The sequence below is a fragment of the Dunckerocampus dactyliophorus genome, chromosome 7, assembly GCF_027744805.1.
Source record: "Dunckerocampus dactyliophorus isolate RoL2022-P2 chromosome 7, RoL_Ddac_1.1, whole genome shotgun sequence".
Lineage (NCBI taxonomy): Eukaryota > Metazoa > Chordata > Actinopteri > Syngnathiformes > Syngnathidae > Dunckerocampus > Dunckerocampus dactyliophorus.
In genome coordinates, this window is record NC_072825.1 from 1,077,680 (window position 1) to 1,366,037 (window position 288,358).

General features: G+C 42.7%; 7 protein-coding genes and 1 non-coding gene across 21 annotated transcripts in view; 2 read left to right on the forward strand and 6 right to left on the reverse strand.

Moving 5' to 3' along the window:
* Nucleotides 1–3,446: 3,446 nt before the first annotated feature.
* On the reverse strand, nt 3,447–48,421 carry etv1 (ETS variant transcription factor 1). 6 transcript variants are annotated; one of them, XM_054782566.1, is made up of 15 exons: nt 48,122–48,421; nt 47,255–47,462; nt 46,994–47,069; nt 46,359–46,452; nt 45,109–45,156; nt 44,396–44,482; nt 41,460–41,513; nt 33,996–34,125; nt 33,099–33,287; nt 31,472–31,719; nt 27,108–27,179; nt 26,958–27,026; nt 26,714–26,883; nt 25,983–26,084; nt 21,684–25,189 (listed from the first exon to the last, which is right to left on the reverse strand). In XM_054782566.1, the coding sequence occupies exons 3-15, from the start codon at nt 47,036–47,038 to the stop codon at nt 24,968–24,970; spliced, it is 1,530 nt and encodes a 509-aa protein (XP_054638541.1). In that variant the 5' UTR covers nt 47,039–47,069; nt 47,255–47,462; nt 48,122–48,421; the 3' UTR covers nt 21,684–24,967. The 6 variants fall into 6 exon arrangements, with proteins under 6 accessions (XP_054638544.1, XP_054638541.1, XP_054638540.1 ...); XM_054782565.1 differs by having other exon boundaries at nt 47,255–47,478; XM_054782569.1 differs by lacking the exons at nt 21,684–25,189; nt 48,122–48,421 and adding an exon at nt 3,447–3,517 and having other exon boundaries at nt 47,255–48,104.
* A 1,045-nt stretch (nt 48,422–49,466) lies between these two features.
* Nucleotides 49,467–126,884, reverse strand: dgkb (diacylglycerol kinase, beta). 6 transcript variants are annotated; one of them, XM_054781148.1, is made up of 26 exons: nt 126,791–126,884; nt 126,475–126,674; nt 125,059–125,192; nt 116,100–116,176; nt 114,654–114,674; nt 113,820–113,967; nt 111,513–111,650; nt 109,765–109,814; nt 105,418–105,492; nt 104,327–104,446; nt 103,575–103,692; nt 102,381–102,469; nt 101,972–102,088; nt 101,641–101,739; nt 96,975–97,076; nt 95,167–95,240; nt 94,554–94,628; nt 88,314–88,399; nt 87,724–87,813; nt 87,073–87,233; nt 78,347–78,411; nt 66,688–66,778; nt 65,216–65,411; nt 55,167–55,287; nt 55,033–55,093; nt 49,467–50,681 (listed from the first exon to the last, which is right to left on the reverse strand). In XM_054781148.1, the coding sequence occupies exons 3-26, from the start codon at nt 125,129–125,131 to the stop codon at nt 50,574–50,576; spliced, it is 2,355 nt and encodes a 784-aa protein (XP_054637123.1). In that variant the 5' UTR covers nt 125,132–125,192; nt 126,475–126,674; nt 126,791–126,884; the 3' UTR covers nt 49,467–50,573. The 6 variants fall into 6 exon arrangements, with proteins under 6 accessions (XP_054637123.1, XP_054637124.1, XP_054637125.1 ...); XM_054781149.1 differs by lacking the exon at nt 114,654–114,674; XM_054781150.1 differs by lacking the exons at nt 125,059–125,192; nt 126,475–126,674; nt 126,791–126,884 and adding an exon at nt 116,301–116,530.
* Nucleotides 126,885–142,214: 15,330 nt separating this feature from the next.
* agmo (alkylglycerol monooxygenase) lies at nt 142,215–205,106 on the reverse strand. Of its 2 annotated transcripts, none has more exons than XM_054783025.1 (13): nt 204,511–205,106; nt 193,281–193,411; nt 193,059–193,210; nt 175,632–175,735; nt 173,891–173,986; nt 171,689–171,755; nt 171,506–171,571; nt 170,750–170,829; nt 170,350–170,484; nt 166,147–166,263; nt 161,417–161,499; nt 158,448–158,553; nt 142,215–144,889 (listed from the first exon to the last, which is right to left on the reverse strand). In XM_054783025.1, the coding sequence occupies exons 1-13, from the start codon at nt 204,631–204,633 to the stop codon at nt 144,809–144,811; spliced, it is 1,341 nt and encodes a 446-aa protein (XP_054639000.1). In that variant the 5' UTR covers nt 204,634–205,106; the 3' UTR covers nt 142,215–144,808. The 2 variants fall into 2 exon arrangements, with proteins under 2 accessions (XP_054639000.1, XP_054639001.1); XM_054783026.1 differs by having other exon boundaries at nt 142,215–144,945.
* Nucleotides 196,833–196,905, reverse strand: trnav-uac (transfer RNA valine (anticodon UAC)). Its single transcript has one exon. It is a non-coding gene; the product is annotated as a tRNA-Val (tRNA).
* A 1,291-nt stretch (nt 205,107–206,397) lies between the features above and the next one.
* meox2a (mesenchyme homeobox 2a) lies at nt 206,398–220,180 on the reverse strand. Of its 2 annotated transcripts, none has more exons than XM_054783007.1 (3): nt 219,438–220,180; nt 215,411–215,583; nt 206,398–206,890 (listed from the first exon to the last, which is right to left on the reverse strand). In XM_054783007.1, the coding sequence occupies exons 1-3, from the start codon at nt 220,027–220,029 to the stop codon at nt 206,867–206,869; spliced, it is 789 nt and encodes a 262-aa protein (XP_054638982.1). In that variant the 5' UTR covers nt 220,030–220,180; the 3' UTR covers nt 206,398–206,866. The 2 variants fall into 2 exon arrangements, with proteins under 2 accessions (XP_054638982.1, XP_054638981.1); XM_054783006.1 differs by having other exon boundaries at nt 206,398–211,032.
* A 40,738-nt stretch (nt 220,181–260,918) lies between these two features.
* On the forward strand, nt 260,919–265,265 carry sostdc1a (sclerostin domain containing 1a). The gene is made up of 2 exons (XM_054781016.1): nt 260,919–261,169; nt 264,401–265,265. Exons 1-2 carry the CDS (start codon nt 260,962–260,964, stop codon nt 264,862–264,864), a joined length of 672 nt encoding a protein of 223 aa, XP_054636991.1. The 5' UTR covers nt 260,919–260,961; the 3' UTR covers nt 264,865–265,265.
* Nucleotides 265,266–265,628: 363 nt separating this feature from the next.
* Nucleotides 265,629–288,358, forward strand: part of crppa (CDP-L-ribitol pyrophosphorylase A) — a 26,433-nt gene continuing 3,703 nt past the window's right edge. The window contains exons 1-10 of the mRNA XM_054781013.1: nt 265,629–265,999; nt 266,423–266,702; nt 269,010–269,159; nt 269,649–269,753; nt 269,820–269,865; nt 270,981–271,078; nt 274,789–274,866; nt 274,942–275,034; nt 276,250–276,366; nt 287,820–288,358. The exon at nt 287,820–288,358 is cut by the window's right edge and continues 3,703 nt beyond it. Coding sequence (XP_054636988.1) covers nt 265,755–265,999; nt 266,423–266,702; nt 269,010–269,159; nt 269,649–269,753; nt 269,820–269,865; nt 270,981–271,078; nt 274,789–274,866; nt 274,942–275,034; nt 276,250–276,366; nt 287,820–287,924 — 1,317 coding nt within the window. The 5' untranslated portion in view covers nt 265,629–265,754 and the 3' untranslated portion in view covers nt 287,925–288,358. The remainder of the gene's footprint in view (nt 266,000–266,422; nt 266,703–269,009; nt 269,160–269,648; nt 269,754–269,819; nt 269,866–270,980; nt 271,079–274,788; nt 274,867–274,941; nt 275,035–276,249; nt 276,367–287,819) is intronic.
* Nucleotides 267,340–288,358, reverse strand: part of ankmy2a (ankyrin repeat and MYND domain containing 2a) — a 28,880-nt gene continuing 7,861 nt past the window's right edge. The window contains exon 11 of one of the 2 annotated variants that reach the window (XM_054781015.1): nt 267,340–288,358. This exon is cut by the window's right edge and continues 1,078 nt beyond it. The gene's annotated coding sequence lies outside the window, so the exon portion shown is untranslated. The other variant, XM_054781014.1, reaches the window with a different exon arrangement.

Genomic DNA, 288,358 nt, shown 5'->3' on the forward strand with positions numbered 1-288,358 from the left:
TTCTTTGATGAGAGGCATTTTGTAAATCATTACACTTAGAAGAGGGGGAAAGAAAGAAGAAAAAATTGGGGTGGTGGGGGGTGTCGACGGCGGCGCAGCGCTCCTCTTCTTGCCCCTGATACTTGGGAGCAAGAATATGAGGTGTAAGGGGAAAAAGTTGCTGCACACAACTTTATAAAAGACATTTTTTTCAGTTTGTGGACGCACGCCCGTAGTGCCTTCAGTGTTTGTGTCTTCTGTCTGCAGAAGTCAAGTCAAGGCCCTCAGAGTGGATACACGCGATGGGGGCTCCATAGCGTCCAGGGGCCGAGGGTCTCTGTGATCGGCGTTTCTCCACTTTCCTGTCCTTGACGCTTTGCCATCAGGTGCGTCTGTTAAGAGGTTAAAGTTCAAAAGTTAACTAAACAGAAAGTGATGTTGTCCTTCCTCTGTGGCGTGACGAGGGGCTACTTAGGGGCGTCCAAAGTGCGGCCCGCAGCACATTCGAAAATGATCATTTAACAAGAAATAAACAACAGAAAAAATGTGAAAATCAGCAATAATTTTACAAGAATAAAGTCAAAATATTAAAAGGAATCAGCGGATCTAAATAAAAAAAGTTGTCATTTTACAAGAATAGCGTTGTGCTATTATGAGGAAATATAATGTAATTCCAGTAACATAAGTTAAAATATAAAAAACATTATTTTTTTGTGATGTCGTGATTGAGAAACAAAACAACAAATGTTGAAAGTTGTTGGGAAAATTAAGTTGCAGAAAAAGTTATGTTAAGAAAATAACGGCAAAATATTATTGGTATAAAGTCAGAATGACGAGTAAAAGAAAGTTTAAATAGTTGGAAAATAAATAAAAAAAACAACAGCAAAAAAAAGTTGTAATTTTACGAGACTAAAGTCAAAATATTGAGAAAAATAGTTGTATTTTAACGTGAAAAAAGCCTCAATTTTACTTAATAAGGAACAATAATATCATTTTAGTAGCACTGAGTTGAGATATTCAAGAAAAAAAATGTTTTTAACTTAAAAAAAACTAAACAAAGTTGTAATTTTTGGAAAATTAGGTTGGGGAAAAGTTACAATATTATGGGAATAAAATCATAATGTTACAAAAAGAATATTTGCAAAAATGATTTAAGAACAAGGTTGAAATATTTTGAAAATTAAACAAAACACAAGAATGGAGGGAAAAAGGGCAAAGAGTGAAGTCGATGCTAATAATGGGCTTTTTCACCCACATCACAAAGCTGACATGCAGTTCTTCTTGCAATATATCTAACATCTTAGCTGGCTGACATGTGTCGCTTTACAAAATAGCAAAGCGGCCCTGGCAGGAAGAGGTTTGGACATCCCTGGACTACGTATTCATCGGCCACACGCACGTAAGTTGTTCTTTTCCTTTGTGTGCAATATTAACAATTGATGGGAGTGTGTCATAACACGCAAATGTGGTAAAACTGGACTTTTAAAGCTGGTATCAGTTTGAAACTCACTACTGACACCTACAGAAGCTGCCCTGTGCTAGTTGCTGGCTCGCACAGAACAACTACACAACAGTGAAATGTTGTGTAGTTAAAAGTGACTTTGTGTATTAAAGATGTTTAGTTGGGCCTGGAGGTTAAACTCTTGCCGTCAAAGTAAACAGAAAGCCCGTCGAGGCCGCGTGGACGTGCACAGAGGGTGGGTCAGCAGGGAGCTGTGATGCTGGGAGCTTTGCCCCCCCCTCCATCTGGAAAAAAACCTGGAGCCTGTCCATCGCTTGGCACCGGTGCCGCTCTCGTTTCTACACATAGGAGGCGCATCGTCTCTAATCCCGGCACAAAAATTAATTGCTTAATTGAGTCAATTAGATGTCCCAAAAGATGGAGGCGACGTGCGGTAGGCGGTGAAACGTGAAGCTGAGTCCTTTTTGCGTGGAGAGTCAAAGTGTCTCTTGACACGGCTTCAATCAGACGTCACTCGGCGCACCGCATCATGCGCTGCTTGTTTGGGAGAACTATTTTCATGACTTATGGCGTTTGGGGAACGTGAAAGACGTCTCTGCTGCTTTTCTTCCTGGGAGCGCATTTAAATGGAGCCAAACTGCTCGCCTTTAAAGGCACATTCATCAAAAAAGAAGAAGAAGGGGGGGGGGGGTGGAAGCACAAGTGCGCTGCAGATGCTGCCACTCTTCCCCCCCGCCACCCGACCCCAAAGTAGAATTATGGCTTTTCATCAGCCGATGAATTTCACTTGTGATTAATTGCAACGCTCACTTTGGGGCTCTCTGGTGCACAAAAGGAGCTTTGTAAAATTCCCCAGAAAAGAAATGCAAATGGCTGGCGTTCCTGGCACCAAACATATGCTGCCACAATGCCAACAAGCCTGCCCCTGACAAGCCCAGCTGGGGGCTTGTAAGACTTGCTCTTGGCAAAAGACCTTTTTTTTCCACCCGCTTTGCAAATGATCGCCAATTAATACGAACAGCATCCAATTCTGATTTTGCACCTGGTAGGACTGTGAGTGTCTTGTAAAGCTCTTCAAGCAGCCGGATGGCATGTTCCTCCTTCGCTTTATTGTGGGGGGATCATCACAGCACAAGACACACAAGTCCATGGAGGTCAACAAACAGCATGGATGGCGAAAACGACCATCCAGCTACAACAGGGGTGTCCAAACCTTTTCCAGTGATGGCCACAGTGAAAAATGAAAGGATGCAAGGGCAACTTTGATTGTTGCAATAAATATGCTAAGAAATGATATACAGTATACAGTCATGGAAAAAATCATGAGACCACCCTTGTTTCTTGACTTTCTTGCTCATTTTAATGCCTGATACTACCATGTTTTGGCAGTACAATGCTATAGCTATTCATGGAAGAACTTTAGTGATGTTGGTTATTATCAAGACAAGCATGGAAGTTTCTAGATATCAGCTCTTGAATGAAACTCTTATGAGCTATACTTGTTATCATTATATTGTCCCAACAAATGTACCTTTAGTTGCAGCAGGCATTACAATGGACCAATAAACGGAAGAAACAAGGGTGCTCTCATCATGGTTCCCGTGACTGTACATATTTCAAGAAAAAGAACTGCTACTCAACTTTGTGATATATAGTGGTGTGAAAAAGTGATTGCCCCCTAAAGCTAATAAGTGATTGGGTCCCCCTTAGCAGCAACAACTGCAATCAAGCGTTTGCCATAACTTGCAATTAGTCTCTTCCAGCGCTACGGAGGAATTTTGGTCCACTCATCTTTGCAGAATTGTTGTCATTCAGCCACATTGGAGGCTTTTCCTGCATGAAGCGCCTTTTTATGGTCATTCCACAGCATCTTAATAGGATTCAGGTCAGGACTTGGACTAGACCACTCCAAAGTCTTCATCCATTCAGAGGTGGACTTGCTGGTGTGTTTTGGATCATTGTCCTGCTGCAGAACCCAAGTTGCTTTCAGCTTGAGGTCACCCACAGATGGCCAGACATCCTCCTTCAGAATTTTTTTGGAGACAGCAGAATTCATCACCGCAAGTCTTCCAGTTCCTGAAGGAGCAAAACAGCTTCAGACCATCACACTACCACCACCATATTTTACAGTTGGTATGATGTTCTTTTTCTGAAATGCGGTGTTACTTTTACACACAGGGCCATGTAGGTCTTATAATATTTAAATTTGTTTGATGATCTGAAACATTGAAGTGTCACAAACATGCAAAAAAATAAATCAGGAAAGGGCAAACACTTTTTCACACCATTGTATATCAAGCAAAGTCGCCATTTTACATGTCATCCAGGAGGCAGAAAATTGCCCCAAAGCCACAGAACAAACAGAAGCAAACAACACGGCCCCATGGCGGACTCAAGTGGTAAAGTTAAACTGAAAGATGCACGAGTAAAGTGAAATCAAAAGTGTGGGCTCACTTTGGCTTTTATAGTGTGTATGGAACATGGCTGGATCCGGACTTTGCCGTATGGAAGAAAAACACAACACACGGGCAGCACGACAACCACCTTATTCACCGCCACCCTCCCTGAGCTCACAAAGAAAACCGTGCCTACTCAGAAAAATGCTAACTTTTCCATCAACGGTGGCCTAGTGGTTAGCATGTTGACCACACAGTCAGGAGACCAGGAAGAGCTGGGTTCGAATCTCCATCGGACATCTCTGTGTGGAGTTTGCATGTTCTTCCTGTGCATGCGTGGGTTTTCTCCGGGTACTCCGGTTTCCTCTCGCATTCCAAGAACATGCATGTTAGGTTAATTGGCTACTCTAAATTGTCCATAGGTGTGAATGGTTGTTTGTCTATATGTGCCCTGCCATTGTCTGGTAACCAGTCCAGGGTGTACCCCGCCTCTCTCCCAAAGTCATCTGGGATAGGCTCCAGCATACCCGCGACCCTAGTGACCATAAGGGGCATAGAAGATGGATGGTTTTGTCTGACCTTTTGGTATGGATTAATAACAAAAAGTGAGGTTCACTGTTTGTTAGACACATTAAAAAATCCTGTTTACAGTTGTAAAGCGTAAATATGTCGCTGTATCGACATATCATTATCGTGAGCCATGTGTCACAAATTGTATCATATCGTGAAACCCCTACTTAGAACACATTTTCTAGAGTTTTCTCCAGAGTGTTGAAGACTTTGTCTTTCCCACAGCAGCATCCATCCATGTGATGAATTCCTCGTCATTCCAGAAGAAATGAAAGTGTAACAATTCAAAGGCGTTTCACGTCACTAATTGCTCATCAAGCGCTTCTGAAGTTGCCACTCGCCATACGACTTATGATGGATAGGAAGCTTTAACGAGCTCTTACAAGCAATTAAGTAATCAGGGAACCCCGCGGCTCGGCACTGGAGCTTGCAGTCTCGCTGACAAACGGTAGGCCGACATCAACAGCGGCACAATCAGCACAGGACACGGACGCCGCTCCACACACCGGGGCAGCCACGGGCCCGCGCTGTTGTTGTTATGACGGCAGATACTTTGTGACTTGGAGACTTGACTTGGCGGAGCAAATTTCTTTGGACGACGTTGTGGCAGGAAGAAGAAGAAAACGGCAAAAAACAACGCAGGTGTGCCAGCTTCCTCTGGCAGCTGGCACACCACCAGGAAGTGGATGGAAGGCAAAGCTCACTGAAGATGTTCCAAAGTCTTTGAAGAACACAATGAAGTGCTTAGATAGAAGTTAGGAGACAAAGAGTAAGGTGCCAATTCATTCAAGAAAAGCGGAAAGACACAAAGTAAACAAATTAAACAACAGGGGAGGACATGTTACACTCCCAACCACACTTAAATGCATTGCAGTGCTTTGTGGAAATATATATATATATATATATATTCAAGATTCAAGATTCAAGAGAGTTTTATTGTCATGTGCATGGTACAACAGCAGTTATACCATGCAATGAAAATCTTATTCTGTTCATTCTCCCAAGAAAAGAAAGAAAACAAATGAAAGAATAAGAACATAAGAAACATAAACACATAAACATATATACCAATAAATTAAGCAACAACAACAGAAGAGACATTAATACAAGTAAATAATACAAATAAATAAATAAATAAAGTGCTATGAGTGTGTGCGTGTGTTGCGTGCGGCGTGTGTGAGTGCTTCGTTGAGGAGCCTGATGGCCTGTGGGTAAAAGCTGTTTGCCAGCCTTGTGGTCCTGGACTTCAAACTCCTGTAGCGTCTGCCTGACGGTAGGAGTGTGAATAATGAGTGTTGTGGATGTGTGCTGTCCTTGATGAGGTTGTGTGTTCTGCGTAGGACTCTAGTTTTATAAATGTCTTGCAGTGAGGGGAGGGCTGCCCCAACAATGTTCTGTGAGGTCTTGATCACCCGCTGGAGTGCCTTCCTATCACGTGTTGTACAGTTACCGTACCAAACAGTGATGGAGGCGGTAAGGACACTTTCGATAGTGCATCTGTAGAAGCAACTCAGGATTGTGGTGGACATGCCAAATTTCCTCAGTCTTCTCAGGAAGTACAGTCTCCTTTGGGACTTCTTCAGAATTTGTTGGGTGTTGTGAGACCAGGTGAGGTCCTCGCTGATGTGTGTGCCAAGGAACTTGAAGGTTTTCACCCTCTCCACCTCAGTCTCATCAATAAACAGGGGTCTATGCGGCTCCTTTTCCCTTGTTCTTGGGTCGATGATCATCTCTTTAGTCTTATCTGTATTGAGAAGGAGATTGTTATCACGACACCAAGCTATGAGGTCCGCCACCTCTCTTCTGTATGATGTTTCAACACCACCAGTAATCAGTCCGATGACTGTAGTGTCATCTGCAAATTTAATGATGCTGGTGTTGTTCTGGGAGGCCACGCAATCGTAGGTGAAGAGCGTGTAGAGGAGTGGACTCAGCACACACCCCTGTGGGGTCCCAGTGCTCACAATTCTTGAGCTGGATGTGCGGTTGTGGACTCTGACTGACTGGGGCCTGCCTGTGAGAAAGTTAAACACCCAGTTACAGAGGGAGGGTGACAGGCCAAGTGTGAGGAGCTTATCTGTGAGTTTGTGGGGGCTGACTGTATTAGAAGCAGAGCTATAGTCTATAAATAGCATTCTGACATATGTGTCCTGGCCCTGTAGGTGAGAAAGGGCTGTGTGGATGGCAGTGTTGACTGCATCATCCGTGGACCGGTTCTGGCGATATGCAAACTGTAGAGGGTCCACGGTTGCCGCCGGGATGCTCTTTTTGATGTGGGTCATGACTATTCTTTCAAAGCACTTCATAACAATAGGAGTGAGTGCTATAGGGCGATAGTCATTCAAGCAGGTCACGTTGCTCTTCTTGGGTACGGGCACTATGGTGGTGGACTTAAAGCAGGTCGGTACAGATGCTTGTGCAAGCGACAGGTTAAATATGTCAGCAAGCACATCAGCTAGCTCTGATGAGCAAACCCGAAGTGCACGTCCTGAGATGTTGTCTGGCCCTGCTGCTTTTCGTGGGTTTGTTTTGTTCAGAACCCTGCGCACATCAGCTGATGTCACCATGAGAGGTGAGTCCTGTGTGCTCCCCAGGTTCAGCCACCCTCTCTGCTCATCAGGAGTTTGGGTGTCAAAGTGGGCATAGAACTCATTCAACTCATATATATGTACACACATATACACATATATACACACACACACACACACACACACACACACATATATACTGCTCAAAAAAATTAAAGGAACACTTGGAAAACACATCAGATCTAAACTGGGGGAAAAATGATGTTGAATATGTTTCCTGATAATAAGTGGGTGATGTATTAGTAACAAAATGATGCCACATCATTTGATAGAAATGAAAATGATCACCCTATAGAGGGGGGAAATCAAAGACACCCCAAAAATGGTCCATTTAGCTAAAATGTCATTGTAGCAACTCAAAATGATTCTCAGTAGTTTGTGTGGCCCCCACGTGCTTGTACGCATGCCTGACAACATGGGGGCATGCTCCTAATGAGACTACGGATGGTGTCCTGGGGGATCTCCTCCCAGATCTGGACCATCACTGCGGTACCTGGACGCATGGAGGAGATTCCAGGAGACAGGTAGTTACTCCAGGAGAGCTGGACAGGGCCGTACAATTTACATTTTGCTCTTTTGGATCTCACAGAGGTTCTATGTAGAGTTTCAAAATGCAAAAAGAAGAAATGGGAGTGAGACAAAAAAAAAAACAATTGAGCAAGCAATTTATTGCAAACAAGCATTAAAGTGAAATAGGCACGGGACCATCCTCGGCCCCTACGGATGGTGTCCTGGGGGATCTCCTCCCAGATCTGGACCATCACTGCGGTACCTGGACGCATGGAGGAGATTCCAGGAGACAGGTAGTTACTCCAGGAGAGCTGGACAGGGCCGTACAATTTACATTTTGCTCTTTTGGATCTCACAGAGGTTCTATGTAGAGTTTCAAAATGCAAAAAGAAGAAATGGGAGTGAGACAAAAAAAAAAACAATTGAGCAAGCAATTTATTGCAAACAAGCATTAAAGTGAAATAGGCACGGGACCATCCTCGGCCCCAATGAAGGTTGTTACTGGTGCTGAGAAGTCTAATAACCATCAGACGACATCTGCGGGAGAAGTCTTTTAAGAACAAAAAAGGTCTTCAAAGGCTTTGTCTCACAAAATAGCTCATTTGGAATTTGCATGAGAGCACCAAACATGGGACTTTGAAAGGTGGAAGAAAGTTTTATTCTCTGATGAGAACAAATGTAGCCTTGACGGTCCTGATGGCTTCCAACATTACTGGCATGACAAGGAGATCCCACCTGAAATGTTTCCCCACACAGCACGGTGGAGGGGGCGCCATCATGATCCTTCAATGGAACAATAGAGCTTCAGGTTGTGCAGGGGCGTCAAACGGCAGCTGGCTAGGTGGAGATGTTGCAGGGGGCATCCCTCATGACTGAAGGCCCTCGTCTGTGTGGTAATGACTTTGTCAACAGGACAACACTGAAGTTCACAATGCCCGCTTGACAAAGAGGAATAACGTCACGTGTTCCCCTGATCTAAATCCTATTGAGAACATTTGGGGATGGATGGCAAGGGAAGTTGACAAAAAATGGACATCGCTTCCAGACAGTGGATGCCCTCCATGATGCCATCTTCACCACCTGGAGCAACATTCCCACTAGCCTCCTGGAAACACTAGTATCAAGCATGCCAAACCCATTTCCTGGGTGATTAACAAGAATGGTGCACCTACTCATTACTGAGGCCTTTTTTGAACATTTTATTTCTATTTTAGATTTTTTTTTTGAGCTATGTCTTAAACTTTTGATAAGCAGGTAAACAGCCTATTGCACTTTAATTCTTGTCTGCAATAAACTGCTTACTCAAAAATGTTCTTGGCTCACACACTTGTTGCAGCATAATAGGTGTGCTGTCGCCACAAAGAGAGTAAAAGTGTAAATGAGGGAGCTTTGCTGCAAGCTGCTTACTTCTCTAATTGACACCTTGCCGTCTGAAGTGAAAAGCTCCAAAAACAGCTTTGGTGCATCGCCATGTAAAAATGTATGTCGCCACAAAGAAACACACCACTTCTCAGCTCGGCGCTCACCTGAGGCGTCGGCGAGCTGCATATTCTCACCACCCCCACCCTGCGATCCCAACACCCGAAAGCATGTTGGGCACCCGAGGGCGGCATGCCATATCTCTCTGTCTCACTTAAATAATTCTGCCCCGCCTGCTCCAGGCCACACGGCTCATAGCTCATGCCAGAGACAACGTTGCACATTGCAAATCAAATATGTTGCTTATTAATAGCTCGACTTTGGCGAACGCTACCTGCAGAAATGCCGCAGGGCCGAGGGAGGGTGGGGGACGCCTGCAGTTTGGAGAGCTTTCCCGCTCTTCTGGGGAAAAAAAACAGCTGAGAGTGCACATTTCTGTTCAACTGGCACACTTGCTATGCAGCGCGCACGTACACAAACACACACACACACACACACACGCACTAAAGAGTGCCAGCTCGTCATTAAGTCAGCCATGCATGACATGCACACGGCTTTTGTGTGTTCGACTTCATAGAACGTTACAAACAGGTAAGGACACTCAGAGAATGTCAACTTTACAGATGCCACGTCTGCCTTATACAGTAAGCGGTGTATGGTGTGGTTGTTAGGAATGGAATATTTTCCCTCTGCTTTGAACAAGACATGTTGAAGGCTTGTTGATAGCAGAAACACGCCACATGGCTTTGTGATCGCGCGTCATGTTTCTGCCATCAACAAGCCTACATGTCTTGTTCAAAGCATAGGGATTAATATTCCATTCCTAAGTTCCTAGGACGCCATGGTCAAAAAGCTTACACCCTAAGAGGGTGAGAAAAAAAAACAGCGAGCTGTATACTTATCCAAAGGAATGACACATCCGGCGATTGATTATGGTTCGGCACACGATTTAAGAAAACATGATACTAACAATGATAACGCAAATTCTAGCTAAAGCCACAAAATTACACAGAAAATGACTGTCTACTGTAAAAAATATATAAACACTATTTAGCTAAAATGACACTATAAAATAAGGAAAATACTTTATAATAGGTTTGACCATCACCCTTCAAACTTTAGGCTATGTTCATACTTTGCTATGCCTTCTTTCTCAAATGCAGTAGTGTTTCTCACCTTTTTTTGATCTAAGTTCTGACACTGGCAAGTTTTTTGTGCAGCTGTGACAGATGTGCTGATGAGAGGAAGAAAGGAGACAGCTACGAAGTTGTTAATCGTTTCCCGTGTGTTGTATGAACAAGCCACACACATAATAAAGATGATGGAAGGATTCCTTGGACGGAATCTGACTCTAAAAGAACCACTCCCCATTCTTCAGAGACTAAGTCACCAATGTGTGGATGCTCCGTATGGGCATTGGAGTCGGCGGACTAGTTAGCTAGGCGCACAGCAGACAGTGTACAAAAACCCAGACATATTTTTAGCAATAATTTGCGTCTAAAACAGAATCATACGAAAACCAGGGGGTACAAAAACCAAGGTCGGTTATATTTTGTCAGTGTCACTGATTAGCACAGTTTTATCGTCCAACATCAATTATCTTCCTCCCTTCTAGGTTGGTGCATGTGTAGTTAAAAGGAAAGGTTAACGACTAGCCTGGACAAAAATTAATTTGACCAGTCGTACGTTAATAGAGTTCCACTCCAGTCCTGCAGTTGGCAGTAGGGATGAGCCGGATACTCATTTTAGACGGCTTACTGATAATGCATTTTTGACGAGTATGAGCATGACACGAGGACCGCTCGTCATTATCTGCAATCGTGATGAAGGAAAATGCGCATTGGGTAACTACTTATGTATTCACTCTTCATGCTCTGTGATTGGACAGTCACACACAGCGACCGCCCCTCCCTAGACTGACTCACGACAGCCAGAGAGAGGAGCCATGCCTCTCACTCTCTCACACACAGACACAACACAGACAGTGACTCTCTGCTTGCTTCGCTTGACTCCAGCTCATGTTCTTTATTTCGGTTTGTATGATATTTAAAGTTAGTTGGTAGACTTGTTTCGTTACGTACGCGGTGCATTTGACAAGACAGTTGAAAACGGCTCATGTCATGTTGGTCACTGCCTCCAATCCGATGTTTTTTTTTTCACATTTTCCTCAGCTCAGCTTGTATCTAAAGTTACTTGGTAAACTTGTTGTGTTACGTGCGTGATGCATTTGACAAGACTTGCGTCGGCCACTGTCGGTTTGCGTTAGTCTACAAGCTAAACTACCAAAAGTCAAAGGAAATTTACATTAAAAAAAAGATTCTTTAAAAACCAAAATAGTTGTGGATTATGTGGAGATTTGTTTAATCAACAATTAATTGTTGTAGCTCTACTTGCTATTAAAAAAAAGTCCTCCGAGGTGAAGCTGCAGCGTCTCGCTAACTTGGTCGTCATTTCCTGCCCCTGTGTACAGATTGTGCCAGCTAATTAAGATGTAATAAGAGGCAGCCTGTCTGTTTGAATATTATTACAGGAAGAGTAGGTCAAATGAATAGCTCATCATCTGTCCCCTGTATCAGTCATCTCGTTTTAATGATCGTAATTCCGCCGTTAAATCTTAATAACATGTCAAGATCACAAGGGAGACATGTCAATTTGGGGGGCTTCAATGAGAATGGAGACGAGCGCCACTCAAAGTCCGACCTCGCTGATGTCATTAGCACGCACACACACACACACACACACACACACACACACACACACACACACAAGCAAAACAACAACAGGCACACATTTGTCACAAGGCAGTGCTGATGTGTTGATGTTACACAGTAAAGAGCAGCAGTCAATGTTCTATCTCATTTAGTGACTATGATACTAAATTAAATCTTCATGTTGAGAAAAATTGCTTTTTAATAAAAAAAAAAATAGCTACAATGACGCAAATTTTTTGTTGACATTATCAGAAGTACGAGTTTAACAATGTATTATTGTGGTTGTATACATTCTTAATTAAATGTATTTAAATGTAATCATAACAAAGTAATAATCCTAAATAAATTACTTGTAGTGAAAAATATTTTAGATGAACTAAATAAAGAAATACTAAATCCAAAGACTTATTGAAGCTGAAAACATGAGTGCTACTTTTAGCTACAGAGCTTCATTAATGCTACTGCTTCTCACTCCTACCACTTTTTACGTGCTTGTAGAGAGCGTGCATCAAACTGCTAACTAAGAATAGCAGCACAGGTCGCGAGGCAATGCCAGAAGAAGAGACAGAAAGACAAAACAAGTCGTTAACTCCAACAGGTTTCAAATGGTGGTCATACGGATGTATAACACAATTTAAAAATATAAGTTCTATCCTTACTATTGTTTATTGAAGACATTTTGATCCAGACCCATCATTACTGTGTCTGTGTTTCAAGAAGGTCTTTAACCAAATGACACCAGAAGCATTTCCAAGGTGAGCGGACAATTTTCTGTGCATCAGTCCGTCCATCGGCCTATGTGACAACACGCCCCTTGACGAGTCACTGTCTGTCTTTGTGTGTGTCGGTCCATCAGTCCATCTGTCTTCCTGTCTACCAGTCAGCAAAGTCTCCACTTGTCGCTATATCTGCTAATCTGAGTGTTGACCTGCCCGTCTGTCCGAAATATGTTATTTCCGTGGACCAATCTTGGTGTCTGTCTTTCTTTCTTTGCATCTGTCTATCCTTGTCTTGTCAGTCAGTGCAACTTGATATCATTTGGTTGTCCTGTCTTTAATGGGTCTGCTTGTCAATTCTGCTATGCAGTCCGTCCATTTATCTGTCGGACTGTCTATCTGGTTGACATGATTGTCTGTCTATCAATCAGTTGGTAATGCTCGTCGTCTTTCTGTCCTGGTTTGTCCTGGTGAGGCAGTATGTGCCCGTCCTTCTGTTTACCCAACAGGTATGAATATGATGTTCTATGCATCCATCATTCCACCTGTGGGTCCAACTGTCCTGTTGACCACTCCATCTAAAAGTCAGTCTGTCAATCTGTCCATCCACCTGTCTGTGCGTCTATCTGTCTGACAATCTGTAAGTCACTCAGTCTGTCTGTCTTTGGTCAGACCATCAGTCATTGAGTCAGTTATTGAGTCAGTCATTGAGGTCTTGAGCCGTCAACCGTGCTCAGCAATGGAGGCATCTGTTACAATAGAGCTGCGCTAAAAAGCACACAGTTGCATCCCATGCTCCACTGGCCATTGATCAATAGTCATTATCAAGCTGTGGCCCCCTCGGGCTTTTCACTACCTGCCTGCTCCTGGTACACTGGCAGCTCCCGCCATAGGACATAGCTCTTAATTGCTTTGTTCGTTGCCACTAATTGAGGGTTGTAGAGCGTTTGCCAAGAGGAGTGTGACTTCAGTGGGTCTGCATCTAATTAATGTGGTCACACGAGCCTCCTGTCTTTCATTTTCACTTCCTGCAATGCAAGGTGCGACTGCAACAGTAAGTACAGGTTGGTGGCTACAGTATATGGCACTCCCTGGGCCATGTGCGCCACCAACATATGGACGCACTGAGACGTGTTTGCATGCGTGAACATATTGCCAGACACTCAGTGCATCTTTTAGCACTTGTGACTTGTCCCACTTGTGACTTGAAGTTGTCACTCGCTGCCATCCATACAACTGTGTCATTAACATACTGATTAATCAACTGCCTAATTAAGCACATTTCCTATAGGCTGATTACGCCTCCTGGACCTCGTGGTGAGAAGGCATGTAGAGCGCATGAGTGATTTCATTATAACACTGTCAGAGCGGCAGAGGATGATATATACTGTATATTGTATGGCAAACAGTAAAAACACTATGCTGGAGTTGGAGGAGTTGAAGACTAATGCATTAAGAGTACATCAGAGCCTTGTTCTACTCTGTCCGTATCTTCACACGCCACAGACCTTTGATGCTGAGAGAACATGAATTCTGTCTCAAACATAGGAAAACGTGACGCATCGTATTTGTTTGTTTGTGACTTAGCAGGTCACTTCCTGGTTCATAGATGGACGACGGAAGAAGTCCAAATCATTTTCGAACAGATGGACAGGACTCCACTATTTGCTTTCTGGAGAGATATCCCGCAGCGACTGGCGACAGTAGAGTTGGACAACATATCGACATTGCATTGTACTACACAGCAGCACAGCTAGGGAGTCGACACTTTGGCTCAAGCCCCGGATGTTTTCTGAAACGAACCTGAATCAGAATTTGACATCCTGCAACAGTCCTGCGCAGTACTGAAGTCCCAGATATTGGCAGAAGCTGTGGGAATTAGCGTACATAGCCTGGGCCTGCCCCCCAAAAGAGGAGTTTCCTCCAAAAGGTGGTTTGTTGGTTCTCTGTTGTTTTGCATCGGAAAGTCAAACTTTGGTTTTCCTATGGCCCAGGTTTTGCACGACTCAGTTTATATCAAAGATTTTCACAAAGTTTGTACATGTAAAAAAATAGTCCGTTTGCCCTGTACTGCATCGTAGTGTGAAATTATGTGGCCAAAAACCGCACCGTACGCACTGCTAACTTCCTGTCCATGCATGTTTTATTGAGTGTGACAGCTACTGTAATTAACCCGCAATGGGCCAAACATTTGATCAAGAAGGTGAGAAACACTATTGAATTCAGTCTTGCCAGGATGTACGGAAAGTCGGCTTCAACAATAAGTTCCATCCGTTGTTTTCTGCATGTAACACTATAATTATTATTTATCAAATGTATTATAAAATACATATGTTTTGTTTTTCGCCTGACATTTTGGAACAAATTCATAATGAAAACTGAGCTAGCACAGTATTGATGATGTTTTGATGGACCTTGTTTGACATTTGATGGCAACTGACAAAACATGGCCAGGCTTGTGCAATTTAAAAATAAGAATAAAATGTGCGTGCGCCACAACAAAACGCCATCTCACATCTTCTATGGTCTTACATCCAACCCTGGTGCCGCATCGTCAGCTATTCCATGACAGTATGAAAACACAGGAATTGAGCATGGAAGAACCTCAGCTGGATGTGACCATGTTAACAATATCAGTGGTCCTTCTGCTGGCCGGCTGAAGACGGCACTGTTGTGCACATTGCCTGATCCCGAGGTCGACATTGGGCTTCCGCCACAGACGTCGAGCCAAGCCAGTTAAGAGACACTTCCGCCCCGCACACAAGGAACCATCTGTTTTAAAGGTGGCAAATAAATAAATAAATGCTCACACTCTCGCTTTCACGCGACTGTGTTCCCTCCCCCTCCTCTACTATGTCAAGATCCCAAACGCTTATCGAATCTGCTTCTACCTCAGGGTGAAGCCAGCTATGTTGTATTTGTGCTCCATAACGCAATGGCGTACCGACGCTTGCAGGTCTTGGCTGCTGAGACGTGTCAGCTTGTAGTTAAACAAACATTGGCTGAGAGGCGTTTGAAAAAAACATATTGTCCTGGCTCAACACACACCCACCGACACCACGCTCCCCCCAGCCCCCAACACGCTCCCCCCTTCCTCTTTTGCCAAAAACAAGACATCGGGGTGTCTGGAGGAGAATGTCTTCTCACATCAACAGCTCGGTGCGCTCAGGCCTTCCATGGTGTGTCCAGCAGAGGGTGCTGGACTTGGTCCAGTGGTTCTAACACACTAGGTTTCTGTTCTTCATGAAGCTCAGGAGAAGGATGCCTTTGTTCAGTTTGTTTTGATACTTAAATATATCTTTCTCGTTCTTATTTTGGGAATTTAACCTAAAGACGACTGTTGACCACAGGGGCCATGAACGCCTCCTACTGTTTACTTAGTGTGCATGGAACCTCAGTTTAGGACAGAGAGAAAGAGGATTTTAAGATGCAGCTTGTCCACAAGACTTCTCAGTGGCGGCCTTTTTTTATGTACTATATCGCTTTAAATGAAAAACCTCTTCCTTCCTTCCTACATACATCCGGGGCCAATACAATTCAGACTTTAGATATATGGAATTAACCGTAGGGTGTACACATTAGTGTAGATTGTACTAACCCCTAACCCTAACCTCTATCCCCTAATCCTAAACCCAACTCTTCTAAACCTAACCCCTATCCCCTAATCCTAACTCTAAACCTAACCCCTAATCCTAAACCCAACCCTACACCTAATCCCAGCACCAACTCTAAATCTAACACCATCCCCTAATCCTAACCCCAAATCTAAACCTAACCCTTATCCCCTAATCCTAACCCCATCCTCAAATGTAAACCTAACACCCTTTCCCCTAATCCTCACTCCAACCCTAACCCTAACCTCTAATCCTAACCCCATATGTAAACCTGGAGGAAGTGGGGGAGAGAAGGATGTTGGCTAAGCTGACATTCATCATGGACAACACCTCTCACCCGCTACATGACACTGTGGGTTCCCTTAGCAGCTCCTTCAGCAGCAGACTGTTACACCCACGGTGTAAGAAGGAGAGGTTCCGCAGGTCCTTCATACCGACCGCTGTCAGGCTCTACAACACCTGCACCACCTGAACCATGTTGTAGTCACTATGTATTCTTTACTTGCGTATCTTGCTTGCTGCTGTAACAAGTGAATTTCCCCGCTGTGGGATAAATAAAGTACAAATACAAATACAAAGACATATCCCCTAATCCTAACCCCAACTCTAAACAAACCCCTATTGTAACATTATTTCTGACAGGGCTGTGATAAATAATGAATATCCGTGTTAAATACTGTACATGTCTTGTTGCAACAAGCGTCCCCCTCCCCCTGTGAATATCGCCCTCAGAGAAGTGAAGGTGCATTGTAACAAGTGCATTATTGAGCAGATGTGACAGTGAGAAAGAATGAATGTTATCATGGAAAAGAAAGCAAGCGATGGGAAAAAATGAATGCAAGCAGCCTATTTCGAGTGCTCCTTTAAAGCCTATTTAAAGGGCGTTAGGTATTATGAATGTGAGCGGTCTAAATTTACCCTGCTGATATCCGTCTTCATCTCAGTGTACTTTTCTCTGCAGGCTCTTTAAATCACATTCCATGATGATTCCCTTTTTTCCCTTTTAGGCTTAATTTCATTTCTCTAATCTCTCCTTAATGCAGCCGTGATCCGATTTGCGTTTGTTTGAAGCAACTAGAAACAGCTGACATAAGTATTTGCGGTTGTGCCGAAAAGGCGCAGCAAAGTGACATCAAGTGCTAAATAATGCATGACGCTAAAGAGAACCCATTTGGGAATCAAGGAGGATAAGTAGCGGCCCATTTTGTGCCTGTTAGGGCCTCTCTGCGAGCATCAGCGCCTGCGTTAGGAAGAGCTAATGGGCCCCGGGAGGGGAGAGGTGGGTAGGAGGGTGCCGCTGGAGGCGGGGGCCCGAGGTCTCCGGACCTGATGACAGATGGTCGGCCATCTCGCCGGGTGACGGTGGCTATGAGGTCTGTCGCCAGGCCCGTCTGCCGTGCTGACAGCGGCGCTCTGATGAAACGACATTGTGGGAAGGTGAATAGACGGCTAGCGTGCCAGGACAGACAGCGACTGGCTTTGGGTTGTGACTACTGATGTCAGGTTTAAAAGAGGGGTGTCCAAACTTTCCAGCAAGGGCCACATAATGAAAAGTGAAAGGATGCAAGGACCACTTTGATGTTTTGTAAAGATAAAAGGACATTCTCTGGAGCCTGTTGACACATCCTGGTGTTAATCACTGCCTCTCTCCAGCAGTCCAGCGCACACAGAAATGTAAGCCACGCCCTCACTTTGTTCTTAAATCTGATTGGACCTTAATACGTGCATTCAATGAGGCAGATTCTGTGGGGAAATTTGGTGTCTTACTGGAAATGACATAACAGAGGTGACGTTCGTTGAATACGTTGAATGGGGACACATTTTCCAACATAGTCACTGAAAATCTCAAGCTCTGCTGCTCAGTAGCGTGTCTCCACGTCATCTGATGTCATGTCTCATAACATTACTGATGCCTACTGACCACAATGCTACATATAACGTGTGCTTCCAATATTTTTTGACTGATAATAGGCCATAGTCAACCACCAAACAGCCGTCATTTATTAATTATTTGTGGACTTTTTCCCGTGGTATAGTGAGGGACGGCTGTACAGAAAGTGAGTCAACACACAGCCGTTGGTGTCTGGCAACACATGTGCTTACTTAGCAGGATAATTGCATCTTGCCGACAGTCCAGCATGGTGGCGGTAGCATCACACTGACAAGAATAAATGTTGGACTAGAAATGAAGTCATATTTCCAAAAGCTGTCAAACTGGTGAGCGATACGCACAGTGATTGTGATGTGCATGTCCTGCTTGGATGTAGATGAATGGCATTTATTTCTATGTAATAACCAAAATGTGACAGGTAAACAGGTTCAAATACCCAATCAAAAATGAAATATGGTAAAAACGCTGCCACCACCAGTCTAGTAAGTAGTCCCACACTGCGTTCTCATTTCAGAGACACTTTATTAGCTTTGATCAAGTGCGTGACGAAAACTGATGCAAGATGTTTGCTTCGTCGAGTCCAACAAATGATCATGTGACAGCCCCCCCTCCTCCTTTTACACAAAACAAAACAAGATAACAACACCTCTTTCTCCATGTTGCTCCAAATAAATACAGCACAAAATATCTGGACGTTAAATGTAATAATTGAAGAACAGCATCAACTCCCTACCGCCAAGCCAGCCTGTCGGGACAATTAGCCTGTCTTACGCTCCCGCTGATGGGATTAGATGATTCCCGCAGTCTAGACTGAGGTGCAGCTTCCCAACTTCCCATTTCAGCGCTTTCTAAACTTGCATGAAGGCAAGCTTTGTGTTATCTGGAAGCCTGAAGCGGGAACAGAGGCAAAGAAAAGCAACCAGGAACACTGGAAAAACCCTCCAAACACAAGTAAAAAAAACCAAAACACTATTTGTGTCCAGCAGCCCATCGCAGAATGGACTCTAAATGAGCAAATAAAAGGCAGACTGCAGGTTTGTGGGTCTCCAAAGTCCAAAAAAAATGGGGATGTTTTGTTTTCAATTACAGCTGAAAATTGTGCTCACAATTGCAGCGAAGTCCAAAATAGAAGAATAAAGCAGTTTATTGGTGGTCTTAAAGAGGCCCAGCAGCTGTAATAGGGACCATTATAGCACCTTGATCATTTCCCTGTTGTTTCCTGTGTTGTTCCAGTGAATTAGCCCTGAATGATTTATGCTCACTGGGCTGGCCCCTGATGGGCCCTGGCAGCACATATAGAAACACACTTAGGGCTTTTTGCTGTGTAAACACATTGTATCAAAAGACAACCTGTCGCAAAAAGCCAAACATTTTCCCCTCCAGCGGGGCCGCCCGGTGTCATCTCAGCCGTCAAACAGCGCCGTGTCACAGCCAATCAGAGGCCTCGGTTGGGCCGCACGACCCATTTAACCTCAGCAAACAGAGCGCGCGCAGCTCGCCTGGGCCGGCTTAAGAGCGTGTGCAAACACCAGCGAGGGCCATCGGGCGAGCATCGAGGCGGCCCGGGCCGAGGGCGAGCATCCCCGCTAATGGCTTTGTGATGACTCAAGATCGAGCGGCCATCTGTTTGCTTCAGCAGGGGAGGGGCTGCCATCGTCCACCGTCCACATACACCAAATATTAGCGACTAGTGGCTTGGCGGGAGGCGCAGGATGTCCGCCATATGTCCATAAATGGCAAACACGTCGCTGGCCAGATAAGAAGCGAGGCGACACGGATCAGCGACACCACAACTCCAAAAAGGTGTAAGACTCGGAAGACCTCCTGAAGTTAAACTCTGAGAATCAATGTCAGCATCTATTCACCCATTTCCGATACCATTTATCATGTTGTGGGTCACGACAAGGGCTGGAGTCTATCCCAGCTGACTTCGGGCAAAAGGTGGACAAACATCTTGACTGGTCTCCAGTAAATCAGACAATAAATGGGATTGGAGCCGACTCCCACCAACAGAAGTCAGCTATGTGAAGCACTACACTACCACTGGTCCTTGGGTTCCACTTTTCTAGCCGCTCTACTTTCTTCTTTAATAGCTCAACATCAGAAAGAGACAAACTTCAATAGTAAAATTAAATGCAGAATTAGTTTTTTTTGGGAACATTTACTTGAAAATATTGCCGTATTTTTAAATACATGTAAAAATAGATTTTTACTTTTACTTACTTTTACAAAATTATTTTTTATAATTTTCTTTGTTGTGTTTAAAAAAAAAAAAAAAAAAAAAAAGAAGGAAAGGGAAAAAAAAAAAGCTTTGTTCTTATTTATTTATTTATTTATTTAGTATTGTCATCATTATTATCATTATTATGAATGTTCTCTCCTTTTTTGGGGGGAGGGTTATCTCACCGTTATCTATTATGTGTTATCCTGACTATCACTGAAAACATGACATGGAATCCAGGAAGTGAACAACATGTACTGTACTAGATGTAGAATGGATGGGGGGTAGGATTAAATAAGCTTTGCTTCTTCCTACTCCTTTTGGACATGTGGAACTGTCAAAGAATGATTCACGAGATGTATTCCATTGGAACCTTCATGTTCAAATAAACTAAACCAAACCAAACCAAACCAAACTTTTGGGAGCATTCATTTGAAAATATATTCTTTTACTAATTACGTGTAAAAACAGATTTAGTTTTTGGGCATTTTTTTGAAAACATTGTACTTGTATAAAAAAAAAATTAAAATAAAATATTGTACATGTGAAAACAAAATGTGTTATTTTGGGGTTTTCTGTTGGCAAATCTAGTATTTTTACATTGGAAAACATTTGTTTTGGGGGGGCAATTAATAAAAAAATATTGGACATTTTTTAAACTAAATGTAAAAAAATATATATCTTTTTTGGGGGATATCTTTGGTAAATGTTGTACATTTCATAAAAAAAATGGAATTGTAAAAATGGAATATGTCATTTTCCATCTTTATAGAATAACAATGAGACATATTTTTATATTTTCTACATACTGTCACAGAGTAAACTATAAGTTTTTTACATGACAAACAAATAATACAAAACAATAAAATACAACTCTAAGAAATCAAATCACTAATAGTGAAAACAAGTGTAGTAGCTCGGTTTTGTTTGTTGGCACGAGAAGTTGTTCAACACGCTGCTAGAAGCAATCAGCTGTTTCAAGTTCAGGCAGATTCCAGCACGTTGCACACAATCAATACAACAAAAAAATGTCCGTAAGCTGCGCTGACAAATTAAGGCAAGAGTTGCTTTTTCATTACTAACACATCCGTTTTCATTTTTCCCATCAGTGGAAGCAATTAAACGGTGCTTCCTTAAATTAGTCATTGATTTTTATCAATAGTGACACTTTACACAAGGAAATAATAACTTTTTTTTTCATTACTGCTGTCGTTGAGAGAAAACAACAACAAAAACAGTCCTCCAAGTGCAAGGGGGGGAAAAAAGTGCAGTCTTAAATTAGCCATTGATTTTTCCTCAGGTGTCACTTTAGTTAAATACCTTGTGGTCCACAGCTGGAAATTGACAAGAGACGGAAATCTATTTGTCCACACACACGCACGCACGCACACACACACACGCACACACACACTCACACACACGCAGAGTGTTTATTTTCCGGACCAGTATGTAAAATGTGTACTCTCTTTTACGGGGTCTTTTTACATAAAATGATGCACTACTTCCACTAACACTGCTTCACTTCTTCTTTTTATGACAGTTAAGAATGTTAAAATGTGACTTCAAGCAGTCCCTGGTCATGTAATACATCTTTTGCAATGGCCACAGTTTGAACCTGGAAGAGATCATTTCTGAATGGGAGTGCATTGTTTTGAATGCGTTCAACGTCAGAGGTTCCATTGTGTCAAAGAAAAAGAGCCAGAAGAGTCATGTGACGTATTTAATGATTGAAAGCATTTTCCTCCTCACAAGATTTTTTTTTTGTCCTTCTCCACCCGCCCCCACACCCAGTCAGGTCAATGTTAGCCTCCAGAACAGAAGTCAAACACACTACAATTAAAAATATTCATTAATGCTCGTGTTGGACAACCAAAAATAATAATAATAAATAGGAAAAAACATATCAGTGAATCCAGAAAATACAATTACAAATGGATCAGCAACATAATATGAATTGTAACTGATTTTACAAGTTATATATTGTTACGACCCAAAGTAACCAATTTGAGTTTGGTTTTTATTGTTTTTTTAAATCTATACACGAGGGAGTCTTCAGAGGTCTTCATATACATTTAATTTTCCCTGCTGCATTTCATTCATTCATTTCATTATACAAATGTTCCTGTTTGGGGATTATTATTTAGTTTATTTTATGAACTGGACAACTTTTCTTTGCTTGACAAATCACCATATATTCTGGACAACAAGTTGCACTTTTGCCGCGACCCTAGTTAGGATAAGCGACATAGAAAATGGATGGATGGATGGAAGTCGCACTTTTGTTTCTTTCTATATCAAAATATATACACTACCGGTCCAATTTCTCTGGAGGAAAAAGCTACATTTGTCAGTGTTAAGATGGTCCATTGTTAATTCCCTTTTTTCTTGCCATTTTTGTAGCACCAACTGACTTTCTCCGGTACAATGCAATGCTGAGGGTACAGTGAGTGATCAAGAAAAGCATGGAAACTCTTATGAGCTGTATTTGTTATCATCAGTATATTTGTCCAAACATGTACCTTTAGTTGTACCAGGCATTACAATGGATCAATAAACTGAAGAAACAAGGGTGCTCTCATCATTTTTTCCATGACTGTATTTGCACTATTTCTGACATAATTATTTTCCTCATGATCTTTCGGTGTGTGTTGCCCCATGATATCATATGATGACCATATAAGGTCCTTGGTCAGTAACCTTCCTTGTCTTGTATTTTATGACGTCCTTGGCTAGGAGCCTACTTTGTATTTAGTCATATGATGTCCTTAGCCTTCCTTAGATGCCAGTGGGCATGGGCCTGTCCTCGGTTTCAAGGTAATCAGGGTTTCAAAACTACTGAAACTGTGCGTCATACCGTTTCTACAATATGAGATGTGGAAATGAGCGGCACCGGTACGGTCAACATATTACTCACATGGAGCGTCACCAAATGTGGAGATGCGATTGTGGAGGAAACAGGGGCGGAGGATAAGTGGTACAAAGCGTTTACTCTCCACTAAACAACATGCAACAACCATTTAACGTCTGAGTTGCTAACAACAATCACATGACCACATGATATTTATGTTGTGACCTTCTTGGTTTTCTTGATTGTATTTATTTGCATTTTGCTTTGTTGTTGTTGTTTTTTTTACAAAAAAAAAATAACCACCTGTTGTGTTGGGGAGTTGCAGGATTAGCCACAGTCGACTGCATTTTATTTATTATTTGGAAAGAATTGTTGTGTTCTAATTGATTTGAAATACCTATGTTCCACTTTCATCGTGTTTTGTAATATTATTTAATAATGATTGTTTTGTCTTGACTTTGTTTTCTCTTTTCAAAGATATTTCAAAATAACACATTGTAGAGCTGCAATACTGTGATATTTTTGCCCAAGGTTACCATACCATCAGATTCTCATAGCGGCCCATGCCCAGCATGTGATGGCGTGTTCCAGCACAGTCCTCCTGGTCAAGACATCCTCCGTAAAAGGTTGTCTCCTGATCCACACAGCCTTGGACGTGTAAACATGTGACAGATGTCCCCTTGCATATGCACACCGTCACATTCTGTAGAAGTTAAGACGTTCCTTTCTTGAGGCTTTCAGGTTGTCTTCATTTGTCTCCTTGCACGCACGTTTGACTAATTTGTACCTCTCAATATTCTCAAAGAACTTGTCTTGTCTCTTGTCTATTTTGAAGCCAGCAGGAAATTTGACCTCGATAGCCTGTTGTCGTGTGTGCGCTATTGTGTAGATGAATAACTTGCCTTTCCAGACAAAATGTCTGCTCTAGGTCTTGGATGTTGTGAAATACATTTTAAAATAAATGTGACTTACAGTCCAGTGCGACTTAAATATGGCGCATTTTTTGACTGATGCGACGTATACTCTTGAGGGACTAGGACTCGAGGTAGCCTGGAAAATACGGACTTGCAGTCCTGAAAGAAAATAAGGAAGAAGAACTTGTTCCCACTAGAAAAACAAGTTGACAAAATATAAGACTGACCTCCCGAGGCTTTCGTACTTCGCCACCAAAAAACACTTTTTTAATTTATTGAACCGCAGGACACAAATGCCATCCTTTACATACATTTTCACCTCAAGGGTGAGTGAATTTGGATGCATTCCGGAAAACAAAGATCACGTCTACTAGCAGGTGATGCTAGCCGGCCCCAACATTTGGTGTCCCCAATGAAATTCTGCCTTTGCAAAGATAATAACTGATCATATTTGATTGATTATTGCTGTGGGTGTGGAACTGCATTTCCTCATACTGAGAAGTGTTCTTAATATTTTGGTGAGCTGATTTAGTTACATGAGGGGGTGGTCGCAACACTGATGTGGGGGCGGTACCTAATGAAGGAGCCGATGACGACGGTAAACACACAAGGTGCACACGTGATGCGGTACAGGTGTCATCACGTGATCATCCTCAGCCACGGGTACACGGAGGAGACGGAGGCGGGGCCGGAGATCACTGACGGGAGGAGCCAAATGTCTTGATTTTTTTCGTGCTTGCACGTTCCACCGTGACGATAAAGTCATAAAGTATTCTCTTGAACACACAAGGAGGAAGTGACCGTTCTGTCGTGGGTTGCGTCCAGGAGGAAAATTCCGATGAAATTCCCAAAAATGTGTCAAGTTTGCTCTCATGAGTTGGCCCATTGGGAGTCCTGTCTCAGTGTTGTGCCGCATGCTGGAGTTGTACAAACATAAACAACGCTAATGAGCCGCCGGGTCCATAAAGTGCACATCCGAGAGACGGAAGCAACAAAATAATAAAAGTACTCATCATCATAGTAATAACAATAATAAGGGAGGATGTATGTGTTCAGTCTTTGTCCACTCCACGTGGGACAACACGATCACTTCCTGTGAAGGAGGTCATCGGGTAGGAGGGGTCGGGGCTAGTAAACGTAGCCCTCGCTGTAGGGGTGGGGCTGGCAGTAGGGCCCCTCCTGCACGTAGGCCATGTTTTCGTCAAAGTGCGACAGGGGCACCGTGTCCTCCTCGTTGATCTGACGCTCCATGTCGGTCTTCAGCACAGGACGCTGATTGTCCGGGAACGCCATGGAGAACAAGGCCTCAGGGTCGCACACAAACTTGTACACGTATCTCTCGCCGGCCACCTGGGGTGGGGTTTGTGGGACGGATGGGTGGGGAGGGTGAGGTGGTGAGGGTGGGAATGTGTTGATGGGGGCGTTGGAACAAAATCAATTCTTCAGCTTTTTGAGTTATGTTGTGTCATTTCCTGTCAGTGTCAACTATTTACTATGTTCAATTTGACCTTCCTTTGTTTGAATGAAACAAAAACTACCAAACAGCTTTACTCAAGAATTACTGGAAGAAGATGCCTTTACAATCATACTGATCCAAATATTTCCCCCCCTCCTTTTGTGAACGATTGCCCCCTTATTATGCATTTGTAGCATTTAATGTCTCAGTGTACGTATGCAGGGTGTGGAAAGTAAGAGCAGCCTGGAACACTACAGAGCAAAGGACACCTACAAACCTTTGCACACATTTGTGTATTTTTATATTTATTTACAGAGTAAACTCAATGAAAAAATAGTAATAAAAATGATTTTTAAAATTAATTTAATTTAATTAAGATTTAATTAAATAAACTGAACTAGCTGTATTACTAGTATTATTATTATTTATTACAATTGTATCTACAGTATAATAATCATTTTATTTGATTACTTTGATGCAAGAACGATCCACTAAACCTGGGAGATGACCTAGTGGAATGCTTGCTTGTTTGCAAGAAGCAGGAGGAACAGAAAACTGGTTGTGTATGTAAACTGGTTAAAAGAGGGTCGTCTACTAATGTAAAACTCCTCACTTATGAAAATGGACTAACTTTGGTTGCCATTTAAGGTTCAAAATGAAAAGTTTGTCCTACTTTCTGGACATTACCTTTTGCATGATTCCCTTCTCGTAGTAGTAGCGTAGCGATCGGCTCAGCTTGTCGTAGTTCATGGCCGGTCTGTTCTTCTGAATCCCCCATCTACGTGCCACCTTTGCCACACACACACACACACACACACACACACACACACACACACTAAGAATGCATCAGAGGCAGGCCGCCAACAGCTGTGATGTTAAACAAAGCTAAGAGTCCGCATTGTGCTAATGATGGAGATTAGAGCGCATGCAGCCATGACTGTTCATTACGAGCTTGTCAAACGCCCCGTGGAGGAGGAAGCAGATGTTGCGACACCTGTCTAGCACACCACCCGCCACCTGCCCACCGTCCCACCCGCCAGTCTGAACCCACAGCCCAGCGGTGCGCTTGTTTCTGTTGCCTCTACACTCGCAGGCGTTTTACTGCTTGTGTCTCAAAGTTTGTAGGATCACCTGATGGGTGGCTCACTAGCTGCAGTGTCTCTCTACGCATGTCGGTTGATAACCACAATGTATCCCACTTGAATTTCTCATGCACACAATCACTCATTCTCTATGGACAAGTCTATGGACAAAATCACTAGCCGATGTACAAGCAATGCTTGATTTCAGTCATGTCAACAACCACTTACAGTATGTCCACGTCAGCTAGCCAGTCCAAGAGGGCGTCGCCATTATCGTGTTCCACCGTAATATGGCTGATGTGCTAATGTAATAATAATGTAACTGCTGGCTCTCACCTCTTCCGGTTCGATGAGCTTGAACTCCATGCCACGGCCCGTCCAGGCGATGAAGTGCGAGTTAGACGGGTCGTCCAACAGCGCCACCAAGAACTGCCACAGCTGCAGTGAGCCTCTGCGCTGGTAGGACGGGCCCTCGCGGTACAGGCCCGCCTCCTGCTTGATGTCGCCTGCAGAACAACGATACGGCATCAAACGTGTGCAGCAACAACAAAAAGTGGCGGACAGTCTTTGAGGAACTCGCCTTCCATCTTTTCCGGCACCACGCAGGTGTCGTCGTAAAAGTGCCTGGCCACTTTGTCGAACATGCAACCTGGACAACAAGAAGGAGCAACGATGTTGTGACGACTCTAAGCAGCATTGGGACAAGATCCACACGGGTCATTGCTGGTACCTTCACTCCGGTTGGCGTGGGCCAGGTAGCCATCTTGGCGAAGGTAGACTGAGTGGCAGCTGGGCACCTCCGCTGAAAGTCAGACAAGAAAAGGAGCGGCTGTTGAAAGCGGCCCCGAGGCGACTCAAAAGAGTCACAGTCTGCTCACTCGCTGCACCACTGGCTCTGATTAAAGAACCAGACCCTCGCAGCCCCCGGACCGAGCTCGTAATATCACACCGCTAATACGCGCTCGCGGCGTCTGGAAGATTTGGCAACGAATAGGAAAAAAAAAACACAAGCTGCCAAGACAGGCACAAAGACAACCTGAGAGCTTCTCTGTGTTAAATGTTGCGCTATTGTAGTGTGTTAGCATGGCATTAGGCTAGCATGAAAGAGTGTTAGCATGATGCTTGCCTTGAGGGTGTCAACATTTGAATGTGCTGTGAGCTCATATATGCCCCCCTCCCTCCTCCTGCTTTGAAAACGCCCTGTGTGACACTTACGCACGGACTGGTTATGTTTGCTGTCAGCTAATGATAGCAATTTGGCAAAGTTTAGCTACTCATGTTAGCCATCATTGAATGTATAGCCCAGGGGTGTCCAAACTTTTTCCACCGAGGGCCGCATACTGAAAAATGAAAGGACGCAAGGGCCACTTTGATGTTCGGTAAGGCAGCACATGAAGATATGCCAAGAACTTACGTAGCTATTAGATATTTCAAGAAAAAAAAACTACCGGTACACCTCAGCTTTGTCACATAGGTGAAAAAGCCTGTTATTAGTATCAACTTCACTCCGTGCTCTTTTTTTCCCCCACAAAGTTCAATGTTCTTAAATAATTGCTTTTTCTTTTCATAACATTATGACTTTATTTACATAGTATTTTGACTTTATTCCCATAATATTTGGACTTTTTACTAAAATAAGGCGTTAATTAATTACGCATGGCACGGAACGTGGCGGAATGGAAGTATTGGAGCAAGATGAGTCAGCTGGCCCTATGGATGGATTTTATTACAAAAAGGCCAATGATGGAACAGCCAACAAACAGCAGCACAATCTGCAGAAGGAATTTAAGTTTCACCAAAGCTGTTCAAGCTGGGGGCACCATGCTAACGCTAAGCATGCACATGTTGGGGCTGCTAGTTCAACAGCTAGCTTGCCACGGACGATGCTGAATGACCGCAGGCCATTAGGTAAGGATACCTCAGATTAAAAAAAAACAATTGCACGGGACTGTAGACCAGTTTGCATTGTTGAGGACATGGGACATGGGTTTGGCGCAGGTTTTGAAAGCCCTGAACACATCCTACACGCCACCATCACGTGCCACCGTAACGCTCAACATTCATGAGCTCTATGACACAGAAAAGAAAATAAAGGAAGAGATTTTGGCTCAAGCGAAGTATGTCACGGGACGTCAGTGAGTAATAAGGACCTGAGCGTGACTGGGCATCACATCACTGACAAATGGCAACTGCACTTTGCGCCAAATATAAAGACTGGAGAGCGTCATTGTGCTGCAGCGTGCAAACAACAGTTCCTAACTGTTGCACACAATTGGCACATTCAAAGTAGGGATGCTCCTATCAGGGTTTTGTGCTGCCCATTCCGATACCGATAACGATCATCCCTGAGTGAGATCGGCCGATACTGATACTGATCACATGGATTAACTGTACATTTTTCAATATATTTGTTATGTGTGGTATTGGCCAGGGGTGCCGTTAGACAATTCCACAGGCCCCTGTCAAATAGATAATTATTAAAAAATAAATGTTTGGGCGGATTGTCTTTTTTTGCCTTCATTTGTGTGAAAGGATTTTTGTACTGTTTGACACAAACCTAAATTGAACTTGACGCATGTTTTGGAGAAATACGAATACATGGGAAATAAACTGTTCAATAATTATATTTTAGCTCAAGATAATAAAATGAGCAGAATAAAATAATACAAATAAATAAAATAGAAGTCTGTCCTGCTCGACTTAAAAGAGAATAAATTGCATGTCCGGGTTGCAGGGGTGCCCAGCATTCATCACTATTAGAGCTGCCAACTATTTGTCTTTTATTTATAATTGGCAATATTTCAGTGGTACACTACTTTATTTACCAACATCTCCACTCAGTGTGGCCATGGTCTTTATGCTATGTTGTGCTTATCTGTCATTATATAAAAGCCATAAAGTCTGAATTCAACAGTTATGTAAAAAAAAACAAAGAGCTGAAGCAAATATTTTTTTAGCCTTTAGTCAAATCAGCTGGCAAGATAGGAGACCCCTGGGGGAGTATCAGCATCTATCTGAGGCTGGACAGACTGTGTGCATTCATGAAACAACCACACACAAATGGTGTTTTGAGGATAAGACATAATTAGTATGACAATAACCTTCTATGACTCTGTGGTGGCCTCAGTTATCTTCTATGCTGTGGGCTGCTGGAGAGGGGGCAGCACGGACAGGGACAGGAGCAGGATCAATAGACTGATCAGGAGAGCGAGCTCTGTTCTGAACGGTCCTCTGGACTCCGTGGAGGAAGTGGGGGAGAGAAGGATGTTGGCTAAGCTGACATCCATCATGGACAACACCTCTCACCCGCTACATGACACTGTGGGTTCCCTTAGCAGCTCCTTCAGCAGCAGACTGTTACACCCACGGTGTAAGAAGGAGAGGTTCCGCAGGTCCTTCATACCGACCGCTGTCAGGCTCTACAACACCTGCACCACCTGAACCATGTTGTAATCACTATGTATTCTTTACTTGCGTATCTTGCTTGCTGCTGTAACAAGCGAATTTCCCTGCTGTGGGATTAATAAAGTACTATACATACATACACAATAAGAGAGTAAAGTTGTTCAGTGACACTTGAAAAGTCAGTACGTACCCCATGAATGTGGTATCCACTCATGGCTTTCCCGTGGGACAAAAACAAGCTCCGAACTAACTGCATTGCTTGTTTGTTTTAAAAACAAAGCATCACTGTGATAAGAAGTCGCATTTGGAGTCTGAAGACCAGAAGCTAGGCGGATAACTGTAGCTAACTGCTAGCTAGCTGCCGCCAATGTGAAGTACAGCCAGTGACAGGCAAAGCGTGTAAACAAAGATGCAAGAGAGTGAACCCTCCTGTTGTCTCCTCCCCTCTTTGTCCCTGTACGTGGAGGCACGGCTACCTTGGCTAGCAGCAAATTAGCCTCATGAGCAAGCCTACGCTAACATGAATGACGGCACAAAAGCGATGCCACATCACCAGTGTGGCAATATTTCGCTTTTAAACAGAATGAACAAGGTGGGCGCATGAACACCAACAAACTGAGATGTCGCATTTGTTCGAAAGTAGTGACGAGGACGCAGGGGAATACGACCAACTCTATGCACGCCTAAAACGGAGGTGGAAAGGAGCCTTCGTCCCGACAGTCAGTCGGTGTCGCTCGCTACTTTGCAAAAGAAATGCAGCGTTTTGTTCGCCGCACTTATTACATGTTGCAAAGGTTACAAAAAGCGGCAAAATGTATTACAAAATTCAGCGTTATTACATAGTGATGTGAAAATGTATTACATGATTACATATTGCACCATTATTACATAATGCGGCGTTACACAGCATGATAGCACATTTATTAATGGCTAGCATGCTAGCATGACAGTTTGTGTTTTGCTTTTTGAAAATACAAATGAGACAAAATCTCGTGGCTAATTCTCTCTGAAGTGTGTGTAATATTTCTCAGTTCCACGGCAGCTGAGGCCTATGATCAAAAACGGCCAAACAGGCTCCAAAGTGAATGTTCAATAATCTTCACTTAGGCCCGTAAAAATTTCTCTGAAAGTCATCACGCTAATGGCCTCGTGGCGGAAATTGTCGCTAATCGTTGCTAAACAAATTAGCCGCTCCCGTCCCGTCGCCCCGTCAACATGGCAGCCGCTCGTCACTTCAAACCCCAAAAACTCCACAAACTGTATGCTTTCTACTGTTATCCTCTACGCTACTGTGTTATTTAATGTGTCATGCCAAAAGCAATGGCAGTGTGCGGAAAAAAAGACAACACCGACTGCCTCAAAGTGTGCTTCACGAATGGAGACGACGACATGATGGAGCTTGAGGATCTCCAGAGGCTTCTGCTAATGACCCTTGCCCTCCAAATAAGACCAGAGGACGAGTGTAGGAGGACAGATTTACAGCTTTAACCAGGCGTAACCTCCACCCACTCCCCTATTAGAGCACCACAGGAAATGGTGACCGCTGCAGACACCCTGTCCAACCAGATCCCCTTCCCTAATAATGGGCAAACTCAATCAGCCCCTCCTCCCTCATTCCTGGAACAATAACGCTTCAACGCAGCCAACACCAGAGTGGAGAGCCAGCATCAGGAATTCAAAGTTGCTCACCTGAGTCGTAATTGAAGTCCCTGGGCTCCTGCTTGATCATCATGGTGGCGGGGTACAAGTGGGGCAGCGGCGCCCCCATTATGGCTGGGTGCTCAAACAGGGGGTCGGCGTACTCCTGCTTGAAGCCTTGCGGAGGGAAGGGAATGCTGGGCTCTGACATCTGCCGGTGGTAGATGGGGCGTCCGTCGCGAGCCATCGTTGGGGGGGAGGGGAACGAGTGGCATGGCTCTGAAAGTTGGCGCCGAAATCTGAGAGCCATAAAACATGATTTACTCTTATTAGCCACGTGGGCCAAGCATAACATACAAGTACTTTAGGAACTACAAACTCCTTGGCAGTGGTTAACTTATTTTTACACTTGTATGACAGCAAAGCGTGTTAAAAATTGCTTGTAGACTTGATAAGGGTTTTAGCATTCAGACAGTTTCTGCTGCCTTTACAGCAGGGGTGTCCAAACTTTTTCCAGTGAGGGCCACATACTGAAAAATGAGAGGATGCAAGGGCCACTTTGATATTTTGTAAATATATTAAGAAGAAAGAAAGAAAAACTGCATCTCAGCTTTGTGATACTTGCAGGTGAAAAAGTCTATTATTAAAAGCAACTTTGCTCTTTTTTCTGCATTTTTTAAATTTTTTTTTTTACTTTCTTCTCAAATAATCTTAGTAAATGTTCTTTTTGGAGTATTATGACTTCATTCCCATAAAATTTTGACTTTTTACCCAACCTCATTTTCCAAAAATTACAACTTTAAAAAATAACTAAATAATAATAAATAATTGTTAATATTTCAACTCTGTACTACAAAAAATGACGTTATTTTTCCTCATAATATTACAAGTGTGTTCTTGCAAAATTGCCATTTTTTTCTTGTTAGAATACAACTTTTTTCTCTTAAGATTTTGACTTTATTCTAAAATTATGCATGAAGCAAAAAATAACCTTCTACCCAAAAATGTAAAACAATTCTTATCAACAAGAGAAGAGAAATATGATCTTAGGGGAAAATTAAAGCTAAAAACACTTGTATGCACGGACAACGCTAAAAACTTTCAGCATTTCTGTATGTGGAATGAAGTTGTGGAACGGATTGAGTAAGAATCTCAAACAATGCACTAAAATGAGTGATTTCAAGAAAAAGTACAAGCAGTTGATTTTCACAAAATACAAAGAAGAGACCTGAACCACTGTGTACATACAATACTACAGTACTGTATATCTAACCACTACCACACTGACTACTAACTCTTCATATACTATATGTGCCCTGCGATTGGCTGGCGACCAGTCCAGGGTGTACCCCGCCTCTCGCCTGAAGTCAGCTGGGATAGGCTGCAGCGCACCCCCATGACCCTAATGAGTATAGAATAGAAAATGGATAGATGGATAATATTACATTATTCTTGTAAAATGATGACTTTTTTCATGAGATTACACCTTTTTTTCTTCATATTTTGACTTTATTCTTCTATTCCTTCTGCAGATTTTTCCAATTTTGCTGCTGTTGGTTTTCTTTTTAGGTTTCTTGTTAATTTATACTTTTAGAATGTGCTGCGGGTCAACAAAAAAACGCGTTAGAAGCCCCTGGTTAACAGCCAATGCTAACTTCCGGTTAGGGAGCCACCATACCTGTGGTCCATGGCGTAGGCGCCATCAGGGAGCGTCTGTGAAACCGGCACGTGGGCGTAGGTCCGGTCAGGTTTGGGTGTCGGGGCAGCTGTGGGTGAGGCATGATGTAAGGGGGACACTGGGGTGCTGCAGGGGGGTGTCACTGGGCTGGAGGGCTTCATTCCTGCGTGCTGCTTCTGCTCATAGGCACTGCGGCAGGGCAAACACCATGTTGCACTCATTGTTATTTTGCAGAAATTACTGTCGGCATAAATTCACTCCTTTCTGGGTTATCATTTTTTTTATTGAAACTGCAGAATTTATTTCAATTAAATTACAGCAATACGTGTAAATACATTTCAATACATAAACATTAATAATAATAATTAATATTAAGTAAATCAAATGAATAATAACTACAATAAAAAAGCAATAACAATAAATAAGCAAATAATGCCCATTTCTATGACATTCCATAGTTATTTTCTACAGAATTTGTGATTAAAACTGATCGTACGTCTGCCGACTTCTATTTCTAGTTCTGCCAACATGTTTTCTCCCTTTTCCCCTCGATCAAATGTTTATGTTTGATGTGTGCACCGACGCGTTTCTGTGATGTCACGCAATTTAAACTGTGTGCGATAATTCATCAACTGTAAAGACAAAAATAGCCTCAAAATGATGTGAAACTGAAAATGAAAATCAAGATTGGGTGCAACTAAGCAACACTAACACACTCTTTCAAGTCAATTTCAAACACTCTCAACGTGTGCCCACTTCTCCACATACAAGAAGCAAGTCATTTCAAATGCATTAGAATATATTCCAACCACTAATGGGGAGAAATATCGGGACTAAAGAGAAAGGGTCCGCATGGGTGCACATAATGTGACGCCACTGAAAGAGTGCAGCACAAACCTGACGTTGTACAGGCACTTCTCTCCATACTGGAGCTTGAAGGGCCGCTCTTGACTGCAGGTGGAGCCCAGCTCGGAACACGGGCTGTGCAGCTCTCTCTTGATTTTCAACTGCAGTCCGTGGAACGCCACTACATCGGGAAAGGAGGAGGAAATGAGTCATTTAGGATGGCTGCACATTAAATAGGAGCATTGCAAGGTCAAACTCCACGACATGGACTACAGTATTGGGACACCTTATTAGAAAAAGAGGACAACGTGGGAGGTGCTTGCAACTGTAACAACTTCCAACATCTCTTCTTGGAAGACTTCGGGGACAAGATTTCGGTATTGCTCATTTGCGACATCAGAAGTCCTTCACATTAAAATTGATCGGCGCATGCGTTGCTTTGTGCACTAGGAACACAAATGGGCATTTCCCAAAAGTGTTCCCACAAAGTTGGAAGCCTGCAATTGTCCAAAAATGAATAAATAAAAATAAAATAAATAAAAAATTAGATTGCATGTGAATCACTTGCTAGGATGAAGAATAAAGGTTCAGAGACAGCAAAAAACTCTTGTCCAAACGATTCATTCATTCACAGAGTGTTGGCCATGGGTGATGCTGAAAGATGGATGTGATAGATTGTGATCAACATCACCATGCAACAATACACTACACGCTGTCTGCCACATCAAAAGAGAGTGACAGTAGACCTTCATTGTGTTTGCTCACTAATGAAGAGCCATTGAAGCTGAAAGAGTTCGGACGTGGATGGAGCATCTCCGCTAATCTTATTCCCATGTTGACAGATTCAGCTGGGTCACGTAGATGCTTCCCCTGCCTTCAGCTGGATGTCAGTATGACCCTGACCACAGCAAGTGGACCTGCATTGATTCTAGAAGGTGGCCTGGGAGCTTCTGTGCTCTCAGACAAAACACCAAGACTCTGTCAAGCACCTGACCGGCGATGATTAACATCCTGTCGTCTCGAGTCATGATCGACGCTAATCTGATTCTGACCAGAACTCGGCCAGTCCCACAAAAAGCCTGGTTCCTGCTGCCAGAGGCTTGGAGGAATAGATTTGCGATGTTTACACTGTGCTTGAAGTCTCCGAGAAGATGATGTTTCCTGGAGACTTTCTCATAACTTGACTGACAGCTGCCGTATGAGCGAGGGCGGCTCTGCCAACACTTCATCTGATGCACAGCTGGGCCCCTGGGAGCCCGGCGTGGCAAAGCTCGCTGGGGGCCTGACCTTTCCAGGTCATCGATCGGAGGTCAAAAGAACACTTCCTACGGGGAGACCTTTAGTGACACGAGCATGGCATAACACGTCAGGCACAAATCACAACAGCTCAGACGCGCCTCATTTTAACAGCAGTATGATAAAAAGACACAATGTAATGATCCCACAAGAGCTGTGTTCATGGTGGTTATTATTGTGGCCGTACAAGTGTTCTCTATCATACTGTTTCTAACACATCGGCTTCCAAACCGTACGCCTTCAACACAATCGTCAAAAATGGTGACAAAAGTGAAAAGAGAAGCTAGACCCTGCATCAAAACATTTTTTGGACCCTGCCTAATATTCACAAAGATCAGTCATGTGTTTTTTTCTTAACCTAACAATGATATACAGTACCAGTCAAAAGTCTGGAGACATTTTGTCATTCAATAGGATGGTCTGACCAATTATAGTCATTCATATAGACTTTATAGATCATAATCAGACGATTACAGTCATCAGAACAAAGCTGTCAAACTCAAGGCCCGGGGGCCAGATGTGGCCTGCCACATCATTTTATGTGGCCCGAGAAAGCCTGGGAATATTGCGTGTCAATCATGCACTTCACCTTTTTCCTTCAAAATGTATTTTTTCTTTCATTTCGACAAAAAAAAAATGTTACTGACTGCAGTCAACTTTAATATTATCCTGCAACAAGATACTCCTGAACGTCTGCTCGACAACTTGACATTCTCACTTCACTTCTCAATTCAAAGCAGCTTATCCATCAATGTGTTACATAAATATAATAATCAAATGCATGGATAATTGTGTAAAAATATCATGAGGTTATATTCATATTTATATTCAAATATATTGACAGCTACCAGCGGCCCTCTGAGGGATGCCCTCAATGAACACACATTTGACACCCCCTGCATTAGAGAATAGATGCTCACCCTAAATTCCGGTGTATAAGCCACACCCACTACATTTAGAGGAAAAAATAGTTTTGTCCAGTACATACTGTATATAAGCCGCACCGGACTATAAGCAGCACATGTCCATGTCATAAAATGGCATATTGTGCCGCACAAGAGTCTGTGAGGACCAGGCAGCTCTTTATTTGACAGGAGCAAATCAGGAGCTATGAAAAAACTCAAGATGCGCTCGTCAACCCATTGGAAATTGTAGGTCATTACTCAATATAACAGTATGACTCACTGTGTCATCTAACAAAGAACACTAAACTCATCACACAGCAACTTAACACTCAAAATGTATACCTGATAAATACACAACATAAAAAATACACAACATGACATATAACATTTACCAATAAGAGTTTAAAATGAAAAATACAACTGTTTTAAAGTTTTCCCATAATGCATTTCTGAGCAAAGAATTTCACTGGAGGACAAGCAGCGGAAAATGGATGGCTGGATGGATGGCGCTGCAATGCTCTGTCCAGCAGAGGGAGCCAGAGGAGCCCAGAGGGAGGCTGGTGTCATTGCAGCGCCCCGGCAGGCACCAATTAATGCGTTGCTCAGACGCAATGCATTATGGGAAAACTTCCTGTCCACATATCCGGAAGACATTTATTCCAACACACACGAGCATGAGTCTTATTTATGTCTTACTTTGTCTGGTTATATCTATTATATTGGGTAATAGGAGTATCAAGGTGATTATACAAGTGTTAGTTCATGTCTAGACAGCTCTAATATTGAAATTCGTATTTAGAAGGTTGAAAACAGGTTTTCTATGCAATAACTACGCAAATAGTCCATTTATAAAGAATGAACCCAACTTTGCAAAAATTCACATATTACGGTCAGGTCTGGAACCAAGTAACAGCAATAAAAAAGGGATGACTGTATTTCACACTTTTTATATCAAAAAACTTCAAAATCATATGGTATGTCGGTAATCCAATTTTTTTTAATTCCTCAATGTCGGAATTTGCCCTCAAAAAATCCATATCCATATGATTGATACTGTACATGATGAACACATGCTAGGCAGAAGTAACAATAATACTACTGTACTGTACATCTAATTGATCCTTATCTTTGTAAAGGCTTTTGTAATAGCACCAACAGGTTCACTTTGTGTTCTTATTAAATATGTGTTTAGTTTCTTTTAGGTATTTTACACGGTGTTTTACCTTGACATATTTCGACTGTTACGTGCGGTCTTCCTCTCCAAGAACTTCCCACTTTGGCTTCTTCTCCTCAGTGATCACCAAACCAAGACCAAGCTTACTCAACGCATGTGACTATGGCGAAGTAATGTCAATAGAGATCTTTAATTCCGACGGCGTCACATGTTACCATTACGCACGGCCACGGGTAAGAAGTGGAAATGTCACAATAGATTTTCGGCGGCGGGGCGCCAAGGTGGCACACCGAGGTACGCTAATCAATAGCTAGACGAGAACACGAGACACTTCCTTTTGAGTCCAGAATGTCACGGCGTGATTGCACTCGTTATCTGCTCATTGATTAAGAAGCTGGAGCCTCTTAAAAGAGGCAGTTAAAACAATTAGCGGCTCTATTTGGAATGCTAATGTTCTCTTGGCTGCTGGTGACGCACATGCACTTCTTATTTAGTCCTTTTGACTTTTTTCACATTATCTGTAATTTAGTGTTTTGTATAAATATTAAAACAAACAATTTTACTACAACTAACTTTTTTTTTTAATGAAAATGAATGCGTCCTTGGTTGTGACATGTGCATTCTCAGGTACAAATGGTGTGTTTTTGGCCTAAGCTTCGCTCATATTTGGCAGATACTTCTCCAGCCCATTCATTAAAAAAAAAAAATTAAATAAATTTAAAAAAAAAGCAGGTCTTTTGGCAACAGCGAAAAAGCTTCCCTTCCATTTTCACCTACTGTAGGTGCTCGCCTTCCCTGTCAAATGACGGCAGCGGAAAGATCGGCAAGGAACGTGTGGCCTCATTTTACACCTCCTCTACTCCGTCCTTCCCTGCTAAGTTATGCTAATGGTAAGCATCTGTGGTGGAGCTGGAGACAAAAGAACCTTCTCCTCCTCCTTCAGCTGGAGGACGCGGCGGCTTCCAGGCCGCCACCATGCTGCTTCCACGCCAGGATGACATTGAAGACGGCCAAGTCACCTCGGCAGAGTTTGACCTTTGTCTCATATTTTAGTACAAGTAAAAACAATATGCTCATCACTGCAGTCCACTGCTACAAATTTAATTCTTAGTATGTCTTTGCAGTTTTTTTTACAGCTCCAAGAACAAACTACACAAATTCCACTAAATAAGCTGTCTTTTTGCTTTTTACTATCTGAGTGCGGAGTCACGTATTTTAATTGTTTGCTGGCTTCACCTTGTCAAACATATCTCCATGTGGACTTAAATCACATTATTATTATTGTTGTTTTAAATAACCAAAATGTGATGTTTTAATACTTGCAAAATAGCAATTTTGCTAGCAAAAAAAAATGTTAACTCAAGGCTTTATTTCAGCAATTTTTGGCTTCCTTGTGTGTATTATCTGTGATTGGATCCTTAAATAACTTGATTAATGAAACATACTTGTATTTCTAAAGCACGTGTCAAACTCATGGCCCGGGAACCAGATCTGGCCCATCACATAATTTTATGTAGCCCATCAAAGCCTGGAAATAATGTGCTTTAAAAAATTTCAAAAAACACAATCTTTCTTGCCAAATTGGAAAACTTAAATGTTATTAAAATGAAATGCTAAAAATAAATGTTCTATGTATTTTGACAGAATGATATATAATAGTCCTATCTGATCTTGCAACACTTACAATTTCAGTTATCCATCAATTTGTTACCGTAATTAAAAAAACATAATGATCAAAGTCATGGGCAATCATTTCATAACATCATGAGGCAATTACACATTTATATTCATGTACGGTATATAAGCTGTTACAAGGCAACCATAACTGTAATATGACCTAAATGAAAACGAGTTTGACACCCCTGGTCTAAAGCAAAGAATCTTTTCTCTAACACTAACAAGAGCCACTGTTACATAGCGTATACTTCCATTTCATAACCAAAAGCAGAACAAGTGAGCCTTTCTGCCTTTCCTTTCACAAATATGTTTTGAAGTGAGGCATCTGGCCTGTGCAGTGTACACATTGTGCACTTGTTGGCTTTATTTTCAGCTGTGGATTCAGGGTAGTATTTACAGTAGCAGTGTTGTTTTTGTGGTTTTAATGATTATAATAGAAGCTGCTAGTGTTTTTGTTAGTGTTTGCAGTTTAGTGGTCCAGTGATGCAAAGGACAAAGTTAGCTGATGCATTTGAAAGGTTTGGGTTTTTTTTTACTACCGTTATATCCTATTAAGGGTCATGCATTATCTTTGCTGACTTGGGCTGGTCCCCGCATCCTAAGGGGGCTGGGTAGGACCCATATGGGAGAGGTGCTGGCTGGGATGCCCAGCCACGGCACCCTCACTCCGCTGCCATCTGTCAGCGGCCTGCCAGTCTGCTGCAACTTTGCCAACAGGACAATTCAGATGGTCAGCAGACCACGGACCGCCCACCTCTGAAGGACAACGGGACCGTCTCGGTGACCTCTGGGCGTCGACTCTAGCCATCGAGGCACCTTAGGGGACTAAACCTGTACATTCTGCTTATTTGATTGTTTTCATTCTCAACATATCAGTCAGTTTTAAGGCTAATTCGATGAAATGTGGCTAGGATTTGTTTTTTTTTAGTTATTATTTCTGAAAATTCCAAGATCCCCTGCAATTGCAAGGTGTAGAGAATAGGAGATTTGCATATATGTCTACACTCTTTACCCCTTTTGGTCCCATTGTCTCCCATTTTAACCAAATGTTTGTTGTTACCTACTTCCTTCCACTGAAGAAAAAACAAACAAAAAAAACATATCTGTGAAGTTAAAAATAAGAGTGAAGAATATTTTTTGTGCGATACAATTTTATTACACTTTTATCAGAGGGGCTGTTTTGGGGACCCAGGCTAAAAAGTCTAACTTCATTTTAAAGGGGTCTCAAGGTCTAGAACCACTTCGGGACGGTTAAGGCCAATTTCCACGACCGGCAAACTTGTTTGTACTATCAGGGGCCATCATATATGTACAGTATGATCAAATAAGCATACTGTACAGTATGCTTATTATTGCATATTTTGACTTTTGGGGTTTTTTTTTTAAGCAGTTCTTAGTTCCATTTTTAGAATTGTATAGTGGCCTGTACATGGTTCCCCACCTCTGATCTAAATGCAGTGCGATGGCTTTAATACGCTTTTATTGGAGCTTTCTCTGTCAATCAATCCATCAGTGTGGCCACATTAATCCCGGTGATATCAAAAATAAACATCAGACTGACGCCTTTAAAGGCAGGGGTCACAAATGTTAAGAGTAGTTTTAAAAAGTGTTTAAAAGGGATGAAGTGTAATCAGCGTGAACTTCTTGATGTGTCATTTCAAGTTGTAGGAGGAAGAAAATAGAAGTAAAACAAAGACCACCCTCTGTTTTTCCCAGCGCCAACAGGATGCTGCTTGAAGATCCAACTTCATTCGTATGTGAAAGCAATGTCTTAAATCACTTCCACTTTTTTTTTTGGTTAAAGGGCATTTAGGACATCAGAAAAAGAAGCAGTGGGCCTTTTGGTGGCATTTCTCACAGTTTCTTGGCTGGTCCCGAAGACATGTGCTTGCCATGGACCCCACCGGGAGTACCACCCACCAACATTCATGGCAGAAACCCGCCGTGCCAAGTCGCCAAGGCGAACCAGCTACGTGACACTCGGCGAGAATGCGCGGGCTGGAGAGTCACCTGGCTGGTTCGCCACGGCGAAAACGCGCGGACTGGTGTCAACTGCAATTTCCCTCCAGAGTATTCTTAGAAAGGTTGCTTTTTTTCCTTGTTGTGCTTTCATTGTGTAAAACATCCACCAAGCATGGATTTAATTTCCAAAGTCCTTATTTAGAAAATGCAGCCGCACAAGGAAGGTGCGTACAAAAAGCACTTTGAGGAAAAGGTCGGGGGGGAGGAAGGGTCTTGCGAGATGAGAACATTTCTATTCTGGAAAAAATAATTCAAAACAACCCACCTATCCCCCATCCCCTCCCTAAATCAGGTGACACTCAGCCTGGCCCTCCCAATGTTAAAAATATCCTCTAAAAACAATATTCCTGCCTATGCAAATAAGAACACACTCCACAGTTTGAACATGACACACACACACACACACACACACACACTCGTGTTGGTTGGTTGGTTACTCACAGTTTTCAGTCTGGAAGTCGGGGACAAACTGCTCGTCATTGTCAGGAACCTGAGCTGCAAGCACAAAGAAGACAGACGAGGTGTTTGTGATGTTGATCACAGCGCTACAAGGTCCAAACGGCATCACAGGTTCTTTTAACACACACCCTCTTCCATCTTGAAGCTTGGAGAGCCCTTAAAGGATTCTAGCGTCACTCCAAGTGGGGGGGGGGGAGAAATATATTCTACTTTTTATTTTATTTTATCACCTAATTATCTCTGGATGCATTTACCCTGAATCATTTCTGACATATAACATGTTTTTAAATGGATTTATAAGGGAAAAGGTTGCATTTGCAATTTAGCCTCATTGCCAGGACAACAAAAGTGGGACAAAGATCCAAATCCAACAAGTATATCGCAAATATAATTTTTGTAATTGAACAATGTTTATTATTGTGGTTGTAGTTTGCAGTGGTGTACTGCGGCTCTTTGACATTTTCACCCTGTAATGTGACTAAATATGACACACAAAACAGCTCTAGGTACGATACAATACAATCAGAATAAACCTACAGTATGTGTGGATGTCATTACATTGTGTACCGAATAAAGTGATGCGAGTAATCTCCAAATCCAAAACATTAAAAGACTTTGTTTTTAGGATAAAAATACATGCTATTCATTGGACATGTTGTTTCGGTGACCCTGTAGCTGGTAATCCCACTTCCTGTCAGCGTCTGCCAGCAGTCAGCCTCCCATCGTTAGCAGCATCTAATTGGCTTCCTCCCTACTGATGAATCCACCTGTACACCTGCCGCCTTGGCTCTCCTCTTCCAAAGCTCGCCCAAAATGCTCAACCCACAATCCAGCTCAACGTTGGCGGGTCAAAGAAGAGTCGCTTTAAAGGCGTCCATTAGCACGTCTATTTATACACGCGCTGCGAGGTGGAGCCTCATTATCGTCGCAGCATCGCCAGCCCGCCTCGACATGTCTACTTAGCCTCTTGTTTTAAAAAATAATTTTTTTTGACAGTTTTCATGCAACGTGGGATGAGGTGCGAATTGATGAGCGTAACCAATCAACAGATGATGCCTCTCAGCGCTACCACATGTCATGCGACCCACAGGGCAATTCACTTCAACCAATTGTGTCAAAGTCATCACGGTTATTATTATTTTTATTATTATTAATATTATTATTATTATTATTATCATCTTGTTATTAGTTTACTCAACAACAAAAAAATACCGTTAAGAACGTTAATAAAAATTGTGACATTTAGTGATTAACTTCACTTTAATGACAAAGCCTAAAGATAAAATCGAAAATTGAAAAAAGAAATGATAATACAGTAAGATAAAAGATTAATTCAAACAAGAATGCCAGTTAGCTTCGTTGGCCAGCCATCACGCCGTAGACATTATGTAGGCTAAACACCTTTTTTTTAAGCACTTAAAGTACTTGTAAGATACATTCTGCAGCTTTTACAGCACCATGTGATAAATTTTCAACATATCTATTTAAAAAGAGACAAAATTATTTAATTGCAGAAAGACTAGAAATTACGGGGAAAACCCCCACAAGTTTTACATTTCAAAATGCGTCAGTAAACAGTCCTTGCTTGTTGTGTTGATATTTACAAGTAAAAAGTTGCACTTTCACGCACTTAATCCAAATTTCCAAACCTAAAAAAACGGCACATGAAAATTCAAGCACGCATAAAGGCAACATATTGGAGCTCAGCAGCTGCTTCTAGCCCCCCCACCCCGTTCGTCCCTTACCCACATTAATGTGAGGCTCTGGGTGGGAAATGGACACAGGAAGGTGAGTATGAAATAGAAAAAATAGAAACAACAGGAAGTAGTGCACAAATGAGTGTGAGTCAGTCTGTGAATGAAACAGTTGGTCCTGGTTAGGAAAAAAAAAGACAAGTCCTGTGGAGAACTGCAGGAATGGAACGTTGTCACCATTCATACACATTAATTAATTATTTCATTCATTCACTCATTCATTAGAACAAAGCAGGTGAGGCGACCAATGCAGGCATTTAGGTGTTAAGTAAGAAAGGCTGTTTTACTTTCCAAAAACACTTGTAAGGGTCAATAAGTGCCAAGGAGAAAGAGCTTGAATGAGGATAAGTTAGGGTGGGGGTGCAGGGTGATGGGAGAGGGGTGGAGTCAAAAACATTTGCATGACAGCTGACAAAGTTCCCTCAACTTTGCGGAAATTCATTCTTGTCTCATTTCCAATTACCTGAAGTAATAAATCTTATCTGGTCTTAACAGGACAGGAAGGAAGTGGACATGTTAAGAAACCAGCGTGCTCGTCACCGTGATCCATGACGGGCTTCAGAACCATCGTCCCGAGTCTCTGGATGCTGAAATATTAAAATCCTTTTTTGTCTGCTTTTTTTTTTAATAAAAAGGATTTTTTAAAGTATTAAAGTTGTTTAAAATTGATGGCGCACTTGAGAGTACAAGTTTAGAATAAGAGCGTGATGGCTCCCTGAGCGAAGATGTCTTTAAATAGATAAGCGCACCTGTTCTGTCACCGTTGAAATATAAAATTAAAGTTATAAATATCAAATGTAAACTGTTATATACTTACAACATACAATTATATATATATATATATATACTGTATACACACACACACACACACATATATATATATATATATATATAGTTTATTAACTTAAATTTTCTCAGATGTAAAAAAGCTAAACACACTTTGCTAAGACACATCTCCAAAAGCTACAAACAAAAAAATGTGCAAACTCAACTTGAAATTTCCCAAAATGAAATTTCTTCATGCCATTATTTCTGGTCTCAAATTTAACCCAACTTGCAAAGTAAGTACAATCTAAAGTACGTCTTAGTGAGGTCAGTTCAAGTCAGGAAACATGCACTTAAAAAGAAAGAAGGTGAGGAAAAAGAAGAAGATTGCCCACTAACCAAAAGTTGGGTGCTGCAGACATGGAGGTAGGAGGACACTGGCACTTAAATCCTGAAGCATCCCGTCTCTGTTAGAGCACAGTGAGCCTGTCTTGCCATGGGAGGAAAAACATTTAAAAAGCAGAGAAAAAAAGGGGGAAAACTTTCAGGCACCAAAAAAAAAAAAAAGTCTAATTTTTGCTTTTCAGGCAGGAGGGTAGGTAAGGTAAGTGAGTCTGTCAGGAAAAAGATGATAGATCCATTCTTTTTGTGCAGGCAAGGAGGCGAAATTGAAGACGACAAGGTGATGGTGCAGCTGGAGATGATGTAGAGGAGGAAGCGGAGGGGGAGAGAGAGAGAGAGAGAGACAGAGACAGTGAGAGAGTGACAGAGGGAGCGAGAGAGAGAACGCCGGGTGGCGTGCAGCACGTTAGCTCCCGCCAAAAGCCGAGGAGACAGTGAGCGGCAGAGAGTGTTGCGCTGGTAATTTGTGATGACACTCGCAGCTAGAACCTCCTCGGTCTCCCTCAAGAGCCCCTCGCTCTCGTTGGCAGCCTCTAATGTATGCACCACACACCAGGTGCCTCTTCCACGCCGCCTTTTAATTGGACTGCCATGTCAAGCATGGAACTCCGCTCTTAAAACAACCCCCCCCCCCCACACACACACACACTACTACAACTACTACCACCACCACAGAGTCGTTTGTACCCTGACCCATGTGAGGTGCTCACCTTCTGCCAGCCACGTCTCCTGCAGGCGAAGCAGGTCCTGGAAAAGCTCTGAAGAAGAGAAGCAAAGCAGAGTGACATTTGAGGACAGGTCCGCGTGCGTACAAGGACAGTCGGACCTCAGCGGCCCAACACAATCTGTTCCAGGATGCTGGTTTACAGTTCAAAACATTTTTTCCCATTGGAAATCATGTAAATAATCTGCTCCAGGGTCAAACTGGGGCCATCATGAAGCCTTCCTTACATTTTAATATGCTCAACTGTCATAAAAGTGTAAAAAGAGGTCAATCACTGTTAACAGTGGCCCGCCAACAATAAATTCAGATTGCCACAAATACTTTTGGTGCTACTTTTTTTTGGTACTACCTGGTTGCCCTTGCTCACAAAAACATTATAATAGGACTGACTGTTAGCTTGTTGTTACAACGGCGTACAGTAGATGGCAAAGCTGCTTCTTCACACATCTCATACGCACCGACCACAACTGACTTGGTCGTGTACACTTACATGGAGCCAAGGAATTTGTTTTTTATTTTTTTAAATCGCCTGTGCATGGTATGAGGCGTACACACACGTCTACTGCTACACAATCATGTTCTGTTGTTCAATAAGGTTTAAAAACACAAGATGTTGCACATTTCTTATGACACAAACCAGAAAAAAAATGCAATGCAATGACTCCAAGTCCATTTTAGCCAATCAGAAACCCAAAGAAAGTAGTTCCTGGAAAAGGCGCATTGACGTCAACACTGACAGTAACTGAAGAATATGGGAATCAGTCACATGGACTGGGAGCAAACGGTCATGAAAATGTCCTCATTGGGAGTTTTTCATTTGCAATTAAAACCAGTTGGATGAAAACTTAACAAAAATAAACTGTCTCAAGAAATGTTACTTTTTCAGCAAAACCGGTTATGGAAATCTTCACCTTACCCATACTTAAAACATCAAGTGGAGTTTAAGGACCAAAGACCATGGAGAAATATGTTTTTTTGTTTTTTTTTTTAACAACCCCCGTGGGTGTGGAGCTAGCCTATGTTTACTAAGACTAAGCCTCGGTTTCAACAAGTCCTGGTGAAGCACCGGCACTGACAGTCAGATCCTTTTGGACCTAGATTTTGTAGCATTTTTGTACATATGACTTTGATTATCACAAAGCTTGCTGTGATGCATGGAGAGGCTGTAGTTAGCCACAAAAGAAAAAAAAAAAAACTATTGGATTCTGGCTAAAGGTTTAGCGGCCGTGAAATTACCTTCCGTGTCCACAGCCATGTTGGACTTAATCAACTTTCTCTTTCTATCGTTTGATGGCCTATGGCTGCACCTCCTCTTTTCTGGAGTCTTCTGCTAACAAGAAGAAAGACAAATCAATTGTGTTTCAGTAGCACACGTGAACAAACAACCTCATCAAGGACAGCACACATCCACAACACTCATTCTTCACACTCCTACCGTCAGGCAGACGCTACAGGAGTTTGAAGTCCAGGACCACAAGGCTGGCAAACAGCTTTTACCCACAGGCCATCAGGCTTCTCAACAAAGCACACACACACACACTCATAACACTTTATTTATTGGTATCAATGTCTCTTCTGTTGTTGTTGCTTAATTTATTGGTATTAATGTTTTGTGTGCTCTTATTCCTTTTCTTGTGTTTTCTTTCTTTTTTGGGGGGGAGAATGAACAGAATAAGAATTTCATTGTGTAGTATAACTACCTATTTTACTGTGCATATGACAATAAAACTCTTTAACCTTGAATGAGTTAAGCTCCCGGTGGTGACATGCACTCACCTACAAGTGCTCTAATGTAAAAAGCTGCTCATCACTGCAACTTTACTGTTACTATTAAATTACGGACAGAAGTTTGGACATCCATGCTGACTTACTTTGCAGTGACAGCGAGGCACTTGCTGGTCATGGGATGCTTCCATCGTGCACCTGCAGTCTCCAACAAATTGTCAGCTGTAAAAAAAAAAATTAAAAATCAACACAAAGTGGTCAAATGGTGTTGACATCTGCATGTGACACCTCGTCCATGTTCTCGATGCTCTTCAAGCAGTTAAATGACGCCCACGGTGCTTCCGTGCAAAACTTGCTCCTGAGTTCTACTGCCAAATCATACGGAAATATGAAAAGTGATTACTTGCCGTTTTTACCCGGTTGCAGAGCGACAGAGAGCGGCTGGAGGATGCGCGCACAATGGACTGCTGCCCCGCGCCTGCAGCTGCTCGCTTGGCCGCCTGACGTCGCCTGCGTCCGGCCTCCTGTGGAGAGTAGCCCCCGACTCCGACTCCTCCTCCTTGCGGGCTGGCTGGCTGTCGTTGTCGTCCTCCAGCGGCTTCACTTGAAGGCAGCCTGTCCGTCACGAACACTGTCCATATGTCATGTAGATGATGTCATGCCGTGTAGAATATACATTTGTGGAGACATGTGACGGAAGTATGCCCAACTGCACCCGTTTTAACTCCACCCACTCTCCCAATGACTAACTGACGTAGATTGGGGTCTATTTGAACGAGGTGTCCTGGAAGCTTTGCTGTCCCCACACGGTTACGTTTGTGTCCAGAATTATGCGTAGAATAAGACAGGATCAAGCTACTTTTCCCTTTCGGAAGTAACACACTACTAGTGATTAGCTAAATGACTCAAACCAGAAAGTACAACACAGTTACACTGAAGGCGCGAAGACAACCCGGATACACTACTTCCGGTTCCTCATGCTACTCAGTATCTAAATGACGTTTCTGTGGGCGTTTTGATCGTTGCCTTATATTGAATCGCGCATTTCAGACTTAATAGTGGGAAAGAAGTTGAATTTTACTAGAATGTGGCGTTTATACTCCTGAATATGATGCGAATTGATATTGTACCCCAAATTCCTAGCGTGTGACGTCACACAACAATGGCTGCGCCCACATAATGAACGTAGACAAGACACATTCTATCAGCTTCCACAGTCTGAAAAGAAAAACTGTCTACTTCAGACCACACATTATAATCATGATCAAGTTTACCATTTTCTTTGGGAAGTAACACAGTACCGGTGATTAGTTGAAGGTCTGAAGCCAGAAAGTACTGCCCAGCAGTTAGCTCGAAGGCGCAAACTCGGAAACACTACTTCCGAGTCTACGTGACACCCTAAACTTAAATTACTTTTCTGGGAACGTTTTGATTATTGCCTTCTATTAACTCGTTCATTTCAGACCTAATATTAAGAGAGAAATTATTTATTTTCGCTTGAATACAGCGTTTCTACTTCGAAGCAAATTGATGTTGGACCCCGACTTCCTATAATATGACGTCACACAACAATGGCGGCGCCCGCGTATTGAAAGTAAACGAAAGTAAACATGGCCGATGACCTCAAGCATTAATGGTATCCATCCGTTTTCTATGCCGCTTGTCCTCACTAGGGTCACGGGGGTATGCTGGAGCCTATCCCAGCTGACTTTGGGCAAGAAGCAAGGTACTCCCTGGACTGGGCATTAATGGTGTATTATTGGAAAATATCAGCTTTCACAGTCTGAAAAGAAAAACTATTTCTACTTCAAAATATATTTAACTCTTGACATTTTCATTCACAATTGGTACAACGATTATTCCACTGACCACAGACCACTGCCTGCAAGTGGGTGTGAATGTATTTGAACTATTTTTGTTACATAAATAATAAATTGACCACCAAGAGATTTGTTGTCAAGTTGTGTCATCTGTGTTTAACAGTGCAGTGCATTTGCCCCTGTCGGCCACCATATTCTTCACAACACAAGTAATCCATGTTATCTGTTTACACTCGTCTTCTTTTGCCTGGAAGGCTTTGGGGTCCGTGTTCCTTGAATTTAGCAAAACCTGAAGACATAAAATGAACAGAATGATATATATTCAGAATAAGTCAACCATATTCTTCTGACTGTAGACATTTGACAACTCTACCATCATCAGTACAAGATCATGTCCGAAAATGATCTCTGAAGAGAAATGAACTTTGCTTCTAAAAAGGCTTTAAAATGAATGATGACATCACTTCGTTAAAGTTTGTGAAGAGTATGAGTGACGATTGACTGATGGCCGGATCCTAGCTTTTAACGTTCAACACTCAGCTTGAAAGGCGGACGTCAAGACGGAAGTGGGTGGCGGTCACGTTGGTCCGATGCCATCTTAGATCCCACCAGGTGACGTGGATGTGATGTGAAACGCAGGTCAAGTGTGGACGCGCAGCACCACGTCAGACAACATACAACACAGCAAATTGCAGTAAACACTGTTTGAAATCACACAACAGAACACTGAAGTTATACTGAAAGCACACTAGAAACACATTTCAGTATGATTAGGAAAGAGCAACACCAGAAAACCATGTCAAACAGGTACTTTTTGTTTTTTAATTTAATTATCTTCTTCATCTCAGTTGATGTCGGCAGGCATTTTTTTCCTCTGAAGCAGAACAACACATTGGTGGGGGTTTTTTTCCCCAAGAGTATAACACAGAAAAGGAACATTTAAAAAATACAAACTGGCTGTATACAAAACAAACAGGCCCACTGGTGCTAGTGTTGAACCACCCAAAGTACTGCTTCAAAACATGCAAGGAGTGCAAAGACGACATTTATCAGGTGCACGCCATGCTGCTCAATTGGTCAGTCAGTAACAGTGGCAAAATGTAACATAATATACATGAAGGTAGTTGAAAATGAACTGAAATACATGGACATTCAAGTGTGTAGTGTTTAGGAACACATTGTGTGTTGAGTAGAAGACACTCAGAATAATAATAAACAACTTGTAATGGAAAATCTGCATGGAGAGTCATTTTGGTCGCCTATATCCTCCTAATTGGTCATAATGAACACCGTATGGAGGGAAAAAAATAAATAGGCACTCCGTAGATGCAATATGATGTGTTTAAACTGAGGGGTATGTGTCCAAAAGTGTCACTCATGCAATAGAAAGTATGCACTGGCTGTAAATGAAGTGGCGTGCATGCATTTTTGATGAACAATCAATACCAACTGGCAGGAGGAAGGCAAAGTGACCAAATGCTGCAAAAAGGTTTAAATCGCAGATGACAGCAGCCAAGTAGAAAGTAGAAATAAATAAAAAGATGTGTAGAAAGCTCATGACAAAACACATTCCTCTGTTGGCAACATGGCACCGTTCACAACAAGAAGAAGAAGAAAAAAAAAAAAAGCACTTTCATTTTCAAGTCAAGTGGACTCCCAACAAGTCAGTGTTAAAAAAAACTATGCACCGGTCCGGAACCCACCTGGCTGGCGGGTCAAAGTTGGTCTTCAGGCTGAAGCAACACACAAACACAACCTACAGTTTGCCTAACCGTACTCTCAGCTACCAAGCAGGCAAAGACGCTCCTCGCTTGTCCACGTCTTCAAGCGGGCAAAGTCAGGGTGGCCCGTGTGGTCTGCTCCGTGGTTCCTTACGTGGACTCTGAGGCCCGCCAACTCCAACCCATCAGTCTTTGCTCTCGGCTCGCCGTCTTCTAACCAGGGAGGAGAAGAAGCTCCGGCTCTGCTGAGGACCCATCAGCATGCGAGCCTGGTTCTTGTGCACAATCTCGATCTACGGTGAAGAACACACGAAGCCATTGAGGAGGTTGGTGAACCAAACCGATCTGGGTCATGGGAGTCACTGACCCGAAACAGACTCGCCTTGGATCCGTGTGGTCGTAGTATACATTTACGCCTCAACAACCAAGTCTACGTTTGAAAAGACGCTAACGATGTCATTTGCATGCCAGGCCAGTAGTTGGCGATGTGACTTCATAAAGAGACCCTAGACTCCTTCTCTTTTTATCCCAAAAACATTTGAAATACCCACCAACGTATGTGTGGGTTTACAAATTCACATATGTAAGCACAGTAAAACCTCAGATTTCCAAATCCCCAGTTTTTCAATGATTCGGTTTTCGAACAAGTAACAAGTGAGACAGCGACAGTGGGCAGTTAGTCTGCAACGCTTAGGATGCTTTGTTTGGGCACTCGATTCCACGGAACAATACAGTACAAGGCAAACAGACTACAGTGGAACCTTGGTTAGCATCATTAATCTGTTCCAGAAAGTCGGACTCTAACCAAAATGTATTCCAACCAATCAATTGCTACCATAGGAAACAATACAAATCCAATTAATCCATTACAGAACGGCAAAAATGTTAGCACAAAACATGTTTTTATCGTTTTGCACTTCTAGTTTTACTTGCATAAAACTATTCTAAATGCATATGCTGTAAATGAGCAATGAAAGGTATAAATGAACATTAAACATTACTTTTACCTTCATTGAAGACGAGGTTGTTGCCAAAGACACAATGTGACAGCGAGATCGAGATATTGCATCCACGATCAAAAGAAAAGCAGAGACTTGTGGCGTAACTGTGCTCGTTAGCAAAGAACTACATAGTCAACCGCTGATGACATCATAGATGGGTGACGGATCTGACTTCTGCTTCCTGTTTCCATGCTGCTAACAAGGACGTTTTGCGATGTATTAATAACACAAGATGTGTTCGTATTGCACGCTAATCAGAAAATGTACACAAACCGAGGCAAAATTTTGGCGCAAATTTTTTTCCCAAAAACTGACCCAAAAAACTAACCCTAAAACCAACCAAAAACTAAGCGGGGTGTTCGCTAGCCAAGGTTCCTCCTGTAGTTTGTTGTGCACAATACTGTACGAAAACCAAGACAGTGTACAAAAACTAAAATTTGGCCAAAATTTCCATCGAAAACCAAATCATACAAAAGCTGCGGCGTTTGAAAACCGGGGTTTGACTGTGCAGTCGTCTCTCGCCACTTGGCGGCTTGAACGTCACGACCTGACTCCATCGCAGTTTTTCAAAAATGATGATTGCTGTTTCGTGGTTGAATACGTGAAGACGTGATATGTACTGTAACATCAGTGACTGGTGTGCCCCTTTAAGGAGCGGGGCCTGGGGAGTGACCTGTGTGACAGCAGCTCGCTAGAGTTGACAGTTGTGTTTAGTTGATTGTTAGCAGCAGCGGAGAGCAGTGTGGAGAGAACAGGTACCGGTGTGAGTTGTGGCCGACAGCAGCTCCTGTGCGAATGTTCACTGTGTACTGTATGTGTTCTGTGCCACTGAAGTGCATCATGAGTCGCTCCTTAACCACAAACAGTATTGTACGCTGGTCACCAGGTGTCAGTAACGTTACATTGATGAGAAAATAGCCACAGCAGGAAGTAGTCTGTTATATCTTATTTAAGTCTTATTATGTTTACCATATTAGGTAATACGAGTGTAAAAGTGACTGCGGGGTGTTATTTTATGTCTTGTGGGCTCTAATAATGCTAAAAAGTAGGGATGAGCGCGTACACATGCATCTGTATCTGTATCTGCATCTGTATCTGTTCACCCATCTAAATTATCCGTATCCATATCTGTACTCGGTGTGGGCGGGGCATAAACTGGCAGTGAGTGTGGTTTACCCGGAAATGGGTGGGGCTTAAATCGGTACATTATTTTAAGTGTGCAATTGACATGGATTGATCAGAAGTTGCTGTATTTGTTGTTTATTATTCAGCTACATGTGTACTGTGTATGTGCATGTTTGCAAGTGATCTGATCCACTGACGTCGCACTACTGATGGGTTATTTTGCTACGCTTTACAATCAAATACACAAAAACAGAAGTGTCCTCACTTGGATGAAATAAGGCTTTAGTGTCATTAGAATGCTTCATTTTGAGTCCAGCTTTGTCAGAGCAGTTCTTAACGCCAGTGCAGTTTATTCCCAGAATAGTCCAACTCAAGCCGTGTCTTCATTAATGCAATAATACAAGAAACATGTTTCTTCACTTTATCAAATCACACAGTGATGGTTGCCATGAGCCATCTCCAACATCTGCCTCGGACGAGTGTTTGCTATCGCAGAGCCGCTCCTTCTCCCCCCCACAATGAAACATCTCAGCTTTCATTGAGTTTGTTTTCAGTTTAATTACGATGCCCTCTCACCGTGACATTTCCATACCTGCTGGCGGCCATCCAAAGCCCGAGGAGGCGCCGCGTGACCAAACCGGTGGCCCGTGAGGGCTCTTCAGCGCGGCGGAGAGGGCCGACGATTCGTACGTACGTAGAAACAATTTCCACGGCGGCTCATTCACGGCGCCAGTGTCGCTAAATGCTCGTACAAACACGGCCATCCAAATGGGATGTTAGCCCGCTAATTATGAACAACAACTATGCAAATGTGCCACAGCTCCCACATGAATAACTTAGTGAGGACCGTCAGACTATTTGCATCTTTGACACACGTCTGACATGTTTATCTTTCGCTTTGATAAACTGCTAGCATGCCATTACTCTCTTCCAGATATGATTGCACTAACTGAGTGTAATCATGTTGTAGTCGATGCACAGCTTACAGCTTTTACATCTGCTTAAAACAAAGCTTTTGATTCAAAATTATGTTATTACCTATTTTTCACACCCGCAGCCATGTTTAAAGACCAAAAATCTTCCATCATGTGACACGCATTAATCAGTTCATCCACTAGAGGGAGCACAGTTTGACAGAAATGATGTATAAAGAGGCTGGAGGCTATCTATACATTGGGGGCCGCTTGATTGCTGCTAAATAACTTAGCAGTGTCGTCCATCGCTTCATCACGGATCTAACATTGCGCCATCGCTCTTTCGTGTTTTTTTTTTAAATAAATAAATTAATAAATGACTGCTGTTTTGTGGTTGAATACGGCCCACTAACGTAAAAAAATCTAATTATCCTCATTCATGGCCTAAATTATGCATTTTCAAGCACAAAAAATGGCTAAATGAATGAAAATACAAATACAAGGTAGAAGAAGCATTCTAATTGTGAATATAAAATTCTGCATTGGCCACTAGGTGTCAGTAGTTCGGTGAGACAAACATGCGAACTCCACAGAGAGATGCCCGACGGAGATTCAAAGCCGGATCTTCCCGATGTGCTGACTGTTGGCCAACATGCTATCCAGCAGGCCTATAGCAGCCAATGAAAAATCCCCCGCAGAAAATTTACATGTTATAGACCCTGTGTATAGCAGTCACCTGTCTAACGGCGGCCACCCATTTTGTATCCCTTGGTCAATATCTGACCGCATATAGCGGCCAAAATGCCAACTCAAGTAGAAGCTTCATGCATGAAAAAGTTTTGTTTTTTAATCAATGAAGCCGTCGTGTGTAGACTTTAATTACTGAGTCCTAGCTCAGTCACAATCATTCACAAGATCCACACAAACTGTCAGTTGTTCCACATAAAAAAGACGTCTTCTTTGGAGCTTGTTGCAGACAGTGACACCGTTTATTTCCTGGTGTGAGACAATGTGCACTGGTCAATACTGTAATGCCAACTTTTATCCGCAGTCACACAGTGCCCTCTACTGGTCAACATGTAACAGTATAATTATATGTATCTGCAACACAACAAGCTTCTAATCACAGACATGTTAATATGTGCACGCACAAATTCAAAATGGCCGCCAACCTGTCTATAACGGCCACCTGTCTATAGCGGCCACTTTTGCCGTTTCCCTTTAGTGGCCGCTATAGACAGGTTTGACTTATATGTATATGTTTATCATGCTGTAATCTTGTTCGGGGGAGGGGGTTGGGGGGAGAGATTTGTAATTGTATTGTATTTGTAATTATTTTTGTAACAATAACAATATTTAGATGTTATTTTGTACTTATTTTAATAGAGTCATTAGTATCTACTCTTTTAATAAAATCAACTTATTATAGCGCCCCACTGAGATCCAATAAACACCCCAGACCTGAGCAACCCCTTTAAATTTGAATGAATCAAAATGGCACAGTCCATCCATTCATCATTTATATCTTCCGCGAACAATAAAGTCGTTTGCCAGCTAAAACAGGCCTTGGAGGAGGTTTTATTTTGGGTAAACTCAAGACTTACAGTGCATGGCGTCTGCATCCAAGGTTCCCCGTCAATCTGCATGGGTAGCGACTTGCTGGTCCTGCAGGGGAGAATCCAACCCATGTCAGCACGGGGAAGAATCAAATCAGAATGTCATCAATAAATATATAGACCTGATGGTCACAGAGGAGCACTGTGCGAGGCGTCTTCCGGCGCTCTTCAAGCCCGTGTAGATCTGACCCATCTCCATGGCGCCCTCCAGCCCGACAACCTCCAACAGCTGGTCTGACAGATCTGCAAAAAAACACACACAGTTTGTTCGCTCAGGCAGAAAGATGTCCTCCGCTTCGTCTGTAGTTCTCTCCGTGATTGTAGACTACCACAACGTACCTGAGTGGGCATCACTGAGATTCTTCCATTTATAAACGCTCCCGTCTTTGATGAGCTGAGCTCTAAAATCTTAGACTTCCTCTTGTACACAAAAGACCTATTTCTCTCAAACAGTCTTCACAAATGTGTGTTAGTCAGCACTTCTCCTTTGCTGAGGAAATCCATCCACCTCACAGGTGTGCCTTCGGCTGGCCACAATAAAAGGCCAATCCAAAATGTGCTGTGTTTATATTTCTATTTACAGTCTTGATGTTGCACTTAGTGGGGACGTAGCTCAATGACACTTTTATCATTCCTGTGACATTTTTCAAAATGGAACTCCATCTTAGACCCGTTTTGGGGGTTGACCTGAGGTCGTCAGATTAAAATGTCACAACAGAAACGGTAACATGAAACGCCGTAACACAAAACGGCATAACGCAAAAACGCAAAACAAAACGGTTTAAGGTGAAATGTCATAACTTGAAAAGACGTAACATGAAATGCTGTAACGTGAAGCACCGTCATGCCATAACACATAAAGCAAAACGCAACACCGTAAAATGAAATGCCGTGGCACAAAAGGTAACGTAACGTAACAAGTAGCGCTGTCCAACAAAATGCTAAATGAAACACTGTAACATGAAACACAGTAACATGAAACGCCACCAAAGAAAATGCTGCAATGTGAAACATCATCATGTAAAATGCCGTAACACAAAATGACATAACACAAAACAACGTAAAACAAAACAACGTAACACGAAACATCGAAAAACAAAACACTGTAACACCAAACACTGCAAAAAATTCTAGAACGTGAAATATCATAACACAAAGTACTGTAACAAGAAGCACCGGGAAACAAAAAGCTGTAATATGAAAGGTCGCAACTTGAAACATCAGAACACAAAACACTAACATGAAGCACTGCGACACAAAACGCCGCAAAAACGCTGCAACGTGAAATGTAATCGCATAAAACGGCAAAACATGAAAAGCTCTAACACAAAATTCAAAACACAAAGCAGCAAAACAAAACGCTGTAACACAAAATGTTGCAAAACAAAATGTTTTAATATGAAATGTCACAAAATGAAATGCTGGAACATGAAACATCGCAAAAAAATTTTGGAAAGTGAAACGCCAAAACACAAAACGATGACACAAAATATTGCAAACAAAAACCTTTGGAACCTGAAACGCCATAACATGAAACGCCATAACATGAAACGCCATAACCTGAAACGCCATAACCTGAAACGCCATATCCTGAAACGCCATAACCTGAAACGCCATAACCTGAAACGCCATAACCTGAAATGCCATAACATGAAACGCCATAACATGAAATGTCATAACATGAAACGCCATAACCTGAAACATCATAACATGAAACGCCATAACATGAAACGACATAACATGAAACATCATAACCTGAAACGACATAACATGAAACATCATAACCTGAAACATCATAACCTGAAACGCCATAACCTGAAATGCCATAACATGAAACGCCATAACCTGAAACATCATAACATGAAACGCCATAACATGAAACGCCATAACCTGAAACATCATAACATGAAACGCCATAACATGAAACGCTATAACCTGAAACACCATAACCTGAAACATCATAACATGAAACGCCATAACCTGAAACGTCATAACATGAAACGCCATAACATGAAACGACATAACATGAAACATCATAACCTGAAACGACATAACATGAAACATCATAACCTGAAACATCATAACCTGAAACGCCATAACATGAAACGCCATAACCTGAAATGCCATAACATGAAACGCCATAACCTGAAACATCATAACATGAAATGCCATAACCTGAAACACCATAACCTGAAATGTCATAACATGAAACGCCATAACCTGAAACATCATAACATGAAACTCCATAACATGAAACGTCATAACATGAAACGCCATAACCTAAAACATCATAACATGAAACGCCATAACATGAAACGCTATAACCTGAAACACCATAACCTGAAACATCATAACATGAAACGCCGTAACCTGAAACGTCATAACATGAAACGCCATAACATGAAACGCCTTAACATGAAACGCCTTAACATGAAATATCATAACATGAAACGCCATAACATGAAACGTCATAACATGAAACGCCATAACATGAAACATCATAACCTGAAACGCCATAACCTGAAACATCATAACATGAAACGCCATAACATGAAACGCTATAACCTGAAACACCATAACCTGAAACATCATAACATGAAACGCCTTAACATGAAATATCATAACATGAAACGCCATAACATGAAACGCTATAACCTGAAACACCATAACCTGAAACATCATAACATGAAACGCCATAACCTGAAACATCATAACATGAAACGCCATAACATGAAACGACATAACATGAAACATCATAACCTGAAACGACATAACATGAAACATCATAACCTGAAACGCCATAACCTGAAACATCATAACATGAAACGCCATAACATGAAACGCTATAACCTGAAACACCATAACCTGAAACATCATAACATGAAACGCCATAACCTGAAACGTCATAACATGAAACGCCATAACATGAAACGACATAACATGAAACATCATAACCTGAAACGACATAACATGAAACATCATAACCTGAAACATCATAACCTGAAACGCCATAACATGAAACGCCATAACCTGAAACGCCATAACATGAAACGCCATAACCTGAAACATCATAACATGAAACGCCATAACCTGAAACACCATAACCTGAAATGTCATAACATGAAACGCCATAACCTGAAACATCATAACATGAAACTCCATAACATGAAACGTCATAACATGAAACGCCATAACCTAAAACATCATAACATGAAACGCCATAAATTGAAACGCTATAACCTGAAACACCATAACCTGAAACATCATAACATGAAACGCCATAACCTGAAACGTCATAACATGAAACGCCATAACCTGAAACATCATATCATGAAACGCCATAACATGAAACGCCATAACCTGAAACGCCATAACATGAAATATCATAACATGAAACGCCATAACATGAAACGTCATAACATGAAATATCATAACATGAAACGCCATAACATGAAACATCATAACCTGAAACGCCATAACATGAAACGTCATAACATGAAATATCATAACATGAAACATCATAACCTGAAACGCCATAACCTGAAACATCATAACATGAAACGCCATAACCTGAAACATCATAACATGAAACGCCATAACCTGAAACGCCATAACCTGAAACATCATAACATGAAACGCCATAACCTGAAACGCCATAACCTGAAACGTCATAACATGAAACATCATAACATGAAACGACATAAAACGCCATAACCTGAAACACCATAACCTGAAATGTCATAACATGAAACGCCATAACCTGAAACATCATAACATGAAACTCCATAACATGAAACGTCATAACATGAAACGCCATAACCTAAAACATCATAACATGAAACGCCATAACATGAAACGCTATAACCTGAAACACCATAACCTGAAACATCATAACATGAAACGCCATAACCTGAAACGTCATAACATGAAACGCCATAACCTGAAACATCATATCATGAAACGCCATAACATGAAACGCCATAACCTGAAACGCCATAACATGAAATATCATAACATGAAACGCCATAACATGAAACGTCATAACATGAAATATCATAACATGAAACGCCATAACATGAAACATCATAACCTGAAACGCCATAACATGAAACGTCATAACATGAAATATCATAACATGAAACATCATAACCTGAAACGCCATAACCTGAAACATCATAACATGAAACGCCATAACCTGAAACATCATAACATGAAACGCCATAACCTGAAACGCCATAACCTGAAACATCATAACATGAAACGCCATAACCTGAAACGCCATAACCTGAAACGTCATAACATGAAACATCATAACATGAAACGACATAAAACGCCATAACCTGAAACGCCATAACCTGAAACGTCATAACATGAAACATCATAACATGAAACGCCGTAACAGGAAACACCGCAAAAAACAAAAAGCTGTAACACGGAATGTCGTAACACAAAATCCTGAAACACAAACACGCAACGCTGTAACACCGCCATGACACAAAAGGTTTGTGTCCGAGTGACGAACCGCATTTCTGATTTGAAACCAAGTTAGGGAATTCCGGTCTTGTACCAACGCAAGAACAAGAAGGTGAGAAGAAGGACGGAGGAACACGAAGTGCGGAAAGACGAGGAGAGCGTGAGGAGGAAAAAGAGAAGAGACGTCACGCTCCTCGTGCGCTTGTTCACATCTGCATCTGAGACACGTAACAGCGAGTTCAAGCAAGAATAACAAATCAGCAATTCATTAGATTGCACCGGCAATGCGGTGATAACATCATTATTAATTTCTGGTCTGTTTTGCAGTGATGTGTATTGATTTTGGCCCTGTTGGAGGCTGAGGTGTCACGCGGGGCCCATCTGCTTGAGCGGTCGCTCTGCCTCCGACTCTTCCCTCCTCAAATTAAGGAGCTGCTGCCTCCCGGTTGGGAGCGCATTCACATTAATTGAAACCAAGGGTCTTTTTTTTTATGCGTGTGAAGACGTCGGCTTGCTGCCATCCTGTTGTGTTGGTTTCCCGGGCGAAGGCGACGTGGCTGCTGTTGCTGTGAGGTGTCGTCCAGCTGCCGTGTCTGCATGTCACCATGGTGATGGTGATGGACATGCGTCTGCTTGGATCTCAGCTGAGTGTCTTCTGCTTTTCAGGGTCACACCGTGTGTGCATACACAGGGAGTTGACCCCCCGACACCGGGTCTTCCAGCTTCCTCCTCCCCCATGACTTCTCACCTGAACGCTTTGCACAGGCCAACATGGACACAAGTGATGTAGTGTGTCACGACTGGCAGGGATGCTGCAAAGATCAAGCACACCCTACGACACATTGCTAATCACAAAAGACAACGAGGCAGCAAGCTTCAGTTTGGACCACCGACCAGGGAATGCTGCTATATTTATATAGCTATATTATATAGCTACAGTATATTGCTATATTTCCGATGGTGATAAATTGATGGCTGATCAAGAATCTTGCTGACGTTGTTCATTTTTGCATCATCAAAAGTAAGCTATGAGGATTTCCCACTGTGGCAGCCGTTACATTTGGCTGCACTGCCTAAACAGGCTGTCACAGAACGCCAAAATAAAACACTGAGAGGGAAAATGGACGTTTAGTGCAGGACAATTGTTAACTGAATGTACTGCAACAGGCGGGCTAATCCAGGCCAGACTAAACAGACTGTCAGAAGAATTAAAAAAAACACTATGACAGCAACCTGAAGTTTAGTGAGGGACCATAGTTACGGTAACTAAAGTTACGGCAAAAGACTCACTTGTGGCCTAAACGGGCTGCAACAGAAACCAAAACCCATTTTGAACTAAAAAATTCATTCATGGAAGATTTGACACACGCACGGTGGTCTAGTGGTTAGCACGTTGGCCACACAGTAACAGTCTGGAGATGGGAAGACCTGGGTTCGTTTCTCACTTGGGCATCTCTGACGGAGTTTGCATGTTCTCCCCGTGTGTGGGGGGGTTTTCTGGGTACTCCGGTTTCCTCCCACATTCCAAAAACATGCAGGTTAGCTTCATTGGAGACTCTAAATGGTCCATAGGTATGAATGTGAGTGTGAATGGTTGTTTGTCTATATGTGCCCTGCGATTGGCTGGACACCAGTCCAGGATCTACCCCGTCTGTCTCCCAAAGTCAGCTGGGATAGGCTCCAGCATACCCCCGCGACCCTAACGGTGAAAAAGCGGCAGAGAAAATGGATGGATGGCTTTAACAATACACTAAGTCCCCAACTAACGAACACAATTGGTTCCAGACGACGTTTTTAAGTGGAATCGTTCTTAAGTCGTGGAAAAGGTAGTATTACCAATGATATAGGTACTACATGTACGTGTATGCATATACAGTATATGTGTACGTATGTAAATATGAGTTTGGATGCAGTAGTAATATTAAACCAGGATAATGAATGAAAAAAACAATAATAAAAGTGATATAATAATACGTAATGATAAATGTTATTTACCTTTGAAGAGGAGTGATCCAGCATACATCGTTGGTGGTGGTGGTGGAGCAGGAGGAGGAATTACTGAAGAAAGGACAAATCTTCATCGTGGTTAGACTCCTCTTTGTACTGATAGTGGATGCCATTGGTACAGAAGTCTTCACATGTTCCATAATTCCAACCTTGCCTTTGTAAATTGTTCCTGTGGTTGAGCGATTCACTCCATTAGCACGCGCTACATTAGCCATTTTCTCGCTACCGTCCAACTTCCTGATGATGGCCACCTTCGTTTCCATAGAAATTGCTTGAGGTTTCCTGCCACTACTGCGAGCACTTGCACTCCATTTATCAGCCATGATAACGGATAACAAACGTCTCTGTAAAGTATCGAATGGGGTACAAACGGCGTGCTCCGACATGTTATCAGCGACAAGTGCAGACGAACTGAGAAAGATCGCGTGAGAGGGATGCTGCTACCCACCATTCGTAGCGGCGGCATGGCGCGCAATACAAAAATAGTGCCTTTGTATTTCGAAAAAATTTAAATGACAAAATATGGCAATTTTCGAAAAAAATCATGAAAAAAATAGACCAGTCGGCTTGTGTTCGTATCTACGAGTGTTCGTACGTCAGATGTTCGTTAGTAGGGGACTTAGTGTACTCAGACCGCAGATGCAGACGGCTACGAATGATTAACCCTGTAGAAAATGTTGAGCGTCACTAGGCTGACAAGGTCACTTTTGTTCTTTTAACATCTGAACTTTTTTTTCTTTACACATGTCTCCCAAGCAGGAGGCGGATTCTTCTGGGGGAAGCGCGTAAAAGAAAAGGAAAGTGAAAAGTGAAGTGGAGAAACATAGAAACCAACATTGGCTGCATGCCTGTAACGCCGGTATCATCAACGATGAAGATGATACCTTTGAAGATGTGCAAGGATGTGCTCCTATGAAATGGACAGTGATAAGTAAACAGTGTAGTGGTCATGTTATTGAGACTTCCTCCCTTGAAAGGCCCCTTTAAGTGTGCAAGACAGCCACAGGGATTTTGCATTACTTTTCCATTTAATTCGGTGTACTGTGAATGGAGTGAGGTTCCCCGACATCGTGACGTTAGCGTCTTAGTACCCCCGCAGCCTGGGGCGCTTGTATTAATCAGTTGGATTAGCTGTCGCCCCGTTTGCATCGCGCCCGAACCTGAATGACTGACAGACACAGACCGATGCACTTTAGCCGCACATGGGAGGAAACACGCTGCACTCAAGCACCAGAGACAAAAGAAGCAGGAGGGATTGGAGACGCCATCCTTGTCGCTGCTGGGCGAGCTGCGGCCTGAGGAGCGACAGTTTGATGGTGGAGGAGGACGAGACAGTGACGCACAAGTCCAACTAAGGGGAAATGGCGGGAGGAGGAACGCGGAGGCCCATCCTCCAATGAGCGCTTTCATGGGGCTTGTCGCGGGACATCAGTCCCAAACGTGGAACCGACACACACCCCACCTGCACTAACCCCCCCCAACCTTCCCCTGCAAAAACTCACTCACATTGTAAATAATTCACTCCGCAGCCATTCCCTTCCACCTGAGGGGCTTGTCTCCTGGCGTCACCAGCAGGATGATTTAACAGCTCACGAAAGGTCAGGGTTTTTTTCCTCTCCCTCAGCTACTCAACCAAGCAACCACCCACCCATCCTCACACACACACACACACACACAAAATAAATCCCTGCCAACAGTTTGATCCATGCGTCGTGCTAGACCGTGCCCCCTCTGGGTTAATGCAATACGCCATCGGCTCATGTTAGGCAGCTCTTCTTCCATTCACGCACACACGCACATACATTAAAAAGTACAGTCTCACCTGTACAGAACACAACAACCCCAACAAGGTGCAAACACTTGTTTGGAGGCGATTACTTGTCCTGAAACAAATCGCTGCATCAACTAAACAATGACATCACATTGTGCGGTTGCTCCATTTTAAGACAATGTAGACATTACAGATTTTCCTATCCTAAATTCCAGACAATTGAGTGCACCTGAACATAATCTGCACCCTCCAAATTTAAAGAGAAAACATGTTTTCTACATACAGTATATAGGCCACAGTTGTCTATAAGCCGCAGGTGTCCATGTTGTAACATGGTTTTTTTACACAGAAAGACACAATATAAACCTTGCAATCGTACCTACACTTGGCGTTCCCAGCGTCACTCGTTAGCTCCGGTGAGATACTCCCCCCCCCCATTGGAGATCAACAGCTGCTGCCGTCCAAGCCATCTAAACAGAAGCTGTATTAATTCTACACTTGAGCAAACTTACTTAAGATTTGTGAGATCAAAACACGATTGCTGAATAGGACTTCAAAACATGTGATATTAGCATCTATTGCAGATTACTTTCTGTTTCGGCACACTAAGCATCATTTCGTCATAAATTAACTGCATCACTGTTTAATTCTCAGGGTTCAAAGAGAGTGAAAAACGTAGTGGCTTAGAGTGCAGAAATTACGGTACGTGGCAACAACCAGCAAATGAAATAGCCGAAATTGACACGTGCAATACTGTGAACAGCAACGGCAGAGACTTGTGGTGACCGGAGTGAGGTCCCCCAGGCTGTCAAAGTTATCACGTCAACAAGTCTGCACAGTGAATCTGCACATATTCAGCTTTCCCCCGCAAATTTGTGAATTTTTGGTTAAAAAAAAAACAAAAAACAGAGGATAAAAAAAATTGTAAATATATATTTTTTAAATATATGTCTTAATTTTTTTTCTCTGACAATACAAAAATTGTGCAGAAAACACACCTCATTGACCATAAAAGGGTAAAGCGTTCCATCTGTCCTATGGACCATCTTCTATTATCATTCATAGGTGGTGAGCAGCTATACATTTGATATTAAAAATGTGTTTAATAAGTGTGTGAGACATATTTAGGGCTTGAACCCAAATTGCGTTGCAAGTGAACAATGGCAATAGAAGAGAGAAGAATTACAACACTTTTATTGCAAATCGCTGTCAAACTAGCAGTTGTTTTTCAGTTTGCAGTTGGCATTATGGAATACAACCAAAACCAGTTTGGGTCACCAATAAGAGATGCATGAGTTCTAAAATGATATTGTTACCAAGTTGGCTTTTAAGTTAGACGAAGTTTAGCTTGGAGCCTCTGCAATCTGCAACCCACCATGTGTAATAACTATAAAAAGCTGTCAATCAACCGATAACTGGCACAGTATATACTTCTCCATATAACCATTCAAGAGTTGTTGTTGCTCATGCTTTTGTCGGGTGAGGTGAAGAGAAGTCGAGTTTTTTTCATCCTCTCCGTGTGGAAAGGGAAACTTAAGGTGCTCACAGCATATTAGCTGGTAGCAGCAGAAGCCTGCATTCATATTTTCCTACTGACGGTCGTCCTTTTGACATAAATGGACTCAGGGGTGTGTCCAACACCTCCCTCAGTCTGCTCCTATTAACTGAGCCTGTCCGGCGCTGCCCTCGCAGGCCATTAATACACAAGTGACAGTTCCAAATAGTGACATGGTTTTACCTCCTTGTAACAAAACAAAATCTGCTGGCTATGATTCACCTTGTCACGGCTGAAATATTCATGCACTTGGGGAAAAGTTTGGTGGGAAGTTTCGGCTCGGATCTGTCCAATAACAGCGAGGACACAGAGTGTTGCGGCCCCAATCCCGAGCGAGAAACGTGACGCAAACGCTCAAAAAGTACCTTGAACTGCAAACATGAGCTCCTTCGGGTCAGTCAACGGCATCCTCTTGTCCTGCCCTTTCTTTCCAGCCTTGCGGTGGCCCCGCCTCCTCCTGCTCTCGCCCCAAAGGTTGGAGCCACCGTGCATGCTGGGAATGTTGAGGATGGCGATGCCCTCCAGGGAAATGCTGCTCAGGTCCAGAGTAACGCCGTCACACTTTCAGGGAGGGTGAAAGAAGACGAAGTCACACGTTCCAATCATTTTTCCCGTGGAGGTTATGTTTTCTCATTTTTGCAAATGACAAGACTGACTTTTTGTGGAGGGTTTAGACATGTGACAAGGATGAACCCATCACATTTTCTTGCAATTACTGTGAGAAATGTACATTTTCCTTGATTTCTCATGGGATCATTGGTCACATTTAGTCATTGGTATTGGAGTACTTGTCCGGAAAATATGGATTGTTATTGTACTTCATTGTTTTGCATCCATTATTCCAGTTGATTGTACTAATATTAGTTAAGATTATGCACTAACCTACATGTATTTCACACTGACTTGCTATGAGCATCTGCTCCAGGCTAGAGGCCTCTTGTCTCCAAAACATGTCCTCCACATGCTTATCGCCTGATTCAAATAGATGGCTGGTGGTTCTTTTAGAGTCGGGACACTATAGACAGATTCTGACCAGCAAATCCTTTAATCATCTTTATTATGTGTGTGTGGTTTCTTTGTTCATAGAATGCACACACAACATAAAGCATTGTGTGCGCTGCACTGATGAGGCGTTCAAGTGCACTGCGTATCTCTGAGGATAAAAAAAAAACTTGCATTTGCAAAAACCTTCATAAAGAATGTGAGAAACACTACTGAATAAAAAAAAAAGAAGTAGGAAAGTAGCTTCTACAATTGGATGGTAATGTAAAGCTTGCAAGATAACACCAACAAATCTTCATTACAGGTAGAAGTGATGTTAAATGTTCATTTATCCATTTCATTCCTCATTTATATGCATTTTGCATTATTTTCTGCATGTAAAACGATAATTATTCTCTATAAAATGGGGCTTGGCTCATATTTTTGGGTGTCTGGAACTGATTCTCTGGGTTGACATGATTAGATTTTCGTACGATTCAGTTTTCGACGGAAACTTTGGAACGAAAACCGAGGTACCAGCGTATTTGTCATGCATGCGCCTTAAAAATGAGCACCAGACACTCTCCAACACTAATTAAAGAGGACCTCTGCGTATTTGAGAGGGGAAAGATGACTTGTGTCTTCATTATCATTCGGTATCACACTCAGCAGGGTCGTGCAGGGCTAATTACCTTGGTGTAGAAATGAGGTCCGGTGGGACGCATGTGTGGAGGCCTTCACTTACACGTTTAGTATGTGAACTTAGCACACATTTCAGCTATTTATAGAAGACAGCTGTTACTGGAATGATGTCTAATGACGTACAAACACAAGATACTGTATGAGCGTTACTCACCTCCACCTCCACAAAGTCGTGGAGCTTCTTACACGTGGCCGAAAAGGTCTCTGAAGTGCCGAACTCAAAGTACCACAGCTTATTCTTTGTTCTGGAGAGACAACAGAGAGTCAAACAGGAAGTGCAAAGGGACCGTGTCGTCAATCTCCGTCCATGCGCCGCTCGTGACAAGTGAGCGCATCAGAAGACGAGTCTGTAAAAGGCGCATCTGTTTCACGCCAGCTTGAAAAGGGTTTTCCTTACACCGGACAGGAAGCACACTCCCCTGTTTACCGCCTGCTTGGACCCACGGCGTCATTAATCCCCACAGAACAGAATGGAGGCATGACAAGGAAGGTGCAGCCGGCTAAGAAGGCCAGGGAGGGAGCACACGTGAGGGGTGTAGGAGGGTAATCTGCATGCCCTTGCAATTAACAGAGGACCTGGGGGGGCTGCACCCATGGCTTCCCATGGCTGAGGCTGATGATCGATGACCCTAACCATCTGTTATTACTGACAATTCCGTGCAACCTCTCAAGTCGAGTCCCTCAAGACTTACAATTTGGAATCAGACCAACAGTTTCGAAAATGTTGGGCTCTGAAACAAAGAAGAAGAACCTCAAATCGCACGGTCAAGTACCAACAGAACTGTACTGACAGATGCTCGATACTGGCTTTCTTACCGATATGCCCATATCGTCCGATACCGACATCAACTGATTCCGATATCGCCAGCAGCTCTTCCCTCAAACTAATGAGGTGTAATGAACACATGATGCTTCTTTCGCTGTGAAGCCACTGGATGCGTTTCACTGCACTATGCAATGTACGTTGTGCCATCTTTACTGTAAACATTTTGTCTCGACAAAATAGCCATTTTAAAATATCATGAGCAATAGTCTACTAAAATAACACGTCCTACGATCAACAGCAACCATGCAATTTGGGAAGCTGCACATTTCTACATGGCACAAACATCCGTATAAGAACAACGTAAAGTGCAAAGTATCAAACGATGGACTAATACAATCAGTGAGATTATAAAGTGGGTATAGCTGGGCAGTTTTTGTTCAGTACCAACAGTCGCTAATCATTATTTTGCAGTTAGGACCTGCCCTTATAGCGGGGCAAAGTCCACACAGATATTTGTTCAACCACCTGGAAAATAATGCTAAGAGTCTCCAATGATGTTTACAATTGAATACTAAAAGGAATGGTTACAAAGAATTGTAATGCCAGTGCTGGAGAGAAAGGTCAGCCCCCCAGCCAAGGTCTAGCGAGGTCCAAGCAGTTCCTCTTCCTCATACGCTTTCTGTGTAGGCGGTCCCATTGATCAGGAAACCTGTTAAGTGTTTGTTAACAAGGTTGTATTGGTCTGATCTGGTTTCAACCAATCACGACTAGGGGGCTGGGTGTCTCAGCCACAGGGTGTCTTTGTTCCAAGTAGAAGGTCTGGTGAACGTGCTCTCTCTCTGTTGTATATAAGCAGATGTTGCAGAACCCACCCAGAACAGAGTGGAAAATATTCCATTCCTAACAGTACAATACCCAGCGATTTACAATCATTGCAAATTTCATATTGCAGTTTGATAACGTCTCACTCAATATTGGCAAAAAAACCAATACCGATATGATCTGATATCTCCTTTTTCTGCTGACCAATAACATCATATCTTGTATCTGCACTAAATAACAGCAGTCTAAGCAGTGGCCCCTGTGGGACTCCACCGGTGGTTGGTATACGCTCCTAGCTTCCGATCAATGAATCAACCAAATAGTCTCTGTCATGGACTAATCTGAAACAGGAATTCTAATTTTTACCGAGGCGCAGATCACAGAAGAGTTTCCATCTTTCCGAGGGACAACAAACAGCAGAATGCCATTTATCTTCAAGGCCAGTAAGGACGGGAAACACAACAACACTGCTGACACACAGAAGTGAATCCAGTAAAGAATGGGCCGACAAGGGGGATTTATTAGTATAAGCAGAGGAACAATCACTGAATTATTGATTCCCTCATTAGGACTTTTGTCAGGACCATTTAGCCACTTTATAGATGGGCTTTCATTAGGCTACTTGCAAGGTAGCCCAACTCACTGCTGATTTATCATGTGCATCGCGGTCAATAGGGATGGGAGGGATGAGCGGGAAGCAGGAAGAGACTAAACTGGAGTATGTTTGCAAGCGTCCGACTCAGGACAGCGGACTGAAAAGTGGTGGTGGACGCCCAGGTGATTGTCTATTGTCCAACACGTGTCCATCAGCTGCAACCCGAGGGAATGATCCTGCGCCGACTGAAAAACATCAGCTGAACCCAGTTTAGACGCAGGATGACAGGAGGCGACGCTCGTCAATTCACACCACTTAACCTAACCAGCTAGCACCATGGCAACAAATCACATGTTCATTAGATAATTAGGAGCAACCAGTGAGCTGGATGGAATTGTCATTTGTAAGCGGACAACTGATGCCAAACACTGGCTCCATCACAAAAGCTGAATGCTTCTTCCGACACGACTGCAACAGTACCGTCAAACCTCACTTTACGCCCCAGTTGTTGGATCATTCACTTCTCTTTTTTTGCAGAATTTTCCCTTGGTTTTGATACCATATTGCACGTAACTAACCGGTCCGTTTGCCCTGCACTGTATCCTTCTGCCAAATGGAGTACCCAAACAAAGCACCCTGCGTGTTGCTGACAAGAGTGGCAGCGAGAGAAACGCTATTGACCTCCATCTCGCCATCTTTTTACAGTCACATTGTTTTTTTCACATTGTAATTTTCTGTAAAATGTCTGGAAGAGATTAATTACATTAACTTTATTTACGATGGGAAACAGTTTCATACGTTTCGGTTTTAGAACAGATTAATGATGAAAACCGAGGTTCCGTTGGAGCAGCAATAACATTGGATTTGTAATGCAATCTCAATGTGGTACAGTTCTTTGGTGTACTCAGCAAAGATTAAAACAACAAGAAATAGGAGCAAAATGAAAAAGAACAACAGAAGCTACATATTTGTTGTTGTTTTATCCATCCATCCTCTTCCGCTTATCTGGTGGGTCGGGGTCGCGGGGCAGCAGTGTCAGTAGGGAAGCCCAGACTTCCCGGTTGTGTCCGGCCACCTCTTCCACTTCAACCGGGAGGACGCCAAGGCACTCCCAGGCTAGCTGTGAGACATCAGCGTGTTCTAGGGCTGCACGGTGGGCGAGTGGTTAGCATGTTGGCCACACAGTCAGGAGATTGGGTTAAAATCTCCGCTTGGACATTTCTGTGTGGAGTTTGCATGTTCTCCCCGTTTTCTCCGGGTACTCCGGTTTCCTCCCACATTCCGAAAACATGCATTAATTGATGACGCTAACTGGTCCATAGGTATGAATGTGAGTGTGAATGGCTGTTTGTCTGTATGTACCCTGCCATTGACTGGCCACCAGTCCAGGGTGGACCCCGCCTGTCGCCCCTAACCCTAACCCTTTTTCTCAATGTTAAATTTTTGCTTTGTTTGTTTGACCCCTGGGCCGCACTTGGGACACCCTTGAGCATCTCTCAGAGACTATTTAGCTTGCTAGCTACCCGTTACGAGCGAACGAGAGTAATTCAAGAGAGAAATTCATCCATGCGTAACAGTCAGTAGATCTACAATCGTCGGAGAAGGCGTTCGCGTAGGTGAGCTGCCCTCCAATGCGCCCAGCCGACCAATCACAGCCTTAACGGTCAACAGGTCACGCTAGGCACAAAGACTGAAGGCTTCACGGCGTCACGGCGCCGGCGTAAGCGAAGCACACTGCTTGGAGTCCAACTGTGTGGGTAACTGCTTGTATTTATTACTAAACGTGCTCTCAACTCTCACCCGGTGGTAGGGATGGGTACCTGGCACATTTGAACTTGGGAATCGGTAACGGTACTCTACGGTACCAATTTTCAGTAGTTTTGTGTGCGTTTATGTGGTCACGGTTTTCTATACACTGTACCTGTATATATATATATATACAGATATATACATATTGACATAATATATATATATGTGTGTGTGTGTGTACAGTATACTAACAGTACAATGTGTCCCTAGAGCATGGGTGGCCGTTACGTCGATCGCGAGCTACCGGTAGATCGCCAAGGTAGTTTGGGTCGATGGCGTAAACGTCACTTTGTAGTTGTCATATGACATCAGTCAGCTGACAGTAAGCTCCCCTTCTGATTCGTGTCATGAACTCTACTACAGAAATCAGTGTTTTCTACACGTTGGCTTCTTAAACTATTATTTCATGATGAAATTAAAAATGTGCCCATTGGTGAAACCTTTTCAATATGTTGCCTTGACTTGGGCTGCATTGTCTTTTGCACATTTTCCATTCTTGTATGTGGCTAATGTTTGCTAGCAAATGCTAACTGGATGTAATACATGAACCGTGTGCTCTAATGAACGTTACGTAGCTAACGTGACTGACATATTAGCAGTACTCACTCACTAGTACACAACTACTCAGCAGTTATGTGCAATGATCTTTATTTCCATATTGAAGTGAATTATGATAGCAACTACTTTGATGACCTGGAAACTTTGAAAATGTGAATGTGAAAAACTAATCATGAATATTTACAATAGAATTTCACAGTTTACTGCTTACATTTTGTATATGTTATGTTTTATAGAAGAGGTAGATCATTTGGACTTGTACTGGCATGCTGATATACATGTATAACCTACATAAATACATACTCATATTTTTTTAAATATAGTAAAGATATATACTTTCTACATTTATAGGAGTAGGTAGATCTTTGGGACTTGGTCATTTTAAAAGTAGCCTCGCAGGCTAAAAAAGTGTGAGCACCCCTGCCCTAGAGCCTGTTTATGCACAGAAATACTCTCATATGGGACGTCAGACATAAACAAAAAAATAAATAAATAAATACTCTGATATGGGACTTCAGACATAATTAATTAATTGATTGATTGATTGATTGATTAAATAAATAAATAAATAAATAAATACTCTGATATGGGACTTCAGACATAATTAATTAATTAATTAATTAATTAATTAATTAATTAATACTCTCATATGGGACGTCAGCCATGAATAAATAAATAAATAAATAAATAAATAAATAAATATGGGACGTCAGCCATAAATAAATAAATACATAAATAAATAAATAAATAAATAAATAAATAAATAAATATGGGACGTCAGCCATAAATAAATAAATAAATAAATATGGGACGTCAGCCCTAAATAAATAAATAAATAAATAAATAAATAAATATGGGACATCAGCCATAAATAAATAAATAAATAAATAAATAAATAAATATGGGACGTCAACCATAAATAAATAAATAAATAAATAAATAAATAAATAAATAAATAAATAAATACGGGACGTCAGCCATAAATAAATAAATAAATAAATAAATATGGGACGTCAGCCATAAATAAATAAATAAATAAATAAATAAATATGGGACGTCAGCCATAAATAAATAAATAAATAAATAAATATGGGACGTCAGCCATAAATAAATAAATAAATATGGGACGTCAGCCATAAATAAATAAATAAATAAATAAATAAATAAATAAATAAATAAATAAGGGACGTCAGCCATAAATAAATAAATAAATAAATAAATATGGGACGTCAGCCATAAATAAATAAATAAATAAATAAATAAATAAATAAATAAATAAATAAATAAATAAATAAATAAATAAGGGACGTCAGCCATAAATAAATAAATAAATAAATAAATATGGGACGTCAGCCATAAATAAATAAATAAATAAATAAATAAGGGACGTCAGCCATAAATAAGGCCCATTCCCTTCACCTGCTGTCTTATGCACTGTTGCGCCATCTCTCCGGAACATTATGAAAATTTAATGATGCTTCCCAGGGGAGCATTCAGGAGGTTAAAAACAAAAACCAAAACAAAAATAACAAAAATCAGGAGTGCACACTACAGTACACAAACGTGAGCCACAAAAGCTGCAATGCAAATCCTGTGTTGATAACTGCTGTGGTTGGTCACATGGTATTAGCTGCTGCCGGTGTGCCGAATGAAACCAGAGACTCGGGTTTCTACAACTGCAAGGCTGGTGCTCAACTAATATTAATAAATGATCATTGATTATTAAGTGGTAACAAATAAGTTGGACATATGTTTGCATGTAGTTGTTCATACAGCAGTCATTGCATGGCGCAAGTGTACCTTATTTATAGAATTATTGTGTGCAAACTGTCTGCTTATTTGAATTGTTTGGTGTTGATTGTTGTGTACTTTCATGATCTATTTAGGATGATTTATTCACTTCTTTTCAGGGGTGTTGTGGTCAGGGTATTTATATTGCACTTAGCTAACCTTGTCAACAGGGTGCCACGCTCTCTTAAAGGGTTAAAAACAATGCCATTTCATTTCTTTGACACGTGTATGTAAATGGTCGATGGAGAGGGGGTGCCAGACAACATTTTGCCTCGGGCTCCACTTTACAGCAACGCGAGACCAGACGCCACGTTGCTTGTCTCGACTTGAGTAGAAATGGCGAGAAAGAAAGGGACATCTATATTTCTCAGAGCCACGTTCATCACATCGCTGCTCGGTCATCAAAAGCCATCATCTTCAGCGCAGCCTGACTGTCTGGAGGCCAAAGCGCCTCTCGGTGCACTGAAAAGCACCGATAGCCGCCATTGATTATTTTTTTCCTCTCCCCTCTGACACTTCATCTAACCCGCTATGATCTACGACCTTATTCTAGCACTAATTCCCTCTTGATCAGAGGTGATAAATATCGCACTGACATAACCAAGTCTCTGTGCGTTTGTGTTCAGCACGCAGCCCCCTGTGGCGCTCTGGGTCAGTTTGGCAGTTTGAGAAACGACTCGGGAAGAAGCAACATGTTTATTTTTATATTTAAGCGGCACTGCAGTGACGGGCCTATCAAACTGGCTCGGTCCACTGATGGCTGAGGACAGCTGAGGACACGTGAAGCGTCCTCAGAAGGGTAGATGAAGGTGTCTGTGCTCCTGCTGAGCAGGAGACACAGGTGAGATGCTTCCAAATGACACACAAGCGCTCATTCATAATAGATGACGCTTTGGTCGTATGAACCATTTCATCCTCAAATGAGGTCCGAGGGCGGCCGCCGCTCGCGTCCACCGTGCACGTGTGCGTGTCACCGTGCATGTGTAATTTAGAGCGCCACAGTGGGCGACACGCATACACACACACACACACACACACACACACACACACACACACACACACACAGGAGTCGTGCAGCCCCATCCAGCGCATGGCGGCGCTTTGATGAACACGCTCATTATGCTAAAGAGCGCTCCATGCCTGGGCTTCCCTGCGCCTTCAGGAAAGGTTAACTCGGGATGGTTACACAGCACAGCCAGAGCCTGGGGCCTCATAACGGGCAGGGCGTCCCAGGAGGGGCCTGCTGATGCTGTTAGATGTGTGACGACCTGAGATGGATGCAGCCCAAATATCAGGAGAACATCAAGGTGCTGTTAAAGATGCACACACCTTGGTAGAAATCAGCTTCATTGGACCATATCATTCCACTCCAGTCCTGTAGGTGGCAGTAATGCGGACAACAAAGTGTTTGGTTTTGTTTTAATCTGTTGGACCACTGTCATTGCCTCACTTGGTGCCGATGCAACTGGACTTTAACAGCTGCAAGTATAACATACAGTATATAACAAGTACAACATGCATTCCTGCACCACAATTTAACTCTTTCAACACCAAAGACGTATTTTCAGGTTTTTATAATCCCGTACGCCCCATCCCGACAAAGTATTTATACGTCTTTTACGTTTTTTTGCGCAAGAGGCAAAAAGAGGGGATGATGCAACTCTACACTAATGCATTCATATTTCAGAGCACTTTTAAGCCATAAAAAACAGCCACAAGGTGGCAGAAGTGCATCTGATAAGAGCTCAGCAGGGTCACTGCAATGGAAGAATCACACACGACAGGAAGGAGGAAGTGGGAGAGCGCGGGGGAGTGTAGCGTGCAGAAGGTTACGCATTGTAGGGAAATTTTTGCGCACGCACACGCATGTACGCCCGTGTGCACACACATAGTTCAGTTCCCAATTCTCAATAGTTCGTGGTGTTATACGGTATTTGTACAATATGGTTTTATATCTTGTATGTCCAAAGGTCATGTAATTGTCATGTACACCTAATGCATGTGCTGACGACGTCCTTTATTCATCTCGTGTCAATGAATCTATCAGTGAAAACAACATGAGCTCACTGTTGGACAATAACACTCATGAACACATGCTAATGCAGCTGGTCTGCCAGACAATAAGAAGACGGAGCAGGAGGGACCACTGTGTGACGTTTCCACAGGCCTCTGGAGATAGTCGAGTGAAGAGACGGTGTTCCACAGGGTTCCATTTTAGGGCCTTTGCTATTTTCACTTTATATCAACTATCTTTCTTCAGTCTGTCCCAACATCCTCACGTCATTGATGACAAACGTACACGTCCATGGCTCATGTCTCAGAACGCCGCGTACAACAGACAGCTGCTATGTTCTTTTCTAAATCCAACTTTGCAAATAATCAAACCGATATTACGTAAACGGGGGAAAGATGTGTCAGAATTCCAACGTCTCGATGTCCTTATAGATTCTAAAGTAACATTTCAACTCCAAATGGCCCCTGGGCCACACTTTGCGTGAGGTATTTGATCTTTTCTAACATTTCGTAGCAGCAAACACAATCGATGAGCCTCCAGAACTTCCCTCGAGTGAGTAGAATTGGGCGACATTTGGGTGGAAGTCGCTGTTGCGAGTGGTTAAGCGCATGCCAGGTGTTGGCGTGTCACTAAAGTTAAGCAGCGTTGCACCAAAGTGTTCATTCATGAATGAATAAACAGCACAGTAAAAAGGCCCGAGGGTCCAAACTTTCCAAAGCTATTTCTTTATTCTCCTGCCATCCTTCCTTTCCCCCTCCGAGTCACAGATTAGTGCGTAATTACATGAGAGATCAGCAAAAAATGTTGCATTGGGGGGGATGTATGTTTAAGAAGGCGGTCGAGGGGGGGTGGAGGAAGAGGACAGCCTCCGTCACGGGTCGACTGATTGTCTGCTTTTAATCCTCGACCTCATTATCACCTCCAGGTCCGGCAGTACCAGTAAATGAATCTATCATCTATCTGCAGAGTGTCAAATCTTCACACCTTGGCCCTGGTAATCACCCCAAGGTGCAAATACAGAAGATGGATAGGACGCAACCAGCGAAGGGGGGGGGGGTGTCTTGTGCCACCCTTACATTCCATCAACAAAATCTCCTCCGCTCGTAATTACTGGAAGATGTTGTTTGGCAATTAAAGATGATGAACTGTTCTGCGTCTTTAAGGTCAAAGCGCTGCCAAAATGTATTTCTATCATGTATTCTATATAATGGGACACTTTTGGGACATGCAGATGACTGCCATCACATTCTTCTTTGGACTTTTAGTCCCCACCAAGTTGACTGCAAAGTGAAACACTGAAACTGAAATGAGTTCATTTATTCATTTTCCCAAGGAAATACTACGCTTTGTTTGCACTTATTGCCCACATGCTTGTTACGTTAGCTGCTTCTCTAGTTATTAGCTCATTGTTTACTTTTTGCTATGATTGAAATGATATGAGAAGCCTTAAAATAAATAAAATGATAAAATGAAGGATCAACAAACTGCACAGATATTTCACACTTTGTATGAGTGCAAAAAACCAAAACCCATTTGTGCGCCTGTTGCCGTGTCCACTTCCTGTGGGGGCCTGCAGCTTCAACTCTTTTTTTTCCCCCCTCATTTGATGAGTAGTTTTACTTGCAGTGGTCACGAGCCCCCGTGGACAAATCCAACAAAAACCTCTGCTACCTTGTGAAACTATCATCATGCATTATTGAGGTGGCAAAGGATAGTGTGTAATAGAGAGATCCTAAACCCATTCCCCCTCCTGAATTATTCACCGGATTCAAATAACAGACAGAATCATTTTCTTAAAATACCTCAATCATTTTTCACAAAGGCCTAAAATGGTGTGAAACAACACGGATGCGGTGCAGGTGCCGTGGAGGCTGACAGGAACCGGAGGACCAGTTACAGTTTTGGAGGAATGCCGATGCTGGTCACCTTCGCCTCCTCTCCTTCCAGCATCCGAGGGGTCGGCTGGCTAAATGTTGCACCACGAGCAGGCTAACATATGCTAACGAGTACATAATGGGCTTATTAGGAGGCGGTGTGTCATCGCTCTGAGTGATCCGCCATGTCAAGCTAGCCAAGCGAATTCAATTAGGGCCGCAATTACTCCTTGGCGCTAGTGGAGACGTATCGGGAGACGTTAAATATTGATGGAAACATACTGGAGATGCCACATTTGTTCCTCTGCGAAAGGTGAAACACATCTCCTGCAGCTAATCACACAGGCTAAATATGACGAGCGTCCATTCGTCATCGCTGGGCCGCGAGGGAGTCGCCACACGTGCACACGCACCACCTGAGGTGTCGGGTTATTCAGACATACTGTACAACACAAAGAGGAAGATGTCATTCTTCTCATGAATCCTGGTAGCGAGCCGTCAACATCCGAGGTCTCAACTACCGGATCGACCGGCGAAAAACTTGCAGACGCACTGATGACACCGAGTGGCCGCAATAATTCGCTGAGTCGAGGTTGTTGTGACGCACTTCAGCAGACAAACGGAATGCTGCAGATCATCCAGGACGCTTTTTCTGACACAATTCTAATACGCTTCTGCCTTGGAGGCTGTCTGCAAGTAATGTGCAACTATAATGACATGCCCGTGCAGATTGAGAAATGTGGTTCATTAGGACACTAATTATGTTTGGCTTGGAGAATGTAGCTGCTGCATCTGCCACTGACTAACTAAATACAGATACTGACTACGTAAATACAGAACTAAAAATAGCTTTTCAGTCTATTTTTTTTCATCTGCGAATACAGCGTTCCCTCGCTTAGCGCGGGGCATAGGTTCCCAAAATAGCCCACAATAAGTGAAATCCGCACAGTAGCCAACTTAATTTGTTTGCAATTGTGTTTGAAAGCTGTAAAACTCCTCACCGTACACTTTTACACTTTTCTCAGACATTTCTCTCTTGTTGAAACACTCTCAAAGTTCAAATGTCCTTAGAATTGTCATGATCAACTGGTTGGACACAAGAAATGATCAGAAATTAATTATCATTAGCAAACAATCTGCATGCCCAGAAGTCCAACTTTTTGTGTGATGGCTTCGTCTGCCTTTTGGGTGTAGAACGCTTCGTCAACATGGCGGCTTTTGTCGGGGAGAAAACTTGCAACCATACAGCGCTTAGAGTCACAGGCAGTTAGCTTCTTGTGGTTGGCAAGCAGCTCACACGGTTAGCTAGTTTGCTAGCCATGACCACAACAAGAGACAGCATGAAGGAGATGGATTGACAATGGTCTACAGCCAATCAGGATGCAAGAGAGAATGGGCGGTGCAAACAGGAGAGAGAGAGGCTAGAGAGAAGACACCGCCGCCTCGTGCTAAAGCATCCATCTTCATTCTTCACTTTAGCGAGACATTTTGCACAATTGTAGTGAACGTGAAACAAGAAAGGAAACATCCGCACGGTGGCTGAATGGACATGGAGGGAAAAGTGGTTTGTGCTTCTGAACATACCTGCTGTTAAATTTCTCCGGGTGCTTCTCCCTCATGACGTGGAAACGATGCGCGATGGAGGCATCCTGAAAGATGCAACACAGGGAAGGTTGGTTCGTTTATGACTTGTTAGATGGTCCAAAGAGGACAGACTATTCCTCTCAGCAGATATCAACAGCCTATTGTTGCCTCAGTGGTGTTGCCGTTGTTTTCTTTTCACTCCATTGAAGAGTCAATATCAACTTGACTTTTGGATTTTTAGCGTTCTTTCAGCAGCTGCTAGAATAAAAGAATCGCCCTGCTGAAGGGCGGTCCGAACATACACAACTGGTGGACCAGCCAGGACACCTGTTGAGGCGTGTTCATAGATGTGTGCAGCGCTTGCAGAAACACAACACTTGCCACATGAGAGCTCAGGTCAGTGAGCATCAAAGGGTGTTTAGAAAGACAGGCTTCATGATCACATGTCCAGCAGCTGTGCAGAAATGTCCTCATGAACTTCATCACACAATAAAACAAGCAAGGCAAGACATGAGGGATAAGAAACAGAAGACAATAAAATAAGAACAAATCAACACAGAACAGATCATGTACTTCGTACAGAAATAATACATAATTAATAATAATAATACATAATAAAGTAACAATCCTGTCCTGTGTGTGTTTTTATCGTCCCCCCTCTGTTGTGTTGAACAGTCGCATGGCGTGGGGGAGGGATGATATTCTCAGGCAGTGATAGTAATCTGCCACTGAGCCTGCTCGTCTGTGGGGAGACGATGCTGCGCGTTGGATGATGCTGGTTGTCCAATGATGGAAAGGGAAGGCGCCTCCTCAGTGTCCTTTGCTCTGCCACAGATGCCAGGCTGTCCATCTCCGTGCCAATGACAGCTCCTGCCTTCCTCACCAGTGTGTCCAGGCGTGTGGCGTCCTTCTTCTTGAGGCTGCTCCGGCAGCACAGTACTGCACACAGGAGGGCACCGGCTACCACAGTCTGGTAGACGTTCTGTAGCAGCTTCTTGCATACGTTGAAGGACGCCAGCCTTCTGAGGAAGTACAGACGGCTCTGCCCGCTCCTGCACAGAGCATCTATGTTCCAGTCCAGTCCATCAACCAGATGCACTCCCAGGTATTTGTAGGTGTCCACCACCTCCACACGGTCACCTTGAGCTTTTTCTTTGGCTTTTTTTTTTTACGGAGACAGAGCAGAATTAGCAGGGCGTCATCTCTGGCAAACTTTTGTGCACTTGCCAAACCCTGCAGCAACAGGAACAATCCACGGGCGTTGCAGTGATGCTGGCGTTTCCGGTGGCTGACGAGGTTGGTTGATGGTTTTTTCCCCTCATCGCGGGATGTTTGCACAGCATTTGGCCAAAGGTCTCCCTCTGACGTAGTGCCAAGTACCACACGATTGACGCCATGTTTGTTTACAAGTGAGCTCAGGGGAAGATACGAGGGGCCGTTTATGTCACGTCACATGAAAGGAGTGTTTGCTTTGCTCATGCTAACCCACCTACAACGCGGCTCAGTGGAGCTCTAATCAGTTATCGTAGCTACTTTTATCGGATTTATCCGTATGACTTCATAATTCCACCCCTAATTTCTATACTTGTGTGACGCAAATACAAATGAAGAAAAACCCTTTTAAGTGGTTTAAAAGTTCCGTTAGCTGATACTATTGATTTGTTTTTTCTACAATGTGAGATTCATGCATGGTTTCAAATCTGGTGATTGAGGCGTACTTTGAATTCATCATCCAGACTTCTAATCTTCTTATAATGGCATCAGTGTAAAAAAAACAGTTACTAAAAACTAGGGCTGTCAAATGATGAAACAACTTAATCAGATTAATCAGTTTTCACATTAATCATGATTAATCACCATGTCATACCATGTTACCTTATATTACCTTAGCATATTACCTTATCATTTTCCTATGCATTTTAAAGTAGCAAAGAGTACATTTGGAATACAGGAAGTGAACAAATGTATTGCAATAGATGTGAAATGGATGGGGGGGGGATTACGTAAGCTTTGCTTCTTCCTACTCGTTTATGGACATGAAGAACAGTGAATCGTACTATGTCATGTATTCCAACGTAACTTGTATGCATGTTCAAAATAAATTAAACCATTACCATGATCATGTCTGAAATATGTCCATTTTTACTGTTTTATTGAAAGAAAGATAAATGACAGGGCAGGATTATATATATTTGTATGTATGAACAACGCCAAAATGTACTTAAAATTTCAATTTAAAGAGACGGCACACGTGTGACGCTGTCTGTCGCTCTGCTGCCGCCTGTCGGCCTTCTGGTTGCAATAAACATAAAGTACAAATACAATACAAAAGCCAAGGCGATATTTCCCATAGGAATTAATTACCAATGAATTAATCCCCCCAAAATATGTGTAACAGATGCCAGCCAGCGAGGCTGTCCGAGTGTACGTTGGTAAAACCTCACTCCCTCTGCCTCAAGAGCTGCGCTGAACACACGGCCGGCAGCCCGGGCTTTTAGTCGTGTGGTCAGCGCTCTCGCCTCCCATTACGAAGATAGTTTGTTCGAGTCCCAGTGCGGGCAGTGCGAAACAGGGCGGGTTACATATGTACACAAAATACATTTTATACAGAATAATTCTAGTTTTAAATGCAGAAAACAATGTGAAATAATTATAAGTGACAAGTGTATAGAACATATTGTTGATGCAGACTTCCCATGCATCCTGGCCAGATGGAATCAAATTGCTGCCACTGGCCCCATGGCGGGTTATTTAGCAGCCGCACTCCATAGAAAATGCATGGACGGTGAGTGAGCAACTCGCAGGGAGCAGTACAGGGCAAATGGACTAGTTTGTTACGTGCAAAACCCGATGTACAATTGTGGTGAAAATTTTGGACAAAAACTGGGGCGTACAAAAAGAAAGATTTGTTTCAAGACGGTGGGGGTTGAGACACACTGCTGCTACGACTACCATGGGTCAACCACATCACTGTAGCAATTCTGTTATTCCTCAATTGAAACCCGAAGCTCCAGCTTACGATATTTGAGGCAACTCCTTGCTCATTAAGTGACTGTGCATCACACTGTGCAGTTACACCTTCACGTCCTCCACGAGCTGAGAGGAGGAGGGGTCGGTGTGAGGACGGGCATGCGGCGCTATTGACAGGAGCCCTGATGGAGGCTCCATCGTCTCCTCTGCTCGCTGGCTAATTAACTAAACACACATCGCCACTCATCACAACTTGCCAACCAAGCTCCAGGATGCTCCAGCCGCCCTGAAAACCACCTTTCCGCCTCTCGCTCTCCCTCGATGTCACTCTTGACCTCTCCCCCACCCTCGGCCGCGGCCTCCTGGGCAGATGCAGCAGCCGTCTTTGACTTGCAGCGAAACACAAGCCCAAAGTGTGAAATTTACCAATTTATGTAGCATATGTTAGCGAGGTGCGAGTGTCAGAGACACTTCACTGGTGTATTTACACCTCACCGTCTGCTCGGACTCTTTAGGCATCAAAACTTTGGAGGGAAAGTTCACTTACAAATATGAGGCTTGATGTGTATGATTATGGAAAGAAACAAAAACCCTAAAGCAGCATATGCATGAGAAAATACTGTGGGGAGTCATGTGACTGTGTTGGTCACATCAGTAGTGTCATAAATACCATCCATTATGGTGTCTAAATTGAGAGGAAAAAACAGACATGTACATATGCAGTATAAGCCGCACGTGTCCACGTCATACAATGGCAGTACCTTGAAATACACTTTAAAAGTACCAATACAAGGTTAACATAACAAACAGCAGCTATCCATAATGCAGTACTGCCAGAAGAGCAGTTCATTGGAGGAGCGGCGCAGTATTTAAACAATTAGTAGTAGTTCTGAAGTAAAGGAGATGTCACCAGATTAAAATTTTGCAATAAATTAGGCACAGCGCTGTGTGAACCGCAGGGTTCAACGCTGAAGAAAAAAGCAGCGGCTTATACACTGGAATCTCCGATATAAGGCATGCCTTTACATTTGTAAGAGAATGTGTCACCCAGATTTGTATAAAAAAATAATGAAAACACAATATAAACAAGCAAATGAAGAAATGAAAAACAACTGCAATACAACAGTCAATAAAAAACAAATGAAAACAAAACGCATTTTCATGCCCCAAAAATGGTGCTGTCATATGAACCAACTGCAAAAAGGAATCTTTTTGGATGATCCCAGCCATGTCTGTCCGTTCCATTGAAAAACTAGCTTCATTTCATCCTGTCCTGTAAAAAACTGCTGCACATTTTAGAGTGGCTTTTCTTTATCAGAGTTGGGGGAGAAAGTCAGTGTTTTGCTAGTCCCAAGTAAGTCTTTAGTCAAGTCTCAAGTCAAGACAAGTCCAGTCTACTCCAGTCCAGTCGGAAGTCAGAAGTCTGAAATTTTCGAGTCATTACAAGTCATAAGCACTGTTGAGCGTTTACCAAATAAAATGCCATGACCTCGTCATCTCCTCGGGAGCATGTTGACACCTCCCCGTGTACAGCAGTCCAGCACTCACAGATCATGTATGTAAGCCACATCCTCGTTGTTTGTTCTTAAACCTGATTGGACGTTAATAGATGCATTTGGGGAGGCAGTTTCTGTCTCGCTGAAAATGACATAGGTCGTCCCTCGTTTATCGCGGTTAACTGGTTCCAGACCCAACCTTGAAGTGAATTTCCTCAAAGTAGGATTCAATAATGATAAAGTTAGAGCCTAGTAAACCTGTTTAGAGCCCTACAGACATGGAACAACACCCCTCCAGTCACATTGACACTCCGATTATTCTTTCCTTACATCACATTGGCAGGCTACGGGATCACTGCATGGCCATAAGAGACGGCTGCCGCTCGCACAGCAAGCTACCGAGCTAACTAGTTAGCCTCTCCAATGTACTTATTTTAAATTTCAAGTGTTTAAAGAGGAGAACTTGTTTGCACGCTATTGTGTCGGACATGCCATGCAGTGTGACGGTAATGTCGTACGTCTCATCAACAGCACATTACTGATGTCAAAAATAAAATCAAGGATTCGATTTTATAGCCCTTTTCAAGGCACCCAAAGCCCTTCACAATGAAGTGAAGCCATTATTCATTCACTCCTCAGTCACACTGGTGGTGGTGGTGAGCTAGATCTGGAGCCACAGCTGCCCTGGGGTAGCCTGATAAAAATTTGGCTGCCAATTTGCGCCTACGGCCTCTCGGACCACCACCAAACATTCTGAGAGCACTAGAAAGAAAGAAATGCATTGTGAAATACAAAACAGGAGTTGTGGATACCAGCATTTTGTTCGTGTTCTGGTAAAACAAGCTTATTAGCTTTGTTTGGGTCAAAATAAGCCATAAAAATAAAATGAGTTTTCATTTTGTAAAAGTAGCTCTCACAAGAAAAAGACGTTGGTGAGCCCTGATATAGCCAATAGCACATTGAAAGATTGATACTTAATCTATGTCATCGGTATCAGTGTCGGCATCGGTATCAGCAGTATGAAACCCTGATCGGAGCATCCCTGATCAAGAATGCTTGCTAATACTGATTGACTGATTTGAGAGCGATAGGCCTTTTGTGTACGTAGAAAAAGTTTGACATCTTGGAGTGGAGGTGATCATTTTTGTTGTGTATGTAAAATATAAAGTATCAAAATAAAAACAATGTAACTAAGAAGTAAGAAGTTTTGAGTATAAAAGTAGTGTAATGTGAGTAATGGAGCTCAAGTGAACACAATGACATTTCCTTTTCTTCTCACTTCTAACAAGCTGGCAAGGCCTTTGTTGAAAAACGTCATCTGGCTCCGTCAACATTTTGAGGAAGACAGAAAGCAAGTTGCTGCAAACTTTTTTTTGGGTTTGTTCCTCTCCAACCCCTCCCCGCCCCCCCCTCGGTTTTGATCCACCCCGTTTTTGAGTGGCACGATTGAAACGGGCCTGGAATACAAGGAGGACCCCCTGCTAGCTCTCTGTGCACAAACTTAGCAGAAGCCAAAAAAAAAAATCAATGGCTCTTCTTGATGTCTCCTCAAGAAGACCAAAAGAGTTGCTGGCGATCCCTGCAGACTCACCTCACGCTTCCAGCGCCAGTCAGAGAGCCAGGATGATGGATATATCTGAGAGAGTGCAACTTGATCCTCTTACAAACAGGACAAGAGCGGCAGACGCGGGAGCCAAAAGCGGGGAGGGAGTTGTCTCCCGTCCGCTTTTCACTCGCAACACCAAACCTTCATTTCAGCAACTTAAGGAGGTCAAGGTGCTCGGCCCGTCCTCACGGAGCAGGGAAAACCTTTTGTTCACAAAGTGGCAATTTCGAGCTGCATGGCGGCCTTGTGGTCTGACAGTCTGGAGCAGCAGTTCTCCTTTATTACTTTATAATTACTTATTATTTATCTTGACTATTTATCTCGCAGCATCAGGAGCAACTGGGGGTTCAGTATCTTGCCCAAGGACACTTCAACGAGATCACAGGAGGACGGAGGATCGAACCCGCAACCTTCAGGTTGGGCTCCTCGTACGTTGGTGAAAACCCCCCAAAAAAAACAAGCATTATGGTGACAGAGGCAAGGAAAAACTTCCTCCATGCAAGAAAGCTTCAACAAAATTCCAAGATGTCCTGGTGCCAACCAGGACATCTTCTGTTTCCCGTGTCTGTGACACGGTCACCTGCTCCTTCCCCTGCGCCCCACCCTCAAATAATTACCAATGTAAAAATGTGGCAGGCGAATTAATGCGGGACGTGTGTAATGTCCTCTCATAGCTCAAAGTTTAAGTCCAATTAGGGTCGGGGCCCCAGCGGTTTGATGTGCCTTTCACGGCGGGGGAGAGTAATGGCCGCGACAGGAGCGTGGCGGTCATTAGGCCGACTGACTGCATTATGCTAGCGGAGCGCACGCCGTGATTAGTTCTGTCTCTCACCCTGGTCCTGATTGAGATCATTACACTTCACGTCACTTCCACATCCTCCCCAAGGGACGGCACCATCAATTCTCCGCCCAAGCGCTTTGTGGCACAAGGTTATGGTGAATCGGTAAAAGCTACATCCTTATTTCCTCATCCAGCACTTTTACCATGTCGGCTACTAACAGCGTCATCAGATAGCACAGAAAAAGTGTCTTCCTACTTCCAGGACTGCTACTTTTTTCCATAAGTGATGATTGCACATCGTTATGACTGCTGATCTTTTGATTTGGGCCATGTCATTACAGAAACAATCTACTCTCCATCAGCATAATCTCTGAGCTAATTATTAGCCTGACTTGTCACCTAATCTTTACTGTAGCCTGCTCCCCTCTTTCCCCCCCTCCTCCAAATAACAAAAAAAAAGCAAAATGTGTCAGAAAATATTATAATACACTCAAATCCACAGAGAGCTCAAAGTCTTCTTAATCCCCCACAAACAACTTCATTTGTCATCATCACGCCTGCTGCCTGCTAATCCTGCAAACACGGGCAGTACAGTACCACTCATGACGACTACAGGCGGCAAAACTACTACAAATATTCTAAAATGGCAAAAAGTAATTGTTGCACCTTGTGGCTCAACATCGGCCTTTGCTACCTCAAAATTAAGGCACAAATGTAACACCATAGATGTGGAAAACCTGGCCTGAAAAAACGCTACTCATTAGGACTGACTGTTGTAACGCGGCCCCTCTCCCCTCAGCCACCACCGCTTCGTATACACACACACATATATACATATACACATAGCCTCCATCACTGTTTGGTACGGTAACTGTACAACACGTGATAGGAAGGCACTCCAGCGGGTGATCAAGACCTCACAGAACATTGTTGGGGCAGCCCTCCCCTCACTGCAAGACATTTATAAAACTAGAGTCCTACGCAGAACACACAACCTCATCAAGGACAGCACACATCCACAACACTCATTATTCACACTCCTACCGTCAGGCAGACGCTACAGGAGTTTGAAGTCCAGGACCACAAGGCTGGCAAACAGCTTTTACCCACAGGCCATCAGGCTTCTCAACGAAGCACTCGCACACGCCGCATGCAACACACGCACACACTCATAGCACTTTATTTATTTATTTATTCATTTATTTGTATTAATGTCTCTTCTGTTGTTGTTGCTTAATTTATTGGTATTTATGTTTCTTATGTTCTTATTCTTTTTCTTGTGTTTTCTTTCTTTTCTTGGGAGAATGAACAGAATAAGATTTTCATTGCATAGTAGAACTGCTGTCCTACTGTGCATACGACAATAAAACTCTTGAATCTTGAATCTGTATGTATGTACACATACAATATACAAAACAATGCAGTTGCGTTTTGAAATTGCTATTGTCCCGCAATTTGACGCTTTAGTTTCAGAATGTAAGCGAATGACTCATCTCCAAGATGGGGGTGATAGGTGGCGTAAATAATAACTGTCTGTCATTCATGTGTGTGTTTGTAGGTTTATTTAGTGTCCTTTCACAGAAAAGCCCCAGAAGTAACAAATGCCATGAAAGTACACGCTAAGCAGCGTACTGTCAAGGGATGGGTTGCTCTGTGACAATGTTAACAAGAGCGGTGTTCTAATCTGCAGTGACAAGGTCATTAGAGACCCTAACGCAATTCCTTCTAAGTGTGGCCCCTCTTCTGCCACCTGCAAATGTCAACGAGCGCATTTCCACCCCTGACATTTATCCGTAATGACTAACACGAGTGTCGTTAGTTAGGGACATATTTGCGTGTTTTGGACTGATGCGGTGCTCATGGATCAGCTCACCACGCCGATGGAGAAGTAGTTGTTGACGATGCTGTACGGCACCGGGTCGCCACGCTCGTCCTTGTCCGTGGACGTCACGTCGATCTTCCAGCGGTCCAGCATCACCTCGCTGCTGTTCTCGATGTCCCGCAGGATCTTGAGCAGGCTCTCGCCCTCGTAGCCTCGGGGGAGAGAGAATGTCACAGCTTAACATGCAGTTGGCATTTCCGTTAAAATCAATACAATTCTTGGTGTAACTGGGATAATAATCATCATACGTTCAAGTTTGACAAATCCATTTACTACTGAATACATTTACCATTGTGACTGCTGGAAAGTCTAAACAAAATAGTGTATGATTTGAATTTTGACCACAACATTAACACCCACCTTGAGTCATATATCCTTCAAAATCAATAGAACTCTGGCTTTAATCACCCATAACAACCTGGAGAGGATTCTTGTGTCGATTGAATCTGGCAAGATTGGAAATTGGGCTAAAATTGGCGAAAAAACGCATTTGAACGTTTATTTCAGCTTCCTTGATCATCTTGGGTGTGATGTTGTTGGAAAATCAATAGGGTTCTTGCTTTTCCCATGACGTGAACGGAGAACATGCTAACAATAAAAGCTCCACAGATGCAGCTACTGTACGCGGGGGCTTTCCAGTACCTCCTCCCCAGCGCAGACATCGTGCCAGGTCATTTCCTGTTCCAAGGGGGAGCACACACACGGGGGGGTCGCGGTCCAGGTTGGCCTTGTCTGGAGAAAAAGGCATAAAGTTCCAACATCGGTGAGCAAACACAGCAAACGAGAGCAGAAGAAATCCATTTCCCAGCCGCGCTCTGCTGCTACTTAACCACACGGACGCTGCACCGCACCGCTATTCCCTCTTATTACCTCCTCTTGTTTTGATTGATAAAAATGGAGGCAATTTTTTTGGTGACGACGTCTTGAAGGCCAGATAAAGATGTTGATATACATTTGATTTCCAATCGTCAAATGATGACTAATATGTTGTTTCCAGCGCGTGTGATCAGTCCATTTTGCCTCCCCTGAAGGCAGACGCTTGGACGTAATTGAAGTGTTTGCGCACATGCCATAAAGTGTGTTTGTACTTCACGTCAGCAGCACCAATAAAACATGACTTTCTTTCCCCCCATTCCCCCGCCCGAAAAATGGAGTATTTCAACTAGACGTGTCACCAAAACACAGCGGAGCCACACTATTAATTCCGTGGAAGCAGCAGACGGATTCCGTACCAATAAAGTCCAGGATCCAGCCCACCGTGCCGTCCCCGCCGCACGCCAGCACCCGGAAATCAGGAACGTCTCGGAAGAAATTCAACCTGCAAGGAAGGAGAGCAGAGCTTGCACTTTGCAGATGTCCATAAGGAACCAGAATGACCTCCACAAAGGCAGAAAAAAATGAATGGCGCGTTGGGCCGGTAGACAACAGATGGGCGGTGCCAACGTGACTTCAACAACGGTGAATAAATAAATTCCCGTCTGTGTACCTTTATCCAGATCCTCACCAAAATGTAATAGCGTCTTGCTTGGACCATGCACCACCGCCTCTGCAAAGCTTTGTGGGAATCATCGAGGAAAAGGCTTCTTGAGACGTCATCTGTACTTCTGTGTAGAAGGTGTCGGACGTTTCGCTCCTCATCCGAAGAGCTTCGTCAGCAAACTAATAAGTGCTGGTAGCTTAGGCCTTAAATACAGTAAGAGTGGGCGGAATTTAACCCTGATAAACGAGGGATTACTGTAGATTACATATTATACAGTATGTACTCTGCATGTATTCCTTTGTGATTCCAAGGTCTCCAGATGAAGAACTCCTGATAGTACAGTAGAGCTGTGCAAAAGTCTTGGGTCACCACTAGTATTTATTGTTTGAATGAGCTTTTGTGTCGGCACAGTAAAACATGTCCACAAAAACGACAAAACTGATTCCCACAAAGCGTCTGTGTAGGCTCTCAGTCGTACAGGAGTTGTCCATCGAGGAAAAGGCTTCTTGAGACGTCATCTGTACTTCTGTGTAGAAGGTGTCGGACGTTTCGCTCCTCATCCGAAGAGCTTCGTCAGCAAACTAATAAGTGCTGGTAGCCTAGGCCTTAAATACAGTAAGAGTGGGCGGAATTGGTGTGCCAACACCCTCCTCCTATTGGTTCGTTACACTAAGCCTGGGCGGAGCAGTGGTATAATCCTATCCTGTTATTCACACCTACGATAAAAGGGAAGTGTCGCTCCCTGAGTTGGGTATGAACGACTCTGATACTGGCTCGTTAGCATCTATTGTTCTGGCTCGGCCCTGCCTTCACCTCATTTGCAAGACTAAGAGCTGTGGGTTTTGGTCTCAGTAACCTGCTGAACACAGGGTCCAAATTAAACCTCAAACCACCATTCCGATTCAATGATGGGTTCTGTTGTTTGACAAAAATAGCTTCCTTTACTCCTCTTTCAAACCATCTGTTTTCTTTGGCCAAAATCTTAACCTCGCTGTCCTGAAAAGAGTGATTGGTAGCTTTCAGGTGTAGATGTACTGCTGATTGAGGACCACTAGCATTGTCCCTGCGATGTTGATAAAGCCTTTTTTGGAGCATTTGCTTAGTTTCCCCAATGTAGTGCTCTTTGCATTCCTCATCTTTACAGTGGATGGAATAGACCACATTGCTCTGTTTCTGGTTTGGAGCCTTGTCTTTAGGATGCACCAATTTTTGTCTCAGGGTATTTACTGGTTTGAAATAGGTAGGAATTTTTCTTATGGCAACACAAAATTCCTATTTCCTATTTCCTATTTACTGGTTTGAAATAGGTAGGAATTTTTCTTATGGCAACACAAAATTCCTATTTCCTATTTCCTATTTACTGGTTTGAAATAGGTAGGAATTTTTCTTATGGCAACACAAAATTCCTATTTCCTATTTCCTATTTACTGGTTTGAAATAGGTAGGAATTTTTCTTATGGCAACACAAAATTCCTATTTCCTATTTCCTATTTACTGGTTTGAAATAGGTAGGAATTTTTCTTATGGCAACACAAAATTCCTATTTCCTATTTCCTATTTACTGGTTTGAAATAGGTAGGAATTTTTCTTATGGCAACACAAAATTCCTATTTCCTATTTCCTATTTACTGGTTTGAAATAGGTAGGAATTTTTCTTATGGCAACACAAAATTCCTATTTCCTATTTCCTATTTACTGGTTTGAAATAGGTAGGAATTTTTCTTATGGCAACACAAAATTCCTATTTCCTATTTCCTATTTACTGGTTTGAAATAGGTAGGAATTTTTCTTATGGCAACACAAAATTCCTATTTCCTATTTCCTATTTACTGGTTTGAAATAGGTAGGAATTTTTCTTATGGCAACACAAAATTCCTATTTCCTATTTCCTATTTACTGGTTTGAAATAGGTAGGAATTTTTCTTATGGCAACACAAAATTCCTACCTATTTCAAACCAGTAAATACCCTGAGACAAAAATTGGTGCATCCTAAAGACAAGGCTCCAAACCAGAAACAGAGCAATGTGGTCTATTCCATCCACTGTAAAGATGAGGAATGCAAAGAGCACTACATTGGGGAAACTAAGCAAATGCTCCAAAAAAGGCTTTATCAACATCGCAGGGACAATGCTAGTGGTCCTCAATCAGCAGTACATCTACACCTGAAAGCTACCAATCACTCTTTTCAGGACAGCGAGGTTAAGATTTTGGCCAAAGAAAACAGATGGTTTGAAAGAGGAGTAAAGGAAGCTATTTTTGTCAAACAACAGAACCCATCATTGAATCGGAATGGTGGTTTGAGGTTTAATTTGGACCCTGTGTTCAGCAGGTTACTGAGACCAAAACCCACAGCTCTTAGTCTTGCAAATGAGGTGAAGCCAGGGCCAAGCCAGAACAATAGATGCTAACGAGCCAGTATCAGAGTCGTTCATACCCAACTCAGGGAGCGACACTTCCCTTTTATCGTAGGTGTGAATAACAGGATAGGATTATACCACTGCTCCGCCCAGGCTTAGTGTAACGAACCAATAGGAGGAGGGTGTTGGCACACCAATTCCGCCCACTCTTACTGTATTTAAGGCCTATGCTACCAGCACTTATTAGTTTGCTGACGAAGCTCTTCGGATGAGGAGCGAAACGTCCGACACCTTCTACACAGAAGTACAGATGACGTCTCAAGAAGCCTTTTCCTCGATGGACAACTCCTGTACGACTGAGAGCCTACACAGACGCTTTGTGGGAATCAGTTTTGTCGTTTTTGTGGACATGTTTTCCTGTGCCGACACAAAAGCTCATTCAAACAATAAATACTAGTGGTGACCCAAGACTTTTGCACAGCTCTACTGTACTATCAGGAGTTCTTCATCTGGAGACCTTGGAATCACAAAGGAATACATGCAGAGTACATACTGTATAATATGTAATCTACAGTAATCCCTCGTTTATCAGGGTTAATGGGTTCCAGACCCGACCAAAAAAGGATTCCTTGTTTATAAATGGAATATTTCCGTAGTTAGGAGCATAGAAAACTTGTTCACAACCTTCTAAATACAGTTTTTAACATTACTAGAGCCCTCTAGACATGAAATAACACTCCTATAGTTAGCTTGACACTCTTATTACACAATATAATAAGAGCAAACAAAGACATTTAAGACATAAATAAGACTTGCGTTTGTGTGTGTTGCTGTAAATGTGTCCCGGTGTTGGACAGGAAGTGACGTCCGGGGTTCAGAGTTGAGGTTGAGCTTGCTGTGGGTTACGGCAACAACAACAACCCGTTTTTTTCTTCATGGATTATTGTGCAAACAACGAGGGGTCAGGGAGGGTGTGAAAGGCACGGGGGGGCTATTCATAAAATGTCTTCATGGTGGGCAGGTCTTTTAGTGTCTTTATTCATGCTTGAGTGATGAGTTCAGAGGTTTGCACAGGTTCTAGTGGGGGCATAAGCAGATCCGGGGTCAGTGTCACACATGACTTGGTCTGAAAATATCAGCACCAGTGACGAGCAGCAAGTCACCACCCCCTTCTAATAATAATAAAATTGCCAATCACTCATCCAGCGAGTGAGGCCACCTGGCGGAGGCCTAATCGGATCACGCCGGCCAATGTTCAGTGCAACTTCTTCCGTTCCTTCACAATAACGAAGCCCTAACTGAATGAGGCGGCCTGCGAGCCCCGCATGGCAGCTAAATGACTCGCTCAATTACACCGCGCCTGGGACGGGCAAACCGCATTAGGGGGCAAACAGACGGCTGCTGACATGAAAGGCAACTTTGGGTCCATTTAAAGAGCAAGAAACAAACACTTCATTTGCTCTTATTGCGTTAGCCAGGGAGCTAATTGACAGCACCGGCGTGCGTCTGTGTGTGTGTGTGTGTGTGCTTGCGTGCGTGCGTGCGTGGCCTACAGTGTCCACATTTCTAATGTGTTTGGCTAAATATTAAAAAGGAAGCTGTTTGGAATTTTCTGTGGAGGAAACTTTGAGGCGGCGGCTCGTTAGCATCTGGCGTGTGCCGCCGTGTGAATGTTTCTCATAAAGGCGCCCAGACTTGGCCCTCACTTCTAATGGGAGCCAAACAACGCGGCAGCACGCCGACGGCGGGCACCCACGGGCGAGCGAGTGGAGCCCGCAGCATGTAAATGAAGCGTCCGTCGCCCTCACCGCAGACGTCTGGAAAAAGCGACGCTGACCGCACCGTGCGGCGAGTTGCTCGTCTGTATGCGTGATCACATGCGTGCATCAGTCGTCCGTCATCGGCGTTTAAGTGTAAGCACTGAAGGCTTGTCCTGCATGTGATGCTGCTTGTTATACATGAACCATGCAGAATATCACTGCTTTTGTAAACAAATCATAATAAGAAGACATGATCTGAAGTGAGTCCTTCCTCTGCATCCTTTTCCTGCTCATATTTTTAAGTTTAAATGGAAAATGTAGGTGCGTTTGGTTTCGTATACTCCCACAGAGAATCATTTGAGGATGTGGGTCATTTTGGAGGTTTAGTTCGTTGAGTGACGTGGATGAAAAACCCCTCAAACTACGCCTCATGGGTTGTGTTTAAGGATAACATTGACCGACTGATATTATCGGCTCCGTTTTCGCAATTTTCTGCCGGACGATATCAGATATCGGTAAGACAGCCCATTTCGAGCTTCTCTGGTTGTTTTGCTCAAAAAATACACTGCAGAATTAGCAGTTAGCATACTTATTGATTCATTTTTCATTCCTCACCAGGGTCGCAGGATACTGATACCAGGACATTTTAAACAAACACCTGGGGGCCTCTGCTCAAAAGCTGAAGATGGGTCGTCATTGGGTCTTTCAGCAAGATAATGACCCTGAACATGTGGCCAAATCTACACAAAAATGGTTCACCAGACACAGAATCAAGCTCCTACCATGGCCATCTCAGGCCCCAGACCTCAACCCCATTGAAAACCTGTGGAGTGAGCTGAAGAGGAGAGGACGCAGGTCGCTGGATGATTTAGAGAGACTGGTCGAAGATCCCTCTTTCTGTATTCTCCCATCTTGTGAAACATTATGAGAGAAAATTAGGTACCATTTTGTTGGCAAAGGGGGGATGCACAAAGTATTAACATCAGGGGTGCTAATAATTGTGGCTCACATGATTTGATGTAAAATAATTATTTCTGAATGTGGGATTTTTTTTTCTTAAAATGCAGGTGAATTAAAGTTTGGATCTTCCTCTTTTTTCCATTGTGGTCCTATATTTTTTAGAAAAAAAGGTATTAGAAGCTAAGGAACACATCAACCAGGGGTGCCAATATTTATGGAGGGCTCTGTATCAAAGTGGACCTTCCATCCTTTCACGATGAGGCCCTCACTGGGAAAAGTTCGGCTACCGTCTTAAGACTTACCAATGTACGCATCGCAGCCACAGCAGCTGGCATCCATTACACCGAGATGCTCCTCAATTTGCACCATTGTTTCTTTTGTTTTGGCACATTTTTTTTGGATGTTTCAGAGAGTTTGGAGGGGGAGGGGCGAGCCTTAAGCTTGTTAGTGCCAAACTTTGTGGCACCATGACCAAAGGTATTATTTGGTTTTTTGCAGGGTTACACAAATACAAGAATTCTTGCGTTAAGGCCAAATGGGACCAGGAAGTATTACACCCCTCCCAACACCGTGCATAGGGCCCCATGATCCATGGGGGGCCCCATTTTGTGCAAGGGTGCGCAGAGAACCGAGTCAGTCCGAGGCAGGGGAGAAACAAAAGTAGAGTAATCTGTCACTGAAGTCACTGCAGAATAAGAGAATAAAATGTCTCACATGTTGGTGTAATGGTACAGCTGCTGCTTTCAGGGACACCAACCCTGGACATGTTTCTTTCTCTAAATAAAATTCTGCTAAGGCCCTACTTTGCTAGGGGGCGACCCTGATTAGACTTTTTAAAAGATGTTTTATACATGACCAGGCTTATTCTGCCTTGGCGGAGGTTTGAGTGACATTCTATTTGCTGCAGTACGTACCCCGGCATGGGTCCATTCTTGGCCAGGTTGTACACTTGCCTCGGGTTCAGGAGGTACTGGAACTTCCTGTAGATCCTGCAACGACATCACATGACCAAATAAAGCACACATTTCAAACACCTGTCAGCGTCGGTGTCCAATCAGAGCGCGACCGGCCCAGGGGGGCGGGACATACCCCCTTGAGGAGAAGCCATTAGAAAGACTAATTGATTTGAATTCCATTTTCATTACATCAACTGGCTGGAGTCATATTTTGATCTCATAATTTAAACAAATGGGGGGCCGGTGTAATAAAAGGAGGGAGTGATGATGTTTCAGTAATAACCCAATTAGCCTGGAGTTACACAGAGGGCGAGGACGGAGTCGCGAGGAAGGACTGGGGGCCAGGAGATGTTGAAAATGAGCGCAGGGTGGAGGTGGACCCTCTTGACTTTAGGTAAAAGTTATTCTGTTTATGTTTGCCTGAGTACGCCTGCGGTGCTCGGCCGCCAAGAGGGGCTTGCGGTTTACAGGCAGAATTTTGAGGGTGCCTGTTGAGACACTGTGTGGGTGTGTGTGTGTGTGTGTGTGTGTGTGTGTGTGTGCGTGTGTGCGTGTGCGTGTGCGTACTCACCTCTCTCCCTGCTTCCCGCCGCTCTTCGGATTGACAAACACCAGCAGAGGATGAGTGCCCTCTATTGTTGTGATCTGAACGGGAGATGTCAAAACAAAGCGTCAGCGTTTGGAGACTGCAGGAAGCTTCGCGGGAATTCGCTTTCAAGGCGCACCCCTCAAACGTTTGAGCGCGCGCACGCCGGAACAGCAGTAGCGGAAAACTGTGGCGAGCGCGCATGTTTGTGCTTAAATCCAATGGTGCACATTTACTCTCGTTACTCACATATAAGAATGAGAGTGACATTACTGGATGCTGATTCAGAGCAGCATATCATAGCAACTTCCTAATGCAAGATGCCCTCTGATACGAAGCCATCTGATTGATCGCTGATCAGTGAGTGGCAGTGCTGTGACATCACTGCACCTCCGCCCCTAATCTCACCTGTCATCTTCTTCCAGTATTGCAATTGTGAGTCATTTGAGTTCTTTTTCGTTGACCTTCTAGTGCTGCAATCTCTGCTGAATATGTCCCTGCTTTTTGTTTGACCTTTTTCAAAGATTCTTATGTTAGTGCGTGTTGGCCGTTCATTGAGGACAGCAAAGGAAGAATTTAATTAATTGTAATTTTAATCCTTAAGGCAGGAGCGTCCAAACTTCCACCAACGGCTGTATTCTGAAAAATCTAATTGTGGGGGTGGCACTTTGATAATGTTATTTTTAATTTTGTGAAAAGGATACATTTTTATATCTATATTGAAAGACAAAGCTGGATGCTATTATTAGTTATTAGTATCAACACATTGACCCTCTTTACATTGTGTGTTTTTTGCTCTTTTTCCCAATTTTTGCTGTTTTTTTTTTGTTTCATTTTGTTTCTACAATGTGCCACAGAATGCAGGGGCGGCACTTTCGATATTTTATATATTTTTTTAATTGTGTAAAAAGGAAAAAATTATATGCAATGTATATTTTAAGCACTTCACCTTTTTCTGGGCTGGGCATCCTCCAATTGTTTAATACTCTCTACTTTAGGAACCAATAACACGCTCAGCTCAAATGTAACCCATGACTGTCTTTTGAATGACATGAAAAATGTCCAAAAATGTCTAATTCCTGATCCAGTAACGGCACAACAGAAAACATCGATACTCTCAATACTCGTTGGCCACCGTGTCTTAATTGGCAGCCGCTTTGTCTGCCGTGACGTCGGGGAGCACTGCCCGGTGTCAGCCCGAAGCGCCGTGGGCTGAGCTCAAAAAGCGCCAACCCAAACAAGCTCTAATCCGCCAGGCCCACGTTTCAGCGGGCCTTGGCTGCCGCCATCAAACCCCCGCCCGCGCCACCGCCCCTTGACACAGATGAAGCGCTTAACTCCCCCTGTCTGCTAACCCAGCAGGCCGAGGGGGGAATTAACGAGCTCCCTGTCCAGCCCAGAGTGATCCATTACTTCCTGTAATTATAAATAATAATCTTGATTATTACGCTGGTTAGCTGGCGCGGAGCAGAGATGGATGTGACCGGGGTATGATTCATCACGTGTCTCTGCCAGACGCTGCTCGAGACGAGCCGTCGCCACAGACGGCGTAATGGCGGACGAGATATCAGAGAGGAGCGTGTGGGCGGGCTGCGAGGCGTGAGCCTCGGCAGGCCCTCAGGAGCCCCACAGACGTGGATATCAATGTCACACTACACGCTAGCATCCCCACACACACACACACACACACACACACACACACACACACACACACAGACAATGGCGTGCCGTCACTGACATTTCATCCGCTACACAATCCAATCCTGGAGCAGACTCTAGCAGACCAGTGTCACCTGCAGGCCCTGGCCATCCACCGTGACAGAGTTGGCTCTCTGGACCTTCCCCCGGCTCGACTGGCTGCACCGCGAGTCCTTCCTCAGCGTTGACTGTCGTTCCTGAAAACAATGCCAAAAAAATCCATCAACGAATCTGAGCTTTTCCGGGTAACTTGACACTGTCAGGCTTGATGTATGTGGATTATCCAAAGGACGGGTCTAGCCAGTGGTACTGTATTTGTGTGATTGGAGTTGGTCCACATTTGATTTTGAACTATGAACACAGTCAGTATTAATGAATTTGGACCATACACTTTTGTTACATGAAAAAATACTTTCAAAATCAGATATTCATTTCTACATTTTTCGTACATTTTTTTATTTGTTTTACTTGCAGCACTTATTTTTTTCCTACTTTAAATGAAAAAAAAAGTGATAAATTCCTGAAATATTTTGTGTCAGTATTTTATTCCGGTTAGTCTCTTCTACGATTACAAATGATCATTTTTTCCGCTGCATATACTCAGCAAAAATATTCACGCCAAACTGTTGTTTTTGCTTTCTACGTGTACACTACAGGAGTCCGTCTCTCTCAAATATTGTTCCATAAACCCATCCAATACAGAACAATTGCACATTTTGGCGTGGCTAGGCCTGTCAAGATAACCGATAAAACGATTCATCGAACGACAGAACAAAACAAGGTGGATCCTTGTGACGCCTGGATAAACAGACGTGTGCGACACGTCCGTACGCCCGTTCCATTTCCTTGCTGCAGCACACAGGCTGGATGACAAGAGGGTTCACACTGCTTGTGTCTGAGCACATTGGTTGTATAGTCACATTAAGGGAAAGAGTGAGCCTCCTGTCAGCTATTCAGCATCTTTGTCACAGTACGTGGAGGCGGGGGCCATGTACGCCGTGATTGAATACAGCGAGTGCTAGCTAGCAGCAGACGTCAATATGACTGAAAGCACTAAAGCAATAGTTTCTAAGCTGAATGCCACAGTTCCAGTGTGGATGTGCTCTGGGGCATTCGTCTCGGCGGTCGGCGCTTGCTGGGGCGTTTGATCGGCAAAGTGAATGTAAAGTGGCGGGCGGCACGAGCTTGCGATACCGAGGGTATGTGAAATGGTGACGCCCCGTGATTCGTAAGTGCTATAGTTGGCATCTTCTGTGCCTCACACAGATACACGACACTTGAGTACCATCTAGTGGCTCAAATGTGGCATGGACAATAATTACGTAGAACATATAGTCTTCAGGGTGTCGTATTTAGCATACACACCAATTATTATACTAATCCGAGTTATTTAGGTTTTCATGTTACTTTACCAGTCACCAACGGCTCCTCCCACATCTTAAGCGGCAGCCTAAAATCCTTTGCAATTTATCATCGCCCATCTGTTTAGTGTCCCTGATTTGGATTTGGGTTCATTGGTCAAAGTCTCGAGGAGAGGTTTGCCAACGTATAACCACCTGGTTTTCACACAAAAATGGTCGGTCCAAACCAAAACGGCCGACTTCCTGTTTGTTTTGGAACATGGGCTATTGATACCTTTGACCTTTCATGTGTTCTTTCATGATAGACATCTCCACCACATCGAGTGCCGATCTGTGGTAGGGGCTCAGTTTTGCTGGTTTTCATCCAAAATTGTGTCCGGGAACCAAAACGGCTGACTTCCTGTTTGTTTTGGAGCATGGGTCAGAAACTGAAATTTTGCCAAATTTATAGCAGGCATTACTGAGTGACTTTTGGGGGAATTTTCATTCATATTAAGGCCCTCAAAAATGTGAGGAAAGGTGGAAAATAATAATAAAGATTGCTCAGGCCCTAATTCAGTCTGATGCATTGCTGTATTTCAAAATATGTTCATCAGATGTTTCTTTTTGTCAAAGTCATTTGCATCATTCTTTTTAAGATTTTCACTCTAAATAAGGCAACAAAAACATTGTTGCCGTCTGTCTCGACCGGTCGGGTTGAGATATAAAAATAAATAGAAAAAAATAGAGTAGAGGGATAGATGGTGGATCAAGCCAGAGGTCTTGGTCTTAGTCAGAAGAACATAGGGGAGTGTTTCTAATACATCTCGAGGTATTTGGGTCACTTCAGGATGTCTGCCTCCCGGATTAAATAGTTCCATAACAGAGGAGCCTGATAACTAAATACTGTGCCTCCCCATTCTAGGTGCGGCAAGTAATTGTAACTTCTGGGAGCGATGTGTTCTACTGTGTTGTTCGGGTTCTGGGAGCTCTTTAAGGTATACTGGTGCCTGACCGTGTAGTGCTTTAGATGCGAGAAGGACAATTTTAAAGTCAATTGTAAATTTGACAGGTAACCGGTGCAGTGAGGCTAATGCGGGTATGATACCATCTCTTCTTCTGGTTCCGGTTAAGACTCGTGCGGCGGTATTTTGGACTAGCTGAAGGGTCTTTAAAGATGTCTGAGGGCAACCTATGAACAGAGAGTCACAATCATCCAACCTGGAGCTCACAAAAGCATGAACCAGTTTTTCTACATCTGGTAGTGGCAGGAACGTTGAGATTTTCTTTATCTTTGGTAAATGGAAAAACGCTGTTGTTGACACTTGTCGTATTTGGGAACTGAAGGAAAGGTCCTGATGGAAGAGCACACCAAGGTTTCTGACTGTGTTGTGGGGGGGGAGGTGTAAGAGCATTTACGCCAGTAATATCATTTGCAATCTTGTCTCTGAGGTGCTGGGAGCCAAGGGCTAGGATTTCAGTTTTACTTGAGTTTAATAGTAAGAGAGTTTACTATTTTGGTTAGGTTTCATTGATAAATACAGTTGTGTGTTTTCTAATGATATCACCTAAGGGGGACATACAAAGGCTGAACAATACAGGTCCTAGCACAGAACCCTGTGGGATGCCTTGACTGACCTTCACGTGTGTGCATTCTTTATTATTAATGGATACAAACTGCAGGCGATCTGACAAATAGGATTGAAACCATTTTAATTCTTCTTTAGTTCTTTCAATGCCAAAAGACATGCTCTGATCTCAGGATTAGCATTTGGTGATCCATTGTGTCGAATGCTGCTGTAAGGTCTAATAAAACTAATACTAAAACGAGGCCTTTGAGGCGGTGAGGAGGTCCTTGGTCATTTTTACAAGTGCTGTTTCCGTACTGTGGTGCATCCTAACTCTGGACTGAAAGACCTCAAGTAGGTGGTTGTTTTGAAGGAAATGGTGCAGCTGATTGGCAATTACTTTCTCTAGGGACTTGGAGAAAAATGGAAGGTTACTGTAGATATTAGTCTGTAGTTTGGGTCAAGGTTAGTTTTAGTTTTTTAAGAAACGTTTTGATGGCCCTGTGAGGAATGTGAGGAAACATTGCAGTTTCCATGGGGCCTAATGAGACTAACTGCAATGGTGTATTTAAAGAGTCTACCTATTCTGCCCCTTAAGTTCATTCATTGTGTGCTGGTGTAATTCACTGGTTCTCCATTAGATGTCACTGTTGCTCCAAATTCCCCAGCTTCTCCTTCGGCGATCGGATGTGCGTGACAGGTGTCACTGCGCAATACGTACCCGGAACGCAAATCGCTTCAACTGGGTTCTATGCAAGTGCAGAATGCGTCTACATCTGGTTGGCCTATTTGTCGGCCGTCACACGTTAGGCATGTGTAATCTACGCCATCCGTCCATCTATTTTACGGCAGCAAGCGTCCCCCCTCCACTCCCAAAGACGTTATTAAGGTAGAAAGAAATTTGAGAAATCTTTTTTTTCTCTTATATCATATCCACGGTGCACGTGGACAATTAATGAGCCCTCTTTTCTTTGTTCCAGAAATTATTTTATGCTAGGAAGATAGATCGGTGTTTGGATGGACGGTATTTCCCCGTTGAGAAAAAGCCCTTAAAAGCTGAATCCATCATGGCACTCTTATGGTTGTTTACATTGAAATATAACTGCATTTTATGTGTTTTATTCAATGTATTTACAGTATGTATGTCACACATACCGGATATGACGTTTACGTCTGCGCTACGTGCATTGCTTAAGTTTTTACGTAGCTCAGTCTTGTTGGATGTCATGAGACGGGAGGAACCTCCCCATGCTAACCGAGGCTTTTAACGAGTCACTTATAAAATCACCTGCCAACAAACTACATTTATGAAGCATGGTTCTAAAAACACAAACTACCACAGCACGTGACGATGCAGCAGCGCTGTGGTAAAGGAGGCATGACGTAGACCGATTGCGTTCCGGGTACGTATTGCGCAGTGACACCGCGTACTCCAGGCGCCATTTTGAGAGCAGCACTATAAGTGTTTTCATTTCTCTGCTACGTCTTGTGTAATCCTTGGCAAAACATCATCTGTAAGTGTAAACTTTATGTTTACGGTCATCTCTGTATAAGACTGCTTTCTCTGCTAATGAGAGCTAGCTAGTTTGGACTTATGCCGAGTCATGCACTAGTATTGTAATAATGTTTGGACACATGTATTAGCTAGGATGTAGCTAATGTAGCTTTGTAGATGAATTAACGTGTTCTTGTATTTGTATTGTGAGAGTAGTTTGCGTCATCATACTGAGAGTTTTACTTCAAATACGGCAACAAAAGTGAATGAGAACATGAGGCGAGATGGCGCAGGTGTACCTAATGAAGTGTCTGGGCTCCGTGTGAGACAAAGATGACAAAAACAAGGTGTCACTCACCAGCACGATGGGGCAGATGGAGTTGGGGGGCAGGATGTGATCCCTCAGAGGTCCGCAGTCACACTCGGGCTTCACGTGGGAGGCACACTTGTTATGGAGCTGCAAGAGGTGACACAATTAATGCCGTCGCTACTCCTTCCAGCACAAGAGACGTGCACGTTTTCAGCCCATTTGCATATTTTCACCCTCACACCGTCAATAAACGTGTCGTCTTGTGCGAGTGTAAATTGGTGAGGTGAGGTGTAAATATATATTTTTTCTTCTTAAAAAGCAAACTCTAAACAAGAAGCAGCGGGACGTCAACAACAACAAGGTGTCCTCTTGTCCTCACCGTGATTTGACACCACACGCAGTGGAGGCCAGTCAGGCCCTGGTAACACTTAATGGTTTTGTGACACTTGTCACACTTAGTGGGACAGTTGCCTTCCACCCAGAAATGGTGCATTACCTGCAGAGGGAGCAGCAAAGGGTCGGGTGCGGGGGAGGGGATTGAAAGAAGTGAGAAAAGGAACACGGTGCAGAAAAACAACAACGACACGAGTGGCGCAACAATTAAAGGAAGTAAGAAAGAGTGACAAAAGGCCGCTGGGGCCTGCTAATTAGCAATGCTGAGCAGCGCTTGAGTGCTCCGCTGAAGGGTGGGTGGGTGCTTGGGGGAGTTGCGCTCGTCCTGAGCCCCCGTGGAGAATGCGTGCGATGCGAGCGTACCCACAAGTGGGCCGCACTCCGATTGGACGCACCTCTGTGTTTTTCTTGGACTTGACGTAGGTTTTGATGCAGGATGGCGGCGCGCGGGCCACGCAGCGCTCGTGGACCGTGTACTTGCAGACTGGAGAAGGCGACACAAGGACACCAATTTTGAAAAAAAAAAAGCTGACGTGGTTACACTTCAAGCGTGAGAATGGCGTGGTCGTGAACGAGACAAAGGAAACCAGCCCCGAGTGTTAGAGGTGTTTTATTTCCTAAAAAGATTTGTTTTTAGCCCCACTACTTCTATTCAGACAGAACATTTCTTAGCAACGCACACTTTTACAACTAAATGTCACCAATTTAAAAAATCCCAAATTCTTGAAGAATTAGTGCTATCTCAGGCAGCGCCTGTGCAAAATTGGATTACGATACAGAGAATGAATGAATGAATGATTTTCCTATGTATTTTAAAGCAGGAATACAGGAAGTGAACAAATGAATGTGAAACAGATGAGGGGTAGGATTAAATCAGCGTTGCTTCTTCCTACTCCTTTTGGCCACGTGGAACCTTGAATACTACCACATGTGATGTATTCCCATGTGACCTGTATGCACGTTCACATAAGTTCAACCATAACCCGGAATATTTAACAGTTATTTTACTAAATGTATTGCCTAAAAAATGACAAAAAGTGGATACCTCCCAATACCGAGTCATAATAATCGAATATTTCACTTGCTAGTGCACATTTCATTCACAGCAGCTAAAAGCATCTTATGTTGATATACTGAAAGAAAACATTAGCGATGACAAATATACGCAAACAACAACAAAACAGCAACAACAAAAGTGCTTTTGTTTCAAAATAAGTTAAATGATTAATTATGATGTGTTTTGACTTCATAAAAATTAGTTAGGAATTAAGCCTGGAATAAAATGCAATGAACTAAAACCAACTCAAACATTTTATTGTATTTCACGTGCCTCCTTGAACATTTTAGGAGCAGCTGACTCCATTACATTTATTAAAAAGATTTGTTGTCAGTAAGATTGTATGCTTTGCGTGTGTAAAGAAGGTGGCAGCGGGTAAAAATAAATGTTTCCAATGCACAGAGCCAATAATGTCAAGTGGACATTGACATCATCTTATCATTCTACCATGTAAGTGAAAACCATCCTGTGGCGGTCATATGAATAGACACGTTTTGTGCGTGCGTGCGTGCGTGCGTGCGGAGAGGCTTACAAGAGCAGCAGAGTCCCTGCTTGCCGAGGCCGATGAGCATGTTGAGACAAAGGTTGCAGTAGGCTGGCTTGTTGAAGTGCTTGAGTCTCCACACGTGCTGCCCGTCATCTTTCACATTCTGCACGCGGGTAAAAAGCAGGAAACACCAACCCATTAATGGACTGTGCTGTGGCGTCTTTGTTTAAGATGCTGCGGGGCGCCTTATCAGCGACGCGCCGAGTTTGTTTTCACACTTCAGTTGCTGATATGCAAGCAGTCTAAATGCAATTTGCAGAAAACTCACATAATATTGTGAGTATATTGAGTAAATGTTGTATTATATTCCCCCGTATCCGGACAAAAACAACTCCATACTGTATATATATCGAGCATGTTAAATTCCTACTGCTGGCAAATGTGTATAACATCCAAGGTTTGACAGCTTTCAACCTATACTATAACTACTATAAGTATACTTTTTAAATAAAAAAACATAAATTGTGATATTAAAATGACAAAAAAATATAATTATAAATGATATTATTATTATTATATTATAAATACGGTAAGCTGCTGACAAATAAACAAATAAATGCAGACGGATGAGCAAAAACAGAAGGTGGTTGATTGCCACTGAAGTTGGTTAAATGCTTCCATCTAGTGGACATCGTATAAACTACACGCAGACGCAATAGCTCTAAAGGCTGCACAACTCAAAGCAAAATGAGGAGGAAAAGCCAGCAATAAATTGGTAAAGGCCTTTGTGCACCCACCGTCTCCAGACCCAACAGAACCAGCAGTGGGATGGTGGTCATGCCGCCTTGTATCCACTCCTCCAGAGAGACCGTGCCGTCGTGGTCGTAGTCGATTTCCTGCATCATTTCCTGCAGGATCTACCGAGACCAAGAAGAAGGAACGAGAAACACGCGCTTGGCAAACTGGACTTTCATGTCACTTGGAAAATGATTTAGATTTGTTGAGAAATAACTAATCCCTGAAGATGCATGTAATAACAAATAATCTAAACGCATTCAGCACATTTTGTCTTGAATGTTTCAAAGCATAACATCATCTGCTCACTGAGCAAAATAATCTCATCATAGCTGTGGGTTCATGTAAAAAGGCATTTGGCTCCTGTTTTATTCTCATTTTAATTGAATTTAATTCAATGCATTTTTTTATTAAAAAAATGTAATAATAGCTGTGAGTTTGTATAGAAAGGTATTTGGCCACTGTTTGATTATCATTTTAAATAAATTAAAATAAATTAAATTTATGAATGTGAGTGTGAGTGGTTGTTTGTCTATATGTGCCCTGCCATTGGCTGGCCACCATCCAGGGTGTACCCCGCCTGTTGCCCGAAGTCAGCTGGGATAGGCTCCAGCATGCCCCCGCGACCCTAATGAGGAGAAGCGGTATAGAAAATGGATGGATAAATATAGATTATTTTTATTTTAAAAATCTAATAGTTGAGGGTTTGTATAGAAAAGGCATTTGGTCCTTTTTTGCATAAATGCAATTTAATGAAATACACACACACACTTTTTAGTCCTGTTTTATTTTATTCAAATTTTAAGTAAATAAACATTTTTTTTCATGATTAAACATCTTAGAATAGTTGAGGGACTGTATATAAAAGGCATTTGGTTCCTGTTTTACTGTATTTCAAATTCAATTAAAATAAATACACTTTGAAAAAATTAAATTACATTTTGATTTTATTCTTATTATTCTAATTATTATTTTGATGCTACCTGCATAGAGTTACAGTGAAACAGAACATTGGCCCATATCTTGCATCTTTTGCTTTTTACCACAATAAACGACATAAATAAGCGCGTCCAAGTGAGGTTTGGGTTCTTACGGGTTTGAGCTCGGTCACGTCCCATTCCAGGTACTCGGCCACGTGCATCATTTGGGATATGATGTGCTCCAGCTCCTGCAGTCATCACAAAAAGTGATGTGATCTTCCACTTTCACTTCAGAATGCAGGTCAAATGCAGTATAAGCTTTTACAGGTCGTCTTCATTTGACCTTGTCTGAACTTTAGAATACACACGTTGGAGGTTTCTCTACTTTTCACATAACTTCCTGTTCTGCTGTGTCAATGTTTTTTTTTAAGCTTCATCCTAAAATTTCACCCCAAAGCGGAATATTCCCAACTGTGTGCGAGTAGTGTATATAAACACACACACACACACACACACACACTAATAATACATGTAAAGACAGTATTTATCTTGCAGTGCTTTGCAGCCTTCCAAGCTGATGTTGCTAAATGTGAGTGGACGGTAATAACAGGCTGGGAACGTCACAGGAGGAGGAGTGGGAGGAGCTCAGACGCCGATTCCGGCTTTAATGACAGTGGCTGCCTTTCCATTCTTCCGTTACTACCAAGACGTGTGATGCTGAGATTCTTAACCACATGATCACGCTCCGCACACGTTGGAAAAGTACAGCATATGCGTAAATGCACCTTTCTGGTGCTGCTTCTCCCCACTCTGGTCCGTCTCCCCCCCACCCTCAATGACGGACGCTAATAACGGGATGTGTCCACCCACCACCATTTCTACTGCAAGCCTTCCATTTAACCGCTTCTACTCACTACTCAACGAGAGTGCACAATGTTTGCTTTTTTTAGCTGGTTCACCTTAAAAATGGAGAATTGCAGAAGTATGGGAAGTATTTTCATGGGTTAGCTCGCTAGCTGTGTCACATTCAGCGGTGTGAAAAAAGTGTTTGCCCCCTTGGCAAATGCTCTTTCACCTTCACAGCACTCAAAGCCCTTCCTCATTTCTTATTTTTCTGCAAGTTTGCCACACTTAAATGTTTCAGATCATCAAACAAATGTAAATATTAGTCAATGACAACACAACTCAACACAACATGCACTTTTTAAATGAAACTTTTTATTATTAAGGGAGAAAAAAGATCCAAAGCTACATGGTCCTGTGTGAAAAAGTGATTTTCCCCCTAAAGCTAATAACTGGATGGGCCCCCTTAGCAGCAACAACTGCAATCAAGCGTTTGTGATAACTTGCAATGAGTCTCTTCCAGCGCTGGGGAGGAATTTTGCAGAATTGTTGTCATTCAGTCACATTGGAGGCTTTTCCAGCATGAAGCGCCTTTTTAAAGGTCATGCCACAGCATCTCAATAGGATTCAGGTCAGGACTTGGACTAGGCCACTCCAAAGTCTTCATCCATTCAGAGGTGGACTTGCTGGTGTGTTTTGGATCATTGTCCTGCTGCAGAACCCAAGTTGCTTTCAGCTTGAGGTCACCAACAGATTCACAACACCAACAGACATTCTCCTTCAGCACAATTCATGCTTCCAGTTATCACAGCAAGTCTTCCAGGTCCTGAAGACCATCACACTACCACCACCATGTTTTACTGTTGCTATCATGTTCTTTTTCTGAAATGCGACATTACTTTTATGCCAGATGTAATGGGACACACACCTTCCAAAAAGTCAGACCACAGAGTATTTTCCCAAAGGTCTTGGGGATCATCAAGACGTTTTCTGGCAAAATTAAGACAAGTCTTAATGTTGTTTTTGTTCAGCAGTGGTTTTGGTCTTGGAACTCTGCCATGCAGGCCGTTTTTGCCCAGTGTCTTTCTTATGGTGGAGTCATGAACACTGACCTTAACTGAGGCAAGTGAGGCCTGCACTTCTTTGGATGTTGTTGTGGGGTCTTTTGTGACCTCTTGGATGAGTCGTCACTGCATTCTTGGGGTAATATTGTTTGGCTGACCACTCCTGGGAAGGTTCATCACTGTTCCATGTTTTGTCCATTTGTGGATAATGGCTCTCACTGTGGTTTGCTGGAGTCCCAAAGCTTTTGAAATGGCTTTATAACCTTTACCACACTCATAGATCTCAGTCTCAGTTATGTTATGTTTTAACAGGGGGGATCACACAGGGCCATGTGGGTTTGGATTTTTTTCCTCCCTTAATAATAAAAAGTTTCATTTAAAAAGTGCATGTTGTGTTGAGTTGTGTTGTCATTGACTAATATTTACATTTGTTTGATGATCTGAAACATTTAAGTGTGACAAACATGCAAAAAAAAAAAAAAAGAAATCAGGAAGGGGCAAACACTTTTTCACACCCCCGTATTTGAACTGAGTAGACTTTCAAAGCATCGCATTGTAACTGTGAGGCTATGAAAGCGTGTTTATCACAAATTTGCATCATTATTAATGACAGATCAGCAAAAACTGAAACAAATATGTTTAGAACTACAAATGACTTCTTTTCGTTGTTATTTGAAAGTCACAAACAAGACGGAGCCGCTTGTGAGTGCTTTTAGACGTTGATTCGTGCTTTTATGTCAGAGTAGCCGAAAGTCTCTCCACTGGATTTGTCGCTTTTTTGAAAAAGAGTAACTAGAGGGGGCTGATTGCTGGCTAAAGACACTGACAAAGTCGCTAAGTTGGCCTCACCAGTCCCTCCTGCCACATCTTCTTATTCTCTGGCAGACCAGCTGCGTTATGTGTTTATGAGCGGGGGCAAACGGCTAGCACCAAATTTACTTGTAGCGCGCTACCAGAAAATATTCTCTTCAAAACAGGGGTGCAGCCCGTGGCACATTCTAAAAACGTGATTGAACAAGAAAACTAAAAAAAAAAAAAAAAAAAAAAAAACAGCAAAAATGAAAAATCTGCAGTCATTTTACAAGAATAAAGTCAAAATATTAACGGAAAAATTTGTAATCTAAGAAGAAAAAGTCGTGATTTTATGAGACACTTATTATGATAAAAACGTGATTTCAGTTTCTGAAGTTACATAGCCAAAATTCTAAAGTTGTTTTACGAAATGAACTCATTCAATACCAAAGACGTATTCGTACATCTTTTAAGTTGTTTTGCAAAGGTCATGGCGAAAGTCAGACAAAAAGAGGCAACTGCACGCTGAGATGTCACATTTAGAGCAGTTTTAAGCCGTAAAGATGGGGGGCAGACAAGGGGGCAGAAGTGCATTTGATAAGAGCTTGGCATGGATCATCAGCATGTAAAAACACACTCAACAGCAAGGAGGAAGTGGAAATCAACAAGCGTGCAGAAGGTTACGCATTGTAGGGACATTTTAATGCATGCACGCACACACACACACACACGCACGCACGCACAGTTTAGTTCCAAATGTGAAAATTGTAAATAGTTCATGGTGTTATACAGTATTTGATATTTTGATGTAAAACAAGCCATTTTAGTGTGTTGTTTCTGTTGGTAACAATAATAATAATAATAATAATAATGAATTCATAATAAAAATAATTTCAGTAGTGTAAAGTTTAAATATTAAAGAAAGTCGTAAGTTGTAATATTATGAGAAGCAAACAAAACAAAATAAAGTCGTAATTTTCGGGAAAATTTGGTTGTAGAAAAAGGTTTAATATTGTGAGAAAAAAGTCGTAACATTCCGAAAATTATTATTTTATACTTTCATTGAGAAGGAAGTTAAAAAATTTGGAAAATTTAACAACAACAAAAAAAGCGCAAAAATGGGAAAAAAGAGCAAAGAAAGAAGCCGATGTCATCAATGAGAATGAACATGAAAAATAATAAATATGGGAATAAAATCTTAATTATGACAAGAAAATGTATAAAAAAGAAAGTGTAAAAAATAGCAGCAGAAATTAGAAAAAAAAACAGCTGTAATTTTACAAGAATACAAAATTTGCATTCTACGAGGAGAAACTTGTAATACTATGAAAAAGTAAAAAAGTAACAAATAGTAGCATAGAGTTGAAATATTAAAGTGTTTTAAGTCAGAATATTCGAAGAACAAACAAAATAAAGTTATAATTTTTTGGAAAAATCGGTTGGGGAAAAAGTTTTTTGGAAAAAATATTATTGGAATAAAGTCCAAATATTCCAAAACTGCTTATATTAGGAAAATAAATTTAAAACACAGCAAAAATGTGTGAATAAAGAGCTGAGAGTGAAGTTGATGGTGATAATTGGCTTTTTCACCTCCAGTATGTGACAAAGCTGAGGTGCAGGTTTTTTCGTGAAGTCTATATGAAACTTCTTGGCATATCTTTCCAAATATCACAGTGGCCCGAGCATCCTTTCACTTTCCACTTTACTCTATAGCCCCCGCTGGAAAAAGTTTGGGCATCACTGCTTTAAGATAGGACTTGCTATTACTACTATGACTTGAACAAAACAAAAGTGAGATTAAAATAAGCAGCTGTACCGTACCGAGCTGTCCAAAGAGCCGTTCCCATCAGTGTCATAGAGGCGAAACATGACTGTGTGGACAAGAACAAAGAAAAGGAGAAAAGTTAACCTCGAGTGCAAACATCATGCGCTTCTGCCGGCAACCTTGAAAAGCTGCATAACATTTATCCATTCAGCCGATCACGGATCACCATGGAGACTAGAAGTCACAAGGCCGCTGTGGTCGTGGCTTGGTGACATCACGAGGAGATGACGGCACAAAGAGCGTCGAACAGGAAGAAAGTTGGTTTTCAACGACACGCACTAAATTCATACGGAGAGACGTTTTCTTTTTTGGGTGCCGGAATTCTACACATTTCCAATCAATCAAATGAATAATTAAAATAAAATACACAAATTAAAATGTGAAAGAATTCTTAAAATTGTTGAATAAAGATAAAAAAGCAGTGAAGCGAACATTAAATTGAGAAATTAATCAAATGCTCATGAAATACACTGATAAAGACAAAATAAATAAATAAAACATTACACGCACTTCAAAAATATATAGAAACATATTTATTAAAATAACTCAACACATTTCAATGATTAAAACTAAAACAGTGAAATAAAATCTGAAACGAATACATTTGAAAGAAATCCACAAATCGGTTGTGATATTTCATAACTGATGAATAAAACGCTCAGCTGGAATTCAGAAAACCATCAACATATTTCAAATGAAACAGCTAGAATAAAATAAATTCATTAAAATGTGAAATCATTTACCAAATCGTCCACAAATAAAATAAAAATAGTAGTGAAGTATAATCAAAAATAATTGTATTTGGATCAAATCCACAAATGAATGTAATTATCATTAAATAAATTGACAAAGAGCTGAAATTCAGAAAATACTTCTTGAACTAAACGCACTAAATTCACATGGACAGTTTTATTTATGCCAAACTTGTACACGTTTAAAATCAATCAAATGGATAATTACACTAAAATTAATCATCCAAAAGTGAAATCATAATAATACATTTTGTAAGTCTATTAAAAATGCATAAATACATTTGAATTAAATCTCATATCCAATAAATAAAATGTGTATTTACTAAATGGATAAATAAAAGAGGTTGATTCATTCTGATTATATTTCTATTAACAAATGGACAAATGAATGAATTATTTCACATTTTAGAGTTCAATCATTTTGTCTGGAATGGTGGGAAAACGATTGAAGTACTGCAGTGATTCCACTCGGAGGCCACCTTTTATTACATACTGTAACGCAGTAAATGAACAGAATAAACGGCAATGAAATTATGTCTTGATTCCTAATTCCTTTATTTTGTCAAATGTTCAACTCATTGCTGTGAAAGAAGCAAACCATTTCACCACACACTTTTTTTTTTACATTTAAAAACGACTAATTTATTAATTTGGTCAATATGTTTATATTTGATGGAGATCAAAAACTCCTGAAGTTGTCAGACCAGCCAGCAGAGGGAGCCCTCCGCCCGACAAACTCTGGTGACTTCCCGCCTTCCTCAGTTAATGAATGATGAATTATTTAGTCGTCTGAATAATTGAGCACGTAAATGAGAGCAATCAGACCAAGAAGGGGGAAGGCAGGTGTCCAATTAAGCAAGCTAAAGCTGGGAATAAATGGGGTGAAAGTGCAGTTAAGATTTGCCAGCAAACGGAGCTGCTATAAAATGACGTTCGATACGATACCATACGATACGATACATGATATGATCAGCTGAATGGAGGACACTCACACTCCAGCTTGTCCTCGGGCCGTCCTCCTTCCAGGAGGGACAGGTAGCACACGATGTCTTTGAGCTGCACTGTGCTCTCTGGACTGGGGAGGGCGCTTATCTTCAGAGGGGTGGAGTTGCTTTTCATCAGCTTGAGCCCTGCGTGGGGGGTGAGGGGGACAAAGGTCAAAGCGGCGTCCAGAAAGTCTGTCATGTCGACTGGGGGGCTTGACATCAGTCATCGCACGGGGGGACGGATCAATGGCGGGAGGGGCACGCTTTTAAAAGTCAAAAGGCAAATTATGGAGCCTTGCCTTTGACTCAGGCTTGGTGTGAATGTCTGCACATACACGATGTTATATGTTATTACATGAACCCCCCCCCAAAACTATTCAAACAAAACCAACAACTCATGTCTGACTTCTGGTGAAATATCACTTTTATGTTTAATTTGGATTTCTGCATGATTTGTATGCATTTACTTCCCGTGTTCTTCCTCATTTCCTCGACAAAAAGCCTCAATAAAGTCCTTTAAAATGCACTTCGGACATTAAAAGTAATTATATACAGTATATTATATATTCTATATATTATGTGTATTCTTGTTTCAATTAAAAAAAATAAAAATTAGCTTGGTTTGACTTAAATAAAAGTAGAAAATATATAAATTAATTAAATTCAGAAATGAAGAAATAAAAAAGTATAAAATGTTAAAAAAAGGCCTAAATGTTTTTAAAAAAACAATTAAATAAATGAAAATGTCTGAAGTGTAAGTAATCAAATAAAAAAAGGACTTAATAAAAATGTAAAAAATTATAAAATAAATAAAAATGAGTGTAAAAAATACAATTGAATGAAAAAAATTTACATAAAATGAAAAAAACAACACAAATAAATTAAAATGACTTAAATACATGTGTAAAAGAAATGATAAAAAATAAATAAAAATGACTAAGTGGAAAAAAATAATAAATCATGTAAATCATGTACTTAAAAATGCAAAAAAAATAAAATAAAATAAAATTACTTAAATAAAAGTGTAAAAACATATAAAAATTATAATTACATGAATAAATGTGCAACTAATAAAATACATTTTAAAAAGACTGAAATAAAAATGTCAAAATGTATAAAATAAATAAAACAATGACAAATAAAAGTGTAGAAAATGCTACAAATAAATACAAATAAAAATGACTTAAAAAGGTGTAAAAATGAATCAATTAAAATGACAAATAAAAGTGCAAATAATAATACAATAAAAATAAATACCAAATAAAATGACAATTAAAAATGTAAAAAAAATAATAGAAAATAACTATGAAATAAATAAAAGTGGGTCGCAGTTTAATGACCATTGGAAAATGTGGATCCCGGGTTGGGACCTCCTGTTTTAAACAGGCAAGAGGCTCTAAAGATGGTAAAGTAGCTGCCACAAGTATGCTAACGTAAACATGCTAGGCTAAACACTGGTCTATGTTTCGCGTACCTGCTATGCTGCATTCAAGGCTGCTGGGAAGTCATAAATTTGCCACTTGGGAACTTGCGAGGCTTGACCCATAAAAGTTACCGCTATAAGCTGGCAATTGTTCTTTTTACCAAATGAATATTCATGTTCATGCTGTATTTACTGCTCAGCCTGTCTGATCTATTTCAGCAAAGCAAACTTACTTTTCAAGTCAATGTCAGCTCGTAACTGTCCGATTATTTCATACAATGTCATTGATTTGTGGTGGCCCGCCACTAATCGATTTGGCACTTGCTCATACACCCATTATAATGCAAAATCTTTGCGACTTTGTCGCTATATTTAGCCAGTAATGACCCCCTCAATATACTCTTTTTCCAAAAGGCGAGGAGGGACTAACGGAATGAAGAGACTTCAGGTGAGTCTGACGTCAAAGCACGCGGTAGCTCTTGTCAAGAAGCAGTGGATGTTGCTGTGGGCCGGCGCCCATCTAAAAGCACTCACAGGCAAGGCAATTTGATTTTCTTACTCCCTTTTTGCAAATGCATCACAGCCAATTATGCAAATTTGATGATTACGTCACCCGCCATCGCCACAAATAGATTGCAGTCCTGTGGGAAACATTGTGGTGGTACGAGAATAACATTGTTTTTAGTGTGTTCGGATGCCGCCATTTATATTTCTACTTTATCCACACAGTATCACTGCACAGCAGCCTCCAAGCGTAGTATCAAATCAATGAAATGACGATCAATAGAAATGAAATGGAAAGTAAAGCAGCTAAGAAGTGGGTGACGGTGTACGGCGTCTACAAAACGACGAGTGAGTGTCGGCGTCAAGCGTTTATTCCACGCACTCACCAGCAACTCTGGGCTTGTCCGAGGACGACGGGCTGGCTTTGGGGTCCTTGTTGCTGAAGGACATGAAGAGGTGTTGACAGAAGTCTTCAGGAAGTTGGCTCTCCAGGAAGGTCTGCATGAAGACCTTGAATCCCTCAAAGTCAATCTCCTGCAGCCACACACACACACACACACACACACACACACACACACACACACACACACACATCCAGTATTTAAGGAGCAGGAAGAATGTGTTTGTTCTTTGGAGTTAAACATGTGATGGGTTCACATTCTGGCACCAAGTGTGGGAGGCAAGGATCTATTTGTGAGGCAACATGACTTGCAGTGCGATTGCGGCACATTTGAGTCGCCAAAATAGTCAGACGCAACCTGTAGCTTGTACGAGAAAAGCCATCCAAAACACAACATGTCAGCACACAAGACGCACAAAGTAACCTACCTACGGCACCATGTGGGCATACAAATATCTCCACACAATACGCATGCCATAAAAAAACACTTATATAGTCCTGCCGCAAAGCATGCTGGGTAGCTTGTAGTCCTCTTTCTCCCAACATTTTGCCATGTTTGTTGCAAAAGAAGTAAACAAGGAGGAGTTAACATACTCTTGTTATCCAATGTTTTATTGTTCATAGTTCATATCATTCCAGCTGGACTACCCGACTACCCAGCATGCCTTGCAGGCACTTGAAAATAACAGTTTTCACTTATGTGTTATGTTTAGCGCTTAGTTGTTGATTTATGTGACGCGTTAACTTGTCCCTGTGTCCTTCTGCTTGAGCCAGTATTTGCACCAACACGACGAGAGACAAAGGAGGAAGTCACGCTTACCTGGCTGAGGATTTCCTGTTTCTGTTGCAGAGATAGAAGCATTAAAGACGCATGGATCAGCACAGGTCTCTTTGATAACAACGCAACACATTCCTTCTACTATCGCACTGCACATTTGAAGTGATCTGTTCTATATTTATTTATTTATTCTTGATCTATTTTCTTATTCTTTTCTCTCATGTCTTGCCTTGATTGGTTTATTTTGTGACGAAGTGATTAAGTTTATGCTGACATTTTTGCAGAGCTGCTGGAAATGTGAATTTCTCTTGGCGATTAAATCCATCCATCCATCCATCCATCCATCCATCCATCCATCCATCCATCCATCATCCATCCATCCATCATCCATCCATCCATCCATCCATCCATCATCCATCCATCCATCCATCATCCATCCATCCATCCATCCATCCATCCATCCATCATCCATCCATCCATCATCCATCCATCCATCCATCCATCATCCATCCATCCATCCATCCATCCATCCATCCATCCATCATCCATCCATCCATCCATCCATCCATCCATCCATCCATCCATCCATCCATCCATCATCCATCCATCCATCCATCATCCATCCATCCATCATCCATCCATCCATCCATCCATCATCCATCCATCCATCATCCATCCATCCATCCATCCAACACGTATTACAACTGCCTGCGTTTTCAGCCAATATTGTGCGTAACAAATACGCCACTTTGTGCTTAAATTTCACAGCTTTACTCTATCAGGTTTTCCAAAAATATATAACAAATCATGTCTTTTTGTGGTTGAATACGACCTACTATTAGTAAAAAATGTCATATTTTATGAAATTTCACGTTTTTTTTTAAAGCATTTTCACATTCCATCCATTCCTCATTTATAATTATTTTACACTGTTTTCTGCCTGTAAAACTATAGTTATTCTCCCTAAAATGTATTTTTTGTTCATATTTCTGGGTGTCTGGAACAAATTAATTGGATTTACATTATTGCCTCGGTTTTTTGTACATTCCGGTTTTCGTCGCTCCTTTTGGAACCACTTAATGACGAAAACTGAGGTTCCACTGCAGTTGTATTCTACAGCGGTGCACTTCCTTTCATACTTGGTGTTATGATGGCCACAGCTTGAAAATATTTGTATTTATTTATCCCACAGCGGGGAAATTCACTTGTTACAGCAGCAAGCAAGATACGCGTGGAACAAGTGGAACAGATTATTTATCCTAATTTATCATAGTCACACTCATGCATTCACGCCCCCACAAATTTGCTGATTTTCAGCCCAAAAAAAAGTGCTTGTGTTCCAGCAGTGTTAGCTTCTACCGTCAATTATTTGTCACAGCAATTGCAGACGCAGTGGCACGACACAGCCCTCCCCTGCTGCCCACCACCATAGCTTCAAAAAATCCAAGACCATCTGTGGCTTCCTATTGGAGAATTGGTTGCACATACCTCTTCAGGATTGTACTTCGCCAGCACGCCATCGCCATGGAACTCCTGCAGCACGTCTTTCAGCTTCTTGGTTGAATCTGAGCAACAAATGGCAGACATACAAGCATGTCACAGTGCGTGGCTTTCAATGCACCATCAGTACATGTGTGATTTGAAGCCATTTCATCACCACTGAACCGTCCTCACGACTCGTTTGACCACCTCTTGCTGGAGTGGTTGTCATCATTCTCGACTGCCATGGCAACGCGATCCATAATGGAGGGGAGTGATTGTGTCACATTGTGCGGGCTGACTGCAGAGTGTCAGGCTTGAAAAACACACTGCAGATGTTCCTGTTAGCAATGATTGTGATGCACATACGCACAAAGTCATTGCTGAATGTGACATTTGGTGATGCCCATTGTCATACCGCAGCCAGAATGTTCCACAGCCTCAACCTGCTGGAACACCCCCATTCAAGTGTGTCCTTTGTGTGTGCACTTTTATGTTCTCTCGACGCTTTTTCCATTTGTTTTTATTTCTTCCCATTTAGAGCAAAACACCCTGCAAACATTGCTCAGCAAACCTTCGAGCCAAATGGACTGTGTGCAAAATGTGCAAAAGTCTTAAGGCGGCAGCTTTGTTGTTTGAACCACCTTTTCTACAGCATTGACACAACACACATGAAACGGGACAGCATGTTGGTGAGGATCTGGGTAAAAATGAACAAACAGGAATGTACAGGCAAACCTGGGTTTTAAACGCCCCAGTTTCCCACCAAGACTTTCCCCCAAATGTTGTATGTTTTCGTACACCGTGTTGGTTTTCGTACAACGTTGCGCATAACAAACTAGTCTGTATCCGTCCATGTTCCTCACCGATCCAACACAAAAGGAAATCACTGACAATAAATGTAAAGCAAAAACATCAACTGATATGGGAACGATAAAAAGGGTTATCAACGAGATCGTAGAACCGCTGACGTGCATCAGTAATTTATCATTCCAGACTGGTACATTTCCAAACAGAAGAAAAAATGAAAAACAGCTAAAGTAGTTCCAATTTCCAAAAACAGAGACAAACATCAATTTACAAACTACCGACCGGTTTCCTTATTACCACAATTTTCTAAAATGATCAATAAGAAATTCACTAACAGGCTGGCCAAATGGATGAATTACTCGCGGATAGCCAGTACGCATACAGAGCTAACGTTCCAACCTCCATGGCGCTGATGGAAATTACAGAGGAAAATACCAACGCTACAGCGTGCAGCTGCAGTATTTACAGATCTGACAAAAGCTTTTGATACAATTCATCGCAACATCCTAATTACAAAATTAGAAATGTACGGAATCAGAGGGTTAATTTGAACTGCGTCAAAAGCTACTTAGCTAACAGGAAGCAATATGTGAAGCTAGGAGAATACACATCTGCATGTTTAAATATTATGTGCGGAGCACCCCAGGGGTCAATATTGGGACCAAAACTGTTCAACTTGAATATTAATGACATCGGTAAAGTGACGAAAGACTTAAGTTACTACTATTTGCAGACGATACTACTGCCTTTTGTTCCGGAGAAAGTACACAAGAGCTAATAAAAAAAGTCACACATGAAATGGCGATACTAAAAAGATGGTTTGATAAAAACAGATTATCCTTGAACCTCAGACAAAATAAAACAATGCTATTTGGTAAGAGCAGAAAGGATACGCACGCACAAATACAAATTGACGGTGTGGACATTGAAAGGGTGAAGAAATAGAAATGTTGGGGGAAATCTCACGTTAAAAATATACAACATAAGGTGGCAAGAAATACCTCAATACTAAATAAAGCAAAATGTGTCCTTGACCAAAAATCACTCCACTCTTTACTGCTTTCTGCCGTTTCCATATCGAACTTATCGTGTGGAGATATGCGGTAAGAGCTAGAAATGCAATCTTCACTCGCTAAAAAGATCAGTTAGGATAATCCATAATGCCGCGTACAGAGAACATACAAATCTTTTATTTCTAAAATCGCAAATATTAAAATTCACTGATATAGTACATTTTCAAACAGCTAAAATTGTGCACAAAGCAAACAATAACCTGTTACCCAAAACACAACACATAAAATGCTTTTCTACAAGAGAGGAGAAATATGATCTCAGGGAAGAAGTCAACTTAAAGCACTTATACGCCACCACGACGCTAAAAACCCACAGCACTTCAGTATGTGGAATCAAATGATGGAACGGACTGAGTAAGGAACTCAAACAAAGCACTAAGATGAGACTAAGACACTAAGAAGTCTTGAACTAATCGATTCGGCGATATATCGCAATATTACATCGCACGATTCTCATATCTATTCAAAGACGTTCAAATCGATGTTTTTATATGTATTTTGGGGGTATTGTATTCATGGCAGCGCCTTCTGTCCTGCACTTACACTCCCGGTCACTAGCTGGCAGCGTTGGCAGCACACCACCCAAGCCCGCCAGAGTAATAATAGCATCTCGCCAGAGTTATTCCAGATCGGTATCTTTACACTATCTTCTCGCGGTGTTTAGAGAACAGCTAAAGTTTCAACATGGAGAGGGAATTACGAGATGCTCTGAAGCACATTTATAAATCTGCAATTTGGATCATTTTGGCTTTTACGGCACCACAGACGGGGGGGCCCAGATTATGACAAAAGCTACGCCATCTGCAAAATGTGTGACGAGAGAATCAAATACTGCGGAAACACCACGAACCTCCGTGCACGTGTTGCCAGACATCACGGCCAAGTGGAGGTAAAGGGACAACAAGCGACTCGTCTCAAATAACTCTTGAACAAGCTAATTTAGCCTAATTGTCTTCAAGCTCACCGCGTGCCACCAAAATAACACTCAGTGCCTACTAGATGTGCAAAGACATGCGCCCTCTGAGCTCGCTGGAAGGTGATGGCTTTCGTTACGTGATGAACACTTTAGAGCCCCGTTATTCCATACCGTCCCGCCAACACTTCACTGACGTTGCTTTGCCCCGATTGTACAAAGAAGTAAAAATACGATGTGCTGGATGACCTTCATTTTGCGGAGCGAGTTGTGTTATCATGTGATGCCTGGACTGCCAGGGCCACCGAGTCATACGTAACAGTAGCAGCGCATCACACGTCCGACGTATGACAGTCACACGCGAGACAATATTGCGGCTTTGCTGCGTGAAGTTGTGGTGGATTGGGGCGTCCTGTGGTAGTTACTGACAATGCTCCCAACATTGAAACCTCAAACACAGTCTGCAACACCACCTTTCACCTTGCACTTAAGTATCGGGATATATTGAAATCGAATCGAATCGTGACCTGTGAATCGCGATACGAATCGAATCGCCAGATAATAGGCAATGCACACCCTAGTCTATTGTTTTGTATATTATTTGTTTATGTATTGTTTATGTATTATTATACTGATTATTCCGAAAAACCTAGACAATTATGTTACCACACTGTTACATCATATACAGGAAGTGATTAACATATTGCAACTGATGTGAACGGGATGGGGGGTGGGATTAAATACGCTTTGCTTCTTCCTACTCCTTTTGGACATGTGGAACTGCGCATTGGACCATGTGATGTATTCCACTGTACCGTGTATGCATGTTCAAATAAAATGAAACCATTACCATTTCCAGGACATGAAACAAAGCACCCTATGCGCTGCTGACTCACCGTCCGTGCCATAGAGCTAAAGAAAGTTGCAAGTGCCAGCAATTTGATAAAAATGGTAAGAAACACTTCGATTCACATATAAAGATGGCCTCCTCCCTCTACGCTCCTCGCTGTCTTCACCAACAAAAGTCTTCAGTCCAGGTACAAATGACGTTCAATGTTTATTTAGCCATTTTATTGGTCACTTCCAATTATTTTGCATTGTTTTCTGCATATAAAACTATAATTATTCATTCATTCATTTTCTATGCCGCTTGCCCTCACTAGGGTCGCGGGGGTACGCTGGAACCTACCCCAGCTGGCTTTGGGCGAGAGGCGGGGTACACCCTGGACTGGTCACCAGCCAGTCGCAGGGCACATATAGACAAACAAGCATCCTCTCTCACATTCATACCTATGCACAATTTAGAGTCTCCAATGAAGCTAACGTGCATGTTTTTGGAATGTGGGAGGAAACCAGAGTACCCGGAGAAAACCCCCCCCCACACACACACACGGGGAGAACATGCAAACTCCACACAGAAATGCCCAAATGGAGATACAAACCCAGACCTTCCACATCTCCTGCCTGTGTGGACAACATGCTAACCACGAGGCCACCGTGCGGCAAAAAAACTAATTGTTCAATATAAAATGTATTTTGGGTGTCTGAAACAAATTAATTGGATTTACATTATTTTCCGATGAGAAAAATTGTCCTGCAAAGAGCGCCTCTTTGTGCCCTACACCAGTGGTCCAGAACCTTTTTTGACCCACGGACCGGCTTGTGTTCCCACAAATCTCCCGCAGACCGGGGTTTTTTTTTCTTAACAGAGACAAGGTCTAGTTTTATTTTTGTTGGTTATGAATGTGAGCTTAATTTAAGTGCAATTTTTGCTCAAGGAGTCATTTATTTGTTGTTTTTTTTTCTTTTTTTATTTACCAGTTTATTGCTTTTGATACAATGTAATCGCATTATTATGCTATATAAACAATGAAAACTACGGTCTCAAAAAATGTCAATAATATCGATTATCGACAATAATTTGTAGCACAATTATCATCCAGCAAAATTTGTTATTGTGACAGTCTCAATTATAAGAATGAAAACTTGTTTCACAATTTCACATTGCTCCGTTTACAATCGGTCATCATTTCAACAGTCAAACGTTTTTAAGACAAACTTTACCTTAAATGACCGAAGTGTCAAAAGTATTGATATTTTGATTTGAGGATCGATTTTCGAGTATGAAGAGCTGGTATCGGAAGTATCGATATTTCAGTATCCATCCACACATGACTACTGGGTAACGAAGTGCTGGGCATCATCGGAATATCGGACATGGGTAAGAAAGTCAACATCGAGCATCTGCACTTCGATTTCTGATCATCCAAACTTTCCGTGGTGAAATCTCATATGATGTTTTAAATGTTTTTCATTTCGGCCTGTTGCAGTGTTCAACATGAAATGTTTTGCAGGGGACACACAAACACACAAACACTTACTTGGGTGAGTTGTTTTGTCTTTGAGGCAAATAAAACCTGCATGGCTCCCTGAGCACTCCAAAGACAGATGAGAATGCTGAATATTTGAAGCTTAGCGTCCTCGTGTGTGTGTGTGTGCGCCTGTGTGTGTGTGTGTGTGTACACTCACAATTTGTGTGTCAATGATTTAAGAACAACACAACATGGTGTGCAAAGGTGCATAGCAATTAAGGGAAATAGCACAAGCATCTAAACCAGCCGTGAGCAGCTCCAGGGGATGCTTGGTGCAAATCAATAATGACAATTCATCTTTGAGATGGAGACTAGCAAATAAAAGCTTTGAAATAAACGGCACGCTCCGACACTGCCAACGCAAAACACACAGAGGATCCATGTCATCTATTGTTCCTCCAGCTACTGTTTGGAAGGAACGGCCCTCACGGGCTCCAAGTACTTCTCAAAGTTTGTTTCAAAGTACACGTGGGTGGCGTGAGACTTCCTGCAGCCAGCACATCCTCACATTTTCCATCCCTGCTACGTCGGAGCGGAACGTAAACCGGAGGCGTCTGAGGTGGAACAGTCTGCCGAGCGGCTGCTGAGTCGTGAGCGGTTCATCCTGGCCGCCTCATGATGAACCGCTCACGACTCAAACTGCAGCGTGCACATAGAACACTTGAGCATCTCCAGCTCAGAGAATGATCAACATGCACAGCCATTGCAGGAGTACACTGAGAAAGCAGATACATGACCGCAGAATGTGCTGCATGAAAAAAATATATACCATCGCATGTACAGCAGAGCCATGCTATTCGTGGGGGTTTTGCAAATAAGTGTGAGTAATTGAGACGCCGATAAAAATGTCTATTTTAGACACTGGAACAAAGCCTGGATGCTGCTGCTGCGTGTAGGTGCCACCGTATGCTACACCGGCTCGCTCCTCCAAACCCTCCTGACAGCTCTACACTAGGGTGTCCAAAGTGCCGCCCGGGGGCCATTTGCTGCCTACGGCAGTTTTTTTATTGGCTTGTGGCACATTCTAAAAATACAATTTAACTAAAAAAAAAAAATAAAAAAAAAATTTTGTAATTATTATTATTATTATTGTAATTTTTGGAAAATGATATCGCGGAAAAAGTTAATAAATAATAAGACAGGGGTGGCCATTACGTCGATCGCGAGCTACTGGTAGATCGCCAAGGTAGCGTAAACGTCACTTTGTAGTTGTCATATGACATCAGTCAGCTGACATTAAGCTCCCCTCCTGATTCGCGCTCGCTCCCCCGCAGCGTTTCAAGCTACACACGAACATGCAACTTTCATCTTTATGATTGTGATTACGGATGAACTAACTCAGCGGCAAGATGCTTGTAGCCTTAACAAACGTTGTCTGTGCACTTGTAGCGGCTAGCTACAGTATGAAGGGAAAAAAAAGTGTATAGTTTGATGGCTTTGCTTTGCGTCATGAACTCCACTACAGAAATACTTGTTTTCCACACATCCATTTCTTAAACTATTATTTCATGATGAAATGAAACATTCGGCTGCATTGACTTTTGAATAATGACTTTATATCATCGGTAATGTTTGCTAGCAAATGCTAACTGGATGTAATACATGAACCGTGTGCTCTAATGAACGTTACGTAGCTAACGTGACTGACATATTAGCAGTACTCACTCACTAGTACACAACTATTTAGGATTATGTGGAATGATCTTTATTTCCATATTGAAGGGAATTATGATAGAAACCTCTTTGATGACCTGTAAACTTTGAAAATGTGAATGTGAAAAACTAATCATGAATATTTACAATAGAATTTCAAAGTTGACCGGTTAGATTTCATATATGTTCTATAGAAAAGGTACTGTAGATCATTTGGACTTGTACTTGCATGCTGAGAAAGTGCGTGCACCCCCGATATACATGTAGAACCTACAGAAATACATACTCATATTTCCTTGATCAATAAAGTAAATATACTGTATACATTTTCTATATTTATAGTAGGAGGTACATCTTTGGGACTTGGTCATTTTAAAAGTAGCTCGCAGGCTGAAAAAGTGTGAGCACCCCTGAAATAAGACATAAGACTCGTGCTCATGTGTGTTGCTGTAAATGTGTAAAGGTGGGGTACAGGAAGTGACGTCGGGGGTTCAGAGTTGAGTTTTAGCTGAGGTTGGGTTGCGGCCACAACAGTAGCGTGTGGTAGGGATTATCCATCATTTAACCTGCAGTAAAAGCCTGTTGTCCTGGTGCTTGTGTGTCTCACCCAACTTTACAGTAACATTACTGACACCTAGTGACCAGGGTAGAATACCACATATCATCACATTGTCTTTACTTCATTTAGCCATTTTAATGATTGAAAGCACTTAATTTAGTCCAGAAATATGTAACATATGCTTAAATATGCATATTTTTTTAAACTTATAAGCCGTAAAACAAAAAAGCATGACTTCTTAATATATTTTTGAGAAACCGTGATATTCGAAGCGCAAAGTGATACAGGGTTGCTATAATAATAAAAGGTGCTCCTATTAGGAAACACTATAGTGCACAGTCACATGCTAGGAAAAGAGGCTAAGAAAGAAAGAAAACAATACCAAAATACAGTCAAACCTGTCTTAGCAGCCACCTTTATAGAACGGCCACCTGCCTATAGCAGCCACTGAAAAATCCCCCCCAGCAAATTTACATGTTATAGACCCTGTGTATAGCAGTCACCTGTCCAACACAGCCAGCGGCCACCCATTTTGTCTCCCTTGGTCAATATCTGACTGCATATAGCGGCCAAATTACCAACTCAAGTAGAAGCTTCATGCACGAAAAAGTTTTGTTTTTCAATCAATGACGCCGTCGTGTGTAGACTTTAATTACTGAGTCCTAGCTCAGTCACAATCATTCACAAGATCCACACAAACTGTCAGTTGTTCCACATAAAAAAAGCCGTCTTCTTTTGAGCTTGCTATTTCCTGGTCAAACATGTAACTTTAAGAGCATTTGCACCAAAACATTACCGCAAAGTATGCTGGGAACAGGACGTGCTCCCAGCGACGCTACAATAAAAAAAAAAAAAACATATGCTAGCATGCATGCGGCAGCGGGAGCAAAACTGAGTTTGGTTGTACTTTACTTTACTTTACTTTACTTTACTTTAGTATTTTATCAGTTATCAGTTATTATTAAGCCTCTAGCTTCCTTTTAGTAAGTAAAAACCTTGGCTATGATTGCACTACATTGTCATGTAGACCTACAAAGTACACTTGGAAGAACAAGAGGTGAATAAATGTATTGCAACTGATGTGAAACTGATGAGGGGTAGGATTAAATAAGCTTTGCTTCTTCCTACTCCTTTTTGGACATGCAAAATTGTGAATTGTACTATGTGATGTGCTACTGTTTGACTCATATGCATGTTCAGGATGAATTAAAACCATGAACCATGATAATAACAAGCCTAGTAGTGCTGTACAACTTTTATCCGCAGTCCGCAGTGCCCTCTACTGGTCAACATTATTATTATTATTTTTTTCCCTTTTTTCCTCTACTGGTCAACATTCAAACTGGACGCCAACCTGTCTATAGAGGCCATCTGTCTATAGCGGCCACTTTTGCAGACTCCCTCTAGTGGCCGCTATAGACAAGTTTGACTGTACAGGCTGGTTTTTTTTAGGTCAATCTTCACCCTGACAGTTTCCAGTCGTTTAGATGCTAAACCAATCTACATGTCATTTCAATAAAGGTTTACTGTCGAGTGTAGTACTTTGCTGTATTACCTTGCAGATAGAAAACCTACAACTTCTACTCACATTGAGCGTACTCCTGCAGGAGGGCAAATTCGGCAGGGGTCAGCGTGACCCAGGCATCCTGGCCACTCATCATGGTGCTCAGGCCTCGGTGAGCATCCCCCCCAGACAGCAACACACGGGCGGCGCCTCACACGCTACAAAAACACAAACATGAAAAACCTCATATCAGAAACCAGGGCATGGATTGTCCAATCAAATTTGAGAGCTCTGGAATGAAGGATGACACGCTACAAATATATCAAATGTACATATGCCTTAGCCCATTTTAGGCACTTGAAATACGTACAGCGTGTAAAATGGGACATTACGTTGCAGGGAGGCCTTTTGGGCAGCCTTGACAGTGTACAGTGCAAAATGCACGGCAAAACCGTGTACCATCCCTGGTTGTGACCACCATTAAGGATCCTTGAGCATGTTAAAGGACCTGCTCCTATGAAAGCAAAAGTGATAACTAAGCAGCGCAGTGGTCTTATTATTGTGAATCCATTTCCCAGTGAGGTTTGTGTTTCTCCTCCCAATAATACGCAGATAAACAAGTCAAGGAATTGTTGAATAAGAGACAACTAACACCAAAACGCAACTTACATTACAGTCTAAGGCAGGAACTTATTTGTAACCCAAGGACCACCTGCATAAGAAACTGCTGACCCTCAGTTTGTGTATTTGTTCTACGACACATTAGGAAATGACAACAAGTAGATGGATATTTGAGATTGCTGGGAAATATATATTTATATATTTTTAAATTCCGGTGCTAGCGGTGCAGCATCCTGACCTGATGCAACAAGTGCAAGTTGCCTGGTTTTGTGCATTCAAGGCTGCGTCCAACTCACGTCAGACTGAGAGCTGTTGCTATGATGACAGCACGAAACGCAGCCTTGCGACGTGCTGCGTCCCAACCCAGCCCGGAATTTCAACTGAGCCCACGAGTGCTTCTGCATTAATGAAGCGCTTAGGGCCGGTCACGGTGCAACGTTTGAATGATGCACTTGTGCTCGGGAAAAGCATCTTCTAGGGATTTCAGGACCAAGCATCATCCTTGTGTCACAGGTGTGTGTCCAGTGAAGCTTACATGACTAGAAGCTTGAGGAGCATCAGCCATCTTTGGATGCAGAGGCATAAACACAAGCAGCATCAATTATTGACAAGTGTTGTGTGAAGGAAAGGCAAGCGCCACATATTTTGCGTGGGAATCCGCCTCCCGCCTGCCGCCGGATCTCACTGCACCTTCTCATTCCGAGGCATAGTTGATAAGCGGCAGCCTCACACAAGTCTCCAGCTGGCTCTATCGGCTGTGTGGTCACGCTCCGGTGGTCCAGCACTGTGGAGGATCCGGTGCATCCACACACAAACACACAGGCGGCCACTGCGACACACATGCGCTGCAGGAATGAGATGAAACGTCAACATTCTCACCTGCTGCAGATCCGAGGGAGGAGATGAAGGTCCACGGTCATATTCCCAGTTGTGTCCACCTCCAGATGAACGGAGACGACCCGGTGATGGGTCCAGTGGATACTGAGGCAGGAGTGTGTAATCAGATGTGGAGCGTGAAGAAGAGGCGGCGGTGCGGCTGCAGCCCACACTTCATGTCAGAGGGTTTGCTGTTTGTTTTCCTCCAGTCGCGAGAGAGAGAGAGAGAGAGAGAGAGAGAGAGCAGAATCATCACTTTTCCACACTCCCGCTCACGCACGTCACACACGTCCCTCCCCCCGGTCACTCTACTCCTTACTCTCCAGCCTTATTTTTTGCGTCCTCCTCCTCCTCTTCTTCTCGCTCGGGTGAATGGAGCATCCGCGTTAGCATTCAGCACGGCAGGCGGTAAGTGCACCAACTTGTGGGAAATCCTCCCGGCGGGAGGAGGGGGGACCTGGGAGACGAGCGGGGAAGGAGAGACATCAATGATTTATTATGGAAGTGAGCGCACACACGCACGCATTTCATATTAACGGGCGATGTCATCCAGCAAGGACTGCAAGGTCAAAGACAAGCTCAGTGTATCCCATTTCCTCCTGCTCCATCACTCATTCACCTAGTTGTGCTAGCGGTGCTAATGTCCTGAATGTTTACGTTGTTGTGCGGTGGAACCTTGGTTAGCGTCATTAATTCATTCCAGAAGGTCAGACTCGAACCCAAACGGAGACTAACTGAATCCATTTTTCCCATAAAAAATACAGTAATCCCTCGTTTGTCGCTGTTAATTGGTTCCAGACCCCACCAAGTGAATTTCTGCAAAGAAAGATTCAATACTAATAAACAGAATATTTTCATAGTTACGAGCATAGAAAACCTGCAAATGTTACCCTAATTAGAGCCCTCTAGACAGGAAATAGCACCCCTAAGTCACCTTTAAACTCATATAACCCAATATAGTAGGCACAATGGACGAAAAGAAGCCATTTAAGACATAAACAAGACTCGTGCTCGTGTGTGCTTCAATAAATGTCTCAGACGTATTGACAGGAAGTGACGTCGGGGATTCGGGGCTGGGGTACGGCCACAACAGTAGCCCGTGTTACTATGACGATGATGGTGATAAAAACTATTATTATGTTGAGAGATAAATAATTCTAAAATAATAAAAGCCTGTCGTTGGCGGTCAAGTCTGGTGCGTGTTAGTAGTGACCCCTAGTGGCCAGTGTAGACTACTACAGTTCATCAATGTGTTGTATTGCCTTAAATTGTATTTGCATTTTAGTTCATTTAGAACATTTTTATGCTTGAAAATGCATAATTTAGGTTAAAAAAACGTAACATTTGCTTAAATATGCAATTTTCTTAACTGATAATAGGCCGTAGTCAACCACAGAAGAGCAATCATTTATTAATTAATTTTTGAAAACACGCAATACAGTGAGGGGGACTGGGATGTAAATCCATATAATAAATATAAATACGGATAAATGATGAATGAAAGGGAAAAATGAACATTTAAAGTTACTTTTACCTTCATTGAAGACGTCATTCTTGAGTTGACTGTTCCCAAAGACACCATGTGGCAGCGAGACGCCACACAAACGCCACCTTCCTGTTTTGCCATGAATTATTTCTTGAATTCAATAGTGTTTCTCGCCAAAATGGAGCAAAAGAAAGTTTCAAGTGCCAGCATTTTGATAAAGAAGGTGAATTCAAGAAATAAGTCATGGCAAAACAGGAGTGTGGTGACCGTGTTGATCCGGCTGCCACATCGTGTCTTTGGCAACAATCACGTCTTCAACGAAGGTAAAAGTAACCTTAAAAATTCATTTATTCCTTTCCTTCATCATTTATACGCATTTACAATTGTTTCATGCATGTAAAACTATAAAAATGTATTTTGCGTTAACATTTTTGAGAGTCAACCGGTGATGACATAAATGGGCTACGTAGCTGACTTCCTGTTAGCAAGCCAGCTTCTTTGTTAGAAGTTAAGGGCGTTTTGTTATGAAAAAATTAAGAACACAGTTGGACTCACGCCGACTTGTAGGCTGACCGGAAAATGTATGCGAAACAAGGCAAAATTTTGGCATAAATTTCCAACGTTAACTGAAGAACACGCTAACCGCGGCAGACGCTAATCAAGGTTCCACTGTCTCTGATATACTGAATGGCATCTCTTTTGTTGGACAGACTTCCAGGGTAAGGCGGAACTTTGGTTTTTGTTATTAATTTCAAAAGGTCCCAAATGCACGAAAACCGAAGCAATTTTTCCTAATCCTCACGAAGACGGCGAGGAGCGGAGAGGGCTGGGAGAAGGAGACGCCATCTTCAAACTTTGCGATGAGTTTTTTCTTGAATTCAATCGTGTTTCTCACCTTCGTTATCAAATTTGTGGCAATCGCAACTTTCTTTGGGCCCGTGGCGGACTATTTAAAATTTAAAAAAATGCTGGGACATTGAGTCAGCAATGTGTTCGGGTGTTTTGTTTGGGCACTCAATTCCTCAAAATGATACAGCACAATACTGTATGATAACCGAGACAGCGCACAAAAGCCTAGGCAACATTTTGGCAAACGTTTTTGTCGAAAACTGAATTTTGACACCAAGGTTTACCTGTACACCTAAAAGTGGAAAAAGTGCAGAAAAGCACTTCTTGGAGACACACTCCTACAGTGTTAGCATTCTCAGACTTGCGCTAAGTGAAAGCAGTCCTTTTGCCAGCTTCCGTTTTGTTTGCATTGACACAACTTCACGTTGTCACGTCCTAAAAGCAACGTGAACAGCTACAAACACACACAACAAATCAGAAGTGAGTTTATAAGCGCTGGTGCTGTTCTCTCTGTCTTCATTCAGTGGAAAGTAAGCAGTCGCCATGGCAACCTCTAAGTGCAGATGAACCCTTCCAATAGATCCACATCAGCCGCTTCCTTCCCTTTGCGAGGCGCCGTGTTGTTTACGTTTCAAGCCTCTGCAACGAGGAACGGGTGCAAGCGTGACCATGACGACGCTCCAGCTAAACAATGACGCCTCTTTTGCTGCATCTTTCAGCGGCAACTACAGCAACTTAACAGCATCCTTCATGGTGCAGCAAATGTTCCCCCCCAGTGTCTCCAGCACATGGCGCCCTGCAGCTCTTGTAAGCACATATATTTATATAGCAGTCAATTCTACTCCACTTCTGTGCTAAAAATAGCAGTGGGAGTGTGGAGCACGATCCATGCACGCTTATGTAACGTCTACAAACCATGACCTCAGGGATTCCTTCCAGATGAAGACCGCAGACGAATTGCCAGAGACCAACCGGTGGACCCTCTCCCTGAACCCACCCTTGAGTGCCCCCCGCCCACCATCCATCATCTCCCAGGCTGCAGTGCCAAGCATGATGAGAGAGTGACATTAATGTACATGACTTCATGGCCTCCTCGAGGCATCCGTCTGCTCCAGCAAATTGCCTGCAAAGGAGGCGAGGAAGAAGTGGATGCGTGGAACTGCAATGGGATGCCACATTAGGCACACCTGCACACGCATCCAAAGAGGTCCTCAACTAGGCATGAGATTCTGGCAGTATGACAACCTTGGGCAAAAAGATCACTGTTATTGCAGCTCTTAAATGTGTTATTTTGAAATATACCTAAGATTTTCCAACAATGATGGAAGTGGAACATTTGCATTTGATGCCGTTCTTCATGCCGTCTACTGTGGCTGATCCTGCAGCTCAGGTCACACCATCATACATACTTTCTTAGCTGAAAAAACAAAGCAAAATGCAAACAAGTGCAATCACTAAGTGCCTCAAGAAAGTCACAGCGAGTGACACGCGGTCAGGTGAGGCAGGTGAGGCGTGATGAAAAGTAGAAAAAGGAATAATAACAGAAAATAAATAGGAATATGTCTGTTGAATTGTGTATAAATGTATTTTCTGTATGAATCCAATCCTTTTTAACATTTTCTGAAGTACATGTCACTGAATTTGCAGATTTCCTGATCAGATACGTGGGAGAGACCCAAGGCCACCAAGTGTACGGTAGTGATGTGCGGATCGATACCGAAATAGCCATACTTCCGATACCAGCGCTTCATGCTCGAAAATAGATACTTTTGGTCGTTGATTGGAGGTCGTGTTTGTCTGAAATGTTTGCCTGTTGAAACGGTGACGATGGTCCAAAGGAGCCAGGTGTGACTTCTGTGAATAAAGTAGTTCTTAATAATCAATCATTCATTTGAACAGTTTTATTGTTTTACGTAATTTGTTTGGTTATTGTTTAAAATACCATTTTCATATAGTTTATATGACTTTGTGCTCTGTTTTGTCTGCTGTTGTATTTAGCTTGGCTGTATTGGAAATCACGCTGCTACCTCAACATACTTCAGGGTTTAAATCAAATCAATTACTTCAATTAGTTCATTCATTCATTTCATTTCATTTCATTTCATTTCAATTCATTTATTTACATGAATAACTGCATTCATTCATTCAATGAATTGTATTATTTATGGTATGATATGATATACACCATCCATCCATCCATCTTCTCTGCCGCTTATCCTCACTAGGGTCGCGGGGGCATGCTGGAGCCTACCCCAGCTGACATGGGCGAGAGGCGGGGTACACCCTGGACTGGTGTCCAGCCAATGGCAGGGCACATGTAGACAAACACTTACATTCATACCTATGGACAATTGACGCACGCACGGGGAGGACACGCAAACTCCACACAGAGATGCCCTGGGGAGACTCGAACCCACGTCTTCCACATCTCCTGGCTGTGCGGCCAAAGGAAATACACAACTTTTCCAAATTTACTTTACATTAAGTGAATTTGCACAAAGTGTCGGATCAGTATCGCCAATATCAGGCTGGATTTTACTCAGCATGGGATCGGAAGCAAAATCAGTGGTATCACACATCACTAGTGCATGGCTTCCTGGCTTCGTGTGCAAGCCCCGCCGAGCGTCTGAGCTCACACTGCGTGGAATCATGGTGCCTGCCAGTTTGTGTTTGTCAGCATGTCACCAATAATATCACGTTGCAGAATCATTTATTCCCCGCCAGGACGTCCTACAGCCTGTGGAATGCCTTTCATGGAAGCGTCAAGTCATTATTCTTGTTCACCGTACGGTTCCATTCCCATACTGATCATCCAGGACTGAAATAGGTCGACACCGATCACATGGATTAATGATACATTTTTGAATGTATTGATAATGTTATTGGCTAATAATGCCATCATTAATAGTGCTATTGGCCAGGGGTGCTGTGTAAAGGGGAAGGTCTCTTGACTGCCAGTGGACCCTAAAAATAGGTCATTACTAATTAAACGAGTAATTTATTGTGGGGTTATCAGCTTAGCCTTCTGGCTGCCACACACATACGTGCGAGTGTTAGCCGCATGGCTACATGGGCTGCCGTACGACTGATGATCACACCGTGAGCCTCGAAAACTCACCATATTCTGCCAAATGTTTGCTCTTCAAATGCCGGAGTAAGGTTTTTTAACGTGCTACCCCCACAAGATAGACTCCGTGGCATGTGTTGACAGTTAGCTTCCGTAATAAGACGGCAGACATGATTGTTGTTATTGTGGGAAAAGTGGGAGGACGACGCTGCCAAAGACGTTAGGTAGGCCAAGACACTACCCTGCACAGAGGAATCACTGCAGTCTGCAATAAGCTAGCCACAAGTGATCGGCTTTTGTGATCGTTGTCGAAAGGCATTTATCGGCATATGCCGATCTCGAACTTTTTCACGGAAATCGGCCGATACAAAACGATCGATGGGAGCACCCTCGCCAAGACTTTCACCAAGTTTCACTTCCGTTTCGGGGTCATGTGATTGCTGTAGCAACTGTAGCTAAGTGGTTGTTGCTTGTTGTTGGGTGGCCAGTAAAGGGTTTATCTCATCCTTGACTCCTGTCTCGTTCTGAACCACACGGCCACACTGGTGACCGCGTGGCCGTGTGGATGCAATGGCGACACGTGCGCAAGGACTCTTTCACGTGAGTAGAATATTTTCATGAAATACTGCTGCCTTAGTGTACTTTGTCATTTACTATATCTTTCACGACTTATTAGGTTCTGATAGTAACGTCGACATGTCGATAACGTACTTCCAGCATACAGCGTTATGTGCCCGCACATTAGTTTGATACAAACGCTACGACGGCACACGTATCATCACTGCACCGGGTCCGCTCTGTGCCACTTTCGCTCATACCGCAGGAACGGAACATTTTTTGTGGTTTTCAGACTCTGACTTTTTCATGAAACCGCTAAGGGCTCATGCCGACCAAAAACAACCGACACTAATTCTCATTTAATGCAACAATGAAGTTTACTCCTGTGGCTGTAGTGCACTCTTGTACACCGAGAGCTGCTTCCTGTGAAAATAATCACACACACTGGAAAATCAATAACTTTGACAAAAATAATACAACTTAAATACAAATTTGATGTGTGAAAATTAGAACAGCAAAAGAAAAAGTGTGGTTAAAGAAAAAGGTAGACTTTAGGATGTAGAACATGAGCATGGTATTTCATGGCTTTTTAACCTTAAAACCAACACATTATTTCAATCTGCATCACGCTTACACTGATGATGACTTTTAAAACTGCAAACTCTCAGCCAATACCACTAATTGACACCACTACGACCACTTCATGATCATCGTGCATAATCTACAATGTCGTACCTCGTAAACTTGAACTTTATACTTTTTAAAAGCCTGCAGTCTCCCTGGGAAATATTACAGCATTTCAATTACACAACATGGGCAAATATTGTTTAATCACATTATGTGGACAACGGGACACGCTTTGTCATATTCTACCTACTTTTTTTGGTCATATTTTGGTTGCTTTTGCTTTTCAATGAACTCTTCCTGGCGGCTGTCGGTGCGATGCATTTATTTTATTGCAGCTCGTTAGCTTGCATCAGTGTGCCTAACGAAGTGGCGCAGCTGCGATTGATGCACATGAGTTTTGTTGTTGTTCTCCGCCAACGTGCCACAGATGTTTCCACGTTCACGTCCGCCTAGTGTGTGTGTGTGTGTGTGTGTGTGTGTGTGTGTGCATTGTTTGTTCAGCCACGCGTGTGCTTGGCTGAGCCCCCCCACAGACAGCGGTGAAGTACATTAGCATAGCGTGGGTCGCAGGAACGCTGTGTTGCGATGTAAATCTCATGTGTGCGCATCCAATGTGCCATCGCAGCAAAGGAAAACACAGGAAGGCAACGTGGAGAGAAACATGCAGCCAACTACGGCGCTACGAGGCGAATGAACATACGAAAGGTACCAGCCAGTAAAATGCCAACTACAAACCAACTGTGTTCGCTTCAGCTGCCGCATGGGTGCTGGTCTCCAGCAGGTCTTTACTCTTCAACCGCCAACAACAGAATGAATGCAAACCACGCCCCCAACCCGACCTGCTGACTGGGTGTGAGATACGCCCCTCGTGTCCGCCACAATGCGAAATCCAATGCAAATTGTTTGTAATGATTCAAGTAACGGCTCCCGGCCCACACTTTGAACACCACTGGACTAGATTAAGCTTGCATACGGTGACCACCTGTTCTGCTTTCCCAGGACATGTCCTTTTTTACAAAGTGGTGAAAATGTCCTGGTTGTCATTGTTTTCCATTGGAACATGAGTGTACATACATGAGTGTATTGAGGATCTCTGCCGCATTCGAATTAGTGTTGCCAAAAAGCCAAAGAAAAAGCAAAACATAAGCACGGACTTCATCCTCTGATGCTTGCCGAACAGTAGTCTCATAAAGCTGGGGAGGTCATGAGCAATGCCCGTTCAAATTCACTTTAGTGGGCACATTTTTCCCGAGAATATGAGCTGTGTTCCTCGGGTTCCTGTAGAATCTGGAGTATTTGATTACAGATAGTATTTTGTAATGTAACTATTTTCTATCCAAACGAAGAAGGAATACTTTAAAAAGCAAAACTGCACTTTTTTGGGAATTTTGCACATCATCCTTATGTGAGACATGTACACGCCTCTGTCTCTTTTCTGTGTGTTCTAAAGATATAAAAACAGATAAAAAGAGGCAGGTAATTAACGGGACACACCCACTCCGCCTACGAAGGCCGCTATTAAAACACCAACAAGGTTTCATGGTTTTCTATCCATGCTGTGAGCACGTAGCTACAGGTACGTTCATGCTAACATGCAATACTTACAGTAATTTAATGTATTTGCGTCCTTTTAGGCATTACCGGAACTTCCTTCCACAGAAACAAACACCTACACCTAGCATCAACTTTACCAAACCGAGAAATAAGATAAATGCTCAGATGCTCCATCACCGTTAGCATGCTAAAGCTAACAGCCGCACAGGCCTTGGAACGTGAAGGTATGTGAAATACAGGATGAACAAAGGTTTGACAACATCACCAAAGCGTCATGGAAAAAGACGTACGTTGTTTTCCTTAGCAGGAGATGCTAGCATGCTAACAGTTGCCATCTTGTTCATGAAAAGCCAGCTTAGAGGTTCAAACGGCATCTTTAGGCCGCAGCCCGGCGAGATCTAATTGTCACGGACACACGCATCGATCGTCCGTCTCCAGCGACATTTGCTGCTTCCATTAAAGCCCCCGGGCGGCCCACCCTTGTTATCCATCAGGAGGGTTTCATGTAAAGGTGAACGCCTCCTCCTGCTCTGATCGATACGTCTGCTTCGTGCTGATACCAGTTCCCCGGTCACTATCTTCTAACGGATCACGGTTTCTCACGTCTGCTGGACAACACCACCAACGTTCAAATGGCCCCAACGTTTGTCGTATTTTCTCCATAATCGTGACCGTCTTTGCTTTTAGACTTCCTGGCAACACCGAGTCAAGTTTCTTGAACACTCGTCTTTGTTTGGACATTGGAATGGAAGCAAACTCACTTTAGTTCCTCCTGTGGCAGCTGCTTTATTTATTTATTCACAACAAGTATTGACGCTTTGAGTGATCTTTTGTGGCTTTTTGCAGAGCACAACCCGAGCAGATCAATACTAGTCTGGTCACAGCTGGTTCCAGCTGGTGCGCTAACGTCACCAACATGGCAACCTCATTCCACTGACTTCACGACAGTCTTTATGCTGCTGGGGCGTTCCCGTTCATGCCTCCATTCTCCAAAGCCACTGGATGTACAAGAACCAAGTAGCACCGGGTCATAAGACGTTGGCATTATCAGCTGTGGCTCTGGGCAACCTCCTGAGCAGCTTTATTGTCCTCTGCATTCGCTTTAAAATGTGGCTATGTAGCTGCTGGTGTGAAACAGTGATGGGAAACTTGATTCCTTTTACTGACTTGAGTTCTTATGAGTGCACGCGCATAAACCCCTTCCCCACTGTAGCGAACTTTGGTGTTGGTGCTGGATTGAGTACGCGGCCGGGGTGGAACTCTGACAGCAGTTTCACTTTCCATTGTCCTGGGGAGCCGTGTCATTGCATCACAGGGTTACGCCTCCCATCAGGAAATAACAGGACGTTTCAAGTGTTGACCGGTTTTTAATCAAAACACGCAACTCACTATAGTCATGGACACTGCACATTACTTACAGGTAAAAGTAGAAATATAAAAGGTGCATAATGCAAAACATTTTAACATAAAGATTGCCTGTTGCAGACTTGGGGTCGGCGGGGAGCTCGTAGCGAGGGGAGGATGATCCGTCTCATCACCGTTGCTTTGTGACAGAAGGATTAAAACGACGCACGATACATGTTACTCAGCGGTTTACAATGAAACTAGTTTGCTGTCGGCTTTCAGTCATGCTAAAGTTAACAGCAGGCTAGCATTTACACCCAAAACCGTGCTGCCAACATTCAATTAAACAAACACAGCTTATGGGAGTCCAGGCAGGTCTGACCGGTGCCGGTGTCTTCTTCTAGCCTCCAGGATTTTGCTGGAGTTTGGAGAAGTACGGCATTGTGGTATTTTAACCACCAGCATCAGCAAACTGTCACGGTGTCTGTTGAGCTCCTCAAAACAAGGCATTACTCTCCTTCGACTACCATTCCGGCCCAGGTCTTTCGTCTGGTCTCTGTAGTCCTCTTTTAATTGCTGAAGTTTGTTATTTGTTCGAAAGGCCGGGAAAAAACCCGCTGCCGCCATCTCGCCTCTTGATGCATTCCAGCATTGGCAGGGTTCTTGTCACCATGTCAAATTTCTTCTGCACTTCTTCGAATGGAAAAGAAAAAGCGGGTTTCCTCTGGTGTCCATGTTTTCGGAGCCCAGCAAGCTTTTGGAGCCAGAGTTGAACCGAAAAACACCCCTTTTGTTTGAACCAATTGTGGAACCATGACAATGAGAACAAGCTCCAAAAAAGCTCCGAACCAGTCACTGTGGAAAAGGGGTAACAGAGATGCCCAAACGAAGGTTGGAACCCACATCTTCCCGGTCTCCTGACCGTGTGGCCGACAAGCTAACCGCTAGGCCACCGTGGTTAGCGTGCAAAACAGAAGGGATTGCAATTTTTCAACTGGTCTTAAAATTTCGATCAGGAGTGTGAGTAAGAAACACGACAGTAACACTTTAAAATGCAGGTTCCCTAGCAGAGAATGATAAATTGCTAAGAAATCTGGCTGCTGGTGGCTGTGCAGTCTTGTGTCAAAAAAGAAAAACAAAACACAAATGTAAAGATATGATGAGGAGTACAATTCAACATCTTCCTCTCTTGTGGTGTAGTGCAACTCAAAAAGCATGTTTTGTGTGTGCAAACACTGCACAAATGTGAGGAAAAGGCTTCTTGAGACGTCATCTGTACTTCTGTGTAGAAGGTGTCGGACGTTTCGCTCCTCATCCGAAGAGCTTCGTCAGCAAACTAATAAGTGCTGGTAGCTTAGGCCTTAAATACAGTAAGAGTGGGCGGAATTGGTGTGCCAACACCCTCCTCCTATTGGTTTGTTACACTAAGCCTGGGCGGAGTAGTGGTATAATCCTCTCCTGTAATTCACACCTACGATCGATGGACAACTCCTGTACGACTGAGAGCCTACACAGACGCACTGCACAAATGTGATGAAAAGATGCGTGGAGGCGTTCAAAATGACTGTTTTGCCATCTGCAAAGGTGTTAATGTGACACATGATTAATATTCACACACCTGCTCGCTCCGCATGCTTCCTAAACCAGCTTTCATGAAGCAATGTTACACTTTCACACCGGTTGATTGGAATTACACTTTGCACGCCTATTCAGCCTGCATGCTGCGCTACACAACACTCATTTGCCAATGTCCAAACTAACGTACACTCATAACACACACGTGACAAATGAAACAGGCAACTGACATTTGTGAAGCACTCACGCAAGTCATGCTAGCTAGCTAATTGCTACGTCTTGCCTCGCCAGCTTCATGTTGCTCGACTTGCAAAAAACAGTTTTAATTCGTTCCAGATCGGTCCGAAACGGACGCCGACCAAATCAATTTGAAATAAGAAATAATGGAAATCCGATTAATCCGTTCCAGAAAGCCAAACATGTTAACACAAAACACGTTTTTGTAGTTGTACAAATACAGTTTCATATGCAGTAAACAATTCCAAATGCATATAAAGACATACAGATGATGCATGGAACGGAGAAATGAACATTAAAGGTGACTTTTACCTTCATTGAAGACGTGATTGTAGATGTGCTTCCAAAGACACAATGTGGCAGTGAGAAAACACACGGACACCATCTTCCTGTTTTGCCATGAGTTATTTCTTGTCAATAGTGTTTCCCACCTCAAAATGGAGCCAAAGAAAGTTTCAAGTGCCAACATTTTGACAAGGAAGGAGAATAACATTTGTCATTTATACGCATTTAGAATTGTTTTAGGCATGTAAGACTATAAAGACGTGTTTTGTGTTAACATGTTAGAGAGTCAATCGCTGATGACATCATAGGCGGGCTATGTAGCTAGCCGACTTCTGGTAGCCATTTTGTAATTTAGCAAGCTCGTGATGGAAATTTCGGCTCTTTTTAGAGAGTCGGTTCTTTTGGATTTGCTCACTTAAAAGAGCCGTCTCTTTCAGATCCCCAGATTTTTTTTGTTGTCTTAAATTGATTTATTCCCAAATTATGTGTAAAATTAATTACCAATACAAAAATGACCCTAAATGTTTATTATTTAAAAAACCTCAATGAACAGCTGCAAAAATATTCCATTCCATTCCATTTTGCTCCGCTCATCCGGGTCCGGGTCGCGGGGGCAGCAGTCTCAGTAGGGAAGCCCAGACTTCCCGGTCCCCGACCACCTCCTCCAGCTCCACCGGGAGGACACCAAGGCGTTCCCAGGCCAGCTGTGAGACATAATCCCTCCAGCGTGTCCTAGGTCTTCCCCGGGGCCTTCTCCCGGCTGGGCATGCCCGAAACACCTCACCAGGGAGGCGTCCGGGAGGCAACCGGACTAGATGCCCGAGCCACCTCAGCTGGCTCCTCTCGATGTGAAGGAGCAGAGGCTCTACTCTGAGCTCCTCCCGGATAACCGAGCTCCTCACCCTGTCTCTTAGGGTGAGTCCCGCTAACCTACGAAGAAAACTCATTTCAGCCGCTTGTATCCGCGATCTCGTTCTTTCGGTCATGACCCAAAGCTCATGACCATAGGTGAGGGTGGGAACATAGATCGAACGGTAAATTGAGAGCTTTGCCTTCCGGCTCAGCTCTCTCTTCACCACGACGGTCCGGTACAGCGACCGCATTACTGCAGACGCTGCGCCGATTCGCCTATCGACCTCACGCTCCAACCTTCCCTCACTCGTGAACAAGACCCCGAGATACTTGAACTCCTCCACCTGGGGCAGGACCTCATTCCCAAACCGGAGGGAGCAATCCACTCTTTTCCGACTGAGAACCATGGCCTCGGATTTGGAGGTGCTGAGTCTCATCCCAGAAGCTTCACACTCAGATGCAAACCGTCCCAGTAAACACTGCAGGTCACAGCTCGATGAGGCCATCAGGACCACATCGTCTGCAAATAGCAGAGATGAGATCCTAGTGCCCCCGAACTGGACTCCCTCGACACCCTGGCTGCGCCTAGAAATTCTGTCCATGAAAATTATGAACAGAATCGGTGACAAAGGGCAGCCTTGGCGGAGGCCAACGTTCACCGGAAACAGGCTTGACTTACTACTGGCAATGCGAACCAGGCTCCTGCTCCGGTTGTACAAGGACTGAATGGCACGTAGTAGCGCGCCACCAATCCCATACTCCCGGAGCACCCTCCACAGGACACCGTGAGGGACACGGTCGAATGCCTTTTCCAGGTCCACAAAGCACATGTACACCGGTTGGGCAAACTCCCAAGTACCCTCCAGGACCCTTGCAAGGGTGTAGAGCTGGTCCAGTGTTCCGCGACCAGAACGAAAACCACATTGCACCTAACGGTCGTACCCTTCTCTCCAGCACCCTGGAATAGACTTTCCCAGGGAGGCTGAGGAGTGTGATCCCCCTATAGTTGGAACACACCCTCCGGTCACCCTTCTTGAAAAGGGGGACCACCACCCCAGTCTGCCAATCCAGAGGTACTGTTCCCGACTTCCACGCAATGTTGAAGAGACATGTCAGCCAAGACAGTCCCGCAACATCCAGAGCCTTGAGGAATTCAGGGCGAAACTCGTCCACCCCCGGAGCTTTGCCACTGGGGAGCATTTTGACTACCCCAGATACCTCAGCCACGATGATGGAACTGTCCGCTTTCGTATCCTCAGTCTCTGCTTCCTCTATGGAAGGTATGTCAGTGGGATTGAGAAGGGCCTCAAAGTATTCCTTCCACCGCCCAACTATATCCTCAGTCGAGGTCAGCAGGCTCCCGTCCCCACTGTAAACAGTGTGGACCGGGCACTGCTTCCCCTTTCTGAGGCGCCGGACGGTTTGCCAGAACCTCTTCGAGGCCGACCGAAAGTCGTGTTCCATGGCCTCACCGAACTCCTCCCACACCCAAGTTTTTGCCTCGACCACCGCCGAAGCCGCGTGCCGCTTGGCCTGCCGGTACCCGTCAGCTGCTTCAGGAGTCCCACAAGCCATCCAAGCTCGATAGGACTCCTTCTTCAGCTTGACGGCAGCCCTGACCTCTGGTGTCCACCATCGGGTTCGGGGCTTGCCGCCACGACTGGCACCGACCACCTTGCGGCCGCAGCTCCGATCAGCTGCCTCAGCAATGGAGGCACGGAATAGAGCCCATTCGGACTCGATATCCTCGTCCTCCCCCGGGATGCAGGAGAAGCTCTGCCGGAGGTGAGAGCTGAAGACTTGACGAACAGGAGACTCTGCCAAACGTTCCCAGCACACCCTCACTACACGTTTGGGTCTCCCGGGTCTGTCCGGCATCCTCCCCCGCCATCTAATCCAACTCATCACCAGGTGGTGATCAGTTGACAGCTCAGCCCCTCTCTTTACCCGTGTGTCCAAAACATGCGGACGCAGGTCTGATGATACGACTACCATGATACTACCTCCGTGAATCACCACCTTACCGTGGTGGAGGGGTTTGTGTGCCTGAGTGATCCTAGGAGCTATGTTGCCTGGGGCTATATGCCCCTGGTAGGGTCTCCCAAGGCAAACAGGTCCTGGGTGACGGGCCAGACCAAGAGTGATTCAGAAGACCCGTATGAATAAACACACAAGGAGAGACCGCACCTCACCCGGAAGTGGGATACCGGGGCCTCACCCTGGAGCCAGGCCTGGGGGAGGGGCTCGCAGGCGAGCGTCTGGTGGTCGGGCTTTCACCCGTGGGACTCGGCCGGGCTCAGCTCGAAGAAGCCACACGGGATCTCCCCCCCGTAGACCCACCACCTGCGGGGGCAAGCATAAGGGTCCGGTGCATTGCGTTTTGGGTGGCGGTCGAGGGCGGGCGCCTAGGCGACCTGGTCTTCGGCGGCCAAATCTGGTTCTTGGGACATGGAACGTCACTTCTCTGGCGGGGAAGGAGCCCGAACTTGTGAGAGAGGTTGAGACATTCCGACTAGATATAGTCGGACTCACCTCGACCCACAGTTTGGGTTCTGGATCCAAACTCCTCGAGAGGGGCTGGACCTTGTTCTACTCTAGAGTTGCTGCTGGGGAGAGGCGGTGAGCTGGTGTGGGCTTATTAATAGCCCCCCGGCTCGGTGCCTCTGTGTTGGAGTCATCCCCGGTTAACGAGAGGGTCATTTCCCTACGCCTTCGGGTTGGGGAAAGGATCCTGACTGTCGTTTGTGCGTACGCGCCAAACGACAGTTCAGAGTACCCAGCCTTCCTGGAGTATATGTATGTAGCATATATGTGTATAACCCAAACATATATATATATATATATATAGAATTATATAATATATTTTTATTATTAAATATATCCTCCTCAGTAGACAAATTAGGTCAAAATAGGTCAAATGCAAATTTCTCATGAGCAAATCGGCTCTAAGAGCACCACAGTGTGTTTAACCCCGCCCCTCCCCCAGCTCAGTGTGGACGCAGTGAAGCCGCCACAGCTCTTGACCAATGACATTCGTCTAAACTAATCTGCTCCCAGTTAACTCCCAATGACGCAAACCGGCTCCTGTCGTTCACTTCAAAAAGCCGAGCTCTTACAGCCGATTCGTTTGGGACCGACATCTCTGCATCTCTGCATCTCTGCATCTCTGCATCTCTGCATCTCTGCATCTCTGCGCGTTCTGAGTGGATATTTCATGTGTTTACTTACCAGAACATCCGTGTCGGGGACTAAGCTCCAAATGAAGTGAAAGCACTGAAATGATGCAACATTGAGAGTCATGATTAAAAATATACCTTTATTGTCAATCATCTGATGGACACATGACCTTCTAATACGGCCTGAAGTAAAGTACAGTACGAGCTTGATGGACAGTTCTGGGGACCAATGGACATGAAAAAAGACAACAGGCTTTCATTGGTTGTCTAGCTACACACTAGTAAGACATTCACATCATCACAGGAGTTAGTCATTGATCATCTGCACAGGTTGGGTGCCTCATAAAGCTTTCAAACATCAACCACAACAAAGCAGAGTGCGATTTCAGCGGTCAGTTTTGACTTATTTGACTGATTCGCAGCTCGTGTGGCAAACATCAACAATTTCCCGTGCATCTGGTAACGAAGATGATGACGCGCAGTGACGGGAGAGGAAATAGCACCATCTGCTGTGGAACATCTCACTCCCACACAAGGTCTGGACAACACTTGGTCCAGGTGGAGGACTCGGCTATGGGGGACATATGTGAGGGTGATGGACATGGAAACTGGGGGAGCGGATGCAAAGCTTATCTGGATTATCCCTCCCCTCCTCGTTCACATTATTCTGCACCTTATTATTTCTTCCACTTGGGCCTGCAGTGGGCGCTCCTTCCTCCGGAGCTGCAGCACTGCAGCATGTGGCATCATTAGTGCTGTAGCAGTGGTGTTATTGGCAGCACACATGGCAGTGTTTCCCATTCATGACTTTATATTTGTGTCGGCTGCCACAAATACCTTTGGACCACCACAGAGGCGGTACTTTTTTTTTTGGAAATTCAAATTTAAAATTCAAAATTCACATTTTGCTGCCAATTCACCTGACATGCTCTAATGATCCACTCGTACATCCAAAATAAAAAGCGTGAGGTTCATAGTTATCAGGCATAGTAGTAAGAGATACAACATGCAGCACTACCGGGATGTGCATCTTACAGTACAGTCAAGTCAACACAATTTGCTCCTTGATGCTTCCCCACCCCGTAGGAAATAACACAAAGTCACTTCATCCGTTCCAGTGTCAAGCTGTGACTATCGTAAAACTTCTATCATAACATGAAGTCATGTTTGTTTTACGAGTGTAAAAAGCAGCAAAGTAAAAGTAAAATCAAGTAAAAGCACTCACCCGATGAAGACGCCTGACCAGACACGGGTCAGGAATGTGTTTGCTAGCAGTGTCCAAGCCACTGATGGAATGAGGACGCGTTGTGTGTCCGTCTGTCACATTCGACTTCTTAGCTCAGGGGTGTTCAAAGCGCAGCCTAGAGGCCGTGTGGGGCGGGGGATGTTGTTCTTATTGGCCCACAGCACATTCTACACATTTTATTAAACAAGAAAACTCAAAAATGAGTCATTTTATGTCAATTCAGTCATTTTACAAGAAAAAAGGAAAACTATTAAGAGAAAAAAAATGTATATTTTACCAGAATAATGTGACATTATTTGGAAAAAAATGATATAATTTTAGTAGCATAACACTGAAATGTTAAAGAAAAAAAGTTGCAATATTATAAAAAGCAAACAAAACGACAAATAAAGTTGGAATTTTTGGAAAATGAGGTTGCGGAAAAAGACCTAATATTACGAGAGTCCAAATGTGATGGAAATAAATCCATAATTACAAGAAAGAAACTTTACAAAAACAATGTTTAAATAGCTGGAACATGTTGAAATAAGCAACAGCAGAAATGGGAAGAAACGCAGCTAAGCAGCGTTCCCTCACTCTAATGCCATTCACCTTTCGCAGATTCTTTTAGTGCCTCTTTTTGTATTACAGCGCATGAACGCCGTAATACAAAAAAGGCCGAGCTTGGCCCTTTAAGGAGAATTGCATTGTGGGAAGTTGAGTGTCTCTCTTCCCTCTCTCGTCTGTCTGCACCGCCCATTGTTTTCTTCTGTACACCATTGTCAATCAATCTCCTACGTGCCGCCCTGCCGTGTCTCCTGTGTCATCGCTAGCTTGCTTGATTGCTAGCTTGTGAATGAATCTTCGGTTTGTCTGCAGCAACATGTAAACAAAAACACTACAGTACAGCGGAACAACGCCACGACAAAAGACACGGTCACGGGAGTGACAAAATGTTCATTCCTGTCTGAGAAAAGTGCATAACGTGTATGCTGAGGGGTTTTACAGCCCTGAAACGTGTTAGCATACGTACATGTGTTGCTTTACAAAACATCTAAGTGGCTAAGTTGCAGTCTTTCATTTTTCCACTATGTGGCCCTCGCTGGAAAAACGCCCCCGGCGTAGCTTCTTGGTACACTTTTACGACAGTTGCACTGTTACTTAAAACATTGCCTGTACAGTTCATAAATGTCTTATGATGGCCGCAGCTTGACCCTGGAACAGATGATTTGGAATTCCATTGTTTCCCCTGAGAAGCAAACAAAGCGGGTGGTCATTTGCATGAGTTCCACAGGTTCCACATAAAAATGAGTTACCGTGTGTCCTTTTAAATACAAGATAGGATTAGAAACAAAAAGAAAAGTAAACACAATATGGTGGTAAATATATTTCCTCTGTTAGTTTGACTTTTTTTAATGTTTTTTTACTTTGTTAGTAAAGACTTTAAAAGGCAAAAAAAAGACGGTGGCACAGTGTGAGCTGGTCCGGTCCGCGGGTCACATTCAGTCAGACTTCCTGTTGACGGAGAGCAGCTGACAGAAGATCTGCATCGCCCAGTAGAGCAGCGAGAGGGAGGCAAAGGCCTGCACAGGAGCGACATGCACAGGAGCAGACACTCTCAACGCCTGCAAAAGGCTTCCTACGGATCATAAACTCATGCTATGGAACGTAATAAAAAGCATTTTGAATACAAACATGCAATGTATTTAGTAAAGTATTGGTTGTATTATTTCCCAACAATTATGTATAAATAAAATAAAATCCAATAGTGTAATTAAATACAAGTATGAGATCAACTATGGAAAATAACACATTTTAATCAGTACATTTTTATTTTTGGGGAGAAAACACCCCCACAATTTTTTATATATATTTTCTTTATTTAAGCTTTCTACTTTATTTATTAATTTAAGAAAAAAATGTCTGCACTGAAGAAGCAACCTTTTCAATGTTATTTGTGTTCATTTTTACATTCACATTTTTAATCAGTACATTTTTATTTTTGGGGAGAAAAAACAACAATTTTTTCAATATATATTTTATTTATTTTCTTTATTTAGGTTTTTTCTTTATTTATTAATTTAAGAAAAAAATGTCTGCCCTCAAGAAGCAACCTTTTCAACAACTGACATCATTTTGTGAGTTCATGTTGTTTGTGTTCATTTTTACATTCTCATTTGCTGTCACTAAATTGGATGAAACAAAAAAAATGTAAATTGTTGTTAGTTGGGAGAAAAATGTTCCAAAATAAATGTATGAAAGAACCAAATCATCAGTCAAATGATGGACAGCCATCAGTAAAAAACATCAGAGCTGAAATAAAGCCCTGCTCGTCCGGGTCAGTCTGCAAATGGGCTGACAGAACCTGTAGAACATCTCCACTTTATCCCGGAATTGACACCGCGACATGAACGTCCCCCCGGAGGACGCAGCCTGCTGACGTGCACGCCGCCGCTTCATTCATCACGGCAAACACAATCATCCTTTTCGAGCTCACGCAGAGGGCCAGATGGACGCCACATGCTCGGAAACACAACCAGAACCAGAACATCGCCGCCTCCAGGAGCCGAATCACAATCCAAATGAACTTCAAAGGCAAAAGAACAATGCTGACGTTGCACTGGAAGGTCAAATCACCTTGAGTATTTCTTGTTTGTGGTTGCTACACTGCTCTCTAGTGGCCAAACAAGGCGGTTATTAAGCATCGTCACAAAACAACAACCAGCGGATGTTCTGTCTGATGGTTGTAAACATCAAGCATTTATTTTGGGATGTTCATGCTACAGCATTACACTGTAGTCTATTACAGTTTCAATATTACAAGTGTGAAGTTTGGATTTTAATCTGAAAAAAAAGAAAAATGGACACAATTTGTGGACAAACTTTCTTTCTGTTGTTATTTTGTCTTGACGCAAATGTTGAATATGCTGACGTGAATACATCTTTCATCCCATCTGAGACTCAAAACACTTATTACGCTCCCGCTAATAAATAAACACAATCTGTTGATATCGGAATCGCAAATTGAGAGTTGGACAATATCGGTTATCGGCAAAAAAGCCAAATGGAACATCCCTAATATATACACAGTATATATACTGTAGGTAGATATATAGAGATATAGATATATTTATTAACAAATCATTGCTGTTTTGTGGTTAAATACAGCCTATTAGTCGTTAAAAAAAGTAAGCCAATAATAACTTTTTGGCCTAAATGAATAATTTTCAAGTATTAAAAACCAAATATAAAGCATTGCGATGATGATGCAGTATTGTACACTGGTCACTAGGTGTCAGTAACGCTACATGATGAGACTACAGCCACCGCAGGAAGTAAACAAGAAAAACAAGGACCTCTCCCAATGCTAATGTATGAGTCCATATTATGTCTTATTTTCTCTTATTATGTCTACTATATTGGGTAACAGGAGTGACTACAGGGGTGTTATTTCATGTTTAGAGAGCTCTAATCATGTTAAAAACCATATTTAGAAGGTTGTGAACAGGTTTTCATTGCTCTAACTACACAAATATTCAATGTATAAATATGGAAGCCTGCTTTTCAGAAATGTACTTATCACGTTCGGGTCTGGAACCAACGAACCGAGATGAAGAGGAATTACTGTACATATGCAAAATAAATGCATTTTATTTTCTAAAATGAATAAAACGCTGCTAATGCTGATGCTCCCATTGTCCATTTTAGACACATATTCCTCCTCGTTGTCCTCCATGAACCGAAGATGAATTGACAGCATTCCAGGCGCCATACAACCGCGTAACTGCCTTCATTCAGGATGCATGACGGCTAGCAGCTAGCCATCGTGCGCCAGGAAACAGTATTTATTTTAAAAATGTATTCAATATATTTAGAATTTATATTTATATATTTATATATATATATGTACATCATTTATTTATTTCTAATTGATTATTTCTTTAAAAATGCAGATGTTGCCAGATGTGAATTATATAAACATTAAAAACACTGGAAAAAAGAAAAAAGCTTTTCTTGCGCTACAAGTGAGCGTGAATGTCAGCGGAGTGATTTATTCCGAGTGTCCATGGGGGGCAGTGCCTGAGCCGGGCCGTGTCCGGCACAGCTGTGCTGAGACGGGGGAAAGGCACCGTTCGGGCCTGTGATATATGGCCTGCCCAAGGGGATGTTTCCAGCGCTCCTGCTGGAAAAGGACCGGAACTTTGCGCTCCGAGCTGGCGGAGGGTGATGGCGCTGCCTCGGGCGTCGTCATATTATAGAACACTTGCGAGACATAAAACATCACAAAAGTGCGCTGATGGTGTCTTTTCGGCTAGCACAACGTCAAGGGGACAAGGCGCTCCTCCTTCACCACACATCTCTTCTTTTGCAGGGAGAAGCCTGTTTGTCTGTTTGAGTGGCTAAATAATTATTACAAGTAGATTTTACAGGAAGTGTTTGAATTGATGTTTATAGACTGGATTATTGTTGAGTGTCTTAAAATAAGTACCTGGTGTTTAATCCATTCATCTAATAACTTAGTGAATGATTCCGAGTAGTTTCTAGAAATAGTTAGCGCAGTAGATGAACATCTGTTTGTCTTCTCCACACCAAGGTTGCCAGGCAGGTACGGCCCAGAGCGGAGCCAAGAATGTTTTGTTTATGTTAACAACTACACTAAGTGTTATCGGGACAGCGAGGGAGCCGGCTATCATCTGATGGCGTCCAGGAGAAAGTTATCCTTGGAGAGACTGACGCCAACCGTTTGAGCAAACAAGTATAAAAAGGACTACGGGACAGTCGGGCGGGGGCGCTCTTTCATCTTCCGCCAGGAGATGGGTACAGGTGAAATGAAACGGGGTTCAGGTACCTGTAGACCGCGCAAACTATCCTGTCTGACTTATTTTTCAATGATTATGTCTGATTTAGCTTTCACTTCTTATGTCTGAGTTATTCTTCAAATTTGGTGTGAGAGTCTTTCTTCCTTCTCATAACTGGAGATTAAAGAGCACGCAAGGGGAGGTGAAATTGGCTTAATTCATTTTCCAAAGTGGTCTTTTGACCTTTAGGAGTTTGTGGAGAGTTTAATTTCCAACATAGATAACAAGAGCCCGAATTGGGCAAAGACAGCCTTAAAACACGTACAGTATAATCACTGTAAAAACATGTTTTTTAAGTTGGCTACTTCACGGATTTCACTTATTTCGGGCTACTTTGGGAACCTATCCCCCGCGATAAACGAGGGAACACTGTACTATCTACAAAAATAAACACATGGTTTGCAAACTACCATGGTCTTATTTTGAAGCTTATTTTGCACTGGACAGGAAGTCCAGCTGTGCCAGTAACAGCAGTTATGTTGTGCTACGTGGTGATAATTTGCATTTTCCTTTGGGTGTCAAATACCATGTCACTCGCTGACGCCTTAAGGGTTGTGCTGGACATCGAGTTGACAGCTCGGGCTTTTAGCTCGATGGCTAGTGCTCTCGACTCATCCTGCGGCAGAGCCAAGCGTGTTACACAGGCACTTTCTAATAATAACACAGGCGGACCAGGACTTGACGAGTTGCTCGACAGACGGGTTGGCGACAGAAGCGGGATCGACTTTAGTGGGTTTCACTGTAAAAAAACAAAACAAAAAAAAGTTTTTTCAGCAATTTCAAGCCGATATTGCAAAGCCGGCAGCGTCACACGTGCACACAGCGCTACACAATTCCACCTGCACGGGAATGCACACACGCTACTACTTCCTGTCTTCTCTTAGGACAGACGCACTCTCAGGAAGGACACATTGGGCAGTTTAACGTCCCACCAGAGAGCCGCTTTAGTGCTCTGTAGTCCCCCCATGACAAATATGGCTGATATAATCCTCCATACACAGTTGCTGCATGAAATGCCTGCAAGGTGACATTTCAAGGTCAATGATGACTCGTCACTGGAAACAAGCTAACATGAAAGTCGTCAGCCTGGCAGCGCCTCAATGGTACCAAGTGTCTCCCAGGTTATGAGCCGCAGGGCTCTGGGTGGCCACAGACTGACGACGTGAAGCCGAGCAGCGTCGCAGTCGACGGAAATGAAAGGCAGCGCTGCGGGCACCAGTCCAGTGACGAGGGGATGAAAGTCAAATGTAAAAAAGAAAGGAGAAAAAGGCGCCTGCTTATGCTTCAAACTGAGGGAACAAATTGTGTGTAAAGGTTTCGAGTCCCTCCCCTGAGAAGAATTATTATTTAAAACATTTTTTTTTTTTTTACAACTTCTTAACTTCAAAAACGCCCCGATCGTCAATGAAATCCTTCAGACCCTGACTTTACGACGCTTCCCTAGAGAAGAATTATCATTTAAAACATTTTCTTTTACAAGCTGACGCAAGCTGACTTCAAAAGCAGGCACTTTAATCCTCGTCAGCTCGCTCACATTCATGGACAAGCTCGCTAATGTTAGCTAGCGTGCGAATCCTAACACGGACTCGTTTACCGCGCTTGCATCCCCGCACACTCGCCGTTCACCATTCACATTTGTAGATTTTTGGTCAAAAAAAGGAGTTGTTTTTATTTTTCTTTGTTTAAAAACAATTTTAAAAAAATGAAAATGGATTTGAATTTTTTACATTTTTTACAATGTATTATATATTCAATTTATATTTTATTAATATTATATTTATCATTTAATTTATAATATTCTAATAAAAAAAGAAAACAAAAATTGGGGAAAAAAATCAGCAAGCAAAACTATTTGTACCTATTTTTTTAAGGATTTGCAAACAAAACTATTGGATTTGAAATTTTTAAATTTCTGGTCAAATGTTTTTTTTTATTATACTCATTTTATATTTTATTTACATTATATTTATTATTTAATGTTTAATTTTAATTTTTTGGATAACAATTGCATTTGAAATCCTATAAATGGTTTGTTTGCAAACAAAAACAAATTTGCAAAAAAAAGCTATTTTTACTTGTTCTTTTAAGGATTTGCAAACAAAATAATGGATTTGAAATGTTAAAATTTCTGGTCATTTTTTAAAATGTATTATATTTATTTTATATTTTATTTCTTTTACATTTATTATTTAATTTAAATTGAATTGAAAACAATATTTGTATTTGAAATCTCAAAAATTGTTTGCAAATAAAAAAAAAAGCAAACAAAACTATTTTTACCTATTTCTTTAAGAATTTGCAAACAAAAGTAATGGAATTTAAAAAATTTTGGTCAATTTTTTTATTGTTTTTTTAAATACAAACTCTAAAAATAACTCAAATAAGTCATGAGCACTGATCATTTTTATGCTTTACATGCGTTTCATTGGCGTGTGAGGCATGTTGAAGACAGAAAGGGGGCGTTCTGGAGCTCAATCTAATCTAATAATTACAACTGCCACTTTTATTGCAAATGTTGATCCGAAATCGGAGGAGAACATCAAGCTAGCAGGAGGTTTTGGAGCGGGAGGAGCGAGCTGTGTGCTAAAAATGAACATTTTTATGGGCATATCAATTACTGGGGCCGCACGGTGGCCGAGTGGTTAGCATGTTGGCCACACGGTCAGGAGATCGGGTTCGAATCGCCGTTTGGGCATCTCTGTGTGGAGTTTCCATGTTCTTTGTTTTTTGGGGGGGTCCAGTTGCCTCCTAAGATGTACACAGTATACTTCAATATGTTGAACAGTTGTACTGGCGGCGAGGTTAAACCCTTCCTACTCAATCACTGCAAGGTAGCAAAAGACTAGAATGGTGTTTTCCTAATAGAAGTTAGAGAAAGTGTATTGTTTGGATCACGGGTGCCGTGGTCCAAGCAAGCCCTTGTTTGTATTTTCACAGAGCAAAGAGAAAATAATACGGATGTCCTCCGCGAGTCGGTCCAATGGGATCCCTCCGTGAAGACAAATGAGTCTCCGAGGGCGCTAAAGAGGTTAATGGTTCCCAGGGCTCCTTCCATCCACCCACTGATATTTGCAAGAGTTATGACACTCCCAGCGGTGCGCTCCTACTGCGGAATTTGCTGGAAAATACGAGGCTGAGAAAGGGGATGCAGTGGCGCAGCAAAGGGATTGTGGGTAAAAATAGGATCATACATCACACCAGTCTCGCTACAACTTCACGGCCGGGGGCGTTTATTTACCTAAAGCACAAAAAGGATGAAAGCTGTGAAAACCCATAACCTCAGTGATGATGTGGAGCGCATCAGAAAGTGTCACACCAGCAGCTGAGTAGAAACATTTTAAAGCGCGTGCAGAGCTAGATAATGACCACTACCCACAATGCTTCAAATGCAGCTGCTGCCATCTTGTTGTGGCGTTAATTTAAAAAACTAATAAAAATCACCAGGAGGTTGCCTACATGCCACAGCTGTTAATGCCAAAGTTTATAGACCAGCCAAAATTTAAATATATCCAATTGCAAAAAAAAACCCAAAACAACAAAAATTTAACCCCCCAAAAATTCAGCATTCTTTTTGGTGATATTTATTTTGAAAAGAATAAAAATTCAAATAAAAAACTGAAAAATAGAAATTGAATTAGGAAAATTCTTTGCAAACAAAAAAAAGATTTGCAAACAAAAATAATTGAATTTATGTACACTGTTACAGGCTGAGCCTGGCCCTTTAAGAAGAATTGCATTGTGGGAAGTTTAGTCTCTCTCTTCCCTCTCGCGTCTGTCTGGACCGCCCATTATCTCCTGCACTCTGATTGGCTGTAGACCACTATCAATCAGTCTCCTTCGTGCCGCCCTGCCGTGTCTCCGGTGTCATCGCTAGCTAGCTAGCTGCTTGCTAGCTAGCTTGCAGTCTTTGTACGTTTGCAAGCTTCTCCCCTACAAAACCCGCAATGTCTACGAAACGTTCTGCCAATGGAATGTAGAAGTCACACAGCTGTGGGGAGCCATTATGGAATAAATTAATACTTGTGTCAAAGAGAAAGTTATGCTTGAAATGTATCTTTTCACAAAAAGCTGTTTTTCTCCCCTTTTTTAGTCGGGAACTGATATTTTCCTGAAACTTACCTACTGTATGTTCTACTGCTGATTACTAAAGAGGGGAAAAGGGAGAAACAAACTTTCTTTTCTGATGAAAGACGGGAGTCTAACCTTTCTTTTGGTAGGTTCCAAGTTTATATAGAACACAATATTCTGTGTGCCTTGAAAGATCAGTCAAAAATGGTCTAAAATGGACGCTACTGAAGGGGTTGTCTTTTGGAAAATGCTGGGATTGAATGAGGTAACTTTGACAGCCCTCCAGTTGACATATATTTAAAGCCGGTGCTTTGTGTCATTAGTGATTAGCAGCAACAGTTTTATCAATTTTTGCTGAGTTTTTGTGTCAAATTTTATTTCTGCAATGTCACATGGGCCAATAATGAATGGCCCCCGGGCCGCACTTTGGACACCCCTGGTTTCCAGTATTGTGATCTATTTCTGCACTGCGAATGAGCGGAGTTTCGGCGGCAAAACGTGCCTTTGCTGGTCACAATAACGTGATGTTGAAATGTTTGCCAGTGGAATAACAAGCTTCCCATCTTCAACTTCAAATGGCCGGGAAGCTTTTGCATGCGAGCGCTTTCCAGCGCTCCTTCCAGTCTTCCTCCTATTGACCCTTTTTCCACAGTCTCATGCGCCAATGGCGGCCAACTTGGAAGACGCATCGGGGAAGCGTTTGGGCCTGAAGGACGGAAGTCTCCAACCAAGTGGACGGCATGAGACACGGTAATAAAGTCCCCTACAAACCGACCCACCAAAAACTGGCAGAAGGAAAAGTTTTCCAGGCGGGGATGCTGGGGATGAAAAAGTCGAGTGGACTCCACGACGTGTGATTGTTCGCCAGGAAGTGAGCGTGTCAGAGGAAGATGTTCATAAACCAAGTGGAGAGCGATGAAAGCCTTTATTGCAGTCAATGAGACGCTAAACGCCTTCGCTCTGGAAGACTTATTTATAGCCCAACGCCACGGATATTATTAGTGCTCGGAATCAGCTTTGGTGAGGACCAAAATCTTCCAAATTCCATCCCGGAGGAGCAGACACCCTGTCAATATTTAAGAGCAGACTTAAAACCTTCATTTCTGATAAAGCTCCTCGTTAGAGCTGATCGACTTGGGTCCTGATGGATCCCTTCGGCAACTAAGAACTCTCTCAAGGCGGGTTTTACACTCCACTGGAAGGCCGTTATTTATTTTGTTAGCTAATTAAAGCGCACGCAGGAAGCTCCAATTGGCAGAAAGCCCACCAAAAACCTCCAAAATCCTTCTCAAAGGTCCGATTTCAGTTAAGACTTCCACAACACGACCCGGCAAGCCTTTTTGACAACATAAACCAAGAGGTTAGCGTTTGACGGGCGCGGTCCCCTGCACGCTACCTGATAATATTTCACACCGCGTGTGCGCGACCACCCCGATGTTTACACCACGACCAGGATTTCTCCATTTTTCTCCCGGGGAGGAGGTTTCCTTTCTCTTTCCATTCCTGCAAGCGCTCACATGATGTCATCCTCAGGAGTTTCCACAGCTCCAAACAATGGCCACGCTATATAGCCTCTCGCTACCACACTTTCCCACCTTGACCTTCCGCACGTGAGGGCTTTCGGTGAGTGCCTGAGATAAGGACGACCTCTCAGCCTGGGTCGTCTTATCAGTCGGTCGACCGTGGCAGCGGCGGCAGGAAGCTATGGCTGAGACTTAAAATATTGATGTGACTTGGACATTTATCTTTCCACACACAAGCAGACGAGACAAGCAGCGCATTCATGGAAGATGGAGCAGTGGTGGCGCCTTTTCTTTCTTTCTTTTTTTTTTTTTGAGAAGATGCATTTTTATTCGCAGGGGCGGGTTTTTACTTCCCTTCTGTTTGTAGATGTATTTATTTAATACGCTGCATATCACTAAGAGGATCAAATACAGCCATTCCTCGATGTTCATGCTCCCTGGTTTCATAGGATGTGGTTATTGTATCACTTTTCGTACGCTGTCTCGGATATGGAATGGCCCAACAGTGTGAACGACCAATCCAGTGCCCAAACAACAAAGCATCCACACGTTGGTGCTAATAAGCACTCTTCGCCTCGCGCTGATGGGACGTTCAAGCGCACTGTGAATTTCTGAGTGTTAGGCAAAAAGTCCTACAGACAGGTCTGTGCTTTTGCTAATTGAGCATGGCTGCAAAATAAGCCACCATGGGGCCAAAGAAAGTGGCAAGTGCCAAAAACTTTGATGCAGAAGATGAGAAACTCGATTAAATTCACTTCGTGTTTTGCTTGGTGTTTTGAGCGAAGGCTGGTGAGTGTTTTGTTGCACAGTCGTCCCTCACTTATCGAGGTTAATTTGTTCCAGATCCAACCCCAATAAGTGAATTTCCACAAAGTAGGATTCCATATTAAAACATGGAATACTTTTGTAGTTAGAAAATAGAAAACCTGTTTAGGACTTTCTAAATATGGTTTTTACCATTATTAGAGCCCTCTAGACACGAAATAACACCCCTATAGTCACCTTTACCCTCCTATTATTCTTTGTTTACACCACATTGCTAATGCTTTCAGCATAGCATGCTACCGAGCTAAGTAGTTAGTCTGCAATTTTATTATTTTTAGAAGGACAAAGTAAGAAGCCAAAAAAGTACCACTTCCACACACAATGGGAGGAGAACTTTTTTTCCCCAATCTATCATGTCGGACATGCCACGGCTAACTTCATGACCCCATACAGTGTGATGGAATGTGATGTTTCATAATGTTTTATGTCATTCCTGTTGCCTAGTGACCGGCATGCTACGTATGACTTGCCTTTCATTACTTTTGGGCTAACAATGAGCCATAGTCAACCAGGAAACAGCCATCATTTATTAACTCATTTTTTTATTTCTACTGTATATGTTTTTCTCCTCCCCAGTTTTGTGGCGATTGTTTTTTTGTTTTGTTTTTTTAGCCTGCCAGTGCCTGAACTGGCACTTCGTTAGTCCCAAAGTACCACCGGGACGTAACTAGAGTTGCAACAATTAATGGACCAATCGATGATTAATCGATTATCCAATTAATCCACAACTATTTTGGTGTTTGATTCATTGTTTTTTTTATTTAAAAATGATTTCAGCATCTCAAATGTGAATAATGTTTAAGTTGCTTTCATTTATTTAGACCTATTATCTTTGTGTATTAGGCACAACCAGATATTGGAATTGATGGGCACGTTCATCTCTTTTCGGATATGATGCAGACCAAACCAGTAACTGTTTGTGTTTGCTTCATATTGATTTGCTCCATTTAGGGCCTAACCGATTACCCGATCAATCGAAACAACAAGCTTCAGATGAATCGACGAAGGACAAGGGTGTCCAAAGTGCAGCCCGGGAATCATTTGGGCCCTCCGGCTGTTTTTTATTGGCCCGCAGAGCATTCTAAAAATACATTTGAACAAGAAAACAAAAAAAAGCTGCAAAAATGGGAAAAAAGAACAAAGGTGATACTAATAATACGCTGTATCACCTTCCTCATAAGCTTTTTTTCTTGATGTCCAGTATAACTTCTTAGCATATTTACAAGTGGCCCTTGCATCCTTTCATTTTTCACTATGTGGCCCTCGCAGGAAAGGTTTGGACACACCTGGACTAAGAACATGATGGTTAGTTGCAGCCCTAGACGGAACATCTTCATTGACCACAGTGATGACGGGGATTAGATGATCAGGGCCACAAGCGATGGCGCTCGGTGCGGGAATGGCGACACGCTACACGACACGACAATGCTGGGAAGTGCCAGCTTAAGCTTTTATTCTTCTTTGTTACCAAGAGTCCATGTTGCTACAAAACAATCCCGTGAGCACATGCAGATGCTCATACGTCCGCGCGCCCACTGGAACGGACAGCTACACAACCTCACAACCACCCGCCCCTCCACGGTTCCACACAGACGGTTACCAGCCTCCCGTCTGGAGGCCTCGGTGTGATCCCCACAGACGTGGCTTTCTGGGCAGGCGAGTGGGCGTCGGGAAGCGAGAGGCAGCGGCGGTTTACAGGTCAAGCCTGCAAGCTTTACGGGGGAACTCTCCAGAGCCGCCATAAATACCAGTGAGAGCTTTAAGGGTGCCATACATCACACCGACAGCTTTCAAGGACCGCAAAAACGCAACACTGCTTCGTTGGCTTTGTGCAACCGTACGATCGCAGCCGCCTGAATACAATTAAATATGAATTCCCCCCCACACCCCGCCTACAACTTTTAATTGACTGGCCCGACTTCAAAACTGGCCTGTTCAGCTCACACGTCAGAGGCGCTCGTCGTTAAAAGTTGGGGGTGCTTTTTTCACGTAAAGGGCACCAACATGTCAGGAACCATTTCAAGTCCAACGCGCGCCACCTGCGAGCGGGACGTCTAATGAGTGGCTTAACAGTGACAGCTGAGCAGCGTGTGCGGCATAAATCAAGTTCTAAACTTCTGGCTCCCTCTCCGCATGCTTTTAGGGGCAAAGAAGTTAGAATTCATCTCATTTTTAATGCAGAGCGGGAACCAAATGGACTTGAATTGTCTTTGCAACACCTGAGCGGCACAGATGTGGAGTCAGAGGACAATAAAAGCGGCGACTCAGCGCTCACGTGCAAATCTCATCAGCCAGCTCTAGTTAGCGGCAGACGGCACTAATTGCTTCCAGAAGCGTCGCCCCGGTTCGCCCATGCTGGGATGGCGAGCGGTGGGCTGGGCGAAGGGGAGGGAGAGAGAGGGAGGTGGTGCTAAATAATGAGGGGTCAGGCCGCCATCTACAGTCGAGCTTGCCTGAGCCAGAAAGGCTCGCCAATTTTATGGTCAATTGGCCGACGCATCTGGACTCATAGATCATAAGGCCGCGGGCTGGACTTAGCGCCCCCGCTTGCACACAAAACAGACCACACAGCGCACACAGGCGAAGAAGAATGTCACGAGAATCACAAAGACAACCCCGAACTCACTTCACGTACAATACTTTGTTTTCATTTTCACTTTTTGAAGTCTTTTAATGAACACCACAGCTCAAAATCGTACCTCAAACTGAGCCATGTCCACGCAAATACGCATGTTTTATCAATGCATACGGTGGAAACTTGCTTTTTGTCATTCATTTGTTCCAAAAGGTTGACTAAAATGAAAAACTTAGGAAAACCGAGGCAATTGTTCCCACAGGAAGTAAAGTCAATCCAATCCAACAAATCCAAAGGCTTCTGGCAGAGGAGGCCCCACCCACAAGACTGAAGTTAAAACGCAACCAAAACTTTAAGAAACTCAAACAAAGTTTTAAGAAAAGCAAACAAAACTTCAGGAAACGCACACAAATTTTAGGAAGCGGAATCAAAGCTTCAGGAAAGGCAGTCAAAGCTTCTGGAAACACAAACAAAACTTCAGGAAAAGCAAATAAAGATTCAGAAAACGCAAACAAAGCTTTAGAAACACAAACAAAGTTTCAGGAAATGCAAACAGAACTTTAAGAAAAGCAAACAAAGCTTCAGGAAACACAATCCAAGCTTCAGGAAAGACAGCCAAAGCCTCAGGAACCGCAAACAAAACTTCAGGAAAATCCAATAAAGACTCAGGAAACACAGACAAAGCTTTAAGAAAAGCAAACAAAACTTCAGGAAACGCACACAGAATTTCAGGAAACGCAATCAAAGCTTCAGGAAAGGCAGTCATAGCTTCAGGAACAACAAACAAAACTTCAGGAACCGCAAACAAAACTTGAGGAAACACAAACAAAACTTAAAGAAATTCAGCAAATGCAAACAAAGCTTCAGGAAACACAAACATGATTTGTAGACAAAAGTAGCATATTTTTAAATGTTGCCAAAAATAGTTTTGTTTGCAATTTTCAAAAAAATCGATATATTTGTAAAGCATATTTTAAATATATATTTACATTTTAGTATGATATTATTATGATGAATTGTATTACTATTTATTTGACACCCGTGTTCTATGTGTATCTGCTGATGAACTGTCCTACCATTAGTGAGAACTAGTGTCATTACGCATGATGCACATTTACAATATACTGTAAGAATATACACGGCTTTTTTATATTAATATATAACATATATATCATTCATATAATAATATATCATATTTGAACTGTTGATAAATACAACACCAATATTTTTAATGACCAGCTAATTCACTGAAGATGAAATGCAAAACTGTAAAATGCAGGTGTGGTCTTACCTGCGTGGGCATCGCCAGGGAAGAATAGGGGAGCTTCAAGTGATTGTAGCGCAACATCGTCACCATGGCAGCACAGCGCAGCATCTCCAACATGGACGCCGACGGCCTGAACACCAAAACATGACAACGACGGCAACGATCAGAGAAGAGCGCATGAGCATACGACCAAAGTGACTTTTTCCATGATTTCCTAGGGGAGAATTGTGGTGAAATCCAAACCAATTGGAGGTTTGTTCGCCTCAACGGGGGTAATTACATCAACGCTAACTCAACAAAATATCCACATCTTAGCTTAGCGTCATAAAGCAAATTGAAATAGTCAACGACAACACAACCGAATACAAAATGCAGTTTTTAAATGAAACTTTTTATTATGAAGGGAGAAAAAAGATCCAAAGCTACATGTCCCTGTGTGAATAAGTGTTTGCCCCCTAAAGCTAATAACTGGTTGCCCCCCCCCCCCCCCCCCCCCCCCCCCCCTTAGCAGCAACAACTGCAATCAAGCGTTTGTGATAACTTGCAATGAGTCTCTTCCAGCGCTGGGGAGGAATTTTGCAGAATTGTTGTCATTCAGTCACATTGGAGGCTTTTCCAGCATGAAGCGCCTTTAGCCCCGGTCACGCCGCCCAAACTTTGCTGTAGCGTCCCTGGAGCGGTGAAAAAAATCATCACCGCTCATAACCGCGCACAAAATGGGAAAAAAAAGAAAACGGGTGTTGTCCTAGAGGTGCACCGCTGAAGCTGCTGTTACTTTAGTGTTGGTTTAACGGTAGCGAACGTTGGTTTAGCGGTGACACGAGTGTTGATAGAGCAGCGTTCTGCGCATGCGGGCTGGTGGCATCCTCATTGTTCTGTGGGTGGTGTCGAATAAACAAGCCTACTAGTCATTTATGACTTTAATCGCCAGGTCTGCTCGCATGCGTCATACAGTACAGCTCCACACTCACACAACTGTTGGTCCCATTCACAGTCCCACAGTGCCCTCTACTGGTCAACATGTAGCAGTATAAATATAATGTGTCTGCAAACGCTACACTCATGAAGTGCTGGAAGGCTTATTCCACAGCTCCACCATCAGCTTGTCATATCCATGGTAGAGCAAATTCGATATAACTGAGGTCTGCACTCAACGGTTATTCCAAATAGGCTCCTGGTCCATTTATCCCCATATTTATAGCCAAATTCTGGTCCCCCTCCGACACCTCCATGCCAACGCCAAACCAAAGTTCATCACCACAATGGATCGCTGCTTCATCGCTGTTTCAACGCCTGACACCGTTCCAGCAATCCTGTATTACAGCCGCTCCAACTAAGTTTGTGCAACGTTTAATCACCGCCCGGGCAAAGCTGGCGAAGCAGCAGTGGTCCAGCGTTCAAGATTTCTGCGTTGGCGTAGCGGACCCAAGTGTCCACAAACTTGCGTCTCGCGTCAAACTTTGATTGGGCGTTGTTGGAGCGGTGATGAACTTTGCCGTAGCGGAAAATTCCCCGCTCCTCACCACTGGCAATATTTTGTGCAGCTCAAAACTTTCGGAGCGGTAGGAGGGACCAACAGCGGTGGCCGAGCGTTTACGGCGTTGTCTTAACGGGGGCCAACGTCTGTTAAACGGTGGTGCGCGGTTGCGAGTGGTGATGAATTTTTTTCACCGTTCCAGGGACGCTAAGGTCATGTCAATAGGATTCAGGTCAGGACTTGGACTAGGCCACTCCAAAGTCTTCAGCCATCCAGAGGTGGACTTGCTGGTGTGTTTTGGATCATTGTCCTGCTGCAGAACCCAAGTTGCTTTCAGCTGGAGGTCACCAACAGATGGCCGGACATTCTCCTTCAGGATTTTTTGGTAAACAGCAGAATTCATGGTTCCGTTTATCACAGCAAGTCTTCCAGATCCTGAAGCAGCAAAACAGCCCCAGACCATCACACTACCACCACCATATTTTACAGTCGCTGTGATGTTCTTTTTCTGAAATGTGGTGTTACTTTTACACCAGATGTAATGGGACACACACTTTCCAAAAAGTTCAACTTTTGTCTCGTCAGACCACAGAGTATTTTCCCAGAGGTCTTTTGTTTTTGTTTTTTTTTCTTGATGTTTTTTAGCCAAAACTGAGAGGGGCCTTAATGTTGTTTTTGTTCAGCAGTGGTTTTGGTCTTGGAACTCTGCCATGCAGGCCACTTTTGCCCAGTGTCTTTCTTATGGTGGAGTCATGAACACTGACCTTAACTGAGGCAAGTGAGGCCTGCACTTCTTTGGATGTTGTTGTGGGGTCTTTTGTGACCTCTTGGATGAGTCGTTGCTGCGCTTTTGGGGTGATTTTGACCAGCCACTCCTGGGAAGGTTTCCCACTGTTCCATGTTTTGTCCGTTTGTGGATAATGGCTCTCACTGTGGTTGACTGGAGTCCCAAAGCTTTAGAAATGGCTTTATAACCTTTTCCAGACTGATAGATCTCAATTCATCTCAGTGTTATTTTTTAACACAGGGACATGTAGGTTTGTTTTGTTTTTTTTCCGGAACTGCATTTTGTGTTGAGTCGTGTTGTCATTGACTAATACTTAAATTTGTTTGCTGATCTGAAACATTTAAGGGTGACAGACATGCAAAAAAAAAAGAAATCAGGAAGGGGGCAAACACTTTTTCACACCACAGTAAATATTTGATGTATTGATTTCTTGATGCTATGATGTCAATTCACAAATTTCCAGACACATTGGGTGTAGTTATACAAAGTACCGGTATCAGATCAGTATCGCCGATACCAGTCTGAATTGTACTCCGTACCATATGGGAGAGGAACTTCAGTGGCTTGGCACATCATTACAGCACTGTTCATAGTGCCTTCATTTCACTTCAGAATATGTCGCAGGCTAATATGAAAAACAATCTGCTGGTCCAAAATGCACTTTGGACACCCCTGACACCCCATGCCCTGGATGAAGGAATGCTTGAAAAGCAAAAACGCGTTCCTTACCTCTGGTCCATGATGAAACCAATGGAGGTGAGCGTCAGCAGGATATAGCCGATCACCCCCAGGATGCTGAACTGTGTTAGTATCTAGGATGAAAATGAGGGATGCAATTTCAGAGAAAAAGACATTAGAATGTAAACCTTAATCAGCATCATGGCCGCTTGGGGAGAGCGGTGCTCCAAGTGTGAGTCTGTCCTACTGTTTATTTGCCAGAGCCAAGCCAAACACGCCTGACCTTCAGCATACTGTCAGTTGCTGGCAAATCCCGGGATCCGACGGCAAATGAAGTTCACTTTTATTCAATTTTTTGTTGTACACAGACAGGCCTCAAATGGATCTTGATGGTTCTACACGAGGGACTTGACCGCTTTACAGTGAGGTTTGAATCCCCGCAGCCCTCAAACCTGCCAACACCGCTGTCGGGATCCCAGGCGATTCAGACCGACCTTTTCGGAGCCCCCTGATGCTCAGACGGATGCAAATGTGGCGAGGACAGAACGTGATGTGCCGCTTACGTTTGGCTTCTCTCCCGAGACCGCCTCACGAGCTGCTGAATGCCACAAACGCAAAATAATAAAGCAGGGGCGTCCAAGCTTTTTCAGTGAGGGCCACATCGTGAAAAATGAAAGGATGCAACTTTGCTACTTGGATATTTAGTAAAGATATGCTAAGCGGTTGTATATACACTAAGTCCTACTAAGCCCTACTAACGAACATCCGACGTGCGAACACTCGGAGATACGAACTTATTCTGACTTATTCTGACTTATTTTGACTTTATTCCTATAATATTACAACTTTTTCCCCAACAAAATTTTCCAAAAATTACAACTTTATTTTGTATTGTATTGTATTGTATTTTGTATTGTTTGGTTCTCATAATATTATGACTTTTTTCTAAAGCATTTTTTCTTTCATATTTCAACTCTATGCTAATAAAATGATATTATTTTTCCTCTTAAAAGTACGAGTTTATTCTCGCAAAATTGTGACTTTTTTTCCTCATTAGAAGACTTTTTTCCCGTAATATTTTGACTTACTCTCGCAAAATTGTCATAGCAGTGGTAGGCTAGCCCGTGCCTGCTGATGAGACTGCCAAGGGGGAGCCCATAGAGGGGAAGCGGGTGGGACCCAGCACTGAGCCCTGAGGGACACCACAGGTGACATTGTGGAGATGTGGAACCGGTATCTGATGCCATCAGACAATGCTGTATCTGTGCCATGGCCAGTGCGGAAACTATTTTTTTGTAAAAGGTGCAACATTATGAGAAAGAACAACAACAAAATATAAGTTCAAATTTTGGGGAAAATCAGGTTGTGGAAACTGTTATAATATTATGAAAATAAAGTCAAAATATTGTGGGAATAAAGTCAGAATATTCTGAAAATGATGCAGGGTATTTTAAAGGAAGTTGAAATATTTGGAAAATTGAAAGAAAAACAACAGCAAAAGTGATACTAATAATAGGATTTTTCAGTTTTTTTCTTCTACATCCTTTCATTTTTCACTATGCAGGCCTCGCTGGAAAATACTGAACACCCCTGGTCTAATGATTGTAATACTTTGCGGATATCTGTATTCCATGTACGCCGGCATGGATTTCAAAGCATTTTGATCACAGCCCACAGGGGGCGCCAAAAATGTCATTTACAGTCATGATGTCATCAAGGACCCCTTACGCAACATTGCGTTGCGCCATGTGATCAACTGTCACACTAGCTGGCGCACATGCGTACAGTACATAAATAAAAACAGCGACATGATTTATAGTAGGGTGAGGGCGCTCACTTTGTTATTTTCCCTTCGAGTCCTGATTGCTGCATCCTGAAGGCTATTTTGGTTGGGAAATGGTCGAGTCGACAATTAAGGCGTTTGTGTTCACTGCTGGACCACCAGCTGGTGTTTCATTTGCAGCCCTCTCAGCCCTGGAGGTGTGTGTGTGTGTGTGTGTGTGTGTGTGTGTGTGTGTTTGACCACAACTTAGGGAGCACCACGGAGGAGCACAAAAAGACGGGACATTTTATTTGGGAGTTTGAAGGAGTTTGGGCGTGACGGCACTTCTTGGCTAACCAAAACTATGCCTGAGGGGGAAAAAGCCTTCCAAAGATAACTGCAGAGGAGACCCGATTCTTTATTTTTTCTGATGGAGGAGGAAGGGGGTCTTTTGGCTTGTCAAGTGGAAAATAATAGACAAAGGTTCCTCCAAAGGGGAACGCTGATCAGTCATCCTGTCATGATGCGAGACGGAGATTTTCTTTTTTTTTTTTTTTGTAACACGTGGCTAAGTAAAGGACTTGGCTCCAGCACGGAGCAGCCACAACAAACTGTGTCGTTAGTTAAATCACGCTGGCAGAGAGACAGCCTTCAATTAAGAGTGCTGGGCCATCACGTTAGGCTCCTGGCCCAGTCTTGTCATTGGAGACAAGATCTTCAGGTTTACTTGCAGGCCATGTGGTCAATCACAGTCACAGGTATTTAAAAATACCACATGGAAACTGCATTTTAGGTGACAAAAATGTTACTGCTTTCCTTTTTTTTAAAAAACAAGTGTGGAGATTATTTAGAAGTCCAAAAGGGTCAAAACACAATTAGTCTTTTGTATGGCATCCCAGCCTCTGCTCTTTGTTTTTGCATTCATTTTGTTGTTGAATTTGACTGTAAATATCTTATTTTATACAGTATATTTACAGTGCAAACTTGTTTAGTGTCGGCCCGGTTACCGTGTTTTTCAGTTAACGTCAAAATTTTGCCTCAGTTTCCATACATTTTTCCCCCATCTTATCGTGTAATTAATACAATGCGTCAGTCCAACTATGTTCTTCATGTATTTTTATCATAAAACATCCTTAGCTTCTAACAGAGAAGCCAGCTTGCTAACAAAATTGCAACCGGAACCTGAAGTCAGCTATGTAGTCCATGATGTCCTCACTGTCAAGAATCTTAACACAAAAACACAATAAATAAAACAATTCTAAATGCATATAATTGTCAAATGAAAGGGATGAATGAACACAAGGTTTGTTTTACCTTCATTGTATTCTTGATGGACACCATCCTCTCTTTTTGTCCTCAGTTGTTTCTTGAATTCAATTCAGTTCAATAGTGCTTCTCACCTCCTTTGCCGGCACTTAAAACTTTCTTTGGTTCCATTTTGGGTTATTGAGGTGAGAAACACTATTGAATTCACAAAATAACTCATAGCAAAACAGGAAGTTGGTGTCCGCGTGGTGTCTCGCTGCCACATCGTGTCTTTGGGAACACTCACATGACGAATGACGTCTTCAATGACAGCAAAAGTAACCTTTAATGTTCATTTATCCCTTTCGTTCATCATTTATATGTATTTATATGCATTTGGATTTGTTTTTGCATGTAAAACTACAATTATAAAACTATAAAAACATTTTTCGTGTTAACGTTTTTGACTTCCTGAAACAGATTAATTAGATTTACATAAATCCTTATCGGAAAAATGTATTCAGTTATTGTCTGTTTTGGTTAGAGCTGAACCTTCTGGAACAAATTAATGATGCTAACCAAGATAGTCCATGAGGACCAGGCAGCTCTTTATTTGACCAGAGCCAATGAGCTTGTTAACCCATTGGAAATCGCAGGAGGTCATTACACAATATAACAGTCTGGCTCACTGTGTCATCTTACAAAGAACACTAAACTCATCACGCAGCAACTTAACACTCAAAAGGTATACCTACAAACATGTACCAATACAAGTTTAACGTAAAAAAAATGTTTAAAGTTTTCCTATAATGCATTTCGTCTGAGCAAAGCATTTAATTGGAGGACAAGCAGCATAGAAAATGGATGGATGGTGCTGCAATGCTGCCTCTGTTCACCAGTGGGCACCAGAGGAGCCCAGAGGGAGGCTGATGTCATTGCTGCACCCCAATGAATGCGTTGCTCAGATGCAATGTATCATGCGAAAACTTTTTTCCCCATTTTAAACTCTTATAGGTACATGTTTGTATATTTCTCAGGTATAACCTTGAATTGTTAAGTTGCTGTGTGATGAGTTTAGTTTTCTTTGTAAGATGATACTGTGAGTCCCACTGTTATATTGTTATACTGTTCTATGTATATAATGACCTCCTGTGATTTCCAGTGGGTTGACAAGCTTGTTAAGGGTGCACTGATAGCTCGTGATTGGCTCCTGCCAAAGAAAGAGCTACCGTTTCCTCACTGACTCGCAAGCCGCACAGGACTTAAACAATTCTTAGTAGTTCTGAAGCAAAGGAGATGTCACAAGGTTAGAATTTAGCCGCACTGCTGTATAAGCCGCAGGGTTCAAAGTTTAAGAAAAATGTAGCGGCTTATACACCAGAATTTACGGGAATTGTATTTATTTTTACTTTATTGAAATTTTATTCTATTTTCATGTGTTTTTTTTTTATTTCCATTCCTGAGAAAGCCAATCAGTGCAACAGCAGTTATTTTAAAAAGAAAAATGTATTATCAACTCTACCACTGTACTGTGGAACAGAGACATCACAATGAGCAATAAAGGATGCTGTCATTCCATCTTTAGGTTTCCGAATGGCTAAAAAACCAAAACAAACATCTTATGACTGCGCTTCCATGTCCAAGAGATTTGGCTAAAACACCTTCACTGCGGTCCAAGAACTGTACAGTTAGTTTGGACTTACTGAAAAAGGCTTAAGAAGCAAAAGATGCTTTTAGTCTTGCTGTCATCTGTCCTAAAGTGACGTCTACGTACCGCTTGGTTTTCAAACAGATGGTGGTAAGTATGCAGCACCAGCAGGAAATGTGTCACCACATAAACTTGTAAGGGCAGCGAGCAGCTGGGATCATGAGGCACTTCCTCTCCAGTCACCTGCCAATGGAAAATTTAAAAAAACATCCTTCAATTCCCAAAGAACTTTCCATTTCTCTTTATGTGCACTATTTTTCTGCACTGAGTCACTGCCTCACTTTCACAGTTTTCTGGATTTAAATCATTATCAGCGGCAGTCCTTCCTACAGTCGACACAACGTACACAGTGTTTCCCATACATTCATTTATTTAGAAAGTCGGTACTTTTGGAGCCCCAAATCAACACTTGACACATTTCCATGTTAAGTCTTGTGGGATTTGTGTGGAAATCCAGTGTGAAATCAAACGCAAGTCAGTTTGAAGTTTGAGTTCGATTTCCATGTCGCTCGCCCGCACGGCACATTCTCGAAATAAAAACTTTCCATCTTCTGAAAAGCGCACGTGTGAAGCGATCCCTTATCTCAGCCGTTTGAAAAATATTCTGGGCGTCACAGAGATGACATGTCAACATGCCTCGCTTTTTTTTGGAGCTTTATGTTTGAAAACTAGGGGTGAGAGTATACCTGAATGAACAGAATAAGATTTTCATTGCGTGGTAGAACTGCTGTTTTACTGTGCACATGACAATAAAACTCTCTTGAATCTTGAATCTTGAATATTCTGACTTTTAAAAATAACTCAAAATTCCTTTAACACAGTGTTCCCTTGTTTATCGGGGGCGATGGGTTCCCAAAATAACATATGGCTTCCTCAGCCTTTTGGGTGCAAAACGTTTTGTCAACATTTTCGTTTTGTCCGGGAGAAAACTTGCAACCATGCAACCATACAGTGTTCAGAGTCACACGCGGCTAGCTTCTTCTGTTTCTTCTTTGTTTACAGCATTGGCGGCTAGCAAGCAGCTCACACGGCCAGCTGGTTTGCTAGGCATGACCACAACACGAGACGGCAGGAAGGAGATTGATTGGCGATGGTCTACAGTCAATCAGGACGCAGAAGACAATGGGCACAGCAGACAGAAGAGGGAGAATAGAGAGAGACAGCGCCGCCTTGTGCTAAAGCACAGAACTACAACACTCAGTGTCCCACAATGAAATTCTTCTTAAAGGGCCAGGCTCGGCCTATAACAGCGTTCATATGCTGTAAAAAAAAAAAGCACTAAAATTGCACACACAAAAAAAAAAAACGGTGAAAGGTGAGCCCCGATGTCGCGAGGGAACACTGTATTTCAGCTTTTTGCTATTAAAATGACGTTATTTTTCCTCATGATATTCCAACGACATTCTCATAAAATGAAGACATTTTCTTGCTGGAACTTTTTTCCTCCTAATATTTTTATTTGATATTTTATTCCTTATATTTATGGCCGACGTGCCGCACTTTGGACACCCCTGGCGTAGACATTCGGTGCCACAGTGCTAAAGTTGCAAACATCTTTGAAATGTGAATCAGTGTGTGGACAAAAACCTCAGCAAACTTTGTCATCAAAGAATTATGCTCAGTTTGGCTTTGACTCACTTCTTTTTACACTTGTGTGTTTTTTCCTTCCCAAATCTAAACAAATCACAAATTGAGGGAGACAAATGGAGTTGACCTTTGAGTTTCTGCTGAGATGAAAATGAGCTCATGTGGACGTTTTTACTGGAAGACGTGAGTCCATGTGTAAGAATTTGCTGAGTCATCTGTCCCGTTTCTGTCCATACGATGAAAAACAATCAGGAAATTGTCTTTAGGGATTGAAATAACCTGACCAATCGCAGATGCTGGTTCATTCGGGGGTTTTCTCCAAGCAGCAGCTGCAGGTACATCAGGCCAGCGTCCTCCATCCTCTTTTAGAGATACCTTTCATGATGTTTAGTTTCCAGCAGGGCTCGCCCCACTTTTGGAACCGCCCCGCTGACTCTAAGGGGCCAATTTCATTGTAAAAAAAAAAAAAAAAAAAAAAAAGGGGGCAAAGAAACGTTTTTTTAAAGTGTCACGCATGAGGGAACTAAATATGTGCCACCATCAACGTTATTTCAAAGCTAACCGCCGAGTCGTTCCACTGGAGCCTTTCCACACACGCACGTGCACTTTTCCACTCGGCTGCATGCGGTTTTAATCCCAGAGACGTCCTTTTAAAGACGGTGAAAATGAACTTATTGCGCTCCAGCTACAAAAGGCTCTGCAGCTTTTATTTGATGTGGTAATCCCTTGTAAAAAGAAATAAAATAAAAAGAATTCAATCCCTGGCGTGGCAGGTCATGACACCATGCCAGTGGGTGACACAAAATTGGGAAAAATGTATTTTTATATTACATTACATTACATTATATAAGATACAGTATTATACAGAGTGGTGCGATGCTACACGACACTATACTACGTTCTATCATATTTCTATTGACTCCTAAAATGGAAAAGCTCACACTGATTGCTTTAACGGAAACCAATTAATGCACTCCTGATCCAAATTTTAAGACAAGTTGAAAAATTGCAAGAATTTACATTTTGCACTGTTGGGTCTTCAGGAGGATGTAAGTAAAGCTTCAAAATGCAAAAAGAAGAAACGTTTAAGACATTAGCCCAAAAAAACTCCCCCAAAATAGAAATAAAGTGTTCAAAGAAGGACTTCGTAATGAGTAGCTGTGCCATTCTTGTTCATCACTTGAAAAATGGGTTTGGCGTGCTTGATGCCAGTGTTTCCACGAGGCTAGTGGGAATGTTGCTCCAGGTGGTGAAGATGGCATCATGGAGGGCATCCACTGTCTGGAACCGATGGCCATTTTTGTCAACTTCCCTTGCCATCCATCCCCAAATGTTCTCAATAGGATTTAGATGAGGAACACGCAAGATGGTCCAAAAGAGCGAGTTTATGCATCTGGAAGAAGTCCTTTGTGAAGTGCAGCGTTGTCCTGTTGACAAAGCCAGTCATGACCACACAGACGAGGGCCTTCAGTCACGAGGGATGCCCCCTGCACCATCTCCACACAGCCAGCTGTAGTTTGACACCCCTGCACAAGCTGAAGCTCCATTGTTCCACTGAAGGACCATGATGATGGCGCCTCCTCCACTGTGCCGTGTGGAAAAAACATCTCAGGTGGGATCTCCTTGTCATGCCAGTAATGTTGGAAGCCATCAGGACCATCAAGGTTCCATTTTTTCTCATCAGAGAATAAAACTTTCTTCCACCTTCCACCAGTGTCCCATGTTTGGTGCTCTCATGCAAATTCCAAACGGTTTCATTTTGTGGCGTTGAAAGAGACAAAGCCTTTGAAAATGTTTTCTTCTTAAAAGCCTTCTCTTTCAGATGCTGTCTGATGGTTATTGGGCTGCACTCCGCACCAGTAACAACGTTCATTTGGGCTGAGGACGGTCCTGTTTCTTGGCGGACACCCAATGGCTCAGAGCCGCTGACATTTTTTGAGGTTTTTTGTTCCATTACCCTTAGGATCTTTTGAAATGACTTTCATGCTGCGTCAAAACTTCAGCAAATTTTTTGTCTCACTCTCATTTCGTCATTTTGCAATTTGAAGCTCTACTTAGAACCTCCTGAAGATCCAACAGCGCAAGTAAATTCTTGCAACTTTTCAAATGCTCTTAAAACTTTCATCAGGAGTGACTTGCTACAAATTGCAAAACCAAATAAGTCTGTCTTTTACGTCGCTATTTTTGCACATACAGTAGTTGCATATGGTACTTTACAGAGATTTTGTATATATATATATGTGTGTTATTTTATTTACTTTATGTATAGAGTTATTGCATAGTGTAAATGTAGCTTTCGTATTTGAGTTAGTGTAGTAAACTGGTTCTTTAAATTGTCAATATTGGTATTCATCATTGTTTATTATTATAATTATTGATTGACTTACTGAGAGGATTTTTGTTTGGAGATATTTATATTGTATTTCACATCATTCTGTATGTATGTGTCATTTGTTAAGCAGGTTCATTGGATGACATGCTATTTATTAAAGACAATGGTAAAAACAATACCATTTGATTTACTTTGGAAGCGTATGGCCGTCGCTGATGAAGGGGGGGTGCCATATGAAAGGTGCCACATTGGCTCCGCCCATACCTGTCTACATTTGTATTTGAAAATACGGGAAGTTTCCTGGGAAAGTAAACAGCAAATGAAATCAAATAAGGCAGCATGTGACCCACCTCTGGAACCAACTCGTGGTCGCCCAGCCGAGGCTTACCAGGCAGCCAGCTTGGACCGTTGACGAATGTTGACACTTTGTCGCTGATGCTGGCGTAGGTGGTGGACTTTCTCCACAAGTACAAATAGTAGTGGAACTGAAAGGGGAAGAAAGGAAAACCATGAGACTGTGATGAGTAGTAGAGCCCAAAACTAACAAACAAACAGCAACTAAAAGCCTGCTGAAGATCCAGTTAGAAACAAACATCATCCCTCGTCCTGAAGGCCTCCTTCTTCACCTGGACTGGGCAGTTTGTTTGGAGAATGTTATGCTTCGAAAATGGCCTGGAAACATGAGCTCACGCCTCATCTCCAGGACGTGTTTTTATTGGATGGATGTGAGACAGCGCGAGAGAGGCTCACCTGACTCGTGATGATTTCAAAGGAGTTAATGGGGAAGACCAAGCCGTACCGCACCTTGTCCTCCTCTCCAGCAAAAGTGCCTGAGGAGGTTTGGAAAAAGACTCATGGCTCATGTTTTTATAAATATTCTTAGTGCTCGGCAGGTTCCGTGTTATGTGCTGCATGCTAGTGTTATTATAGCAAACTCATTTAATAAGCACAGCGGGAATTTATTTTATTGCACAGTGACACAGTTTTTATATCATTACTTTGAAAGTCCATTTCTCATCCAGATACTGGTGGAGACGTAACGCAGTACCTGAGGCTCACGAGAAAGGACAGCAATGCACCGAGTCTGAGTCTTGATGATGTTTTTGTGTAATTTGCGTAACAGACTTAAATGGTTTGTGTCATAAGAAATGTGCGCATGTTTTGAAACTTTATTTAACAACAGAACATCAACATGTAAGTGTGCTCTGGTTTTACAAATAATGTAGACATCATTGTACATGTAGCATGTAACATGACTCAGCGTTACGGTGCCATCTGCTGTACGAAGTTGAAATGACAAACTACACACATAGGCTCATTATAATGTGTTTATGAGCGAGTAGCGCCAAATCTAAAGAAAATAACAAAAAAGGTAGCACCAAATCTATCTGTGGCGCTCCAAATTTATTTGTGGCAGGCTGTTGATGCAGCAACAACACAAAAGACAAAATGCCAACACTGTCCCTAGACCGTCTTATTCCAGCACCGAAATGACGATTTGCTTACCAAACAATCGGTCCCATATGATGAGAATGCCACCGTAGTTCTTGTCAATGCAGTACTTGTTCCTCCCTGTTGGAAGACCGCTTGAGGTTACCCGGGAAGGTTAGAAGGAAAACCCATCAAGCGTTTAGACAATGAGGCATTCACGCTCATTCAAAGTCAACGTGAAAGAGGTCTGCTCTTCACCGTGGTGAACTCTGTGATGCTTTGGAGTGTTGAAGATCCACTCTAGAGGTCCCAGGTCTCGGACCACCTGAAAGAGAAGTCAATCACTATGTTTACGTGCAGTCAAGATTTGGGTTAAGGTCAATATTTCGGTTTGTGAAACATTGCGTTTTCATGCGTGACGTGAAAAAAACTATTTAAAAAACGTCATGAGGCAATGCGCGTCATTTGCGCTTCTTCTTACTGGATCCAAAAACAGCAAGAGTGCGGTGCGGCAGCAGTCGCCCTTGTTGCCATAGACTTCATGCAATATGGGAAAGAAAAAGGGTCACATATTGAAAATATTACTTTTTGCCCGTTGTTTTAATACTGATACTGATTTCTTTTTAATTTTTTTCAATACCGATGGCGAAATCTTTTTTGGCATTTTTTTGATACCGATATCAATTACTTTTCAATACCCATACCAAACTTTTTAGGCATTTTTTGGATACATTTTTAAAAATACAAGTACCAATGTATTTTTTGCCATTTATTTTTGATACCGATACTGATAACTTTTTGGGGCATTTTTTAAAATACTGATTGCTTTTTTGGCATTTTTTTTGATACCAATACCAATAACTTTTTTTGGCATTTTTTTAGACACCCATCTCGGTTTCTTTGATTTTTCCCTTTTTTTAATATCAACACCGATGACATTTTTGGTATTTTTTTAATACCGATAACAATTACGTTTTTAGCATTTTTTTTGGATACTATACTGATTTTTGGCATTTTTTACAAATACTGATACCAATAACTTTTTTGACCTCTTTTTTTGCCATTTTTTTTCTCTACCAATACTGACTTCAATTTACTTTTGTTTTCAGCAATTACTTTTGATACTGATACCATTACTTTTTTAGGATTTTTTTCCATATGGATACCAATTTCCTTTTTGGCTTTTTTTCCCAATAACCAAGACATTTTTGTCCATTTTTTTCCAATACCAAAATCGATTAGGTTTTGGGCATATATGTTGGATACTGATTGCTTGTTTGGCATTTTTATCCCAATAAAACACACAAATACAAATATTGGTCATATAACAACTTGAAAGTGCAGTTTTTATATATTAACATATTCATCATAACAAATTACTGCTTTAATTGTTGAATTACTACCATTAAGGGACACAAATGTCCTCTTCAAAAATCCTAATAATAATATTTTTCATATCATTTGATGACCTTCAGTCCCCTTCATGAAGGTTAAAATGCTGAAATCCATCAAATGCGTTTTGTATTTCCTTGCAGTACTGCCGTGATGCAACTTATTTTTGTTTGCACTTTTAATGTATTTGAAATCCTCCCGTGATGCAGATTATTTTTGTTAAATGTATTTTGTTTGCTGTTACAGCTTTGTTTAATACGCAGAGTTCAATGTTTGTGGAATGTGTGGCGTTTGAAAGCCGTGTCAAAAAAAAAAAAGAAAGCATTGAAAACGTGCTTACTCGGATCGAGTGAGCATAACGGGGCAGCGCGTGGCACATTTGTGAAAACTGGGGCGGACCTCTTTGTGAAGCAGCTGAAAAGCACTGATTTACACGACGGAAGTGTCCTTCAGGACAATCTTCATCTTGGATGCGTTGACACAATCACCGCCACTATCAGCGTGGAGAAAAAGTGCACGGCAATTATTTCCATGTAATGTTGAGCCTGGTAGTTTTGCCTCATCTGAAAGAGTCCAGTGGTGTGCCGATACATTAGCTGAAGACCGTAAAGGAGGAATACATGACCTCCCTTCAGAAAATGACCACTATTATGACCGCCTTGGCTAATAGTGCACTAAAAGGTTCCAACTCCATTCACCGCCTGCAAGCGTCGTAAAAGTCATACTCACCGTCGCGGCCGTGTGCTTCTGTTTGGAATAGTTCATAATATCTCTTTTTTAAATATTTTTTATTGAGAGCAGGTTCCACCTCCGTCTGGACGAAAGAGGACCGTTTGGTGCTGGCACGTGCAAACATAAGGAATAAAATAGTTTTCTGTATTCATTCATAAACATATAACTACACGAGTACATAAATAGTCTATCTATATAGTCTATATCTAGCTAGCAATCCAAAAGGTGTATTGGATTCATTGTTTGTGTGATTGTTAATACGCAATAAAAGAATGTTGCACCTTCAGGATTATAGCGCTGATCAACACAGCCATGATTATTTGGCAGAAAGTTTACCTCCGTGTGCAGCCAGAACTGGAAAAGCAGATTTAATTGGATGTGGACAGCAAAGACCGAAGGGGGCACTGCCAGAGCCATGGGCAAGTAGAAAATCTGAACAAGATAAACACAAAAGTGTATTTTCACATCACTACCAGACCATTTTCACCCAATCAAGTCGTGAAGAGCAATAAAGTAGCTTTTCATAGACATGATACCGCCTTTGACCCCCCCCGTCTGTACTCCCACCACTTCATGGGCGACAGTTTGTTAAGAATTGTTTGTTTTTTTTTTACTTAAAAAGTTGGCTTAAAAGTGACCATTGCTTCAAATGACATTTTTCCAACCAAAACATATAACACGACGCATTTACACGTCTTTTACATTTTCTTGCACGAGAGGCAAACAGGGGTGATAATGCAACTCAGCACCACTGTGGAGGAATTTTAAGCCATGAAAACGGCCACTAAGTGACAGAAGTGCATGTGGTAAGAGCTCATGACGACGCAGGAAACACCGAAGGCAGGAAGGAGGGAGTTGGGGAGCATGGAAGAGTGCAGAAAGTTAACATCGTAGCGAAATTTAACGCATGCACACGCACACACACATGCACGCACATAGTTAAGTTCCAAATGTCCATTCATCCGTCCATTGTCTATGCCGCTTGTCCTCTCTAGGGTCGCGGGTATGCTGGAGCCTATCCCAGCTGAGCTACAGTTGGGCCGACAGGCGGGGTACACCCTGGACTGGTGGCCAGCCAATGGCAGGGCACATATAGACAAACAACCATTCAGGGGGAGAACATGCAAACTCCACACAAAGCGGAGTATCTTTTCACAAAAAGCTGGTTTTTTTCCCTTTTTTAGTCAGGAACAAATATTTTCCTGAAACTTACCTATGTTCTACAGCTGATTACTAAAGTATGGAAAAAAGTAGAAAGAAACTTTTTTTTCTGATGAAAGACGAGAGTCTGATCTTTCTTTTGGTCCCTGTTTACATAACCATACAACACAATATTCTGCATGCCTTGAAAGATCAGTCAAAATCATCTAAAATGGCCGGTAGGGGAGGGGACGTCTTTAAAAAAATGCCTGGGATTGAATGAGTTAAAAGAACAGACAAAAAATGTCTGTATTTTGCACAATGACACATTAAATTGCATAAAAATTGCCATAACTGGCGTTCATTGCTGTCACTTATACAAGTAATGTTATGATAGGCTAAACACTGGTAGCTATGGTAGCTAACGTAATGGTAGCGACTGCCCACTTTGCTGTTGTTAGCCAACAACAAACATAACTAATGCACGTGCAGGTTACATCTAACATGCTCAAAGAAGGAAGAGGACAGATATAATGCTAGCAGTACGTTAGAATATTGGCCTTTTAAAGATAAAGCCAACTATCCATCAGTCAGCTACAGATGTGCACTGTAAGTTTGATCATTTTGTTTTTATTTTGTGAATAGGCAAAGCATTAAAATGTGGATGTAATGTTAGCACTGTAGCTTGCATAGCCAGGCTAGTGTTGCTAACATTTGTATCATTCCTGTCCCACTCCTTAATGTTGGTTTTGTGTATGTGATCTATGGCATTTATTACGTTGGACAGAGTTCTGGTGTATATTTACAAAGTACTTAAACCATGTGAAGTCCAACATCAAGGCTAACACGCTTCCAATATTGTGGCATGTCTTGACCCTTATTTAAAATGGGTGAAAATCATATGGGAGCTTCAAGGTGCACAGGGACAGGAACGTACCCAGGATGTCAGCTGCTGGGTGAGCGGCTGCCGCAGGGCCGTGCTGAAGTTGAAGTACTCGGAACTGTGGTGAACCTGGTGAGCCGCCCACAAGATGGACACCTCTGCAGGACGTGACACACACAACACACAACACACAGTCATATCATCACTTCAACACTCAGGTAGCTGTTCTGCGACATATGAGCGCCACGCTTCACGTTAACATCCAAAAGGGGAACAAGCTTGTTAAGTTTTACTGGATGTTGGAGACCTTTCCGGACCGGCGCGTCTACTTGGCACATCGTGTCCTCTTTGGCTCGTGATGGAGAACAGTAATCCTCAAATAATGTCATACAGCAGCACAGGCTACATGAAGCTAAGCTGCGAGGCTTTGTAATTAAACGTTTAACAGCACGACTGAGCCCACTTTAAATATACACTTAAATATATCCCTTCCAGAAGGTCCAACTCAAACCAAAACGGACTCAAACCAAAGCAAGTTTTCCTATAGAAAATAATGCAAATCTAATTAATCCGTTCCAGACACCCAAAAATGTTAACACAAAACACATTTTTATAAAATATTTATTTTATTTTATAGACATTTGATATAATAATAGACAATTAGAGTTTTACACACAGAAAATGATGCAAAATTTACTATGAATGAATGTACACCTGAACATTTTACATCACTTTTATTTTCTCTGATTTTATCTGCTATACTGGGTAATAGGAGTGTAAAGGTGACTATAGGGGTGTTTTTTCATGTGTGGGGGCTCTAATAATGCTAAAAACCATATTTAGAAGATCGTAAACAGGTTTTCTACGCTCTAACTAGGAAAATCTTCCATTCATTAATATTGAATCCTACTTCGTGGAAATTCGGTTATCGCGGTCATGTCTGGAACCAATTAACCAATTAACAACTTGTGAAGTCTAGCAAGGCTGACAGTCATCAAGCCGAAGGGTCGGGGGTCTCCAGCACCTGAACAAACACGTTGTTGAGAAGTCGGAGTGTGCGCTGCGTGAACCCGGACAGACACTCTTCCAAGTTCCAATCAGCGAAAAGGCGGAACCCCCTCAGGGGTGGGTGGGTCGTTGAGGGGGGACCCCAGAAGAATTCTGAGAGAACGCTACCACAAGCGAGCAATATTGGCTTGTTGGATTCCGTGTTATTGCTGGACTCGGGCAGGTGTGAGAGAGTGGACGTCCCAGGGAGGTGTTGGGGGATCTGACACATTCTGTGTACAAATGGTGGATTTGAGGTCAGGATAAAACAGGAGGAGCAAAAGCTGGACGTCAACCTCGCTTCACCCTAGCTGTTCGGCATCCTCTGAGGGTTCTGAAGCGTTCTAAGACTGGTGTTGCTCTCTGGAACAGACAGCTGTGGACAGCGGGGACATGCTGCACCGTTTGTATGACTTTGTTCACTTTCCACGCAGTTATTAGCTTCCACCTTCACGCTCAAATGAACGGAAGATGTTTAACCCTTCAGAGCCCACGGTACTTTTACAGTTTTGATGTCGTGTTTATCTCGATATCACACCTTGTTTATCTTGCCTCGGTCGGTTTCCTTTGTTCCCCCAGGCACAGCCTCACGTGTGACTCAACAGTTATTTTTTTATTTCGATTGTGGGCCTAAAATCACCCATTTTTTTGTGCAAAAAAAGTCTATGACGTGCAATGAACCCTTCTTGTAACATAGAACGCAAATATAAAATGTATAATTCAAAAAGTGGTACAAATTTAGCAAAAACAAAGACAAATGTCATTAAACAGGAAGATGGCGTCATGTTTTATGGCCTGTTTACTTTCGCTTTCACAGCAAAGTGCTTACAAATGAGAAATCATAACGATAAATATTACCAATCATAAATCTGGTTTCACTTGACTGGCTTAATTGCCCTTCTTTAGCTAGCAGACTAGCTAACTAACTATGAACGGCGCACTGCGCTGGTTGCTGCTATGTCATGAACTCCATTAGGCTTTGTTACTTCAAGATGTAGCAAACCACACAGTATCTTCATTGATAGAAGAGTTTTTATGTCAACCCCTACCCGACCCTACTAAACAAGTCCGATTCATCCGGTTCTGCTGCTGATTGCCACAAAACCAACACCAACCATAATGCTAGCAAAGCAAAAATAGCAAACAAAGAGCAACAATGTCAAGTTAACTTATTCCACTGCCAATCAGAAACACTAGTTGTAGCCGTCAAGTGTTTACATTCATGCTTTGTTCCAGCACCAGAGTCTTTTTTACTTGTGGTCAAACAGTAATGGACCTTGGCAAGATCCAGCAGCGAAGGCGGCCTAAGATTGATGCTCCTTGTCACTGATAGGAAGTGCGAGCCGCTAGGCTTCGCTGCAAGCCCATGTCCTCATCTCTGAAGTCGGCGGGGCGCTGCATAGTTTGGCAGGCGCGATTCAGGAGGGAAGAGCTCTTAAATGGTGAGAATCATAGCCTACCGAGCCCACGCTCGCAGTGAGGCCGCAGAAACGCCGTGGAACAAAACACCCACCTCCAGAAACATCCTCGGAACACGGAGTACGTTTCACATGCTTTGTCATGGGCAACTGCTATCTTGTTCAATTCTTGAAGCCAACTGAACTCGGAAAAGGTGAGATAAAGATAGATGAGTAGATACTGTAATCATCTCCAAGAAAAATTCTCACAAATTCACAAGGATAAATTCAAGAGGCAACACGTTTCTACATTGGCTTACACACTTAAAGTCAGCCCCTCCTACACTTGCAACTTTTCAGACTTATGTACACTCCTGACCAAAATGTTCAGACCAGTTGCATAATTGCAATTTAATAGCAAGAATTTACGTTTTGCGCTGTTGCATTTTAAGGAGGTTCTAACAGGAGCTTCAAAATGCAAAAAGAAGGAATGGGAGCGAGACAAAAAATGTCTGGAGTCAACAATGTATTGCAAACAAGTGAAATCGTCTGTTCATCCACTGATCAAACCGGAGCGCAAAAAAAACCTGAAACCCCCCAAAACAGAAATAAAATGTTGAAAAAAGGAGTCAGTCATGAGTGTCTTCGGCATTCTTGTTAATCACCTCAAAAGTGGGTTTGGGCGTGCTTGATGCCCGTGTTTCCAGGAGGCTAGTGGGAATGTTGCTCCAGGTGGTGAAGATGGCTTCACGGAGGGCACCCACCGTCTGGAACTGATGTCCATTTTTGTAAACTTTCCTTGCCATCCATTTCCAACTGTTCTCAATTGGATTTCGATCAGAGGAACACGCAGGATGGTCCAAAAGAGTGAGCTTATTCCCCTGGAAGAAGCCCTTTGTGAAGTTTAGCGTTGTCCTGTTGAAAAAGCCAATCATTACCACACAGACGAGGGTCTTGAGGGATGTGCCCTGTAACATCTCCACATAGCCAGCAGCCGTTTTGACGCCCCTGCACAAACTGAAGCTCAACTGTTCCATTGAAGGAAAATGCAGGCCAGATCATGATGGCGCCCCCTCCAATGTTCTGTGTGGAAAGCATCTCAGGTGGGATCTTGTCATGCCAGTAACGTTGGCATCATGACCGTCAAAGTTACATTTTTTCTTTTCAGAGAATAAAATTTTCTTCCACCTTTCAATGTCCCATGTTTGGTGCTCTCGTGCAAATTCCAAACAGGCAATTTTGTGGTTCTGAAAGAAACAAAGCCTTTCTTAGAACCCTTCTCTGGCACATGCCGTGCATTATTGGACTGCACTTGGGACCAGTAACACCCTTTATTTGGGACGAGGATGGTCCCATGTCTTGACAGACAGTCAATTGGATCCTCCGGCTCAGGGCCGGTGAAATTTTTTTTTTGGGTCTACCACCTAACTTTTTGGTTCCATAACGCTCAGCATTTTTGAAGATGTTTCAAATGACAGCGTCCAACCTCAGCAGCAATGGCGCACTGCGAGAGGCCTTGCCTATGCAGCACAACAATCCGACAGCGATCAAAGAGAGAAAGCCTTTTTTGCCTTTGCCATCAAGAGATCATGACAGCGTGAATGCCTGACACTAAATCACAATCAATCCACATTTTTGCCAAGATTTTGGCTTTTAAAGGCTGTGCTCTTAAACTTTTGATCAGTTGATGAACACCCTGTTTCACTTTAATGCTTGTTTGCAATAAATTGCTTACTCTTTTGTTGTCTCACTCCCATTTCTTCTTTTTGCACCGACCCTCAACCCCTGACCAATCACAGCAGAGTAGGCGTGGTCGGTAAAAGAGGTTGTGGAATCCGAGAGTTTCGGCCAAGAGGAGAAGAATGCAGGTTTACCCTGTACACAACTTGAGATTTATGGAGTATTTTGTTCAAAGAAACTTACTATAGTGCCCCACTGGGATCCAATATCTTTATGAAAACCCCTGCAATGAGCAGGAAGGACCCCTTTAAGTCAAGGGTGTCCACACCCTTCCAATGTGGGCCCCCATACAGAACAGTTGAAGGATGCAGGGTGCCAAGGGAAAATCTGCTGTTGGCTCCCAATACAGTAGATGAGACACAAGGCAAGTTCTTTGTGAATAATGCGAGGTGCAGTTTAATAAAACTTGCTTGCCAGGAGACAATTCAATACAACCTGAAAGATGGCTTCTAGAGAAATGTCTGACTATTCACGCTAACATTTTAGTTTTAGTTCTTTGTTTGAATTTAGGAAACCACATATGCGAGGGGAGGTGTGATCGCCTCCTGTTTGGGCCAGAGACGATGAAGGGCAGTCTCACATGCCTAGACACCCAAGGCTATTTGAATCAGGTGATAAGCATGTGGAGAACTTGTCTTAGGGACAAGAGGACTCGAGCCTCCAGCAGATAATCATAGTAATTCAGCGTGACATTAATGTCAAAAATGCATATTGCATAATTAGAAGTAATATTAGTACGATCAAAGGAAACAATGGACACAAAGCATTTTATAAGTGCAATAACAAACCATATTTTCCTTGCCAAGGAGCCACTTTGATGTTATTCAGTGCTCGTTTATTAAAGACTGTAAAACCAAATCAATTAAGGTCAGGATATCTATGCCGTGAAATATATATATATATATTTAAAACAGTTTTAATCGGTGACCAGGGGCCAATAAAATACAAGCTGTCACAAATGGCCTTCGAGCCAAACTTTGTCCCATTGAAGTCCATAAATGTCCTCCCAGCAGGGAGCATCCCACTCAACTTGCTACAAAAAAGGAGAATTTAAGGTGATCCAAATGGAGCGTCTTTAATCCCGCCAAGCCTACCAAATGCTTTTAGCATGACATCAAGCGGGCTAAGTCATCACCCTCGGCAACTCCTGGCACTAATAGACAACGTTCGTGATTTAAAGTCCTGTGAATGGAAGTTTGGCCTGTCAATCAGGGCGCTAATGGGCTGTGAACAACCTTCCCGTGTTTGAATTGGAGGGCTCTCGGACGGGGAGCCAACCCAAACAGCCAGCCAGGGCTCAGTGGACGCTTGTCCAACTCCCCGCCGCCACCGCCGTTTAACTTCATGCCCTGTCCACACAGCTCAGTCACGAAACCAAACACACTCTTCCCGGTCTCGCCCACTTTGGGCTCCTACAAACAACTTCCCTCTTATATACCATCATATTGACATAACCTTTCCTTTAACTGGACTTGCTCTATTGTTGAGAGCAACTGAGAGCAGAAGACGTGGTGATTTAAGTAGCTGTCAACTCCACCAAGAAGATCTAAATGTGAGAATTTTAGATGAAAAGACCATAGTGAGTGTCTGGTCATGTAAAAAACAGAAAGTTGAGGCTAGCATGGGAACATCCCCACCAGTATAAGGTGAGCTTTTCCAAATACATAAAAGCATCGTCTCTGCCGTAATAGTATAGGGGATATTTTCTTTGGGGCCCCTGCTTCTAATTAGGGAACAGTTTAAAAATGACGACCAGAGAATTGATGCTGAGCAGGTCCATACCTTCACTGCAGCAGCGTCACCATCTTGTCGTGGCTACTTATAGCCACATAACGCACAAACATCTACAGTCGTCTCTCGATTATAGCGGTTAATTGGTTCCAGGCCCGACCGCGATACATGAATTTCCGCGATATAGGATTCACTGTTAATAAATGAAATATTTTCGTAGTTAAAGCATAAAAAAACTGTTTATGACGTTCTAAATACGGTTTTTAACATTATTAGTGCCCTGTAGACATGAAATAACACCCCTATAGACACCATTACACTCCTATTACCCAATATAGTAGACACAATAATGGAAAATACGACATAAATAAGACTTGTGCTCGTGTGTGTCGCTGTACTTGTGTATACATTGTTTGCTGTCTCAGTGTTGGTGTAAACTACTTTTTATGACAAGCTTATTTTGTTTGGTGTATAACATCCCTATAGTCACCATTACACTCCAATTATTCACTGTTCATATCGGATTGCACAAATAGTATGCTACAGGGACTCTAGACGGCCGCTAGCAAGCAAGCTAGTGAGCTAACAAGCTAGCAAGCTAACCAGTTAGCCTCAAATTTATTTATTCGAAACTTCAGAAAGGGTTTTAAATGGATTGGTGAAGAAGGACACAGTAAGAATCTACAAACGTACCACTTCCGCACGGAATGAAAGGAGACATTTTTTTCACTCTGCATCCATGCTTGGCTACATCCAGTGCAAGGTAGGGAAATGTAATAAGGATGGATGTCTCATCCATGTAACATTACTGCTGCCTAGTGGCCAGAATACTACATATGACAATAGGTCAATAGGTCTTCATTAATTAATTAATTTCTGAAAAAACGAGGTATACTGAGGGACCGATAATTGAACTGCGATATTGCGAGGGATGACTGTTCTTCGTTTTCAGGCTTCCTCCTACAGCACCGTATGGCACCCTTATTTTGTTAACACAAGTCAACAGGATAGCACTCTGAAGTGTGTTGTGTGAGTTGAGAAGGTCCCTTGACTGTTGCTAACAGAGACGGACTGTGCCAGTAACAAACTGGCCTAGCCGTAGCTTCCGTCCGTTATTTACACCGAACTTCCACATCAGCGAGCATCCTGAATCCCTCGATTACCTTGGCATGAGACAGACATCATTTATTGTTTGACTTCCCTGATTCTGATTGCTTAGAGGAAGTCCGACGTAGCGCGTCAAAGACGAGAAACTGTTATTTCTACACCATGTATGTGTGAACATGAATCATGTTGATGTGCACCCTCCTTTGCGTGATATCATCGTGTTGCACTGAGCCGACTGCTCTTTTTTTATGAAGTTAAGCCATGCTTATGCTTCGTCTTCGTTGGTGTCTCCCAGTTGGCGAAGTGGGCATCGAAATTAGGTATCGAAATAAAAACAAAGCCGGGAGAAAAATCATAGTCCCGGTTCCCATAGATGCCCAACCGCTTGTAAATGCTTCAGCAAAGAAGTACGTTAAATGTTTTTACTAATAACAGGTCATATTCAACCACTAATGAATATATTTTTGAAAAACCGTGATAGAGTGAAGTTCAAAGCGCAAATTGGCGAAGGATTGCCATACACTAATTAGCTTTGTTTTGGCATTAGTCAAGAAAATGATTTTGACGTTTGTCACTTAGCCAAACATACACTGACAAACACACACTTTGGATACAACCTGAAAGAAAAGCAGTTGGTGTTACCTTATAAAGTGCTATTGCCAACTACTTGCCTCTCGTGCAAATGACTGGTTTTGAAGTTCCATGTGATTGCTTTGATGTCACATGGAACTTTTCCTTTGCCGCATTGACTTGTTTTAACACCTCCATACTTAAAATGCTCTGCTGAGGCGAAACTAAATATTCATCCTTCACTTTTCCAGAGAGTTTAGCGTTTCGAGGTGTCAGCACTGGCAAGCTGCTGTTCTCTCAGTGTTGTTGACAGAAGGAAGTTTGTCATTCCAGGGAGCGGAGCGCCGCAGGGCAGCAGAGGCCGCCCTAGCACGCTCCTCTCGGCTTCCCCGGGTTCAAACACTGTACATACACACCAGACCCATCACAGGCACGGTGACTTCCACGCTGCTGTTGATGTTATCCCTGCCTCCCATGAGGACTTTTGCTCGCTTTCTTCTGCCGTGAAGAACGCGACTCCCACATCCTGGCTGAGTCGCACCGGCAGATCGAGTAAAGGGAGGGTTCTGATCCTTCTGTGAGCCCCGCAACCTGCGCCGAGGCCAGGAACTCGCCGTCACGAGCAAAGATTTATGGAGGCCCTGGCCATCCCCCGGGGGGGCAAGCTCGCTCATACTACCCCCGCCCCTCCTCCCATCCAGGAGGAGCTCCTCTTTAACAATAACATCCACATTGGCCGGGCGTCCTCAGGGACGGACAGTGGAGGAGTGCTGAGCACATCTGTTTGTCTTGACAACTGCTGCTGTCTGCAGAGCTGACGCACCAGTGGACAGGAAGCAGTGAGGTGAGAGCCAAGTTCAAAAACATCCAAAACCGCTTCTGACAAAGTCTTTGATGGCTAAAATATGCCGACTTCGGAGCACTGGAGTCCTTTCAATCTAGACTGAACGAACAAGAGTGTACACGTCTATCTATTTTCTATACAGTCTTCATTCACGAGTGAGCTGGAGTCTATCACAGCTGACTCTGGGTGAGGGGCAAGGTACACTCTAGACCAGTCACCAGTCAATCACAGGACAAACAACCATTCACACCTTGGCACAATTAAGTCTTCAATCAACTTAACAAGCATGTTTTTGGGATCTGCAAAGGCTGCATCAAGGCAACTGGACTTGTCCATGATCTGGATGACTGAGAATCTACACAGACTGTTCTTGGAATGTGGGAGGAAGCTGGAGTACCCGTAGAAAACCCACACAAGCATGGGGAGAACATGCTAACTCCAGACACAGATGTTCCAACAAAGATTTGAACCCAGATTTGGGATGAGACTCAGCACCTCCAAATCTGAGGCCATGGTTCACAAAAGGGTGGCTTTCACATTTCGGGTTGGGAGTGAGGTCCATCCCCAGATGGAGCAGTTCAACTATCTCGGGAAGGCTGGAGCGTGAGATCAACAGGCGCAGTAATGCGTTCGTACCGGACCGTTGTGATGAAGAGAGAGCTGAGCTGGAAAGCAAAGCTCTCGATTTACTGGTCGATCTACGTTCCTACCCTCGCCTTTGGTCGTGAGCTTTGGGTAGTGACAGAAAGAGCAAGATCACGGATACAAGCAGCCGAAATTCTAAGACATTGGTTCTGTCCTGGTCAGTCAGGACCCAAAAGTAGCTTGGCCATCAAATCCTCCTGGTGGGGTGTTCCGGTCAGCTGAGCCGGGAGGAGGCTCTTGGGTAGACCTACGAAACACTGGAGGGATTATGTCTCCAAGCTGGCCTGGGAATGCCTCGGTGTCCCCTCGATGGAACTGGAAGAGGTGGCTGGAAACCAGAAAGTCTGAACTTCCCGACTGATACTGCTGCCCCCGTGACCCGGATAAGTGGAAGAAAATAGATCCAACCGACCTTACAAATGGGCAAAAAAATCCCATAGACACACTCCGAAATCTCTAAGAAGTCTTCCAAGTAGGGATGTGCTGATGCACATTTTTTGGCATCCGATACGATTTTTTTAAATAATCTTTTTTTGTGTTTTTAATAATAAGCTTTTGTTACAAACATGAATTTGTGGAATTGAATATGGTTGTGAAAATAGCTCTTCAAAGCATTAAAAATAATGCAACCAAAATATTGGTAAATTGACTTTTTTGTTACGCAGGATGACCAACAATATTGTTTGGCTTTTGTAACAAACCTCAGAGTCAGGTTCCTAATCCAATAAAAGATCCAATAAAAGTCCATCCAATAAAAGATCAAACTGGAAAAAATGGTTGGTTGGTTTAATTTATTTCGAACACACATATGTCCGAAAAGGAGTAGGAAGAAGCAGAGCTTATTTAATCCTACCCCCTCTTCGTAGCACATCAATTGCTAATACATGTGTGTACATACAAACACGTGCATACATATATATACACCTACATCTGCACCTACAAAAGTACGCACATATTTACATATACAGTATACAGGTACACAAATGCTAAAAAAAAAAAAAAAAGTTTTTTTTTTTCCATTTTTTCCTCCATCTCCTTTATTTTTCCCTTTCTATTTATCCTGTCCTTCCTCTCCTGTTGATATCCACATCGTCTTTAGTGTTGCACTGCTAGTGACGCTGGGTTTGTATACAAGAGTTCCTTTTATTAACTACATCAAGGTTATTGCTGTGGAATGTAGTCCTTCTCGTTGCATTGGTCTGTCTTGTAGGGTGTTTCCTCCATTATGCTTATTATCATAGTAATATAATGTTTAATATGCATCCACATCACTGATATCTTGGACAACAAGCACTCTTGCGACTCCTGGACCTCCTTTTAGTTTGATGTAGATTTTCCCGTTAGTGCTCCAAGTGTTTTGAATCTTTCCTTGCTTCCTCAGGTCTCGTGCTTTCTTGGCGATGTTGGAATTGCGTTTTGTGAGATGCTCATTCATGTAGACGTTGGTGCCTCTTAGCTTCTTTCCCTGTTTCAGCAGTGCAGCTTTGAATTCCCTGTTGGTGAACTTAATGATGACAGGTGTGGTGTTGTTCCTGCCATGGAGTGGGACGCACGTGTCAATACTGTTGACATCGACATCCACCTCCTTCGAGTGTAGGAAGTTAGCAATCTGCTGCTTTATTGAAGGAACATCTCTTGACTTGGGTGTGATTTGGAGCCCTGTGAGGACCACATCATTCATTCGTGCCATCTGATCCACCTCATCAATGAAGTTTTTAATTTGCTCCTTGATATTCTCCTTTGCTTCTTTCTCTTCCTCAAGGGTGGTGCGAAAGTCAGCATTGTCCTTCAATAGTGCCTGTTGAATGTTGATATCATTGCATAATGCTCTATTTTCTTCCCTGGGGTCTTTAGCGTCATTTTCATTTTCATTTTCCTCTTCAAGTTCAGAGCCAGTATCATTTTCCTTTGTGTTTGACATTGTTGCTAAGCAACCTCTTTGAACTTCAGCAGTTCGCTAATTAGCTAGACTTGCTAGCAGGTATCGATACTTGTATCTGTACCTCTCGACTATCCAAGTTAAAGGAATTCAGATGGGGGATTCAGCCATCAGCACTGATCCTGTGCTCATGAAGTGTAGTCAGGAAAGCACCAAAATAGTTAAAATTTCCAGTATCATCAACAGAGCTCCTGCCATACACGTCCCTCCCCGTCAAGGAAAAAAAAAAAAAAAAAAAAAAAATGGGTGTGCAAAATACTTTTAGGGTAGGACTAATCATTTGACGTGGTTATAGATCACTTTGTGGTTTGATTTTGACATTTTTTTAACACTATCCAATGCAATAGTAGTTTATTGATTGTCGCTAGTATAAACAACCAGCGCCACCTCCAGTGAGAGCTCCCCGCACCGTGACACAGCAGTGCGGGCACAGTGAGGGAGAACTACCGCTGTCGCGTGAAACTAACTTCACCACGAGACGCGGCGAACATGTCTGCATGGTGGTGCTGCGTTTTCTTCTTCTTGCGGGCGGCGGGAGTCGAGTGGCCACCAGCTCCGAGGCGCATTACCGCACGTACCATGTTGGAGTGTGGCCCACAGTTACGCACGTAGCGCGGCAACCGGATAGGCCCGATCTTGTAGCAGAAGCCCATATTATCCGATCTTCAAAATATAGCGGATCGGCAGCTTCCAAGTAGAGTGGAAACCGTCGGAGCGAGTTGCAAAGGTTTGACAGTGCCTCAATACTTATAATATAAAGGACTTTTACTCGGGACTTGTTGCGAGCACAGCACACAAGAGGTAATGGGACCATTTAACAAGCGCTTTTTGACAGGCGGCGTGGCCTTTTTGGTGACTAAAAGTGCAGCAGAGAGCAACGGCTCGGGCGGTGCGGTGAGACGACTCGATTATCTCGCATATAATGAAAGCCACGACAGCTGAGGGGCTGATTAATGGCCTCCGCCTGGCTGGCGTGGCTGCATATAGATGCAGAGCTGCTATTAGTGGCGCTGCAGATAGGAGCATAGAGTAAACAGAATCAACATGCCTGTCAACAACACGGCCGCATCCAACCCATAGAGCATCTGGTACCAGGCTGCAGTGGAACATATATAGTCTGAACCATGGCGCGCGTGGCAGCACACAAAATATGCACTTAAATGTTTTCTATTCTTGTCGGGCTTCAGGTTATTTGATCAATGCGGTCCCATCGTAACTAAAGGTCGCATTTTGGCTCCGAGGATACACTTTGCGGTGGAAAGCTGCCACTGGCTTCTCCATGTGCTAAATGACAAGACCTGAAATGTGTGCAAACCTGAAATTTTGGGACACAGACCCGGATCAAGAGGTCACCAAGAGGCACGCAAATGTCTAAAAACTGCAGTGCAGACCCAGATCTCAAACGTCATGTGTCAGTATTGCATTTGGACCAAATGCCAGGAAAGGCGGTGGTTTGGGCTCTGGAGTTTTCCGTCAATGGAGAATCCTAAATTTTGCCTCCGAGATCACGCCGTCTGGGGAGAGTGAAGCCAAGTAGAAACGTCTCCTCAGTAATGAAGACATCAGCATGGACGTCTGACTGCCTCTCAAAGTGTTTCCACTTAATTACGCGCCAGTCGTGCTTTCATGTGGCGGCGGCCAGAGGGAAACTAGGAGGAAAAAAAAAAATTGGGGAGGCCATAAAAGTGTTAAGTTGAAAGTGGTGCTTGAACGTTGAGGCTCATAATGGCTTCACATCCCAGTGGAGGATGGGAATCTTTTTGCAATTTCATGTTGGACGCTCTCCATATCATGAAGCATTAAGATTTATGGCTCTTATGCTTTGACATGAAGGGAATTTTAGATGTTTCAGACAAAAACCAGGGAAGAAAAGTGTATTAAAATGAAGCGCTAATAGAATGCAGACCTTTGCCAAGGCAGAACAATCACAAGAAAAAAATATAATCTTGCAATAAATACCATGTGTCATCTTTTTTAAAAAAATGTATATACCTGCATATAACTTTATTCCATCACAATATTCTTCTACTTTATTATATATATATTTTCATTTATGTGCATTAGTCATTGAGGAAAAAATTGCAATGAATGCGACGTGTCAAAAATTTGGCTTTATATATTTGCTTATAAGTTTATTTTAGCAAAATATTCTTCTTAGTTCTATTTTACTATTTTTTTTAATCTTGCAATAAATACCACAGGTCAATTTTTTTATTTATATATTTGCTTCATTTTATTTTACCAAAATATTCTACGTGTTTTTATTTGATTCATTTTAAAGATTCACGAAGTAGAGTGTGCATTATTCATGGGGAACAAAGTAAATCCTGCAATAAATACCACCTTCTTTATGCTTTATTTCTATCTAAATATTCTACTCGGTTATGTTTGATTCATTTTATTTAAAGACTCACTAAGATGAGCGCACATTATTCACTGGGGAAAAAAGGAATCTTGCAATACCACGTGTCAATATTTTTGACTACCATATTTCTTTATAATTTTCATTTCTTCAAAATACACAACTTGGTTAGTTTTCTTTAATTTTTTAAATACATTTTCAAGACTCATTAAGATGAGTGCACATTATTCACAAAAAAAAGAATATTATGTGTAAAAAATGTAGATTTGTACAGATTTGTACAAATATAGTATCCAAATATCCTCTTAGTCACACACACATATATATATATATATATATTAATTAATTGCAAGACTCATTCATTGGAGTGTGCATTATTCACTGAGAAAAAATACATCTTGCAATAAACACCATGTGTCAATATTTTTATTTTCATATTTGTTCATATTTTTACATGTGTGTGTGTATATATATATATATAAATATATATATTTTTTTTTCAATTTTTAATTCATTTTAAAAAGTCATTACGTTAAATTTGTGATAAATACTGTGTCAAAATGTTTTTATTTATAGTGGACATACTTATTTATATTTTTTATTTTATAAAAATATTGTTTTTAATTTGAAAAACTCTGAATGAAATAGAGTGCACATTGTTCACGGACAAAAAAATGAATGTTGCAATAAATACTATCTGTCAGTATTTTTTATTTCCATATTTGTCATTTTCAAAATATTCTACTTAATTCTATTTTCATTTTTAATAAATTGTCAAGACACATTAAGATGGGTGCACATTATTCACGGACTAAAAATAAATCTTGCAATAAATACGATGTGTCAAAATAGTTTATTATTTATGTTGGACATAATTCTTGATCATTTTGATTGAGAAGAACATTTTACTTTTTTTAAATGATTATTTTAAAAGACACGTTCAGCCGATAAAATAAGGAGACTTGACCAACAATCAGAATGAATTAGAACGTGTCATTAGAACATGTCATTAGAACACATCATTAGAACGTGTCATTACAATGTGTCATTAGAACGTGTCATTAGAACGTGTCATTAGAACGTGTCATTACAATGTGTCATTAGAACGTGTGATTAGAACGTGTCATTAGAACATGTCATTAGAACACATCATTAGAACGTGTCATTACAATGTGTCATTAGAACGTGTCAATAGAACACGTCATTAGAACACGTCATTAGAACGTGTCATTACAACGTGTCATTACAACGTGTCATTACAACGTGTCATTAGAACATGACATTAGAACGTGTCATTACAACGTGTCATTAGAACGTGTCATTAGAACGTGTCATTACAACGTGTCATTAGAACACATCATTAGAACACGTCATTAGAACACGTCATTAGAACACATCATTAGAACGTGTCAATAGAATGTGTCATTAGAACATGTCATTAGAACACGTCATTAGAACGTGTCATTACAATGTGTCATTAGAACGTGTCATTAGAACATGTCATTAGAATGTGTCATTAGAACGTGTCATTAGAATGTGTCATTAGAACGTGTCAATAGAATGTGTCATTAGAACATGTCATCTCACGACCTCCACCAAGTGCAGCGCGGAGGTCGTGTTTTTGTCGGCGTTTTCTGTTTGTTTGTGAACGTGTCATTAGAACATGTCATTAGAACACATCATTAGAACGTGTCATTACAATGTGTCATTAGAACGTGTCAATAGAACACGTCATTAGAACACGTCATTAGAACGTGTCATTACAACGTGTCATTACAACGTGTCATTACAACGTGTCATTAGAACATGACATTAGAACGTGTCATTAGAACGTGTCATTAGAACGTGTCATTAGAACGTGTCATTAGAACACATCATTAGAACACGTCATTAGAACACATCATTAGAACGTGTCAATAGAATGTGTCATTAGAACATGTCATTAGAACATGTCATTAGAACGTGTCATTACAATGTGTCATTACAACGTGTCATTAGAACATGTCATTAGAACACGTCATTAGAACGTGTCATTAGAACGTGTCAATAGAACACGTCATTAGAACACGTCATTAGAACGTGTCATTACAACGTGTCATTACAACGTGTCATTACAACGTGTCATTAGAACATGTCATTAGAACGTGTCATTAGAACATGTCATTACAACGTGTCATTAGAACGTGTCATTAGAACGTGTCATTAGAACATGTCATTAGAACACGTCATTAGAACACGTCATTAGAACACGTCATTAGAACACATCATTAGAACGTGTCAATAGAATGTGTCATTAGAACATGTCATTAGAACATGTCATTAGAACACGTCATTAGAACATGTCATTACAACGTGTCATTAGAACGTGTCATTAGAACGTGTCATTAGAACATGTCATTAGAACACGTCATTAGAACACGTCATTAGAACACGTCATTAGAACACATCATTAGAACGTGTCAATAGAATGTGTCATTAGAACATGTCATTAGAACATGTCATTAGAACACGTCATTAGAACATGTCATTAGAACATGTCATTAGAACGTGTCATTACAACGTGTCATTACAACGTGTCATTGGAACGTGTCATTAGAACGTGTCATTAGAACGTGTCAATAGAACGTGTCATTAGAACGTGTCATTGGAACGTGTCATTAGAACGTGTCATTAGAACGTGTCAATAGAATGTGTCATTAGAACGTGTCATTAGAACATGTCATTAGAACGTGTCATTAGAACGTGTCATTAGAACATGTCATTACAACGTGTCATTAGAACGTGTCATTAGAACGTGTCATTAGAACGTGTCATTAGAACGTGTCATTACAACGTGTCATTACAACATGTCATTAGAACATGTCATTAGAATGTGTCATTACAACGTGTCATTACAACGTGTCATTAGAATGTGTCATTAGAACGTGTCATTAGAACGTGTCATTGGAACGTGTCATTGGAACGTGTCATTAGAACGTGTCATTAGAACGTGTCATTAGAACGTGTCAATAGAATGTGTCATTAGAACATGTCATTAGAACGTGTCATTAGAACGTGTCATTAGAAAATGTCATTAGAACGTGTCATTAGAACGTGTCATTAGAACGTGTCATTAGAACGTGTCATTAGAACGTGTCATTAGAACTTGTCATTAGAACGTGTCATTAGAACGTGTCATTAGAACGTGTCAATAGAACGTGTCAATAGAAGATGTCATTAGAACATGTCATTAGAACGTGTCATTAGAACGTGTCATCTCACGACCTCCACCAAGTGCAGCGCGGAGGTCGTGTTTTTGTCGGCGTTTTCTGTTTGTTTGTGTTCAAAAAAACTTGAAAAGTTCTGAACGGATTTGGATGAAATTTTCAGGAATGGTCGGAAATGGGATGCGGAAGAACTGATGACATTTTGGGGGTGATCCGGATCACCGTCCAGGATTCTTTAACATTGCAAGAGACGACCATTTTCGGCATTTGTGCATAAACTCCACAAAAAAATGGTCAGAGCACTTGGACAAAAAAAATGCAGGACAAGTTTCCAACAGGTTCTACAAATTATCAAAGACTGATCCAAAAAAATGTAGCATTATTATTTTGGTGATCTGGGGGGGAACCATGGCGCTTGGCGGAGGGCTGCGCTCTCAGAGTGCTTCTCTAGTTGGGAGTAGTTTTGCATTTTGGCGAAGTCTGCTTCTAAAAATAGCAAAAGCCTCCTCAGCCTTTCTTGCAGGCTTGCTTCATCCACCGTTGGTGTTTTACGGTGGTGCTGTGGGAGGATTATTATCTACAGCGCGTTGCCGTGACATGGCCCGGCCCCCGGAGACCCTCCATGGCTGGATAGCAGCTGCACTTACACGGCGTACAGCACAAATGATGGCCTCCTCGGGAACATCCAGCAAAGCATCTTCCTTCCCCAACTAAATCTCCGTCTGACAACCATTCATCATCAGCTTACTTTGTAGTTTTTTTTGGTAAGTAGGACACACGTGGGGGCGAGAGGGGGGGTGTTCATTTTTTGTCACTTGTTTTTTTTAGGATGAACTCATCAGCACCGTTCATTTTGCTGCCGTGTTTTGCAACATACGTGTTGGTTTCAGTACCGTGGGCTAAGCGGTGGAACCAATAGTAGCAGAAGTCCACTGCCAGGAAGGCGAAGCGCCAGGTCCAGGAGGAGTCCCAGGGCAGTTCCAGCAGGCGGTAGCGGTCCCACACGTACACGTAGGCCGACAACTCGCAGCCTCGCATCAGCACCCTGAAGGGAGTCGATATGAGACACTGAGATGCGTCACACAGATGAAGGCCGTGAACCTGAAAGCACTCACAGCGGGAGTCTGGATATTATCCCCAAAGATATGGAGATGATTCCATCACCCATGTTGTACAGCGGAGCTTCTGACAGGAACATGCCAAGCACCATCTCCAGGATGATCAGCCCGATGAAGAAAGGATTGGCCTGCACACACACACACACACACACACACACACACACACACACTCATTACTCAGCATACACAGCAAAAACCGGACAGCTACCGCTGCATTTAGTTTGTCTTGGAGGACGAGCTAGAAGCTGGACTTTCATGTCTCGTCATCCATGTTTGCTTCCCAGATCTTACTGTGGAATCACTTTTTGTTCCTTTTTTTTAGGGTTTCATTTGAGCTGAAAAATTTAAACTAGAAAAAAAAACCCTACACTACGTAAACAAAAGTATATGGCCATATGATGACCGCCATGGCAGGAAGTAAAAGGAACTCTTCTACAAGATTTTAGAGTGTCTGGGAATTTTGCCATGTTGGAGTGCTTCTAGATCTTCCACATTAAAATCATCCAAGCATGCCTTCCTGGACCTTGCTTTGAGCACTGGGAACAGAAAAGGGTGTTCCCCAAAGTGTTCCCGCAAAGATAGACGTATGCAATTTTTCCAGAATTAGGATTCAGAGACGACTAAGAACTTCAGTCAAACCTTTCATTCACTCAAAGAGAGTACAGTGGATCCCTCACCACATCGCACTTTTTTAAAGATATTTTAGAATTTTGTGGCTTCACTCTATTGTGGTTAATAAAACATTACTGTTTTGTGGCCAATTATTAGTAAAAAAAAAGAAAAAAAAAGAAGCAAAGTCTATGTATTCTTGGCCTAAATTAAGCATAATAATGGCTAAATGAACTGAAATGCTGTAGTTAGCACGCTAACTCTTAGCATGTTAACACCTAGCATGATTACGCTAAGATAAAATGGCTAATGTTAATATACTAATGTTAGCATACTAGCATTGCTAACATACAAACTGTGAGCATGCTAACACCTAACACAAAAGCACTGTCTATGTTAGTTTATACTTTTGAAAATTAAAAAAAATGTAATGTTAATTTTAGCATACTAGTAATCCTAACATGATAGCCAATAGAATGCTAACAACAAACAGAAAACACTAAGTTTGTATCTTTGAAAGTAATAAAAAGAAGTTAACATGGTAATTTTAGTATGTGAATATGCTAACATGCTAGCTGTTAGCATGCTAACACCTAGCATAATAGCACTTACTTTTTATTTAAGTTTCCACATATAAAAATGTCTTAAATGCTAACATGCTAACTGCTAGCATGTTAACACTGAACATGAACACTGAACACTGTCTATGTATGTTTATACCTTTGAAAATAGGAAAAATGCTAACATGTTAATGTTAACATTCTAACAATGCTAACATGCTGATAGCATGCTAATACTAATTTCGCTGTTTATTGCTGCTTCTTACTGTTACGCTATATTAAATGGAAATTGACAGGTGCCAGACACAAGGACCAAGCGGGAAACGGCCGCTCGGCGAGTTCGTCGATTGGCTCTTTCTGTATCTTGTGTGACAAACCTGCCATAAAGACTTGTTGTTCCGGTGATCAAGTCCGGTGCTTGTGTGTCTCACCCAACATTACAGTAACACTACTGACACCTAGTGACCTGTGTAGAATACTACATATCATCACATCGTCTTTGAATGAGACTTCTGAATGCCTTATATTTGTACTTTACTTCATTTTGCCATTTTTATGCTTGAAAATGCCTCATTTCGGCAAAACGTACATAAAATGTGCTTAAATATACATATTTTAAAAATAATAATAGGCCGTATTCAACCACAATACAGTATGGTTATTTATTCATATATTTTTGAAAGACATGTCAGTCCCAAAAATACAGAAGGCATTTTTTGTACAATGTGTTCTTTGGAACGGCTATTGGTCACGTATGTTAGCCGCCGGCACTGTTCTTACATCTTTCGGTTGGAGGAAAAAAACAACGCTATCTTGAGCCAGTTGCATACAGTCCCTTTAAGAGCTGCGTCTCAGAACTTTTGCCCCAAATACAGCTCGATCTTAAAGCCACAGTTGTTTATTTGACTAAAAAACACCACCCAACACACTGGAAAGTTGAATGTCAAGATAGTGGCGGCGATGGCGTGAGCGGGGCCGTCTTTAGCCTTCAAAGAGCACACCACGAAATAAATGGTGGGAAGAAAGCAAGCCGGCAGTGTCATGCCTCTCTTTCTAAGTGCGCTGGAAACATGTAATAACATCTTAATGGCTCTGTCAAACATGGAACAAATTAGTGCAGGACGGGGTGAGCAAACAGGTCACGCTTGCTAGCTCTGCTGCTGCTGCTGAGCTTTTCTGCCAGCCACTTGCAACACACACTTGTGTTGTCATATTTTTACATGCAGGTGGTGTGTGTGTGCGTGTGTGTGTGTGTGTGTGTGTGTGTGCGCACAGGGAGTTGTGATCGCACGCTAAATTCCAACATCTGGTCGCAGCCTGCAGAGCTGCAAGCAACAAGCAACCTCACGATGGAGTGAAAAGCCCCCTTTCCTCCTGCAGGCGAGAAAGCTTACTGGATGTTTCTATTGGGAAAATGACTCATTTCTACTATTTTTTTGGCAGATGCACATTTTTTGGCTTCCAAAATGTGTTTTCTCCAAGTTTGTTTGTTGAACTACTGCTTCACGATGAATTAGAAAAAGCATTTTAATATGTTGCCTTGACTACTAGCTGCAACGTTGTATAGCAAATGCTAAGTGGACGTAATACACGATGAACGCCTAGCAGCTACTTTCACCCGCATATTACTCAGTTAAGGAATGATGTGGAATTATCTGATGGCAGTTGGGAATTACTGAATGATATCAACTATTTTGAATGTGAAATGTGAATCATTTGTATTTAGTTGAGTAGCTGCAAAGTTTACCGCTTAGATTTGATAAATGCTATATGTTTTATAGTAAGAGGTATTGATATACATGTACAATGTACGTAATACTTGGAACTATTCTCTATGTTTATAGTGGGAGGTAGCTCTTGGGGACAAAGGAGCCCACAGGCTGAACAAGTGTTATGTGTAGTATATACTGTAGTGCTATACACTGGACATGCATGTACAGCCTATTACGTACATATTCAATTTGAAATAAAATATCTATCAAATATCATAAAAACATTTCACTGCACTTTATTTTGAAAAGCGTGCACCCAAATCACCTGTCGGCACTTGACAGATAAGGAGTGGAAGGAAAGGCCGAAAGAAAGGCATCCATCCATTTTCTATACCGCTTCTCCTCTTTAGGGTGGCGGGGGTATGCTGGAGCCTATCCCAGCTGGCTTCGGGCGACAGGCGGGGGCACACCCTGGACTGGTGGCCAGCCAATCACAGTGCACATATCGACAAAGAAGCGTTCACACTCACATTCGGAGAAAACCCACACCCGCACGGGGAGAACATGCAAACTCCACACAGAGATCCAAACAAGGTCTTCCCATCTCCTGACTGGGACTGTGTGGCCAACATGCTAACCACTAGACCACCGTGCGGCCAAAATAAGCTTGGTTCCACGGGGGCTCAAACCCAGGACCTTCTGTGTGTAAAGCAGACGTGATAACCACTACACTATGGAACCTTCTGAAGAGAAAGGCAGTTCAAGTTAATTTGTGCATGTGTTGTCCAAGCCTTTGGAAAGGACCCCAATGTTGACGTTATTACCGACAGTAGATTTACATTTTTAAAACAAAAAAACTAATTCCGCCTCCCATGCAGCCCCCCACCAAAAAAATCCTCAGGGAAACCCTGAAAGTCATCATGTAACGAAAAAGTCTATGAACATCATTTAAGAAGAAAGCTGAATATTCTGAAAATAAAAAACAGCAAAAATGGGGAAGAAAAGATCTGCTCCTATGAAATAACAGTGATAACTAAGCAGCTCAGCTTGTCCTTCCTCATCTGCTTCATCCTCCCAACGAGCCTGGCTCCGCCTCCTTTGCAACGCACCTGCCAGCATTCAAGAAAAAAACAACAAACAAAAAAAAAAGCCAAACAGGAAACACATCCACGCAATAAATAGCCTCTTTTTACTGCTTTCTTCTTACTTTTGCAGGGTTTTTGTCATCTTTCTTTGGCACTAAAAATAGATTCTTATAAGTCTACTTTATATCGCTTCTGGTGGTGGTGGATAATTTCATCCTGTTTTCTCCTGACTTGGACCTCACATTTGCGGACCAGATGTCGGCGTCCCCCCCCAGCCCCATCCAGACGTCGCATGGAGGTCACGCTTGACGAAAGGTTGGCTGCAAAACAGGCTAGGCTGACAAGACACGTTTATCCCCCGCCTTTTGCTACAATCACGCCGTGGCTGAGAGCTGGCAACGTCCCACCAGACATCCGAAGAAGTCCACCACTAAAAGCTTCCATTTGGCCACGACAGCGTAAACTCAATAAAGAGACTAAAGTGTAAACAGTGCCGAGTCACCGATTGCTCCTGCAAAGCCACTTTTACTGCCGCGCAGCCCTGCGGCAACAACAAATTACTTTCAATCCCACTTAGCGAGGCCACTGCGCGTCTAGTAAAACTTCCCAACAAACACATGTAGAGCAATAATTAAAAACACTTCACACGCCGGGACGCCCAGCTGACAAGCAAAAATGCTTCACTTCACTACGGTTCATGTTAGCTTCCAAATGACAGATTTTTGAATTTCACAGCTTCAGGTTTTTCAAAAATCTATTCATTAATAAATCATGCTGTTTCGTGGTTGAATACGGCCTGTTGTTAGTCCAAAAATAGAAGCACGTTTACAAGATGTATTTTTTAACCCCAACCACCCCTAACCCCAACAGTAACCTTAACCCTAAATGAAGCATTTTCAAGCATGAAAATGAAGTAAAATATAAATAAGGCATTAAGAAGATGCATTCAAAGACGTTGTGATCCATCCATCCATCCATTTTCTTCCGCTTATCGCGGAGGCAGCAATCTCAGTAGGGAAGTCCAGACTTCCCGGTCTTTGGCCACCACTTCCAGCTCTACCGGGAGGACATCAAGGCGTTCCCAGGCCAGCTGTGAGACATAATCCCTCCAGCGTGGTCTGCCTCAGGGCCTTCTCCCGGTTGGGCATGCCAAGAACACCTCACCAGGGAGGCATCCAGACGAGATGCCCGAGCCACCTCAACTTGATCCTCTTGATGCTCTACTCTGAGCTCTGAACAGAATCGGTGACAAAGGGCAGCCTTGGCGGAGGCCAACGTTCGCTGGAAACAGGCTTGACTTACTGCAGGCAATGCGGACCAGGCTCCTGCTCTGTTATTATATGTAGTATTCTACACTGGCCACTAGGTGTCAGTAAATGTTACTGTATTGTTGGGTGAGACACACAAGCACCAGACCTGATCGGTGGAACAAAATACTTTTACTGCAGGTTTGAATGAGCTCATAGCTGGCACAACAATCTCTAACACGGGCGTCTGTTGCGGCCATACCCACGGCAAGCTTCAATTCAACTCTCAACCCCCGACATCAATTCCTGTCCACCCTCCACTCAGCTTCTGTAGCACTGGAACACGTTTACAGCAACACACACAAGTGCAAGTCTTTTTTATGTCTTAAAAGGATGGTTGGGATTTTTTGACATGAAGTTGTATGACGTCCCCATCAGCAGTGTAGTCCATCAACAGTGACTTACCCCCTACTTTGTCCCGTAAGCCAAGTTCTGGTCGGATTTCTGTGTTGAGGAACGTAGTTCCTGTCAGGTGGCGGGGCCACTTAAGCCTTTAGGCACCAGAGTGTTTTTCAGCTTTGACATGACTACAGTATTTCAAAAGGTTGTAGCTTAAAAAAGGTTAGCGATAAAAGCATACTGTCAATGAGAAATATCATCAGTATGACCCAAAGCTTATATTATCATATTATCACGTCACCAAGCTCAGAGCTTGTCAGGTCCCTGTCTCCACGATACCAGCTCATCAAAATGTCTGATCCACTTGTGATACTCTTCCTCATCTCTCAAGCAAACCCAGCCATCGTCATCGTCATTTACACTTCAGTATCTATCGAGGACGCCTGTGAATATTCTCATTCATCCAGGTTATTGTATTCTCAGGTCATAGCTATCTAGTAGCAGTGTATTTTTTGTCGAGGAGACCCCTGTCGAGGAGAGGCGCTATTTCCACGTTTTTTTTTACATTCCCGCTCCCCAGACTATTGTGTGGCATCCACGCATGTAAACACTAAAATGCAACTATTCAAATTAATAAATAAATACTATCGCAATACAATGTTGAAGGGCTCACTGGCTGCCAGCCTTTATTACTGAGAATTTGACAAAAAGTTGACGAAAAGCCAAAATGCATTAAAAAAAATGCACATTTTACAAAACATTTGAAAATGATTAAAAAGTAGGAGCTAAACTATGGACCTGGTGCATGTAAATCAGAAACACAGGATCATTTACACATTTACAGCCATGACTGCATGTGACATTTCACACTTATTTTTTATTGTTGTTCCTACAGAAGTTTCACTGTTGCAGCATGGCTGGAACAAAGCATGCAAAGTACGCATAACTGCAGATACAATCAGTTTCCATGCTGAGAAATCGCTCCTATCTGTGGCTGACAGCCGCCAAGGAAAACATCACGTCCATGTCAGACCACATTTCGTCGCATTGAGAGAAAATGATGCCCGGCGTCACAACTTTGTCCAATCCCTGCAATTTCCCTGCACATTTACTGCAATTCAATTTGTTCCTGGGCAGCGCTCAAGCGCGCACATCAACTGTCCGACCAATCAACTGTGTCCCTGGGATGCCACATCCTCACTCCCTTGTTTACTTTGTTTTCTGTTTACTGTGGACGTAACAGACATCTCTACCAGTGTGGCTGTGCAGATGTTCGTTAGTAAACCTCGCGCCGGACATCCATTTAAGCAACAAAGAACTATTCGGTTCTTTTTAGTGTGCAGAGTCTTCTATAAAAAAAAAAAATTAAAAAAAGCCAGACTAAAAGAAAAAAAATGGAAAAATCTGCAGAAATTTTACAAGAATAATTAGTAAAATTAGAAAAGTATAATTAGAAAACTATCCGGTTCTTTTTAGTCAGCCCTCTCTAAAAAGAACCAAACTTGTCATCACTAACAAATAGAACTAGACCATGACAAACGTAGAAAACAAAGAATATGGGATACGTTTCATCAGATTCTAAGACAAATAAGTAAATGTGTTCGCAATAGAGACTCTTTATATTTTCTCGGAGAAAACACCAGCTGTCGCAGAAACACTTTGGTAGCTCCCACATAAGTCTGTGACGGAATCTGATTCTTTGATTCAGAGACTTAGCCAGCAAGAAATCTGATTAGGAATTGTTGAAGAAGGCAAAACTGGCTTGTTCCACTTGCTGCACAATCTTTGCATGCCGCATTAAATCCGTCAAAGGCTTTTTTATTTCTTGGCCGTTTCTGGGCTGGGAGTAAACATTTCACAGGTGAGTTCATGTAGAAGCTTACTGATCACGTACAATAGCTACAATAGCAAGATGATTCCACCAAAGTCACTTTGTTTCCTTCCACTCGGCCTCATCTAAAGCCAAAGAACCGCTCTGGCCGACACGGCGTTCGCATTTCACAGCGTTAAAGTGCGCACGGAGGGAAAGTCGGCGGTGCCTCACATGGCCGATACCCGCTGGCTATAATTACGTGCTCCGGACACCACGTCCAATTGGCCCCCGAAGCCCAGCATTCTTCCCGACTCCACATCCGATTATACGTGGCTGGTATGTGGCGAGCGACATCCTGCTGGGATGATGTGTGACATCTCCTCTCACGTCCAGACGTCTCAATCTCAAAGGACACAAGTCTGCTTCAAATATGGAGGCACACAAACCAGAATCCCGAGGAAAACTAGAAAGTGACACTAGTTTTAACATGAATTAATAAACCATGCTGTTTTGTGGTTGAATACTGCCTATTATTATTATTATAATTATTATTATATACTGTACACTGTGTGCACAGTTATCAGGCAGTTTGCATTATTGATGACTGTTTAACATTATGACTGTCATAATGTTTTATTATTTAACAATAACAGTGCTCTTGGTAAATCTGAAATATTAATAAACCTCAAACATGAATATTTAAAGGAAGTGAAATTGAGGTTTTGGCTTTTGTTGAGAATATCTTTGTGCACAATTATTAGGTAACAAAGAAAAACAAAAATATTCCCATCTCACTACTTTATTTCCTTTTTTTAAAAAGTCAAAATGATAAACAAACACAAACTTTAAAAATAAATATTTCTGGCATTTCCAAAAACATCTAAATCCAATGAATCCATTCCAGATGCCCAAATAATACATTTTAGAGAGAATAAGTAAAGTTTTACATGCAGAAAACAACGTGAAATAATTGTAAATGAGGAATGGATGTAACTTATTGTTGATGTGGACTTCCCGTACATCCTGGCGAGATGGAATTCAACAGTGTTTCTCACCTTCTTCATCAAATTGATGCCACTCTCAACTTTTATTGGCCCCATGGCGGGTGATTTAGCAGTCACACTCCATAAAAAACGCACGGGCAGTGAGTCAGCAATGTGTGTGTGAAATGTGTGCATTTCCAATATTGCCACCCTTCTTTTCAATAACACGGAAAAGCCTTCCACCCATGGAGTCTGTCAGTTTCTTGATCATTTGGCCATCAACATTTTGTGCAGCAGCAACCAAAGCCTCCCAGTCACTGTTCAGAGAGGTGTACCTCTTTTCTTCACTGTAAATCTTACGCTTAAGGGCCCACACGTACTCAGTCAGGTTGAGGTCAGGTGAGCAAGGAGCCCATGTCATCGTTTTTGAAGACCTTTACTAGTGGAGTACTGGGATGCATGAGATGGAGCATTGTCCTGCATACAAATCATGGTCTTCTTGAAAGATGCACACTTTTTCCTGTACCACTGTGTGGAAAAAATGGTAGTACATTTGGGAGTTGAGTTTGAGTCCATCTTCAGCCTGAAAAGGCTCTCCGCCCAATTCCTCTGGTCCATCAACGGTCACTCTCATCTCATCAGTCCATAAAACTTTTGAAAAATCTGTCTTCAGCTATTTCAAAGCCTTTCAACTTGTGTGTCTTGTTCAGCAATGGTCGGGTCTCAGCCTTTCTTACCTTGGCCATGTCTCTGAGTACTGAACACCATGTGCCGTACTTCTGGACCCCCCAGGTAGATTACAGTTCAGCACTGAAGGATAATGGCTTCCTGGGAGCTTCACGTTTGATTTTTCTCAAAGATTTGGCAGTTCATTTGCATGTTTTTCTCTCGACAGGTTTTTGCTACCCTTTTGTGCACTTGGAACAAAACATTTTAGTTCTGTGGTCACGTCCTAATATCTTGGCAACTTCGACAATTTCAAGCGTGCTGCATCCCTATGAAAGATGCTTTACAGTTCTTGACTTTTCAGTCTGGCCCATTTTTCCAGAGGAAAAAAGCTGCCTAATAATTGTGCACACCTAAAAAAGGGTGTTGATCTCTTAAGGCCACACCCTCCCTCAGTACACACATGCACATCACCTGGTATGCTTAAACCAACTAGGCATTCAAGTTTATTCAGCTTAGGGTTGGAAAATACGCATAAAAATGAGAATATGATCAAAATACTCACTTGCCTAATAACTGTGCACACAGCGTCCCTAAAGAGGAGAAGCGGTATAGAAAATGGATGGATGGATGTCTACTGTATTGAGTAATATGAGTGTAGATATGACTATGAGGCTCTAATTATGTTAAACTTAATGGATTTCAATGTTCAAATCGTGTTTCTTACCTCCTCGAGAAAAATTATCGAATTGAAGAAATAACTCATGCCAAGGCAGGAAGGTGGCATCTGTGTTGATCTCGCTGCCGCATCTTGTCGCATTTTCATTGAAGGTAAAAGTAACCTTAAGTGTTTATTTATTCCTTTCACTCATCGTTCAGATTCATTTAGAATTGTTTCATGCGTGGACTACACCTGTAAGAATTGTAAAGACTGCATCTGTCTTTGTTAAACACTTGGTTGCTCTATAAAACAGACAAACCTCAGTTTTCATACGCTCCAGTTTTGGTGTAATTCGTTTTTTGTAAAAAATTCTTGCTAAAATTGCACCCCCAGTTTAAGTACAATATTGCACGTAACAAATCTGTATCATTCTGCAAAATCGAGTTCCCAATCAACGCACCCTACACATTGCTGACTCACTGCCCGTGCGTTTTTTATTGAGTGTGACTGCTAAATCACCCGCCATGGGGCCAATAAAAGTTGAGAGTGGCATCAATTTGATGAAGAAGGTGAGAAACACTGTTGAATTCCATCTCGCCAGGATGTACGGGAAGTCCACATCAACAATAAGTTACATCCATTCCTCATTTACAATTATTTCACATTGTTTTCTGCATGTAAAACTTTACTTATTCTCTCTAAAATGTATTATTTGGGCATCTGGAATGGATTCATTGGATTTAGATGTTCCGTGAACTTGCAGCATTTCTCTCACGCGGTTGTTTTTTAGGGTTTGATTGTGTCTTTTTGCCATTTGCAGCATTTTTTATTAACATGTGTTTTTGATCCTGCAGCATTTATGTGACTGAAGCATTTTTAATTTGCAGCATTTTCCCGTTGCATGTGTTTTATGGTGTTTTTTGGTTTGGAATCCTGTCCGTGTTTGGAGTGTTTGGATATTGCTGCGTCAGGAATATGAGTAGTTTTCAAAATATGCAATGTTTTCAGAGCCATTCAAAAATGACAAATTCACTTTAAATGTTGCCAGCGTGTGAGCGTACACAATGTATGCACTTAGACATACATGTGCATGTACGCATCCAATGTCTGAGGTGAACAATACATTCAAATATTTCACACGAAACAATGACAACAAGTACATCAAACTATCGCATTAATACCCAGAAAGTGTGCTACTGTAATAAGTAGCAGGAGGAACAATAACAAAGACATTGTTAAATTAATAACTAACAGCTAATCTTTGTCGATGGAGAATTACTAACACAGCTCTTTAGATTGTGTACCTATTATTGTACATTTACAGTATTTTACAAGCTATTCAGTACATAGTACATTACAAGCCATTGATTGGCTGATTGTTTTTAATTTCAAACCGTTGCATCCATTTATTTTATATTTACTCGTGTGACACACTTCCGTTCAATGAGGGGTCACGTGCGGTGTGTGCGCGAATGGGGGGGGAAAGACCCACCTGATGAACGTACTCGGGAACGTCTTCAACCTTCTCGAAGGACGACTCGTTGGGCGACAGCATGTAGAACATCGCCCGGAGCTCCGACGTTACCGAGCTGCCGAGCTGAACGTTGTCCGCCATGCTGTCTTCAGTTCACCTGCTCAGGTAAGAAGATGTTTAAAAAAAATCAAAGAAAAAAGAACCAAGACGAGGAAAGTTCGTCGTCCTCGTCGTCGCACCACAACTCGCTGTGTGTGGTCTTCCGCCAAGGCTTATTTATAAAGTCAGGCGGAGGTAAAGTGGGTCAGTTGCCTAAGAGTGATCCCGGAAGTGGAATCAAGTACCCTTAGGAGGAGTCATTCTGGAATGACACTCATAATAATGATAACAATAATAATAATAATACATGGAAATAACAATGCTGCTGCTGACGATGACTGTTGACTTTTAGCTAATCATCCCTCCAAGTTTATCTTCGCTCGAACAGGTCACGTGGCCTCCTTATTTTTGTGAGACGTCCTGTGAGTGGAAGAAGAAAGTGGCCTGTTTACATTTGATTTATGTTATTACAGTAGTTTAGTTGGGCATTTATGACCTGTTATTGTTTGCTTGTAACGTCGTGCTTACAGTGGCTCACATATATTATTATGTGAAGTCATTATTGGAGTGTGCTATAACAAATTAATGACGTCATGCTGTTATTACTATGCACGTAGCTGTTGGTTGCTTATAATGTGAAAAAACTCCCCCAACAGTTAAAAACAAAACATAGCAATGGTTTGTAATATTGTAGCTATAGAAATACATGTTGTGTTGTGTTATTGCAAACTACTACACATATATAAACTTCGGAAATCAATGTAAGTTACATTTGGAGTGTGGGAGGTTGGATCGTTTCACGTGCAAATGTGTGCATATTTAATTGATATATTGTTAATTATGCATTTTTGTGTAGATTGTGTTGTTTTTATTACACTGTTTCTCAAAATAAATAAATTTCCACTTCATCTACACTTAAGATAAACATGTTCTGCTATATACTGTATTTTTATGAAACAAAACAAAACATTCAAATTCATCTTCATCTACATTTAAGATAAATTAAAAAAAAAATGTTGTTATTATTTTGAGTGTAAATTATTAAAAACACCTCACCCATGCATTAAAGTTCGTTTCCACCACTGAAAAAAAACCATGGCAATAGTAAATAATAATTGTGAGATTAAAAAAATCGAAATTATGAGCTCAAACATTGAAATTATGAGCGAAAAGTCATAATTATGAGCTAAAAAGTCACATGAAATAAAAAGCCGAAATTATGAGCTAAAACGTCAAAATTGTGGGATTAAAAGTCACAATTATGAGCTAAAAAGTCACATTAGATAAAAAGTCCAAATTATGAGATAGAAGTCACAATTATGTGATAAAAGTCACAATTATGTGATAAAAGTCACAATTATGAGCTAAAAAGTCAGATGAGATAAAAAGTCCAAATTATGACATAAAAGTCACAATTATGTGATAAAAGTCATAATGATGAGCTAAAAAGTCACATTAGATAAAACGTCCAAATTATGAGATAAAAGTCATAATTATGTGATAAAAGTCATAATGATGAGCTAAAAAGTCACATTAGATAAAAAGTCCAAATTATGAGATAAAACATAAAAATTATTAGATAAAAAATCAAAATTATGGGATTAAAAATCGTAACTATGAGATAAGAAAGTCATACTTAACTTATGAGATAAAAAGTCGAAATTATGAGATAAAAGTCATAATTATGAGGTGGGTATGATGTTTTTATCTCATAATTACGACTGTCCTACATCACAATTATGATTTTTCATCTCTTAATTATGACTTAGCGTGAGGATATTCTTTTTTCTTTTCTGTGGCCGAAACGGGCTTCCATACCCACGAGACCTCAAAATGATACGGCAATAAATAAAATCAATTTTTAAACATCATCATGTTGAGCAAAAGGAGGATTTGTTGTTTTCCATTTATTACATATCAGCAGTTGTTCAAAATATCATCATAGTTTTAGCACGTTATGTACATGATTGCATCACAATGTAGCATTTCTTCGTAGACCGTGAAAGCCCTTTAAAAGTGTGTCATTTCACCTCATCACCTGACCTGAGTCACCATGAAGACCACACGTAGCCTTGTGATGCGCATGAGTCTGGAGAGAAATTGGCCTGCTGGGTCAGTCTCAGCGTCTCAGCGTCTCAGCGTGGCGAAAGATGAGATCGAGCCGTGAAATTATTTTCATCTTGGGCTCGAGAGCAGAATCCGATCCTTTGTAGCTTTTCTGCCCGAGTCCTGCCAGCAGTCCAAACACAGGCCCGGGCCCGGGGTGAAGGTAAATTTAGCACGCACCTCCAAAGCAGTGCTGCATGCGTGTGTGACATAAGCACACGCGTCAAACTTTTGCTGGCGTTGCATGAAAATCTTTCATTTCTTTCAGGACAGTGGGTCAGTGTGGTATAAACGTATAATGCGGATTATTTACACTTCATTCACTTGTTGTTTGTCGCTTGATCAGGTGACAGCTCATGTGCACGGCTGATGAAACCATCCAAACATGTTGGCTGAAATTAAAGTCATAACATGCATTTCTATCTCTATTTGGGTTTTCACAGCGAACATCCTTGCTATCATTTATACCAGGGGTGTCAGGGTCTCAAAACTTTTTTCCTGCTTATTTGTTCTCAGTACATTGCTCGGTTTTAAGGCCAATTCTATGAAACGTGGCCAGGATTTGTCACAATAGGAGATTTGCATATCCACTCTTTACCCTCAGGACCGATTGGGTCCCATTGACTCCCATGATAACAGCTTTGTTTTGTTAGTTTTTCCCACTGAAAAAAAATCAGGGGTTGTTATGACAAAAAGGTCATAACAAACTAAAATATATATATATATATTTTTTGAGGGACCATTCTGGGGCCTAAGGCTAAAACGTGTAACTCAGTGTTACGTGCCTCAGGGGTGAAGATGCTAAAACTAATCCAATGCAGGTCTAAACCAGGGGTGTTCATAGTGCGGCCCACAGCTGTTTTTTTCTTGGCCCACAGCACACTCTAAAAATATAATTTGAAGGAAAAATCAGCTGTCATTTTACGAGAATAAATTCCAAATACTCCGCCAGGGCTGCCCTTTGTCACCGATTCTGTTCTTTACAGAATTTCTCGGCGCGGGGTTACGGTTTGGTGGGATGACAATCAGCACCTCCAAGTCCGAGTCCATGGTTATCGCCCAGAAAAGGGTGGAGTGCCATCTCCGTGTCGGGGATGAGATCCTGCCCCAAGTGGAGGAGTTTAAGTACCTCAGGGTCTTGTTTACCAGTGAGGGAAGGATGGAACACGAGATGGACAGGCGGATTGGTGCGGCGTCTGCAGTGAAGTGGACTCCGCATTGATCGGTTGTGGTGAAGAGGGAGCTGAGCCGAAAGGCTCAGCTCTCTATTTACCGGTCGTTCTACGTTCCTACCCTCACCTATGGTCATGAGCTTTGGGACAAGATGAAAAGGACAAGATGAAAATGAGTTTTCTCCGTAGGGCGGCTGGGCTCTCCCTTAGAGATAAGGTGAGAGGCACTGTCATCCCAGAGAGCCTCGGAGTAGAACCGCTGCTCCTCCGCAATGAGAGGAGCCAGACGAGGTGGCTCGGGCATCTGGTCAGGATGCCTCCGGACGCCTCCCTGGGGAGGTGTTCAGGGCACGTTCGACCGGTAGAAGGCCTCGGGGAGGACCCAGGACACGTTGGAGAGACTACTTTTGGGATCCGCCGGGAAGAGCTGGATGAAGTAACCTGGGTGACGGAAGTCTGGGCTTCCCTGTTTAGGCTGCTGCCCTCGTGACCCGGTAGCGGTAGAAGATGGATGGATGGGCAAAGTCAAAATATTACGAGAAAAAAAGCTGTAATCCAATGAGAAAAAGTCGTAACTTTACGAGAATAATGGCGCATTATTACAGAAAAAAAAATAATTATAGTACCATAATTTTAGTACCATAAAGTTTAAATATTAAATATTAAAGTCGTATTATTACGAGAAACAAACAAAACAACAAATAAAGATGTAATTTTAAGAAAATTAGGTTGCGAGAAAAGGTTACAATATTATGGGAATAAAGTCAAACTATTGCTATTAGATGATTTAAGAAAGTGGAAATATTTGGACCTTTAAAAATAAACAGCAAAAGGGGGGGGCAAAGACCTAAGTTCATACACCAATAACACGCTTTTTCACCCACAAAGCTCACAAAGCTGATTTAGCTGTTTTACAGGTTTTTTCTTGAATTCTATGTGGTACTTCTTAGCATCAGAAGGTTTGGACACCCCAGGTCTAAACTATCGGAACAAAACATCTTAGCTTTGTATTGCAGCTGACTAAGCTAATTAGTGTCATCAAATATCTTATTGATAAGGAATTCATTACATTTTTAGAATATGCAGAGGGCCTATAAAAAATGAGCTGCTAGCCAAAAATGGACACCCCTGATTTATGCATGTATTTTAGGGGCCGACAGAGCGATCCAAATATCGGTAGTATTGATACCAACGCTTGTATCTGTATCAAATCGATACTACGGTGATGAGATTGATATTATTCAGTTGTCTTTTGTTTATTTTTACATTTCTTTTGTGTGTTTTGTTGTTGTGTTGTTCATTGTTACGCTGCTGTACTCGGGAAATAAGTCCTTTGGGGGCAAAATGAGAGTCAATAGTAGTTTTTGCTTTTCCTAATTTGCGCAATTTACTTTATTTTGCTCAAGCAATTGTATGTAATAAGAGGGAATAATTGTATTATTTTGTTGATATTGTTGCAGTGTCTTCTATCGTTGTATGAAATACATGTAGAGTGATACCTCAGGTTTTGGTTTTAGTTCGTTCCAAAACCGAGACGTATGAAAACCGAGGCACTTTTTCCCCACAGGAAATCATGTAAACCCAATTAATTAGTGCCAGACACCCAAAAATAAGAACAAGAGATACATGTTTTGGAGAGGTATGTGTGTACGAAATCTCAGGAGAAATTGCATGTGAATCCTGCACTCGCTGTCAAATCCCACGCCCGAACACTGGCGAGCTGACGCAGGACTGAAATGCTGTACTTAGCATGCTAACTGTTAGCATGTTAACACCTGGCATGATAGCACCAATGTCAAGTACATGCTAATGTTAGCATACTAGCAATGCTAACATGCAAACGGTTAGCATGCTAACACGAAACCATTGTCTGTGTAAGTTTGTACGTTTGAAAATAGCAAAAAAATGTAATATGCTAATTTCAGCATGCTGGTAATGCTAGCATGCTTGCTGTTAACAACTCCCAGCATTTACACAATAATTCTAGTTTTGGGAATGGATGGAATGAATGGAACTTGGTGATTTTGGTGAAAATTTTCCACAAAAACTCAAATCATACAAAAACTGAGGTTTGATTGTACAGTAGTTTGTAACGTGTAATATTGTACAACAAAAAGCAAGACAGTGTATGAAAATCTGGGCAAAAATTTGGGCGGAAATGTTTGACAAAAAACAAATCCTACGAAAACTGGGGAGAACAAAGAGAGGTTTGGCTGTAGTTTGTTACATGCAATTTGCACAAAAGTTTTGACAAAAATTTCTGATGAAAACCGTATGATACGAAAACTTGGGCAAACAAAAGGTTTGACTCTGGTTTGTTACATGCAATACTGTATGAAAACAGGCAAAGTTTTGGCGAAAATGTTCGATGAGAACCGAATCATATGGAAACTGGAGCGTACCAAAACCGAGGTTTGACTGTATTGTTAAATGGCTCACATGAGTTTGTGTGTACATAAACGAATATACGGTATATATCAGTACCGGTAATACGGGATATTTACTTGGTATCGGATCCATAGCAAACTTTGCAGTATGCCCCACCCCTCATGTATTTATTGTGATGAACACAGAATGACCTAACTGAGGGAAAAGCACATCAATTGTGAGAACAGGTCACTGATGGGTTTTCAGTGTGACAATGTCTTGAATCAGATGCTGCAGTCGCCAGAACTCAAACTCATGCCACAAAATTCAGGAAAAAGGGGTCTCTCTGCAGGAACAACGGCGTTGCAGGGCGGCCTGGCTAACATGTGACCCGCGTGGTGGAAGCTTGGATGTCCAGCAGTGCAAAACAACCATGGAATGTTTACACTTGTACTTGTACTGCCTTAGTCAGCGTAGCCAAAAGCTCACCTTTACAATATTCCTACTGTGTGGTCAGGATGTGTACTGTCTCCTACATTTATTTAGCATCGTTGTATGACGATGTTGCAAAAGTGGATCATAAGTGAGCGTGCTCCGAGCTCTGGTCGCTGTCGTGACTGTCGTCGTTGGCCAGAGAGTCCGTGGAGTGGCGCAAGGCCGCAATGCCGGAGAACTCGGACGGCAGCAGCGTCCCCTTTTTCACGTTCACCAGTTCTTTCTCCCGGGCTGCCGCCCCCTGCTGGCCACCCTTCACGCGCTTCCATTTCATCCTCCGGTTCTGGAACCACACCTTTACCTGTGCGGGAAATCAAAAGGAAAGGTCCTTGTGACGAGCGTGAAAAAGTCTGTTATTAGTATCAACTTTCCACTTTTTTTCCATTTTTGCTGTTGTTTTTTTTCCCCCCCAAATATTTCAATTCTTCCATAAAATCCAATATTTCTTCTTTGTGAATTTTATTTTCATAATATTATGCCTTTATTCCCATAATATTGTGACTTTATTCCCATAATATTCTAACTTTTTCCCCAACCTAATTTTCCCAAAATTATTTGTTTGACTTTTTTGTAACATTAAGACTTTTTTTTTTTTTAAATAAGGTAATTTTTTTTCTTTAATATTTCAACTCTGTACTACTGAAATGAAATTGACATTATTTTTTCCTCATAACATTACAAGCTTATTCTCATAAAAAGACTTTTTTTTCTGGTTAGAATATGACTTTTTTTTCTGAATATTTTGGCTTTATTCTTGTAAAGTTACAGCTGTTTTTTTTTACTATTTCCGTTTAATTTCCAACAACTTTCTTATTGTAAATTTTCTTCTCGTAATTTTGACGTTATTCCCATAATATTTTGACTTTATTCTCATAACATTTTTCCACAACCTAATTTCCCCAAAATTACAACTTTCTTTGTTGTTTTTTTTGTTTCTCATAATATTCTTATTCTCATAATTTCTTTTCTTTAATATTATTTTTCTTCATAATATTATGTTATTCTCATAAAATTAATTCTTAACTTAATCAACTTTTTCTCGTTAGATTACAACTTTTTTCTTCTAAAATTTGGACTTTATTCTCGTAAAATTGCAGATTTTTCCATGTTGTTGTTTTTTTTGGTTGTCTTGTTAAATGTGGTTTTTAGAATATAAAAAGACAGCCAAGGGCAAATGACCCCCAGGCCACATTTTGGACCCCCCGCGGGGACGGGGACAGGGGGGCCCTAACTCGGGTCACCCGGGTCGGGAGGGGTTTATTTTGGTTGAGTTTGGAATCAGGTTGGCGACAAGCTGGAGAGCACAAACATTTATCTTATGCATGACGTATGCGAAGCACTCGGCATTCCTCTGAAGTCACGGGGGGCCTGTCTGTCTCTGTGGAGAAGGGGGGAGGGTGTTGGGGTGCTTTGAGAAGCTCCCATATTTTTACACTTTCCAGACCTGAACCCTCAGTGGACCTGCAGTGACCTCACCAAGCACAGCGCTGCTTCGTCCCAGCACGTGCACTGGGGTCGGCTAATTGGCAGGTCAGCGCTTTCCCGGCGTGGTTAATTAGCAGGCGAACTCTTGGAAGGTTCGCCTGAGAAGTCCTCCACGTCCTTATTGTCTGCACTGATTGAGTGTGAAAGGTCCGGGGGTGCTGTGCGGCATGAGTCGCTCACTGAATGCGGACACAGATGCGTGGAGGGTAAGTCACATGACAGGAAGGCCAAGCTGCCATCTGATAGCGATTGTGGCGATTAGTTCTCCTCGTTGTGCGATGACATGGATCACATGGTGTGTGACATTTACTGCCTTTTTTCTATGCAATGACATAACAGCACTGCAGGCCATCAGACGCAAGCACTTTGGGATTTTTGGTCCTTTACAATAAGGGTGTCAAATTGGTGCACTGTGATTAATTAATCACAGTCATATTTAGTGTTTGTTTTTTTAATCACTTCTAACTTTAAAGTTTCTGCATACAAGTTTTTTAAAAATCAGTTTTTATGTGTTGGGCTTCTTGTGCTCGAGTTGTTGGGGGGGGGGGAAACAACGGTCAGTCACACGCTGAAGTTAACACTGACTAGCTGTCATCGTGTTTGAGCTTGTTTAGCATCTGCTGATACGCTCCCATTGCAGTTGAGAGGGCAAGGTGAGTAGCTGGAGGGGCGATGAGAAAATGGAGGAGCATGTGAGAGTTGTCGGTCCAATGAATGGGAAATTTACCAAATTTACCACCAATTTACCAAGTTGCTCAAGTTACAAGCTAGTCCGTTTTCCCCGAACTGTATCGCTATGTGAAATCAAGTGCCCTAACAAAGCGCCTTATGCATTGCTGACTCACCGTCCGTGCATTTTTTATTGCGTGAGACTGATAAATACGAAAGTTGCGACTGGCAGCAATTTGATAACGAATGCGAGAAACACTGTCAAATTCCATCTCAGCAGGATGTGCAGGAAGCCCACATCAACAACTAGTTCCATCCAGTCCTCATTTATTTATTCATTTATTTTATTCATAAAGCTATAATTGTACTCTATTAAATGCATTTTTTTGTTTGTATTTTTGGGTGTCTGGAACAGACTAATTGGATTTCCTATGGGAAAGATTAATTTTTGTTTGTTTTGGCTTTCTTTAGCCCTTTTGAAACAAATTAAATACCTGTAAATACCTGTGGTTTCTTTCTAAATTAGTTACATTTTGATTTTACTTTGGTTGTTTGTGCCAAGGATGTCCCCATTCAAATTTTCTGAGAATCGAGACATTAAAATAATTTGAATGGTCAGAAATGATCAGAAAATGTAACTGTATTTTCCGTCCACATTTGGTCCAGATTTAAAAAATGACAGCACAATGTAACCAGTGAGTAACCACACATAGGATAAATAGTACTACTATGGAAAAGAACAAGCAACAATTCAGTTTAACCACTCTAACCATTAACTTTAGCTACTTTTTACAAAACAGGTGCCGCAAAGCATGCTAGGAAGCCGTAAGCACTCTCAGCGACGCTACAAAATATCCATTCATTTTCTATACCGCTTCTCCTCATTAGGGTCGCGGGGGCATGCTGGAGCCTATCCCAGCTGACTTCAGGCGAGAGGTGGGGTACAACCTGGACTGGTGTCCAGCCAATGGCAGGGCACATATAGACAAACAAGCATTCACACTCACATTCATACCTATGGACAATTTAGAGTCACCAATGAAGCTAACATGCATGTTTTTGGAATGTGGGAGGAAACCGGAGTACCCAGAAAACCCACACACACACGGGGAGAACATGCAAACTCAACACAGAAATGCCCAAGGGAGAATCCAACCCAGGTCTTCCCGATGTCCAGACTGAGACTTTGTGGCCAACATGCTAACCACTAGACCACCGTGCGGCCCCTACAAAATCTCCTAATTTTATATTTGTTCGGGGTGTACCGATACAACTTTTTCACTTCCAATACGATTGCCGTCCCGTGTGAGTTTCCCCATGTGATGCTGCTCCATATGCTCCATGAGGTTGGTCATATTAAACTTCCCGATGTCTGTGGCATCACGGCAAACTTGTGCATGACAAGTTTTGCGTTCAGCTCCAGCGTCTTTTTATCACTCCTGCTACTTTGTTAGCACGCGAGTAAACACGGTTGTTGTGATCACATGTATCACATAGACGTGCTGGGGCGGAATCTGAAATCGACTGCTTGTATCGCAGTGTCAATATCGGAGATTTGAGATGCAGGCTGATAAAATCCGATTTTTTTTGCGGATATCGGCCCGATATTGGCTCAATATTGGATCAGGACATCCCTAGCAACAGTTAAGTAAACACACATAGGACAACGACTACTAATACTACTACTACTACTACTACTACTACTACTAGTACTACTGTGTTGAATAACAAGCTTTAGGAACTTTTTACAAAACAAGTGCCGCAAGGCATGCTGGGAAGCCAAAAGCACTCCTAGCAACAAAATATCATTTTATATTTATGTTTTTTTAAATTATTTTTTTAAAACCTTTTTTATGGAATCCTTGATGTGGCCACCCCACCCAGACTCAAAACTGAGTTTGAGACGCCTGTTTTAGGGATGTGTAGTGAAGCCTTTTTTTTTTTAACAGAGTGGTGGGCGTATACACGGGACGGGCTTATTTAGGGTATTTAGGCTTATTTATCCATTAGGATGGAGGGTTTTCCCTCATGATGTCACGAAAAGCCAGCATTTGAAAAGTAAAGCAAACAAATGAGGGAGAGGATCGATTTTGTTTTCTCACATTTGGTGCTCATAAACACGTGTATTACTCTTAGAACGTCATTTAAAAGTCACTTTTGAGATGAAAAGCGTTTTGTTCATCAGCATATCCTCTTGCGGCTTTAATGAAAAGACACCCGCTCATCGGGACCATCAGAGGCACGGTGTGTCTCACAGTGGCTTCCTTCCTGTAACTATTCGTCTCCTGTTATTCAGCTCGTTTATTTTTAAGAGCACTTCATTCCCGGGGAAGGAAGTGACTTACTAGACAGCACTTCCTTCCCATCTCAGCGCCTTGGAAGAATAGGCAGCATCTGGAAGGGAATGGGATAGTCCCGTCATGCCGCCACATCTGGAGCACAATAGCCGACACAGCCACAGAAACGGTAGCCCAAGATGGACATCCGTGCTGCTGAGGGGCGGGGGTAGAGACTGTGGTACCTACTTGTCTCTCTGTGAGGTCCAGGTTGACGGCGATCTCGTAGCGTCTGAGTCGGGTTAGGTAGTTGTGGTGGGCAAACTCGGCCTCCAGCTCCCGGATCTGCTCCTTGGTGAAGGCCGTCCTCTCCTTTCTGGGCTTGCTGCTCAGATCCGACTTGTAGCTCCCGTCCTGGGGTTCTACCACACAAACAAAGCGTGCGTTACCCGTTTATGTCCACCTCATTTCTTTCTGCTTCGGCCTCTGTCACGTGACTTCAACATTTTCTGGAAAATTCCAGTCACGGTCCATAAACCTATGATGTCGCAACACCCGGAAACACGCTTGATGTGGTCTGCGGCACATGAACGTGTGTATTTTTAACATAACGTATATTTTTCTGTACGTTGTCGTCTTTTCATCCCCACGCCAACTTGCAAAGCATCGCAGGTCATGGAAACCTCCAGCCAGAGTGACAAAATTGTGTATTTTCTTCTTTGAGTGTTTCCTGTTTTGTTAGCTTCATAATAAAGTCGGAATTTAGGGAATAAGGTGACCCCTGCCACAAATAAATTTGGCGCTACCGTAAACACATTTTAAATGCTTCTTAACACACCAGAGAATAAGAAGACACTGAAGGAGGGATCAGTGTTGCAAACTATATTTAGCGAGTATCCAGACCCCTCTAGAAAAACGACTAGCAACAACTTTTTCTGGTCTTACTGGACACAAAGCACGTATCGCTCCTCTCAACGAGCAGCGGGGCCTGCCATAGGCAAGAAAGTTGGTTCGTATTTCGTTGGTTTGGAGGGACGCTCCGATGGATTGGCCACCGATTAGTGTCGGATGATTTATGTAAAAAACACGTCATGGGCTTATGCCATGCCATATATGATAAATGCCTTTCACAGCCGATCACAAAAAAGAGTTGCCGTGTGGCGGCGACATGGCGATTCATGTCACGACAACACAAACATGACATGAATGTGCATGTGTGCTGTGTCACGTAGGGTTGCCAACACCCGTATTGAGCCGACAACGAAACCTCAATGGTTTCAGTTTGGCAGCTTGACACTATGACAGCTACGCCAATCCATGCCAGCGTGCTAGCTAGCTAAAATTATCCGCCCAGTTTTCCGTCTACAGACTCCAAAGTGACTTTTTACCACAGTGAAATTGTGTTATTAAAACAAACAAGCGATGCGGTCAGTTTGGATCTCGTATTTGTCCCACGGGGAAGCGGATGTTACCTTTATGGGGCACGTACTAACTTTTTCAAGCGTCACTGAACAACTTCATCTGCGAAACACTATTTGTGTGTGGTTGTTTAATGAACATAATGCCCACAAGTCCGTTTTTTAATAATTACCTCTTCACCAAAACGGCGCCCCTGACAAATAGCACTCTTCATAAATAAATTGGAAAATGTACATTTCATCCATGTGATCGGTATCGGCCGATCTCAATCATGGATGATTGGTATCGGAATCAGCAGCAATCGGAGCATCCCTAATTTCTAAACAGATTTGTTTTGCTCATGTTTTTTTTATCACTTTTTGTCTCTCCAACAGCATCCATAGAACTTTCATGCCCTTGCGTCATGGCTAATTGTACAAAGACCAACCCCCTTGTCGAATCACCACCACAACTACATTCCAGTCCTGTAGGAAACGCTGCTTATCCTTGCTATTGTGTCTTTTTCCCCAAAAAGCTAAAAGAAAGTCTGTGCAAATAAAGGTTACATCACCCCCTGTTGCTTTGGCAGGCTCTTTACAGCCTGTGATTTCATGTAGACATTTCTTTTCTGACGTTGGGGTGTAAGTAGCCTCAATAAATTCAATAAATTCAATAAATTCACCCTTAGTCTGTCTTAATTTAAACTCGTGCTGTCCGAGTGTCTTTTTATTCTCCATTTAGTTGCACTTTGGGACAATCAAACGTTAATTTATCAGATGCGCTGTCCCGTGATGTGCGCTAATCTGGCAGGTCTGCGTGGAGCCAAAGTGTAAATGTGCCCAGGGTGGATGGGGAATGGTGCTAAGCCTGGGACCGGGCCAGAAAGAATAGTCCTGCTGTCACTATTTATTTGATATATTATTTATTATTTATGTACTGTATTGATTTATGCATTGATGTCTCCCTCCCTTCTCTCTGGTAAATACTGCATGAAGACAAGTTAAAACATTTTTTTTGTTTTTTTATGACTTCACCGCAGCATTTACTGCGACTTTCATCCCTCCCCAAAAAATACAAGAAAACACACCCAAGAAGCGACACAAGACCCCGTTGAAAAGCATCAAGAGTGGGTTTGTTTTTTTGGTTTTCTCAAATGGAAAAAAAAAGTCTGTTCATTGTTTTTCCGCTTTATTTTCCCTTGAGTGAAACAAGAATATTACTGCGACACACAGCAGACACGTCCACAAAAGCTTCTTGAAGGAAAACGCCAACAAACTCAGAAATACGCCATGAAAGATGTCAGATGTGCAAATGACCCCTCGACTTTTTGTTGCTTTTTCTACTGTTTTTTTTTTTTTTTGGCCTTATTTTTCGGGGTCCAGATGGTGAAACCTGAGCAGGGGCTCTATCTGGTGCAGGCGGTGTGATATTTAGACAGCTGATTGAGTCAGCAGCCCGGCGAGGCCCAGTAATCAGTGTGCACGTTGCACACCAGTACGCACTAACTGTACTTACACGCGGATCACTTTCCAAATTATTTACAGGGAGGGAATAGGACGAGGTGTGTGGCTGAATGTGGAACTTTAAAAAGAGGTTATAAAAATTTGGCGAATTGGCAGAAATGTGCGGTAAATTTCTTCCAAGCGTGCTTGAACTTACATTGTCATCATAATAACAATAAATAATCATATTGGCAGATGTGACAAAAAAATGTCAGACTTTGAGGCTGTGGAGGACCTGCTGTCCCCAGAGTGTGAGGGAAAATGCTCCCCGAGATCACGTTGCCGACGAAGATGCCAATGAGGCGACGGCGGCCGTGATTGATTGTTGCGGTGAGTGCAGGTGGGAAAAGATCCACGGGTCAGCAGGGACGTGCTACACAGTTAAAAAAAGTTTCCCTCAAAAGTAATGTGGACATTCATGATGCTAATGTACTTTTATTATGACTATAAATGTGTTTAATAAATATGTCTGCCTTGTCAGCGTCATGACTGGCATTTGTATGCAGGAGTTTACATTCAAATCACTCTCAGGCACACTAAATTATACATTTCCCTGCATGCAAAATGAAACCAGGGTGGCGTCACAGGAAAGGAACATGCCCTTTTTGTGTATATAATCCAAATTTAGGGACGGGAAACTGTAATAGGAGAAAAATGCTGGAATATATTTTTTCAATCATGAAAAAGGAACACATTATTTTGTCCTTCTGATTGATTTTTGTGGTAGTAAATTAATATTGACTGGGCTAATTATGTCGTTTGGCACCGTGACCCATTGTGATTGCATCAAATGTAAATTAAACCTGTGCTGAAATAGAAGATAATGTGGAAAAAAATGCAGTTTGCAATTGCAACTGTCCCTAAAATCCTGCTTTAAACCTAAAAAATGCAACATTATGTCTGCCACAAATCGTTTACAATTACACATGCAAAATAAATGCCTCAGTGTTTTTGTGCGCTGGCCTTCCCAACAAATGACATATTTTCATGCAGCGCTTATAAATTCTAAAAATATACATATAATTTTATCCAAAGCATTTACGTTTCATGCAATGCATACACATTTTAAAATATCAAAACTGTAAACGTCTTTCAAAGCAGATACGTTTTTCAAATGTAAAAATACAAATTGTCATGCTACGCATGTAAATAACATTAAAAATTGTTATTGAGACATTAAATATTTTTAATAAGCCATTTAAAGACATCAAGTTGTAATAAAAAGTCATATTTCTAAGATACCAATGTGAGGTAATGCTCCATATCACCAGTGAGGAATTATGACTTACTGGTGATGAACGTTTTTATGACGTATTTATGGTAGAAAATAAATATCATTATATTGAAATACATTCCAAAAAGTAGTTATTTGGTACCTGAGCTGTCACTTTTCCTCTTGCCGTTCCTCTTCTCAGCCTCAGCAGGTGAAGGCGTCGGCCTTCCAAACTCAGCGGGCACGCAGGAGGCCCCCGTGGGGGTGCTGCTGCCACCCAGGCTGGGGGTGGTGGCACACATAGTGGGCCCGCCGGGGTGTCCCAGGTCCGGAGGGGCTGGCCCACTGTCATGGGACAGGTGAGAGTGTGGGTGGCAGAGGTTCGGCCGCGCACCCCCGCCGGGCGAGGGCATCTGGGGGACATGCCAGGCAGCATGGTGCTGGGTGGGCGGGTGATGCTGCTGCAAGTGGCCACGATGGGCAGCGGGGTGGTGGTGATGGTGGGGGTGCTGGTGGTGGTGGGGGTGCGTCCCTGGGTACAGGCTGTCTTCGGATACGTAGCTGGAGATGATGCAAGTGGAGGGCGAGGACGTGGAGGAAGGAGAGGAGGAGGACGAAGAGGAGGCCAGGTCCGGGTAGGAGATGTGGTCCGAGCGTCCGTGCAGTGTGAGGGGGGACGGGGAGAAGGTGGCGGGGTGCAGGCCCTGTGCGGGCGCATGGGGGCTGCGCAGGCAGCCAAACAGTGTGTGATCCATCGCAAGCGCACGCGGCCCTCCGAGAAAGGTGGAAGGTCAGGAGCTGCTAAACCGAGCTAAAGCAAAAAGATGAGCAGCACATATCCACGAAGTTTCCACAGAACTTTTCCCTGCTGTCGCAAAAAAAGGAAGAAAAGTCCGAGAGAAGGGGGAGGGGGCGGCGGGTGGGTGGGGGGCGTCCTTCCTGTGGTAATCCGCTTGGTTGCCAGGCTGGAGCGGGATAAACACTGAGGCCTGGACAAGCTGCAGCCGAGCCTCTCAGTTGTCAGTAGGCAGCGTGGAGGTTTGGAGACTGGGAGCAGGAGGAGGTCCCGAGGAGCTGCAGCAGAACGAGGGGAGCCGGCGGAGGGGACGTTATAAATAGGGTGTAACGTGAGAGGGAGGCTGGGTCACCGCTGACCGCATACATACGATCGCCCTCCTGACAGAACGCCACAATAAATCTGCATCGTTAAAACGGCTCAGACTCAGGAAAACAAAGGCTGTGCGTTTTTCCTTGGAATTGACCATCTTTTTCTGTGCCTTTCAGGAAAAGGGGCTGGTGGGTGGAGCAAAATGATCCAAAAATGATCCAAAATGATCTTTGAAAAGGTACACTTACTATAGATAAAAACTTCTATCTGTGATTAACTGCAATTAATAACAATTGAACTATGGACATTATTCTCAATTAAATATTTTAATCGATTGACAGCCCTAATATATGTGTGTGTGTGTGTGTGTGTGTGTGTGTGTGTGTTTGGGTAAGCAAACAAGCATTAAAGTGAAATAGGCTGTTCATCAGCTGATCAAAAGTTTAAGACCACAGCCTTTAAACAGTAAATTCTTGGTAAAAATGTGCATTGAATGTGATTTGGTGTCAGGTATTCACACTGTCATGATCTCTTGATGCCAAAGGCAAAAAAGCTTTCTCTCTTTGAATGTGATGGGATTGTTGAGCTGCGTAGGCAAGGTCTCTTGCAGCGCGCCATTGCTGCTGAGGTTGGACGCTGTAAGACAGTCATTTGAAACGTCTTCAAAGATCCTGGGGGTCATGGAACAAAAAAACTCAAGGGGTAGACTCAAAAAAAAGGCCACCGGAGGATCCCATTGGCCGTCCGTCAAGACACGGTACCAGATGGTACCAAAAGGTTGTTGATGTCGAGTCCAATAACCCTCAGACGGCATCTGTGAGAGAAGGATTTTAAGAAGAAAATGGGCCTTCAAAGGCCTCGTCTCCTTCAACGCCACCAAATTGCCTGTTTGGAATTTTGCATGAGAGCACCAAACATGGGACACTGAAAGGTGGAAGAAAGATTTCTTGCCTGATGAGAAAAAATGGAACGTTGATGGTCCTGATGGCTTTCAACGTTACTGGCATGAGATCCAACCTGAGTTGTTTTCCACACGGCACAGTGGAGGGGGAGCCATCATCATGGTCCTTCAATGGAACAATGGAGCTTCAGGTTGTGCAGGGGTGTCAAGCGGCACCTGGCTATGTGGCAATGTTGCAGGGGGCATCCCTCGTGACTGAATGCCCTCGTCTGTGTGGTCATGACTTTTTCAACAGGACAACACTGCACTTCACAAAGGACTTCTTCCAGAGGAATAAGCTCACTGTTTTCAACCATCCTGCGTGTTCCCCTCATCTAAATCCAACTGAGAACATTTGGGGATGGATGGCAAGGGAAGTTTACAAAAATGGCCATCAGTTCCAGACAGTGGATGCCCTACGTGAAACCCAAACCCACTTTTGAGGTGATTAACAAAAACAGCGCAGTTACTCATGACTGACTCCATTTTTCAACATTTTATTTTGGGTTTATTTTTTAGCTATGGTCTAAAATGTTTGCTCAGCTGATGAACAGCCTGTTTCACGTTAATGCTCGTTTGCCTTCAATTGCGTACTCAAAAATGTTTTGTCTCGCTCCCATTTCTTCTTTTTGCATTTTGAAGCTCGACTTAGAACCTCCTGAAGGTCCAACACTGCAAAATGTACATTCTTGCCATTTTTCAACTGGTCTTAATCAAACTGGTCTTGATCAGGAGTGTATATATCATTTATGACAATAATATATACTGTATATGGTCATATATACAATATCAGATATATTCATTATATTGAACTGAATTGATTAGATTATTTTCAAACCATCGATTGCTTACCTAAATTTATGCATCTTCAACTTTAAATACATGTAAATATAAATAAATAAGGCAAAGCTGAACTCATTCCCTTTTTTTTGTATTTTGTGTACAGTAAGTATTTTAAAAAAAAGAGGAATTTATCATGAATTACCCTCCATGAATAATGTTTATTATTGTGGTTGGGGTTTGAAATATTATGTCATGTTTTGACCCTGGTGTGTAGCTAAATAAGGAAACCAAAATATTAGAGACATTTCTCAGTATGATGCACAATAATAAACATATTGTTACGTGAATAGTGTCAATCAAAAGTGAGCATGATCATATCTGTTATTATTGTTGATGCAGCCCTTGCAGTGGGTTTCAAAGACTGTGCAGGTATTTGAAAAAGCAGAATCACTAACGTACTAATGTGAACCTTTCCATGGAAATGTCTGCACACCGGGGTGGGCGACAAACAGGGAGAGGAAATTAATTCCTCTTCGAGAGAAAATGACTTTAGCAGAGAGCTCTGGGAAAGGGGCGGCGAAGGCGGGCCTGGAAGGCGGTCGTCACGATGGCGGCGCTGGCGGCGAAGCCTCAGCAGAGGGAAGGCGCCTCAGGTGTGTGTGTGTCAAAGTCCTCAACTGTTTGTCTCACAAATGGAGGCTATTAGCAGGTTAGTGGAGGCTACAAACTGAAACAGGTATTAACACACACACGTGCACACACATGTTTCCAATCGTGCGGCTGACGGCCTGTGGCGAGGTCCGTTCAGCCCTGAACCTCTGCTGTTCTGACAAGGGAAAATCTCCAAGCGTGTGAATTCATCATGTGTGTCAGCTGCAGGTCCAAATGCTGACCCTTCTTTAAATAAAATACAAGAAGTGTATTTCCTGCACGTTTTTGTAATTCAACTTGACGCTGTGTCTTGGTGTGTGCTCGTGTCCGCTTGGACTGGACTGATGTGCAGACACGTTTTAAATGAAATCCAAGTTTTATCCGCCAAGGAAGTTGTGTTTCGTTCATGCAGGATTTGTTTTTATTAGGGCTGTCAAATGATTACAAATGTTAATCAAATTAATCACAGTTTACAAATTAATGAATCATAATTCATCACCATTTGCAATTATGTGTGAAATACGCCCTTTTTATGAGGGATGTCCGATTATATCGGCCCACTGATATTATTGGCATAAAAATGTAATATCGGTTAATATCGGCATTGGGTTTTTTGCTATAATGAAAACTGCTGTGTGTATGTATATATATATATATATATATATATATATATATATATATATATATATATATATATATATATATATATATACAGTCAAACCTGTCTTAGCGGCCAACTGTATAGATTGACCACCTGCCTATAGCGGCCACTGAAAAATCCCCCGCAGGAAATTTACATGTTATAGACCCTGTGTATAGCAGTCACCTCGCTAACGCGGCCAGCGGCCACCCATTTTGTCTCCCTTGGTCAATATCTGACCGCATATAGCGGCCAAAATGCCGACTCAAGTAGAAGCTTCATGCACAAAAAAGTTTTGTTTTTTAATCAATGAAGCCGTCGTGTGTAGACTTTAATTACTGAGTCCTAGCTCAGTCACAATCATTCACAAGATCCACACAAACTGTCAGTTGTTCCACATAAAAAAGCCGTCTTCTTTGGAGCTTGCTACTAAAGTGACACCGTTTATTTCCTGGTCAAACATGTAACTTTAAGAGCATTTGCACCAAAACATTACCGCAAAGTAGGCTGGGAACAGGACGTGCTCCCAGCGACGCTACAATACAATACTGCCTGCACGCTAAACACGCTAGCATGCATGCTATCGTATGTTTTTAAAAAGTCAGCGGGAGCAAAACTGAGTTGGGTTGTACTTAATTGAAGTATTTTAGAATGTACTCACGTTATTTTTGATCAATCCTCATCCACAAATCCATCAAAGTCCTCATCTTCTGTATTCGACATAAAAAAAGCCGTCTTCTTTGGAGCTTGTTGCAGACAGTGACACCGTTTATTTCCTGGTGTGCACTGGTCAATACTGTAATGCCGCTTGTTGTGGGGAAGGAGAGACTCACGTCGCCGATGCACTTTAATGGCTTTATTAACAGCGGAGAACACTGCAGGACTTTACATCAACACCAACATAAACACACTACCCAACTCTCTCCAAACTCACAGCTAGCACTGAGCCTAGCTCTCCTGCTCGGGACGCCCACCGTCACTTCCCGTCACTTCCTGATGAACTAAAGCTGTAATGACGCTCTGCCGTATAAAAAGTAAAATATTAAAAACAAGCGTAAGACATTACTAGTACAGCTTTGTTCTGTGGGTGGTGGATATATTCTATCAGTTATTATTAAGCCTCTAGCTTCCTTTTAGTGAGTAAAAACCTTGGCTATGATTGCACTACATTGTCATGTAGACCTACAAAGTACACTTGGAAGAACAAGAGGTGAATAAATGTATTGCAACTGATGAGGGGTAGGATTAAATAAGCTTTGCTTCTTCCTACTCCTTTTTGGACATGCAAAATTGTGAATTGTACTATGTGATGTGCTACTGTTTGACTCATATGCATGTTCAGGATGAATTAAAACCATGAACCATGATAATAACAAGCCTAGTAGTGCTGTACAACTTTTATCCGCAGTCCGCAGTGCCCTCTACTGGTCAACATTATTATTTTTTTTTCCCCCTTTTTTTCTTTTTTTTCCTCTACTGGTCAACATTCAAACTGGACACCAACCTGTCTATAGAGGCCACCTGTCTATAGCGGCCACTTTTGCAGACTCCCTCTAGTGGCCACTATAGACAAGTTTGACTGTATATACATACAGGTATACTGTATATAGGCCTAGTAGCAGAACATTTGAATCAAACTTTATCCGTGTTATTATGACCCATGATGGGTTGCCGTCATAGACATCATGGAATTCTGAAAGTTGAATTCAGTTTCTCGAGCATAGATGTATTTTCTGAAATTTCCAAGCATACGTAAATGCAGAAAAATGTACTTCTGCAGGATGAGTTACGATACTGTTTTTCTTTGGCTTTCTGTTCATTTAGACCACACATACACGCATAATAAAGACATTGTTGTGTTGTTCCGAGTGCCCCTGAATGCCTCACGACAATGAGACTAGAGATGTGTTTGTGAGTTGAAGATACTGTATACAAGTATATACTGTACAGTGTACAGTGTTTGGCTACGTTAGTACTGGCTCCCACAGTCTCCAAACTTGCAGGAACGTGAAAACAAGTTATTACATGATGGCAAGTTGTTACTGGAATTGAAGCAAGTAAGTGTTATGGATTAAGTAGACCCGGCTTCTCTAGCCTGCTAGCGCTAGCCTGATGACCAGGCTAAAGGCTACACCGTGACTACCATTCCGTGTGCTCATGGATCGTCTTCCATTATCTTGAATTAGTGGTGAGGAGCTCTACATTTTATACTTGAAATGCGTTTAATAAGCATGTGAGGCATATTTAGGGCTTAAACTTGGATGGTGTCGCGTGTGAACAATGGCAACTGAAGAAAGAAAAGGAGCAGCAGAATCTAATGTAAGAATTACAACAGTCACTTTTATTGCAAATGTTGATCCCAAACCGGAGGATAATGTCAACGCCAAGTGAGCAGGAAGGTTTGGAGGGGGAGGAGCAATAAAAAAGACATTTTTATGGTCGTGTCAATTACTCACGGTTTTTCGCCAGTCGTTGGTGCTCCCGGAAAGTAAGCCTGACGTCTGATCTTCATCTCCTCCATGTGTTCATAGAGAGACGAGCTATATTAGTACTGTTGTTAATAGTTTGTATTATTTAATGGATTATTAAATATGAATACACACTGAGCTATGTCCATCCATCCATCTTCTATCCATCATCTTATCCTCACTAGGGTCGCGGGTACACTGGAGCCTATTATCCATCCATCCATTTTCTATACCGCTTCTTCCTCATTAGGGTCGCGGGGGCATGCTGGAGCCTATCCCAGCTGACTTCGGGCGACAGGCGGGGTACACCCTGGACTGGTCGCCAGCCAATGGCAGGGCACATATAGACAAACAACCATTCACACTCACATTCATACCTATGGGCAATTTACTGTAGAGTCGCCAATTAACCTCACCTGCATGTTTTTGGAATGTGGGAGGAAACCGGAGTACCCGGAGAAAACCCACACACGGGGAGAACATGCAAACTCCACACAGAAATGCCCAGGGGAGAATCGAACCCAGGTCTTCCCGATCTCCAAGCTGTTACTGTGTTGGCCAACGTGCTAACCACTAGACCACCGTGTGGGCCGAGCCTATTATTATTATTATTATTATTATTATTATTATTATTATTATTATTATTCTTCCCATTATTATTATGCAAGTAGTCATTTGTGTAAGTGGTAGTGCCAAAGTCTTGTGGCAAATGTCAAGTTTAATCGGGATCTGATCCAGATCAAGCGTGTATGACTGCCGGGGTCACTGATGTCTGATGTGCTCCTGCTGATGGTGGAGACGCGTAAACAGAAACCCAAGCTGTGGCTGTCACTCAAGCGGCCTAACACAAACTCACAGCACCCGCACGACAACACAACCACGCAGCTTCAGCGCGTCTCCTAACCAGCTCCTTGGCTTGAACATTCAACGTCAGGAGAGAAAGGCGGCCTTTTGCAGGAAGGTAACTTTCAAAAAGCAGTTTTATATCATCCAAAATCTCACATAAATACCCACAATAATGATATGGAAGGGTGGGAAATCATTTAGTGCTTGCGCATGAAAATGTGACATAAAATTGGTTTTATTCTCCCACGAAAACGCGGGACATGACAGCATGTCAGTAAACAAGTTAGAAATGCTAAATGAATCAAAGTGCTGGCATTAGAACAAAGCACAGCAGAGGGCATAACAAAGCCCTTTGATAAGAAGCACTGGCATGGGTTTAGGAAGCATTAGCAAATCCCAATGTTTGTTGTTACGACAAAGACCAGCCTCCCACAAAGAGGAAATCCTGCGCTGCAGCCTTAAAGCACATCCTTACCACCTTAAAGCACGCAAGTGAGCGTGATGCTCAGCAGCTGCACGCACGCTGGACGTGAACATCTGCGGGCGGCATGGAAAAGTCTCCTGTCGCTGCTGACGGAATTCGAGGAGGCTGTCATAGAAGTTGAAATACGGACACGATCTGGGCGGGACCACGCTGATGTTCGACGACGCCAGGCCGTTACTTCTGTCTTTTGATGCGCATCTCGTTCATCCGTGCTGTTTTTAATCACAAGTATGGTTATATCAACATGGAACCTACCCAAAGAAACATTAGACTCCCGTCTTTTATCAGGAAAAAAAGTTTGTTTCTACCTTTGTCCATTCTTTAGTAATCAGCAGTAGAACACAGGTACGTTTCAGGGAAATATCAGTTCCTGACTAAAAAAGAGAGAAAACCATCTTTTTGTGAAAAGATACATTTCAAGCATAACTTCCACTTTGATGCTATGTTTTGCTTTTTGGCAGCTGAAGTATCCAAACAACTATACCACGACATAAACAACACAATTTCTTTTTTTAAACATCAAAATAACAATGTATTTACAAATATCACACCAAGATATTACACTGGAGCGTGCATGTGTGTGTGTTTGCGCGTGCGTGCATGATGTGTGTTCACATGTTTGCCTGCATGTGTGTGTGCGTGTGTGTTGTGTTAAAATGTCCCTACAGTGGTAACTTGGTGCACGCTACACTGCTCCAGTGGTTGTAATGGTTTTGAAAGCGTGACTTTTTCATACCGTGATATACAGAACCTTGAAGGAGAGAAGGGTACAACCGTTAGCTACAGGAGGTGCCGTGTGGTTTTCGTCCTGGTCGCGGAACACTGGACCAGCTCTACACCCTTGCAAGGGTCCTGGAGGGTACTTGGGAGTTTGCCCAACCGGTCTACATGTGCTTTGTGGACCTGGAAAAGGCATTCGACCGTGTCCCTCGCGGTGTCCTGTGGGGGGTGCTCCGGGAGTATGGGATTGTTGGTGTGCTGCTACGTGCCATTCAGTCCTTGTAGAACCGGGCCAGGAGCCTGGTTGGCATTGCCAGTAGTAAGTCAAGCCTGTTTCCGGTGAACGTTGGCCTCCGCCAAGGCTGCCCTTTGTCACCGATTCTGTTCATAATTTTCATGGACAGAATTTCTAGGTGCAGCCAGGGTGTCGAGGGAGTCCAGTTCGGGGGCACTAGGATCTCATCTCTGCTATTTGCAGACGATGTGGTCCTGATGGCCTCATCGGGCTGTGACCTGCAGCGTTTACTGGGACGGTTTGCATCTGAGTGTGAAGCTTCTGGGATGAGACTCAGCACCTCCAAATCCGAGGCCATGGTTCTCAGTCGGAAAAGGGTGGATTGCTCCCTCCGGGTTGGGAATGAGGTCCTGCCCCAGGTGGAGGAGTTCAAGTATCTCGGGGTCTTGTTCACGAGTGAGGGAAGGTTGGAGCGTGAGGTCGATAGGCAGATCGGCGCAGCGTCTGCAGTAATGCGGTCGCTGTACCGGACCGTCGTGGTGAAGAGAGAACTGAGCCGGAAGGCAAAGCTCTCAATTTACCCTCACCGTTGTAGAATCCTGCTGTACACTGCTACGACTGGACATTAAAAGCAGAAGTATGTAAGTAACTGACCTTAAAGAAACAGTAGAAAAATAATGGCAACACCTGAATGTAATGAGGACAGTGACAGCTCTTTTGTTGCCGTAGTAACGTGAAATTGATAGCAGTAGTAGTCAATAATACAAATGGACCAGCCAGGAATACCTCTCATGTTTTATTAGCGTGACGCTAATGTTCATAACAAATTGCGTGTTGTTTTTCTATGGATGTTGCTGCACACTCTGATGTCATTTATAAATGGGGGGGATATGAGGCTGGTTGATAATATCAAATAAAGTAATACGCCCCCTTGTGGCTGAGAGCAGCACAGGGACAACCTCAGATCAGTTAATATTCAAACAAGGCTTAGGCCAGGGGTTGGCAACCTTTACGATCAAAAGAGCCATTTTGCCCCCCTCTCATACTCAATAAAATAGCCTGGAGCCTCAAAAGTGACACGAGTTTTAATCTTTTTCAACTTTACCCGTTCCAACAACAGAACACAACAAACAGTTGTGCAGCTTGCCACGCCTTTTGAAGTCCTTCTCGTATGAATTTGTGTAAAATGAAAATAAGACGTAGCCCACTTTAATGAAATGCAAAAAAACACATTTGCAGCTTGGCAGAGTTGAAAACGTACACATAAATTAAGTCATGTCTGTTGACTGGTCTGAAAGAGATGCTTTTTTTCTGAAAAAAGGCTCTCACCTGTGACCAATATTGATGAATGGCAGTATTTATTTTTGGATGTATTCACGGTTAGCTTCCGCAGGGATTGCGCGCTCAAGACGCCCCCTGCGGGTAAGGCAAGGGCCTTAGACGTGGATGTGATGCATATTTTAACTGACTCATATAAACACTTTCAAAAACGTTCACTTCGAGCTCCAAGATAAAAAATAAAGCAAAGTAAAAATAATAATAATTATTATAAATAATTATTATTATTTCTTTTGTCTGATGGGCATGCGGCTGTGCTGCCGCGGGTTGCTTACCCCTGTCTTAGGGAATGGAGTTATACCACACTGTACCTGAGATCCCAGGACTTGATGATTTTTTACTCCTGCTGCTTTAAGAAGGAATGAATTCATCATTCATCTGCCTGGATGAGGTGCTTTAACAGTAAACGTGCTGGATACAAGCGCTCCACAGGCACCGTCTCTGCTGCTGAAAGGAGTCATTGCTCCTCTGAGGTGGCCATTTTCTCAGTGTGTAATGGCGGCGGACAGCCGGGTGACATCATCATCATCATCTATAATGGCGCTGCCTGGTACGATGCCCCCCCCCCGATCCCCCAGCTTGAAAGGCTGAGCAGACGTTGGCTGATGCTGTGCAGGAGCCTCGCGTGGAGTCAGACCGCACCTCAAACAGCCCGGGGTCGGCGCACTCAAAGCTTTAAATCTGGACGCACCGCAACCACCAAAACCACAAAATATAAAGGGGGGGGCACCATCTCCTGCCAGCCAGTCAGGCAGCCAGCCAGTGCATGGCCGAGCTCGTTTCCTCCCAGACTAAATTTGTCAACGCCTTGCTTCATTTTGTCCCCATCGCTGTCCTCACGGAGAGGGCGGGAATGGGCGCCAGGTGGCAAAAGACTTCACACCTCCCAATCTGGATGAAATGCATTTGATGTGGACCCGCCCACCATGCAAGCACTCGACTTCCTGTTACCGTTGGGGACACGCTTGTGTCTCCATGATGCATCACTTGCACTCAAATCATCGTCATGATTTTTTTTTTTTAGATTTAACGGCTTTGTTGGCTAAAAAGACGTCATTCCACCGAGTGGCGTGTTTTTGCACAAATTCTCTTTGGGAAATGTCTTTCACACTTCATTCCCGCTTCCCAGCGCACCGGAACTGCACTTTTTACTTACAATGCTTAATGTGTGTATGTTATTTCGGTTTTGGTCTGTTTTTTTACCCCCCACCACGGTGGTTCCTGTCAAAGATGAACTTTAAAAAAAACAAAAACAAGACTTACCATTAGTGAAGCACAAATATTCCACCTTCACCTTCAATGTTGCCCCCTATTTTCCTCTGAAGCTGCAAAACACCAATAAATAATAAACAGAACATACACGTTTTTCATTTACAATCAAAGGAAGAATGCTAATCTCATTTTGTGTTTTTGTTGTTTTGTTGTGTGGTAACGCTAATGCCAGCAGTAAGCTGCTTTCTCCTTTATTGTTTGACCGTATTTTTGGATAAGTCGCATCAGTCAAAAAATGCGTTAAATAAAGGGGAAAAATACATAAATAAGTGGCATTTAGTAGTGTTTATTTATTTATTCATTCATTCATAGGAGAGATATGGTACAACTGAGTATTCGGGCCACATTGAAAACAAAAATCTGAGATTGTGAAAATAAAGTCATAAATTTACGAGAAAAGTTGACAAATTTGCGAGAAAAACTAAAATGGCTAATTTACGAGAAAAAAGTTGTACATTTATGAGAAAAAAAAGTAGTAAATTTGCGAGAAAAAGAGTCGTAATATTCCACATAAGGTCACAAGTCCCCCCCTTTCATAGCTGTCCCAGGCAATGCCTGTTATGATGGAGCATTTCGAGAATAAAGTACATTTAAGACTTTATTGTCTTAATTTACGAGAAATATCTTAACTTTATCTTACAGGTATAGCCTGAGACAGCTATGAAAAGGGGGGACTTATGTGACCTTTGGCCTCGGGCATGTGGAGGAAGGCTAGCTAGCCATGCTAATCTAAATGCTGAATGCTCAACTGCTCTGTTTTGCTGCCACGTTATAAATGAAACTTTCCTTCCTTCATGAAAAGCTGTGCCCTATTCTCCCTCTGACACGTATGACAGCAGGACACCCAACAGTACAACTTTATTCTCGCAACATCACAACTTTTTTCTCGTAAATTTATGACTTTTTTCTCGAAATCTCAGATTATTTTCCCCCCCCAATGTGACCCTAATACGCCGTCATCTGTTGACAACAGAAGAAGACGAAGCCAGAGGGGAGGGGGCAATGTTTACACCAACAAGGAGACGAACTGAAGCTACACAAGCTGAAATAAGTCCAAAATGTTCAAGTAGTTGGATACAATCAAAACGTAGCTGCTTAATAATACATTTCAGAGGACACTTTTAATGTGACATGACGCCTGGACGCACCCGCCTGTGTAGAATAGCGATGTGTGGATCGATACTGAAACGTCCACACCTGCGATAGCAGATGTTTATGCTCTAAAATCAATTGTCATATGAAAATATGAATTACTTTGATGTGTCAGTCATTTGAGGTCATGTATATTGTTAACGGGAAGACAGAGGAAAGTAACCAAATTATTGACATCTTGTCTGCAAGTGGCACACTGGTTGTTTTTTTATTCTTGTCCTCTTTGATGTCTTGTAATGCTACGATTTGAGATACACTACTTTTTAACATTTTCCAGACACATTCGGTGTAATTGCACGCAGTATCCATACTGGATCGGTATTGCTGAAAGCAGCCTGAATTTTACGATCAGAAAGGAAATCACTCGTGTAGAAACGTATCAAACAGTCGTGTTTTAACACCAAAACTTCATTTTTGTATTCACAAATGAATGAAAATAGCTTGAAAATCATACGTGTGTATTTAGTTAGTTGGTGGCTGGTTCAGCAGTTACAGTCTCCAAGCTCGACATAATGAGTGTCCTAATTAAACAAAAACATGATCGTTGCAGGTGGTGGAACCGAGGACCATCTCTACATGCTCAGCAGGGTCCTTGAGGGTCCATGGGAGTTGGCCCAACCAGTCCACATGTGTTTTGTGGACTTGGAGAAAGCGTTCGACCGTGTTCCTCGAGGAATTCTGTGGGGAGTACGCTGGGAGTATGGGGTAGCGGATGGCCTAATTCAGGCTGTTCGTTCCTTGTATGACCGGTATCAGAGTTTGGTTCGCATTGCCGGCCATCAGTCGAACCCGTTTCCAGTGAGGGTTGGACTCCGCCAGGGCTGCCCTTTGTCACCCATTCTGTTCATTACTTTTATGGACAGTGGGCCTCATTCACGAAACGTTCTTACGCATAAATGTGTTCTTAAAGCCTTCTTACGAAGATTTTTGGCATTCACGAAACGTGTTCTCAACTCACAGTTCTTAGATCTAAGAACAAATTCTACGAACACTCAGGAGGACTCTTACGCACAAGCAAAGCTTGCACTTTCAATGCGCAATCGCCCTCATGATGGATTTTGCAACCTCATCCCAAAAAATGTAGTGCAAATAAAATATCCCAACAATTATTTATCATCAAAACAACTAAAATATACTCCATGGATAAATATATATTCAAATCCCAATTCATCAAAAAAAAGGCTGGCTGGACGTGCGCTGCGCAGAGAGAGAATGTAAAGGGACCATTAGATTTATTTGATGAAAGCCACCAATATTTGATGTCCTGCTTCAGGCTTCAGGCTTCCCTCTCTGTTCTTGCAGGTGTTCAGGATCATCAGAATAACATCGCAATGAAACGTGGTGTGTCTATTGCGCACGGAGCACCCCCAGATAACGACATGCGCCCCCAGCCACGTCTTGAGCCAGAGCACGGGGCTGCTGTATTAATTAGGCAGCGTCTAATCAAATGTAACCACAGAAAAAATACATTGTCACACACAAACTATGTATTTTGACTTTATTTTTCCATCATGATTGTGTAAATATTTTCTAGAGTTTCTGAAATGGTTTGGTTTCTGATTGATGGCCCACCTCCCGTTTCCTCCAGATCCCTCCGGTGCAGTCTAATCTTTTTTTTTAGTCTATTTTAAGTCAAAACACTTCTTTTTAACCTCTGCGGTGGTGCGTTTCTCCGTGGAAACGGCATTTATGTTTCCTGCAATGGTGCTCCATGCCGACTCTTTTTGGATGGCCTGATGACCGGTGGATACACGTGAAAATAAGGTGGTCTTGTGTTCGCTCACTCCTTGTAAAAGCACCTCTATTTCAGTAGAATTGAAGTTTTTCTTCTGTTTGTTGTCCAGCTGCTCCTCAGTCTTTCCCTTGCGCGTTGCCATCTCCGCCTCCAGCTGCCTGTTGCGCACGGCACATTTTTTACCTTGTATGGGAAATAATAGGCGGTGACCTATGCAAATTAGGCCTTACATGCACGGGCATCGCAGTTGGCATTCATCAACCTAAGAACACCGGTGCGAACGATTATCCCTACTTAAGAACGTGTCGTGAATGCGGCGCAGTTTCCAACCCGCGCCTTCTTAAGTACACTTCTTAAGAAGACTTTTAAGAAGATGTTCGTGAATGAGGCCCAGAATTTCTAGGTGCAGCCAGGGCGTTGAGGGGTTCCGGTTTGGTGGCTGCAGGATTGGGTCTCTGCTTTTTGCAGATGATGTGGTCCTGCTGGCTTCATCCAGCTGTGACCTTCAACTCTCTCTGGATCAGTTCGCAGACGAGTGTGAAGCGGCCGGGATGAGAATCAGCACCTCCAAATCCGAGTCCATTCAAGATTCAAGATTCAAGATTCAAGAGTTTTATTGTCATATGCACAGTAGAACAGGTAGTTCTGATGTGCAATGAAATTCTTGTTCTGTTCATTCTCCCAGCAGAAAGAAAGAAAGAAAAACACAAGAAAATGAATAAGAACAGAAGAAACATTAATAACAATAAATTAAGCAACAACAACAGAAGAGACATTAGCTTTTTCAAAATGGGGACTTGGAAGAGCCTTCAAAGCACCTTTCATGTTGCTGTAGACTTGGTACAGGATGCTATTTGCCCTCTTGGGAAAGCCTACATGCTGGTAACATTCGGGGAGAACAGTCCCGAGGCTCTGTGTCCACAAGACGCCGAAGTCCGATCTCCCCGGCAAGCGGCAAATGTCCCCAACCGGACCGCCGAGTCCAGTAAATCCTCCGCGAACACACAGCACTCTCCGATCTCCCGTAGCTGCAATCCTTGCTCTCAGCTCGTCCATACTGTCTTCGAGAGAGCGGACGCTGGCCAGCAGCAGGCTCGGCAGCGGTGGCCCAGTCGCTACAGCCTTTATCCTAGCACGCAGGCCGCCCCTCCTGCCTCGCCTCCGCCCCGGACGCTCCTGGGCATTCAGCTCACCAGGCCCGCAGGCTGCTGCGTCCTCCCGACACAGAAGAAAGCCAGTCCGAGAGGCTGAACGAAAGCTCATGGTGAACCCCGCCGATGTTCAAAAGTTGTCTCTATGCTGCAAAAGTTGTCTCTATGCTGCAATGCAACGCAGCACGTTGAATGTCCAACATGAACAACAAAATAGCAAAAAAATAGAAAAAAAAACGGGAGAGTGAAACAGAGACGTCTGCCACGGAGGGCGCCATCTTGTTTTGTCCATGGTTCGCAAGCGGAAATCTCGGGGATTCGAGTTGGGGATGAGATCCTGCCCCAAGTGGAGGAGTTTAGGTACCTCTTGTTCACGCGTGAGGGAAGGATGGAATGCAACATCGACAGTTAAATTGGTGCAGCGTCTGCAGTGCTGCGGACTTTCTGTTGGTCCGTTGTGTTGAAGAGGGGGCTGACCCGAAAGGCAAAGCTCTCAATTTACCGGCCGATCGACGTTCCTACCCTCACCTCTGGTCATGAGCTTTGGGTCGTGACTGAAAGGACAAGATGGCGGGTACAAGCGGCTGAAATGAATCTTCTCCGTAGGGTGGCTGGGCTCTCCCTTCGAGATAAAGTCAGAAGCTCTGTCATCTGGGAGAAACCGCTGAGAGGAGCCAGATGAGGTGGCTCGGGCATCTGGTCAGGATGCCTCCCAGACACCTCCCTGGTGAGGTGTTCAGGGCACGTCCGACTGGTAGGAGGCCTCAGGGACATGTTAGAGAGACTGTGTCTCTCAACTGGCCTGGGAAAGCCTGGGGATCCGCTGGGAGGAGCTGGACAAAGTGGGGGAGAGGGAAGTCTGGCTTCTCTGCTTAGGCTGCAACCCCCACCACCTGACCTCGGATAAGCGGTAGAAGATGGATGGATGGATGGGTTATAGTTGCACTTACCACACACAGAATGTCCAAGGCAGAAGTGCATTAGAAAGTATTGCGTAACAACAAGCGTTTGATATGCTTGGTATCATTCTATTTCTCTGCCGAACTGCGTCACAACAAGTTCAACTCAACTAAACAAAAGTAAAAACAAAACTAAAAACAAACCACGACCTCACTTCAACTTAAAGGCATCCCGTGTTGGTTGGTTGCTTTATGGTTGATTTCCAACATGCTTACAGTCTACATTGTTAAACGTCAAATCTAACTTTCAGCTGACTACAAGTCGTAGGACCAGTCAAACTATGATCATGTGCAAATTAATAACTTTATTTATCCCACAGCAGGGAAATTGACTTGTTACAGCAGCAAGCGAGATACGCAAGTAAAGAATACATAGTGACTACAACATGGTTCAGGTGGTGCAGGTGTTGTAGAGCCTGACAGTGACAGTGTCAATCAAAAGTCAGCATTGTAATCCTTGTAAAGGCAGAATGTTTGTATTATTCTGTATTATGTGTCTAATGAAGTGTCCAATAAGTGTATTTTTTATCCGCAGAACCTTCAGTAAACAGCCGTGAATCTTGAGTGCAAAGGTTCTACTTTCCACATGTACAGTGGACGCCCACTCCCTTCATTTTGTTGGTAGCTTTGCAGCCGCCGATAGCGTGGGTCACATTGCATCCTTATCACTCGTATTAGTTGGTAGGTTCAGTTTGATGACCTCACGGCAGACGGCGTCTCGCCAAATAATCAAAAACACGTGCGGGGCTTTGCAGGCAAGATGCAAAGCAGGATTATGATCGGGCCCTGAAGCCACAGACGGTGTGGTGTGCTTGTGCAAACTCACAACAACGACGACAGGTTTGATCAGTTCTTATTGATTTAATCACGAATTCCTTCCGAAGGATCAAACAACAAAACAAATAAATATTTCTAATAAGAAATATAAAGGCCGCACGGTGGTCTAGTGGTTAGCATGTTGGCCACAGAGTCTCAGTCTGGAGATGGGAAGACCTGGGTTGGATTCTGTGTGGAGTTTGCATGTTCTCCCCGTGTGTGTGGGGGTGTTCTTCAGGTACTCCAGTTTCCTCCCACATTCCAAAAACATGCATGTTAGCTTCACTGGAGACTCTAAATGGTCCATAGGTATGAATGTGAGTGTTTGTCTATATGTGCCCTGCCATTGGCTGGACACCAGTCCAGGGTGGACCCCGCCTCTCGCCCCAAGTCAGCTGGGATAGGCTCCAGCATACCCCCGCAACCCTAAAGAGGAGAAGCGGCATAGAAAATGGATGGATGGAAGAAACAAAATGGAACGTGGCTAGCATGTTTTTCAATCGAGAGTTTTTGCCCAAATTTCAGCTCGGTTTGCGTACATGTTCCGGTTAGCATACAATATGGCGTGTGTCTTGTCGTGTTATTGTTTTTTATCACAAAACATCCTTGTTAGCATCCTATTAGTTTGCCACCACATGGAAACAGGAAGTGGAAGTCAGCTCCGGCACCCGTCTATGATCTCATCAGCGGTTGACTCTGTAGTTGTTCACACAAAACCCATTTTTATAGTTTTACAATGACAGTTTTACACACATAAACAATTCTAAATGCATCTAAATGGTGAATGAAAGTGATAAATGAACATGTAAAGTTGCTTTTACCTTCATTGAAGACCTGACCCCTGAAGATCAACATTACGAAGTGAATGATACCACCGTAAGGGCCCAGTACAAAGTGAATGATACCACCATAAGGGCCAGTAGGAAGTGAATGATACCACCGTAAGGGCCCACTAGGAAGTGAATGATACCACCGTAAGGGCCCACTAGGAAGTGAATGATACCACCGTAAGGGCCCAGTAGGAAGTGAATGATACCACCATAAGGGCCCAGTAGGAAGTGAATGATACCACCATAAGGGCCCAGTAGGAAGTGAATGATACCACCGTAAGGGCCCAGTAGGAAGTGAATGATACCACCGTAAGGGCCCAGTAGGAAGTGAATGATACCACCGTAAGGGCCCAGTAGGAAGTGAATGATACCACCGTAAGGGCCTAGTAGGAAGTGAATGATACCACCGTAAGGGCCCAGTACGAAGTGAATGATACCACCATAAGGGCCCAGTAGGAAGTGAATGATACCACCGTAAGGGCCCAGTAGGAAGTGAATGATACCACCGTAAGGGCCCAGTAGGAAGTGAATGATACCACCGTAAGGGCCCAGTAGGAAGTGAATGATACCACCGTAAGGGCCCAGTAGGAAGTGAATGATACCACCGTAAGGGCCCAGTAGGAAGTGAATGATACCACCGTAAGGGCCCAGTAGGAAGTGAATGATACCACCGTAAGGGCCTAGTAGGAAGTGAATGATACCACCGTAAGGGCCCAGTAGGAAGTGAATGATACCACCGTAAGGGCCCAGTAGGAAGTGAATGATACCACCGTAAGGGCCCAGTAGGAAGTGAATGATACCACCGTAAGGGCCTAGTAGGAAGTGAATGATACCACCGTAAGGGCCCAGTACGAAGTGAATGATACCACCATAAGGGCCCAGTAGGAAGTGAATGATACCACCGTAAGGGCCCAGTAGGAAGTGAATGATACCACCGTAAGGGCCCAGTAGGAAGTGAATGATACCACCGTAAGGGCCCAGTAGGAAGTGAATGATACCACCGTAAGGGCCCAGTAGGAAGTGAATGATACCACCGTAAGGGCCCACTAGGAAGTGAATGATACCACCGTAAGGGCCCAGTAGGAAGTGAATGATACCACCGTAAGGGCCTAGTAGGAAGTGAATGATACCACCGTAAGGGCCCAGTAGGAAGTGAATGATACCACCGTAAGGGCCCAGTAGGAAGTGAATGATACCACCGTAAGGGCCCAGTAGGAAGTGAATGATACCACCGTAAGGGCCCAGTAGGAAGTGAATGATACCACCGTAAGGGCCCAGTAGGAAGTGAATGATACCACCGTAAGGGCCCAGTAGGAAGTGAATGATACCACCGTAAGGGCCCACTAGGAAGTGAATGATACCACCGTAAGGGCCCAGTAGGAAGTGAATGATACCACCGTAAGGGCCTAGTAGGAAGTGAATGATACCACCGTAAGGGCCCAGTAGGAAGTGAATGATACCACCGTAAGGGCCCAGTAGGAAGTGAATGATACCACCGTGAGGGCCCAGTAGGAAGTGAATGATACCACCGTAAGGGCCCAGTAGGAAGTGAATGATACCACCGTAAGGGCCCAGTAGGAAGTGAATGATACCACCGTAAGGGCCCAGTAGGAAGTGAATGATACCACCGTAAGGGCCCAGTAGGAAGTGAATGATACCACCGTAAGGGCCCAGTAGGAAGTGTGCGGGGGCGTACAGTAAGAACATAATTCCATGCACAAGCCTGGACAAGAAGCAATATTTCTTCGGACAGTATCCGTGTTTAAAATTCATAATTGTTTGCGTGACATTTATGTGCCGGTAAATAAACAGTGTCTCAGCGGGTCAAGGGTCAAGGGTTATTGTTGCTCGGTGTCACTCAGATTTAGCTCTCGCCCGCTCGGAACCTCGCTGACCTCTGCATATTTCTCGCTCTGCCGGGTCGCCGGTTGCATCTCGCGGGAACGCGTCTCCTCTCTTGCTGGGAAGTGGAGTTCCCAACCATCCCCCCCCCACCCCCCCACCCCTGCAGATCCAAAACAATCCAAGCAGTTGTTGTCCAATTAGGAAAGTGTTTTATTCAAGAGCTGTGTGCACATGACGCATGGCGGGGACAATGGGAGGATGTCGAGGCACACTCGCCATGACAACAAGGTTAAATAGGTTGTCAAAGGCTTGAGTTGCTATTTCCTGAACTTCTCCCAGCGACACCCTGATCCAGCTGAGGTCGGCGCTTATTGGAAACGCGCATCGTAAAGCTGTGATCCTCGCAATGTGGCTCAAATCCACAGAGAGCCACGTTATAAACTGACCAGAGCGCAGGATTTCTATCGCCTGTGTCACCACATCTGCTCAAGTCATAGCGAATGCGACCAGTCGCTGTCACCGAGGCAACAGCGGGTAGGGGAGGGGAGGGTTTGGTCCAAGCAAGCTGGGACCGAGGAGGAGGAGGAGGAGGCGGCGGCGGCGGTTTGGACGGGATGGGCCGCGTTGAGTTCCAGGGCTTTCCAGAACCTCCCAGGGGCTTCATTAAAAACAAAAGGAGGAGGAGGAGGAGGGACTTCCTGTTGGAAACGTTGCAGACCAAGCGTGACCCCGAAGGAACTGCTTCATGTGGGCAGACGGGCTGCAGTCACGCTCCATCACGCAGCAATGCTACCATCGGCTAATATCTGCGCTGACATCACAACAAAAGAGATTTTTCTCTGGAATAAAACTGTCAACATGCACTGACTATTTATTTTGAATTGTACCATGGAAAGGGGTCATCTCCAGTTACCAATTGACTGAAATCCTCAAATGCACGCTTTAATTGGCCCTTTGCAAGCCATCTAGACGTTCCAGTTATGCTACAGTAGCTCCGAGTTGGGAAGCTCATGCAGACTCCTCAATCTTACCAAACCGGTAAAATCAATCAAGTCAGTTGAGACCGGAAAGGAGCCATGGAACCCCACAGATTTCCACAGACTCTGCCTCACTCAGGCCTTGTCCACACGAATACGTTTTGGCCTCTCATCCACACGCAAACGGAGGTTTTTGTCCTCATAAAGAGAGCTTTTGGAAACTTCCGGCCAAGGTGAAGATTTTTGAAAACTACCGCTTCAGCGTATTCGTGTGGATGGCGAAGACGGAGCTTTTAGCTTGCTGCTGACAGATGACGGAGCAATCATGTGCCGTTATTTCCACGGCAAACATAACATTGCTGTTAGCAAGCACGCTCAAATGACTTTTTGTGTGTGTGAGAGCAAACGCGCCTACTTTCGCTTTACGTTGATAAACAAAGGCGTCATTGTGGGCTAACTGCTGCCATTTTGCTCGCTATGGCTATGACGCCCCCGCCAACGATGGCGATTTGGGACAAGACCCGATCGGACCGCTCGCTGGTGGGCCACCTTTCACAAGTGTTATTTTGGAAGAATGGCATGGGAAGGTTAGCATGGCAAGAAGCTCATGATTGCTTGTGACTGAGCACATTGAAAGCTTCCTGTTGTATACAATCATTTTTTTATTGATTGATAAAATGAAAAGCACAGCATAGTGATAGTAATAGTGATAGTAATCAGTGATAGTAATAGTGATAGTAATCAGTGATAGTAATCAGTGATAGTAATCAGTGATAGTAATAGTGATAGTAATAGTGATAGTAATCAGTGATAGTAATCAGTGATAGTAATCAGTGATAGTAATAGTGATAGTAATAGTGATAGTAATCAGTGATAGTAATCAGTGATAGTAATAGTGATAGTAATCAGTGATAGTAATAGTGATAGTAATAGTGATAGTAATAGTGATAGTAATCAGTGATAGTAATAGTGATAGTAATCAGTGATAGTAATCAGCATCTGCTAATTTAACTTTGAAATAAGACTGATGTGACTTAGAGGCGATCCACACGGAAACATTTTCCGGTCAAACAGCAAAGTATTTTATCGTTTCAGCCTCTCATCCACACGGGGACGGGGTTCCGGGTGACCTGAAACTGTATTTTTGTCGTTGCTGTGTAGAAAGGGCGATACGAGAACGATGACATCACCAACCCACCGCCGCCTTGTTGGCGTCACGTGACCAGAAGTGAGCTAAAATGCGAATATTTCGACGGACATGACTCACCCCAGGCGACATTCTCCTGATAGTTTTTTTTACTCCGCAATGACTCACAGAAGTAATTCCACTTCTCACTTTCTTCTTCTATGGTTTGGTGTGTCACGTGGTTCCGTCAGCGTGCCTGGTCACAGCGCCACACGTAGGTGTGCCGTGTGTATTACATCTTTTCACTCAGTGATGCAACTACGGTATATGCTAATACGGCACAGTGCGGACTTGGCTTTATTTCAACCCGCTAAAAAAAAAAATCCCAAGAACGTTCCTGTTCAAACGTTACATCGTTCCTCGTTGTTCCTGCGTTTGTTCCTAATCCTGATTGGACGTAAATAGATGCATTCAATGAGGCAGATTCTGTGGGAAAATTTGGTGTCTTGCTGCAAACTACATAACGTTGAAGTTAATTGAATAGCGTCGTCCCTCGTTTATAGCGGTTAATTGGTTCCAGCCCCGACTGCGGTAAATACATTTCCGCGATATAGGACTCATTGTTAATCATTGGAATATTTTCTTAGTTAGAGCATAGAAAACCTGTTTATGACTTTCTAATAACCTTTTTTTACATGATTAGAGCCCTGTGGACATGAAATAACAACTTTACAATCCCATTATTCTTTGTTTATAACACATTGTGCAACTCTTATGCTGCAGTGACTCGAGATGGCCACTAGCTAACATGCTAGCGAGCTAACCATTTAGCCTTGAATTTATTTCTTCTCAAATTAAGAAGCCAAAAACCTACCACTTCCACGCAGAATGGGAGGAGACATTTTTTGCATCCCTACTCATTATTGATAAAAACGTCTTTCTGTTGGCGATTCATTGCAATTAATTACAAGTTAACTATTAACGAGATGCAATTAATGGTAATTAAATATTTCAATCAACTGACAGCCCTAATTTCAATATGTTTTGAGTAATAATAGACCATTGGCTACCACAAAACAGTGACAATTTATGAAGTAATTAATTTCTGAAAAAAAAAATAATAATCGAACCGCGATATTGTGAGGGACAACTGTACTTGGACTGACACATTTTACTCACTGAAAATTACAAGTATTTTCAGGTCATCAGACTAAAGTCCGAGTGAAGTCTTTGATGAGTCCAAATTCAACAAAATTGGGGCTCGAGTCACGCAACTTGGAGTGAAGTCCGCACCTCTGGAGTTGAGCCTCCTGTATGAATGTATTACAACGAATATGAATATGAATATGAATATAAGAATCTTCAGTGTAGACGTTGGTATTGCTTGTCTTGCATGCTACTGGTGAGTATTCAATCATGTTGGGGTTTGTACAAGTTTATCCCCACAACTTCCTGCCGCCCAGAACCTTTTTTTTTTCATTTTTTACAGTCTTCGCTGAGGTCCAATTGCAATAAAATCCACAGCACAGCAAGAATAACACCTTCTTTCCTGCCATTGTCCTTAACAGCTGAAAACTGTCATCACGCTTTGCCACCAAAGGGAATCAGACCGATGCAAAGTAAACATCTTCACAACCACTCTGTGAAGGGATGCCCTATCTACCGTGAGCCCGGGGGCCCAGGCAAGTCCAGCACGAAGCCGAGACAGCAAAGAGCAGGAGCGATGGAGCAAAAGAGGCCAAAGAGAGCTTGACAGTCAGCATTAATGCCGTTCATCGTTCCAGCAGGAAACAATAGATGCGTTGTCAAAGTCACACAGGAAGCGGCGTGGGAAGATCCCACACACTTTTTTTCCTCCCGTAAGGACATCTCAATTTGTCTACTGCTGCTGCGAGAGGAAGTGTCTCGGGATAACATAATCTTACGTATGTGGGAGAATGTTGGAATTCTCTGGCAATGAAAGCAGCAAAAGGGGAAAAAAGTGTTGTTGTGGGGCTTTTTTGGTGTAAAATCCCCCTTTTGCTAGGTAGGGTCTGTAGGGAAGTGGAAGTAGTTTGAGACGTTGGCTTCACGACTTGGCTTCATCATTGAATTGATGTGAGTCGATGTCGCGCACGCTGCTGATGGTGTTTATCTTTACCTTCCATCAAGCACATCAAGAACTTTGCCCAAAAACTCCGACTAAGGTTTACTCTTGGAAGACAATCCCAACCAAGAGAGTAGAATAGGAACTCACGTTAGCATCTTTCCAATGAGCTTAACTTTTCTTTCTTTCTTGAAATGTGTTCAGAAATGTGAACTAGTGTAAATGGAATTGCAGTATGTGTTACACATTCTATACATTGGCAGCTACTAACTCATATTAGTGCACTTAGCAATAAGCAATATCATTCAAATGACAAACTAGTGCACAGCTGTCACACTCAAGGCCCGCAGTATCATTTGATGTGGTCTGTGAAAGCCTGTAATAATGCACAATAATACTATTGTATTATTTTTTTATATTGGTATATATTTCATTTGATTTTATTCTTATAAACTTTATTTTTAATGCTTTTAATATAGTTATATTAAATGTTTATTGCTTTATATATATTTTTTTACTATTATTGTAATTTTTACTTATTCAGACATATGGAAGAACATAGAGCATTATGCGATGATATCAAGGTACTGCAGGATGATATCAAGGCCTTATTGAAAGACAGTGCTGCCTTATGCGTTGCTCTGAAGGAAGCTAAAAACCCTATGGAAGGAAACAGAGCATTATGCAAGGATGATAGGGCTCTGCAGGATGATATCACGGCATTATTGGAAGACAATGCTGCCTTGGGCGCCGCTCTAAAGGAGGTTAAAAACCCTATGGAGGAAAATAGAGCATTATGCAATGATATCACGTTCTAGAGGATGATATCAAGGCTGGAGTGAAGGGTAACGCTGCCTTGCGCACCACTCGAGAGGAAGAGAAAGAAGCAAATGAAAAATATGATTGATGGGATGGATCAGAATGCACGATGCGTGAACGATGCGATGCTCACCGGGCTCAAAAGATAGGGCAGTCCAAACCAGAGGAGAACCAGATGGAATGGATGTTCGTTCAACAAAGCAACAGATTGCCAACTTCCCACAATCAAAGGAGGTGGAGGTAGATATCAACACCATCCATGTTGACAGCCGTCATCGTCATTAAGTTCACCAACAGGGAAATCAAAACTGCACTACCGAAACAGCGGAAAAAGCTGAGAGGCACAAACGTCTACGTCTACAAAGCACGAGACTTGAGGAAGCAAGGAAAGAAACAAAAAGCATTTGGAGCACCAACGGTCAAATCTCCATCAAGCTAACTGAAGGACCAGGAGGAGTGTGTCGTCAGGAGTGCTTACTGTCAAAGATGCTGTATCAACCATGTGGATACATATTAAGGATGATATTAACATAACAACAAGGGAAACAGAGGATACAACCCACATAGAAGGAACCATGCAGTCAGAAGGATTCCATTCAATAATTTTGACTTTGATATCATCTGTGCAAGGGCCTGTGTGGGCCCTAGACGTGGAATTTAGCAGCCATTTACGACAACAGTGCGGCAAAGCACGGCAGGGAAACAGGAAGCGCTGTTGTCACAACCATATATGCAACGTCGCCGCCATATTGGATGTGGCAAGGCTGCACTGTAAGTGAATACAAGTAAATGTACTTACTTTCTACAAAGAAATCTACGTGGATGCCTCTCGTTTGCACACTCACACACACACTAGTACACTTGGGAAGCAGTTAGGCACCAAAAACAATCTATTTCATCGTAGTAGTTTTAAGGAGTAGTAGGCCCGTCACGATAACACATTTTGCCTGTCGATAACTGTCCTATAAATTATCGACGATAATCGATCATGTCTACCTTTTTTAGACCATATTATCATTAAGTTTATCATTCAAGTGTAGTGTATCTGTGTGAGGCACAGAAGATGCCTAAGGAACTTAGGAATTGCGGGGCGTCACCCGCTCGTCATCCAGCCTGTGTGCTACAGCAAGACGAGGAAATGGAACTGGCATACGTACATTTTCCACATGTCAATTTATCCAGGCGTCAAAATAATCAACCTCGTTTTTTTCTATCGTTCGATTAATAGTTTTATCGATTATGGTGACAGGCCTAATGAGTAGTTCTATTGCAATAAAATAAGAATATAAAACAAGAACATGAAAGTTATCCATCAAAATAATAATCAGCCAATTCATGTATTTTAAAGAATACCCCTTTTAACTCAAAATAAATGACATCTTTCCAAAAGTAACAAAAATCAAGGCACAAGAACTTACTTTAGAGCAATTTTACTCAAGAAAAAGATATGTGATGTTACACATATCGGTATGGGTTGACATCGGAATAGGGAAACTGAGATTTGGACAATATCAGCACATCGGTTATCGGCAAAAAAGCCAACATCGGATATTTGATTATTTGTTATGACTGTCATATGAATTATTTACGGTGACTACTATTTCACCACATTGTTACTTTACGTTATCATTTCATTTTTCTGTGTATTTCCAACTAGAAACGAGTACATTTGGAACCCAGGAAGTGAACAAATGTATTACAAGGGATGTGAGACGGATGGGGGGTAGGAATAAATAAGCTTTGCTTCTGCCTACTCCTTTTGGACATGTGCAACTGTCAGTTGTATTATGTGATGTATTCCAGTGTAACTTTTATATTTTTTTAAGTTCAAATTAATTAAAGCATTACTACAATATTTTGTTTGCATTCTTGTAAAATTGCTGGTCTTTTTTCTCTCTTTTTTACTGCAGCTGTTGGAAGTTTTGTGTGCTTTTCCCTAAAATGTGGGTTGTATTTTGAATTGTATGACCTCGGGTTGTTTGGCTTTGCAGGTTCCACTTCATGGACGCTAGTGTCCTTCGCGTAAGTTAGCGCACCAGCGTAGAATTTACATTTGACTTCCGAACGCATCACAAAAACCAGTGCGGCTAACCAAAACAAATAAGCTAATACGCATGCTAAGACTCTTCCAGTCGGTTTCAGCAGTTTCCAGCACAGAGAATTGATGTTCTTTGGCAATCCATCAGCACAAGTGCTCCATTTTCTCTCTTAATGAAGTGTTACACAAGCAGGATGTGTTTATCTCGCGCCTGATTGATCCTTTAAGAGGCTGATTACAATCTCGGAATAATCACATGAGGAGGAGGCTGGACCCGTGCCAGGAAAACGCGCAAAACACGCCTGAAGACGCACAAAGTTAAACAATGAAGAACACGCAACAATGCACACAAGCTGAGAGTGAACAAAACCGCAACACACACACACACACGCACACACACGCAGGTTCCTCCCTCACTTTCACACACACTCACACACATTCTTGGGGATTGTTGGCGGTCTGGCGCGAGGCATCGAAAGTGATCAGCGCAACAAAAGGCTGGGGTGAGCCGGAGCGTAAATAAGTCATAAATCTTTTCCACATCGGCGGAACATTTCCCTGTAAACACAGCCGCTGATGGAAAAATGGCCGACATTCCTGCTCGCTCTCCACAAGAAAGAGCAGCCCTGGAGAAAAAGCCTCTCCGCCTTACGGACCATTTTGTTTTTGGCTGCTTTCTGCGTCACATCTGGTGACTTTAATCACAACGAGGCATGACTCATCCAAAGAGCTGAAGACCTTCTGTCAGACAGGAGAACCACGTGATGTCAAGACAATTACATTCATTCCAGGTACGCTTTCTCCGTTTCGGACGTGCTGAACAAGTTCCATGAAGGAGCATCACCCGGTTACTGGAGATGCTCCGTACTGGCTTTCTTACCGATAGCCGATATGCCGATATTGTCCAGCGCTTCATTACAGACACCGATATCAACCCATGCTGACTTTTTCTCTCAACAAAAAACAAAATCGAAGGCAATAATCAACTCGCCAACATGTTCTCCTCCTACTGAATGTGGAAGTAACCATCCGTCGTTGAAAGCTGTGCATTTCTGGCCCCTTTAAAGGGATTTTTGGACATGAAGTTGTACGACACCCCCATCAGCCGTGTGGTACATCAACAGTGACTTACCCCCAATTTGTACCCCTAGTCCAGGTCTGGTCGGATTTCCGTGATGAGGAACGTAGTTGCGCTTAGCTGCTGGGTCATTTAAGTAAAGAGTTTGGCTTCTCCAAACAAGATGCGTTCAAAAGAGTCATACGTTTGCATCCTAAAAATGCCTACTGGAAAAAAGTCAGACCTTGCCAATGGCTCGGCGTGATGCTCGTCTCCCTGCGCACCCTCGCCGCTCCATTCTTGCGTATGTGACGAAGACGCTCGCTCCGTTTGTGAGGTCTGATTTTTTTCTAGTAAATTGCACTTTCAGACATCAGTGAAACAGCGAAGCCACGAAAGGTGAAGCGCGATGTAGCGAGGGAAGTCTGTCATCGATGAATGAATTGTTGGAGATTTGATTTTTATTGGATTTATTCATTCTTGTTATTGAATGGTTTTATTTGGATTGTATTTTATTAATAGGAGCTTTTACATTACCTATTTATTGATTGTATTTACTTATTTAAGGTTTAGTTATTCATTATTATGTATTCATTATTTATTTAATGATTATACGTTTATTAATTGTCACTTATTTATTATCTATTTAAGGAAGGCTATATTTTTTATTTGATTGTATTTATTATTACTTCTAATGTATTTATTTAATGAAGGTTATATTTTATTTGATTCATTATTTAATGACGGCCTTATGATTTATTTCATTTAATTTATTATTACTTATTTATTTAATGGCTTTTATTGTATTTATTTATTGAATGAATGTTATAGCTGCATGAATTCATCATTACTTATTTATTGAAAGCTTCATTTCATTTTATTTACTTATTTCTTCGTTACTGAATGAAGGTTATAGTTGCACTCATTATTACTTATGTATTTATTGAAAGTTTTGTTTCTTATTTTATGTATTTATGATTTCCTATTTATTTCATGGACTTGCACTTGAATGAATGATTACTTATTGTTGATTTCATGAGGGTTTTCTTCTTATTTGATTTGATTAATATACTCGTACTTATTAATCATTTATTTATTGAAAGTTGTATTTTTATTCTACTTAATTGTAATAATGACTGATTAACTCTTTAATGAAGGTTTTATGATGGCCACGGGTTGACCCTGGTTGACCCTTTCCAAGCGCTGCTTCCTTCATTGTCGGCGTCACGCCGTGCAGTTGCGTTGGGTTGGCATGAATACCAACGCCAAAGCTGCTGATAAGCATTTTATTTGTTTGTGCGAGAGGTCACACGGTCCCACATAAAGCTAGCAGCTGTTTTTACTGGTCGCCATCAGACCCGATTCATCCTTGCTGTGATTTGTGGGGGAGTTGGAAAACGATCCTTCTCTCTCTCGCGCTCCGCCTTGTTAAAGTTCCAGTGGATGCATGCGAGGACGTGGAAGTGATCGCAGCAGAGTGGGTGTGAACTTGAGGCCACCTGGATGTGTGTGTGTGTGTGTGTGTGTGTGTGTGTGGGTGTGTGTGTGTGTGTGTGTGCGTGTGTGTGTGTGTGTGTGCGTGCGCGTGTGAGCGTGTGAGCGTGTGTGTGTGTGTGTGTGTGTGTGTGTGTGTGTGTGTGCGCGTGTGAGCGTGTGAGCTGGAGGTAAAGAGAGAAGCAATAACCTCAATAACTTCTGTGGCTCAAATTAGCAGCGCTTTTATAACAGTGGGGCTAGAGGGGGGGCCTCCCACACCGCTTCATCGCCCGCTCCAAAGCCAAGACCCTAATTATCGGCCCACCGAGCCCCGGGTTCAGTCTGGAAGACGGAACCTCTTATGTCGCGGGACGGACAGCCACGCCTGGCTCTAAAGAATGGGAACGCTATCGTAAAAAAACAAAGCGTCTGGGGGTGGGGGTGGGATCTGAACTCATTTGGGGTTTTTCCAAAAAGGGAACCGGCTCAGAATTGATCCTGCCGCTCCATGGCCCGCTTCTGCAGCAGGTCGCTGGATTTAGCTCTTCTTCAGAAGGAAATAAATCATCTCTCCTTCTTCTCTGCCCCCGCTTTTCCTCGCCAGGGATGTGGGCTGTCTACGGGACACGGTCCCGCTCGCTCCCCCTCCGGAAGAATTAGGCCCTCAGACATTACCACATTGGATTTTGTGGTGCTGGGTTTTTCAGGAAAGAGGGAGCAGGCCCCTGGCTCCACTCCAGGCCCCCCTGGAGCCTCTCTCCTTCAGTCTCTAATTAGATTAACTGGGTCCCCAATCTGGCAACCCAGGGCTCCACTCTGGCAGGCCAGCCACCAACGGCCGGCTCGGTCCAAGCCGGAGGAAATGACCTAAATGTGGGTCATTATGGCACTGTGCTACACCCTTTGGTGTGCCGGGTAATGAAGACATTACGGACCAGGAAGACTCGCTTCGAAAAAAAAATGTGGGCCAGCCTGCGGTCGGAGCAGACATTTTGGGAGGGAAGCTGACCACCGGGGCCGCCATCACAGGTCCCTTCAAAAAGCACTTATTGAACTTATTGTTAAACCTCCTCTATTGTGCAACAAATCCTCTATTTGCATGTGTCCTGGGGGCAAGGGGGGGCCAAACCTTCACCAGCAAGGACCAGTCAGTGAAACATGAAAGGATTTTGGAATGTAGATATTCTACGATTAGATGAGAAAACTGCATCCCAGACTATTAGAAAAGACTATTATTAGTGTTAACTTATGAACTTCATTCTTTGCTCTTTTCTTCATTTCTGCTGTTGTTGTTTGGTTCCTTTTCACAATATTCCAGTTTTCGTCTTAAATATTCTTCATATATGTTCTTTTCATCATATTTTGACTTCATTTTCAGTAACATTTTCCAAAAATGCAACGTATTATTGAGAATTTAAAGTGGGGGCTTCCAAAGATGTCAGGATACAAAAGGCCTGGCTTTGTTATCGAAGCTATCGAAGGTCAGGTGGGCACCTTCCTCCATCCAGTATGTGCTTCCATGATAGGCCCACGACGCCTCCAGAGATCCACGATTGTTTAGCTTCTTTTTCATAATATCACAACTTCCCCTTTCTTTGTTATTTGGAGTGTTTGCTACTAAAATGACTTTATTGCTCCTCAACATATTCAAAGTTTATTCTTGTAACATTTTTCTCGTTAGAATACACCTTTTTCTCTTAAAATCACAGCTTTTTTTTCCTTTCTGCTGTTGTTTTTTTATTATTGCAATCCATTTCAATTCAATTCAATTTCATTTACTATTTACTATTTCAACTTTCACCTCCTAAGTTTTCTTTTCATAGTTTTATGAATTTATTATTTATTATTATTATTACGTTATTCTTGTAACATCGTTGTTTCCGCAACCACATTTTCCAAAAATCACAATTTTAGTTTTAGCTTGGTCCTCATAATAGTACGAAAAACATCATTTTTCTTTAATGTTTCAACCTCATGGTACCCCCGGGGCCGCACTTTGGACACCCCTGCACTTGAGCCTGTTTCAAACGTGACAAAAATCTCCCTCACTTGTTTGCTACACTTTCGGTTGCTTTTCAAGTGATGGCTTCTCATGACATCATGAAGGCAGTTAGAAGTTAGAGAAAAATACAGGCTTCGCTACACTTTTTTAAATGAAAATAAATAAAAAGCCCAGCGCTCTGGCATCTATCCATCAGTCAGCTACACACATGTAAGCTCTAACTTTGATCATGGTGTCCTTCCTCAGCGAATAGGCCAACCTAGCATGATGACCCAGCATGCTTTGCGGCACTTGTTTTGTAAAAAGTTGCTACACGTAATAGTTAACGTAGCTGTTGCTTATTATTCCTTACAGTAGTTGCAGTTGTTCCGTGCTGTGCTGTCATTTTTGAAGACCCCAATCCTAAAACAAAGCTCTGCCATCAATCTGCCAATCAGCTGCAAACCTGCAATAAAAGCCTGTTGTTCCGGTGATCGAGGGGGGTGCTTGTGTAGAGCGAGAGAGAGTGTAGCGTGCTACGTATCAGCACGTCTTTCATTTAAATCTTCTGAATGCATTTAGACATTTTTATGCTAAAAGTACATTTAAACAAGAAAACCAAAAAAAAAAATTCACAAAAATTGAAAAAAAGAGCAGCAACTCAGTGACACCTGTTGGCTGCTTCAGGTGAGCTGCCTATTAGTTTCTCTTTGCTTGCTTTTGCTTTAGTGTTGCTTCTTTGCTTGTGGTCTGGTGTTCTCGTTTCAGACTCGCTAACTAGCCACAGGTGTTTCTTATCTACACTGCACCTTTTCAGGCACACCTGTGGTGGCAGGAGGGCGTCGCTGGATTGCTTCACATGGACGCACGCCTCCTGCTTCTCCGCTTCTGACTAGACTTTTGCCCGCCGGTTCCGAGCTTAAAAGAGGGAGGACTTAACCTTTTGCTACTCGGCGCCTTCCCGCCAGGCCAGGTAGCTTCACCCGGTATATAGCCAGTTAGCTTCTACCTTGTTCGGGATAGTTTGTTGGTTTTTTCGTGGTGCATTTTGTTGTATTTTCTTCTTCTTGGTCGCTGTTTGCTGTGGGAACGACCAATAAAAGACTCTTTCTGTTCACCTAAAGCTGCTTTACTGCATCATTTGGGATCCCGCTTGCCTTGAGGCGTGTCAGCCAGGATGTTAACAGAAAAGGTTGAGTTGAAAATGTTCAAGATTGGAATACAGTGTCATTTTTTTTTTAAGTCCTGATATGAAACAAAAGAATAGTTGCAATTTTAGGAAAATTAGACTGGGTAAAAGTTATATTATAATAAAGTCAAAATATTATGAGAATAAAGACATTATATTGTTAAAAAAAAAAAAAAAAAAGCGACAAAATAATTGAAATATTTGTACAAACCTTTTTTTTAAAAAAAAGGAAAAATGATAAGGAGAAAAATGTCCATACTAAAAGTACGCTTTGCCGCTGACAACATGCAGGCTGTTTTTGCTTTAAATATAAAAAAACATCTTTGCATATTTACATGGGTGGGTTTAGGCAACAAATGCATACAATTTACTTAAATATTTGTCATATCTGGGTTGGTTTAAAATGTGTAAACACGTTTATAGTTGGTAAATAAATATTAAAAATGTATGGTTAAAAAAAAAAACTGTGAAAAGCTCTGGTTGAAAAGTTAGCGACTCTTCTTCTTCTTCTTCTTCTTCTTCTTCTTCTTCTTCTTCAAAATGAATAGTTTCCATGACGGTAAGAGTGAGCACTCTTCTCGCCGTTTTTCCCGTCTCATGAGCTTTTTGTATTTGAGTATTGATGTGTACAAAGCATTTAAAATGGCGACCTGAAATGTTTCTGAATGATTACTTTTCATTTGTTTGTAATGTGTCATCTGTGTTTTGGCTAGCTACTTGTGTTTAGCATATCAAACATACATTTACAGTAAAGGCATTTTTTGTTACGTTGCAGTTGGTGCATGCGTACACGCGCGTCAAAGACAGTTTAAAACAAGAAAAGTACGCTAAGTCTACGGACTTTTCTTTCTTATTTATTTGCTGGCTGTCCATACAGCATCCAATCACATGTGAGGACAGTACAATATGCATTTTCTTTACTAAAAACAGGCCATATTCAACATGAAACAGCATGATTTACGAATTAATGTGTTATTTTAAAAACGTGATCGAGCGAAGCTGCGAAATTCAAAGCGTGAAGTGGCGAGGCCTTGCCGTAACATGGGCCCTTTCATTGCATGACTCGGCCATTTTTCTTCTTATTCCACCTCATTTTTTGTCCGCTAATCTCCTTATCAATTCCAACAAATCCGACATCAAAATGTTCGGCTGACTCGGGACAAGTGTGCTACCTATTCAGACTTTTCCAAATGTTCACACATGTATGGTCAACTTTCCTATTTTCTGTGAACATTTTCCCTTTTTGAAAAATCAATGGGCAGTTTAAATGGCGCCCTCTGCTGGTGAAAATAATTTTACACGTTACATGACTGAATCACTAATACTTAAAATTGCATTACATCAGGCGGGAGTCACTGTCCTCTCATCCCCGCCACCTGTCGACTAATTGGGGGCGATGGCTGAACTGAGGAGACGGTCAATTCTGATAGATTATAACTAATTAATTAATTAATTAACTAATTAATTGATTTGTGGTTGCAACTGACAGATGAGTAAATGCACGCCAGGCATCTAGTGACACTTCATGGAATGACAAAAACCAATGATGGAACATCAAGACCGTAATATTCACAAATATTACAGAGCAGCGATGGGAAGCAGCGTGCGCAATGAGGGGTTAGCGCGCTGGCAGTTGCCGGTTCAACTCCTGAGTCTACACTTGCTTTCTTTCTACGTTTCAGCATATTTCCACAGCATTTCAGTCCAGCTTCAGCTTCCAAACAGCTCCAATAGTCATTCTAGTGGAATAGTCATTCCCTTGAAACTTTCACATGTTTTCAAAGCTTTTCAGTTTCGCTTCAGCTTTTCAGCATTCCCACGCAACGTCTAGTGAGATGGCCTCATCGAGGTCATGAGGTCATGTATTCTTATTGGATGGTACATTTACAGCGGAGTACAACCCCCCTACATCGTAATGAGAGCTGTTCCTAAGAGTCCCAAGTCAAACAAATGTAAAAAGTGAGGCTGGTGAAGGTGCACAGGAGGTCCCGCAGCGAGGCACATGTGCGGACAAGAGCAACTCCACCGTTGCGCTACATTCCACAGGCGTCCATCTCGCTGGGACGTGACGGCACAAAACAGGCGCAGGGAGAGTCTGGAGGCTTCGCCCACAGGATGTGAGCGCTGCGAATGATTTGGCCTCGTAAATCACTTTCAGGAGGGGGGCTTTCAAAAAACCCCCCATTTCATATTTCCAGCCGGAACGGACCCTTCAAAGGAAGAGGCGGGAAAGCGGCAGAGACGGCGCGGTGTCGCGTGCAACACAAATGGACACTCCCGCAGGTGATGAGGGTTTTGCTGCAGAGAGCTACGTGAATCACTACATTGGGGCCTGTGGGGGAGCAGCGCAGTGAAAGCGGAGGGGGTGGGGGGCAGGAGGGAATGTTCATGGGAAAGATCAGCCGGGATTTGTCTCTACGGTGTCGTTATTATTCCGCAGAGTTGCGTGAGAGAGGGAGAAATAACTTTTTTTGGCTTTGAATTCGTGCAAAGACGCCATCTGAAATGTAAACATGGCGGAGAAGAACATCAGCAAACAAAAAAACTACATTGCAATAATAAAAATGTGTTTAAAAATAAGATAAATAGTAAAAAGGGTAAAAATGTAAAAATATAGCAGAAAAATGAAAGTGATCATGTAATTTAGCATCCACAACAACGTAACGTCTTCCCTTGTTTAGCGTGAACACGACATACATTTCCGCAAAGTAGGACGCCGTATTTAGAAATCAAGTAGTTTCGTAGTCGGGGCATAGAAAACCCGTTTATGACCTTCTCCATACCGTAAATTCCGTGTAAAAGCCGCACCTACTCGATTTAGAGGAGAAAGCAGATGTGAAGGTGTGTGCTGTAAGCCGCACATGTCCACGTCATTAATAGCATGTGTCACTCACAACAAGCCTGTCAACCCTTGGGAAACTACAGGAGGTCCCTAAATATAACTAGGGATGTCCTACCCACATTTTTTGGCTTCCGATCCAATTTTTTTCTTATAGTCTTGACAATCCGAACCAGTACTGATCCCTTGGTTATGACACGGTTATGGATCAATTTGTGGTGGGATTTTGAATATATGACTTATTTTTTTTTAACAAACTCTCAACGCAACAGTAGTTTATTGACGGTCCCTAGTGTAAGCCACCAGCGGCTACAGCGGCATTGGTGTAACCAAGTTCATACTAATGATGTCTTACTAAAACAAGAAGACAACATTAAATCTGATTAAATGTGCCTTCAAAATACTCACAGTTAAAATAAATACTGTGGGTTTTTTGTTGTTTTTTTGAGGAGATGAGGAGGAGAAATCAGCAAGACAAGTTCATGGTGAAAGCCCCCGATCTGTCGTTCTGTTTAGGCAGCCTAGGTTGAGCTTTAAAAGTCGCATATTCTGCTGTTTTTTAGTGTCAGAGGTCTCGCAATAGTGTACTGGAAGTGTGTTAGCCACAGGTTAAAGGTGACATGCAGTATGTACTCTACCAACGTAAGACATGTAGATGCCATAAATCGCATACGAAGTGGTAATATTAAGGGGTGGGACAGGAGGACACAAACGTTAGCAATGCTAGCATAGCAGAGGTGCAACAATACAGAACATTTGCCATTCAGTTCATTTCGATACTTTGGTCTTTTTTCGATACAAAAGGGGAGATTTTCATGCCCTTCTTAAACTTGTATTTTACTGAAATTACCAACATTTGAGCCCCGGAGCAGCTACACCTCGCACCAGGAGTGGCTGTGGCTAGCTCACAGCGGCCTTCAGAGAAGCTACCGCTGGCAGCGGCAGCACTGTGCTAGCTACTATGCCTCCAGTTAGCTACCTACCGTATCACCAAGCACCACCTGTGGCGAGGAGCGGCTACATTTAAGCCACAACGAACTCACCAACAACATTCGACATGTGACGGAGAGGTAAACCGAACCAGTTCATATAAATAATGGTGCGTCATTGTTTCCCGTGGAAAGCGGAGACAACAATGAGTGCTGTGAAAGACATGATTAATCAGGCATTAAACCAACAAAAAGCCCCCCAAGTATTTCTGAGTTGCTGCTGACGTTTAAAAATGTCCTCTTCGACAGGGCACTTTATGTCCTATTTAGTTCTTTTGTGCTTTTGGTGTTTGCTGAGGATTAGAGCATAGCTGAAGGTTTGTTATAAAGAAGATAGTTTACTTTTTCAATATATATTTCAAAAAGAGAACAGACTATTTTATTTTAGTGTTTTAGTGTTTGTAAACGATTTTATACATTTGAATGAAACAACTTTGCACGCATATTTGACTTTGACTTTGTCGAAACTCACTTTGTGGAAAAAATATCGTGATGTATATCATATATCGATATTCAACTTCAATATATCGAGATATGAGTTTTGGTCCATATCGCCCCGCCCCATTAGAACCACATAAAACAAAAACAGTACCTGTAGTAATAATAACATAAATAGTCTAAAAACAAAAATATGCTTCAGTTCAACATAGCAATGAAGACAATGAGACATTATTCATCGGGACTTGTGTTCATAGATTCCATAGTGTTTCAATCCAACTACGTAGCGTTCATTATTTCCTAGGGATGCCACAAGATCTCGTGAGATTAAAAAGTGACATTTCTTGTTCAGAAAACAAATGTCTTGTGGGCACTGGGCCTGGGACGATAATTCATCAATCAATCAATCACACAATAAGTGGAAATGAGCAGGACCATTTTGCTGGTCTTAATATACCGCCACGTGCGTGCACGTCTGTTTTCCTCGTCTCGCACCTCCAAACAAAAACACATTTCGTCATGGCGATTCGAGCGCACGCGGTGCAATGACTTGAAGTTAGCTGCTACAAATGCAATGGGGACTTTTATAATGCGTGTATCCATCTTATTTTATGCAGCATTTATAATAACAATGGAAAATACAGTTTTGCATGCCGCTTGAGACGCCATCTGCCGCCGATTGCTTCCGCCCGCGGGGATTGTGATGTCAGCTGACTGATGTCATGTGACATCTACAGTACATCTGGGTTACGGTATCCTTCGATTCATATTGCTATCGAACGGTTCGATACAGACAAATGTATTGTTGCACCCGTATAGCATACGCCCCAGGTTACCGGGGGGGCCATCGGGGGTTCATGAATAAAAATGAAAAAACAATTAGCGCCAAACACTCAATTCCATGGCACAAGGAGAACAGAGCAGAAAGGAGACGGAGCATGAAGTTGCGATTCCTCAAGGCAGAAAAAAATCCTCGATTATCTTTTGTCACTGAGGTACTGAAATTCTTTGACGGGTCCTTGCACCCCGAATCAAAATGTGATCATGCAAAATACGCATTCATGATCCGGAGGTGCTATAAAATTACTGAAACAATGAATTATGTTCAATATTTCAAGTTAATTAAGATAAAAAGGTTGATGAGGAGGTAAATGGCTTCAGGTCAAACGTCTCAACGGGTACGAGACTGTAAACGTTTGGGAACCACTGGGATACGCTATTTGAGCTGCAGTGCTAACATTACACTCGCATTTTACCAGCAACATCAAGCAAGGTTGACCTAATCGCCATTCTACTGTACTTTGGCATAAAAGGGGGCCTTTAAAGCCCATTTAGGCAGCAAATAAGTTGGGCCTTAATGATTAGCACCCCCTCCTGCTTGTAGTGGAATAACGCATGAGGCCTTTATCATAACCTCCTTGCGTGATCAATATGGTTATTCATGAAAAGTCAAAGACATCTTCCATACTTTTGGTCAGGGCAAGGTCACCTCAGCCGAGTGGGGCCGACTCAACCGCGCCCGAAATCTGCCTGGGTCCAGGAATGTAACCCAGGTCAGCTATGCTAACCACTACACCGCCGAGGCCCATCGCAGGTCATTCTTTCTGGACCCGCTGACAACCTTTACCTCCGCGGTGACGAAGAACCTGACACCCCCGCGCGTCAACAGCAGCCTGCTCAGCGTACACTTTGCGGTTGACCACAAGCGCCCCCACCTCTCGGGGGTAGACCCGTCCACAAGGGAGGGGCGAGGCGAGGCGAGGCCACAGTAGCCCCAGGTGGACGTTGAACCACCAAGGGGGCCGGTCTTAGAGAGCGAGCGAGTCCAAGTCCCCGGGCCTGAGCTGCCGATGGAGCAGCGACAGCTTGGGAGGAGACAAATGTGGAATTCATTTGGCCCTCAGGAACTCTTTGGGATGGAGGAAATATTTGGGAGGGAGCACTCTGGCAAGGTTCTGATGTTGTTTGGAAGTGGGACACAGCAGACTGAAGGACGGTGAGTCCAGCGCGGTATTAAAAGCTGCTCTTAAAAAGCCACAGACTTGTTTTTTCCAGCCACAGCTTAGTTTCTATTCACCAGGCAAAAGTTTGGAGACACCTTCTCATTAAATTGTATGCAAAATGTATGCAAAAGAAACCGAACAAACATGCCCAAGAGTCTGCTTGCAGTGTTCGCACAAGGAAACTCGGGTCCTCAGGGGTCTTTGTAAGTGTTTACTGCTCTCTTACTGTTTGAGTTTATCCATACAGTGAAAACGCTACAGGAGGACGTCTCTGAGGTCCCACAATTCTGAATTTGACCAAAATTCAGAGGGAAAACACACCTCTGAATGAGAATATCCACAGGCACACATCTCTTTTTCTCTTCTCTGGATACTTGGAGAGGTAAGAATGTGGCTGAAAACGTTGCCTGTACGCGTAGTCACGTTTATGGTGGCTGCAGTTTGACCTAGGGACTGATTATTTCTATTTTCCATTATTTCCTCCTTTCAAAATGTGGACAAATCATAGTTTCCACTTCACGTCCATGTCTGGAGTCACTGCACTTGGTCACGTTGTTTATCTCCAGCAGATGGCGCCATTGTTCCTCCAGTCAAGTTCCTGTTTCACTACAAGTCAGCCACACGTGTGAGTTAAGATGTTATTTAGAGGTCACAAGTCCACCAGTTATGTGGTTATTTGTGCAAATTGTCTGGAAAAAATACATATTTATCTAAAAATACACTTAAGAACAACGTACAACTTAATGAAAACGTTTAACGCCAATGAATCACGCATTAGAAGTCCAATATGGCCCTCAAGTGGAGGTGGCTGGCACTGTCACGACAAGAACTCACCGCATCGACCAGCAGGGGTCGCTGTAGTTAGGAAAGAAATACAACATCTCATCCATTGGTCTCGATTTAATCCATCCATCCATCCATTTTCTATACCGCTTCATCCTCATTAGGGTCGCGGGGGCATGCTGGAGCCTATCTCAGCTGACTTCGGGCGACAGGCGGGGTACACCCTGGACTGGTGGCCAGCCAATGGCAGGGCACATATAGACAACCAACCATTCACACTCACATTCATACCTATGGACAATTTAGAGTCGCCAATTAACCTCACCTGCATGTTTTTGGGAATGTGGGAGGAAACCGGAGTGCCCGGAGAAAACCCACGCACACACGGGGAGAACATGCAAACTCCACTCAGAAATGCCCAAGGGGAGAATCGAACCCAGGTCTTCCCGATCTCCAGGCTGTTCCTGTATTGACCACCGTGCGGCCCGATTTAAAGCAGTTTTTAAAAAAAATCAATCCAAAAAGTTACTGAGATGATTTTTAAAAAGGTTCGTGTAAGTATTTATTATTATTGCAAATACTCCCAATATGTTTGTTTCACTGGTACCCAGATCCTGATTCATGTTACAGCTCGGAGCCATCTGTCATCTATCCTTACAGAGCGGGAGAACACAAAAGCCAAGCCCTATCATGTTCACCTGTCATCAGTCAATAGACTCCCACCAGCACCCAGCCAGGACTGGTGGGTGGCGTGATGGGGGGGTGAAAGTGTAAACAGTCTAGTAGTGAGAGGCTCTAACCGTGTTGTCTTCTCCCGGAAGTGGAGTGAATGGAAGAACATCTTGGTCTTCTTGTTTTAGTCAAAAGCAGGAGGACACAATGAGTGAAAGCTGAGCCACGCTTGATGACAGACTGGGTTCACTCGGGACGACTTCAAATCCCACAATGGGACAAATTTGTACACAAGTATCTAAACCTACCAGGGCGGCTTTGTCGGCTTATTTTCTGCGAAATGTTGCAATAAATGTTGGGATGCATGGAAGCAGTATCGGATTTTCACGGCAATGCACAAGAAAAGACTTCCAGCATCATAGCATATCATACCAACACCTGCAAATACACTTCCTCCCATAAGTGAGCATGGGCCTCACATTTCAGCAAGCGTTGTATGACAGTATCATCTCCAGGCACAGGAAACTCGGATATGTTTTAGAGTAGCCGGCGTACAGCTTGTATAGTTCTGGTGTGTCTTGCCTACAGTGGTGCTAGCGTCACAGTCGAGGGCTACATGAGTGCTGCCGGCACTGCGGAGCTGCGGTTCAGTGAGGGGAAACATGAATTCCAAAATGTCCTGTGACGCTGTGACGCACAAACATGAATCTCTTGAATCATGAATCTCTTGATATCCAACGTGACAAGAAGCACAAACAAACCTGCAAGATGATCAGTGCCTTGTCCGGTGGAACCCAACTGAGCACCTGTGGGGCGTCCTCAAGCAGAAGGTAGGAAGGTGGAGGAGCGCAAGGCGTGGAACAACCACCATCTCCACCAGTGATGTCATCATGGAGGAGTGGTAGAGGATTCCAGTAACCACCTGTGCGGCTCTGCTCAATTCCATGCCCAAGAGGATTAAGGAGGTGCTAGATATTGGTGCTCACACTAACCATTCACAATTGTCACTTTTATCAAATGCAATATTTTGCATGTTTTGCTGCACAGTAACATGAGCACCATAAACATCCATTTAAAAGACACTAAATCAATCCTCCCATCAGCATCACATAGAAGTGGGCGTGTTTTAACACAGCAGCACTTTCACATCAGGCGGCTGTCCTCCATAAAAGCAGCAGCGCAGTGTCACGTGCAGCATCCCTCTTTCTTCGCAGCAGCATCGTCATCACCATCCTCCCACCATGCACCAAGAGTCGTGCCACTCTTTGGTTTTACTTTGCATCCTCCTGAGGAGCAGCGGCCACGCCTTAAAGAACGACGCCACGGAGGTCCTCTCCCCACATGCGAGCGCGCCCGTCGCGGGGGCGCAGCACAGCAACGTGTCGCTGAACCGTGCGCGCTCCGGCGGGAGAGCACTAGCGGCGGCCGGGGCAGAGCACGACAGAAGCGGTAAGGCCAGGCAGAGGAGCCCCCGCGGGTGGGGAGGTGGGCGTGCACTGCATGGACCTTGAGGTGGGAGCGACTTTGTTCTGAGGCTTTTAAAGAAATGAAGGTTAACCCTGCAATTTTAAGAGGACATTAAAGTCATTTAATGGATTAGTGTAGTATACTTGTTTTTATATTCACTTGACTTGCTTCATTAGTGGCCTTTAAATAAGGTATGTAGGCTAAAAGTTATGAGTTTTGAGGTGAAAACAGAAATTATGATGTATGAGGTATTAGAAGCCAACATGACTGCAAAAAGATATTTAAAAAAACAATGTACGCATCATCAAAACCCTCCATGGCCACACTCCAAGAGTTCCAGCATCAAAAAGGTATGCCTTTGCAAAAATAATAAATCAATAATAGGTATTACTGTGCTGCACCACTCTTTAAAACTAGTTATTTTATGTTTTGACCCTCTCATGTCGTTCAGAAGGCAGCCAAAATATATTTAACTACGGCAAAACAACAAAATCTCAAAAGACAATTAAGTGCGGTGTTTGACGTGTACCTAATGGAAGTGTGTGGTGAGTGAGTGCAACGCCCAGGTGTAGGTTGACTGCAGTCAAGTTTAAAAGTAACACTTAGAGCGGTGGTTCTCAACTGGCTTGGCTGCGGGACCCACCCTTACCCCTCAGTGACAAGGGGCAACCCAAACTGCAGACATTTTTTCAACTCAAACGCACTCTTCTCCAGCAGATATCTTCAGCTGTGTGTCGGACGGTCGGCAAGTATGATGAGTCTTCGGTCGACGTTCTTCCCCTCCCACTCAAGTTTGACAAAGTCGCCTAGAAACATGGCGGGCACCCCGTGGCCGCGTGGCAATCGAACAGCACAGACGAGAGAGCGAGGTGCATTCACGGACGACGCTTTTTGCCCAGGCAAAGACACGGCACCCGCTGAAAACAGCCGTGTGACCCACCAGTTAAGCATCGCTGACGTAGAGGCTGCAGGATTACAGCTCATGTCAATCAGTAAATCATCATAATGAGGCCTGCTAACACCTGACGGCAGGCGATGACGACTCCCACGATGACGAGCAGTTCATTCATCAAACAGTGCCACAGTGAGAGGAGGCCATTGTCACCGAGGCGTGTGATGTTATGAATGGATGTGAGCTTGAGTTACCGCCGCGCAGAAGACGTGCGATATTCAGCCCGAAGCGGAATCATCACACTCATAGCTGCTGCACGGAGGTCAGCCATTAATAGCTCAACTTTTTTTTCCAGGTAGAAAACTTAAGGAGGCATCAAACAAGCTCTAATGTGCTAGAAAGACAGTGTCATCCTTATTACATCTGGCATCAGTATTCATATGATTAATAGTAGTGATAACACCCCTCAATCATGGCTCTAAATGTATTAAATAAGGAGTGCCATAATTTGCCATATTGGGAACGTAAGTGTCATTTGTATTTTGAGGGCCATAAATTGACACTTCTGTTCCCTGTTTTTCTACACAGTGTGGCATCTTAGCAGCAAATAAGTCACATTTGCCACATTTTATAGGGGTTCTCCAACCCACAACCCTCCATTGCCTAAGCCAGATGCGTCCAAAGTGCAGCCCGGGGGCCATTTGCGGCGTGCAGCACATTCTAAAAATAAACTGCAAAAATGAAAATTCTGCACACGTTACAAGAAAGTCAAAATACTTATAATCTAATGAGGAAAAAGGCATCATTTTACAAGAATAGCACCGTGAGGAAAAAATGTCAACTTAGCAGCATAAAGTCGAAATATTAAAGAAATCCTTATTTGTTTAAAGTTGTCATATTATGACAAAACAATTTGGAAAATTGGAAAATTAGGTTGCGGGAAAAGTTATGTTACAAGAATAAGGTCAAAATATTATGGGAATAAAGGCATAATATGATGAGACGAAAATGTACAAGTAGAAAGTTGAAATAGTTGGAAAAAAAAAAAGAGCAAAAATGAAAAAAGCTGTAATTTTACGAGAATAAAGCCAAAATATTAAGAAAAAAAGTTTTTTTCTAAAGAAAAAAAAGCAGAAAACAGCAAAAATGAAAAAAGTCTCAATTTTATAAAAATAAACTTGTACGACAATGAGGACAAATGTCATATTTGTATCAAAGAATTATTTTTTTTTCTTGTCCTGTCCAGCCATTCAGGCAGATAGTATTGTTGCTCTAAAACAAGTAGATTGATTGACCCAAGTTGATATTTCTATTTTTATAATAATATTATGAGAGGAACCATTCTGGACCTAAGGCCAAAAACTCTAACTCAATGTTAAGTGCCTCAACGGTAAGATGCTAAAACTAATCCAATGTAAATCTAAACCAGAGGTGTCCATAGTGCGGCCCGAGGGCCATTTGCGGCCCACAGTTATTTTTTTTCTTGGCCCGCAGCACATTCTAAACATATAATTTGGAAAAAAACAAAGTAAAAATCTGCAGTAATTTTATGGGAATAAAGGCAAAATATTAAGAGGGGAAAAAAAGATGTAATCCAATGAGAAAAAGTCATAACTTTACGGGAATAACGTTGTATTATTACAGAAAAAAGTAAAATCACTTTAGTATCATTTTGGAAAATTAGGTTGTGAGAAAAGGTTACATTATGACAAAGGCAATTATGAGAAGAAAATTTACAAAAAGTTGAAATGAAAAAAAACAGTAATTTCACGAGAATAAAGTAAAAAATATTAACATAAAAAAGTCGTAAAAGTCATATTGTAATGAGAAAAATTTTGTTTTCTCAGTTTTACAAGAATAAACATATAATATTATGAGGAAAACTAAGGTCATCTTAGTAGGAAAGGGTTGAAATATAAAAAAAAAAAACATTTTTTTTACAAGTCGGTATATGAGAAACACAACAAAGTTGTCACTTTTGGTAAATTAAGTTGCGGAAAAAGTCATAATGTTGCTATTTTTTAATGAAGGTTATTTAAGATGAAAGTGTAAATATTTACCTAAGTTCATACGAATAAAACACTTTTTTTTGCCTATGTCACAAAGCTGAAATGGCAGGTTTTTTCTTATATAAATATATATATATATATATATCAATATATATATATCAAGGTAGCCCTTGCATTCTCTCATTTTTCAATATGTGGCCCCTGCTGGAAAAAGTTAGGACACCCCTGTCCTAAGCCAAACACACTGCCTACAGTTTTAAAAATGGTCAAAATAAATCTGCCTCTCTGAATTCTGAATATCTTTCCGCACAGAGCAAAGCCAGATAGGATGCAGAGAGTTGAGGTCCACCAAGTACATCTCAGATGGACACTGCACCAGCATCAATCCCATCAAGGAGCTGGTGTGCGCCGGCGAGTGTCTCCCGGCTCAGATGCTCCAAAACTGGATCGGCGGCCCCTACAGCAGAAAGTTCTGGTCTCGCCGCGGTGCCGGCGTGAGCAGCACCGGCAACCAGGACTGGCGGTGCGTCAACGACAAGACCCGCACTCAGCGCATCCGCTTGCAGTGCCAGGATGGCAGCACCAGAACGTACAAAATCACCGTGGTCACCTCCTGTAAGTGCAAGAGGTACTCCAGGCAGCACAACGAGTCAGGCCACAAGTTTGAGCCCATGGTTCTGTCACCGCCGCAGCTCCTGCACAAGCACAAGGCCAAGAGCAAGAAGCAGCTGGGGAAAAAGCGCTTGAGTGAGAACTGGCACCAGACGGAACCGTGAACCGAATTATAGCCGCTCTCAACAAACTGGACTTGATTTATTTTATTAAGCTGGTCTCCCACTTTGATGAACCGTCAAAGGCCTCTTCTAGCCATTTTCATCCATGTAAAGATAATGTGAACAAAACCGAGATATACAGCTTTCATAAGCCTGGACGTAAGCCATAAGCCTTGTAGCCCTGTGTGCTGTTTTTATTTTATGTACAATTGGAGATGACTGTGGAACCAACACCAGTAAACCCCTCCTAGCAGCTTGAAAACGTCTGTAAATATTTGTACATATGTCAAATTGCTACTTGCTTTTTTTCTACGGCCATTTGTATAAAAATGATGTAATATATTATATATGGCAACATGTGCGGGTAAAGTTTGGAAATAAAAAATGACAACATTTATACAGCCCATAAAATGAGAGTTCAGCAGTTTTCATTTCACAAACACAACTGTCTGCCTTCAAAATATTAGTTTAGAAAATAAAATTAACTATAACTGCAACCGTTCTAACATCTCGCGAGATTGACTGCAAAGGATTAAAATCACGCGAGGGTCAACCACTATGCTGCTACATATAAGTCAAGCTCAATTCATTCACTCCATAGTCATCGGAAATATAAACGTTTGACCATTATATATATTTTTCTAGTACATTACGAAACATACTTTTTTTTTATTATCTTAAAGCTGCGAAATTATTATTTTTTATCATGATGCAGCGTAAATGTAAATCACATCCAGCATTATTTTATTCTGAAGGTTGTAGGCGGAAGTATGGTGTTGCGCTGAAATACACGAGTTCAAAATTTATCTGGTGAATAAATAGCAATTACATACTTCTTCTATTGAAAGGGAATTATCACGAATGACGTGCCGTGACAGTCCATCCAGGAGCTGATGGAGATGAGCCGCAGTGACATGTCGAGTGATGAAGCAGCCAGGCCCACGCATCCAGGGACTTTCCCAACCGGCCAGCCCGGGAACAGCGGCCACGCGCCGGCTAAAGGCAATGTGGACTTCCCGGTGTGTGTGGTTCTACCTGCCGGTGGCAGCGGAGAGAGGACCGGGTTGCAAACGCCCAAACAGTTTTGCCTGTTACTGAGCCGACCGCTTATAAGCTACACAATTCAGACTTTTGAGAGGTATGGATACATTTTTTTTTAGTTGGAAAACTTCTGGGAAACGTCTTACGGCGGTGGCTAAACCGTTATCACCAATAAATCTCAGTGACGTAAGTGTGTGGTTCTCCACCTGACAATGCTAATCAAGATGCTAATAAATGCTAATTTCTAAACAGTTAAACAGTAATAGCGTCACTTTCACTGCTAATTGAATGCGTTCAATGAACCAGCTTAAATGTCTATAGCGCCTTGCAGTACCACCTCCTAACGACGAGAGCAGGAACTTATAAAAGTAAAGTTAAATGTCAGTGAGGATGTGTTACCTACGGTATAGTAACTATACAATATCTCTTGTTTGCCTTATATAAATGTGTCAGTATCATACATACAAAAGCCTTCAACATCTTCACCTTGCAAGCCACAAGTGACTGCGTTTCCTCCCAGGGTGTCATGGATCCAGAGCGTTGTGGTGGTTGTTGCCAAAGAAAACATGGACCTAATGGCGGACATCATTCAGCGCTTTCACCACACCAAAGTTCGAGTGGTGCCAGGCGGCTCAACACGTCACAAGTCCATACGGAACGGTGTACTGGCTCTGGCTGAGCAGGAGAAGGAGGGGTCCACAGCAGGAAGGCCAAAGGTTGTCATCATTCACGATGCCGTGCGGCCTTTTGTGGAAGAGGACTTCCTGTACAAGATCACCATGGCTGCCCGGGAACACGGAGTCAGTATAATAATCACTGTATTTGATATAATGTGTATGGGCTGTCACTTTGTGTCGTCGCTTTTTCCAGAATTACCAGTGTTAGGAGTCATAAAAAAAATGAGAGGAAACAATTTCAAATTGCCAGAAGTTCCTCGCGCTTGGAAAGAGAAGAATGAGTGAATTAAATCTTGGCTCAAGCCTTCATGTGCTTTTCACTAAAAGAATAAAGACTGTGTATTCAAGCACAAAGCAAGCACGTCCAATCAGGACGAAACTCAAGTTTAAAAAGCTGGCGGCACACATTATTTTTAGTGCAGCGTGGCACAGTTTTTAAAATTCACAAAACAGCCAGGAACACACTGGCCACATACAGTTGATACCTGCGTTTTCAGTGCGGACTTAATCCACCTCTTAAGAATCAATATTTATCTAATAACATGACAAAAACATAAAACATTTCAATAAAATAGATCAGATTACCAGAGATGCGGCTTACTAATAGACAAAATCCATCCTCTTTTCCAAATTGCGACAGACTATCGTATTTGTCCAACAGTTACTCTGATCAACCAATAAGTGGACGGAAAAATGCTGACGTTGTTGTGGCCCTTTGAGGCGAATATGAAATCTGACTGGTTAAAGAAACAGCCCCATTGGTAATACAGTTTATGTGACAGATTCCTGATTCTGAAGTCCCTGGGCAGATTACATTGACATGGCAACACACAGAAGTTGGACAAATAAATCCAACATACACATACAACTACTGGAAGCAGTGCAGCCAAGGAACACGCTACTAAATGAAAATAATAGACTGCTGGGAATAAATGCATACACTTTCATGAAACAAATACTAGAATTTAAATTGTAACTGTAGGTCAGTAGGCCAGCGGACAAGGCCTTCCTGGCCCACCACTGCCTGCACAGTATAATGACATCCAATACAAGAGCTTTGTTGTTTTTAATTTATTCACTTGAAATATTTGTAAAAATACTGGTTAATATAAAAAAATCTATTTTTTATGTCTTTTATTTACTGTAATTATTTTGGTTGTAGTTTGCAGTGGAGGAGACTGACATTCAGACACTGACAGCTTATCCCTATATTTGGGTTCTATTATGTATCAACATAAGAGCGTCAGATTATGAGGAATAACGAAGTGGAATGCAACACTCAAATGCAAGGTTCATATACGCACTTCCTGCTTGCACCCAAATTATGTTGCCAACAATAATACATTAATTACTGAGGAAATTAAAGCACCTATTGGAAAGACGTCTAGGGATGTAGATATTTTGTTTTGGAGACATTCGCCAGCAGGTTGTGCAAGTCAAGGCTTCAGAGCACGTCTGGTATTTCCATTTTAACAGCAGAAACACGCGTTTGCGCAGCTTTGGTTTGCCGACATGTTGTGTGGATGTGTGGGTCAACGTGTCAATAGGACTGTATAAAAACAAATTTGGGAGCGCATTCATTGTTGCATGTTGTGTTAATAGTAGGGCTGTCAAAAAAAGGTGCATTAATGGCGGTATAATAATAACTATAATAACTATATTACTATATAATAACTAACTATAATAACTAATTTAATTAATTACGTTAAAATTTTTAGCGTAATAAACGAATGCACATCATGTCAAGCCACCCCTCTGTGTTATGACGGCAGACGGAGGCACAATAGCGTCCCCACAGAGTCTGATGCTCTTTGCTCTTTTATCACTTTATTCTGACCTGAACACATCAACAGCAGTGAAATTCCATCTCCATATATGTATCACCAGCTCAAACACGTCACTAGTCCTCCTCGGAACCAAACTTCCTCATTGTCACTAGACCACAGCGAGGCGTATTCAGGGGCACTCCAAACATCACAAAGTCTTTATTGTCACTCACTAGCGTAACTCTTACTGCGGAAGTACAATTCACTGCATTGAAGTGTGCTTGGAAATCCAAGAAAATATATCTACACTCAAAACGGTGAATTAAAAATTTAAAAATGACGTGGCGTCTTTGAGCACAACCCCTTGTGGCTCAAACGTTCAAATGTTCTGCTACTATTAAAGAAACTAGTGTTAGGCCAATAGATTTGTGTGTGCTATCATTTAGCATGATGTAAATGTTCCGTTCATTTGAAGCCATTAATACTTACAAATACAAAAAATTGCATCCTGTCATTCAGCTTTATGTTAAAAAAAGCCCACATTTCATACAAAGTTGCAAGTGGTGATTAATCATGATTAATTCATTTAAAAAGTGATTAATTTGATTAAAATGTGTATCATTTTTAATCACCAACCTAGTTAATAGTTGTTTTCCTCACCCAGGCGGCTGGGGCCATCCGACCTCTTGTTTCCACGGTGATCGCCACGACATCAGAGGGCTACCTGGACCACGCTCTGGAGCGAGCCAAGTACAGAGCCAGCGAGATGCCGCAGGGCTTCACGTATGACGTCATCCATCAAGCCTATCAGAGGGTAGGGTACGCACTACGTGGACTTCCTGTTTGCGGTTCAAGGACGTTGAAGCTGGCCTTACGGCCAACAAGTGGGACGTGAAAGATGTGGTGCCACGAACGGCGTGTTCTCTAATGCAGGTCGTCGAATAAAAGGCGCCAGAGAGCTGAAATATCAGCAGATGCGAGACAACAGGATGATGCACGTTCTCCCTCGTTCATCCCTGTGACGCACTGTTTCTATTTTATATTTGAAGGCTTTGTAATATAATGAGTTAGCTTTGATTCTCTTGTGGCTAGGTTAGAGAAAGGATAATACACCTAGCCAAACTATGAGCAATGCCTGGATGCAAGAACAAGTGGAAAATTTGAGTTTTTAAGCAGATAAAAATACAAAAATTGCGGTTGTGTGCCGGTATTTTGGCCCAAAACCAGATGCCAGCTCAAGCATCCCGTTCAATCTTCAGCCCTGACAGAACGTTGAGGAAACACTGTCATCTTCCCTCCTCAGTGCACCGGGGCTGACTTTGACTTTGGTACAGAGTGCCTCCATCTGGTTCTGCAGTACTGCGGCACCAACGCTAAGCTCATTGAGGGCCCGCCAACACTGTGGAAGGTGAGCTCACCGCTTTTTCCTCACACAGACTCCCATGTAACTGAGCTCATTTGGGTGCCCCCTCAGGTTACGTACAAACGGGACTTGGCTGCCGCGGAGTCCATTGTCAAAGGTGAGCTTATTAACGGTAATAAATAAGCACTCTGACTTTAGCGGTGTTTGGTCCTCTACGTGTAAGAGTTGAAGCGTCTGAAAGGGGCAAAATAGTGAGTAGCATTGTTCAGCCAGTCTATGAATTCAGGAGCGAGCAAGTCGAGACAGGAGACAAACAGATAAATGGAAATAAACCCAACCCGTATATATCACCCCGCTAGCACCTGTGCGCCAACAATTACCTGTTTGATGGTGACGACATGAGCGCCGCAGTGTTTCCCATAGCCTCGCACGTTGAATGAATGCATTGTTCAAGACGGCTAAGTTCTCACGTTTGTCAGTGTGATGAAGTGCGGATCCTTTCTACTTTGTGGCTTTGTCTCAGACTGGGAGTGCACACGGGCGGCCTCCAGTACAAATGCATGTGCAAATATAAGAATATTTACAATGAGGTATTGTATTGATGGTTCTGTTCAGAGACATGGGCAATACTGTACTATAATGATAAACTCTCCCTTAATGAGCATAAATTACCTAAAATAGCACATTAATTGTAGATACATATATACATTTTTGAGCTTTAATTATGATTTGGAGTGCATGAGAAAGTGTACCTGAAAGGTAGCTGTTTTTGCCCACATGGTCATTTATTAACAGGTACCGTAATCCCTCGTTTACCGCAATTAATTGGTTTCAGATACAACCGTGATAAGTGAATTTCTGGGAAGTAGGATTCTCTCTTTATAAATGGAATATTTTCGTAGTTGGAGCATAGAACATCTGTTTACAAACCACCAAATACATTTAACATTGTTAGAGCCCTCTAGGCATGAAATAACACCCCTATAGTCACCTTTACATTCATATTACCCAATATAGTAGACATAAGAGAAAATAAGACTGTAAATGTGGAGGGGGGAGCTGACTCGGGGGGGCAGACAGGAAGTGACATTGTGGGTTCAGAGTTGAGTTTTAAGTTGGCGTGACCCTGGTTGTTGTTTGCTTTTGGAGAGGACGCACCCGGCAAATATAGGAAACTGAGGAGTTAACTGGAGCATTTACTGCACACTATTCATGGAACTGGCAGAGGTCAGCACCCTACCGAGTGTCAGTGCTTGTGTCCTTTTCTTGCAGACACGGTGTCGCAGTGGGTCTGCATGATCACAGGTGGATGTGAGCGTGCCAGGATCCTGGCCGACGCCCTGCGCAAGGACTTTTCCGCATTGGAAATGGTACGTTGCGACAGTCACGGCTGGTTAAAAGGTTTGTGATTAGCACGGCACAAGAGTTCACCATCCTTCTATTTTGAAATTTTGACATGTGGACATCTGGGTGGTCCCGGTGGTGAAAATTGCCCGTCTGTGGTCAAACAAATAATGAAGTCTTGTCTGTAGCATCTCTCCGCCTCCAGCTTCCAGATGGCATATTTGCTGAACCGCAGGAGTTTGTTTGATTAATCGAGTGTGTAGCGTCGTGTCCGCACTCTCTTCTTCCCAAAACCTTCAGAGCTTTTATCCCTACTCTTTCGACAAGTCGCTTTCCCTTGTTGCCCCTGCTTCATATTACAACCTAGCACATGTTGAAGAGCATCTGCAAACCATCTTAGAGCTTCACATGTTCTCCTGTAGCTTTTCCTTCAACTCCCTCATTGTCAACCTCCCGGTTTCAGCACCTCTGCAGTGCTCCAGAGTGTGTTCAAGATGTGGCGACCGCCCTGTGATTTCCTCATAATTCCGTCCCATCGCCTGCTCGTGTTGATGCGTACAAATCGCACGCACATGGCCTCATGCTCAGTCAGCCGTGTTTCCTGGACCATCGTCCCGATGCATTCCCTGGACGTACGTACAGGAGCAGGGGAGCGTTACGTGATCCAAACATGCATCTCGTCTGCCTTTCAACCTTCTCCAAGTCCTCCATCATCCGCTTGTGTCAGGTGGGTGGATCTTTGCTGGATCCAGTCCCAGAGGTGGCTCAAGGTCGGCATCGTCCTATTGGAGACATTCCCGTCAATGTTCAGGTGCCTGGTGGGGCTGCGAGTTCTTCCCGTGGAATGAGATGGATGCTTTTGGGGGAGTTTGTCTTAGAGCATGGAGAAAGATGAGTGGAAAAAGCGGAAGAATTAACGTCTGCTTTCGGAAAGCTGTCACAAACACTCTTCATCATCATGATTGAAGCTTTCAAGCTGGAAGTTGCTTCAAGTATCAAATCAAAGATCTGTTTCACAAATAGTCCATATTCAGGTTTTCTTAACTAAAGCAATGAACATACTGCCAGAAAAAAATTCTCACAACACATTCAAATTCAACCAAGCAATGAAAAGCTATTACATCATATAATTACAGAGGTGTTTGTTAGTGAGAGTCAATGGCAGGGGTCGACAAAAGTGATTGCCCTACACACCGTTAAAACATAATTTAACTGTGGTTTATCATACCTGAGTTTCAACTTCTTGAGCCACACTCAGGCCTGATCACTGCCACACCTGTTGTCAATCAAGAAATCACTTAAATAGGACCTGCGTGACAAAGTGAAGTAGACTGAAAGATCCTCAAAAGCTAGATATTGTGCCAAGATCTAAAGAAATTCAGGAACAAATGAGAAACAAAGTAAGGGGCTATCCACACGAAAAATCTGAAAACGGGGGCTTGTCATTGCCGTATAGACAGGCAACACGAGAGCGATGACGTCACTGACCCACTGCCTCGTCGTCGTCGTCACGTGACGAGAAGAGAGCTTTGACAACAAGCTAACATAATAGCTGAATGGACACCTCAGTCGACATTCTCCTGATATTTTGTTGTCTTATACGCCATAATCACTTGCAGAAGTAACTCCACTTCTCGTAAGTGTTGATGTGCAGAAGACGACTGACTTATGCGGATGCGTTCTTTATTCTTCTGATTTGGAGTGTCACGTGGTTCTGTCTGCGTGCCTGTGCACAGCGCCACATGTAGGTTTGCCTTGTGTATTACATGGTTTTCACTCAGTGATGCGTTCCCATTTGGATGCAACTATATACTAATCCAGCTCAGTGTGGACGGGACTTCTTTTTTTTTTTTTTTTTTTCTTTTTTCAACCCACTGGAAAACAAAAAAAAAATCCCAAGAACGTTCCCATGTGGGCAGGGCCTAATTGAGACCTACCAGTCTGAAAAAGGTTAAAAAGCCATTTCTAAAGCTTTGGGACTCCAGCAAACCACAACAAGAGCCATTGTCCACAAATGAACCTTCCCAGGAGTGGTCAGCCAACCAATATTACCCCAAGAATGCAGTGATGACTCATCCAAGAGGTCACAAAAGACCCCACAAAAACATCCAAAGAACTGCAGGCCTCACTTGCCTCAGTTAAGGTCAGTGTTCATGACTCCACCATAAGAAAAAAAAGGGCCTGCATGGCAGAGAGAGACCAAAACCACTGCTGAACAAAAAGAGCATTAAGGCTCGTCTCAATTTTGCCAGAAAACATCTTGATGCTCCTCAAGACCTCTGGGAAAATACTCTGTGGTCTGACGAGACAAAAGTTGAACTTTTTGGAAAGTGTGTGTCCCACTACATCTGGTGTAAAAGTAACGCCGGATTTCAGAAAAAGAACGTCATTCCAACAGTAAAATATGATGGTGGTAGTGTGATGGTTTGGGGCTGTTTTGCTGCTCTCTGTTCCTGATCTCGAGCTGAAACCAACTTGGATTCTGCAGCAGGACAATGATCTAAAACACACCAGCAAGTCCACCTCTGAATGGCTGAAGAAAAATAAAATGAAGACTTTGAAGTGGCCTAGTCAAGTGGATCCTATTGAGATGCTGTGGCATGACTTAAAAAGGTGCTGGAAAACCCTCCACTGTGGCTGACTGACAACAATTCTGCAAAGATGAGTGGACCAGAATTCCTCCACAGCGCTGTAAGAGAGTCACTGCAAGTTATCACAAACGCTTGATTGCAGTTGTTGCTGCTAAGGGGGGCCCAACCAGTTATTAGCTTTACGGGGCAATCACTTTTTCACACAGGGACATGTTGGTTTGGATTTTTTTTCCTCCCTTAATAATAAAAAAAAAACTGCATTTTGTATTTAGTTTTGTTGTCATTGACTAATATTTACATGTGTTTGATGATCTCCTGATCATCAAATGTGACAAACAAATGCAAAAAAATAAGAAATCAATTTGTGTTTGGGCAAAAACACAAATAGTTGAAAGAAACCCCTTTTTAAGACTGGTACATGTTGAATTTGCTAACAGAAAGCTGTAGGCTGTTCTTTCTTTAAAAATACCAAAGTAACCTCCATTGGATTGGTTTTGGTGTTTTTAATAAAACATAACTAAAAATGAAATGGCCCCCATGCTTCAGTTTTTCTCATCTGAAAATGCTTGGACTCCCCTGGTCTGTGGTGTCATTGCTTTGCGAGTCAGAATGAACTGGAGAGAAGGAAGACTGAAGCCTTCTGTGCTCGGTTAAGTTGTCAATCCGCCATGGCTCTCAAAGCTGCCATGCATAAATTTAAACAAACATTCTCACTCAGGGATTTCATGGGCAACCTGCTTTAAATCTAGTCCATCACTAACCTTTCAAATCCATAATCAGTTCAGACTGAAATGATTTCCACCCCCCATCTGAAGCCCCGGGCTGTTATCTTTCAAGACTAATTAAACCTCCGACATGTGCTTACCATTCCGTATTTAACACTTTCAACCACTGGGAGCAAGTGGATGTCCATGCCAGACGAGTGTGTGAGTGTGCTTTCTGTTTGTTTGTTGGGAGGCCCAATGAATGGAGTGACCACAACCTCCAAATTATTAACACCATTTCTTTTTCAGTTGATTACAGCGTAGCAGACGGCGACCATTCTGCAGTGAACGATTCCTGACATTTTCAGCAACTCCTTAAAATGTTGTTATGCTCGAGTTCCAATGGAATCCTGACTGGCAGGACATCTCTATGTCTTCCAGGAGCTGGACGTCATCCCAGATCTGACAGGAGACAACGTCAGGTATCTGTTCAAGGGGTGGAACTTCATCCACTTTTCTGTAAGTTGACGTTCAGTTTGTGGCGTGGCTGCTTGTCACACTGGTCTGGTCTTTAAGACGTTATCTTGATTCCAGATTCATGGCTCCGACCTGGCTGAAGTGAAAGCCACCTTAGAGGCCTTGGAGGCAACCCATCAAACTCTTCTCTACCCGGTGGTCGTCATTTGGGTGAGGACTTCTCAGATTTGTCCAAAAGTCCAAAGAAAAATCACCCATAAATGTCCCCGTTTGACCTGTTTCATGAGCGTGAAGTCACTTCGGGATGTTGTGTCTTCACAGAAAGTTTCTGAATTTCACACTTGTAAGATATGTAGTAGTAGCTTTGGTCACATGGTAGCAATCAGTGCAGAGTGTCGCTGGCAACGCAGCACTGCTGGTGGCGGAAAAGCAGACTGGACAATGTTTTGTCTGGGAAAATTAGATCTGAGAGGGAAAATGAAAGCTCTGCTGATGCCTCAAGCAATGTAGTTTGTGCACCACATGAAGGAAAGAACTAGGACACCCACATGAAGTGAAAAGTGAAGTTGTCGCTCCCATTTTGCACCAAGAAGAGGATCCACTCTTCTGGGAAGACATCCGAACCCTTTATGGACCTTGCTTTGTGTACTGGGAACAGAAAAGGGTCTTCCCCAGAGTGTTCCCACAAATAGTTGTCTAAAATGTCTTGCTAAGATAAAAAGTAAAGATTCAGGAACAACTGGTGGATAACATCGGTATCAGTTTTATCGGTATTGGAGACCTCATCAAACAGAGCAACAAGCTTGGAATTATTTTAAGTCTGGAATTATTTAGCTATTATTTATTATTATTTAGTAATTAATTAGTTTCGCCTTCTGATTGCATGCGTACAAGCACGTGGGGGCCACACAAACTACTGAGAATCATTTTGAGTTGCTACAATGACATTTGAGCAAAATGGACCAGTGTGCTGCATCATTTTTTCACTTTCATTTTTGGGGTGTCTTTGATTTCCCCCCTCTATAGGGTGATCATTTTTCATTTCTATCAAATGATGTGGCATCATTTTGTTACTAATACATCACCCACTTATTATCAGGAAACATATTCAACATCATTTTCCCCCCAGTTTAGATGTGTTTCCGAAGTATTTAATTTTTTTGAGCAGTGTATATATAGTAGACATGATGAGCAATAATAAGACATAACTTACCATGCGGCAAGACGGATATTGGTAAAAAAGGCAATATCGAGCATCTCTAATTCTCATCCAACCTTGGACATTGTATATGCGCTACTACTGTGTACGTTTCAAATGTGTGTTTGATGTTGTTGTTGTCGTAGTAGTACTGGATATCCGTGTCTGACAAGTATTACTAGTGTAGCATTTTGATCTATGGGGTATTGTGTCTTTTACCTTGATAGGTCAATTTCAGCACTTTGGATGGCGGCACATCAGAGCCAGCAGCCATCATGGAGTTGGCGTCTGCAGCCAAACTGCTAAATATTCTGCTGTACGGCATCCATCTGCAGCAGTCAAAGGTAAGCTCTTTTGTCTGCACCGCTTCTTTCATGTGAGCGAGCTCATTGTTGCCGTGGAATGCATCCTGAGGAGGAGCCAAACAAAACATGTCTTGTTTCTGTACCTTGTCATGCTTGAAAGCCTGCTGTCTTCTATCGCCATTCCAAGTCTCCAGTACATGCATTTGTGCTTCCAAGTGGGATGTAAACTTTTAACCTCCATCCATTTGGGCTGGGTGCACTGAAGTGAAGGTCAAAAGGCTGAGGAGGACGTTGATTTGCTTTGACTTGAGAACACTTTGACCTCTGCGTGTGTACTGTGGGCTGGATGGATGCTTGGATGCGGTTGACCTGCAGTCTGGAAGTCATTGCTCGCTAAATTGCAGGATTGTGTAAAGTGGATTTATTCATCCAAGCAAGTGAGAAATATTAGATATTAGTCTATCTTGGTGGCGTCCCTCGTGATTTACCTTTGACAGTTTGACAAATGAGACTTTCCGGCTGACACACGTCTCCCCGGGTCAGAGGTTAACGCACATTGGCATTTAGGAATGAGACATTGACGTGGTTTATCTGTGTTTTTTGCTAAAGGAACGCTAAGATGAAGACGTCTGTGTTCTCTGTGCCCACATCTGAGTATGATTCTGTTATCGGATGTTGGACATGATGAGTCTCTTCTCAATTGCAGAGACTAAGGCAGATAATTAGCAACAATGCTTCACGGGGAAAGCGGGTGAAGATAAGTCAATATGACATGATACAGCAAATAACTGTCCTCAAGAGAGACCAGGAGTGGTCCCGAGTTTATTGTACTAAGTCTCAGATCAGATAGCTTCCAAACAGGACGTTGTCCAACATTTGAATGCAAAAGGTTTAAAAACAGATAACAATGACGTCTAATGCCAGCAACAGTACATTCTTGAGCCATGTGTGTATGTGTTTAGTTCAAAAGGTGTCCAAAGTGCAGCCCAGGAGCCTTTAGCGGACTGCGGCTGTTTGTTTTTCAAAAATTTCAATTTTACGTAAATTAAGTAAATTTATAATGAAGAAAAATAATATTTTAGTAGCATAAATTTGAAAAAGAAAACTTTTTTACAGTCATAATATTTTAAGAAACAAACTCTCCAATTAGGATGTGCAAAAAGTTATGTTACAAAAATAAAGTCAAAATATTATAGGAATAAAGTCATAATTACGAGAAGAAAATTTACAAGAAGAAATTTGAACTAGTTGGAAAATAAATGTAAAAAAATAGCAGAAATGGGAATAAACAGCTATAATTTTACGCGGCTAAAGTCAAAATGTTGAGAAAAACGTATTCTAACAAGACGAAAAGTCACAATTTCATGAGCATAAACCTGGAATATTATAAGGAAAAATTATGTCATTTTAGTAGAATTGAAATGGATTTATTTTATTTATTTATTTGTAATATGACAAACACATTTTTGGAAAATCAGTTTGGGGAAAAGTTTTAATATGGGAATAAAGTAATAATATTACAAGAACAAAATTGAAATGAAAGAATTTTCTTCAAGTGACTTCTGATAATCACGATGCACGTTGGTAAGGGAAAAGAAACTACACATTGGCATAAAGTGCTGTTTTTGTGTGATGGAAAAAGATCGTTCCCTTCTAAATTAGAAGTGGATTTTTCAAAAAAGTGGATTTTGTCCAATGAGGATGTCTTTCAGCCATGCAGTGCAGCCCCTCCAAACGTTGGTATGCACTATGGCGATAGGAAGTGTCATTGGATCCCTCCCCAAGCACGGTCCTGGTCACTTGTCATCCGCTGAAAAGAGAGTTGTCACGGTGATGTATGACTGTTGTAATCCCGGCAGTGAGAGCCCTGATGTTTACCCAACCCCATATTTCCTGCCGCTCAAAGAGCCCGGCCCGGGAATCCTAAACCTGAGAGGAGATTAGCCGGCCAGGAAGAAAAGAGAGGGAGAGAATGGAGACGAGGGAGTGGAGGAGGGGCGGTGAAAAGGACCCCAGTGCTCTATTCTCCTGGACCTGTTCACATCAAGGTCTGAAAGGCAGACAGGTGAAATCGTACACCACCTGGCGAAGATCTTGCTGTGACACCCTTGGAGTTGCACCAATGCTGGGGTCAAGGGAGATTAGGGACAAGTGCCGTCTCTGCGGTTTCAGCACACTCCCGACTTTTCTCATTCTAAATCCCCCCAGTTAGCCCCTGCTGAATAAATCTTTGGTCCTAATGGCCAGGAACTGAACAGCTTCTGCAGAAAGCCACAAACAAGCTCTCTGAAGGTCCTCTTACCGCCTCGTGATATTGTTGTAATAAAAAGCAGGTACTGTATAATCGGCTGACTTTAGCCATTAGAGAATAGCTGTTTACTAAAAGAAGTTGTCATTTCTCTGTTAGACTGGCAATAAAAAGAACTCTGGCACTCTGGCAGTTGCAAAGCACACAAAGTGTTTGGTCTCAAGCAGGACTTCATTCTTCCACTGCCCACAACAGAATGAATGCCAAAGCAGGAACTTTTCTTTCAACTTTCTTTCTTTCTCCAACCTGACTGCTGACTGGGTGAGAGAGATGCCCCCTAGCGTTTGCCACACAACCCACCCACACACCCAGAAGGAAGGAAACAGCTGCATTGTCCGTCCACCGGAGGAGGGAGAGAAAGACACTCAACTCTGACCTGCGAAGGTTCAGCCCGCAGCTGCACAAGCGACCGAGGCAGGGGACCTCGATTGGCAATAACACCTCCCAGCTGCCAGACGCGCTGGTTTGAGCCTATCGAACATAGCGAGCTCAAGCACCCGAAAAGGGCCGTCGTATGTAGGTTGGAGGGGCGAATGGTACAGAAATCGGCACAAACAACCATGGAAAACAGCGGTGAATCGGGCCAGGGGCCAAGGGGCCCTTTGGCAAAAGGGGTGTGGCTGCAACATGGAACTCTGGCAAAAACTTATCGAAAGTGTCCTTACTGCCTCCATCACTGTTTGGTACGGTAACTGTACAACACGTGATAGGAAGGCACTCCAGCGGGTGATCAAGACCTCACAGAACATTGTTGGGGCAGCCCTCCCCTCACTGCAAGACATTTATAAAACTAGAGTCCTACGAAGAACACACAACCTCATCAAGGACAGCACACATCCACAACACTCATTATTCACACTCCTACCGTCAGGCAGACGCTACAGGAGTTTGAAGTCCAGGACCACAAGGCTGGCAAACAGCTTTTACCCACAGGCCATCAGGCTTCTCAACGAAGCACTCACACACGCCGCACGCAACACACACTCACACACTCATAGCACTTTATTTATTTATATTATTTATTTGTATTAGTGTCTCTTCTGTTTTTGTTACTTAATTTATTGGTATTTATGTTTATGTTTCTTATGTTCTTATTCTTTCTTGTGTTTTCTTTCTTTTCTTGGGAGAATGAACAGAATAAGATTTTCATTGCATAGTAGAACTGCTGTTTTACTGTGCATATGACAATAAAACTCTCTTGAATCTTGAATCTTGACTGACTGAGCATCAGCTCAGCAGTTCCCTATTATCACAGTCAAACCCCAAAATCCATATCGGTCAGGCCCTAACATAAACCCAACTAATATCTCTAGTCATCTCCTGTAGTACTGAAAAGTAAGCTGTACTGCTTGGTGGAAACTGGGTTCCTGGGCCCGGATTGCAGGAGCTGCCCTGACTTCCTGTCATTGGCCTCTAGTTGACTTCACCAGGATAAAATGATTCCTGTTGGCTGGCGTGATGTTAGCATTATTAGCGTTTGTGCGTTGATGCAGGTGTGGATCTAAATGTAAATGTTGTCAGATTGTGCTAAGTGGCATTCGAGGCATCTGGTTGCATTTTCTTTGGTCTGAATAAACTAAAATTATCCCCCCCCCCGGCCTTATGTAAATGCAATTCAAGCACTCGTAGAAGGTGAGCTCCACGAAAACAATCTACGATGATGAGGTCTGTGCAGAGCCGTGTTCCCCCGCGACAACATGAAGCAGCGTCAAGAAGAAACTGGGTGGTCATAAACATCTCAACATGAGCAGCAAAACAAACACGCCACGTTTTCCTTTCGCTCGCTGTGATGAAGTTGTTTACAAACCAACAACCTTCCATGCAAGCGAAATCTTCAATAACACTACTTCCTTCTTAGAATATGACTTGCTGGTCTTTTTAATCCCAGAATCTGAGCAAACTTTGATATGTACAGGTATAGTAACCCAAGTCAAGTTTCACACATCTGGAGCTTTCTCACTTGGGATAGTCTGGAAGATGGAGCGTGATACCGAGCACGTTCCACAAGTGAAAAGGCTTTGGCCAAACTCTGGACAATTATGACTCCCTGGCTTCGGGACACCAGCCGGTGAAGCGCTATCATACACATCAAGCGGACAACCCAGTTTCCATACTTTGGTTCTCTGCGGGTCTCTGTCACCTTCTCCTTGGCACCAACTCCTTCCAGACCTAGCGATTGTAGTCCAGGTGTCATTCTTCCCTAGCACAGTCATTCTTGTGCTAGTCTTTGGACAGCAGAATGAAAGAAAGTAAAGCCTTGGACAAGATGATAGCTGCTGTTTGTAATAATAATAATAATAATAATAAAAAATACATCCATCTTCTATGCCGCTTATCCTCACTAGGGTTGCGGGGGCATGCTGGAGCCTATTCCAGCTGACTTCAGGTGAGAGGCGGGGATCACCATGGACCGGTCGCCAGTCAATGGGAGGGCACATATAGACAAACAACCATTCATACCTATGGACAATTTAGAGTCGCAGTTCACATGGATGCATGGAAACATGCATGTTTTTGGAATGTGGGAGGAAAGCAGAGTACCCAGAGAAAACCCACACGTGCACGGGGAGAACATGCAAACTCTACACAGAGATGCCCAGTGGAGATTCGAACCCAGGTTTTCTACAACTCCTGACTGTGTGGCCAACAAGCTAACCACGAGGTCACTGTGCGGCCCATAATAATCATTTCAATAAAGCCACTTTATCTCAAAATGATCTTGGATTATAATCTACACTTTGCACCGCTGTTTTTGTGTCAGTAATAAAGTGCGATAAGGTAGAATTTGGGTGTGCCACACATAGAGCTGTCAGCTGTCTGTCAGGCTCTACAACACCTGCACCACCTGAACCATGTTGTAGTCACTATGTATTCTTTACTTGCGTATCTCGCTTGCTGCTGTAACAAGTCAATTTCCCTGCAGTGGGATTAATAAAGTACTATACAATACAATACAATAAATCACAACCCATGCCGGCTTTCTTTTGTAGCGCCTCAACTGACCGTCCAACGTTCTGCCTGTTGCTGCGAGGTATGCCCGCCTATGAGCAGGAATCAAACCATGTTGTCTGTCAGCAGAGCTTGTTCACGTCTTCCTCTTAACTGATGCTTTCCAGTGGAAATACATGCTACCATTCTTCTTCGTATAGTAGCCTTTGGCTTCTCTGAAAAAGACGGCGTACGTGAGACGTGAAAAATGAACTGTTACGTTGGAATATTTTGGAAACAAGCGTTGAAAGAGCTTCACCAGTGAAAGGCGTGTGTGCGTGCGTGTTCGCAATTGTTCTCACAGTGAGGTCTGCACAGCTATTGTCAATAACACCAAGGTTTGCTTTCTTTAAGGGCTGGAAGGTTTTGAAAAAGTAAGAGGACGTATTCACGTTGCTTAGATCCTTTTCAGATGAAGTGAGGCAGAGTGGGAGCGTCTCGAGTGCAGACTTTCCGGGCAGCAACGCTAAATACCTCGAATGGGTGCAGTAGAACACATTTCCTGGAGGAAGCTCATCTGTCAGATGTGCGAGTGTGCAAATGCAGTGCATACCTTCAGTGTTTGTGACTGTTACATGGACCCTAAATAAGGTGCATTTACATGCATCACACGTTTGAACGGAATGAAAGGGGAACTGTCCAAGTGTCGAAGGCAGGGGTGTCCAACCAAGGCGCACATACTGAACATAAAGGATGCATCTCAGCTTTGTGATATTGGTGAGAAAGCGTATTATTAGTATGAACTTCAGTCTTTACTCTTTTTTTTTGGGGGGGGGGGTTCCATTTTGCAAGTATTTAAACTTTCTTCTGGTAAGTTTTCTTCTCATGATTATGACTTTATCCCCGTAATATTATGACTTTTCCGCAACCTAATTTCCCAAAAATTACAAACTTTGTTGTTTTGTGCTCATAATGTTACAACTTTTTAAAAATATAACTTTTTTCTTTAATATTCCAACACTGTGCTATGCGATGTTATGAGCTCTTTATAGAAAAATTGTGACTTTATTCCCATAATAGTTTCATTTTATTTTCTATACATAACTTTTTCCACAACCTAATTTTCAAAAAAAATGACACCTTTATTCGTTGGTTTCTCATATTACGACTTTAAAATAAATACCTTTTTAAATATTACTATTACAACTTTTTTTTCCTCATATTTTCTCGTTAGATTACGTTTTTCTCAACATTTTGACTTTATTCTTGTAAAGTTACTGCGTTTTCCATTTTTGCCATTATATATTTCTGACACTGTCGTGGTGGTGGTGTGCAAAATGTGCCAGTCGTGTCTCATGACCTTCGTGACGAGGGCTCTTCCCACTAGCACTGGAAGGTGGAACACGGGTGTGGGCTTAAGGCAGCCAGTTATGGTCCAAAGGGCGTTTAGAATTGGATCAAACTTCTTGACATGACTGGAGCACAGTATTCAGCTGCAGAGAAGACGAGGGTGTTCGTGGAGATTCGCGGCACCCCGACTAGTGCCCGTGAGACATCAGATTAGTGAGACCCTTGAGGACACTTTGGCCGACACCTCTTCAAGATGTCTGAAGAAGAGTGTTCTGTCCAAACGTACGCCAAGGTACCCCGGGCTTGTTGGAACTCCAGGCGCTTGTTGTTGAGATGAATGCAGAGTTGTAGATGCCAGCTGTGTAGATAAGTGACTCATCAGGTATCAGCTAGCGTCAGGTGCTTCCATCCACTGAACACCTAAAACTACTAAAAACGCAGGTAAACAATAGAATGGCTCTTCAGCCTCTTAAATTGCGTCCACCTTGACATTACTTCTGGTCTAGGTATCATATCAATCCCAGTCAAATCCGACTTGAACCCTAAGAAAAGTGATATCCTGCAGTCACACCTTGTCCACGCCAACGTTGGAGTTTCAAGTGGAACCTTCCAAGAATACCAATGAAATCCTTCCATCACACACCAGTGCTGCTCCGTTTGTGCTAGCACCTATCCCACCACACTTAGGGGACTGATCACCAGTCCGAACACAAAGAATAATCCGTTAGATGGATGGATTTGGACTCCCTTTTCTCTCTGAATGTTAAATCCTGACACGCTATCATGTTTTGTGACTGAACTCAAGAGTTCATCTAGGAAGTGCTTCCCAGAGAATTACGTTTGGAAGTCTCCACTCAAGTGGTCTTTGGTGCTGCTATTATTGCAGGCAAATAGGCAGTGACAGCCAAGCATAAAGATGATATAAAGAGGTGATAAAAGCTCTGGAAGTGTTTTTGGCAGCTGTGGTTATTATGGTAGCAGCCAGTGCAACAACGCTCTCGGGCCCTATCGGCTCGGGCGTCCATCCAGTCTCCCCCACGTGAGCCGTGATTCAATGACTTCTCTCGGTACGTCATGAAGGGGGGGGGGTGGAAGCCCCCTGCGAGTCTCGAGAGCGACGGAGGCGTGCAAAGTGTCACTGGCGGAGCTCCTAATTACCCGGAGAGACCTTTCCACTTCAAAGCATCTCCTTCTTGTGTGGCAGGAGTGCTGCTCCTCTTTCATGGAAAGGTTGATTGCATCGGCGGCATTTAAGGATAGGGAAAGATGGAGGACCGCTTGCTGTGTGGTCCCTCTCCACTCCACTCTGCCTTTCAAAGACCTGTCGCCTCGCGCCTCGCCAGAGTCCTCAGCAGCAAAAATAGGAGCTAATGATTGAAGTTTCTTTCCCAAAACTTGTGGTCGGAGCAGGAATAACAAGGCTTTTGCTTGTGTTTGTGTGTACGTACACATGGGAATGATCCAGAATATATTTGCTTTCAGCTCGTGCCCAGTCACGGGATTATGTATGGCTTGCATTTATATTAAAACAAAGCCGTCACCTCATTTCACAAAGGGGCTCCACTCTTGGACGAGAGCCTCGCGTCTTGGCACACAAAGTACAATGGAAAGTAAGCGTTTAGGACGGAGCTATTTTTCCATCCTTTGCAGCCTTCATACATAAATATACCGCTCTGTGGCATTTATAAGTCACATTTGCAAAAAGAATATGCCTCTGTTGCACAAACATCCGTATTAGAACAAAGTAAAGTGCAAAGTATGAAACTTTGGACTATTCCAGTCTGTGAAATTAGAAACTGTGCTCATTCAGCACTGGTCACTTATTGCTGCAGGTACGTTAGCAAGAGGGACTGAGTGTGATATTAGATTACAAGTATTCAAGGAAGACACCTTACTTGCAAATTGCATACTCTATTTACAGGCTTCAAACAGGTGAGCTCCATGAGCTCATTTGCTGCTGGCTCAGCTCTGCCAGCACGGTGCCCCTCTGCTTGCCAACCGGCGTCATCGCTTCCATACGCTTGGGCACATATTCATGGAAAAACGCTTTTGCCAAAGGCCATCAAGTCTGATGACAACCTGGAGACACGTTAATCCCTCCAGGGATCACATTGCCCTCACACAAAAAGGCGTCATCCCTTGCAAAGAAATGCGCTTTAAAGATCTCTTCCGTGTTCCAAGGTGGGATGTGACTTTGTGGCCAATCATCATGAGTCATCACTTCCTAGCACTCACGTTTCTACTTTCTCCAGGAAAGCAGTCCGACGTCTGCGAGTCGTCGCGCTCTGTTGTTGTTTAGTAACTGAACCCTCATGTTGGCGTTTTCTTCTACTTTGCTCAACCACATGATGCAGACGGGCTCCTGAGTGGTATTTGCGCCAAGGTCTAAACAACTACTTGATTTAATAATGCTCCCTTTTAAAGCATCATCCATCTTCAAAGGCTGAGTGAAGCAACAAATAAAACTTTGATCCTCCTTGGTGATCTCCCCTTCCCTATTAGCAAGTACTCTGTCATCTTGTCATTTTTCATGCTTTATTTGCTCATAAACAAAGTTTCATGCTAGCAAATATGCATATTAGCTGTGCTCTTGTCGAGTCTTACATTCATCCATTCATTCACCCATCAGTCAGGCCATTTATTAATGTAGTCATCTTTCCATCTGTCCATGATTCAACCACCAGTCTGCTTCTCAGTGCATTAATCTATTTGTCCATTCATCCATTACTCACTCATATATTCATTCATTCACCCATGAGTCCATTCATCAGTGTATTCATCCATACCTCACCCATATATTCATCCATTAATCCACCTAGAAAGTCATCCATCCACCCACCCCCCCTTCCATTCATTCACTCATTCATCAGTGCATTCGCCCATCCATTCATTCATCAACTCGTCCATCAGTCCATTCACCCATCAGTATATTCATCCACTCATCCACCAGTTCATTCATTTAGCAGTAAACACATTCATCCCACTGTCCATCCACTCACCATCAGTCCATTCAGCCATGAGGGCGTTCATCCACCCATTAATGCAGTCATCGATTGCGGTTCAACAAATCACGCTTCATCCACTGAGCCATCACTGCTTTCACGCACCCATTCATCATACTCATCCGTCAGTAAATTCACCCATTCATCTATCCATTCGTCCACTTATGCGTCAGTTCGTTCATCAGTAAATTCATCCAGTGATCATCCATTCACCTTTTAGTCCATCAGTCAATTCAGCCCTCTGCAGCGTCATGTGATTTACCCCCCCCCCCGGGGTAAATCAGGTTGTGATTAGAGAGGAAAACTTTAGGAGGATCTCAGGTGGCTCAATGATGTTAGTCACAGTCTGGCCCAATTCCACGCTCATCACTCGCTCACCTCCTCACGGGCACCCGCCTTGCATGACATAACGTTACGTTAGATGAGATGATTGATGAGATGAGACCTCACGTTCTGCAGCTTTCATAAATGTCACATCCAGCAGTAAGAGTCAAAGGCAGGGGCGTCCAAAGTGTACGTCGTCTTTAAAGTGGTCAGATGTTGAGAAACAACAAATAAAGTTGTTTTTTTGGTAGCGGAAAAAGTTATGTTATGAGAACGAAGCCAAAATATGATGGGAATCAAACCATAATTGCAAGAAGAAAGGTGAACTAGCTGGAAAATCATCAATTTTACAAGAATAAAGTCAAAGTATTGCGAAAAAAAAAGTTGTAACTTTATATAAGAACAAACTCTTAATGAGGAAAAATAAGACATTTTAGTCGCATAGAGTTGAAATATTAAAGAAAAAATATTTTTTTATAGGTTGTAACATTGTGAGAAACAAAACAAAGTTGTCATTTTTGTCAAATTTGGTTGGGGGAAGTTATAATATTATGGGAATAAAGTTAAAAAATATGGAGATAAAGTCATAATATTATGAAAAGATTAAGAAAAAGTCGAAATATTTGAAAAATTAAAAGCTAAGTTGATACTAAGAATGAGCTTTTTCACTTGCATCACAAAGCTGAGGTGCAGTTTTTTTATTGTATTTATATATATAGATATAGATATACTGTAGATATAGATATAGATATACATACAGTATATCGTCTTCTCAGCATTGCTTTACAAAGAGTCTGGACACCCCTGGTCAAAAGAGACGGCCGTCCAGACTCCAAGAGACCTGAGAGTGGACTCTAAACGCCTGAGCCTGAAGAAGCGGCGCAAGGTTGAAACTCGGTCAGCTTGGAGCGTCTTTTAGAAGATGGAAAGCAGGTCCTTGTTGGAGGAGAAAGTAAATCAAAGCAGGGAGTTTGTGTCCTGCGAGGAATGTCGGGGGAGTGAACAGCATTCAAGGTTCACCAAGAGAACAGAAAGAACCACAACAGACTTAAGCAAGCCCAGAAGGCCACCAAACGTCGACTCTCAGATCTTCACAGGACGTCACAAATTGCAACAAAAACGCCTTCACTCGGTGGCGTTCTTCTCGGGATATTACTATCATGTGTTGGAGGAGCAAGAAGGAATGGTGCTGGCTTTTTCTCTCTATGGAAGGACAGCAGTGACAAGCACATGCCCTATCGCGGTGAGGAGGAAACAAACGTTTTATTGGCAACATGATGACAAACAGAAATCACCATCCAACCCCGTGCACTCAAGAGACTCGCCACAGCCTCATCTCAGGTTTCTGCCTAGCCATTTTTGCGTAGGAAAATGTGAAAAATGATTGGACTCCTACAGGAAGTATATTTATAATACAGTCCAACAAGCAAATATTGGTATTTTATTCTGTTGTTTTTATTTTTCATGACAACACATTGATAGTGCCATATTGTTGAATGAAACCATTACCATGATAAACGCGCATCCGTGTTTGTTTTCATAAACCATATCTCCATTTTATTTTTGTATTTTTTTTTTAGGATGTCAAGTGCTGGGAGAGGTCTGTGTCAAAGGTCGCTGAGATAATGTCCACCTTGATCCAAGAGAGGAGCCCCGCACTTGCTGGACAACTTCTGCAGGCCTGACGCCACAAAAATGGCCAACTTCCATCATGAACACGTTTACATATGCGACTGCCAGAGAGTTTGACTTTTCCTGAAATGAAAAAGCACTCCGAGCCAAGAGCTGTCACTTCTCGGCCTGGTCCACATCTTCTAGTTTGTGAGATCAGATCTCGATGTGAGTATTTTCAAAAGGCCCGGCGTGACTAATAAATGGACTTTGGCATGTGAAATTGTTGTAACGTCCCTTACATGCCCCCCAGTAGCTGTTTTCCCTGGGGATTTAAAGTGCGTGTTAAAAAAAAAAAAAAAAGAAGTTACGCTAGATTTTTGTGATTAAAAAAAATCACTAAGCGGAGAAAACTAAACTGTGGTTGGATTTCAGTGGACATTTTCCCATCCATAAACATCTCGTTAAAAGACTTCAATCACAACAACCTTTTTTTAAGTCACTACAT

Excerpts from the sequence above, each read along its gene's own strand:
- meox2a (XM_054783006.1), bottom strand. The coding sequence starts at position 220,029 with ATGGATCACACACTGTTTGGCTGCCTGCGCAGCCCCCATGCGCCCGCA. Across the intron at positions 215,584-219,437 it reads GAGGAAAAGTGACAGCTCAG|AACCCCAGGACGGGAGCTAC; the intron begins GTACCAAATAAC and ends TTTGTGTGGTAG. Across the intron at positions 211,033-215,410 it reads TGGACCTCACAGAGAGACAA|GTAAAGGTGTGGTTCCAGAA; the intron begins GTAGGTACCACA and ends TTTCCCGCACAG.
- sostdc1a (XM_054781016.1), top strand. The coding sequence starts at position 260,962 with ATGCACCAAGAGTCGTGCCACTCTTTGGTTTTACTTTGCATCCTCCTG. Across the intron at positions 261,170-264,400 it reads GGCAGAGCACGACAGAAGCG|AGCAAAGCCAGATAGGATGC; the intron begins GTAAGGCCAGGC and ends CTTTCCGCACAG.
- dgkb (XM_054781148.1), bottom strand. The coding sequence starts at position 125,131 with ATGATGAGTGGCCAGGATGCCTGGGTCACGCTGACCCCTGCCGAATTT. Across the intron at positions 65,412-66,687 it reads ACGACTTTGTGGAGGTGGAG|TGTGACGGCGTTACTCTGGA; the intron begins GTGAGTAACGCT and ends CCTCCCTGAAAG. Across the intron at positions 55,288-65,215 it reads GCTCATGTTTGCAGTTCAAG|ATCTGTCAGACCAGCTGTTG; the intron begins GTACTTTTTGAG and ends GTTTTTTTGCAG.
- agmo (XM_054783025.1), bottom strand. The coding sequence starts at position 204,633 with ATGGCGGACAACGTTCAGCTCGGCAGCTCGGTAACGTCGGAGCTCCGG. Across the intron at positions 175,736-193,058 it reads GTTCCACCGCTTAGCCCACG|AGGTGTCCATCTTGTGGGCG; the intron begins GTACTGAAACCA and ends CACGTCCTGCAG. Across the intron at positions 158,554-161,416 it reads GGTTTCATCATGGACCAGAG|GCCGTCGGCGTCCATGTTGG; the intron begins GTAAGGAACGCG and ends TTTGGTGTTCAG.
- etv1 (XM_054782566.1), bottom strand. The coding sequence starts at position 47,038 with ATGGAAGCATCCCATGACCAGCAAGTGCCTCGCTGTCACTGCAAA. Across the intron at positions 27,180-31,471 it reads GGACTTCAATTACGACTCAG|CGGAGGTGCCCAGCTGCCAC; the intron begins GTGAGCAACTTT and ends TCTGACTTTCAG. Across the intron at positions 27,027-27,107 it reads CCACGCCAACCGGAGTGAAG|GTTGCATGTTCGACAAAGTG; the intron begins GTACCAGCAATG and ends CTTGTTGTCCAG.